General features: G+C 38.8%; 2 protein-coding genes and 2 pseudogenes across 5 annotated transcripts; 3 read left to right on the forward strand and 1 right to left on the reverse strand.

The window, feature by feature from the left end:
* Positions 1-26,035: 26,035 nt before the first annotated feature.
* Positions 26,036-27,314, forward strand: LOC132530441 (small ribosomal subunit protein uS5-like; annotated as a pseudogene).
* A 17,027-nt stretch (positions 27,315-44,341) lies between these two features.
* Positions 44,342-225,647, forward strand: CDK19 (cyclin dependent kinase 19). Of its 4 annotated transcripts, XR_009543835.1 has the most exons (15): positions 80,458-80,614; positions 80,964-81,025; positions 105,549-105,624; positions 175,297-175,407; positions 176,871-177,011; positions 201,494-201,551; positions 207,122-207,253; positions 211,217-211,360; positions 211,530-211,599; positions 215,787-215,859; positions 216,254-216,351; positions 217,136-217,214; positions 217,828-218,094; positions 221,325-221,876; positions 222,002-225,647. XR_009543835.1 is itself a non-coding variant. In XM_060167876.1 (14 exons), exons 3-14 carry the CDS (start codon positions 105,601-105,603, stop codon positions 221,454-221,456), a joined length of 1,329 nt encoding a protein of 442 aa, XP_060023859.1. In that variant the 5' UTR covers positions 44,378-44,506; positions 80,964-81,025; positions 105,549-105,600; the 3' UTR covers positions 221,457-225,647. The 4 variants fall into 4 exon arrangements, 3 of the variants coding, with proteins under 3 accessions (XP_060023858.1, XP_060023859.1, XP_060023857.1); XM_060167876.1 differs by lacking the exon at positions 80,458-80,614 and adding an exon at positions 44,378-44,506 and having other exon boundaries at positions 221,325-225,647; XM_060167874.1 differs by having other exon boundaries at positions 221,325-225,647.
* Positions 189,051-189,533, reverse strand: LOC132530625 (proteasome maturation protein-like). The gene has a single exon (XM_060167888.1). The coding sequence runs from the start codon at positions 189,531-189,533 to the stop codon at positions 189,084-189,086; it is 450 nt and encodes a 149-aa protein (XP_060023871.1). The 3' UTR covers positions 189,051-189,083.
* Positions 225,648-261,390: 35,743 nt separating the features above from the next.
* LOC132530809 (D-aminoacyl-tRNA deacylase 2-like) lies at positions 261,391-261,946 on the forward strand (annotated as a pseudogene).
* Positions 261,947-279,312: the final 17,366 nt, after the last annotated feature.

Below are 279,312 nucleotides of genomic sequence, written 5' to 3' on the forward strand. Positions count from 1 at the left end.
AGTGCCGAGAATCTTGGCAAGGTAAGTCCTTGTTAATTTTATATAGGATAATTTTTTTTTTTTTTTGGCCATGCCTTGCAGCATGTGGGATCTTAGTTCCACTGGACCACCAGGGAAGTTCCTAGGATAATTTAAATGGTGTCTGCCAACTGGACTGATCCTTTGTAAAATATATTGTTTTTCTTAAGGATTATTACTATCTTGAAGCTCAAAGTCTCTTGTACTAAGTTGGTCAGTTAATCTTATTTAAATATTTCACTGAACTTAATATGTCCAAAACATATCTGTCACTCCTTTATCATCTGCCCTATTTTTTTTTTTTTTTTTTTTTTTTTTTTTTTTTTGCGGTACGCGGGCCTCTCACTGGTGTGGCCTCTTCTGTTGGGGAGCACAGGTTCCGGATGCGCAGGCTCAGCGGCCATGGCTTACGGGCCCAGCCGCTCTGCGGCATGTGGGATCTTCCCGGACCGGGGCAGGAACCCGTGTCCCCTGCATCGGCAGGCGGACTCTCAACCACTGCGCCACCAGGGAAGCCCCATCTGCCCTATTTTTATCACTGATGATTTTTCCCACTTTACGAGTTTAAAAAAGAAATTCTTATTGAACATTTTTTGCTTTGCACATAAAGGATTGCCTAAAGGACTTAAAGGATTCCCATCCCCTAGACCTTCTTAAGACACCTCTAACTGTACCCCTCACCCCTCATTCTCTTTAGTAATCCTTCCTATTGAAATCTTACCCAAATTTAAAAAAATCCTTACTTGACCCCACTTCTGCCTTCAGCTAGCACCCAATTTTTCTGCTCTCCTTCAACAGCAAAACTCCCTAAGAGACATGTCTATACTTCTGGTCTTCACCTCCTCATCTCTTCTTCACCCTTGAAATGGATATTTCTCAAGGCCCACATCTTGTCAAAGCCAGTGGTTCAAAGAATGATGTCAGTCTTCATTTAACTGTCTTTCAATAACTGTTGACACAATTAACTACACCTTCCTTCTTGAAACAATTCTCCAGGCTTTTGTGACACCTCTCTTTTTTGGTTTTCCTTTGACATCTATACTATCCAACACTGCAGTGCCCTTGGCTTCTCCTCCGCCCTCTTCTCCGTGTGCACTTTCTCCCTGAGTGACCTACTTCATCCAGTCCATGGCTTTATAACACATCCATATACTAGTGACTTTCAAATCTATATCTCCAACCCAGACATCTCCTTTGAATTCCAGACCTTTGGGACACTTGCCTACCTGGCATTTCAGATTGAATGTCTAATAAGCATATTGAAGCTAAAGTGGCTAAGAGAGCTATTCCTTTTCACAGCAAAACTTGCCCCCTCCCCACAAAAACAAAAACAAAAAAATCCAGCTGTCCTCAATTCAAGCTCCCTGGCTGACCTTTCTGCTCTGCTCTTGCAGCCTTATGGTCCATCCTTCACGTAGCAGCTATCTCATTAAATAGCAGTTGCTTGGGCTTCCCTGGTGGCGCAGTGGTTGAGAGTCCGCCTGCCGATGCAGGGGACACGGGTTCGTGCCCCGGTCTGGGAAGATCCCACATGCCGCGGAGCGGCTGGGCCCGTGAGCCATGGCCGCTGAGCCTGCGCGTCCGGAGCCTGTGCTCTGCAACGGGAGAGGCCACAACAGTGAGAGACCCGCGTACCGAAAAAAAAAAAAATAATAATAGCAGTTGCTCAAGCCCAAAGTCATCCTTCATTCCACTCTTTCCTGCACTCCCCCTACCAATCCAATCTATCATTAGCTTTCTTGTTGATACTTCTAAAACATTTCAAGGATTTATCCTCTATCTTCATTGCTACCTTAGTTTAGAGCACTAAAATTTGTTCCCCTGGACTACTGCAGTAGCTTTCTAAACAATTTCTCTGGAGCTTCCCTGGCGGTCCGGTGGTTAAGAATCCGCCTTCTAATGCAGAGGACGAGGGTTCGATCCCTGGTTGGGGAACTAACATCCCTCCCACGTGCTGCGGGGCAACCGCACCTGTGCGCTCTGGAGCCCACGCGCTGCAACTAGAGAGAAGCCCGCGCAACGCAATGAAAGATCCCACGTGCCACAACTAAGACACAACACAGCCAAATAAATAAATAAAGATTTTTTTAAAAATCTCTGTGCCTTCACTTTGCCCCCTCAGATGACTTACCACTGAGCAGGCAGAGAGATTTTTTTAAAATCCATTTATGACACTTCTCTTATTTGAATATTTTAAAATTCTCGAATGGTTTTCCATAACATTTAAACTAAAAATTCCCTACCGTAGCCTTGAAACCCCTATGTGATCTGGTCCCAGGCTAATTCTCCAAGCTTATCTCTGCCATTCACTCCCTGTGCCCCAGCCATACCGACCTTTCTCCTTTTAGGTCCTTTACATTTGTCTGAAATGCTCTTTCTCCTCTTCTTTGTATGGTGTGTTCATTCTTGTCACTTAGGTCTTAGCTTAAATGTTGCCTCTTCTGAGAGGTCACCTGTAGTAGCAGGGCATAGGCTCAGTACTATAACAAAGAGGTCCTGAAATATAGTAACTCAAAAATATTAAAGTTTATTTCTCTGACATAACAGTCCAGAGGTAGGCAGTTGGTAAAGCGTGAGTGGGCGGCTCTGCTCCATGAAATCATTCAGGGACCCAGGTTCCTTCTAGCCTGTTCTAGATTGTTCAGAAGGTTCAATCTTTGTTCACATGATTGAAGCTGGTCCATACCTGTCTACATTTCAAGTTGCCTGGTGAAAACTTGGGGGATTCTGTTACTAGAAGGAAAGAGGGAGAAAATGGATGCAGGGGACAATTTACAGGCCTGCCACACCTTTTCTTACCACCTAATCTACAGTAGCCAGCTAGTCACTCCCTAACACGCCATTCTGCTTTAATTCTCTGCATAATCCTTATTGTTCTCTTGTATTTACTTGTTTGTTGATTGCCAGCTCCCTCTTACCTGCAATTAGATTTTAAGCTCCATAAATCTTGTTTGTCTTTTCTCAATACTGTATAGCATTGCCCTCCAAAAGTATTTGGCATAAGGTTGGTATTAAATCATTATTAGTTGAATAAATGAATTTTTATTTTATTTAAAAAAATTATTTATATTTTTGTTTTCAGCCATGCCGCACAGCTTGAGGGCTCTTAGTTCCATGACCAGGGATTGAACCCAGGCTCCAGCAGTGAAAGCGCTGAGTCCTAACCACTGGACTGCCAGGGAATTCCCATAAATGAATTTTTAAGTGCCTTCTTTTTTCTTTTTCTTTTTTTTTTTTTTGCGGTACGCGGGCCTCTCACTGTTGTGGCCTCTCCCGTTGCGGAGCACAGGCTCCGGATGCGCAGGCTCAGCGGCCATGGCTCACGGGCCCAGCCGCTCCGCGGCATGTGGGATCTTCCCGGACCAGGTCACGAACCCTTAAGTGCCTTCTTAATAGACCCTACTCTTTCAAACTAAGCTTATCTTCCAACGTTCCCTCAAAGCCCCCTCCAATCCCTGCACTATCAAAACTCATTAAATTTTAAATTTCTAATACTACAATCCCATATAACATTCTCTAGGACAATACTCCAGTACACACTGACTGTATTAGTTATCTATTGCTTCATAACAAATTACACAAACTTAGTGGCTTAAAACAACACACATTTATTATCTCGTTATTTGTGGGGTCAGGAGTTTGCACATGGCTTAGCTGGTCTTCTGCTTCATGGTATCTCACAAAGCTGCAAGCAAGGTATCCGTCCATGCTGCAGTCCCATCTCAAGTTCTAATAGGAAAGGATCTGCTTCCAAGCTCACACAGTTGTTGGCAGAATTCAGTTCCTTACAAGCTGTTGGACTGAGGACCTCAGTTCCTTGCCATGTGGACCTCTCCATAGATCAGCTCACAACATGACAGCTTGCTTCATCAAAGCCAGAAACAGTCTGCTAGTAAGACAAAAGTTACAGTCTAACATAACATAATCACACAAATGGCATCCCATCACCTTTGCCATATTCTGTTGGTTAAGGAGGTTAGAAGAAAGTAATAAGTTCTGCCCACACTGAAGGGAGTGGATTCCACAAGGGCATGAGTACCATGAGTTGGACGTCATTGAAGGCCAGTTTAGAAACTGTCCATCAACTCACTACCCTCTGAGAACTCCAAAAGCATTTGTAATTGAGACCACATATATTGATAATTTACCACTTAATAGCTTAATTGTTGGTTTAATCCACCAACTACATTGGCATATCCAATTTTTTTTTATTTTGATAATCCTAATCTCAAAACAAGGCACATATGCATGTATATGTTTCATATACTTTGGATTCAATTTAAAGTGACTGTTGGTGTGCTGGAGCTCACTTCCTCTTGTTTGCAAGAGCCCTTTGTTAACTTTTCAGAACTTTTAGGAGCCAGTTGACATCACATAGGTAGCTTGACATTGGCCATGCTGGGAGTAGTCACTTCAAGGAAATTGGTAAACTCTACAAGCAAGGCTCTCCATATCCTCCAAGAGACAGTTGTTAAACATTTACCAGTATACCACTGGTTGTCACAAATCTGTCACTTTGATGGTGTTAAAAACATGGTTTGCTCTGATGTAAATGTGAGTTCTACCACCCATGGCTGTTGTGGGGCTTCACTGGCATTACAAGTAATAAAAGTGATTTGGAAACTGTAGATAAGGTATGGTATTATTACTACAAAATACGGAAGCAAAAGTACCGAAGAAAGGAACACTATTGCAATGCCTGAGATGTTTTACATTAAATCGTGAAACAAAAATGCCCAGATATAATCTGTCCCAGAAGCTATTTGACTTCTTGGCTGTGACTAACATGGATAAGAGGAGATATGCCAAAAGTCGAAAAGCAGTTTTGTTTGGAATGACTCCCCTTCATCTTCTGTATTGTATTCAACTTATCAGACACAGGGGAAAGACAGGTAACAGAAGAAAGTGAAACTACTAAGCGAGAATAAGAAACTCAGAATATAACAAATTTAGTGATGATGGTGTTTCCTAAGCCGAATTAAATATTTAACAGTAGATGTAAAGTTGAAAATAAGAAAAGATATACAATGACCTTAATGTAAAAGGACAAAGTCATTTATAAACAGTGTAGTTGACCAGTGTCCTGGCAAAATATGTTAACATAAGTTTCTTAGTCTCTTTCATCAGTAATTAAATATTCAGTAAGCAAAGAATTTGTAATGTGCTGTTTGCAAATTTCATGTGGTTCATGAACACTTTCATTGTTTCAGTTTTTAAATATTCGAGCAGGTAGCCTCTTTGAAGGTTTTTAAATTTATTTTTCCTTTTGAGATTTATTTTTTTACTGTTTTTGAGCTCCACTCTTCTATCTTCTTTTTCTGTCATGATCTCAACTTGTACTCATTCTGTCATCCAAAGGATTAAAAAAGTGATTGTTTTGAATGTGTATAAAATATAAATTAAAGTAAATGTAAAAAAAAATCACAAATTAAAATTATTTTCAGATAACTTAAAAAGCTATTTTCCTACCAAATGTATAATTACCCATTAAAATTTAAAAAAAATAAATATATGAATTTTATTTAATATTAACAACTCAAAGTCACAATTATAAAGTTTTTAATTTTTGAAAATTTAATGAAACCTTATTACATATTTTTATGAAAATCAAACTATCTGCAATTCTAGTATAACACGTCCATTTTGCTAATGTAGAGTTTGTATCACACTTCATGTATGCTATGTCTACACCTACATACACACAATTTGAAAAATAATATAAAAGTGTTCAGTATTGTAAAATGTTCCTCAGCTACTATGTTCAACTGTTTGAAATTTTACTTTAATTTGTGAGTATCTCTGGTGTCCTGAGAGAAGCAAGAAAATGGATACTTGGCACTAGGGAAGATACGTCATTAGGCCAAAAGCTATTGCATTCACAATGAGAGGAAGAATTTGACAAGTTAATTATTTTGTCTTTTCTCTTATCTGTCTCTGCTACTCAAATCCTCCCCACATTCCAAAGCAAGTTCTTTCTCCCATGTCAACCGCACCATAAACTGTGTTCCATGGTATTTGTATTCAGTTGCCTTTTGTATTGTGGACGTAGGGCAAAAGATGTGGAGAATTATTTCCTTGGGGACTAAATGGTGTTATTTCCAGGAATGGATGTTTATGAGTCACAATTGTGCCAGCAATATGCACTGGATTCCAAGTATCAGAGGTGCCCGTGTGTTATTTAATAAGTTCATTTTAGGTATGTTTGTGACATGTGGGGTCCAGGGCAGGGCTCTTCCACCTGGGTCTCAGGTACTGGTTCCAGAAAGTTCACAGAATTGTTATTTCTAGATTGCTGCTTCTGAAAGCCTTTTATAACTGTGGCTTAAAGCCCCAAACCCCCAGTTCTCTTCTAGTCTTCCAATGCCGCTGGTAAACATAAAGTTTTCTTAGAGTAGAGATTTTTAATCTTTTGGGTCCCACTGTCCATTCCATCTTAAAAAACCTGTCAGATTGAAATTTAAAAGTCTGCATTTTCTAAGGACAAATATTTAGAGAAATTTAGTTATTGTGTCTATTGCTTATGGTAAATATTTAAGTTAAGTACTACAGGAAGTAAGTTCTTTTGAGTATTTATTTATAAGTCTTAGAGAAAATTAGCCCTATTCTCCCCCTACCCCCAGTGCTAATGTTTAATATCAGAAAGCAGAATCAAGTTTATATCCCAGAGTTTGGAGGCTTCTACTCAGTAGACACTGAGTAGCTCCAAATGAAAGAGCTCTATCTACATACTGACATTTGAGGCTCATTTCAATAAAAGAAAATGCAACCTGGTCTTCTTATGGTGAGGTCCAGAATCCAACAGCTTACAATCTGTTCTGTTGTGCTTCACGCTTAAATACTAATAGCCAAGTATCAGATTGAAGGAATCCTTCAGTGTTTGACGGGAGATCAAAGAAAATAGGAAAAAAAAGAAGCCAGAAAAAACAAATAATAATAGGAAGTAGAAGTAAACTTCTAAGAAAAAAAGACCATAATTATACTCCATAGGGATAAGAGAAGAGAATCTATCCATAAAAACTAAACAAAACAAACAAAAATAGAATACTACATAAAATATATAAACAAGAAACGTTCAAAGAACAAGAAAGAGTACTTGGAAATTAAAAATAGGATAGCTGAGAGTGATTAAAAAAAAAAAGGTGGGGGCCTCCCTGGTGGCGCAGTGGTTGGGGGGTCCGCCTGCCGATGCAGTGGATGCGGGTTTGTGTCCCGGTCCGGTAAGATCCCACATGCCACGGAGCGGATGGGCCCGTGAGCCATGGCCGCTGGACCTGTGTGTCCGGAGCCTGTGCTCCGCAACGGGAGAGGCCACAACAGTGAGAGGCCCGTGTATGGCAAAAAAAAAAAAAAAAAAAAAAGGTGGCAGATAAATTTAAAGAAATCTCTGAGAAAGCAGGGTAAGCCAGAGATGAAAGATAGAAAAGATTAGGAAAATTGATCAGTCCAAGAGTCCCCATACCCAAATAATAAGAGAAAGAAATAAGAGAGAGGAGGTGATTATCAAAAAAATAATATAATAAAAAATTTCAGAACAAAGGATATTGATTGAAAGGACTCACCCAGTACCCCACACAATGAAAGAAAGAAAGAAAAAAAAAAAAAAGACCCAAAGCAAGGCATATAACTGAAATTTCAGAACACATTGGGTAAAGATTTTGAAAGCTTCCAAGTGGGGGGAGAAAAAAAGGTCAAAGAATAAAGAATCAGAGAGCACTGGACTTTTCAGCAGCAACACTGGAAGCTTAAAGACAAGGGAGCAATATCTTCAAAATTTTGAGAAAGAAGTATTTTTACCTGAGAACTCTATACCTAGGCTTTCTTTCTTTCTTTCTTTGTCAATTATTTATTTTTTTGTTGAGGTATAATTGATGTATAACATTATATTAGTTTCAGGTGAACAGTATAATGATTCGATATTTGTATACATTGCAAAATGATCACCACAATAAGTCCAGTTACCATCTGCTACCATAAATACAAAAAATTTTTTTATTTTTCTTTTTCTTGTGATCAGGACTTTTAAGATCTACTCTCTTAGCAACTTTCAAATATGGAATACAGTGTTATTAACTACAGTCACCATGCTGTACATTAGTACCTTGGTTTCTGGATAGGCACTGTGCTAAACTGAATGTATCATGTTTTATGCAAAGCACTAGCAAAAGCAAATTGTCACTACAACTTATTATAACCTATTAACAATTAATTAATAAAAGGAAGTGATCCCTCAAACTATTAAAAATCAGAAGTAAAATGTGATTTTTCTGTTTTCATCACACATAGAATGGTATTACAATTAGGGCAATGGAATCAAAATATTAAAGAATTAAGTTCTGTTCGTGGCTTATTCTCTTGTAATCTTCCTGTTTGAGAAAGTTAATTAAAGGAATAATTGGATCAATAAACTATCAGTATCAATATGTTATCTCTCTTAGGATGTCTTTTTAAAAAAATAATTAATTAATTAATTTATTCTTGGCTGTGTCGGGTCTTAATTGCGGCACATGGATCTTTCCTTGCGGTGTGGGGGCTTCTCCCTAGTTGTGGCGCACAGGTTCCAGAGCGCATGGGCTCTGTAGTTTGTGGCATGTGGGCTCTCTAGTTGTGGTGTGTAGGCTCAGTAGTTGCGGCGCCAAGGCTTAGTTCCCTCTCAGTATGTGGGATCTTAGTTCCCCCACCAGGGATCAAACCGGCATCCTCTGCATTGCAAGACGGATTCTTAACCACTGGACCACGAGGGAGATGCCAGTCTCTTAGGATATCTTTATTTGGAGCTTTAGAACAAAAACTATTCTGGCAAATGGAAACAGGTTTTAGTTGGTTACTCAAAGCTTCCTCTCAACCTGGACACTAGAAAATTACTTGGGAAACCAGTAGCCTTAGTATACCCCTTTCCCTTTTTTTTTGGCTGCGTACCGCTGGCATGTGGGATCTTATTTCCCCAGCCAGGGGTCAAACCCGTGCCCCCTGAAGTGGAAGCGCAGAATCTTAACCACTGGACCGCCGGAGAAGTCCGTCCTCTCCCATTTTTAATAGAATAAGGTATACCTGCCACATACCAAAACCCTGCCTTTTTTTGAAATAAGGAGAATATGCTGATATTCTCTAAGGAGAATATGCTTCTGTCTTCCATAACCTGAACTTCCAACAAAAAAGAAAGCAAGAAAAGAAAGAAAAAGGAAGGAAGGAAGGAAGGAAGAGGGAGGGAAGGAGGGAGGAAGAGGGGGAAGAAGGGGGGAGGGAGGGAGAGAGGGAGAAACCAACTGAGAAAGTCCAACTTCAACATATCCTGTATCTGGGAACTTGAGAAAGTAATTGTTTCATTCCCACCCGCATGCCCTTCTCAGAGAATCTGCCCCACCCACAGTTCCTGGTAGCGGCAGCCCTACTGGCATTAGACTTTGTCTCCAGAGCCACAGCTGATGGGACCAGGGGAGAAACCTAGCCCAAACAGATTCTTCTGTTTGATTATTTAACCAGAGACCTAGATACTGAGTCAGTAACTCCATAGAGGCTGTAGAGCTGTAAGGTCAGGTAGACTCAGGACAGGCGCCATTTTTTGATGTGTGCGTACAAATAAACTGAGAAAACCGTTCTTCAGAAATAAGCCATAACCTAGATGTGCTAAAGGAAGCAGAAATCATACAGCCCTAGTGAAGGACTGAGAGAACAGTGGTCTGATAGCTTTGATGATTCCTATACTTGTATTTGGGATCCATGAGATTTCCCTATGGATTTCTAACCTCATGCTTTTTACTTGAGTTAATTTGGATAGCTTCATTTTTTTTTTTTTTTTTTTTGCGGTACGCGGGCCTCTCACTGTTGTGGCCTCTCCTGTTGCGGAGCACAGGCTCCGGACACCCAGGCTCAGCGGCCATGGCTCACGGGCCCAGCCGCTCCGCGGCATGTGGGATCTTCCCGGACCGGGGCACGAACCCGTGTCCCCTGCATCAAGCAGGCGGACTCTCAACCACTGCGCCACCAGGGAAGCCCTGGATAGCTTCATTTTGCTTATAACCAAAGAATCCTTGACCCAACAGTTTTTTAAAGTGCATTTTTGCGGGACTTCCCTTGTGGTGCAGTGGATAAGACTCTGCGCTCCCAAAGCAATGGGCCCGGGTTCGGTCCCTAGTCAGAGAACTAGATCCCACATGCATGCCGCAACTAAGAGTTCGAATGCCACAACTAAGGAGTCCTTGAGCCGCAACTAAGGAGTCCGCCTGCCACAACTAAGACCCTGTGCAACCAAATAAATAAATAAATGAAAAATAAAGTGCATGTTTGGAACCCCACACTTCTACGTTTTCATACCTCTCTTGTAATATATTTTATGTTGGATGGGGGCAGGGAAATATCGGAGAGGAGAAGACATTTCCTTTGCATTGTCCTACAGAAGAGATGCCTGGATCCTTCTAGTCACAGGGATTCATAGGTGCTTAAAGGATCACCTTCTTCAAGACTCAGCCTGCTCTTCAGTAGTTCTGGTAGATGCTAGAAGCAGCCAGATGATCAGCCACTGGATTAATAATCCATATAATTTGATGCCATTTATTAATTTATAATTATGTCAAACTGTAATTTATAAGTAAATGTTGTAATAAAGTTATTAAATTTATTATGGTTTGTAAAATAAAGCTATTAAATCTTAGTTGCAAGTTCCTTCCATCAGTTTTTCTATAGATTTAATACATATAGTTACAGTATTTTAAGTATACATGAACATTTTTAGAAATTTTTCATTTATTTCCTTGACCTCGGGATTCTTAAAAATCTGAAAAAAAAAAGGAATTTTGCAAAAACCAAAATGAATTTGATTAAACTATCATCCAAGATAGATTTTATCTGCTAGAGAGAGCAGATTCTAAAACAACAGAGAAAGTTATTATTTAAAATTATAACCTTAAGACACTCAGTAAATTAAAGTCTAAAAACTCTCCTTTATACACTGACATAATTAATGGAACTGACAATGCTTTGCTGGACAAAAATACTCTGAACTCCTCACCACCAGACGTTGAAAACACTGCTCCACATCAGGCAAGATAGTTACTTTTTAAAAAATATATTTATCTATTTATTTGGCTGTGCTGGGTCTTAGTTGTGGCATGTGGGATCTTTTAGTTGCAGCATGCCAACTCTTAGTTGCAGCATGTGGGATCTAGTTCCCTGACCAGGGATCAAACCTGGGCCCCCCGCAATGGGAGTGCAGAATTTTAGCCACTGGACCGCCAGGGAAGTCCCTTTTTTGTTGTTTAAAAAATGTAAAATTACATTTTGTGGAGGGGAATTCCCTGGCGGTCCAGTGGTTAGGACTCGGCTATTTCACTGCCAAGGGCATGGGTTTGACCCCTGGTCAGGGAACTAAGATCCTGCAAGCCACACGGTGTGGCCAAAAAATTAAAAAAATAACATCACATTTTTTTTCTGGGGGGGATGCAGTTTCCTTATTGGTTCCTTGTTGAAACTTTATTTTAACAAACTATGTGGTATTGATATCTCTATTTGAGAAAGCCTCTGCTGAGAAATTATCAATTTTCAGTCATGTATTCAGAGCATGTGGAGAGAACGTTCTCTGATATTCATGAACAAACCTAACCATAATTTTTACAGAACCAGTTTGGTATTACTCATTCAAAATCCACAACCGTAGTTCTCAACTTAGCAAAACTTTGTTTTGTCTCCTGTGTGCTTTGTACTATGTGAAAGCAAAGATCAGGACCCTTCAAAGGACTATACATGAAATGCATGAAACTAGGAATTTATACATTTCAGTATAAACTCAACTAATGAATTTTATTCCACAGAGTGTAAGAATTACAAAAATTTGAAGTAGGGGAGATGCCACTGTTATGAGTAGTAAAGTGTGTCAAGTATGTATGGGTAAACATCAGATAATTATGTAGACTTTTGTATGAGGTCATATCACAAAGTATGCACTTTTAAACTTCCTCTTTAAATGACTTTCAAATTCTGAGATAATAAAAACCATATGTTTATTTATAAGTTGGTCACACTATTTACACTCATTAAATTCTTATGACAGTAGGGAAGACCAAAAATGAAAATCATCATAATTTTGGATGAAAGGAAATAAGTTATTTTTATCCTTAGTTAATTAAAAAGTAGAATATTTTATATGTTTAACTATATATGACAATTCTTATCTACTCTGAATAGTGAAGTCACGATACTGTTTATTTAGTTTCATACCTAAAGGAAACGTGAAACTTTCCCATTCACCTTGATATTTCTACAACCTACTTTATATCTAGCATTATTTTCACTTAACCTTAAAAAGAGTATAAGTGGGACTTCCCTGGTGGTGCAGTGGTTAAGAATCCACCCGCCAATGCAGGGGACACGCGTTCGAGCCCTGGTCCGGGAAGATCCCACATGCCGTGGAGCAGCTAAACCCATGCGCCACAACTACTGAGCCTGCGCTCTTGAGCCCGTGAGCCACAACTACTGAAGCCCACGCACCTAGAGCCTGTGCTCCATGACGAGAGAAGCCACGACAATGAGAAGCCCGTGCACTGCAACAAAGAGTAGCCCCCACTCACCACAACTAGAGAAAGCCCACACACAGCAAAGAAGACCCAACGCAGCCAAAAATAAATAAATAAATAAAGGGTATAAGCTTTTCCTAAGAAAAACAATATTTAAGGAGGTAATCACTTCAATTCATCTAATTTTTTATTTTTATTTTATTTTTTAATTTTTTGTCCATGCCATGTGGCATGTGGGATCTTAGTTCCCCGAATGGGGATGGAACCCTCATCCCTTGCATTGGAAGGGCAGTCTTAACTACTGGACTGCCAGCAGAGTCCCAAATTTATCTAATTTTAAAAATTTAAGTATAGTTGATTCACAATATTATACTATTTTCAGGTGTACAACATAGTGATTCAGTATTCAATTTACCTAATTATTACTTTAATTTTCCATTAGATATTTTAAAGCTTAATTTTTTTTAAAGAACAATTATGTGAACAAAGTGTTGCAGTTATTCTATTCTTTCTATTCTATTCTATTCTATTCTAGGAGCTGAGGAAGTTTTATTGCAGGGCCAAGCAAGGAGAATGGGTGGTTCATGCTCAAAACCCCCAAACTCTCTTGCAGTAAATTTAGCCTAACTCTGTCCAAATAGGCGGGTGTTGATGTACGGTTGACCCTTGAGCAGTCGGCCCTCCATATCTGCAGTTCTGCATCCACAGATTCAGTCAACTGCAGATCACATAGTACTGAAGTGTGTACTTAGTGAAAAAAGTCTGTGTATAAGTGGACCCGTGCAGTTCAAACCTGTGTTGTTCAAGGGTCAACTGTATATAGTTTATCCACTCAGAATTCTAATTACACTCAAGGAATATTTACTTTATCCACTCAGATTTATACTTCTGTCTAAGGAGTTACATAAAAAGGAGTGATTCCTTTCTCCTTTGTACTCTTTTATTTTCCTACATAAAATTAGTTGTCACTCAGCTACATGTAAAAGGTTGAAATTAGAACACTCCCTAACACCATACACAAAAATAAACTCAAAATGGATTCGAGACCTAAATGTAAGACCAGACACTATAAAACTCTTAGAGGAAAACATAGGAAGAACACTCTTTGACATAAATCACAGCAAGATCTTTTTTGATCCACCTCCTAGAGTAATGGAAGTAAAAACAAAAATAAACAAATGGGACCTAATGAAACTTCAAAGCTTTTGCACAGCAAAGGAAACCATAAACAAGACGAAAAGACAACCCTCAGAATGGGAGAAAATATTTGCAAATGAATCAACAGACAAAGGATTAATCTCCAAAATATATAAACAGCTCATGAAGCTCAGTATTAAAGAAACAAACAACCCAATCCAAAAATGGGCAGAAGACCTAAATAGACATTTCTCCAAAGAAGACATACAGATGGCCAAGAAGCACATGAAAAGCTGCTCAACATCACTAATTATTAGAGAAATGCAAATCAAAACCACAATGAGGTATCATCTCACACCCGTTAGAATGGGCATCATCAGAAAATCTACCAACAACAAATGCTGGAGAGGGTGTGGAGAAAAGGGAACCCTCTTGCACTGTTGGTGGGAATGTAAATTGATACAGCCACTATGGAGAACAGTATGGAGGTTCCTTAAAAAACTAAAAATAGAATTACCATATGACCCAGCAATCCCACTACTGGGCATATACCCAGAGAAAACCATAATTCAAAAAGACACATGCACCCCAATGTTCATTGCAGCACTATTTACAATAGCCAGGTCACGGAAGCAACCTAAATGCCCATCAACAGATGAATGGATAAAGAAGTTGTGGTACATATATACAACGGAATATTACTCAGCCATAAAAAGGAACGAAATTGGGTTATTTGTTGAGACGTGGATGGATCTAGAGACTGTCATACAGAGTGAAGTAAGTCAGAAAGAGAAAAACAAATATCGTATATTAATGCATGTATGTGAAACCTAGAAAAATGGTACAGATGAACTGGTTTCCAGGGCAGAAGTTGAGACACAGATGTAGAGAACAAACGTATGGACACCAAGGGGGGAAAGCCGCAGGGGTGTGGGGATAGTGGTGTGATGAATTGGGCGATTGGGATTGACATGTATACACTGATGTGTATAATTGATGACTAATAAGAACCTGCTGTATAAAAAAATAAATAAAATAAAATTCAAAAATTAAGACAAACAACAAAAAAGTTAGTTGTCACTTATTTCAATTCAAGTCTCCAGTGTGAAGCAGGGTATTGCTTAACTCAACAGGGTTGTAACCTGAAGTGTGAGAAGGGAAGTGTCAGCATTTCCCAACAGCAACGTCTTTAGCAATTAAGGCTGGCACCACCGGTACCAAATAACCCAATTCCAGTCAAACATGTTCCTGCTCCTCATCTTCCACTGTGCAGTAAACTCTCTGATATATATGTTCTAATCCTTAAATAAAGGGAAAAAGCTAGAAAGAAAAAAGAAAAAACACCATCCCCAAACCAAAAGTCATCTATATCAGTCATTGGATTTTCCTTCATCCCTGCCAAGCTCCACAGCCTCCGAGCAGGTTTCCCAACAGGAGATGAGAGAGGAGGGACAGGGAAATGTTGCTAAGTAACACACGGGGTACAGTTCTGTAGTGGGCCTATCAGATGACACAACCTCGAGCCTTCTGCTGGTTCACAATCTTTCCACAATATAATAAAAGAGCTGCAATATTATATAGATACAGAGAGGTAAAACAGAGAATTCCTAACCTCAATTGTTAGTTCTAAAAGATCAGGTAGTTTAAGAATGATATGGTTACTTATACCTTTGAATTTTTCTTGTTAGTCTTGTTTTTCCCCGGACACTTTTAGGGTCAGGTATCATCTTTTTGTATTCATGAACTCATGAATTAGTTCAATCATTTATTCATTCAACAATTATCCATCGAGTACCTATTACGGCATTGTTACATCTTAAGTACTAAAACTGAGACTCATATATTGATATCATGAGGTTTCCATCAGAAGTTTGTTATCAAAATGAAAAAGCATAAAGATCAAAATCAGCAATTCCTTAAAATATTTATTATCGTTGCAATAACATTTATTATTTACTTTTAAGATAAGGCTAGAATATATGCTTTTATTTGATATGGCTATGGGTTACAGAACAGATATTTCCCAATTATTATGGAAGGTGGAGAGGAAATCCAAACATCAATAGCTACATAATACACATTAGAAAATATATTGTTACAGAAGAATTTACCAGAGTTCCCTTTTAAACAAGAAGCTCTTGGTTTGACTCTAATCCAGTTTACACACATTTTTATTTTTATTTTTTTAAAATTTTATTTATTTATTTATTTATTTGTGGCTGTGTTGGCTCTTCGTTTCCGTGCGAGGGCTTTATCTAGTTGCGGCAAGTGGGGGCCACTCTTCATCGCGGTGTGCGGGCCTCTCACCATCGCGGCCTCTCCTGTTGCGGAGCACAGGCTCCAGACGCGCAGGCTCAGCAATTGTGGCTCACGGGGCTAGTTGCTCCGCGGCATGTGGGATCTTTCCAGACCAGGGCTCGAACCCGTGTCCCCTGCATTGGCAGACAGACTCTCAACCACTGCGCCACCAGGGAAGCCCTACACACATTTTTAAATAAAAGCATATTATTGTCTAAAGTGACCTGTTCTTGTTATTTACTTTTGCATATTCATCCCCTATTCTATGTCTAGGATAACTTTCCTTTTTTTTTCTGGCAAACTTAATATGCCTAAAATATATAAACACTGCTAATATTGAGCACCTAATTTATACAAGTTGGAGAGATGTTAATTCTGCATGCTTCATCTCCTTTACATTCTAAGTAGATACTGTCATTATCGCCACTTTATAGATAGTAAAACTAAGGTTAAGTAAGCTGCCCAAAGTCATACAGCTTGAACTACAGAATCAAATCTGAGCAGTCTGTCTCCAGAACCCTCCCCATTAATCACTATGCTATACAACTCCCCATGAGCTTCATTGCATTTCCTGATCAAAATTTCATATGGTAGGGACTTCCCTGGTGGCGCAGTGGTTAAGAATCCACCTGCCAATGCAGGGGACATGGGTTTGATTCCTGGTCCGGGAAGTACCCACATGCCATGGAGCAACTAAGCCTGTGCTCCACAACTACTGAGCCTGCGCTCTAGAGCCTGCGAACCACAGCTACTGAAGCCCAAGTGCACCCTAGAGCCCATGCGCGGCAACTACTGAAGCCCGCACGCTCTAGGGCCCGTGCTCTACAATAAGAAAAGCCACCGCAGTGAGAAGCCCTGCACCGTAACAAAGAGGGGGCTCGCTGCAACTAGAGAAAGCCTGCGCGCAGCAACGAAGACCCAATGCAACTAAAAAAGAAAAAAAAAATTCATATGGTACATCAAGATGTTTCTAACACTTAAAAGTGTTGAACTAGGGGTCTTCCCTGGTGGCGCAGTGGCTGCGAGGCTGCTTGTCGATGCAGGGGACACGGGTTCGTGCCCTAGTCCGGGAGGATCCCACATGCCGCGGAGCGGCTGGGCCCGTGAGCCATGGCCGCTGAGCTTGCGTGTCTGGAGCCTGTGCTCCGCAGCGGGAAAGGCCACAACAGTGAGCGGCCCGTGTACAGCAATTAAAAAAAAATTTTTTTTTAAATTTATTTTATTTATTTTTGGCTGTGTTGGGTCTTTTTTGCTGCACGTGGGCTTTCTCTGGTTGCGGTGGGTGGGCGGGGGCTACTCTTCATTGCGGTGCGCGGGCTTCTCATTGTCATGGCTTCTCTTGTTGCGGAGCATGGGCTCTACGCACGCGGGCTTTAGTAGTTGCGGCATGCAGCCTCAGTAGTTGTGGCGCGTGGGCTTATTTGCTCCGCAGCATGTGGGATCTTCCCCCACCAGGGATCGAACCTGTGTCCCCTGTATTGGCAGGCAGATTCTTAATCACTGCACCACCGGGGAAAGCCCACGCATTTTGTCTTAAAAACAAGAACATGGGGCTTCTCCGGTGGCGCAGTGGTTGAGAGTCCGCCTGCCGATGCAGGGGACACGGGTTCGTGCCCTGGTCCGGGAAGATCCCACATGCTGTGGAGCGGCTGGGCCCATGAGCTGCGCGTCCATGGCCTGTGCTCCATGGCGGGAGGGGCCACAGCAGTGAGAGGCCCGCATACCGCAAAAAACAACAACAACAAAACCAAGAACATGCTAAAGATTTTTAAAAATCAACAAACTATGCTTTTTTTTTTTAACACGATGAATTTAAAGTAAATTAAACAGCATATTTCTCTTGTGAAATGGGAAATGTTTCCTTTTCTGTGAAGAGGGATTCACTAGCCTAACAATCCAAGCTACTTTCCCCTATGCCTCTTAGCTAAGGTAAGTAATTTGATTAATGAATTTTGGGGAAGAAACCAGGTATGTGTATCCCACTCAGTTCCATTCTCCTGATAGCTGGCAGCCTCTAGGTGTGTCCTGACTAATGTCATATGGGGAAAGGGGCTGGTCTCTTCAAGTGTATCCTGTGGTTTTTCAGCATTACCTGTGACAAGACAGGCAAATATGCCTGCATAGGAGTTCAGAGTTAGGAAGCCCTCATGCCCACAGATGTAAGCCATATTCTCTAATATCCGCTTTTAATATTAATAAAGAGGATAACTTGGTTCTTCACATACCTACCCTGTCTTATCTCTCAATTAGTTCAGATCGCAGGTGGGGAAGAGAGATAATGCTTACTGGGTTCCCTCAGACACAAACATGTGTGTGATCGATATTATTAAACAACATATTAAAATGAACTGACATTATTTTTAATAATAATTCTAAAGTATTTTATATTTAAAATCAGCTCTTCATCACAGACCATAATAAAATCGTGAAATAATTTTTTAAATTTCTAAGGAGTGATAAGATAACATATTTCTATGAAAGGGATGGTCAAAAAATCTTAAGCAAAGCTAAGGGCTATTAGGATTCAGGAGCCCATTTCCTCTATACTTTAGTTTCCCAAACATCCCTAGAATCTGGGCCACTTATCAAATTTGTAGATTATCAGGTCTCTACCCTGGACATCCTGATTCATTGAGTCTTGACTGGGGCCCAGGAATCTGTTGCTAACAATGTCTTTGATATGCCTCACCATTTGGGGAACTGGAAAAACATTGTCTTTCACCAGAAATGAAGAAAACATGTTTTATTATAGCTATGCATGAAAATTTAGGATGAAATTTAGCTTTGTATTATGACATCCAATAAATAAATTTGGGCTTGGGGAATTCCCTGGCTGTCCAGTGGTTAGGACTCTGCACTCTCATTACCAGGGCTTGGGTTTGATCCCTGGTCAGGGAACTAAAATCCCCGCATGGCATGGCCAAAAAAAGGAAAAGAAATTTGGGCTTGTTTTCCTAATACTTCCAAATAGATTACTTAAGAGAAATATTACAAAATTAAGCACAATATAAAATAAAGAAAAAAATTATCAAGATTTCTGGGTCACATAATTTGCACACAAAATGATAGGTACAGTAGCATTTGAATTCAAATCCCAGCACTGCCACTTTCCAGGTAAGTGACCTCATGCGAGTTACTTAAGCTCTGTATTCCTCAGCTTCCTCATCAGCAAAATGGAGATTGTGTTAGTAGTAACTTCCTACAGAGTCGTTTTGAAGATTAAATGAAATAATTAAAGTCTTCACAGTATATAAAATGAATAATTATTTGTTATGCATCTTATTAAACCTTGTTTTAATTAATTAAAATAGTTAATACACGTAAAGCCCTTAGGAGGGTGCCTGCACATAGTAAGTTATTATTACATAAAGTAATATTGAGATAATAATGACCTTTATTTCTATGATGATTTATGTTTTAAATCCATCTTCATATAAATATCCTTTCATTTGCTCCTTCCATTAATCCTGTGAGGTAGGTGTTATTAGCCCTTTTTTTTTTTTTTTTTTTTTTTTGCGGTACACGGGCCTCTCACTGGTGTGGCCTCTCCCGTTGCGGAGCACAGGCTCCGGACGCGCAGGCTCAGCGGCCATGGCTCACTGGCCCAGTCGCTCCGCGGCATGTGGGATCTTCCCAGACCGGGGCACGAACCTGTGTCCCCTGCATCGGCAGGCGGACTCTCAACCACTGCGCCACCAGGGAAGCCCCAGCCCTTTTTTATTAAGGAGGAAATTGAGGCTTAGAGAGGTGAAAAATTTACTCAAAACTTCACAGTGGGGAAGTTTTCCCTGGTGGTCCAGTGGTTAAGACTCTGCTCTCCCAATGCAGGGGGCATTGGTTTGATCCCTGGTCGGAGAAATAAAATCCCGTGGCCAAAAAAAAAAAAGACACTTCACAATGTATTAGTTGAGCCCTAATTAGAAGGCTGAATTTGCAGGATTTCATGAGGTGGATCTGTTTGTCATATGAGGGCCAGGACACAGGGAATATTTCATAACTGTTTGCAGGATACATCCTTTGTCAGATCTGTAACAGTTCCAAATCCAAATCAAAAATAAATCAAGTACAGGGCTTTTGTATCTAGTTTCTGAGGTATCTAGTTTTTGATTTGATTGATAGTCCAATAAGGGGGTAGAATATTGAAATCTGTTTCAGCTTAGAAAATTTAGGATGTAGAGTCCTTGTAGTGATGACACTGAAACAGGAGGGAAGGGGGCAGGGCACAACCTTTAAAAGAATGACATAGCCATAAGACATGACAAAAACTGGTTAGAACTAGGTCCAAGATGGCGGAATACTCGACTTCCAGTGCACCCTGAACCTCATCATATGCTCATTATAATACATTAGCATGCTCAATGACACACCCGCCAGCGCCATGACAGTTCCGAGGCTAACCATAAAAGGCCAAAAAGTGGGTGGTGGCCCAATTCCTGGAAATATCTGCCCCTTCCCACCAATAGTTGGAATAATCCTCCCACTCATTAGCCTATGAAATTACCCAGCCCTTAAAAACTAACCACGCCATATTTCGGGGCTTCGCTCCTTCTGAGATGGCCCAAACTCTGTGAAGTGTGTTTCTCTCTAAATAAATCCAACTTCTTACCTATCACTTTGTCTCTCACTGAATTCTCTCTGCGACAAGACATCAAGAACCTGAGCTTCATTAATTCCTGAGACCAGGTGTGTGATCTCAATTAAAAGACCAGGTTCAAGTCCCTATCTGAGTTGCAGGGTTTCAACACTCCTTGCATTCTTTCCTGCATTCCTGGTAGTAATGTGATTTATTCCTACTCTCAGTCCTTAAAAAGTATGTCTTTATATTCACATACAATATAAAAAAAGAATAAACATATTTACATACACATTAAAAGAAAAAGATTTGGAAGATGCACACCAAACAGTTAACAGTGGTTACTTCTGGGGAATGAAATCACCAGTCTGGGTACTAATTTTTTATATTATATACCTTTTTACTAGATAAATGGTTTTACAATGATCATATGTTTCTTCTGCATTTCAAAAACTACTTTGAATATTTGAAAAATCAATCACAAATAGAACTTAAACCAGGATGTCTTCTTTTCAAATAATCACTGCTCAGTCTAGGTTTCAGTCAACTAATCAAGCAAGCTGTTAGTTGCTCATCAAGCAAACTAATCTCAGCTGCTCCAGTTTGAATGTTGAATTCAGACTCACAAGTCAGAACCTTTAGATTGATAAATTTTGCCCAACTTGGTGTTATGTTCCATCTTCCTTGCTCTAATAAAACTCTTAGAATCCATTCTCACAAGTTTCCCAGTTTCCTATTAACACACATTTGCATATCTCTTAGGAACAATGCGCTTTCCCCCTTAGGGCATCCTGGGAGCTAACTGGCTTCTGGAGGCAGAAAGGAAGGTGGGGGTGGGTCTTCAGGAGATTAGGCATCCCCCTAGAGTGGGGGGGGGGCCCAACCCACGGGCCACAGACCCGTAGCAGTCCGTGGCCTGCTAGGAACTGGGCTGCACAGCAGGAGGTGAGTGGTGGGCAAGCTATCGAAGCTTCATCTGTATTTACAGCTGCTCCCCATCGCTCTCATTACCTTCTGAGCTCTGCCTCCTGTCAGCATTATGGTGAGTTGTATAATTATTTCATTATATATTACAATGTAATAATAATAGAAATAGAGTGCTCAATAAATGTAATGCACTTGAATCATCCTGAAACCACCCCCACCCCCACCCCGTCCATGGAAAAACTGTCTTCCATGAAACCAGTCCCTGGTGCCAAAAAGGTTGGGGACTGCTGCCCTAGAGCAAGATTACTGCCTTAAGGCAAGGTTTGATAGATCCTTAAACTCAGGCAGGGAAGGAGGTTCTATCTTCACCAGCAAGGCAGGTGCAGGGAAATTTGAAGGTACAAGATTCCCAGTTTTGTCTGAGTCCATCCAAATATCCCTAACTCAAGTCTCAAGAATTTCCCTCCTTCCCAACTAATATCCTAATCTTAACATAAAAGACTTGGTGAGGTTGTGTATTCTGTTGTAATTCTATCTGCAAAATTAAATTTGGGGCCTTGTCTGCCAGGCAGTTGCGAGATCAATTCTTTTAAGGTTATCATAGAATTTCTCTGGTTCTCTACCTATTCCTTCAGCTCAGAGCTCAACACCCAGACATTTTCATATTCTTACTGAATATTCTTTTTTATTTTTGGCTGCGTTGGGTCTTCGTTGCTGCACGTGGGCTTTCTTTAGTTGCAGTGAGCAGGGCCTACTCTTCATTGCAGTGCTCGGGCTTCTTATTGCGGTGGCTTCTCTGGTTGCAAAACACAGGCTCTAGGCACATCGGCTTCAGTGATTGCAGCACGAGGGCTCAGTAGTTGTGGCACAGGGCTTAGTTGCCCTGCGGCATGTGGGATCTTCCTGGACCAGGGATCGAACCCATGTCCCCTGCATTCTTAACCACTGCGCCACCAGGGAAGTCCTGAATATTCTTTTATTCTCCAGTACAACTAAAAGAAATCTCACCTTGTGGTCATCTTTATTACTATACTAGGCTAGCCCATACTTGAATTCTCAAAGCCTTGTTTTTTTTGGACACTTCCTCCCAAACAGATTACATTTTAAGGAATCATGTTGTTGTCCCATCCTGTAATGCTTAGTTTTATGTGTTAATTTGGCTAGGTTATAGCACCTAGTTATTCAATCAAACACTAACCCAGATGTTGCTATTAGGAATTTTGTAGGTGGGATGGGCTTAATTTCTGTTGTCTTTGACTTTAAGGAGATTATCCTCTATTATTGTTATTAATTAGATGATTATTCTCATCCAGTCAGTTCAATGGCCTTAAGAAAACACCCAAGGAAGACATTGCATCTAATGGGCAGTAGCTTCAGTTTCTGCCTGAGTTCCTAGCTTGAGGGCCTGCCCTCAAGGCTTCAGTCTTGCCTAGCCAGCCCCCAAGATTGCTTAAGGTAACAGTTCTTGCAATATACATATATATATATGTGTATGAGAGAAACAGTACATGTATGTATATGTTATATATATGATGGGTTCTGTTTGTATGGTAGAACCCTGACTGATACACATGTCATGGATTCAGGGCCAGCTACATAATTTGCTGGGCCCAGTACAAAATGAAAACATGAGAACCCTTGTTCAAAAAGCAGGAAACAAGTGCTATCAAAGGTACTAAAATATAAAACATTTTCCTTTAAAAATTTTTTATTATTTATAAAACATACAGAGGTGAGTCACAACATAAAATTACTAAAAACTGATTTTTGTGTCATAATGTTTAATAAATAATACTTTATTAATGTGATATCTTGATTGATCATAAGATTTTTCTGGCTTGCTTGTCTGCAAACTCATTATAGTAGGCCATCATGATACTTTTAGCAACTTCATTTTCAATCAGTGTAATTGAAAGCTACACCAGGTAGTCTTGGTAAATGCCAGATGGCAAATAATTTTTGATAATTTTAAAATTTGAAAAGGACTTTTCTGCTGATGCAACTGTTACTGGAGCTATTAAGAGTATTTTATAGAAAAAAAGGCATTATACAGACTATAATATTGGGCTAAGTTTCTGATAAATTATTTTGAAATATATCTTTTAATTTGTATAGATCTAATAATTCAGATGGAATAATTTTTTTAAAAAGACAACTCTGCATATACATCAGTTTCATTTAAGTCTGAATTTCATTGTAAATGAAAATTTAATGTTTCCTCTGACATTTCCTGTAATTGTAACAGTCATATAAGAAATTGAAAGTGGTTTTCTGATTTGTATAAATTCAAGATGGCTGTCTATGCATTCTTCAATTAAAAGGAAAAATTAATTTAAAATTGTCGTCATTCTTAATAATTTGTTCACCTGAAGCTTTGTGTGAAAACAGTATTCTTTTCTGTTAAATGTGACAATGTTTAAATTCAGTTTTTATTTGTAAACTCTTGGAATTGTTAAAAAAACAAAATTCAACTAAGTAAATTTAAAGGTCTAACTGACTTTATTCAATGATTCATGAATTGGACTGCATTCCATCTAGCAAATAGAAAGGAGCTCCCTCTGAAGAGCTGTACAAAATGAAAGGCTTTTATAGGAAGAAGGGGGTGCCACCTCTGTTTTCTGTGCTGCTGCTACCACCATCACCAATACCAGTCTGGACCCAGACCCTGGCCCAGCTATAGGCAAGTGTGCTGGGCTGTCAGACCAATTGCTGAACACCCAGGCTTGTCTGCTATGCCCACAGGTCTGAACCTGTGTCTGCATGTGCTGCCTCCTTTCTCCCCAAGTGTATCTCCCTTACCCAAAGGACTACTTTATTGTCCTGTTGAACTTCACTTACAAAACACAAGTTCAAAGATAAAATTAAGTATGAGGCCTTTCTGAGAGTGAGGCCCAGAGGCCCATGAAGCAGCCCTGCATGTTTTACTAGTGTTCCAATTTCACTTCATTTATGCTATGCTAGGTAAGCAATCCAATCCCCAAATTCTCTTCTTGAGAGTCTGTTTACTGAAAAATGAATATATGGTCAGTGTTTATGAAGACTGGGTCTTGTAGGAAATAGATGTCAAGAAGGAATTAGGAGCACAATAGATTTATTGAGGGTAATGTCTGTGAAAGATAAAAGGAGGGGGAACAGGAGTAGACAGGGAAAACCTTCAGACCCAGTGATTCCTTTAGAAATAAAGTAGCCTTAATCTAGATATTATAAAAATATTAAACTAAAAAATTTTAAAAAACCCTTAAAGAAAATTAAAATAAGGTTTTCTAATCTTTTAATTTCAAAAGAACTTTCAGGCATAAATAGTCATGTTTCAATGTAAATTTATAAAATTCATTTCAGAACTTCTTTTAAATTTTAAAAGTTTAAAAAACATTTTAAGTTCAAATATAAAAGCAGATAGATAACTTATGAATTAAAAAAATACCTCTGCAAGAATATACAATGGAGAAAAGACAGTCTCTTCAGCAAGTAGTATTGGGAAAGCTGGACAGCTGATGTAAATAAAGAAGTTAAAACACACCCTCACACCATACACAAAAATAAACTCAAAATGGCTTAAAGACTTAAGTATGAGACATGACACCATAAATCTCCTAGAAGAGAACATAGGCAAAACATTCTCTGACATGAATTGTACCAATGTTTTCTTAGGTTAGTCTGCCAAGGCAACAGAAATGAAAGCAAAAGTAAACAAAATGGGACCTAATCAAACTTATAGGCTTTTGCACAGCAAAGGAAACCACAAACAAAAATGAAAAGATAACCTTCAGACTGGGAGAAAATATTTGCAAATGATGCAACTGACAAGGGTTTAATTTCCAAAATATACAAACAGATCATACAACTCAATAACAACAACAAAAAAACCCAACCCAATCAAAAAATGGGCAGAAGAACTAAAAAGACATTTGTCCAAAGAAGACATACAGATGGCCACAAGGCACATGAAAAGATGCTCAATATCACTAACAGAGAAATGCAAATCAGAACTACAATGAGGTACCACCTCACACTGGTCAGAATGGCCATCATTAAAAAGTCTACAAATAGGGCTTACCTGGTGGCACAGTGGTTGAGAGTCTGCCTGCCGATGCAGGGGACACGGGTTCGTGCCCCGGTCTGGGAAGATCCCACCTGCCGTGGAGCGGCTGGGCCCGTGAGCCATGGCCGCTGAGCCTGCGCGTCCGGAGCCTGTTGCTCCGCAACGGGAGAGGCCACAACAGTGAAAGGCCCGCGTACCGCCAAAAAAATAAAAATAAAAAAGAAAAGTCTACAAGTAAAATATGCTGGACAGGGTGTGGAGAAAAGGGAACCCTCCTACACTGTTGGTGGGGATGTAAATTGGTGCAGCCACTATGGAAAATATTATGGAAGTTCCTTAAAAATCTAAAAACAGAGTTGCCATATGATCGTGCAATCCTACCCCTGGGCATGTATCTGGAGAAAACTCTAACTCGAAAAGATACATGCACCCCAATGTTCATAGTAGCCAAGACATGGAAGCAATCTAAATGTCCATCGACAGATGAATGGATAAAGAAGATGTGGTATAGCTTCTTCGCTGTAAAAACACCAAATGGTGGATGACGGCAGTGCTGCGGGAGGGCCCAGAGGCCCCGGGGCCCTGGAATGGGAGGCCCCAGTGTCTTCTGCAGAGGCTTTGGTAGCAGCGTCTGGGTCCGGGGTTTTGGCCCGGGTCTCGGTGGGGGCAGAGACGGCAGAGCTCACGGAGGCAAGGCTGAGGACAAGGAGCCACAAGGAGTGGCTCCCCAACACCAAGCTGGGCTGCCTGGTCAAGGACATGAAGATCAAGTCCCTGAAGATCTAGCTCTTCTCTCTGTCCATCAAGGAATCTGAGATCATTGATTTTTTCTTGGGGGCATCCCTCAAGGACGAGGTTTTGAAGATTATGCCTGTGTAAAATCACACCCGTGCTGGCTAGTGGACCAGGTTCAAGGCCTTTGTCGCCATTGGGAATTACAATGGACATGTTGGTTTGGGTATCGAACGCTGTAAGGAGGTAGCCACTGCCACCCATGAGGCCATCATTCTGGTCAAGCTCTCCATCGTCCATGTGTGGTGATGCTACTGAGGGAACAAGATCAGCCAAGCCCCATACCGTCCCTTGCAGGGTGACTGGCCACTGTGGCTCTGTGCTGCTGTGCCTCATCCCTGCTCCCAGGGGCACTGGCATCATCTCAGCCCCTGTGCCCAAGGAGCTACTGAAGATGGCCAGAATTAATGACTGCTACACCTCTCCCAGGAGCTGCACCACCACACTAGGTAACTTCACTAAGGCCACTTTTTTTTTTTAATTTTTAAAAAATTTATTTATTTAATTTATATATTTTTGGCTGCATTGGGTCTTTGCTGCTGCGTGCGGGCCTTCTCTAATTGCGGCGAGTGGGGGCCACCCTTCATTGTGGTGCACGGGCCTCTCATTGTGGTGGCTTCTCCTGCTGCGGAGCACAGGCCCCAGGTGCGAGGGCTCCAGCAGTTGTAGCATGTGGGCTCAGTAGTTGTGCCTCACGGGCTCTAGAGTGCAGGCTCAGTAGTTGTGGCGCATGGGCCTAGTTGCTCCACGGCATGTGGGATCTTCCCAGACCAGGGCTCAAACCCGTGTCCCCTGCATTGGCAGGCGGATTCCCAACCGCTGCACCACCAGGGAAGCCCCCAAGACCACTTTTGATGCCATTCCAAGACCTACAGTTATCTTACTCCTGATCTCTGGAAAGAGACGGTGTTCACCGAGTCTCCATATCAGCAATTCACTGACCACCTTGTAGAGACCCACACCAGAGCTTCCCTGCAGAGGACCCAGGCTCCAGCTGGAGCCTCCACATAGTTTTATATGAGAAAAATAAAGTGAATGAAGCTGGTTTAAAAAATAAATAAGATGTGAGATATATATATATATATATATATATATATATATATATACACACAATGGAATACTACTCAGCCATATAAAAGTATGAAATAATGCCACTTGCAGCAACATGAATGGACCTAGAGATTGTCATACTAAGTGAAGTAAATCAGAAAGATAAAGACAAATGCCATATGATATCACTTACATGTGGGATCTAAAATATTACACAAATGAACTTATTTACAAAACAGAAACAGGCTCAAAGATATAGAAAATAAACTTACGGTTACCAAAGGGGAAAGGGAATGGAAGAGGGATAAATTAGGAGTTTGGAATTAATAGACACAAACTGCTATATATAAAGCAGATACAGACCTACTGTATAGCACAGGGAACTATATTCAATATCCTGTAATAAGCCATAATGGAAAAGAATACGTATATATATGTATAACTGAATTACTTTGCTGTAATGCAGAAATTAACACAACATTGTAAATCAACTATACTTCAACATAAAAATTGTCTCTGTATTTTGGAGACCTATCTTCAAAAGGCCATGTTAACAATAGAAAATTATTTTGTTATCAACAGGCCAAGTGATTGAAAGGTTTAGTAGGTAAGCACAGGTCATTTTAGATACATTTACTTTAAAAATCTATCAAATTCTCTCCTTTCTTTTTTCCTCCTTTCTTCTCTCCCTCTCTCCTTCCTTTTTTTTTTTTTTTAAATACTTACTTATATGGCTGCGCTGGGTCTCAGTTGCAGCACACGGGATCTTTTTTGCTGCAGTGCTTGGGATGTAGTTCCCTGACTAGGGATCGAACCCAGGCCCCCTGCATTGGGAGCGCAGAGTCTTAGCCACTGAACACCTCTTTCCTTTAAAGTGCTGAAATATATTATTGGACATGTACTAAGTACTAACACTTGCTGGGCTCTTTGGCAATTATGAATGCAATCCATAACTGTAACATACTTACAATTCATAATGGCAATTATGGTTGATTTATGCATCTCTTTAGCAAAAACTTCTTGAATTCCCACTTGGTATTAGGCAAAGTACAAGCTACCAGGAATTCCATAGTGAATAAAGTATGCTCCTCGCCATTCCCCAAAGTACTTGCAATCTAGTGGGAGATGCACACACTGGTCAACAATAGTTACTTCCCCTTCAGCCCTTGCACCCAGAGTGAGACAAGAAGAGCAAGCCTGAGCCCAACCTGCAGCCTGAAGCTTGATGCAGAGCTGAGGCAACCTAGATCAGCTAAACCATAGTGGGCCTGCAGACCAGTAAGCATGAGAATAAATGCTTATTGTTGGTAAATTTATGGTGTGGTTTATTATGCAGCACATTGTAGTAAAAGTCTGGCTAATGCATATTCTGCAGTTTCTTTTTTCATCATTCTTTTTTGCATCTCAGATCCATGTGTGCTTAATTTCAGCCTAGTGTGCCCTTTAGAAGATCTTGAGTGTCTTTGAGTGGAAAATTCTCTGAGTTTACACTTGGTTAGAAAATTGTTAATCACGTGGTTTTTTTTTTTTAGATTTATTTAAGAGTTCCTTCTCTTTCCCCCATAAAACACACACAAAACTCTTCTGAAAATCAGCAAACAATCAAAGTCACCCAAAGCGTTGTTTTTTGAATTTTATTTATTTTTTATACAGCAGGTTCTTATTACTTTTCTATTTTATACATATTAGTGTATATATGTCAATCCCAATCTCCCAGTTTATCCCCTCCCCATCACTTGTTCTTAAAATATAATTTTTGGGTAAATAAGTGTAAGTTGACTATTATTTGTTCTTAAAAGAATAAAGATATTCTTTTGCCTTTGATTTGAGTTGTTGCGTTAGGTCAACTATTAGTATAATTATTGTCCACTTGTAGGAAATCTCTCTTCTCCCTGGCTGTTTTCATATATTCTCTTTGTCTTTGGCATTCTGAAGTTTCCTTATGACATGACTATGGATTTTGACTAGGCATAGGTTCTTTTTATTCTACTTAAAATTTATTGGGATTCTTGGACATGTAGATTAATGTCTATGGTAGGCAGATTAATAAACCCTCAAAGATGTCCATGTCCTAATCTTCAGAACCTATGAATATGTTAGGTTACCTGACAAAGATGGATTAAGGTTGCAGATGAAAATAAGATTGCTAATTAGATGACTTTAAAATAGAGAGATGATCTTGGATTATCCAGGTGAGCCTAATATAATCACAAAGGTCCTTCATTATGGAAAAGGGAGGCAGAAAAGGAAGGGTCAGAAATGATGTGATATGAGAAAAACTTGACCTGCTGTTGCTGGTTTTGAAGATGGAGGAAGAGGGCCAGGAACCAAGGAATATAGGCAGCTTCTAGAAACTGCAAAGGTCAAGCAAATAGATGTTCTACTAGAGACTCCAAAAAGGAACACAGACCTGCCAACATCTTGATTTTAGCCCAGTGAGACTTGAATTGGACTTTTCACCTACAGAATTGTAAGATAATAAATTTGTGTTGTCTTAAGCCATTAAATTATGGTAATTTGTTACATTGTGGTAGGAAACTAACAGTTTCTTTCACCAATTCTGGAAAAATTTCAGCCATTATCACTTTAATATTGCCTCTTCATTCTTTTCTTCTGGACTCTGATTCAACATATATCAACCTTTTTACTCTATCTTTCATGGCTTGTAATCTTGCTTTCATATTTGCTCTCTATTACATTCTGGGTAATTTCTTTAGATCTATTTTCCAGTGTACTAATTCTCTTTTCAGCTACATTTCTAATGATGTTTAACCTGTTCATTAAAATTTTCACTTCAACAATTATATATTTCATTTCTAGAGGTCTTATTTGGTTCCTTTGCAAATTGACTAGTCATTTTTTAACAACCTCTTGTTTCTTACTCAAATTTTCAACCTTATCTCTTATTTCTTTAAAGATGTTAAACACACTTATTTTATATTCTGTAGCAATTCTAATATCTGAAGCTTTTCTGAAATTGCTTCTAACTCATCATGCCTTTTTTTCTTGTGTGTTTTATAAATTGACTAAAAGCTCATGGCTCCTTTACATTATCTGTGGGAAATGTTTGAGGCCTGAGTTGAAGGGTGTTCTCTAGAGAGGATTTTCTTTTGCTTATACTAGCTGTCTATGGGTACTACCAATCTAGGACCAATTTAAAATAAAATTTCAGCATAAAGTGTTTGGGGCCACCTAGACATTAAGAACTGTGAAAGGTCTGAGATTTTACCTGCCACAGTTAGCCTGCCATAGTTGCATGGATTTTAGCAGAAGACATGCTACTCTTGTGACAGAGACTAAGGGCAGGTTATTACTCAAACCAATAACAGAGTGTCAGCATTTGTGTTGGCTCCCCAAGTCCCAATTCCCACAGGGCACACAAAGTGGGCTAGGTGACATCTATACATGCAGTAGGTCTCACTACCAGAAAGGAACACAGAACTTATAGAACATGGATATTTTATAATGGGCAGTAAGCATGACTGCCTTTTTTCCCAGAGGTAGACGTTATGGCTATTTTCCAAGGTTGTAAGCAAATCTGTCTCCAGAAGGAGGTGCCATCATTATCCTCCAAGACTGCTCGTTATATAAACTGTTGAAAAGACAGTACCTCTGCTCACAAGATGTGCAGAAACTTGACAGAGTCATGAAGAATTATCTCCTAACAAGAGGTAGTTTGATGGCTTCCCTGGTGGCGCAGTGGTTGAGAGTCCACCTGCCGATGCAGGGGACGTGGGTTCGTGCCCCAGTCCGGGAAGATCTCACATGCCGCGGAGCGGCTGGGCCCGTGAGCCATGGCCGCTGAGCCTGCGCATCCGGAGCCTGTGCTCCGCAACGGGAGAGGCCACAACAGCGAGAGGACAACGTACCGCAAAAAAAAAAAAAAGGTAGTTTGAATTGGGCCACGAATCTTTGCTTGTATTTGCAAATTATTTGGGTAGCTTTTCCTTCCCTTCTATCTAAAGCCAAGGTCAAGACAGGTAAGGTGTCCTAGTTTGTTTGTGAGGATCTCCTATTAGACTCGCTACCTTGGCTGGGGTCTTGGCCTTGTTTCCTGTTCCCATATCCTTCATGACCATTAGAACTCTAGTTCAAGGTCACCAGAATTTAGAAGATACCCTCCACCCCCTATAAAATCTTCCTTTTGTGCTTCTTTTCCTCTCCAAATTCCTGCTTTCACTTGGCTTTGGCCTCTGAGTGTTCCTTAACTTTTTGCTAGCTCAATAATGTATTTGAACAGATGTTTCTCATGTTCTATGAAGGTTTGTGTGTGTGTGTGTGTTTGTGTGTGTGTGTGTGTGTGTGTGAGAGAGAGAGAGAGAGAGGGTTATTCTGTGTCTCTAATCTCCCATACTGCTCGGGTGGCTGAAATGGAGGGAAGATAATAAAGATTGGAGCTTAGGGTATCATGAGTCATCTGTATGAATGCTGGATTCATCCAGAAATCTGGCAAGCTTGGAAAAGAATATACTTAACCAACATGATTAGGAAATGAGGTTTTTTCAGTTGACTAGATTTTTCCTCTAGTTATCTGAAGAATTGTCTGCTTTGGGAGTAATACCACCCCACATAAGGCTGTTATACACAGGAAGCAAAGCCTCAGGATTCTCTAAGTTGTATATAGTCACTGCACACAGTTGTGAAACAGGAAGGAAGGGGGCAGGGCACTACCTTTAAAAGAATGACACAGCCATTGAGGATAAGACATAAACTGGTTAGAACTGATTCGGCCCAAGATGGCAGAAGATTCGACTTTCAGTAGAACTTGAGCCTCATTATATGCTCATTGTAATACATTAGCATGCTACAGGTGCCATGACAGTTACAAGGCCGACCATAAAAGACCAAAAAGTGGGCGGTGGCCCAATACCTGGAAATCTCTGTGCCTTCTCCAAAATAGTTGGAATAATCCTCCCACTTATTAGCCTATGAAATTACCCAGGCCATAAAAATGGCCCACACTCTGTCTATGGAGTGTGTATCTCCCTGAATAAACCTGCTTTCCCATTTAGTTCTCAGGGCAGAGTCCCCTTGGCTGCCTGCTTGTATCCCTCACGAGAGTCCTATATTAATAAATCTACTTGCCTGTCACTTTGCCTCTCACTGAATTCCTTCTGTGCCGAGACATAAGGAACCTGAGCTTCAGGACTTCCATGGTGGTGCAGTGGTTAAGAATTCGCCTGCCAGTGCAGGGGACATGGGTTCGATCCCTGGTCTGGGAAGATCCCATGTGCTGCGGAGCAACTAAGCCCGTGCGCCCCAACTACTGAGCCTGTGCTCTAGAGCCCGTGAGCCACAACTACTGAGCCCATGTGCCACAACTACTGAAGCCCGCGTGCCTACAGCCCATGCTCCGCAACAAGAGAAGCCACCGCAAAGAGAACCACGTGCACCCCAAAAAAGAGTAGCCCCTGCTCGCCACAACTAGAGAAAGCCTGCACACAGCAAGGAAGACCCAATGCAGCCTATATATATATATATATATATATATATATATATATATATATATATATATATATATATATATATATAAAAGAATCTGAGCTTCAGTAGGTCCGGATACCACGTGAGTGATTTTAATTAAAAGTTGTGGGTTTCAGTCCCGGCCCGTGGGCTCAAGTCCCAATCTGACTTTCGGCTACATTCGAATCCCATGTGAGGTGTGATTGGGTTTGAGTCCCATTGTGAGACTAGGTGTGAGGTTTCAGCTGCATTCGTTGATTACTTTGTTGGCAATTTTATTTTATTTATTTATTTATTTATTTTGCAGTATGCGGGCCTCTCACTGTTGTGGCCTCTCCCGTTGCGGAGCACAGGCTCCGGACGCGCAGGCTCAGCGGCCATGGCTCACGGGCCCAGCCGCTTCGCGGCATGTGGGATCTTCCCGGACCGGGGCACGAATCCGTGTCCCCTGAATCGGCAGGCGGACTCTCAACCACTGCGCCACCAGGGAAGCCCTGTTGGCAATTTTAGAAATGCTGCATCTGTTCAATTTCATACCTTTGACATAGTAACTACTTAGATAACCGTGGTGTTAACACACTCTGAAAATTTGCTACTCAGTGTGGCCCAGGATCAACAGAATCAGCATCAGCACCAACTGCATGCAGTTAGAAGTGCAGACGCTCAGGCCCTTCCCCAGCCCTACTGAATCAGAATCTGCATTTTAACCAGATCTTCAGGTGGTTCATCTGTACATTAATGTTTGAGAGGTACTGCCCTAGAAAAATGCTTTAAAGGTGCAGTTGCTGATGACTCTAGCAGTAATAAAATTTGGAGGTGGTTATAATACAATGGAGAAAGCATGATTTAAAGAATCAGAGTTTGAGGTCCACTCCTAAATAACAGTGTGACAGCAAATCACTTAACATATCTAAATGTAGGATCTTATTTCACAAGATTGTTAAAGGGATAAAAAGATAATGTATGCTAAAAACTGCCTATGACAGTGCCTATCACATGGTAGGTATGCAGTAATGCTAGTTTATTTACTTTCCTTTTTCATGTCTTGCCTGGAGAGAATAAAATAACTTTTCCCTGTATCACTCAAGTGTGTAGAAGACACCATTTTTATAAATCCATAAGAAATGATATGTATTAAAATAATGACCAGTTGTTCATGAATAGGTAAGATATAAATTATAAAAGTTTCCATAAAGAATGAAATAGTTTATGAGACACATACAGAAAAGTTTAAATTAAAACAAATTAGAATCAGTGAAAGTAGAATAGGAAAACACCTACCACATAGCCTAACACAGTTACTATAGGCGAGTTTGAAATATTAACACTGAGCTTCCTAATCACCAAATCAAAAAGGAAAACTCAGTAAATTACATAAGGAAATTATTCCAGAGACAATTTCCTTGGTATTAAGGTCCAAAAGGACCTTAATAGGTCCTTTTGGACCTTAGGTCCTTTTCCAAGGAGCATCAAACATAGGTCCTTTTCCAAGGAGCATCAAACAATTTAATGGGATATATTTCAAGGGTGCAATTAGAAAGTAGTTGTTAAGAAAATGAAAATGTGACTTTTACGGGGTCTATGGTTCTTTATACTTGCAGACTAAATACAGATGGAATATAGACTGAATTTTTTCTTCTTCCTTAATTACTAAAACCCAGCAGAGGCTGAAAAAAATTCTTAATAAGCTTTTTAGAAATGGATTATCTCTAATTCTTGGAAGACTTAATTTACACAATCAGAGGAATATTTTATGTATCAGGTACAGATGGGGATGCTAAAACTTCAGGCAGAATTCTTCTAATCTCTATAGAAGGCATGTAGACAACTGGAAGAAAATATCCTTTTGTACCTACCAATAGGGACCAACCCTTCATCAGCTTATAAATATTATTAACTTGCTCTTCCCATGAGGTTCACTCGCAGTAAAATAAATGAAGGTGTATATAGATATTTAAAACCTCCCAACTTAAGCCATTTGATATCTTATGTTTTATTATGATTTAAATATGAAAATATTAGCATAGAATTCCTATGAATTTCCTAACAGTTTAAAACAAAAATGCATGATCAGAAATGTTTGGGAGATACCCTATATGAAAAATAGTATGGCAAATTATCCATAGTTTATAAACTATTGTGAGGTTTTTTGTTTGTTTGTTGTTTACTCCACACTATAAATGGATATTCCTTTTTATTAATACAAATTAGATCTATACCATTCTTTTGTTTTTTAATTTTATTAATTTATTTATTTTTGGCTGTGTTGGGTCTTCATTTCTGTGCGAGGGCTTTCTCTAGTTGCGGTGAGCGGGGGCCACTCTTCATCGCGGTGCGCAGGCCTCTCACTGTCGCGGCCTCTCGTTGCGGAGCACAGGCTCCAGACACGCAGGCTCAGTAGTTGTGGCTCACGGGCCCAGTTGCTCTGCGGCATGTGGTATACTTCCCAGACCAGGGCTCGAACCCGTGTCCCCTGCATTAGCAGGCAGATTCTCAACCACTGCACCACCAGGGAAGCCCTATACCATTCTTTTAAATGGCTGCAGTGTAATCCACTGAAGGGATATGCTATTATTTATTTAACCATTATTTAAACTGTTTCTAACTTTTATCATAAAAACCATAGTCACGTTCATCTTTGTACATATAACTGCACACTTGCCTGATTCTTTTCTTTTTTTTCCAGTTAAGTTAGTGCTTTATTTCTTCATTCTCTGTAGAATACTGATTCTGTAACACTGAATACCGTCTGATATGTATCATCACAACAAAACTTTCACTTTATGAAAGATTAGCAAAAATACATCAGCAAGGATATAACTAGTGCATTTACTAAAACATATCATAATCATAAAACCAAATGATCACACACAATAATCTTCATATAGGACATACCATTGATATTGTTCCTGTTCAACAAATTTTGGATTTCATCCTTATTATGTTTCAATACTCTTATTGATTTATTTTAGGTTCAGCTAATAAAGAATTAACATTTCAGAAGTGTTAAGACTGATTAGTATCATTGCTAACATATATTAATCACCTGCCAAAGACACTAGCTCGCCTGATTTTTTTTAAATTGAAGTATAGTTGATTTAAATATTGTCTTAGTTTCAGGTGTACAGCACAGTGATTCAGTTTACAGGAAAAGGGTGCAAAAAGGGGTAGTGACGTGACAGCATTGGAGAAGAGGAAGGAAAATACCAGAGGAAATGACAGAGCAAAATGAATGAAAAATACCCACAACCAGACACATCCCTGTGAAAGATTATATCTTCAAGATTACAGAACAGATGCTAAACATTTCTATGGAAAAAATAGGACACTTAAAAAGGGGTAAAACAGTCTTATAACACATCTGAACCACTGAATGTTAGAAAGTAGTGGGGGTAATGCCTTCATGGTTCTGAGAAAAATTCATTTTTAACTCGGAATTGTATACCCAGACAAAAAAAATAATCAAATATAAGAATGTGGAAAGCAACCAATCTAATCCTTGCTCATTGAGGAGGTCATAGACTATCTGGGAAGAAAGACAGATAAACATGGTATGTATAAGATAAGCAAAGTGCAGAGAGGTCTCACAGGCTGTTACCAGTACGGATGAGGGGCACCCAACCTAGTCTGGGGGAGGGAAGAGAAGACTTCCTGAAAGAGATGATCCCGAGTTGAGCCTTAAACCATGAGGAAACAACTTAGTAAATCACTTCAATAAATTTCCTTGACTTAGATACGACTGTTAAGAGAAGTTTTATCCATATTCAAATTTGACTTCCACATAGCTTATAAACTGGTCATGACTAAGGTCATAAGCATTAAAAAATTCATGACTTTGCTTACTAATTCCATCACATATGCAGTGAACCTGATATGCAAGATTTGCAGCTCAGTTCTTCTCACGACTAACCCATTGGAAGCTGGGCACACCGATCTTTCCTTTTTTAAAAAATAAATAAATTTATTTATTTATTTATGGCTGCATTGGGTCTTCGTTGTTGCGCGCGGGTTTTCTCTGGTTGCGTCGAGTGGGGGCTACTCTTTGTTGTGGTGCGGGGGCTTCTCATTGCAGTGGCTTCTCTTGTTGCGGAGCACAGGCTCTAGGTGCGAGGGCTTCAGTAGTTGCAGCACGTGGGCTCAGTAGTTGTGGCTCGTGGTCTCTAGAACACAGGCTCAGTCGTTGTGGTGCACGGGTTTAGTTGTTCCGCAGTATGTGGGCTCTTCCCAGACCAGAGCTTGAACCCGTGTCCCCTGCATTGGCAGGCAGATTCTTAACCACTGCACCACCAGGGAAATCCAACCTTTCCTTTTGACTTGAACAAACTGTTGAAACCATCACTTTATTCTTTCATTCTCTACCTATGTCAAATAAACTCATTTTTTAAATGTTTAGATCAAACTTTTCAAATTCCTTACTGGCATGTGATTAGGCCCTATTAATTTCTGGGTGGTTATCATTTATTTGTTTTTTTGTTTAACACCTAGGGCAGGCTGCATTCTGGTGTCAGGGAACAAGTCATGCTATAGTGGGGCTAAGAAATTTAAAGAATGAAAGGATAGGGACTTCCCTGGTGGCACAGTGGTTAAGAATCCGCCTGCTAGTGCAGGGGACACGGGTTCGAGCCCTGGTCCATGAAGATCCCACATGTTGCAGAGCAACTAAGCCCGTGTGCCACAAGTACTGAGCCTGAGCTCTAGAGCCTACGAGCCACAGCTACTGAAGCCTGCGCACCTAGAGCCCGTGCTCTGCAACGAGAAGCCACCGCAGTGAGAAGTCCGCGCACCGCAACAAAGAGTAGCCCACGTGCAGCAATGAAGACCCAACGCAGCCAAAATAAATAAATAAATAAATTTAAAAAATCAAATTCTTTAAAAGAAAATACATGTAGCATAAAATTTATTAAAAAACCACAAAATAAAGCCCAGTCTGCGGATCCCAAAGATCCCCTCTCACTCCCACTGAATGTGGTGTGAGTTAAGTCAAGGACCATTTTCTTCCCTTTTTCAGGATGGCCCCTCATTCAGAGACAGAGTCAAAGCTCAGGCACTATCCTGGGTTGAATAGCGTCCCCCCCAAATTCATGTCCACCTGGAATCTGAGTGTGATCTTATTTGGAAATAAGGTCTTTGTAGATGCATACAAGTTACAACAAGGACATACTGGATTAGGTTTGGGCCTAAATCCAATATGACTGATGTCCTTTTAGGAAGAGGGGGATTTGGACACAGACACAGATGAAAGAAGGCCATGTGAAGATAGAGCCAGATGTTGGAGTTATGCTGCCACAAGCCAAGGAATGTCGAGGCTTACCAGCAACCACCAGAATCTAATGGAGAGGCATGGAACACATTTTCCCTTTGGGCCCGTAGAAGGAACCAACCCTCTGTACATCTTGATTTCAGACTTCTGGCCTCCAGAACTGTGAGAGAATAAATTTCTTTTGTTTTAAGACACTCAGTTTATGGTAATTTGTTACAACAGTGCTAGGAAACTGACACAGGCATCAACCTCTTCCTACACCCTATCAGCAGCAGGTGGGTATCCCTCCCTTAGTCTGGCCTGCATCCTCATCCAGTAGGGAGAGAGATCTGATTCTTAATCCCATTGCCTCCCATTCCTCTTCTTCAGCTTCCCTGACATTGACTCTGTACTGAAGAGACCAGAATCTGTTTCTCCAACAGCCTTTAAGCTTAGACCATCCTTATTAAAAGGAGCTTTGTTCTCAGACTTTAAACCAATGTTTAAGTAAAATGAATATGCCTCCCAGAAGCATAACAGGTATTTACATGTAAAATCTGATTGGCCAGAGAACTGTTGCTGGTTGAGTGGAAAGAGCAAAGGCAAGGAAGCCCTCTTATACATACTGAGACAATGAACATCTCAGTGGCAGTGGCAACTATAAATTTTCTGTATTTCATAAGCTCTATGACTCTTCCATGCACTGAGAAAGGGGAACTAGTGACTGATATCAACCAAATATGAAGAAAAAAAGCAGAGGCGGTAATTTTAACATACAAAATAGAGTGCGACAAAAGGATAAATGTCTCATTGGGATACTTTGATCTTGATAAATGACACTGATACTTGGCAGTGCAGTCTTTGTTCTCTATTGTCTTAGAGACTGGGGATTAAATCCTATCATTGACTGACTACACAAACTATCCTCCTGGATCCTCAGTATTTTTATCTGTAAAATGGAGATAATGCATACCTTCCTCCCATGGTGGTTGTAAGGATTATATATTTAGCTAGCTTATATAAAATGCCTAGGATTCAGTAAATGTTAGCTCTCATTCTCACTCCACTTACTTGCCAAAATCATCATTCCTTCTTCAAGCCCCCTGCCCTTACTGCCACCGCTTTTTTTCTCTGCATTTGATCATGCTTCCCATGTCATATAGAAATGAAAAGTTATTACAGATCTTCCTTGATTTACGATGGAGTTATGTCCCGTTAAGCCCATCGTTAAATGGAAAATATTGTTAAGTTGAAAATGGGTTTAATACACCTATCCTACTGGACATCATAGCTTAGCTTGGCCTACCTTAAATATGCTCAGAACACTTACATTTGCCTAGAGTTGGGCAAAATCATCTAACGCAAAGCCTATTTTAATAAAGTGTTCAATATCTCATGTAATTTATTGAACACCGTACTGAAGAGTATTGGTTTCGCCTTTTCTTTTTCCACCAGCTCTTTTCCTTCAATATAGGAAAAGTTCCTATAATGAGTATCACCTCACACTGGTCAGAATGGCCATCATCAAAAAATCTACAAACAATAAATGCTGGAGGGGGTGTGGAGAAAAGGGAACCCTCTTGCACTGTTGGTGGGAATGTAAATTGATACAGCCACTATGGAGAACAGTATGGAGATTCCTTAAAAAACTAAAAAGAGAACTACCATATGATCCAGCAATCCCACTCCTGGGCATATACCTGGAGAAAACCATAATTCAAAAAGATACATGCACCACAATGTTCATTGCAGCTATTTACAATAGCCAGGACATGGAAGCAACCTTAATGTCCATCAACAGAGGAATGGATAAAGAAGATGTGGTAAATATATACAATGGAATATTATTCAGCCATAAAAAGGAATGAAATTGTGCCATTTGCAGAGATGTGGATGGACCTAGAGACTGTTACACAGAGTGAAGTAAGTCAGAAAGAGAAAAACAAATATCGTATATTAACGCTTATATGTGGAATCTAGAAAAATGGTATAGATGAACTTATTTGCAAAGTGGAAATAGAGACACAGATGTAGAGAACAAATGTATGGATACCAAGGGGGGAAGGGGGGTGGTATGGATTGGGAGATTGGGATTGATATATATACACTACTATGTATAAAATAGATAACTAATGAGAACTGACTGTATAGCACAGGGAACTCTCCTCAATGCTCTGTTGTGACCTATATGGGAAGGAAATCCATAAAAGAGGGGATATATGTATACATATAGCTGATTCACTTTGCTGTACAGCAGAAACTAACACAACACTGTAAAGCAAATATATTCCAATAAAAAAATATATATGAAAAGTTCCTTCCCCTTATTAAACACAAACTAATAACAAAACTCTGAACCTCCCTTGACCATGGTAGCTACAATCCTATCTATCTTTCTCCTTCCTTTTTAGCCAAGTTTCTACTTTTTTTCATTTAAATTTTATTTACTTACCTTTTGAAAAGGCAGTATTTCATGGATCAGAATTCAGAAAGGTATACAGTACAAATTCTCCCTCCTACCTCTGATTCTCAAGCACAGTTTTCCTTCCCTGAGCAGTTTCTTGTGGTCCTTTTACAGATAAGTCATGCATACACAAGAAAGTATGTATTTTTTCTTTTGTATAAAAATGTTAGCATATTATGGACACTCTCCTGATTCTTGCTTTTTTTTTCACTTAAAAATATATTGATATCTTGGAGGTCTTTCCATTTCAATACCCAAACAATTTCCTCATTGATCAGGTCTTCTGAAAAGTAGATGCCAAGATGGGATTAGACCTGTAAGACACTTATTGGAGGAAATGCCTGTGAGGAAGAGAACGGGGTGGGGGGGGACGGGGGGGGAGCTGAAGGAGCTGTCAGATCGTGAGGCTAATCTGCCCCTGTGAAGGAGAGAGGGGAGGAAGGAGGGTTGGATAGGCAGTGACTCAGACTGCAACAGAGTTCAAAGGAAGTGTCAGACAGGCTTATGCCTGGGGAGTCCTGGCTCAACTCACCTGTCAGAGGAACTCTGCATCTTGCAGGAATGGACCTGCCTATGCAGCACTCCCAGCATAGTATCCTGCTATGGTCAGTCATAGGCTAGGAGCAACCATTGGGGACTGTGGCCTCATTGCAAATGCAGTGGTAGATCCAGAGCTTAGCAACTGGGGCTTTCTTGCAAGGAGGAGATTTGAGGGGCATATTTCATAGCTTTTGAATTATTTTTAGGGCTGCATAATAATCCATTGGTGCATGTGCCATAATTTATTTATTCAGTCCTTTTCTAATGAACACTTTTGTTGTTTCCCAGTCCTTTCCTAGTAGAAACAATGCTCAATGAATAACCTTAAGTTGTATCATATTGCACACATGGGGAATTCCACAAACTGGGCTCCTGGGGAAGCAGACCTTGATATGGAGATTAACATGTAATCAGTTTATTACAGAATGTTGATGGGATCAATCTTGTGGAAGGAAAAGGAAGAAAGCAGGATGGGGGAGATTGAGAAGTTGGTCTGCAATGCATTCTCAGTGACGGTCTGAGTCAGCCCAACAGGGAGTTCTGAAGATAGGATCAGGGTTGTCCCGAAGCGGGGTGAGAGGTCTGGGCCTTTATATCCCTGCATTAATCAGTCATTGGATGTAGGGTGTTCCAGGAAAATGGTGAGGTGAGGTGAGAGGAGGTGGCTCTTTAGACAAGGCAATTCCTGAAGAGGGCTGAGAGCTGAAGGCTGCGGCAGCACTCCCAGCAGCTTGGGGGAATAGTACATCCTTTAGTCCTGAAGGGGTGTGTGTCTAGGAAGGCTTATCAGAGCATCTGCCACAAGGAGTATAATTGTAGGATACTGTTATGTAATTTTGATAGATATTGCCAAACCAAAATCTAATGTATGTATTGGTACATATTTTGTGAATATATACTTCCACTGGCAATGCAGGAGAATGTCTGTTTCCCCCATCCTTGGTAACAATGGTGTGGTCAAACTCTTTTTTTTTTTTTTTAAAGATTTAATGCTATTTATTTTTGGCTGCATCGCTCTTCGTTGGGGTGTGCGGGCTTTCTCTAGTTGCAGCGAGAGGGGACTACTCTTCCTTGCCGTGTGCAGGCTTCTCACTGTGGTGGCTTCTCTTGTTGCAGAGCACGGGCTCTAGGTGCGCAGGCTTCATAGTTGTGGCATGCATGCTCAGTAGTCGTGGCACACATGCTTAGTTGCTCCGCGGCATGTGGTATCTTCCTGGACCAGGGATTGAATCCGCGTCCCCTGCATTGACGGGCGGATTGTTAACCACTGTGCCACCAGGGAAGTCCAGAAGTATTTTTTTGAATACACAATATTGATTACTTCTTGGCTCAAAAGTCTTCAACGGCTTTTTATTGCCTATAGAATGAGGAAATCTAAAGCTTCTGCTTGACATATATAGGTCTTCATATTCTGACCTCTGCTTATCTCTCCAGTCTCTTCTTAGCCATCATCTTTTCCTGTCTTAATCTGTGATGTTCAAGCTATTTGCATTTGTCAGAATATATCAGGTTCTGTCAATGATATATACACATGCCATTCTGCCAGAAATAATTCTTTTCTACTTCCCCACTTGTCCTTCAAATAAGACTATTTAAATTTTGGCTGAAAACTACCCCCTTAATGATGCCTACCCTGACTCTTCTGGAAGTCCTCCTATTCTACTATTGCTCTTTGTACCCACATAGTTTTTAATTTGTTTGCATGTTTATTTTTTCAATACATTTTAGTCCCTGATGGAAAAGACCAATTTTCATCTGGTATCTCCAGCACTTATCATAGTGCTTGGAAATAACAGAAACTCAGATACTTCATGATTTACTTCAAGATCTGAGGAAGTTTCCCAGGAAACATTGTTGTAGTAAGTAAACAATTCCCCCCACCCCACCCCCACGCCTCTCTCTAGTTTTCCAGGTTTCTTCCAAAACCTAGCAGGCGGGTCACTACTATTAACTTTCCTTACCACTTCAGGTAGAATTGACTATTTCCTGCTCTATGCTCCCACTGAATGTGGTGTGTAAGTCCCATCCTAGCACCATGTTTAAGATTGCATCCCAAACATTTGCTACGTTTTATGCATGCAATAATGAATCAACGTTCACCTTGATAAAGGAGACTTTCTTAAACATTCTAGGACAACGACACCATTATGCATAAACCGTTAAAATCCCTTTACAATCCAACCCAAATGATTGTTTTCAAAACGCTGCGTTCCGCAGGCACCTTAATTGTCCTTAGACAGATGGCCAAAAGCTTGGCTGTGGGAATCACATATGGTAAGAGGAGGCCATGACTAGAGCGCCAAGAAAAGGATGATTGGCTGACTAAGGCGCAGAAGTTACATGTTCTCTGGCCGATGCTAGAAGTAGGAAACCGCTGAATGTTCAGCTTTTGAAATACGGTTTTTGCATCGTAAAGAAAAAAGATTATCCTATCAGGAAGAACCTAGCACATCCAATTACCAATCAAGAGTCGGAAAGAAGCCAAAGCCTGGGGATACCCACGCACCAACGAGGACGTCATTCTCTCTTCTCCGCCAATGAGCGGCTGGATGGGGGCGGGGTAAGAGGCGGGACAATTGCTACAAAAAAACAAACAACAATCTTCAGTACAACTGCCCTATCCACAGTCCTTCCCTCGTAAACCACTGGAGCAAGCTCCTGGGCAAGGCGCTTGTTAAACACTTTCCACTCTCCTTCTCGCACGGGGGCAATTATAATAGAGTATCTTCCTTGCACCAGAACAAGCGCCTTCTTTCCACCAGCTCCCACAAACTCGCAGAAAGCACACCACAACTTTGCGCTTTCTACCTTAACAAGAACTGGTGGTAGTCCAACGCTACCTGAGGGGGGGCGGTCTCAGTGCGCAGGCGTGCACGCCTTGTGAAGGTGGGGCTGTAGTGTCCCACGGCAGCCTGGGAGTTGTATTTCCTTCAGCCGCAAAACTCAAGCCATTCCTGAGGCCCGAGGAACTACGTTTCCCAGGAGTCTCCGCGATCTCGGGGCGGGCGGGCTGGTTCGTTAATGAGCTCGAGGAAGCCGCGGCGCGGCCCACCAGGTTCCAAAACAAGGAAATGAAGGGGGGAGGCGGGACTGGGGGTTCCTGCGGGAGCTGCCGCCGCCGCTGCCGCGGAGGAGGAGGAGGTGGAGGAGGTGGTTGCCGCGGCCGCCGAGGAGTCCCTTGCTGAAGGCGGATTGCAGGGCGGCGGGCGGCGCGCGCGCGCGCCCGAGAGGTGGCCCGAGAAGTGGAGCGGCGGTCGCGGGGGGAGGAGGAGGAGGGACTGAGCGGCGGCGGCCCCCGCGTTCCGGTGCCTCTATGGGGAAAGCAGACAATGGATTATGATTTCAAGGCGAAGCTGGCGGCGGAGCGGGAGCGGGTGGAGGATTTGTTTGAGTACGAAGGGTGCAAAGTGGGACGCGGCACCTACGGGCACGTCTACAAGGCGAGGCGAAAAGATGGGTAAGAGCAGGGGCGGGGGGGAGTAGGCTTGCTCGGGTCCTAGCTCTGCCCGCGACCGCGCGGGATGGGTGGGTCGGAGCCGGGTCGGGCCGTGCCCGGGGGGCGAGGCGGAGGTGGTCGCGGGGCCGCGTCCCGGGGCAGACTCTGAGGGACGTGGGTTCTGCTCGCCCCCCGCGCGGCCCCGTCGCACCCCTTGAACTCCCGCGGCGCAGCCCGGTCGGGGGGCGTAGGTCCGGTCCTGCGGGGCGCCCTCTGCGTGCATGGAGCTGGCGGCGGGACTCGAGTTGGGACCTCGGTGGGAGGTGGAGTTTGTGGGTGTCTGGTCTCCAGGGGAGACGCGGAGGGCTGGGAGAGCTCCGCCGAGGAGTTGCCGCTCCGGCCTTGGGCTGGTGACGGTCGTGGTGGAACTTCCAATCGGCTGAGCGCCTCCCGGGGGCGGCGGTTTGAAACCTAGCCGAGGAGTCCGTCGGCCGGCCGTGCGTCTGGGTCCTCGCCAGCCTCACGGATCTGAGCTGTTGGGCACCTTCGCCCTTGGGGCCAGCCAACCCGATGGCCCCTCCGCGCAGTCCCTCAGTCCCAGTCGTATACCCGGCCACTTCTCCACGCCGCTTCGCCTGCCTCCGATTTCGATTTCTCACGTTCTCAGTTCCGCACCTTCCCTCGAATGTAGGACCTTCTGAGAGGTTAACCGCGTTTTGCTCGCAGAACTTCAGAGTTTGCTCTGGTAGCTCCTTTCCCCGCACCTTGGGTATTCTTAGGTCCTCCCCTCCATCCTCTGCCAAATGACTGCGTGCTGAGGTTTATGGGGCACCTAGATTATCCAGAACGGAATTCGAGTAACACAGTGTGTCTGAACCTTTGTCTTCCTGGGAGTTGAGGGAGAATCGTAGGAATCCCTTAGGAAGCCCTTACTGATTGTTCTCATAGGAGAAGGAAAGCTGGACGTTGTATTGAGAATGCCTATCCTTCGTACTGGAGGGCACACGGCTCGTACTCCAGGAAAGGTGGAACCAGTTCTCTGCCTGCGAAGGGTGGGTTAAAACCATTTGTCACCTCAGGGCCCATCTTGGCAGGAGTTCCCCTTCCCCAGAGTTAGGGAGCCCGGGAACATCTGCGTATCCCGCTTAAACTTTAAAGACGATCAAACTATGTGGATGAGTTTTTAGGATCATAGCGAAACATTTCTGAATGAATTGAATATCAGCCACAGTGATATTAGTAAGACCTGAAGTGCTGCTTATCGTTCTGCACACTCTCTGGGTTGATTGATGAACTCTAGGACCAAAGTAGGTAGGGGGGTTTGTGTATGTGTGCGCGCGCGCGTGGGCGCGCATGGTGAAAACTACAAGGTACTTTACAAGTGTAAAGGATTATTATTATTGCAAATAATTTCTTCTCGTTGTAAGTGAACGGACACCATAGTACTCAGTTGTTTGTAAACTTTTCTCATAATTCCTTAGTTAATTGCCAGGTGTCCTTGGATGAGTGTCTTGGAATGTGAAGTACTGTAATTAACTTGTGTTTTGTCTTTGGAATATCCACTCTACTTGTTATATTGGTGTTCCTGTGGGAATCTTATCAGATATATTTGGAGAAAGCACATCTAGCTTTCCTATTTCGGCACTGGCATTACAAAACAAATCAGAGGCGGTGTTTTTCATACTCCTCATGCTAACTTTATAATATATTTGGACTGGAATTTTAAAAATGTATTTTAATTCTGTTTTTAAAAAAAGTTTTTTGTTTTTTAGCAAGCAGCTTTTAACAAAAGCTAAATTCTGCTTCTGAATTGTATTTGGATAGCACGGGCTACAACAAAGAACAGATAATTTAATTCCCGCTTATATTTGTTCTTTGAATATTTTCCCCTCTTATAAAATTCTTGATTTGAATACACTTCCTTCTTGAGTGAAATTTGTTTAATTAGAATTAATAAAGCTTCTTTAGTAGAGTAAGATCAGTTTGTATATCTTCAAAATATATGCTTTTAAAAAAAACTTTCAGGATCTGAAAGCATTACTTTAAATCACTAAATTACATGTAAGACAAATCAGTATAAAGTTTTTTTTCTTGGACCAAGAGTCTAGTTGAGATTTAAGGCTTTATAGTAAACACCCACGTCTCTTGTGGGTTGGTAGCAGGATTAGTTTTATGTTCATTGATACCGGTGATTTGAAAGAACAGAAAGTTTTTAGTGATGGTTCTAAACTGATACAGATTCGCATAGTAAAGGATTTTACACTCAGATCATAGTAAATTACAGTATAGCTCTTTCCAGAATTTATTTTGGTTAACTCAGATGTATAATGCTATTTTAGGGAGCAAGAGAGAAATCACGTGAGTACCTTAAAGAGGAACTATTCTGGTGTATGTAATGTAGCATATAATCCCAAAATTGTTCAGGTCTCTAGAAGAAACACTGGAAGAAGTAATGTAACATAAAACATCATTAGAAAAGCCTCTGCTTATAGTTTAATACTAGAGTTCACAGAACCTTAGAATATTGTTTCCCTTGAAATATGACTTTAACTTAGGCTGTATTAATTATGCTACATAAATTTATAATGGACTGGAAATGCAAGATTTACATCTGGGTTTTTCACCTTTAATAGCAATGTTATTTGTTCCATCTTTTTGTTTTGAAGGAAGGGGGTCTTTTGACCCAGCTATCCTTTTTTTTAAAATAAAAAATCAGGCTTAGAAGTTATTCTTGAAGAGAAACCAGTTTAGAATATTTCTAGACTTTTTATGAGCAAGAATTTGTAATACAGTTTTCAACATTAGGAAAAAGTCACATAACAGTGTGGTTACAAATCTCAAGGCCATATTTATCAAGTTTGAAACACTTCTTGTTTTGATTGATAAAGGAATATTGTTAAAAAGTTCTTTTGTGAATAAGAGATTAAAGCAAACATGATTCCATAGACTAGTGTTATGTCTGAAAACTGTTGTACCCAACAATACTACTATTCAACTTTGCAGACATTCATTTAGTCTTTTGAACCACTCCAATAAAAGAATGCTGCTTTTTGGAGTTATTTTGAAATATAGTAATTGAAAGTGAAATGGCTGACAGAGTTATCTTACTGAGTTTCAGTTTTGCCTTAGGGTTTCAGATGAGAAGTCGTTGGTAACTACATGTTTTAATGTCTGTCATGAATCCTTCACAATAAGTGTAGTATGATTTTAACAGGTTTTTCACATTTTGTTCGTAGTTAAAATAGATAATTGTATTTGCATTTTTTTGGAGACCTCCCAAAGATTAAAGATGTATCACTGTGATCATAGTATTTTAGAGCTTTCAAGAGTTTCAGATCATCTAGTCTAATTTCTTCTTTTTACAAATTAGAAAACCAGAGCTTTTAGAGGTTGTCATGCCCATAGTCTTGGCAAAGACAAGCCTGTAATCCAGATCTCTTGAGCTCTTGTACTTCCTAATGTGTTTTCCCTCCTAATACCTTGGGAGAAAAAACAAAAAAGACCACATTGCTTCCACTTTTGACAATCTTATTGTATAAACTTCTTCCATGCAAAGGGTACTACATCTGTACCGAAAAATATGGAAAAGGGAAAGTATCACATATCAGGGGCATTTTAAAAATGTAGGAGTTCAGGCCTGGAGATTCTACCACATGCAGTTGCTTCTCTTTATCTGGTTTCTCTTCATCTTCAGTCTCATTACTTTTGGCCATCATCTCTGATTTGCATAATAGCCGAATTGGTCTCTGCCATTAGTCTTCCCTCACTGAAGTCCAAGATCCAAGTTGCTGCCAGTGTTAACAAAATAAAATCAATCATGTCATATCTCTTCTTGTAAAGCTGTATATTCTCTGTGGCTCATACGGTTACATCAGATCTTAATTCCCTAGTTTGGCGTGTAAAGCCATTTGCATTTGGATCTTAAAGTCTTTAGTCTTTACAGCCTTTACGCCTGCCACCACCTCCCTCCTTTTTTCCCAGTGTGTTCAAGCCATATGCTTCTGTAGCATTCAACTGCTCATTTTTTTCCTAGGATTTGCTAAGTCCTTTTCATGTCTCATTTTCTTTTTCTGCACTCAAACCAGAATGGTGTTGCTCTGCCATTCCTTTCTTCCTTCCCCCTCCCACAAACCTGGGGAAGTCCTGCTCCCACTTCAATATCCAATTCAAATAGCTTTTCTTCTAGAAGTCTTCCCTTAGTTACCCAGTGTACTCATTATCTGTGCTTCTGCCCCTCTTGTTCTTATGTGTATAATATCACTGTGATACTAGTCTGCTCCATAAACTATTAACTACAAATGGATCATCATCATCCTGTTTCCAGCAACTTGTACAGGGTTGGGTATGTAAGCACACTCAAAAATTGTATTAAATTAAAAAAAAATGCTCTAAATTGGAAAACATATATATATTTGTTCTGGTAAACATACTTAACTGGTGTTTTCAGTAATTGTTTTGAAAGCCTGAAATATGGGGATGCTATATGAGATAAGCAGTTCAATGTAAATATTTATGTAACATTAACTAGGTCTAGTGTAATTTTTTCTGTAAGAAATAATGTGCTGCTTTTCAAGACAGTTGATACACTTCTGGTAATAGTTTGATAAGTAACATGGGTAATTTTTTGAATTATTAAGCACTTTTTTTTCTTCTTAGGCCAGTTCTTCTAAAATTGCTAGACTATAGTAATCTGTCTTCTGTGCTTTACTAGCGATGTTATAGAGATGCTTAGAAAACGTCAGCATTCAAACATATTTTAGGAAATTTTCTGGTATTATGGATTCATGTTAAAAAAACTAAATACTTTTATCACTTAGTAAATCAAGTGGACATCAGCTTGTTTAATTGGTTCTTTATGCACTGCAAGCCTTCAGAACTTTGTTTTTGGAGCCCAGGGGAATGTTCTTTTCAATGAAATCTGATTGTCTAGAGCACTGGCTGACAAACTTTTTCTGTAAAGAGGCAGAAACAAAATATTTCAGGTTTTGTGGGCCATACCTACCATCTATGTCACAATTACTTGAATCTGTCATAGTAGTGCCAAAGTATCCACAGACAATGTATAAATGAATACAAATTAGAATGTGTTCCAGGAGGAAAAAAAAAAAAAAAGGTGGTGGGCTGTACTTGGCTCACAGGCTTTAGTTTGCCAGCCCTTAGTCTAGTGCAGTGATGTCCAGTAGGACTTTCTGCAATGATGAAAATGTATCTGTGCTGTCCAGTATGGCAGCCACTAGCCACGTGTGGCTCAAGGAATGCAGTTAGTGTGACTGAGAAACTGGCTAGTAGCTGTGATATTGGACTTCTCAGGTTTAGAGTTTTTTGGAACAAGCGGCTTAGCAACACAATTCGTAAATCCATGAAGTGACCTTTTAATAAAAACGTATAACTGATGGTGTGGACAAATGAAATAGGAAAGTTTGTATTTTTTCTTTCAAGTAATAGAAAATTTGAGTATTAGTTTGCTAATACTTGAACTGAAAAGCTGTCAATTTGTGAATGGAATCTATCAAGGATATTTGATTACTATTCAAAAAAAAGTATTTCATTTTATAAAAAGAGCATATGTGTTTAGTAAGTAGTAAATGTGTGTGCATAAAAAAGCTTATATAATCTGGTTGCCACCCTCCATGTTTTGCCAAATCTGTAATTTGTGATACATTCAATGTGTTTGTTCTGAGTATTCTGATGCTTCAATAAATTCTTCAATGGCAAAAAAAAAAAAAAAAAGATTATACAACATACTGTAAGCCTTCCCTTTCCCAGTCACCCTTTTCCCTTTCTAGAGGCAACCATTCTTGGTTTTCCTTTTTAGAGAGATTTTCTCGGAGGTGTGTGTGTTTAATGATAAATGGTAGTGTGCTGTACTGTTCCTGCTGTATATTTTTTAACCTTGTATATAACCTTGAAGATCATTACATATGTTATGTACAGAGATGCCTAGTTCCTTATAATAGTTTCATTATATTACATTGTATTGACTTACATACATTTAACTATCCCTCTTGATGGACATTTAGGCTGTCTCCAGTCTTTTGCAAGTACACTGTGGTGAATATCCTTAGTAGGTACAGTATTTTGTGCATATTAGTATCCCTGTAAGTTAAGTTTCTAAAAGCTGCTTACTTTTGGAAGTAATGCCTTGAAATGATCTGTAAATATGATGATGTACCCGATATAAATCTCTAAAGACTGGAGACAGGAGGGCTGAGAATAAGGAAGAGAAATGTTAAGACTTTAAAAATAATAATTATTAATACATACAAAATAAGTTCTAAATTATTAGTTTGCATAGGAAATGCAAGTTACTGTTTTAGCAGCATGGGAAAGACATGTCAGTTTTAGATAGGAAAAAAGTAGATCAATGGAAAGGGTTTTTTTTTTTCAGTACAATGGATATCAATATTGATGAATTAAGAATTTTTACTTTTGTGTACTATATTTTTGAACTGGATATACTGGATAAAAAGTTAATATGTGGTGTTAAATTGTGTCTTTTGCAAAATTCTGAAGTAGTGTAGTGTGGGTTAGACATCAATATAGAAGGCTTGAAGGCAATATATTGCAATTTGGAATTTTCTTGGTGGTAAATGATTAGACTAAGAGTATTCGACTAATGTGTTTTTAAAGATCAGCTTGTTTGTTATCTTGTGATATTGTGACTATATAATTTAGTGCAGCTTTGGATTCCAAAATAAAAGGACACTTTGAACATTTTGAATTACCAGCATGACTATGTCTTTGAAAACAGGTAGTTTTTAAGGTCTAGAACCATAAAGAGGTAGCTAACAGAGCTATTTAAAGATTTTTGTCCATTTATAAATAGCTGATAGTCCAACACTTCCTGTAATAGCCATTTTGAGCATGCATTGTGCAGGATAAAAGAATCTCGAGAGAGAGGACAGGATGTAATTCAAGATACAAGTGTGCAGCAGTAGTTTTTTATTGAGGGTGTGAGTTCTTATACAGAAGTGGGTGATGGATCGAAGAGAAATAACCTGTAAAGTCCTCAAATAATTTATGTCCTTATAAAATACTTTTAATTTCTAATTGAGTCAGCCTTTCTAAAGGAAAAATATACCCTCCTTACAGAGGCTTTGAACTTGTATATTTTCTATTTAAAAATATTATTTCAGTGAGACTTTGTGGTTGATCTCAGTTACTAAGATGAACGTGATCAGCATATGGATTTAATTACCAGGTAGGCCAGCTAACTTTGTTTTGTTCTGTGATCACAGACCAAAGCCCTGTCATGGCAAACTTTTGCAGATATCTATAGATATTTACATTTGGACAGAAAGGTAAGTCTATGGCTGCTGGAAAAATAAGGTAAAACTTTCACCTCATGGGTGGGTTAGTTGCATCTTTCTGTAGAAAAGTTATTTTAGTTATGATTGTTAAATAAGCTCATTGGTGAGAGACCTAAGCAGTTTGAGGCACAAACTATTGTTGCTTTTTACAAAAGTTAGTTTCCTTTTCCCCTTTCCCTTTTACAATTATATTTGCATTAAAAAAATTAATTAAGTAACTTATTTTTGGCTGCATTGGGTCTTTGTTGCTGCGTGCAGGCTTTCTCTAGTTGCAGCGAGCGGGGGCTACTCTACCTTGTGATGTGTGGGCTTCACACTGCGGTGACTTCTCTTGTTGCAGAGCATGAGCTCTAGGCATGCAGGCTTCAGTTGTGACATGCTGGCTTAGCAGTTGTAGCTCGCGGGTTTTAGAGCACAGGCTCAGTAGTTGTGGCACATGGGCTTATTTGCTCCACGGCATGTGGGATCTTCCTGGACCAGGATCGAACCCGTGTCCCCTGTATTGGCAGGTGGATTCTTAACCACTGCGCCACCAGGGAAGTCCCTAATTATATTTGCATTTTAAGAGTGACTTAAACCTGAGTGAATCCTATTGTTTTGGATTTTGGTGCAAATTATAAAACTGTTTGTGACCTTCCTTTCTTCTGGAAATTTATATGTAATTTGAGCTTGTGTAATTTAGAAATCCAAAGTTCTATTAACTAAGTTCTCAGCAATCTTTTCATCTTTATAATTTGTATCAAAGTGGAAATATTTTTATTTTTATGCTATTAATATTTATCAAATTGGACTCCCTGGTGGTGCAGTGGTTAAGAATCCACCTGCCAAGGCAGGGGACATGGGTTTGATCCCTGGTCCGGGAAGAGCCCACATGCCGCAGAGCAACTAAGTCCGTGCGCTACAACTAATGAGCCTGTACTCTAGAACCCGCGAGCCACAACTACTGAGAAGTCTGTGCTCCCAGAGCCCGTGCTCCGCCACAAGAGAAGCCACTGCAATGAAGAGTAGCTCCTGCTCGCCATAACTAGAGAAAGCCTGCATGCAGCAATGAAGACCCAATGCAGCCAAAAATAAATAAATAAATAAAAATTTATCAAATAATAGTTGCACATGATTAAAAAACTCCAACAGTACTTCCTTCTCACTGCCCACTCCCAAGCCCCCTTCACTTCTCAGAGATAACCAGTGTTAACTGTTTCCGTTTTAAGTTTTGCTGCTGCTTACCATTATAACTTTAAGTAGCATACGTATACTTCTGTCTTATCAACTTTAGGCAGTTTCTGTTGACTTTCCATTAGAAGAGCTGAGCAATTTTGAGAGATTTCACTATCCCCTGTTTTCCGTTTTCCCATCTCAACCTTCAAATTTTTTATCTTTGTTATTTAAATTTTTTTGGTGGTGATTACTTTTATGACTTTAAGCTATAAACTTAAATTTCTTTTTCTTGGTTTGTCAATTCAGATATTATCTGTGGTCTTCCTCGTGTGAATGTTAAGGAAAGTAATAAAGTTTTTTCCTGTTCTTTTTCTCTGTCTCCTGATTTTTAAAGTATAATTTTTATAGCTTTCTAGTTTATCCATTGCTTTTTGTCTATGGGTTGATTTAAGAAAGTGAACACTGGAAGCCATTCAGCAGCTTTAAAATATTACGATTATGAAATTATTTATTGCTGAATGAATTAGTATATCGAGACCCATAGAGAAGGAAATGTAGGCTTGTGTACCAAATAAGTGCTGCTTGAAACAGTCCTCCACGTATTAATGCCCAATGGATTTTCTTTATTTTGCCCTTTTTTCAAGTCTTCTGGGTCATACTCAGCTAGCAGATTTCTTTATATCCCATGGTTGGTTTTACTTGGATTCTTTTTTATTCTCGTTGGTTAGTTGATATCTTTTTAAGTAGCTTTTTCATATAGGATGTGTAGATTTTCTGAGTTCTTGCATGTCTGATAGTGTTTTTTGTCCTCATACTTGATTGATAGTTGGGCTGAATATAGAATTCTATATTAAGAATATATTTTTTCTCAGAACCCAAAACTATTGCTTCATGGCTTCTGGCATTTCTTGTTGCTCATTGGAAGTTTCTTTCTGGAAACTTGTTTTTTTCCTCTGTGGAACTCCTAGGAGTTTTCACTTGATCCGTGCATTCTAAAGTTTCACCAAAGTCTGTCTTGAAAGTGTAAGTCTTTTTTTTTTTTTCCCCTTCATTTATCTAGCTTTGTTTCTTGTGTCTTTTATACATTATTTATTTTTTGAATAGATGATCTATGAACATAACTTCAACTTCAAAAGTTAAAAGGTGGTATTCAATAGCTTTAGTAGCATTCCTCCTACCTTCATGCCTTCACTTCCCATTTCCAATCCTGCCAGTTTCTTATGGATCTTTTAAGTGGGCCCTTTCTTTTGTCTTTGGTTTAGGGCGATTTTTATCTCCTGTTATTTAGTTCTTCTTCTGTTACCTCTTTTGTTCTCTTCTTCAGGTTGCTTATTAAGAAATGTTGACCTTTTTATGCACTATATTCCCTGTCTCAAATTCATTCTCAAAATTTTCAACTCCTTCCCATCTCCATTCTGGATGATTTCTTTTATTTAATTTTCTAGATTACCAATTTGGTCTTCAGTTGGGGTTGCTATTCTTTTATTCAGGAAGAACTGGATTCAGGAGTCTGCCTGAATTCAACAAGGCATTGTTTTAATAAAATAAATAAATTCCCTATTTATATTTAGGTTGTTTCTGATGTTTCACCATTATAAGCAGTTCTTTAGTGATTTTTTGGTTCTTTTTGCTATTTTTAGCTTTTCCTTCTTTTTCTTATAATCTGAGTGCTAGACCGAGACAATGGGAACATTTTCTGTTTTCACTCATAGAGAAATTATATTTTACTTATCAATGTGTAGGGAATTATAATCAATATAATAACTTACTGAATTCTACTTTGTGTCTGATGCTGTGCTAGCTGCAAATTTGAGGCCCCTGTGTTTATAATATAGTTGGAAGGATTGAAACAAAATCTCTGGTTTACACTTTCCTAAATTTGTAAAAGCTGGTTATAATTCTTTAAAAATGTTCTTACTCAAACAGCTATCAAGAAGGGCACAACAGAGGTCAGTCAGGATAGGCAGATGCACTAGTATAAGGGATTGCTGAAAGGGGAAAGGGACCATTAGAAATGTCAGTTAGCAAAGACTAACACTTTTCTTTTTCCATGGCCGTGCCTTGCGGCTTGTAGGATCTTAGTTCCCTCACCAGGGATTGAACCCAGGCCCTCAGCAGTGAAAGTGCGGAGTCCTAACCACTGGACCACCAGGGAATTCCCTCTTTGTTCCTTTTCTGACATTCTGGTCTTAGCTAAGGAGATCATTTACTTGCTGTAGTGGCTGCAAACATGTATTTAAAACTTTTGAGAGAATACAGTGTTCCAGGGAGACTACTATAGTTATTTATATAAGCAGGATAATTCCCAATGTCTGGAGTGTACTTCAGACCCATCGTCTCCAAGACCCAAACCAATCAGAATCAAATAAGTCAAAGAAAGACTCTGTTAAATAAGTAACTTTCTTAAGACAACTGGCTTGTTTAGTGATCTTATGTAGCTGGGTCTCAGTTTTCCCAGAAGTGTCAATCCAAGTCCAGTAAGTGGTGTTTGGCCATGTCATAGATACCTCCTTCCTCAGTTAAAAGATAATCAAGGGTTATCCTGTTATCAGGAACAACCTGGCCAGAGAGTCTAGAGATTTTTGTTGGGCCGCTGTTGCTTTAGCAGTAGTTTTTGCAGTATCTTTAACAGTTAAGGAGAGGTTCTTGATCATAGCCTCATTTGCACTTACTCCCTAGCCAAGGGAGGAGGGATCTGCCAAAGGAAGCGAATTTGAATCATGAATGCCTCCTGATAATTTAAAATTTAAGGTTTCTGTAGACCACACAGGCATTTTTATTCTGGTTACCTTCCCTTGTGTCCCTTTCTTTGTAAAGAGCCTAAATACAGGTTTCCCTGTATTTAGGCTCTTTACAAAGCGGGGGTTTAACCAGAGACAGGGAAATAAACCCCCAAATTTAGGGAGTATGACGTGATAGAGGGGGACTGAGTTTGTTCCAAGAAAGTGAGGCATTGGACATCAGGGAGAATTTTGTGACAGGCAGAACAATAGGATCACCAGAATCATGGCAAATTCAACAGTCATTTGGAGGTTGGATTGCAGTGGCCTGGGGTATGTAGACAATGGCATTTTATTTCCAGGCCAGAGCATGGTAAGAAGTGTACAAAAGAATCATAAATACCTTCATGGTGTAAGAATTAGGAAAAGTATGGTCAGAGAGGGAAGGAGGAATGGAAAGAAACTTTCCTGATCTGACATTTTAGGAGGAAGCAGTCTACGTAGATGTTGGCTACTTCGTTCCCTAGTCATTTTGATTTCGAAGCCTCCAGCATTTGCACAGGGCAAGGTGTCACGTGGAACCTTCTTCAGTTGTAAAATATGTACCCAAGGTTTTACACCTTATAATTTACAGTGGTGTCAGTGGTAAAGAGTTCTTGGTAGCGTCCTTTCCGTGAGTCTCACTTTTGCAAAAGCATCAGAGTAAAACAATAACTGTCTGTAAATGACAAAAGACTTAAAAATGTCCATTGCTAAAGATCTGATGAGAGTTCATTATTGACAAGGAAATTTGGTTATTTCTGTGACACAAAACATTTTAAGATTATAACTAGAATTATAATCTTACGACTAATAATATTCTACCAGGGCATATCAGGTTTCTAGGAATTTCATACAATTTCTAGAACATGTATCTTGATACAAAGTTTAGCATTACTTCTTACTTGACAATGCTTCCCATGTAATTTAACATATCAAATAAGCCTAACTAGTTTAATATCTCTCTTTTTATGAGGAGAGAGAACAAATTTCCAGGGTCCCTCTGGAAAATCCCAAAGTTAGTTGGAGGTCAAAAAGACTTCATTTAGAATTCAATATTGGGAAGTTTGTCAAAATATCAAAAGGTTTTGAACACTTGACTAAAAAAGATCACAGATCATTATGAAACAATAATTAATTATCCATTTAACCAAAGTGACAATTAAGGATTTCAAAGGCAAATACAGAAGACTACATAGTTCTGAGCAAAACTTTAATATTGAGAAAACTAGGTTTTTTCAAGTAATCAAAGACCTGGTGATAAAGATAACACGAAGCACAGGAAATTATTTTGATAAAACACAAAATTGTTACTTTCTAGGCAGATGAAAGCAAATTTTAGCAGATGAAAGAAAATTAAGTTTTCGTTTTATATAAGTACAGTATAGGTATTAAAGCTTATTTTAAAAACTGTTATAATAATAATTCAATTTTTAGCCAGTTTGACCACACAAGATTCCTGTTCTCTCTCTTTGTCTGTCTCCCTCTCTCCTCAACTTTTTGTGTCCATAATTTGTCCCTTTTTCTTTTCTTTCCCATTCTGAAATAACCATCTATACTTTAGGACAACATTACCTTCTTTTAACCAAAATACATCTCCTTTTCTCATACATTTTCTTTTTGAAAACACACATCCTACTTTCCTTGCATACAGAGATGTTTCCCTTATTATTTCTAGTCATTTTAATTACTTATATTAGAATTTTTAATCCTTAAAAACCTGATTTCCAGTGAAAATTAAGAAGTAAACAATTGTGAACTGTTACTGGCAAATTTATGAATACATTTCATAATTTCTTAAGCATATTCCTCCTCATATTAAATTTTACAATGTAACACAAAATATTTTTAATAAAAGACCCAAATATTTTTAGTTCCTCTATGAAAGGAAGCCCAAATTTGGTAAACCTATGTTCAATAACTAATGTTTTAGTATTTTATCTTATTTAGAAATGGTCTAGCTATTCAATGAATCTCCATCATTTAACTTATCTCAGTATATCTTTAAGGTTTCAAGTAACCAAAGAGATTTTTATTTATTTATTTATATTAATTTTTATTGAAGTATAGTTGCTTTACAATGTGTTAGTTACTGAAAAGATTTTGGAAACTATTTTTAAGTACATATACCATAAAGCACAATTATTTTTGAAGTTTATTTACAAACTTACATCTATTTATGTCACTTGTTCTTAACAATTAAGTTTAGATTACTCATGAGAATTTCATGAGACATTAACAGCTAACTATCATCTTAAGTTACCTTTCTTGCTGACAAATTCTGTAACAGATAACATGAGCTTGACTTTTGGTACACCTTTGTAGAGTAAGTTTTTTTTTTTTTTTTTTTGTAGAGTAAGTTTTATATTTAATGTTGATAACTCTAAGGACTTGCCTATTCTAATTAAACCAACAAACTTACACTGGCTTTTATTTACTAAAGATTTATTCTAGATCACATGAACTTGAAAAAAGTGGGTTTTTAAATTTCTGAACGCATACTTGATTTGCATAGCACTTGTTTGTTTTTAAGCCAATTAAATAGAGCTTTTTACAAATTAATTCTGGCAGTATCATCTGAAGGTAGGAAAATATCACCCATCTATAACATACATGCGTGGACATTCATAAACGTTCAGACTGCAAACAGATCTTGTAGCTTCCATTCCAACATTTTAGCTATGAGATAGGTATGATATGCAAAAATCAGTAGATTATAAAAGAACAGTTGGGTCCAAATTGTGTTTCTGGCAGATGGAATAAGTTAAGGTTACCTGCTCAGATGCTTGAACTTTTCACTAATATTTGTGGAGAAGACACTTATGATTTTTCATTCACCTAGTTTCCAGATAACATTTCACCCCCTTTTTTTCTTTCCTTCTGATAAGAACTGCCTCCCTGAAGTTCGCATTTCAAAGATAGGGCCTTCAGTTTCTAGGGAAGACCAGGCAGAACATTTATATCTTGAAGGCACAGAGAAAGAATGAAGGTTCCTCCTAGAAGGACTTTTGTTTCCTAAGGCCAGAATGTTAATAATACCTATAAACCTTTTGAGATGAATAGGGGAGGTTTTGGGATTGGTTAAAAAGGATAGGTAGGTTTTGAATTTCTTCTAGAGCTGCATTTATAAGACGAGGACAGTTATTTTTAATTCCTTGAAGAATTGAGTTGCAACCAAAATGACTTCAAAGGGCTGACCCTCCCATCTGACTGCATTATTTTCAGTTTGCTTCTTTATGTCAGGGAGAAGAGCTTCAACTAAGATAGAAATCAAAAGATTCCTGTGTTCTAGATCTAGACCTATTTGTCTTTGGAGTAGTTTTCCCCACTCTGGGGACATAGTTTCCTTTCATTTCAGCTTAGGAGAGAAGGCCTAAAAGAAAGTTCCTGTCAGGCTTTGAATATCGCTTACAATTTGGCCAACTTCTGACCCAGAGCTACTTTAAAAAAATCCTTTCAAATATCTTATCAGGTTTCAATTGGGACTAACAGTAAATATTCCTGGCAGTGTTGGACAACCCTTTGGACTCAAGAGGCATCTCCAAAGAGGTTGCAAAATATACTACCTTTTCAAGAGCCTGAGTCACTCTCAAAGATACCCGGAAGAAAGAAAGACTTAGACAATTCTCAGGACAAAAAAGAGACACACAAGAAGGCAATAGGTGTCTCTAGGAGAGAAAGGATTAATAACCAGCGGGTGTGGATTTGGAAAGGAAGGGACAACATGAAATTTTACCTCTCTCTTTGGCACTACAAGCATATATTTAGGAGAGCTGACTCTGGTAAGATTCTCATCCTTTGCCAGGTTCTGACGATTTTCCCAGGATCCCATCTGCAGACTTCAGAGTGGGGGTTAAAGTAGAGAGTGTACCTTTGGTATCTACCAGAATTTGGCAAGATTTTCCATTAATTTTAATTTTAGTTTCCCATTGGTGGTTTAAGGGAATAACCAGAAAATCCCCCAGAATCTTGTCAACCCTGAGAGAGGCCCACATGGGGGCCCACCTTTGAGGGTAAATATGGGGGTGTCTGTAAGGCCACTAATTGGGAGACTTTTGTTTATGGTCTTGTAGTCTCTTCAGAGTGGAAAGATGATTCAGACAGAGGATTAGTAGAATGAGTGCTCAAGTAAAGTAGGATAGAGGGGAGTAGTAGGACTCACGTAGGTCTTGTAGTCCTGTTTTAGGTACCTCTTGTGTCTTTAATTTTTCATTAGCATTTTACTATAAGTCTTTCAATGAAGCTATTTTACTTATTTATTTTAAAATATTTATTCATTTATGTATTTGTTTACTTGGCTGCATTGGGTCTTAGTTGTGGCCTGCAGGATCTTTAGTTGCAGCACACGGGATTTTTTAGTTGTGGCCTGCAAGCTCCTTAGTTGCAGCATGTGGGATCTAGTTCCCTGACCAGGGATTGAACCCAGTGCTTCCTGCATTGGGAGTGTGGAGTCTTAGCCACTGGACCATCAGGGAAGTCCCAAGCTATTTTAGAATCTTGAAGCCTTTTGGAAGCTTCTGCATGTTAATTAAAATAGGTATCCCATTCTGTTTGTTTGCTTTGGAGTCCTTGCTTTCAACTGCACTTTTTTTTTTTTTTTTTCTGTACGCGGGCCTCTCACTGTTGTGGCCTCTCCTGTTGCAGAGCACAGGCTCCAGATGCGCAGGCTTAGTGCGGCCATGGCTCACGGGCCCAGCCGCTCCGCGGCATGTGGGATCTTCCCGGACTGGGGCACGAACTCATGTCCCCTGCATCAGCAGGCGGACTCTCAACCACTGTGCCACCAGGGAAGCCCCTGCACTTTTTAAATGATTGATCTTGTTTAGTTGGAATGTTCCCCTTAATGACCATTATAATTCTAGGTTGTCTTAGTAAGATTTTGCCATTTTTATAGATATCAACAGCTTCCAGGACCATAGTTCTTAGAATTAAAATAAGCAGTTGTATCAGAAGGTGATGTGCTCAATCCTTTGAAACTTGAGGATCCTATTTCTTTACCTATACTTTGGGTCTCTCGGAGCAAATTAATACCTAATAGGGATGTGCTGCTTGGTTGGGGATTTTGTGATGTTTTACAGTGTATCTTGTTGCACAGAAATTTTCTTGAGGTTGGTGGGTGACCTAGTGTTAAATCTAACCTGTTCCATGACCAACTTATTCTAGCATGGGTGTCTTAGAGCAGTGAGTACTCTAACAACTTTTAGGTACCTGACCTGTACCCATCAGTGTTGTCACTTTGGCTTCTGAGATTCCCATTCACAGTAGATCTATTATTCCTTTACCTCATGTGCATAGTAACAGAACCCAACAGTAACCAAGGAAATGGAACTGTGGACACCAGCAGTAACCAAAGAGATGGTATTGTGGACTTGCCAAGAGAAGGCCTTAGATGTTTCTAAGTGCAACTGTCGGTAGTTTCTAAAGTAGAATTTTGGACTGAACCAGTAGATCCCAACAAATGGGCACTGTGGACTAACCAAGGGCTAGGGACTCGGGTTCCAGGTAGAACTGTCTGGCAGCTCGAGCTGACCCTCTAAGCCTTGGACTGGGAAGCCAGTTAGATTGGGAGCTCAACACATAAAAGAGCTCAGAACCAAGAGGAGCTTACCGATGGCTCTTGGAAAGACACGGAACTCAAAGGGTTCTCAGTACCAATGCCTGTGTTTCTCATCCACGAAGTCATCAGAAGTCTCCTTTGGATCCCATCACTGCCACCAAACTTGTTTAAAAGCAAAATTCAACTGAGTATATTTAAAAAATCTTATTGGATTTATTCAATGATTCATGAATTGGACAGCATTCAATCTTAACAGAAAGGAGCTCTAAGGAGCTGTACAAAACGAAAGACTTTTATAAGCAGAAGGCAGCAGGAACAAGGACGTTATACTAGGCACATAAGCAGATTGGTTATGGCAAGGTCGCTTTCCTTTAGGGATTGGCAGGGGTCTCTCAGGCAGATTACCTAACTAGTGCCGATCAGGTGATTCCTGATTGACTCATTTTAAGATTCCATTTCTGGGTAGGGGGGGCGCAAAATTGTAATTAAGTCAAGGTTTGTTAGTGTGGGGCTTAGCATAAGTGACTCTATTTTGGGCCTTATTACCAAAGTGCTTAATGATAAATACAGTTAATGAAGTATCACTGTCTCTCACACTATGTAAAGACTTTACATAATTAACCAATACAAATTTTGTAGACCTTTAAATCCATGTAAATATAAAGGTTTAAAATTTAGATGGGTAAAGATGGGCTTTTAAATAAAGCCATATTGCATTATGGGGCTCCTTATCTGTTTTGTACAAATGAAAGGAAAACACAACAGAGAAATCTGGTGCTTGTAAGAGAACAGGAGTTAGACATATTAAATTTTACATGTGACCCTTGCTCCACACCAACTGACTAAGCTTTTTGGTCCAGTTTATTGAGGTTGTAAATTCAGTGCCTTTATCAGAAAGACATTTTCCAGTCACAAAGGCCTTTAAATAAACAAAGTACTTTTGGGTTCAAATGATTTAAATAAAGTTTATTCCTTCTTAAAGAACCACTTGAATTTTCCTTTCTCAGAGAGGGATTTTTACTTCTGATTCTCAATTAAAGATAAAAATATAAAGATACACTTGTGGTATAAAGAAACCTTGGAACTGGAAACTTATTTCAAATCTGGGCTAATACTCTCTAGCTGTGGTATTTTGGTAAAATATATCTCAATCTCAGTTTCTCCACCTGTAAAATTTATATGATGATAAATTACCATCTCATGTGGTTGCTATGAGGAGTATAAAAGTCCCCACCAAAGTATTGGTTTATTTTTTCTCCAAAAATATAAGGGGGTTTCCTCAGTAAATTTCCCTGAGGCTTAAATTAGCAAATAAAAAGAAAGGGTAGATATTGAGTAAAAATTATAGTCACCTTGTAGTTTTGAAAATGAGGATTAACCTTATTAGGTTCAGTAGGAAGATAGAATTTTTTTTTCCCCATCTACAATTAATTGTTATAAGAAACTTTATTATATTAGGAAAGAAAAATGGATTCCATGATGGGCTATTTTACTTTAAGTCTATAAATGAAAGAGGAGAGTCTTACTTTTTTTAATTAAAATTTTCTTCTTATAAATAGAACATGTTTAAGAAAAATTAAACAAAAATAAGTACACACACAAATTGTTAACTGTGAGATGATGGATGTGTTAACTACCCTATTGTGATAATCAGCAGTATATACACATAAATCATCACATTGTACACCTTAAATTTATATAATTCTCAAAGCTGGAAAAAGATAAAGATAAGCAAAAGGATTCAAATAATTCATAGATGAACACTATGAATGGTGTAGTATATATTTTTATACATGTTTTTCTGAGCAAATATATGCTTTTATTTTCTCAAGAATGTGATCATATTCTACATGATTTTTGGTAACTTGTGTTTTCTGTTTAACAATATGTAATGGATATTGTCTCAATTCATGAAATGTTCTTTTTCAGCAGTGGTTTTCTTTTCAAGAAAATCTATACCATTCCCATATACAAACCTTCCATCAATAATAGCATCAATTATATGCAGTTACTCTTGAGGGTTTGGGTTAAAAGTCTGTTTTCTGACCTTCTTTCCTCAGAAAGTCACTGTTCTATGTTTTTAATGACTTTCTCCATATACATGTGCCATTATTTGTTTAACCAGTTTACTTTGTTGATTTATGCTTAGGTTGTAACTTTTTATTATTACATGTAGCACCGTGATCAACAGATATTTAGTTAAAACTTTGTTTTTCTGAGAGAGGGAATTTCTTTTTTAAAAATTAATTAATTAATTAATTAATTTTTGGCTGCATTGGGTCTTTTTTGCTATGCATGGACTTTCTCTAGTTGTGAGAGCAGGGGCTACTCTTCGTTGCAGTGTGCTGGCTTCTCATTGTGGTGGCTTCTATTTGTTGCGGAGCACAGGCTCTAGGCCTGCAGGCTTCGGTAGTTGTGGCTCGTAGGCTCAGTAGTTGTGGCACACGGGCTTAGTTGCTCTGTGGCATGTGGGATCTTCCCACACCAGGGCTTGAACCCGTGTTCCCTGCATTGGCAGGTGGATTCTTAACCACTGCGCCACCAGAGAAGTCCCTGAGAGAGGGAATTTCTAAAGTGAAAAATATAAAGTGAAAAGAGAGAGTACATAAATCAAACTATGCTCAACAATATTTGACTTTAAAGTGGAGATTATGATTAGGAGCTTCAAAGTGAACTGGTGTTTCCTAGTATTGCCTAGTATTACTATATTGATCTGCATAAAGTTGGTGTTTTAAGAACATAATTTAATTAAAAACTTAAAAATCTCTTTCCAGTTGTACTTAAAGGTAGTGATTGCAGTTAAGACTCTGTGCTTCCAGTGCAGGGGCACAGGTTCAAGCCCTGGTCGGGGAACTAAGATCCCACATGTTGCACGGTCAAAAAAAAAAAAAAAAATCATGGAATCTTATGTCTTGTTAAATCGCTTGCCTTAAAAGAAGTCCAGAAACACTAAATAACTCCCTTAAGATCACATAGTATATTTCAGTTTCTAATATATTGGTGTCCTTTTCTAATTCCCACCCCAACATTCTTATCTGTAACAAGATGTCTAATATAAATGTAATGAGAACTATTTGCCTATGGAGCATCCATGATGATTATTGAAGAGATTGATGAAGGCAAATTATTTATTGTCAGTTGTCAGGGTGCACTTTTCCATAAACTTTCTAAGATACTGATTGATTGATAAGTTACTGTATTTTTCGTCAGTAAAATATTTATTTAGGTCCATCATAGCAGAGGCTTTTAATTTATTTTTTGACAACCTAGTGGTTTTAGTATATTCACAGAGTTGTGTAATCATTATCAGTATCTAATTTTAGAACATTTCATCACTCCCAAAAGAAGCCCTTTACCCATTAGCAATATTCCCTATTTCCCCATTCTCCTAGCTCCTGGTAACCATTAATCTACTTCTCTCTCTATGGATTTGTCTAATGTGGACATTTCATATAATTGAAATCATACTGTATATGATTTATTTCTGACTTCTTTCACTTAGCATAATGTTTTCAGAGTTCATTCATGTTGTAGAATGTATGAGTACCTCAGTCTTGTAAGTGGCCGAAGATTATCCCATTGTGTGGATATACCATATTTTGTTTATGCATTCATCAGTTGATGGTTATTTGGGTTGCTTCCACTTTTTGGCTGTTGTAAATAATGCTGCTATGAACATTTATGTAGAATGTTTTTTTGACCATATGTTTTAAATTGTTGGGCCTATACCTAAGAGTGGAATTGCTAAGAGTGGAACCTAAGGTTGTATGTTAACTCTATATTTAACCTTTTGATGAACTACCAGACTGTTTTGCAAAGCCGCTGTACCATCTTACATTCCGAAATGCAATGTGTGAAGGTTCCAATTCCTTTGTTAGCATTTGGTATTGTCTGTCTTTTCTATTTTAGCCATCCTAGTGAGTATGAAATGGTATCTCATTGTGGTTTTGATTTGTATTTCCCTAATAACTAATGATACTGAGCATCTTTTCACGTGCTTTTTGGCGATTTGTGTATAGTCTTTGGAGAAATGTCTGTTCAAATCCCTTTCCCATTTTTTTAATTGGGCTGTCTTTTTATTCTTTGTTGTTGTTGAATTGTAAGAGTTCTTTATATATTCTGGATGCTAGGCCCTTATCTGATTTATGATTTGCAAATATTTTCTCTCATTTTGTGGATTGCCTTTTCACTTTCTTGGTGGTGTCCTTTGAAGCACAAAAGGTTTTAATTTTGATGATGTCCACTTTATGTCTTTTTTTCTTTTGTTGCTTGTACTAGGAAACTGCTGCTTGATCTAAGGTTGCAAAGATTTACTTTTTTGTTTTCTTCTAAGAGTTCTGTAGTTTTAGGTCTTACATTTAAGTCTGATAGTATTTTTTTTCCAATTAAAAAATTTTTTTAAAGCAAAGACACATGTGACAAAGTTCCATCCTTTAAGGATTTATAGTATATTGGGCTAAATTAAAAATATACAGTGAAAAAAGATAACAAGCAATATCATTCACTCATTTATTTGACTCTTACTGAATAAACCTATGCAGGAATTAGGAGTGTAAGGATAGAAGACAGTTCCTTTTCTTACAATCTAGTGAGAGAATGAAATAGATTACAATACAGGGCTATAAATTCTGTTTTACAGGTGTGCACATGATGCTGTGGGGGTAACCAGGAGGGACACTGAACTGACCCAGGACTGTGCGGGTGATTTGGAAAGCTTCCAAGAGCAGGGAAAGCCTATGAGAGCTGAGTTTTGAAGGATGAAGAGTGAGCCAGACAGAGAAGTGATTTTTAGTTTAGTAGGATGAGTGGTAAATACATAGTGTAGAGGTAAAAGAAATAATAAACTCAGAGATCTGGAGGTGTTTGGGCAAGATAAATTCTAAACGTGTATAAAAAGTGTTTTTAATACCTTGGGAAGAACTGGAAAGGATTAGGGTCTGAAAAGAGAAGTATGTAAAAATGGGGAATGAGTTGTGAGGAATAAAGGAGATGAAGCTTTTATACTATCAAAAATATATGAGGCTTCCCTGGTGGCGCAGTGGTTGAGAGTCCGCCTGCTGATGCAGGGGACATGGGTTCGTGCCCCGGTCCGGGACGATCCCACATGCCGTGGAGCGGCTGGGCCCGTGAGCCATGGCCGCTGAGCCTGCGCGTCCGGAGCCTGTGCTCCGCAACGGGAGAGGCCACACCAGTGAGAGGCCAAAAAAAAAAAAGTGTTAATCCTATTACCATTAATTTTTTAACATGAAATTTTGGTGATCATTGGCTATTTAGTATCTCTTTATTTCTAGAGTGTCATTAAGTCCTTAACAAATTGTTCTGAACTCCTTAATATATACTGCATGTTATAAATAAGGAAATAGTAATTATTGAGCTGTAAAAAGCAAATATTTAAAATTGGTTTTTAAAAATAATTATAAAAGTTATACAATGTGCAAAAGTAATTAGATAATAAGGAAAGAAATAAGGGAGGAAGTAAGAAACACTCAAAATCCCACCATCTAGAGATAATTACTTAATATTTTGGTGCATTTCCTTCCTGACATCTTTTTATTCATTTGTGGTCTGTATACAAACAAACATACTCACCTTTACTTGTTTTTTTTTTTTTTTTTTTTGCGGTACACGGGCCTCTCACTGCTGTGGCCTCTCCCGTTGCGGAGCACAGACTCCGGACGCGCAGGCTCAGAGGCCATGGCTCACGGGCCCAGCCGCTCCGCGGCACGCGGGATCCTCCCGGACCAGGGCACGAACCCGCGTCCCCTGCATCGGCAGGCGGACTCTCAACCACTGCGCCACCAGGGAAGCCCCATACTCACCTTTAAAAAAAAAAAAAAAAATTACAGAAGTAGGATCATCCTCCGTATGTGGTTTTAATCTGTTCTTTTTAAATATCTAAATGCTATATGTTGGTATCTTTCTGTTAGTAAGAGATTTATATAATCATTTTGAACTGCTTTATGGTATTCCATTGTCTATATTTTTCTATTATTAATAAACATTTATGTTGTTTCTGGGTTTTTATTTTTGTTTTACTGTAGCAAATAATGCTTATTATGTTTGCCCACTTGTCTGATTATCCCTTTAGAATAAATTCTTAGAAGCAGAATTGTTGGATCACAGGATATGCCCATTTAGAATTTAGGAACATATTGCCACACTTTTCTCCAAGCAGGTTAACTGTACTTACACGTCTATCAAAAGGGCACGGTGCTGCTTCTTTCTCCTTACTCTTGCCCACATTAGATTTTTTCTGCTTATCTAAGCTGACAGGCAGATGATATTTTGCTTTCATTTATATTATTATTATTTTATTACCAGGGAGGTTGAATGTCTGCATTGTGTATTGGCTCTATGTATTCATCTTTTGGTTATTTTGCATTTACTTCCTTTGTCCTTTTTTTCAACAGGCAGTGTTGTATGGTAATTACGATTGAGCTTTGAAGTTTTATCCGAATTCATAATCCCAGTGATACCATTAGCTGTGTGACTTGGGCAAATTAACTCTATGTCTTAGTTTCCTCATATGTAAAATGGGGAGAATAGTGGTCCTTACTTACCTCATAGGGTTGTTGTGAGGATTGCATGACATGTGAAGGGTCTGACAGATAACAAGCACTGCTACTAATCTTTTCACACTTGTGTATTTTTGTAGGATAGGTATAGGGTAGGAGTGTTTAAAATTAGATATCTCCAAATTGCTGTCCTAAAAAGTTGTTCCATTTGCACTAAAAACCGCATAACTCTTTTTAGTATCATACCAGTAATTATGATTGTGTCCAAGCTCTCTTTTTCAATGATCTGTTTCTGTATTTGTCTGTATTCTGAAGAAATCAAAAGATTTGTGTATAAAAGTGTATGTATTTCCAACTTTTTATTGTAAAAAAATTCAAACATACAGAAAAGCTTAAAGACTTGGTTCTATGATCACCCATATATCCACTGTCTACATAGGAGTTAGCAAAATTTCTTCCGTAAAGGGCCAGATATTTTCTGTACTTATGTAAAGGGCCAGTAAATATTTTAGGCTTTGGAGGCCATATGGTCTCTGTTACAACTATTACTTCTGGAGTTGTAGAGAGAAAGCAGCTGTAGACAACAGGTTAATGAAAGGGCATGGCAGTGTTCTAGTAAAAGTTTATTTACAAAAACAGGCTCAGCTGGATTTGGCTTGGGGTGTAGTTTGCCATCCTCAGGTCCAGATTAAATAGTTAACAGATTGCTATATTTGCTTTGTCTGTAAATATGTTTGTACATACGTATATATATTTTCTGAGCCACTTGAAACTAAGTTGCAATCATCATGGCACTATAGCCTTTAATATTTCAGCATGCCTCTCCTAAAAATAAACACATTCTCCTGCGTAACCATAATACCATTATTACAGGTAAGAACATGGTAATTTTGTTCTTTTAATAGAATGAAGATTATATAATGTAGCACAAAAAGTATGAAAATACTTAGATTTGCTTCTCAGCCATTGTAACCTATTGAACTGTCCTTGTCCCCATCCCTCTTTCCCTATCTTTTTTTTCTTTCTTTTAAAAAATAAATTTATTTATTTATTTATGTTTGGCTGCATTGGGTCTTCGTTGCTGCGCGCGGGCTTTTGCTAGTTGTGGCGAGCAGGGGCTACTCTTTGTTGTGGTGCGCGGGCTTCTCATTGCAGTGGCTTCTCGTTGCAGAGCACGGGCTATAGGTGCGTGGGCTTCAGTAGTTGTGGCACACGGGCTCAGTAGTTGTGGCTCGCGGGCTGTAGAGCGCAGGCTTAGTAGTTGTGGTGCACGGGCTTAGTTGCTCTGCGGCATGTGGGATCTTCCCAGACCAGGGCTTGAACCTGCCTGTGTCTCCTGCATTGGCAGGCGGATTGTTTTTCTTTTTTTTTTTTTTTTGCGGTACGCGGGCCTCTCACTGTTGTGGCCTCTCCCGTTGCGGAGCACAGGCTCTGGACGTGCAGGCTCAGCGGCCATGGCTCACGGGCCCAGCCGCTCCGCGGCATGTGGGATCCTCCGGGACCGGGGCACAAATCCGTGTCCCCTGCACTGGCAGGCGGACCCCCAACCACTGCGCCACCAGGGAAGCCCTATCTTTTTCTTGATTTATTTCTTTAGGTAGAAATCTGTATTGGGCAATGTAATTTGCTGGTTTTATTTTACCCAGTTACACAATCAAATGAAAGGAATGTTTTGACTTATTTTCATGTGTTTGGTTTGTAGTTGTAAAGATCTTGGTTTTGTTTCTGTATTTAACATGGTTTGAAAGAGAGAATTGTGTGTAATTTATAATCAGAAGAAGAGATTTCATTAAGTTACACATAGTCTCTGTAATTTCCATATGGTTGTTTGTACTTGTTTACGTAGTAGAAGAAACTGAAGGAAGGTGAAACCAATGATATGCTTTGAAAAAGTGGCCAACTTTTAAATTTTCATGCTAAAAGAAGGGAAAGTAATATAAATATTCGTACTATTTCCAATTTAACTTTATTATGCTTTTACTTGATGAAAGTTTATAACACTTCAGATAAAGCTGTTGCACTCAGTGAGAAGTTGTGCTGCAAATTTATCCAGGGTACTTGCCCTATTTTTCTCTACTCTTCAATCCCCTACCCAAATTGAGCACTCTGCATTGTGCCTCTTCCCATATCATCTCTTTGGCTATGGATGCAGAGTGCCTTCTTAATTTATCCTTTTAAAAACACCAGTTCCTCCCTGGTTAGAAGGAAAGAATTTAGTATGTTGGTACCACTGTGGTACTGTGGGCTACAATTAGACATAATGTGCTGCTAGGTGAGATAAGTCTATTTTTCTTAGATTAATGACATAGCTATTAGTGGGAGGTAGGTTGATTATTAGGAACAGACTCAAGATTATTGTTACATTTCTGTGTTCTACACAGGGGAAGCAAAATGTATAAAATTAGGATATCGATAGAAAGCCCAGAGATAAACCCACGCACATATGGTCACCTTATCTTTGATAAAGAAGGCAAGAATATACAATGGAGAAAGGACAGCCTCTTCAGTAAGTGGTGCTGGGAAAACTGGACAGCTACATGTAAAAAGAATGAAATTAGAACACTCCCTAACACCATGCACAAATATAAACTTAAAATGGATTAAAGACCTAAATGTAAGGCCAGACACTATCAAACTCTTTGAGGAAAACATGGGCAGAACACTCTATGACATAAATCACAGCAAGATCCTTTTTGACCCACCTCCTAGAGAAATGGAAATAAAACCAAAAATAAACAAATGGGACCTAATGAAACTTAAAAGCTTTTGCACAGCAAAGGAAACCATAAACAAGATGAAAGACAACCCTCAGAATGGGAGAAAATATTTGCAAACGAAGCAACTGACAAAGGATTAATCTGCAAAATTTACAAGCAGCTCAGTATTAAAGAAACAAACAATCCAATCCAAAAATGGGCAGAAGACCTAAATAAACATTTCTCCAAAGAAGATATACAGATTGCCAGCAAACACATGAAAGGATGCTCAAAATCACTAATCATTAGAGAAATGCAAATCAAAACTACAATGAGATATCATCTCACACCCATCAGGATGGCCATCATCAAAAAATCTAGAAACAATAAATGTTGGAGAGGGTGTGGAGAAAAGGGAACCCTCTTGCACTGCTGGTGGGAATGTAAATTGATACAGCCACTATGGAGAACAGTATGGAGGTTCCTTAAAAAAGTACAAATAGAACTACCATACGACCCAGCAATCCCACCACTGGACATATACCCAGACAATACCATGATTCAAAAAGAGTCATGTACCACAATGTTCATTGTAGCACTATTTACAATAGCCAGGACATGGAAGCAACCTAAGTGTCCATCGACAGATGAATGGATGAAGAAGATGTGGCACATATATACAATGGAATATTACTCAGCCATAAAAAGAAACAAAATTGAGTTATTTGCAGTGAGGCCGATGGACCTAGAGTCTGTTATACAGAGTGAAGTAAGTCAGAAAGAAAAACAAATACTGTATGCTAACATATATATAGAATCTAAAAAAAATAAATGGTTCTGAAGAACCTAGGGACAGGACAGGAATAAAGATGCAGATGTAGAGAATGGACTTGAGGACATGGGGAGGGGGAAGGGTAAGCTGGAACAAAGTGAGAGAATGGCATGGACATATATACACTACCAAAGGTAAAATAGCTAGCTAGTGGGAAGCAGCCGCATAGCACAGGGAGATCAGCTCGGTGCTTTGTGACCACCTAGAGGGGTGGGATAGGGAGGGAGACGCAAGAGGGAGGGGATATGGGGATATATGTATACATATAGCTGATTCACTTTGTTATACAGCAGAAACTGACACACCATTGTAAAGCAATTATATTCCAATAAAGGTGTTAAAAAAATAAAATTAGGATGTCAAGAAACACAATAGCAGGTAATTCAGTATGGCTAGGTTAAGTACTGGGGATGGAGATTAGAAATATGTCTGAGAAAGGCAGAGCATGATCATCGAGTGCCTGGATAAAGAATGTGACCTTTAAGCTGATGAAATGGGGTAATAGATTTCAAATGGAATAGATTCTAATAGTTCCCAAAATGGAAATAGTAAACATTCTTTTCTGATTGTAAAAGGGACACATGCTTGTTATAAAGTGTAAACAAGTAACACCAGAAATGTAGGCATTCACTAGAGATAACTACTGCTAACAGTTGGGTGTGTAACCTCACAGAGTGGAATTTCATGATCAGTTTTGCAGCAGTGTGGATGGTGGAGTGGACCAGAGAGGGAGGAGAGTGGAGCAGGAAGCTGTTAGAGAGGTCCAGGTGAGAAATGAGGAGGACCTGTTTCTTAGTGGCAGCTGTGGGGGTAGAAAAGGGGCAAAGCTACATTTGTAGCAACATGGATGGACCTGGAGATGATCATACTAAGTGAAGTGAGTCAGACAGAGAAAGACAAATACCATGTGATATCGCCTGTATGTGGAATCTAAAAAATGATACAAATGAACTTATTTGCAAAACAGAAACAGGCTCACAGACTTAGAAAACAAATATATGGTTACCAAAGGGGAAAGGTTGCGGGGGTGGGGGGGAGGGATAAATTGGGAGTTTGGGATTGACATATACACACTACTATATTTAAAATAGATAACCAACAAGGACCTCCTGTATAGCACAGGGAACTCGGCTCAATATTCTGTAATAACGTAAATGGGAAAAGAATTTGAAAAAGAATAGATGTATGTATATGTATAACTGAATTACTTTGCTGTATACCTGAAACTAACACAACATTGTAAATCGATTATAGTCCGATATAAATTGAAAATTTTTTAAAAAGAAAGAAAAGGGGCAAAGCTGGGAGGAAGGTCAAAAGATATTTAGGAGATAAGTAGGATTCAGTGACCAGTTGGATGAGTGGGGTGAAGAGCCCACTCCTGCAGCTCTGAAAAAGGCCAGGAAGGTAGCTGAGTGGGTTGCCCAGAACCTGGGTCCAAATTGTGGGGTCAGTGAGGTGGCATAAAAGGAAAAATAGCAGTTTTACCAACTGCATAATTACAGAGCGGAAAGTGTATCCTTTGTTCTTATTTTCTTCCTGTATTTCCAGGTTTATTTAGACAGGTAGTATAAAAGTAAGAATTCAGTTCTGTTTTGACAGGTAAGAACTGTTATATCATGTCCTTTCCTCTTACTAATTGTGTTTCTCCCTTGAATTAGTTGAGGATAGCAGGTTCCTTTGAGAAGTTGCTTCTGTTTTGGTGTGTAACTGTAGCATTAGTGGTTTTTAAAAAATAATTTATTTTTGGCTGCGTTGGGCCTTTGCTGCTGCATGCAGGCTTTCTCTCGTGGCAAGCAGGGGCTGCTCTTTGTTGTGGTGCACGGGCTTCTCATTGCGATGGCTTCTCTTGTTGCAGAGCACGGACTCTAGGCGTGCAGGCTTCAGTAGTTGTGGCATGCAGCCTCAGTAGTTGTGGCTCGTGGGCTCTCTAGAGCACAGGCTCAGTAATTGTGGCATGCGGGCTCAGTAGTTGTGGCTCGTGGGCTCTAGAGCGCAGGCTCAGTAGTTGTGGCATGCGGACTCACTAGTTGTGGCCTGTGGGCTCTAGAGCACGGGCTCAGTAGTTGTGGCACGTGGGCTCAGTAGTTGTGGCTCGTGGGCTCTAGAGCGCAGGCTCAGTAGTTGTGGCGCGCAGGCTTAGTTGCTCCATGGCATGTGGGATCTTCCTGGACCAGGGCTTGAACCCGTGTCCCCTGCGTTGGCAGACGGAATCTTAACCACTGCACCATCAGGGAAGTCCCAGCATTAGTTTTTATATTTCACAAATTTCCTGTTGGAATCTTTAAATTTTTATTCTGAGGAATTGGGATCAGAGTGCGGTGGGAGAGGCACCTGGGCAAGTTGTTGGCAGAGGTTCTTTGACTCTGAATTAAGGGTTATTTGGGTCTCTGAGTAGGATCTTACTTTCATCAGGTTCTGCTGTGTTTCTCACCATGGGGAACAGGGCTGTAAAATTCGCAGTGTGAAACCTCTATTCTATGCTGTGTAAAAATATGCATAACAAGGCATTATTGATGTGGACTCTGAGTTCTGGGACCCAGTGAAAGATCCTCAGTAACCAGGTGACTAAAATATGATTGGTTGGTTAATGGCTGGGGGTTACGGGGCTAAGGCATTTGTTCCTGGGTGAGAAAGACTTAGGTTGCTGATGCCAACCTCTTTTGTTTTCAGATAGGATTAAACATGAACTTTCATATAGATAAAATTTTCTGAATTTTAAAATATTCCCACAGGAGAAAATTTAAAGCTTTTTTGGTTATTCACCATTGCATTGAACCATCCTCACTGTTGGGACACTTTATTCTACCTACCTGAAATGTCTTGTGCCACCATTTCGGGGGACTTCTTATTTCGTTTTAGGTTATATCCTTTCCTGAACCTCTTGTAAAGAGTTGCCTGGATACATGCACTGTTGTAACAATACATCTCTTTTGAGGCTTGAGGAGATCTGGATAAGGATTGTTGAATCACAACAGTCATAGCATTAAATTAATTTTTTCCCTAGAGTTATTTTCTTGTTTGGACTCTATCATTATTAGTATTTTTACTAAACTTTTAATGGATGTAGTTACTTATCTGAGGTATTATTCTAAATATCAGTATTATGTGGTGAGAAATAGGCTTTCTCTCAGGGTCATTGATTGGGATTGTAAAACATACATAGAATTTAGGAGAGACGTTATCTCTTGCAATGTATTCTCCTACTTAATACTGGAGGGAATGAAAGACGATTGTAATGAGAAAGATTTATTCTGAAGTTTTGCTGTTGGTTTTTATTTATGCCTTAAAGCTTACTTCAGAAAGTTTGAATTTTGATTCTATCAGTTGTGCTCTTTAAAGTCAGTTTTTTCCTCGTCACTTAAAAAGTGGTTTCCTTATACCCAGCTAAACTGTTGTAGTTAGTGATGAAGCATATGGAAGCTAAGTTAATTGGTGAGTTATTTATTGATAACTTTCTCTTGGCCCCTATATTTTATGTTTATATCTAAAACTTTAAGAGCTAATGTGTAATGAGTATCAGTTGTTAGAGGCAGAGATTTCCGAGCTCAGATCCTAGCTGTTTAACAAATTATGTATTATATTTCTTAGCCTTTAAAATGAGGTTAAGAAGTATCTCACAGAAATTTTATGAGGCTTAATTGAGATAATTAAATATAAAGAACCTGTGTAAAGAACCTGGTACCGGGCTACATAGTGGGCACTAAAAAGACACTGGCTCCTCCTATTGTACCTAAAAACAAATGGAGCTCATAAAAAATGGAAAATTAAATCCCTCTTTTTCTTAAGTTTCATTTTCCCGTTAAAAAAATTTAAATGCCATCTCCTCTAAGCTTTCTCATCTCACGTAGATGAGGATAAATACGCTCTTAGTACCTTGGTGCTTTTTCAAAGAGCTCATTATTCTGTATTTAACTGCCTAGTACAATGCTTGGCACATAAATGATACTCAGTGAATATTTGTTGTAAGGATGTCTTGCAAGAGAGAAAATGTTCTCTGTTGCCTTTTTCTCCTCAAGACCGCAAAAGTTGTACTGAAAAAAAAAAAAAAGATTTATTTATCCACTCAGGATACTTGGTTTGTTTGGGAAGAGAAATGATATTTTATAGTTAACGAAATTAAGTATTATCAACTGGCTTAGAATCCTGATGTCTTCTAATATATTCCTTAATATCAGAATTTTTGTGATTTGAAATGAATCACATTTGAATTTCTTTTCTTATTTTTTCCAGAGTAAAAGTTTAAATATACGTTTCATAGTAAATGATACAACAGTACAGTTAGGAATCTTTAGGATTTTGACAATGTAGGTAACACAGTTAATAAAATTGACCTAATGGCATAGATTGTACACCATATCCTGGGTGCAGAATACATATTCTCTCCCTATTTCTTTTTAGTATGTCACCATACGTAGTTACAAAATTCTTTTTTCTTGTGATGAGAACTTTTAAGATCTATTATTCCCTTAGCAACTTTCAAACATGCAATACAGTATTGTTAACTGCGGTCACCATCCTACATGTGGTTCTTTATGGCTGGAGCTTAAGGTTAAGGTAAGGCTGCAGAAATAAGCAGAGGCCAAAGAAGTCATGGAAGGGCCTATGTGGCAAGATAAGGATTTTGATAATTATGATTTACATTTTAGAAAGATCACTAATAGCAGCATAAAAGTGAGTTATTTAATTAGATTCTGGTTTACCTAGATACAAAACAAGTGATCTCAACAAGATAGAGGTATATTTCTCACACTGAAGCTTTGTATGGTGACTCTAGGATCTGAGTTCATCAAGGACCTGAGTTCCTTCTGTCTGCCTCACTGTCCTTTGGCATAAATTCTGTTACCTCATGGTCCAAAATGACTGCTGGAGTGCCATTCATCGTGTTCAAGTTGCAGACAGACACACAGCCAAATCATCCCCTTTCAGTAGCTTTCCTGGAAGTCCCATCCAATGACTTCCACTTCTAGCTCATTCACCAGTCCTAGCAGCAAGGAAGGCTAGGAAGTGTACACTCTTATGTGGGTATGCTGCCCAGAGTAAAACTAGGGTCTGTTACTAAGCAAGAAAGGGAGAATGGGTATATGGTAGGCCGCCAGTATGTCTGCTGCAAAAGGGATTGTGAATGGAGGTAGGGAGACCAATATAGCCTAAGTAGTAATAATACATGTGTAATCTCTTACAAAAGAGAGTTGATTGAAAGTCTTAAAATACAAGAATGTAACTTTGGTAACTCTGAGTATAGAAGCTGGGAAACCTAGAAAATTTGAACTATTATTTTGATATTATACTCTTTAAGTTCTTGGAGCAAAATTAATGCTTTAATTATTTTAACTTTTGAGTTAAAAAATTTTTTTTCCAATTAAATGTTTAGTAAAATTAAATATTTCAGTACTAAGGAGGATTGACATTGGTAAGCATAGCATTGATAGTAATTACTTTTTTAAAAAAAAGTATATAGTATACTTGTTTCAACCATGTAACAATATACATTAAAAAGAGATTTATAGGGCTTCCCTGGTGGTGCAGTGGTTAAGAATCCGCCTGCCAATGCAGGGGACACAGGTTCGAGCCCTGGTCTGGGAAGATTCCACATGCCGCGGAGCAACTAAGCCCAAGCGCCACAACTACTGAGCCTGCGCTTTAGAGCCCGCGAGCCCAGAGCTCGTGCTCTGCAGCAAGAGAAGCCACTGCAATGAGAAGCCCGCGCACTGCAACAAAGAGTAGCCCCTACTCACCACAATTAAAGAAAGCCCGTGCACAGCAACGAAGACCCAATACAGCCAAAAATAAATAAATAAAAGAAATAAATTTTAAAAAAAGGATTTATAGTACTTTTTCTGGAAGATGAAATAACATAATTTTCTTTATCTTTTTTATACATACCTTTTTGTATGTTATACACTTAACACCTATTACTTTTTTAAAGAATTGTGACAACATATGTACACATAAAATAAAATTTACCATTTTAATCATTTTTAAGTGTACAGTTCAGTGACATCGAATACATTGTTTTTGTGCCACCATCACCACCATCTATTCACAAAATCCTTTTCATTTTGTAAAACAGATACCCTGTACCTATTAAAGAATAACTTCCCATTTTTCCCCTTCTCCCAGCCCCTGGCAACCACCATCCTACTTTTTATCTCTATGAATTTGATGACTCTGGTACCTCATATAAGAAGAATCATCAGTATTTGTCCTTTTGGGACTTATTTATTTTATCTAGCATAATGTCCTCAAGGTTAGGCCGTGTTGTAGTATGTGCAGGCATTTTCTTCTTTTTCAAGGCTGAATACTATTCCATTGTATGTATATAGCACATTTTGTTTATCCATTCATCTATTGATGGAGACTTGGGTGGCTTCCACCTTTTGGCTGTTATGAATAAGGCTGCTGTGAACATGGGTGTACAGATATTTCTTTGAGAATCCCTGCTTTGAACTCCTTTGGCTATATACCCAGAAGTGGAATTGCTAAATAATGTAGTAATTCTATTATTAATCTTTTGAAGAACTTTCATAGTATTTTCTATAGCAACTGCACCATTTTACATTCTTACCAACAGTATATAGGGGTCCCAACTTTTCCACAGCCTTGCCAATGCTTGTTGTTTTTTTCCTTAAAAAAAATTTTTTTTTATAGTAGCCATCCTAATTGGTATGTGGCAGTATCCATTGTGTTGAATTTTTTTGAAGGTTTAAAAATGTCTTAGTGAGTTGTGTAATCATATGACAACAAGTTTTAATAAATGGAAATGGAATCACTCAATTTTGCTACTCTAACACCAATATTATTTGAATGTTATTTGGATATATGTTCTTTAGTCTTTTTTAGGCCTTTTTTTGTTTTTAAATTTTTTCTTTTGGTTTTGTATTATAAGCATTTCTCATTTTTTAACATTTTGTACAACAATCATTTGAATTTTAATTTTCCAAGGAAATGTCGCAAATGCTGAAGAATATATATAACATGATTGAATACTTAAGAACAGTTTTTAATTGTTTAACTTTTTACCTATAGTTAAGTGCTTGGTTTGTGTGATTTTAATTCCATAGTCTGGATGATATAGTGACTAAGAGTGTGGTCTAGAAGTAGACAGTCTGGGTTTGAATCGCAGGTCTGCCATTTAAGGCTTTGTGCGTTTAGGCAAGTTTTTTTTTTTCCTTTTAAATTAATTAATTAATTATTTAGGCTGCACCGGGTCTTAGTTGCAGCATGTGGGATCTTTGTTGCAGCACGCGGGATCTTTTAGTTGTGGCATGCGAACTTAGTTGCAGCATGCAACTAGTTCTCTGACCACGGATCGAACCTGGGCCCCCTGCTTTGGCAACGTGGAGTCTCACCCACTGGACCACCAGGGGAGTCCCTAGGCAAGTTTCTTAAGCTCCCTGTGTCTCAGTTTTTCATCTGTAAAGTGAGGATAATAACAGAACTTATCTCAGAGTTGTAAAGACCAAGTGAGCTAGTACTTGTAGAGCTTTAGAACTGTGCCTGGTACATCATATATACTAGATAAGCTTTTGCTCCATTATTGTTTTATTAGGTGGGATCTTATCTCATGTTTTTAAAAATATATGCAATATGAAAGTAGTTACTGTGTATCAGGTCCTTAGCTTAAAATGTCACAAGCACTGTGTTAGAGGAGGGTGTAGTCTATAAGGTTGTTATGGGAATTAAGATACACCCAAGGCAGAGAGTACTGGGCAAACTGCTAAATTAGTAACATGATACAACCATCTCTTGGAGACTGTGACCTACTGGCTGCCATTTAGCCCTGTCTGTTACTCTAGGCTCTTTTGACCAGCTCAGCCTTTTGCTTTGCTTCTTTGGGTTTCCTCCCCAAATTTTTTGGCTTGGCACTCTATATTCCCTGTGTTTCTTAGTTAACAACTTTTATTAAATTGTTAATTTATGTCAAATGCACTGATTTAAATTTTTGCAAAATATAACATTCTGTGATTATTACTATTTTTAAAATAAGTTTATTTTTGGCTGTGTTGGACCCTCATAGCTGAGCGCAGGCTTTCTCTGGTTGTGGTGAGCGGGGGCTACTCTTCGTTGTGATGCGTGGGTTTCTCGTTGCGGTGGCTTCTCTTTGTTGCGGAGCACGGGCTCTAGGTGTGAGGGCTTCAGTAGTTGTGGTGCGTGGGCTCAGTAGTTGTGGCTTGCAGGCTCTAGAGTGCAGGCTCCGTAGTTGTGGCGCACGGGCATGTGGGATCTTCCCAGACCAGGGCTCGAACCCGAGTCCCCTGCATTGGCAGGCGGATTTTTTTTTTTTTTTTTTTTTTTGCGGTACGCGGGTCTCTCACTGTTGTGGCCTCTCCCGTTGCGGAGCACAGGCTCCGGACGCGCAGGCTCAGTGGCTATGGTTCACGGGCCCAGCCGCTCCGCGGCATGTGGGATCTTCCCCGACCGGGGCACGAACCCGTGTCGCCTGCATCGGCAGGCGGACTCTCAACCACTGCGCCACCAGGGAAGCCCGACATATCATCATGTTTTAAGACAATGCTTCGTTCTTTCTTTCCTAATTGTTTGATGGTATTTTTAAGGATTTCTCGATATTACATAAAGATAGCATGCCTCCCTCTTTTAAATTTAATAGCTAGTAAAATTTATCTGACTCCTTTTCTCATATACTAGCTGCATTTTGTAGTCTTTAAGCCCAACATCAGCAAAGAATGAAATGAAATCTGAGATCTAAATGTTTTACCTGATTAAATTCTTTTTTTTTGCTATATAGTGTAATTTATTTGTATCTCATTCTTTTTTTTTAACATCTTTATTGGAGTATAATTGCTTTACAATGGTGTGTTAGTTTCTGCTTTATAACAAAGTGAATCAGCTATACACCTGATTAAATTCTTAATTTTTTTTTTTTTTGCTGCACTGTGGGGCATGCGGGATCTTAGTTCCCTGACCAGGGATTGAACACTTGCCCCCCTGCACTGGAAGCGCAGAGTTTTAACCACTGGACTGCCAGGGAAGTCCCTAAATTCTTAATTTTTTTACATGAATGTTTTCTGAAAAGCATTTCATGTTTCATGCTTATATTTTATATGATTCGAACAAGGTAGATTTCCCCTATACTGCTTAGCATATGTAATATCTGACTCATTTCAACATTGCTGTCAGACTTAAATTAAATCTTGGCATTAGAATATCTTTACAGTTCTACTTTTCCCTTTCCCCTATGCATGTCTGTTTCTAATTGTTTTTCTCCTATATTCCCAGCAGTCTCCGGTCCTAAGAAAGAATGTACCTTGAGCTGTAGAGTCTATCACACTTCATTATGTGAAGTATATTTTTCACTTAATTTCTTATATATTCCTTATATATGTATTGGCTCTCTCACATGATTTTAAAAATTTGTTATTAGCATTTCTGATAGTGTAAATCACCTATATTGGTGAGAATATATATTAGTTAAGGCTCAACTTTTGTTTTTTTCAGGTAATTAGCTGCATAATGTATAATGAACTCTGAATGATATCAGTATAGTGTTGATTTACTCATTGTCAAATCCAGAATCTGATATCCTTGGCAGATATGTAGACTTGTGATAGGCGTTTGGCATTTTATGTTCTGGGCAGTGTAACTTTAAATCTACATAAACTTCTCTGCCTTTTGCCTCTGCTGTGTTCATAGATTCCAGGAGGGCTTCGTGTATGGACCTCAAGCGTTGGAGGTAGCAGACTTTTCAGCAGAAGGTAAAGCAGAGTGTTGCCTTCTGGTGTCATTGTGTGTGTGTGCTGGGGTGGGTATGTGACAGGTGAGAGGTTTTCACAAATGTTATCACAAAATAATTTATAATGGTGCATTTCACAAAACGTAAAGCCAAGCTAATACTTGAATAATTTTATTCAGTATTACTAAAATCCATAAAAAATGGAAAACGTTAAATAGAACTAAGGACTAAATTTCCGTTTCTCTGCTGTTAACTAAACAGTAAGAGTAAAAGGAAAAGAGCATTAGCATAATGTATAGTATATGCTATCTAACTTTCTCAGACCTAATTTCACTATGATTTCTTCCTCAGAAGTTATCCAAGTCATTATTCATGTTGTATTCTTCCTTGCTGCCCCTTTTACTGAAAGATTGCTTCATAATAAATAGGCAGCCTAGTCCATGACTCATGACTGGAGGACAGACCCATGTGCCAAAAATCTGAGTTTCCAATATGCTAATTACCTCTCTCTTCAGAACTTGTTAATATGCTCTTCTCTCAAGTTAGTTCTTGTTTCAGTAGAGAAACAGACAGATCCCACACATTTGTAAAATATGTTTTTATAGAGACTTTCTTAATGAGTTATTTTTCAGAATATAATATGACATAACTTTCCTGGGTAATACTTCTTTGATTTTTAAAAAAAATACAAATATGTTGCCATTTAGGTGTCAGATATCACAGATATTACTTTCTTTGAATTTATGAAACCATTTATGAACTTTCTTCAGATGATACTTGAGTAGGGTTTTTTTTTTTAAGACCTATAGCAGCTAACAGTGTTGTATTCTTAAAGTTAATAACATGGCTAGTTTTCAGATAGATTCTGAATGGGAAGTAGAGGAATGGTTTTCTTATGTCTTCTGGAAATTATATTTGTATTGATATCAAGTGGCTGCATATTATACTGTATATTAAGGATATACACCTATGTGAAGTTAGGGGAGTATATATTTATTAAGTTTCTACTCTGTGCCCTGCACAGGATCACTCCATTTTACAATCAACCCAATTTCACTATTTCTTTCACTTTCCTTCTATTCAGAGGAGCTGCTCTTCTTAACTAGAGGAGTTTCAGGCTTTTTATTGAGTTAGCTGCAATTTTACCTCCTACGCCCTTTCTCCTTTCTCTCTTTTTTTCTTTTTTTAAAAATTTTTTGGCCACGCTACGCGGCCTGTGGGATCTTAATTCCCCAAGCAGGGATCGAACCTGCACCCCCCTGCATTGGAAGCACGGAGTCTTAACCACTGGACCGCTAGGGAAGTCCCTCTTTTGGTTTTTTCACTGGCCAGTTGGAGGATATTTTCTATTTACCAACAATAGATTGGAAGTAATTTCTTTCTTTCTTTCTTTAATTAATTAATTAATTTTGGCTGCTCTGGGTCTTTGTTGCTGCGCGTGGGCTTTCTCTAGTTCTGGCGAGCGGGGCCTGCTCTTCGTTGAGGTGTGCAGGCTTTTCATTGTGGTGGCTTCTCTTGTCGCAGAGCACAGGCTCTAGGCGCGCGGGCTTCAGTAGCTGTGGCCCGTGGGCTCAGTAGTTGTAGCTCGCAGGCTCTAGAGTGCAGGCTCAGTAGTTGGGGTGCACGGGCTTAGTTGCTCCGCGGCATGTGGGATCTTCCCGGACGAGGGCTTGAACCCATGTCCCCTGCATTGGCAGGCGGATTCTTAACCACTGCGCCACCAGGGAAGTCCCTAGAGCAGCCTTAAGTTTTACAGAAAAATTGAGTGGAAAGTACAGAGAGTTCCTATATACCCTTTTACTGCCTCAACCCTATCCTCCCCACCCCCATCTCCCTATGATTAACATCTTGCTTTAGTGGTATGTTTGCTACAATTGATGAGCCATTATTATTCATTGTTATTAACTAAATCCGTAGTTTACCTTAAGGGTCACTCTTTGTGTTGTATATTCTGTGGGTTTGACAAAATGCATAATCACATGTATCCACCATTACAGTATCATACAGAATAATTTTACTGCTCTAAACATATCCCCTGTTGCAGGAGAATGGGGCACAAGAGGTTGGTCATGTCACAGGTCTTGGGCGAGTTCCTGGGACGGGCAGCCAAGTGAGGGTTCTTGGCTTCGTGCAGGGCAAAATTCAAGAGCAAGCCATAGTAAAGTGAAAGCAAGTTTATTTAGAGAGATACACATTCCATAGGCACAATGCAGATGTCTCCAAAGGCAAGAGTGGCCCCGTGCTGTGGGGTGGTTAGTTTTTATGGGCTGGGTAATTTCATAGGCTAACAAGTGGGAAGAATATTCTAACTATCTTGGAGAAGGGGTGGGGATTTCTAGGAATTGGGCCACTGCCCACTTTTTGGCCTTTTAGGGTCAGCCTTGGAACTGTCATGGCACCTGTGGGTGTATTACAATGAGCGTATATTGAGGCTCAGGATCTACTGGAAGTAGATTCTTCCTCCATCTTGGGCCTAGTTTGTTCTAACCAGTATTTGCCATATCCTCAACAGTTGTGTCATTCTTTTAATGGTTCTGCCCTGCTCCCTTCCCTCCTGTCTCTCACCCGTGCTCCATCCATTTATCCCTGCCTCCCTTCCTTTGAGCCCCTGGCAAGCACAGATCTTTTTTTGTCTATATAGTTTTCCCTTTCCAGAATGTCATAATTGTAATCATACAGTACGTAACCTTTTCAGTTTAGCTTTTTTTTTTTTTTTTTTCCTGTACGCGGGCCTCTCACTCTTGTGGCCTCTCCTGTTGCTGAGCACAGGCTCTGGATGTACAGGCTCAGTGGCCATGGCTCCCAGGCCCAGCCGCTCCACGGCATGTGGGATCTTCCCGGACCGGGGCACGAACCCGTGTCCCCTGCATCGGCAGGCGGACTCTCAACCACTGCGCCACTAGGGAAGCCCCAGTTTAGCTTTTTTCACTTAGTAATAAGCATTAAGCTTCCTCCATGCCTTTTCATGGCTTGATAGCTCATTTCTTTTTAGTGTTGAATTATATCGCACCATCTGGATATACCACAGTTAATCTATTCATTCACCTACTGAAAGATATCTTGGCTGCTTCTAAGTTTTGGCAGTTATGAATAAAGTTGCTATAAACATTTGTGTGCAGATTTTTGTGGGGACTGAAGTTTTCAGTTCATTTTGGTAAATATCAAGGAGTGCAGCTGCTGGATTGTATGATAAGAGTATGTTTAGTTTTGTAAGAAGCTGCCAAACTGTCCTCCAATGTGATTATACCATATCAACTTGAGTGTCAGTTTGTCAGTGTCCACAAAATAACTGGCTGGGATTTTGATTGGGATTATGTTGAATCATAGATCAAATTGAGAAGAATTTACATCTTGACAATATTAGGTTTTCTTAGTCATGTACATGGAATATCTCTCCCTTTATTTAGATATTTTTTGATTCTTCAGTTCTGTAGTTTTCCTTGTATAGATCTTATACATGTTTTGTTAGGTTTATACCTAAGTAATTCATTTTTTTGGGGTGCTATTGGAAATATTATTGTGTATTTAATTTTCAATTCCAACTTTTCATTGCTGGTATATAAGAAAGCAATTGCTTTTGTATATTAACCTTGTATCCTGCAACCTTGCTATCATTGTTTATTTGTTCCAGGAGTTCTCTTGTTCTTTGGATTTTCTCCAGACAGTTATACAAATACAATTTTATTTCTTCCTTAATCTGTGTACTTTTTATTTCCTTTCCACATTTTATTGTATTGGCTAGGACTTCCAGTATGATTTTGAACAGGAGTAGAGAGAGCAGATATTCTTGCCTTGTTCCTGATCTTACCGGGGAAACCATCTAGTTTCTTTTCATGACCTATGATAATCTCAATAGATTATCTTAATTAGTGATATAAAAGATGTGAAGTATTGCTCATATCAGGTCGTAAGAGGACTCTTCTCCCACCCTGCAGTCCCTTTCCCTCACCTAAACTTCTTTGAGAAAGATAGGATTAAATTGATGGTTATAAAAATATTTTAAATGATGGGATTCAGGCACTTTTTCACATAATACCTTATATTTAGTAACTGTGCACATTACTTACTTCCTCTACTCTCTGGTGAACTTCTGTAGGGCAAAGACTATATATCTCAGCTATAACACTGTGCTAGGTATTTTACACATGTGATCTCATTTATCTTGAAAATTGTGCAATGTTAGTATTATTCTTAATTAACAGGTGCAAAAACTGGTACTCTGAGGGTATAAGTAATTTCTTAGCTGTGTGACTTAGCATCAATATAATAGGTGTATAATTCCATCATCTAAGCTCTTTAAATCACATACTATGGAAAAGTTACCTTACGAAGTGGTATATGATGCATGTCATGTGTATAGTACAGAAATGTGCTTGGTGAATGCAGAGCAGAGAGCTTTGACCTCAGGCTAGAGTAGAGTGTTCACAAAATTTCTGGAAAGGTCAACCTTGTCTGATGTAGAGAAGAATAAAGGAAAGAGAGATCAGGAAGATCAATCAGTGTGGAAAAGACCAAGGGCCAAACACAACAAGTATTTTGTGATTTGACAGTATAATATAAAAATATAAACATTTCTACTGTTGTAGTAAAATGCAATAGAACAAACTGTGTCTATTATCTTAAATAAGAACGCCTCCATTTTTCTCTTAATTTCAACTGGATTTGCTTATAGGTGTTGAGAACGAGAGAGTCTACCACAGAACCATTGTGTAAGTCCCACATCATCAATTACCAACAACTTCTTTGCTGAGTTAGAGCAATCAGTGCAGCAAGTGTGGAGGGGAGCAAAAGCCTGGGGCAAATTGAAAGATCAGAGGAACCCTAAAAAAAGGAGCTTCCTAAAGTCAATTATATTTTATGTATCCCTTTCGCATATCTCAGTTGGTTAAGTACCCCACAACTAGCCATTGATATGTTAAAAGCTGGGGAGTTGCAAAGCCCTAATAGAACGAGTCCTTGCTTTCAGTGACGTTTGTGTTAGTTGGGAAGACCAGAGTAAAGTAACATAATTAGAAACCACTGAGCAGTGTTAAGCATCATGTAGTGTAGTATACACTGTTAATACTGTGGAGGTTCTTCTCCTTAAATGATGTTCTTCAGGGTTCTGTCCTCTCTGCTATTGTCATGAGTTTCATTTCTAAATTTTTTCACTCTCTGTCTCTAGCCCACATCTTCCTTCTAAGCTCTAGGTTTATCCAAATGCCTTTTCGACATCTCCATTTAAACAAGTTCTCTCAACTTCAATTTACAAAAACTTCCCCAGTCTGTTCTTTTTAGCTCAGTGAATGGCACCACTGTCACCCAGTTGTCCAAGTCAAAAAGTGAGAATCATTTTTGCTTTACTTTCTCTTGTTTCTTAACCGCATGTTCTGTTGATACTGTTTCCTAATTATCTTTCAGTTCCATCTACTTTTTATTTCTTCTGCCACCATTCTAATTTAGACTGTAGTCATCTCTTAAATTACTGCAAAGGCCTTTTAATGTTAGTCTCCTTGTTCCCTCTTCACCTCCAAACTATTCACAAAAACACAGATTGATTAAAATCCTTTTCTGCTTGGGATGAAGTCCAGTTTCCTTAATGTGGCTTACCTGTTCCTGTTTGAACTGGCCCTGCCTTCTTTTCATTCAGCTTTAACTTGCTTTCCCCTATTCTAAACCAGCTTTACCAGACTTCAAATTCATCGTTCTTTTTTGCCTCTGAGCCTTGACACGTGCTATTCCCTTTTGCAGAAGGGGGATAAGAAGAAGTGAAGCTGTAGTGACCAAAAGCACAGACTCTGGAGCCAGGCTTCCTAGATCCTGGTGAATCTTGGATCTGCCCCTTAACTAGCTGTGTGACCTAGAGTGATCTAACCTCTCTGCTTTTAGTGTCCTCATCTGTACAATGGAGAGAGTATAGTACTTGCTTCCTAGCACGTTGTGAGGATTAAAAGAGTTAATGTGGTTGAGGCTTAAAGAACGATACCTACCTTATACTAAGTACTATATAAATGTAGCTATTTTTATAACTCTTATTATAAATGTGTTGTGGTACTGGATATCGTAAATTTTTATGTTTTAAAGGTGATTTAATGATAAAAGAAAAATGCTTTTTTTCTCATAAATTATGACTTGATTCATTATTATTGTTTTTTAATAAATTTATTTTATTTATTTTTGGCTTCATTGGGTCTTCATCGCTGCATGCAGGCTTTCTCTAGTTGCGGCGAGCAGGGGCTACTCTTTGTTGCGGTGTGCGAGCTTCTCATTGCAGTGGCTTCTCTTGTTGCGGAGCACGGGCTGTAGGCACACGGGCTTCAGTAGTTGTGGCATACAGGCTCTAGAGTGCAGGCTCAGTAGTTGTACCGCGGGCTCTAGAGCGCAGGCTCAGTAGTTGTGGTGCACGGGCTTAGTTGCTCGGCAGCATGTGGGATCTTCCCGGACCAGGGCTCCAACCTGTGTCCCCTGCATTGGCAGGCGGATTCTTAACCACTGTGCCACCAGGGAAGTCCCTATTATTGGTATTCATCTTTGTTCTTGTCTGGGCAACAGCTTTATTTTCCTAACTTCTTGTTTTGTTTTTTAGCTTTTTAGTGACTAGAATTTGATCTTAGGTTGATATTCCTATGAAATGGATCATCTGACAACATTAGGTTTACCTGAATTTTTATACAGACTAATCCAGGTTAACCTATATGGAAACTTCTAAAAAAAATTCTTTATAGCTAATAGCTGACTTTTTACTTTATGATATATGTCATGTTGATTAAAGTTTCAAGTAAAGTCATTTAAAGGAATTTGCTTTTTCAAGTGTATTTCAGTGATTGTGGATTATAATGGTTCAAATGGTTCGGATTCTAGCACGGATACTTACTGTATTAGGAAATAGACTATCTGAAAGGAAAAACTCTGTTTATCTCTCTATTCACAACTCCCCTTACACCCAACACTTCCCAAATTACTTCTGACACCAGAGATGTGCAGGTTTTTTCCCCATACTGGCCAATTCTCCGACACCAGCTGGGTATCCTACAATTTAACTCAGTTTCGACCCCACAGGTTAAAGGCTCAGTCCCACAAGACTGCCCCTCACTTCAGATGCCAGTGGCAAGTGTTGGGTCCCCCAGGTTGCCCACAACCTCTGACTCAGCTACAAATTGAAGGTCCCCACGACCCCTTCCTCAGGTTCAGTCATTTACTAGAATGGCTCATAGAACTCAGGAAAACAGTTTACTTACTAGATTACTGGTTTATTACAAAGGATATATTAAAGGATACAAATGAACAGTCAGATGAAGAATATATAGGGCTAGGTCTATGTCCAGAAGGGTCCCAAGCACAAGAGCTTCTGTCCCTGTGGAGTTTTGGGGTGTACCACCATCCCAGCAAGTGGATGTGTTCTTGTTCACCAGCCCAGAAGCTCTCTGAATTCTGTACTTTAGGGATTTTTATGGAGGCTTCATTATGTAGGGGTGATTGATTAAATCCTTAACCATTGGTGAATAATTAAATCCCCAGGGCCCCATTTGGGGTTGGGGTGGCGGTGGGCATGCTCAAAGTTCTGATTACTTGGTTTGTTCCCCAGGCAACCAGTCCCCATCAAGTGGTTCTCTAAGGACTTTCCAAAAGTCACTTCATTAACATAAACTCAGGTGTGGTTGAAAGGGGCTTGTTATGAATAACAAAAGAGCTTCTTTTATTTTTATCCTTCTGAAGCTATTCCAGGAATAAAAACCAAATATTATAAGAAAAGATGCTCATATGCTCTAATCACTTAAGAAATTACAAGGATTTTAGGAGTTGTGAGTGAGGAACCCCTGAGGAAGACCCCACGATATGTTTTCTTATTATATCACAGTATCACATTCTCTGTTATCATAGTACTTAAGATCAGCCAAGAAAAACATGTAATAGCTTAAACGTTATCGAAAGAAGATTCCTGGGCTTCCCTGGTGGCGCAGTGGTTGAGAGTCCGCCTGCCGATGCAGGGGGATGCAGGGGACGCGGGTTCATGCCCCAGTCCGGGAGGATCCCACATGCTGGGGAGCGGCTGCGCCCGTGAGCCATGGCCGCTGAGCCTGTGCGTCTGGAGCCTGTGCTCCTCAACGGGAGAGGCCACAGCAGTTTGGCTGAACTTTCAGGAGTATGGTGAAAAACTAGTATATATTTAAATTTTAAGTGTTGATTTTGATATCTTGACTTGTGGATTTCTTTTTTGAGTGTTTGTTTTCTCATTGATACTTGTGATTTGAGATGATTTCATGAAGACTGAAATCTGAAAGTGTACCTAAAGGAGCAGGCTGATGATCTAGTTCTATCTGATTTGATAGTGCTAGACTAGAGAATGACAAAATATTTATATTTTTCTCCTTCCCTCCTAGAAGGAGATCGTTGCTTTCTGGTGAACTTTTTTTTTTTTTTTGCGGTATGCGGGCCTCTCACTGTTGTGGCCTTTCCCGTTGTGGAGCACAGGCTCTGGACGCGCAGGCTCAGCGGCCATGGGTCACGGGCCCAGCCGCTCCGTGGCATGTGGGATCTTCCGGGACCGGGGCATGAACCCGTGTCCCCTGCATCGGCAGGCGGACTCTCAACCACCGCGCCACCAGGGAAGCCCTGTAGCTGTTTTTTTATAAACTACAATCTATAAGGTTTTTGTGCATAATATTTAGTTGTTACATGTCTTGAGTAGACTCTCCCCCAACCCTACCTTTTTTATGAGTCTTTTCTTCTTTTTTGTTTTTAGAAGTCAGACCAATTTTCTTGTAGTGTCTCACATCTAGATTTACCTATTATCAAGGACCTTTAAATGTTTCTCCTGCAGCCTGTTGAAGGTAGTGGCATTCAGCAGAGAAGGGCTTCCCAATCCCTGTGGCATGGCTACTGTGAATAGGTTATGGGTCCTATTATTAACCCTCTAAGCTCTTTAGCCACTGGTGGAGTTTGGGGCAGTGGCAGCCCATGAGCACTGTCAGTTGACTCTGGTAAGCAATATAAATGTTAACATTAGGTAGGTGCCATGATGTGAAAGAGCCTAGGCTACCATCTTCAGCTCTTCTCTTCTGTGCTCTCTTTGTGATCACGTTTACTTCTGTGACTTTAACAGTTGCCTGTGTAGTGATGTTTTCTTTTCTAAATTGCACTTTATTTCCTTTTGTTCATCTTCTCCTGGCTCTCCAGTAGTCACTTCAAAATCTACACATCCAAAATGAATTTATTCTTTACTTGCTAGCTGGCTCATTGTCAGTATTATTCTTTTCTTGGGCAGGGGTAGTAGAAGGTGTGGTGTAAATAGCCTTGCTTTCACTCACTGGAAACCTCAGTCACCTTCAGCTGTTTCTCTGGCTGTCTGCTTAGCACTCTCTTATTTACATGTACACATATGTGCATACACATTTATTCATCAAATACATCTTTAATGCCTACAGTGTTTCTATATATATATTTGACCACCGTAGATAAGTCTATATCTGGATGGCCTCTTGAATGCATTCCCTCCATTCTTACCTTATTTACTCTAATTTTGGCCTTCAGCAGTCCTTCCCAGAACTTTTACAATGGTCTGCCTACCTCTGGCTTTAAACCTTCTGATTCATCCTGCATACTATATGCTAATTGAGAATACTTGTTTGATCATGTATTTCTCTTGCTTGAAAACCTCTGATGGCTTCCCATTATACAGGAAAAATGCCAGCTTTTTTAGCGTACCATACAAGACTATGGTAATTCCATCTTCTTTACTCTTTTTATGTATTACTTCATCTCTGTGTTCTAGCTATACTTGTCTTCTGCTAATTTCTTGAATGTAGCATGGATTTTTTTTTTTTTTTTTTTGCGGTACGCGGGCCTCTCACTGCTGTGGCCTCTCCCGCTGCGGAGCAACAGGCTCCGGACGCGCAGGCTCAGCGGCCATGGCTCAGGGGCGCAGCCGCTCCGCGGCATGTGGGATCTTCCCGGACCGGGGCACGAACCCATGTCCCCTGCATCGGCAGGCGGACTCTCAACCACTGCGCCACCAGGGAAGCCCTAAACTTAACACGTTTGATACCTGAATTCTTAAAGCATTACTGCAGATATGTTTGTTTTAATTAAAATCACTTCTGAGCAATAAGAATTGGCCATAATAGGAGTTTCTGGAATATTATTATTTTAGAGCTTTTAAAACAGTAAATGTTTATCTGAATTAGAATTCTGAATAAAAGAAATATTATAAAATGAAGATTGTTTTTTAGAGAAAGAGAGATATATTAATTAATAAATTAGTTTTTAAGAAAAGAGACTAAATAAAAAGCAGTCTTTCTAAAGAATGAAGGCAAAAAGATAAACTGTCAGATTTCCATGTTGCAGGGAAATACTGAACTTGAATAAGAGACTATTACTGTACTTTGGTGATACTTAGAGAACGAGTAGATGAAATATATGGTACATGAAAGCATAAAGAAGGTGCTAGTGTTATTTGACATTATTCGTTAATAAGGGGAATACAAAATAATAACAGTATCCTCTGGTACAAGATTTTCAATATTTCAGAATTATTTTTAAAGGATTATTGTCATTTAAATGAAAAAATCCTGCTAATTAAAAATGCTATGGTATTGAATTGTTATGGCAAATGATAGGATGTCTGGGTTTTGTTTCAAAATAATCAAGAAAAGTGGAGGCAGTAGAAATAAGGTTGGCCACGTATTGATAATTGTTGAAGCTGTGTGAGAGTTACATAGAGTATCACTGTAATTTATTTTGATTTTTTGTTTGTTCATTTTTGGAAAATTTCATGATAAATTAAAAAACATTATGGTATTGTATAATAAAGGAAAGAGTCCCCAAATAAGGAATCATTGCTGCTAGGCTGAGTGAATATAGAGTGCATGATATTGAATAATTCAGAATTACCAATGTAAAACTAAATGATATTTTTGGTTTTTGTTTTTCAAAATTTTTATTCCATTTTTATTCTTTTTTTTCCTTTTTTAAGAAATTTGAATTTTTGAATTTATTTTTTTATACAGCAGGTTCTTATTATCCATTTTATACATATTAGTGTATATATGTCAATCCCAATCTCCCGATTCATCACACCCCCCGCCACTTTCCCCCGTTGGTGTCCTTGCGTTTGTTCTTTACATCTATGTCTCAATTTCTGCCCTGCAATCTGGTTCATCTGTACCATTTTTCTAGGTTCCACATATATGCGTTAATATACAATATTTGTTTTTCTCTTTCTGACTTACTTCACTCTGTATTACAGTCTCTAGATTCATCCATGTCTCTACAAATGACCCAATTTCATTCCTTTTTATGGCTGAGTAATATTCCATTGTATATATGTACCACAACTTCTTTATCCATTCGTCTATCGATGGGCATTTAGGTTGCTTCCATGACCTGGCTATTGTAAACAGTGCAGCAATGAACATTGGGGTGCATGTGTCTTTTTGAATTATGGTTTTCTCTGGGTATATGCCCAGTAGTGGGATTGCTGGGTCATATGGTAATTCTATTTTCAGTTTTTTAAGGAACCTCCATACTGCTCTTCATAGTGGCTGTATCAATTTACATTCCCACCAACAGTGCAAGAGGGTTCCCTTTTCTCCACACCCTCTCCAGCATTTGTTGTTGGTAGATTTTCTGGTGATGCACATTGTAACTGGTGTGAGATGATACCTCATTGTAGTTTTAATTTGCATTTCTCTAATAATTAATGATGTTGAGCAGCCTTTCATGTGCTTCTTGGCCATCTGTATGTCTTCTTTGGAGAAATGTCTATTTAGGTCTTCTGCCCATTTTTGGATTGGGTTGTTTGTTTTTCTAATATTGAGCTTCATGAGCTGTTTATATATTTTGGAGATTAATCCTTTGTCTGTTGATTCGTTTGCAAATATTTTCTCCCACCTGAGTGTTGTCTTTTCATCTTGTTTATGATTTCCTTTGCTGTGCAAAAGCTTTTAAGTTTCATTAGGTCCCATTTGTTTATTTTTGTTTTAATTTCCATTACTGTAGGAGGTGGATCAAAAAAGATCTTGCTGTGATTTCTGTCAAAGAGTGTTCTTCCTGTGGTTTCCTCTAAGAGCTTTATCGTGTCCGGTCTTACATTTAGGTCTTGAATCCATTTTGAGTTTATTTTTGTGTATAGTGTTAGGGAGTGTTCTAATTTCATTCTTTTACATGTAGCTGTCCAGTTTTCCCAGCACCACTTATTGTAGAGGCTGTCTTTTCTCCATTGTATATCCTTGCCTCCTTTGTCATAGATTAGTTGACCATAGGTGTGTGGGTTTATCTCTGGGCTTTCTATCCTGTTCCATTGATCTATGTTTCTGATTTTGTGCCAGTGCCATACTGTCTTGATTACTGTAGCTTTGTAGTATAGTCTGAACTCAGCGAGTCTGATTCCTCCAGCTCCGTTTTTTTCCCTCAAGACAGCTTTGGCTATTTGGGGGCTTTTGTGTCTCCATACAAAGTTTAAGATTTTTGTTCTAGTTCTGTAAGAAATGCCATTGGTAGTTTGATAGGGATTGCATTGAATCTGTAGATTGCTTTGGGTAGTATAGTCATTTTCACAATGTTGATTCTTCCAATCCAAGAACATTGTATATCTCTCCATCTGTTGGTATCATCTTTAATTTCTTTCATCAGTGTCTTATAATAAGTTTTCTGCATACAGGTCTTTTGTCTCCCTAGGTAGGTTTATTCCTAGGTATTTTATTCTTTTTGTTGCAGTGGTAAATGGGAGTGTTTCCTTAAGTTCTCTTTCAGATTTTTCATCACTAGTGTTTAGGAATGCAAGAGATTTCTGTGCATTAATTTTGTATCCTGCAACTTTACCAAATTCATTGATTAGCTGTAGTAGTTTTCTGGTGGCATCTTTAGGATTCTCTATGTATAGTATCATGTCATCTGCAAACAGTGACAGTGTTACATCTTCTTTTCCAAATTATATTCCTTTTATTTCTTTTTCTTCTCTGATTGCCGTGGCTAGGCCTTCCAAAACTATGTTGAACAGTAGTGGTGAGAGTGGACATCCTTGTCTTGTTCTTGATCTTAGAGGAAATGCTTTCAGTTTCACCACTGAGAATGATGTTTACTGTGGGTTTGTCGTATATGGCCTTTATTATGTTGGGGTAGGTTCCCTCTACGCCCACTTTCTGGAGTTCTTTTGTCATAAATGGGTGTCGAATTTTGTCAGAAGCTTTTTCTGCATCTATTGAGATTATCATATGGTTTTTATTCTTCAGTTTGTTAATATGGTGTCTCACGTTGATTGATTTGCGTATATTGAAGAATCCTTGCATCCCTGGGATAAATCCCACTTGATCATGGTGTATGATCCTTTTAATGTGTTGTTGGACTCTGTTTCTTAGCATTTTGTTGAGGATTTTTGCATCTATGTTCATCAGTGATATTGGTCTGTAATTTTCTTTTTTTGTAGTATCTTTGTCTTTTGGTATCAGGGTGATGGTGGCCTCATAGAACGTGTTTGGGAATATTCCTTTCTCTGCAATTCTTTGGAAGAGTTTGAGGAGGATGGGTGTTAGCTCTTCTCTAAATGTTTGATAGAATTCACCTGTGAAGCCATCTGGTCCTGGACTTTTGTTTGTTGGAAGATTTTTAATCACAGTTTCAATTTCATTACTTGTGATTGGTCTGTTCATATTTTCTATTTCTTCCTGGTTCAGTCTTGGAAAGTTATACCTTTCTAAGAATTTGTCCATTTCTTCCAGGTTGTCCATTTTATTGGCACAAAGTTGCTTATAGTAGTCTCTTAGGATGCTTTGTAATTCTGGGGTGTCTGTTGTAACTTCTTTTTCATTTCTAATTATATTGATTTGAGTTCTCTCCCTCTTTTTCTTGATGAGTCTGGCTATTGGTTTATCAATTTTGTTTATCTTCCCAAAGAACCAGGTTTTAGTTTTATTGATCTTTGTTATTGTTTTCTTTGTTTCTATTTCATTTATTTTTGCTGTGATATTTATGATATCTTTCCTTCTGCTAACTTTGGGTTTTGTTTGTTCTGCTTTCTGTAGTTCCTTTAGGTGTAAGATTAGTTTGTTTATTTGAGATGTTTCTTGTTTCTTGAGGTAGGCTTGTGTTGCTATAAACTTCCCTCTTAGAACTGCTTTTGCTGCATCCCATAGGTTTTGGATCGTTGTGTTTTCACTGTCATTTGTCTCTAGGTATTTTTTGATTTCCTCTTTGATTTCTTCAGTGATCCCTTGGTTATTTAGTAACATTGTTTAGCCGCCATGTGTTTTTGTTTTTTATGTTTTTTCCCCGTAATTCATTTCTAATCTCATAGTGTTGTGGTCAGAAAAGATGCTTGATATGATTTCAGTTTTCTTAAATTTACTGAGGTTTGATTTGTGACCCAAGATGTGATCTATCCTGGAGAATGTTCTATGTGCACTTGAGAAGAAAGTGTAATCTGCTGTTTTTGGATAGTATGTGCTGTAAAGATGAATTAAATCTATCTGGTCTATTGTGTCATTTAAAGCTTCTCTTTCCTTATTTATTTTCATTTTGGATGATCTGTTTATTGGTGTAAGTGAGGTGTTAAAGTCCCCCACTATTATTGTGTTGCTATCGATTTCCTCTTTTATAGCTGTTAGCATTTGCCTTATGTATTGAGGTGGTCCTATGTTGGGTGCATATATATTTAAAATTGTTATATCTTCTTCTTGGATTGATCCCTTGATCATTATGTAGTGTCCTTCCTTGTCTCTTGTAACATTCTTTATTTTAAAGTCATTTTATCTGATTTGAGTATTGCTACTCCAGCTTTCTTTTGATTTCCATTTGCATGGAATATCTTTTTCCACCCTCTCACTTTCAGTCTGTATGTGTCCCTAGGTCTGAAGTGAGTCTCTTGTAGACAGCATGTATATGGGTCTTGTTTTTGTATCCATTCAGCAAGCCTGTGTCTTTTGGTTGGAGCATTTAATCCATTCACGTTTAAGGTAATTATCGATATGTATGTTCCTATGACCATTTTCTTAATTGTTTTGGGTTTGTTTTTGTAGGTTCTTTTCTTCTCTTGTGTTTCCCAGTTAGAGAAGTTCCTTTAGCATTTGTTGTAGAGCTGATTCGGTGGTGCTCAATTCCCTTACCTTGTGCTTGTCTGTGAAGCTTTTGATTTCTCCATCGAATCTGAATGAGATCCTTGCTGGGTAGAGTAATCTTGGTTTTAGGTTCTTACCTTTCATCACTTTAAATATGTCATGCCACTCCATTCTGGCTTGTAGAGTTTCTCCTGAGAAATCAGCTGTTAACCTTATGGGAGTTCCCTTGTATGTTATTTTTTGTTTTGCCTTGCTGCTTTCAATAATTTTTCTTTGTCTTTAATTTTTGCCAATTTGATTACTATGTGTCTTGATATGTTTCTCTTTGGGTTTATCCTGTATGGGACTCTCTGCGCTTCCTGGACTTGGGTGGCTATTTCCTTTCCCATGTTAGGGAAGTTTTCGACTATAATCTCTTCAGGTATTTTCTCTGGTCTTTTCTCTCTCTCTTCTCCTTCTGGGACCCCTATAATGCGAATGTTGTTGTGTTTAATGTTGTCCCAGAGGTCTCTTAGACTGTCTTCATTTCTTTTCATTCATTTTTCTTTATTCTGTTCCACAGCAGTGAATTCCACCATTCTGTCTTCCAGGTCACTTATCCGTTCTTCTGCCTCAGTTATTTTGCTATTGATTCTTTCTTGTGTAGTTTTCATTTCAGTTATTGTATTCTTCCTCTTTGTTTGTTCTTTAATTCTTCTAGGTCTTTGTTAAACATTTCTTGCATCTTCTTGATCTTTGCCTCCATTCTTTTTCTGAGGTCCTGGATCATCTTCACTATCATTATTCTGAATTCTTTTTCTGGAAGGTTGCCTATCTCCATTTAGTTGTTTCTCTGGGGTTCTATCTTGTTCTTTCATCTGGTACATAGCCCTCTGCATTTTCATCTTGTCTCTCTTCCTGTGAATGTGGTTTTTGTTCCACAGGCTGCAGGATTGTAGTTCTTCTTGCTTCTGCTGTCTGTTATCTGGTTGGAAAATTTCTTTTCTTTTGGTATGAAGAACATTTGTGGAAGAATTGTTTAAATTTTACAAAGATCTTCTGACCCAGGCTATTTTTATCTTTTTACCTCTATCAGAATACCTGTTATGATTTTAAGAGTACTCTTATTAGAATATCTGATTTCAGTTGCTCTGTTCACTGGAGAAGCTGAAGATATCTGTGCTTCATTTTCAAATATGAGCTTTTTCTCCCCTGAAAAACTGCTAGTATTGGAGGGTCTCCTGCAGAGGCTGGGGGGGGGGGGTTGGCTGTGGCTTACTGTGAGGACAAGAACACTGGCAGCAGAAGCTCCTGGAAGTACTCCTTGGGGTGAGCCTTCCCAGAGTCTGCCATTAGCCCCACCCCCCAAGAATGTTTTATTCTTATTTTCTATGTGATATGGAAGCCTCTTAATCTGCTAAGGGAAATCATCATATATTAAGCAAAAGTGATATAACATTGATTTATGGCAGCATTCTTCTTGAAGAAAACAATTATTGACAAACCCACAGCTAACATCATACTCAGTGGTGAAAAGCTGAAAGCATTCCCTCTAAGATCAGGAATAAGACAAGGATGCCCGCTGTCCCCATGTTTACTCAACATGGTTTTGGAAGTCCTAAGCACAGCAATCTGAAAAGAAAAAGAAATAAAAGAAATCCAAGTTGGAAAGGAAGAAGTAAAACTGTCACTGTTTGCAGATGACATGATACTAGACATAGAAAATCCTAAAGATGCCACCAGAAAACTACTTGAGCTCATCAATGAATTCAGTCACGTTGCTGGATACAAAATTAATACACAAAAATCTGTTGCATTTCTATACACTAACAACAACATATCAGAAAGAGAAATTAAGGAAACAATCCCATTTACTATCACATCAAAAAGAATAAAATACCTAGGAGTAAACCTACCTAAGGAGGCAAAAGACCTGTACTCTGAAAACTGTAAGACACTGATGAAAGAAATTGAAGATGACACAAACAGATGGAGAGATATACCATGTTCTTAGATTAGAAGAATCAATATTGTGAAAATGACTATACTACCCAAAGCAATCTACAGATTCAGTGCAGTCCCTTTCAAATTACCAGTGACATTTTTCACAGAACTGGAACAAAAGTTTTTTAAATTTGTGTGGAAACACAAAAGACCCCGAATAGCAAAAACAATCTTTAGAAGAAAGAACAGAGCTGGAGGAATCACGTTCCCTGACTTCGGACTGTACTACAAAGCTGCAGTAATCAAATCAGGATGGTACTGGCACAAAAGCAGACACATAGCTCAATGGAACGGGATAGAAAGAACAGAAATAAACCCACGCACTTGTGGTCAATTAATCTATGACAAAGGAGGCAAGAACATAGAATGGAGAAAAGACAGTCTCTTCAGTAAGTGGTGCTGGGAAAACTGGACAGCTAGATGTAAAAGAATAAAATTAAAACATTCTCTAATACCATATACCAAAATAAACTCAAAATGGATTATAGACTTAAATGTAAGACTGGACACTATAAAACTCCTAGAGGAAAACAAAGGCAGAACACTCTTTGATGTAAATCACAGCAATATTTTTTTAGATCCATCTCTGAGAGTAATGGAAAACAAACCCAAAAAATAAACAAATGGGACCTAGTTAAACTTAAAAGCATTTGCAAAGCAAAAGAAACCATAAACAAAATGAAAAGACAGCCTTCAGACTGAGAGAAAATATTTGCAAACAGTGATACTGACAAGGGATTAATTTCCGAAATATACAAATAGCTCATGCAACTTAATATAAAAAAAATAGAAGCAACTCTATAAAAAAATGGGCAGAAGACCTAAATAGACATTTCTGCAAAGAAGACATACAGATGGCTAACAGGCACATGAAAAGATGCTCAGTATCACTAATTATTAGAGAAATGCAAGTTGAAACTATAATGAGGTATCATCTCACACTGGGTAGAATGGCTGTCATTAAAAAGTCTACAGGAGTTCCCTGGCAGTCCAGTGGTTAGGACTCCATGCTTCCACTCACTGCAGGGCCGTGGGTTCGATCCCTGATTGGGGAGCTAAGATCTTACATGCTGTGCAGCATAGCCAAAAAAAATAAAATGTCTATAAATAACAAATGCTGGAGAGGGTGTGGAGAAATAGGAAACCTCGTACACTGTTGGTGTGGGAATGTAAATTGGTGCAGCTACTATGGAGAACAGTATGGAGGTTCCTTGAAAAAGTAAAAATAGAGTTGGCACATGATCCTGCAGTCCCTCTCTTGGGCATATATCTGGAGAAAACTCTAATTTGAAAAGATATATGTACCCCAATATTCATAGCACTATTTACAGTAGCCAAGACATGGAAGCAACCTAAATGTCCATCAACAGGTGAATGGATAAAGAAGATGTGGTATATATACACAGTGGAATATTACTCAGCCATAAAAAAGAATGAAATAATGCCATTTGCAACAAAATGAATGTACCTAGAGATTATCATACTAAGTGAAGTATGTCAGAGAAAGACAAATACCATACGATTACAAAACAGAGATAGACTCACAGACATAAAGGGGGGACGGATAAGTTAGGGATTTGGGAGTAACAGATACACACTACTATATATAAAATTGATAAAGAACAAGGACCTACTGTTATAGCACAGGGAACTATATTCAGTATCTTGTAATAACCTATAAGGGAAAGGAATCTGAAAAAGATTATATATGTGCATAACTGTATCTCTTTGCTGTACACCTGACACATTGTAAATCAGCTGTACTTCAATTTTAAAAAACTGCAAAAAAAAAAGTTGGCAAGACTCAGGTGTCATATTGTTTGAATAAAGTCTTATTGGCAACACCTGGTTATAAAATCTGTAGATGGTCATACTGTGCCATCTTGAGTACTATATTTCTGATGATTCCATTAATTTGAATTCTAGTCTTAAGGTTTGGAAAAGAAAACTTAAAGGACGAATTCATAGAATTGTTTGTCTTCCTAAGGGATGTGAGAGAGAAGTGTTCAGAAACTGTTCTGTCTTTCTTTTCTTCCCTCTCTCTTGTTCTCCTTTCCTCCTTCCCATGTTGCCTCAGCTTCTTTCCTGGGCACCAAAAAAGTTATTTATCTACGTGCTACTTCCTCCAATCCAATATCATGTTTGTAAGCTCAAGTCCTTTAAATCTGAAACTCCTATGGCAGGCCCTCAGTAAACATCTTTTTTTTTTTTTAAATCAAGGTGTAATTGACATATAACATTATATTAGTTTCAGGTGTAAAAAATTGTAATGATTCAATATTTTATGTATTGTGAAATGATCACCACAATAAGCCTGGTAACATCTTCAGGGCATCTTCTTTTTGAACTTCTCAGATATTTTTGGTTAGAGTTTCTTTCTATCTGAAGGAATCATTTACAAGCTGAAGAACCTTCTGAGATGTGACCTGAGTTTTGTTCTGAATAGTATCATCCTCCCCATCAACCAAGCCAGAACCCCAGACTTATCTTTGATTCAGCCTTCTTGATTTTCATTATTTGTTCATTTGGTCCTGCCAATTCCTCTTTAAAAATGACTGTCACAAGTATTTCTTCTTTTCTCCAGTCTTATTGTTAGTTACCATTCTGTTATGGAGAATGTTGCATTTGGAAGATTTCATCTGAGCTCTGCTTCTGGCTGATGGCCTAACTTCTTCATCTTCATGAGGAGGTTGTAACAGGATTGTCGCGAGCCCCTTTTGGAAGCTAACATTCTGTTATACTAATCCAGGGTCTTTCCTTCTCACCCTTTCATTGCAGTGACTCCTAATTGTTTTTCACACCTCTAATCTCAGTCCTTCCTAATAAGATTAGTCTTCATATGTAACTTTCATTGCCTTTAGGATAAAATCTTATATTTCCTGGTCTCCATTTATTCATGTCATCATTTCTCTGCTTAATCGTTATCATTGGCACGATTAGGCAAAGTGGAAGCTTCACCCATCTTCACAGCCTTCCTTTCCTTCACCTACAGAATCAAATTGGTTACTAAATTATATCACTTCTGACACAGGAATGTCTTTTTTTTTTTTTTTTTTTAGGAATGTCTTTTGAGTCCATATTTGTTCTCCTCTGCCTATTCTAATCTAGTCCTCATCTTCTCTTTGGACGTTTGAGCAACCTCCCAGATGTTTGCTCTGCCACCAGTTTGTAGTTACCAGATTTATCTCTTTGAGCAAAGATCTGTTATGTATCTTCTCTGTTCTCAAAACCTTTTGCTCCACACTGTTTATATATGAAGTACAAGTTTCTTTGCAGAACTCATTTGGTCCCTTCCCTTTACTTTTCTAACCTAACCTTATCTCTTGCACCTTGTCATCATGCCCCCAGCTTCCAGCCATACTGAATACCAGCGGTTTCCTGTTTATTTCTTTCATGCTCTACTTCTACCTGGAGTTCTCTGACCCTCTCATCCTTTTCTGCCTGGGAAACTCCTCCCTCAAAGGCATCACTATGTAGTTATCTTCCTTAAAGCTCTGAGAAGAAATACTAATCTCATTCTCTCTGTGCCTGTTATGCATACGTCTTGGATGCAGAGGGGGTCATATCAGAGTTATCTGTTTATATTTCCCACTCAGAACCTCTTTCCAGGTGGATTGTGAACTCTGATATCTAGGGTAGCTAGTCTTTAATTTTGTTCATCCTCAGAATTTGGCACAGTATTGGAACACAAAATATTGACTCTGTGTTTGTTTGTTGCTTGATGTAAAATAAAACAGTAAGGAGCCTCTGTTTTCCTTAGAAACAAAAAAGGATTTTAACCCTGTTAGTTTGAAGACTAAACTTTTTCCCTTGATTTTGCTTGAGTTTGAATTCCTTCATCTTTTCTTAAAAGATTCTTCTAAATTTTTTGTCTGTCATAGGTCCTTGGGACCAAAGATGGCCCAGGGCTGATCTGGACACCTGGTAGTATTATTAATAGGAGCCAAAAAGCCTTGGACCTGTCTAATTATGATTGTAACGAGTGGGGTTTGACCATACCTTAACTACACTTGTGCATATGAGCTGCTGAATGGTGCTTCACCTTGCTAAACGTGACTGGAGGCTGGTCATCAAACTTGGACATTTTTGAAAAGTATAAGACTTTTTTTCATCAGACCAGTTCCTAATAGTTCATTCAAAAGTTGTTCCTACTGAAACTGCATCTTTAGGCTTGAGAAATTCTTCCCTGAATTACATTTAAATTCTACCAGTGAGCCTAGTTTTCTGCCTGAGATAATGCTTTCATTTTAAGGCAGTGGTTTCTACAATTTGCACAAATATGTGCTTCTTATTTTTTGTACTATCTATAGAATTGCTTGCATCAAGAGTTTTCCAGAACATAGTGTCTCAGATGGAAAATGTAATAGAATCCCAGTCTCTGCCAAATTAATTTTTCTATTTTGTAGTTATATAATGTTCCCATTGAACACTTGTTTTTCTTTGTGATGAATGCTGAGAGGGAAGCTGGCATGGTTTTGATACATATTACAGATGTATAGGAGAAATGTCTTTAAATTCAAAACATTCTATATTAAATAAATCCATGTTTATACTATAAATTTATTTTTAATTCACCTGGATTTATTTAGTAAACTCCTTTAATTATTTTCAATGTGCAGTTGCTCTAACGGTAGTATCTAATATGCACTAAAATTTAGAAAGCAGTTTCCCTGAAGGCTTTGGAATTGCTCTGTCTTTATTACAGTAAATAATAAACTTCTTTTATTTAGATAAAAGTAATTTAGAAATAAAATAGTTTTAGAGAAGAACTGGGCTGCCTCTAAAAGCCAGGTTATCACAGCCATGGAGGCCAGGTTCACCTCCTTTTCAGCCTTGTCAGGTAAAAGAACAAATTATACCTTTATGATACTTAATATTATGTGTGCCTGAAACATATAAGCCATGGGGTATGAATTTTCACACGAGCTCCCAGAGAAGGGCTCTTACATGGGATGAGAGCAATAAGGCTTCTCTGCCCCATGTGCCAGTCACTGAAATATTTGTGGGCATTGTGGGAAAGGACAAATCTTTAGTTTTCATAACTAAGGTATTGGCATCTGACCACAGATTAGCATTGAAATAGCACAGTGATGAAAGTGAGTCCATATGCCCGCTGGGATTCTGCCACTTCTTCATATGGTGAACCTCAGAGGTGCTACATCATTGCTTATCATCCAACAGTTAATATACAAGAGAACTGGTAATGATATATGCACTTTATTTCATTCTCAATGCAAAAGCTGCAGATACATCTTAAGTTTGCAGATTTTTGAGTATTTTATTAGTTTAGCAGGTGGAAGTTATATTTAAACTTATTAAGTGAAATAATTACTGGGTTTGTTCCTAGATCCTATCCATATAATTCAGAGTAAGAGGCCTATGCTTCAGTCTATTCTGCTCAGGCTTTCAAATTCTTTTGACAGCCTGGATGTGAAATTCAAAAGTCATTAATGTGATGTGTTAATTTTGCACTTTTTGACTTACTGCAAAAATCTTATAGTTTCCATAGCAACAATAACCTATCCAGATTGTGTAATATTCTTTACAGTATTAAAAATAAAACTATGCAATTACATGAGCTTTTGGAGCACTTCATTTAGGGGAACTGGGGATTGAAATATTTCTGTTTAAAAGAAAATTATAATTCCATATGAAAGTTTTGTCAGAAAGCATGTATAACTTTAAGAATTTATTCAATTAAATATTTAGTAGTAGATACCTGGTAGTTAATTTAATTATTAATTGTATGAAATTTACATCATAAGCATTGTGTTAAGCATCTCAGGCACAAATGCTTTCACACGCATACCCATACATACTTTCAAGGTAGGGGGGATATTTGGCTTTAATTACATTCAGTCACCTTCACCTGCTGCTTGTACTTCTTAGTGGCCTCTGGGTGGTGTGAAAAACGTGTAGTTTTATGTTTGGAGGAAACAGGATGGAGAAAAAGGAACACTTTGCTCTTTAAAACATGCCTAAGATATCACTTTGAAAATACTAAAGATTGTTTTAATAGGTGACTGTTTTCAGAGTATCAAATTATTTTGTATTTTTTCTTTTTCCCTCTAATTCTAATTTAAAAGACAATATAATACTGGCATTAAGGTAGTTAACCTAACTTTCTACATCTTAACACAACTTTTTCTTTTTTTATATCACCTTCAACATATGTCTAAATGTACATATTTTTATACAGTATGATTTATGTATTTTCTCAGCAACATATGGTAAACATTTTCTATGTTTCCAATGATCTCCATGATTATCATTTTAATAATTGCGTAACAGTCTATCCTGTTGACATATGTGGTACAATTTCTGTTTATCAAAATGCTGCTTAATTGTTTCCTGAATGTCATATATTGGAAGAAAAATGGATATAATTTTCAGACTGTGGGAAAAAGTAACCATAACTCAATTATTTGCTCAAAACAGATGATTGTGAAAATCTTCAAAATGCACGTAAAATGATGTTTTAAAATGCATATTATGAGTAACCTCTTTAACTGCTTTATCTGCTAGTAAACACAGAATGGGGAAAATGAGGAATAGGTAAGTAGGACAGATGCAGCACTACTTAGGTACTATCATTTGACAAAACCTTCATGACATGGTGATACCCTGTTGAGGCTCTAATATAATCAAAAGGCAAAACTCAGAGGGCATGGATTATACTCCTCTTGTCAGAATAACCAGTGGTAGGAATCACATTTGTGACATTCAGCTGGGGCCTTGCTGTGGCTGGTTCTGGTGTCAGTACCCTGAGGATACAGTGTTGCACTAGACACTCATCTGATACTATTACTGTTTTTATGGACCTATCACCATTATTGATCTGTTGTCTTCCCTTGGTTAAGCACCCTGGTAACTAGCGGGGTTTCCCAGAATTCCTAATTCTACCTCCATTAATTGGAAAATTCACTGTAACTACTGAGTTTTTCCTAGATATCTTGAGAATGAGGTGTTGGTGGCCAATTTTGAAGTGTTTCCAAGGCTTTTGGTTGAGGTCTTAGGGATTTTGAATGTCCCCTGTCCTAGGTGAAAACTAGCATGTCTTAGTGGGTAAACATTCTTCTATAACTCCCCCATTTATTAAGTGGGTCTTATACTGTGAAATTACTTTAAACAAATGTAGAAGTTTACATCTGTCATTTATTTTTGTAATTAATGTTTATAACAGAATGCTTTCATGGACTCCAGATAATTAAGACAGTAGAATTATCTTACAATATGCTTGAGTTTATATTTATGCTTGTTTACTTTTTGAAACTAGTGCTGTGTTTAGTATCCTGTTCTGTTTCAATTTTGTACTTCGTGTTTTGGCTCTGTCTAGTGTTTTCATTGTGACATGAATTTGTTTGGTATTTCACATTATTGTAATGGAAATATTATCAGAAATAATAAGCAATGCATGCATAGTGAGGGTGTTTACATATTACTGAGAGTTGTGCATTTCATTGTTTTTGTAGTTACAGTTTTGAATTTGAAAATAACTTGTAGAAAAAAATAATTTTTTTTGTTCATATGCAGAAAAGATGAAAAGGAATATGCATTGAAGCAAATTGAAGGCACAGGAATATCCATGTCGGCTTGTAGAGAGATTGCAGTAAGTGGACATAAATACGTTATTTATTTTGTTATGATATTGGATGGTGATTGATATTAATATAAAAGCTTCACTAATATATAGAATGCATGTTATTTCAAAGGTGTTAATTAGTTTAAGGATATTTTATATAAGATGAGAAAAGTTGCATAAACTTTTTGATTACTTGAAAGTCATCGTTGAACATTGTCTTAATGATATTTAGGATTTATAATCTTAGGAATACTGAGCTAAATGATTATTTAATTAATTTGAATTATGATTGAGTATAATTATTAATTTAAATTAGTAATTTAATTAATATCTGTCTTTTCTGTAGTTTTAGGAGTGATACATGTCTTTATAGAGAAGAGGGTGATACAGTTAGATACTATGCATAGAAAATATTCTTTCTGAAATAAGTGTTTTGGTGTTACATTTTACTAGTTGCTAGAAAAATAAGAGTATCATAATAATAGGAGAATTCCTTAAAGAAAGATCATTTTTTTTTTGTCTTTATATGGCATACTTGTACATTTAAGAAATGATTGTCCATAAGAATACCTAACATTTCCTGAGTATTTACCAGGTACCAGGCTTACTAAGTGCTTTTAAGTATTAATTAATTTAATTTTCACAATCATGAAATAAGTACTTTTAATATCCCCATTTTACAGATCAGTAAACAGAGGCAAAATCATAATTATGACTTAGAAGTCTTAATATTATGTTCCCTTATTATAGTTCTTCAGTTTCTTATTTTAGTGTTTTAGTTTCTTATTGGGGCTTTATCATGATATCACATCTATAAGGGATTTCTGTCTCTAAATTATTAAATATATTGTCCATATCCATTAGATATTTCTGTCTCTTATTTAGTAATTATTACATATATTGCCCACGGTTCCATATTTCTACTTCACTCACATGGAAGCACTACATCATCACTCTTAATCATAAGAAAAAGAATGATGCAAAGAACACATGAGGCAGGATTTATTTACAACTGAGTGTCTGCCTTAGTGGCTAAGCTAGCTGTGAGTCTCAGTTTCCTTATTTGTGAAATAAGGGAATTATAAGGTCCCTTCTAGTCATAAATTCTTTGATTTCAGAATGGGAGCTTCTCACTAGACTGTGCACAGTTTGAAGGGCAGGGACCTTGTCTTTTTATCCCTAGTTCCTAGCATAACTACCTGGCACATAGCAGGTGCCCCATAAATGTTTTTTGAATAAATCAATAAATAAACAGAACAAAAAAGTTCTATATGATCCTAAGTTTGCTTTAGAATATAAATTTATTATTTAAAATTTTCATTTTGGCAGTTTTCCATTAACTGTAAATTGGTGTTTATAATGCCCTACCAGAATAAGCATTTGATATATGATTTTTAACTCCCTGAAAGTCATAAACATTATTATTTCAATCAATATGAATATTACTGGTGTGCAATTTTGCTATTTTAGAGTACCATAATTTAGTATAGCATTAATTCAACTTCCGTGAGTTAATTGGGTTAATAGCTGCAATTTAAGGTATTGATTATTAGGAAATGAAAACCCAATTCTAGATGTTCTTTTTGAAACAGAGACATATCTTCTGAGGAATACATGGGTTCCATTTTCTCAGCATCCTCACTAGCATTTGTTATGTCTTGTTTTATGATAGTAGCCATTTTAACAGGTGTGAGGTGATATCTTACTGTGGTTTTGATTTGCATTTCCTTGATGATTAGTCATGTTGAGCACCTTTTCATGGACCTGCTGGCCATCTGTATATTTTATTCTTTGGAAAAATATCTGTTCAGTCCCTCTGCCCATTTTTTAATTGGATGATGATGTTGATGATGATTTTTGCAATTGAGTTGTATGCTTTCCTGATATATTTTAGATATTAACCACTTATCAGATAAATAGTTTGCAAATATCTTCTACTCTGTAGGTTGCCTTTTCATTTTGTTGATTGCTTCTTTTGTTGTGCGGAAGCTGGAAAAACTTAACTCTTAAACTCATTCACAGTCTCTATATTTTTATTGAGGGTTTGCCTAATAGAACTTTAGGAAGTATGCAGAGTTTCTGGATTGAGTAATTTTTTTTATCATTTCCTGAATGACTTAACTGCAACATGATAGGGATTTTGACAGAAAGTTAGCATGTATGTTATTGCATAGTGGCTAAGTGCATACTTTGTAAATTATAAGCTCACGGACACAGTTTTATAATTATTGCTTTATGCAGTTGTCTTTTTTTTTTTTACATCTTTATGGAGTATAATTGCTTTACAATGGTTAGTTAGTTTCTGCTTTATAACAAAGTGAATCAGTTATACATATACATATGTTCCCATATCTCTTCCCTCTTGCATCTCCCTCCCTCCCACCCTCCCTATCCCACCCCTGTAGGTGGTCACAAACCACCAAGCTGATCTCCCTGTGCTATGCGGCTGCTTCCCACTAGCTATCTACCTTACGTTTGGTAGTGTATATATGTCTATGCCACTCTCTCGCTTTGTCACAGCTTACCCTTCCCCCTCCCCATATCATTAAGTACATTCTCTAGTAGGTCTGTGTCTTTATTCCTGTCTTACCCCTAGGTTCTTCATGTCATTTTTTTTTCTTAAATTCCATATATATGTGTTAGCATACAGTGTTTGTCTTTCTCTTTCTGACTTACTTCACTCTGTATGACAGACTCTAGGTCCATCCACCTCATTACAAATAGCTCAATTTCCTTTCTTTTTATGGCCAAGTAATATTCCATTGTATATATGTGCTATGCAGTTGTCTTTTAAATCACATAGAAGAAAAAAGAGTTAAGAACAAAAATACATTTATGCTGTCTTTTCTATTTACCCATGTTGTTACCTTTACCAGTGCTCTTTATTTTTTGTGTAGATATGGGTTACTGTCATATATATAGTTCTTTGATTTTAACTGAAGGTCTCCCTTTAGTATTTTTTTGTAGAGCAGATCTTCTAGGAATGAATTTTCTCAGTTTTTGTATTTGGAACTATCTTAATTTCTTCTGTTTTTCCTTTATCACCTATTTCTCCTTTGTTTTTTTGCAGCATAGTTTTGACGGATATAGAATTCTTGAATGACAGTCTTTTTCTTTCTTCACCTTGACTATGTTATCTCACTGCCTTTTGGCCTCCATGGTTTCTGATGAGAAGTCAGCTGTTAATCCATGAAAATCTCTTGAACATTAGGAGTTATTTTCTTGCTACTTTCAAGATTCTCTCTTTGTCTTTTGAAAGTTTGATTATATGTGTAGGTGTGGAACCTACTTTGAATTTGTTGAGTTTCTTGGATGTAGAGATTAATTTTTTTTTTTTAATCAGAGTTGGGAAGTTTTCAGCCATCATTTATTTAGATATTCTTTCTGCCCTTTTCTTTCTCTCCTCTCCTCCTGAGACTGCCATTATGAGTATATTTATAGGCTTGATGGTCTCCCAAAGGTCACTGAGGCTCTGTTGATTTTTTTCTAATTCTCTTTTTCTATTTATTGCTCAGACAGGATGTTTTCAATTGCCTATCTTCAAGTTTAATGATTCTTTCTTCTGCCAGCTTGAATTTGCTGCTAAGCCCCCCTCTAGTGAAATTTTCATTGTAGTTATTTTACTTTTTGATTCCAAAATTGCTGTATGGTTCTTCTTTTTTTAAATAGACTTTACTTTTTAGAGCAGTATTAAGTTTACAGCAAAATTGAATGAAAGTTCTAGAGATTTCCCATATACTCCCTACCCCCACACATGCATAGCCTAACCTATTATCAACATCCTCCACCAGAGTAGTACATTTGTTACAACTGATGAACCTATGTTGATACTCAAAGACCATAGTTTACATTAGGGTTCACTCTTGGTGTTGTATATTTTATGGGTTTGGACAGATGTCTAATGACATGTATCCACCATTATGGTATCATACAGAGTAGTTCCACTGCCCTAAAAATCTTGTGTGCCCCACCTGTTCATCCTAAACCCATTCCCCACCCCGCTTCCCCATAATCACAGATCTTTTTACTGTTTACATAATTTTGCCTTTTCCAGAATGTCATATAGATGGAATCATACAGTATGTAGCCTTTTGAGATTGGCTTCTTTCACTTAATAATATGCATTTAAAATTCCTCCATATCTGTCATGGCTTGATAGCTCATTTCTTTTTAGTGCTGAATAATATTCCATCGTCTGGATGTATTACAGTTTGTTTACACATTCATCTACTAAAGTACATCTTGGTTGCTTCCAAGTTTTGGTACTTATGAGTAAAGCTGCTGTAAACATTGTGTGTAGGGTTTTTTGTGGACATAACTTTTCAATTCCTTTGGGCAAATATCAGCACAGTTGCTGGACTGCATGGTAAGAGTATGTTTAGTTTAGTAAGAAACCACCAAACTGTCTTACAAAGTGGCTGTGCCATTTTGCATTCTCACTACCAGTGGATGAGAGTTCCTGTTGCTCCACATCCTCACCAATATTTGTTGTTGTCAGTGTTCTGGATTTAGCCATTCTAATAGGTGTGTAGTGGTATCTTGTTGTTTAATGAAACTCTGCTTTAGCCTTTAAGTCCTGCTTGTATGGCATTAAGAGATGTGAGATGAGAGTCTTTTCAGATATTTCCTGGACATACCCACAGCTTTGCATATTGGCATGGTTACAGTCTTTATTACCTAGTTTCAATTATAGAAAATTCTAGAAAATGAAAACTAATCTGTAGTGGTGGATAGTAGATCATTGACTGTGTGGGGATAGGAATGGAAACAGGGACGTATTACAAAGGAGCATGAGGAGTCTCTTGGGGATGATGTAAGTCTTCATCATTGTGATTGTCATGATGGTTTCATGGGTTTGTATCAACAGTAAAACTCGAAAATGGTATGCACTTATAGCTCAGTAAATTCAGGGGGAAATCAGTAAAGGCATATGGGATTATTAGTGGATCAAGGGTCTGTGAAAGAGGAATTTGTAAGAATCAATGGATCACAAGCAAAACTGGAGGGATTGGCCTTGAATAGGAAATGGAACAGATAGTTCATCCTGTGAACCTACAGTGACAGAAGAAAGGATGGTGTCAACATATGTCAGTTTGCTAGGGAGATGATGAGGTAGTTACATTCTTGTGTGCCTCTTTTTTTGTGTGTGTGAATGTTAATGTGGTGAATGTTTTAAGTTATTGAAGGCTATGTGAAAATGTGCTGATCAAAAATAAGGTTATAGAAGTGTTATAGTCCACCTAAAGTAGGAGACCAGTCATGGCACCAGCCTGCATGACTGTACTGTTTTCTTCATTATAAGCCCAGTGTAAGAAGGGAGAATTCGAATTTTTTTTGACTGATGCAGTAGGACAGAAAATGTAAGGTGGTAGAGAGTCAGAGAGGTTAGGAGGGACTGATAGGTTGGGGAGAATGTAGACAACATCATAAATGAAAAAGCAGATAGAACTTGTTCTTTGCCTTTTTCCTTCTGTATCCCATAATATTATCTACCTCCTGGCATTTTCTCGTTCATATATAGACACATAGGTAGGAGGCTTTTGATTTGGAGAAAATTAGGAACAATTTCACTCATTACTCTGAAAGGATGGGACTGTGACTGCAGGACACCTTCTGAGAGCAGGGTTGAATGATGAGAAAAGAAGTCAAATAACTTGTAGCCATGGAGTGAACTTGGAAGAATGTGTGCAGGATGGGAAGAAGTTTAAGAACTAAGATGCATCACTACGTCAAGTGTCACCAATAAAGAAAATTGTATCACATTTTAATTTCATTTGAACCTTATTGATCACAGGTGAATTATAACCCCATATCTTTGTACAGTGCTTTACAGTTTACAATATGCCGTAACAGGGAATAATTCTGGGTGATGAACATACTAGGAACATGTGAACATGAGCCCTTTTAGCTTGAGGTTACAGGGGAGTTCTAATGTAAAGTTTTTTTTTACCTTTGTGGCCTGTGTAATCACAAGATTGCTAGGTTGAAAAAGTGATAAACACCATTAATTCAGATCCTATTAATTTGTTTCCTGGTTATGAAATTCAAAAATGTTTATTATAAAATTCTCAGAGGGCTTCCCTGGTGGCGCAGTGGTTGAGAGTCCGCCTGCCGATGCAGGAGACGCGGGTTGCCCCGGTCCGGGAAGATCCCACATGCCGCGGAGCGGCTGGGCCCGTGAGCCATGGCCGCTGAGCCTGCGCGTCCGGAGCCTGTGCTCTGCAATGGGAGAGGCCACAACACTGAGAGGCCCGCGTACCGCAAAAAAAAAAAAAAAAAAAAAAAAAAAATTCTCAGAGAGTGTGGAAAAATCATGTTAAGAGCATCTGTTAACACTAACACTTAGAAATAATCAGTATTAATATTTTGTGTATAGTCTTCTAGACTTTTTTCTTTGCAAAAATACAGAGGATTTTTTTCCCATAAGAGTGAGGAGTCCATCAATTTTTTATAAAATGTAATTTCATCTGGGGTAATACAAAGGTAAAATTTTAACTATCAAAATAATAATTGTGGGCTTCCCTGATGGCGCAGTGGTTGAGAGTCCGCCTGCCGATGCAGGGGACGCGGGTTCGTGCCCCGGTCCGGGAGAGGCCACAACAGTGAGGGGCCCGCATACCGCAAAAAAAAAAAAAAAAATTATGCTAATTCTGTGGGATATAAGAAAAATTATAACTCTGGAGTACTCTTCAAAAAATTGAGATGGTCCCAAAGAAAGTGAAGACAGACTGGAAGGAAAATTAGTCAAGGGAAGAAGGATGGAGGGCATAGGTTGAGGAGGGAAGAGGAATAGAGAAAACCTGACTTCATGTCAGATTGCGTCTTCCTCAGTTTTGCCTTGTGTTGCTGAGAAGCCACTTCCTCAGTCACCTCTGCTCAGTTTTGCCCAGTGTATGTATCTGCCAGCATCCCAGAATCGATGCTCCCATGGTGACAGGTGGGATCAGTTGTAATGGATTGTTGCTTGCCGTTTTTCTGCATAGCACAAAGCAGGCAGGGTGGAGTGGCAGTTAAAACATTATTTGCTACTATTTTTTTTCCCTGTCTTGCCACCTTGGTGGCGTAGGAGGCCGCTATGTAAACTTAAGTGGAATGCTTGGAACTTTCCCTTGTCTTCAAGGAATTAGCCCTTGTTTTTTTTTTTTTTTTTTTTTTTATGAAATGGAAATGGTAAAATGTGTTTGCTGTGGATTCCTTGAGAACTTTAATTCTTTTTTTATTTTTATTTATTTTATTTTTGGCTCCGTTGGGTCTTTGTTGCTGCACGTGGGCTTTCTCTAATTGTGGCAAGCGGGGCCTTCTCTTTGCTGCGGTGCACGAGCTTCTCATTGTTGTGGGGCATGGGCTCTAGGCACGTGGGCTTCAGTAGTTGTGGCATGCGGGCTCAGTAGTTGTGGCTTGCGGGCTGTAGAGTGCAAGCTCAGTAGTTGTGGTACATGGGCTTAGTTGCTCCACAGGATGTGGGATCTTCCCGGACCAGGGCTCGAACCCGTGTCCCCTGCATTGACAGGTGGATTCTTAACCACTGTGCCACCAGGGAAGTCTCAAAGCTCTAATTCTTACTAATACATTTATTTTTATCAATCTTAAAACTGTTTTGTTAAATTTCATGAATTGAAAGTTGAGAAATGTCTGTTTATTTTCATTAAGATTATTTAATTGTATCTCAATTGCTTTTATGTTGCACTGAGTGCAGATTTTTTCTTAAATATGTGTCCAACTTTCTAAGAGTATAGATTTGTGGAAATAAATCTGTGATTCAGGTACTTTACCCTTTCTATGCAAGGGACAAAATCAAAATATAGTATTAAGATTTTTGTGAAAAATACTAAAGGTATAAAAAGTTTTCTTTTTTCAGTAGACTTTTAACATGGTCTTCTGTAATAATTATTTTCATAAAAAGTTTGGCATGATTTGGGAGACTAGAACTAAATTAATCATGTATGAAATCATCTTGGAGCAAAATCTGTTCTTTGGTATGATCTTTGTGTTCTCCTTAGAGACAAACAGAAGTTTACTTTTGGGATTGAAGACTCAGCATAGATTTTTTCTTCTTTAAAATGTGGGGTTTTTTTTTTTTCCCCTTGCATTGGATAGTGATAGTTACTACTTTTCTCATGAAGATAATATATTTAGTTTGTTTGGCATTTAAATAAATATATTCTTGCTGACTCTTGTAATGAAAAATGAAGCCTTGTATGAGTTGGGGAGTAGGGTTTGGGATTATTTTAGGATGAGTCTGGGAGATGGATAGAGGGTCAGCACAAAGGGAGGAACCATCATAGGATAGAAAATAAATCCTTTCAAAAGCTGAAAAAGTGCAAGGGGGCGGGTAGAAGGAGTCAGCAAGCAAGATAGATTCTCCAGTCCTTTCGTGTATCTGTCTACCTTATTGTAGATATTAGGTCATGAGTCTCTTCAAAGTTATTATTATTTGTGTGTGTGTGTGTGTGTGTGTATGTGTGTGTGTGTGCATGCATGTACCTTTTGGAGTATGTTTCAAGCTGCTTTATGTTTCCTCTGAGAAGACTAAGTGACCAATCTTTGTATTCTCAGCAGCAGATTTAAATACCTATTGTGGCCAGTGGTAGAAAAGAGGTGGGCCATATAAGTTTCTGGGGTTTTGTATAAAGGTGACAAATGTGAGAAGGAACAGTTTGAGAAGAGATAATACTGGTCTTGCTCACCAGTTTCTCGTGTGTGTGTGTCATTGGTTGTTTTATTATTATTATTTATTATTATTTTTTTTTTGCGGTACGCGGGCCTCTCTCTGTTGTGGCCTCTCCCGTTGCGGAGCACAGGCTCCGGACGCGCAGGCTCAGCGGCCATGGCTCACGGGCCCAGCCGCTCCGCGGCATGTGGGATCTTCCCGGACCGGGGCACGAACCCGCGTCCCCTGCATCGGCAGGCGGACTCCCAACCACTGCGCCACCAGGGAAGCCCTATTATTATTATTGATAGTAACTTTTTCCTATTTAAACTCTAACTAAAAAACATAACTTTTAGTTAAAATTGTTTTCTGTGGTCAAAGTAAATTATTTTTAAGGAACTACACATTTAATTTTTAAAGTTTATTATTATAGAAGATACTGAATTATAAAATTTAACAAACTTGGTAATTCTACATTCAAAATAAGAGACTGAAGTGGGAAAACAAAGTATTTATTTGAAAAAAAAATATGCCTTAGGTTTCAGATTGTAAAGTGGGAGAGAATATGTACTTTGGTATCAGATAGACTTGAGGTTGTATCTGGACTTCACCATTACTTCTCTATATCTTGAGCAAGGACCCATTTTCTAGGTGGCTATAGAAATGAAGGTGTTTTCAGGGGGAATCAGGTTGTACCTGATTTGCTTTGAGGGCTGGCAGTGCCAAGGAAGCAGGCATGCAGCAGTCCACAGGTTGCTCGGATTCTCAGAATCCCTGAGCCTCTTAACTTGCTGATGTTCCAGATCATCCTCAGCTTCACCTTATAACCGGACTATCAACTAAATCTCATAAATATTTTGACAAAACACTTCTTTTCAACTATGTTCAAGAATCATATAAGTTCTTAGGGAGGAGTTGCATGTGAGAGGAGAGAGTCTGAGCCTTGCATATATGTTAGTGGTACATACTGCATCTAAGTTCTTGGGTTAAAATATGGCTAATTTCCACTCTTATTTCTAGTTCATCTTTCAGACTACTTTGATTTATCTGGATTTGGAATTAAACATCTTTCTCAGTCTGTGCAGTCTCTTTTTTTCTTTTTTTGGCCTAATAAAAATTATTAATCCTATAAACCAACTATCAACATATCTGATTTCTGTTAACCTTAGTTTCTTCATGTCTAAAATTAGATTAATAGTACCTAATCTCACAGAATTGTACTAAGGATAAATTAAAGTATGTAAGCCTTTTGGCTCATAACCTTCAGTTCCCAGTGAAGGTTAGCTTTCCCATTTTCTTTTAAGTTGAATTTGTTAGTGTGATGGAAAAGTAAATTGTGGGTGGCCTTAGCTTAGATCAGTAATAATAAATAGGGGGCCGGTAAACGTCTTTTAAAAATTCAGTCACTTTGTTGTGGTCTCTGAATGCTAAGTTATATTTAAAATGTACTTTAGCGGCAGATACAGTTGTGCCCCTTCCTCAAATATATCAGTCAGTTAACAGATATTGATCACTACTCTTTGGAACACATAGTGTTTCTTGCTGAGAGAATACAGAGCAGTATTTTCAGGAAGGTGGCAGTCTTTTTAAATCAGTTTTTGGGAATGTGAAATGTCTTTTCCCTCAGGAAACATTGACATAAATGATGCCCAGGTTACTGGTCTCTGCCACCAGAACCTATTTGGCCTATGGGTAGCTGAATTATGGTACTCTAGTACTGTAGTACTTGAGGACTACTTATAACGTTGTTTCTATGGAGAACACATTCAGAATTAAAATCTTACATGCCAGGATACATCTTGCCTTGTCATAGTTTTTTAAATGGGAACAGGTTCTTCAGGTTCAGGTCACTGGCCAAGAATTCAAGGCATTAGAAATTAGAGTAGGGATTGGGGGAGATAAGCCATAGTGTCAGAGGATAGGTGGTTTTATGGCACCCAGAAGTATGGAATGGAAATTGTATTATCCAAGCAGCGGGTTTGGGGGATAGTTCTTCATCTGGGAGAAAAAGAGTAGGGAGTAGATAATGAGGGAGTTAAGGCAGGCTGGGGGACCTGTTAGGCAGCTGGTAGGGTTTCAGGTAGTAACCAGGAGAACGAGGAATGGAGGCACTTGGCCAATCAGTAGCCATCTTGAGTCAGTGGAGAGAGCTAGTGGACAGGGAAGTCTAAAGTGATAGGGATCACAAATAGGGAAAGGCCGTAATTAGGATTTTGGTACAATAACACATTATAACAAAAAATTTAGATTATTTGGGAAAAGGAGTTTAGTTACTTCAGGTACCAGTAGATTATCATAATGACATAGTCTCACATATTATTCTTCTCTTACTTTGGCCTTATATGACTTCTGGTGATATAAGCTGTTCACATTTTTAATATAGATCTTTGACTTAAATAATGAACGAACGGGTGGTACAGTGGTTAAGAATCCGCCTGCCAGTGCAGGGGACATGGGTTCGATCCCTGGTCCGGGAAGATCCCACATGCCATGGAGCAACTAAGCCTGTGTGCCACAACATCTGAGCCTGCGCTCTAGAGCCTGCAAGCCACAACTACTGAGCCTGCGTGCCACAACTACTGAAGCCCACGCACCTAGAGCCCATGTTGCGAAACAAGAGAATCCACTGCTATGAGAAGCCCATGCACCACAACGAAGAGTAGCCCCTGCTCGCCGTAACTAGAGAAAGCCCGCATGCAGCAACGAAGACCCAACACAGCCAAACATAAATAATAAATAAATAAATAAATAAATAAAATAATGAACAAACAAACAATAACCAATCAGAACAGTGCAAAGTCAAGATGAAGTAGAACTTTAACAGATACAAACTAGAGTTAATAGACTGCATTTGGAAAGGATGAAGATTATAGTTCAAAACCAGATAATTGTATTGTATTATAATGGACAGTTATATATTATTATAATGGGAATGAGATAAACTGATAAAACATAGATACAGTAAGTCCCCTACATATGAACCTTCAAGTTGCAGACTTTCAAAGATGTGAACCTGTGTTCGCGTGTCCAATCACGTTAAGTTAGTTCACGGGTCTGACATGCATGCATCCTCTACAAGTGTTGTGCTTTTTGTTTGTTTGTTTGTTTTTGCGGTACGCGGGCCTCTCACTGTTGCAGCCTCTCCTGCTGCAGAGCACAGGCTCCAGACGTGCAGGCTCAGCGGCCATGGCTCACAGGCCCAGCCGGTTTGCGGCATGTGGGATCTTCCCGGACTGGGGCATGAACCCGCGTGCCCTGCATCGGCAGGCAGACTCTCAACCACTGCGCCACCAGGGAAGCCCAAGTGTTGTGCTTTTGTGTACTTTACTGTACAGTACTGTATAGAGTACAGTAGTACAGTATCTTTATTTCAAGCCCAGGATGTCCGGAACCAAGTGTAAAAGCAGCGGTGATGTAGCTGGTACTGCTGTACTTTTCAAGGTACTGTACTGTAAGATTAAAAATGTTTTCTTTATTTTTTATGTTCGTTTGTTTTTTATGTATTATTTGTGTGAAAAATATTATAAACCTATTACAGTTCAGTACCACATAGCCGATTGTATTTGTTGGGTACCTGGGCTAACTTTGTTGAACTTACTAACAAATTGGACTTACAAATGCGCTCTCAGAATGTAACTTGTTTGTATGTAGAAGGACTTACTGTATTGGTTTACAAGCTTCTTAGGTATACTCAGCAGCTCAGTAATTTCAAAGCTTGAATGGGCTATTTTTCTTAGAAGATTGTTCTAATTAATTGGAAATTTTACAGTTTTTAGATTGTAGTGATGTTATTAGATAATATAGCATTCAAATAGTTGAAGAAAATCAGTATTTAAAACAAAATGACTGCCAGCAGATTACAGTTTGCTTAAGATAATGTTAGGTATTCTTTTTTTTTAATTAATTAATTTTATTTATTTATTTTTGACTGCGCTGGGTCTTTCTCGCTGTGTGCGTGCCTTCTCCAGCTGTGGCAAGTGGGGGCTACTCTTCGCTGCGGTGCACGGGCCTCCCACTGCGGTGGCTTCTCCTGTTGTGGAGCATGGGCTCTAGGCACGCGGGCGTCCGTAGTTGTGGCTCGCGGGCTCTGGAGCGCAGGTCAGCAGTTGTGGTGCACGGGCTTCATTGCTCCTTGGAACCTCTTGGACCACGGCTTGAACCCCTGTCCCCTGTCCCCTGCATTGGCAGGCAGATTCCCAACCACTCTGCCACCAGGGAAGCCCGCCTGGTATTTATATAGTAAAATAATATTAGAAAAGAAAAAGATATTTGAAAATCTTATTTGCAGAGTAGTAAGTAACTAAGGTTTAGGTACAAGCTGTTTTTTAAAAATTTTATTTTATTGAAGTATAGTTGATTTATGGGTACAAGCTGTTTTGTCACCTTTTTTCTCTGTAAGTAAATTCTAATTTTAAAAAGAAGCTTTTTTTTTTCTTCTGGATTGCCAGCCTTTCTGAATTTTGCCACCTTATGTTAAATTAATCTGATTAATAAGCTTAACTTTATTTGTGGTTTTGGTCTTTGGATGTTGCTGGCATGGTATTTATACTTTATTTCTCCTCAGAAAGAATTCTTAAAGTTAGCTTGTTTTAATGCAGTAGAAAAACAGGCTAAAGAGTTAAACAGGAACTTTTAAAAAATTGAAACATTAATAGCCAATAAATAAAAAAGATGCTCAATTATATTAATGATCAGAGAAATATAAAACCATAGTAAGATATACTTTTTTGCCCTCCAGATTGGTAAACAGTATTAAGTATTTGCAATGATGTAGAATACTGGAACTGGCATGTAGTATTAGTGGAATTGTAAATTATTATATTACAACACTGAGGAAAACAGTTTGTTTGTCTAGCAAAGTTAAGATACACATACCTTTTTACCAAACAACTTCAATCCTAGATATCTATGCTGTAGCAGTGCTTCTCAGCCCCAATGGACCCAATCTCCCATTTTATAATAATTAATCCCTAGTCCCCTTTATTATCCTGAACTGAAATTCATAGATGATATGCATAATTTAAAAAACCACCATAATCCCTTAATATATTATAAAAAATAAAAAGGTAATAATTTATAATGAAATAACATGTTTAAATATGTAAGAATCAGACATTTTAATTATATCTAAATGCTAATCAGGTCATAGATGCATACCTAATTGTGGAACATGTAATCGAGTTGACACTCAGTGTGTGGTTTGGGTAGTGTTGCATTATCATTTTTTTGTGTGTGTTGTGCTAAATCTGTACTGTGGTATAGGTGAATTGATGAGCTTGTGGGCTTCACAAGTCAGTAGGAGATTTGGAACAGAAATTCTAATTATTCCCCAAATTCTTACCTTGAATTCAAAACAGTGTGAAGCTTATTAGTATGCTAAGTAATATCTTTATCTCGTCATTTGATTTTTCATTTCACTTCTTTTTCTCTAATTGCTTATCCTGTTTGTTGTTTCTCTTCTTGTTTCTTATGTCTTATGTATTTTCTGTCTTTTTTTTCTACCATTTGCCAAAAGTAGGTCTGTTCCATCACTGTAGCTGTTTGTAATTCCACAAAGAATGTCTGTACTTGTGTTATCTGTTTTTCTTCTTATCTGGGACTGTCTTCCTATCTATTCAGTTATGCATGGTATGTAGGTTCATACTCAGATGGTAGGTAGCTTTATAGCAGAATTTCCCCAGAAGCATAAGGAAATTTTTTATTACATAAAAAATTGCTCAACTAAGTTATTAATTCACAATTTGAAATGCTTTCATTTTTCTCTAAAACAAAAGTTAACAGTCCAGTGGGCTTTATGGAATTGAGATTTCCATTGTTGTAGGTTTTTTGTTTTTGTTCATACATTAGCATTTAAAAAATATTTTTAGTGTGGATTCACTCTGCCTTCATAAAATTTAGGTCAGGGATTGTGTCTGATATATTCACTCTTGAATCCTTGGAATCTGTCTAATACTGTGATTGGAACAAAGTGGGCTCTTAATTAATTATTGAATAAATGCAACAGTTTATTTGAATTTGTTATTTTAACAATATTAACAATTAAAGGCTGAAGTTTTTTCAATACTAGATTTTAAACTTTCTGTTTGGGCAAATTATTATTTGAAATCTAATATTAAACTTGGTGAACTGTTTTCATTATCTAAAATTTTGGATCTGTTCTGATTCCCATAACCATGTATGATTTAATGAATAACTGGTGGAAATAATATTTATATGAATAATTATTCAAAGAAGTTGATTTTTTCATGAAATATTTGAGTATCTGTTATAATCCAGGCATTGTGTTAAATGCTAAGGATACAGTAGTGAACAAAATTTTTCCCTGAAGAAGTTTATAGTTTTGGAGGAGATATACAAGAAAACACCAATTTCAATACTATAATCAAGGCCAAGACAAGAGATAAGCACAGAGTGCTAGAGGAGCAGCTAGCCCATTCCTGGGAGTCTGGGAGGACTCCTTGGGCGTTTTGAGGTACTACAAGTCTGAAAGACAAATAGGAGTTGGCTGGGTGAAGGAGAAGGAAGGAAGTGGGGGAGAGCGTGTGGCCCGAGGAAACACATGTAGGAAGGCCCAGAAGTGAGAGAGAGCATGGGTACTCTTAGTTTTATGAACAACTATGGAGGAGTGTGCTGGTTTAAGTCCTTTCAAGCTTACCAAATTATTTAGTTATTACAGCAACAATATGTAAATTTCTGTTGTGTTAAGCAACTGAAATTGGGTATTTATTTACTGCAGCAGCTAGGATTACCTTCACTAATGTGTGAATAATAGAGGCATTGTCCAAAGTTGAAACAAAAAATTGGTGTTAAGAATAATTTTTAAAGTAAACAGTAGATAAACTGAAAATGATCATATGAATATAAGAAGATGGAGATGGGGGTTGGTGAATGAGCTATAGTTTCATCTATTATATCAGAAAATCAATAATGTTTAAAGTTGGTGAGTCAAGAATAGTGATATAAGTATTTACTTAGAGATACAAAATAATCAGAGGAACCAAAAACAGTAAAGTTTAAAGTAGTTGTATATAGGGAAGGGGAGGGATGGACCAGAGGATTATTTAATTATAGTAAGTCCTCTACACACGAACCTTCAAATTGTGAACTTTCAAAGATGCGAACATGCATCTGGTTCCAGCAAGTAACCAAAACCTGTGCCATCAGTGTCAGGTGTGAGTGAAATTGCAGCTTGCCTTCTGTCTCCTATTGCTGACGATCCTTCATTTCTACTATATCCAACCTCCTTTCCCTCCTCCAGTCAGTAACTCTTCTTGCCTGTTCACTCAGTGCCAGCCCCTCTACGCCAGCTGTTGCGTGGTACTACTGTACTTTTCAAGGTACTGTACTGTAGGATTAAAAATGTTTTCTTTAGTTTGTGTTTGTTTTTTTATGTATTATTTGTGTGAAAAGTATTATAAACCTATTACAATACAGTACATATTGTGTTAGTTGGGTACCTAGGGTAACTTTGTTGGACTTACGACCAAATTGGACTTACGAATGCTCTCTCCAAATGGAACTCGTTCGTATGTAGGGGACTTACTGTATAATCTCTGCTATGTTATTTTTTAACAGTATAAATATATTATTTTAATAAAAATTAAACTAAATTTAAAAATACTGTACATCCACTAGAATGGCTAAAACTAAGAAGATTGATTACACCATTGTTGGTAAGGGTATGGAGTAACGTGCTGGTGGAAGCATAAAAATGTACAGCTACTTTTTCAAAAAGTTTGGCAGTTTCTGATGAATTTATACACATATCTGTTGTATGATCCAGCAATTCAATTTCTATGTACATTTATCCAAGAAAAATTAACACATATGCCCATAGAAAACTTGTAAAGAATGTTCATAGCAGCTTTATTCATAACCCCAAACAGGAAGCAATCCAAATGTCCATCAATAGAATGGATAAACAATTCATGGTATACCTATAAGAAAAATTACTACTCAACTCTAAAAAAGAAAACTGATACATACGCTAACATGGATGCATCTCAGAAACATTAAGTTGAGCAAAAGAAGCTGGACTCAAAAGAATACATATGGGCATGATCTCACTTATATGAAATTCAAGAACAACAGAATCTCTACTATGATAGAAATCAGAATAGTTCCCTGGAGTGGGGGGAAGGGTTGAGTGGAAAGGGGCACATAGGAACTTAAAGGGATGATGGAAATGTTAAGCCTTCATCTGGTTGGTGGTTACATAGGTGTATAAGTTTGTCGAAATCCAAGCTAATCACTTAAGATTTATGCATTTTACTGTATATAAATTGTAACTTAATAAAGTACTAGTGGTATAAAAAATATAAAGTAAAAACTAGAGAGCTTGGTGCATCAAAGGAACGAAAGAACTCTAATATGGTTGGCTTGAGAAGAAGAGTTGGGAGTAGAAATGTGAAGTGATAGGCTGGAGCCATCTTGAATGACTTCGTAAATTACCAAGGGTTATCCTAAGAACATCAGGAAGCCATTGCAGATTTTTAAGAGGGATAATATTAAGTTTGAATTTTAAAACCATCTTTGCCTTCTGAGTGGATTGGAGAGGGGCAAGAATGGATGTAGGAAGACCTGTTAAAAAGTTTTTGCTGAAGCCAAAATGAAAGATGATAGTGGTTTGTATTAGATCGTAGCAGAGAGGTTGGAGGAAGGAGACATTTAGTGATGGTGAATGAGAGAGAAGATAAGGTTGAACACAATGTTTCTCTCTTGATCAGCTAGGTAGATGATGGTCCAGTTTACTGAGCAAAAGAGGAGAGTTGGGCACGAGGGGGTAGTTAGGTGAGGATGGTGAACTGAATTTCAGACTTGATTGCTTAATTGTTTGGGGAAATATATAGAATATCGTATAAGAGTAATATTATAATAAGAAATATAATACTGTAAAATTTCGAGGATTTTTTACAATATAATCATTATATATTTATTTCTGTTCAAGCTATTCATTACCCCTTCTTCTGTCTTTATGAAGAGCTAGATGATTTGCCATTCATAGGCTATGCATAGTACAGCTACTGAACATTGGATAGTTTACACAGTAGGAAAGAGGAAGTTGGGTGATTTTATTTGAGAGTGGTTTACATTGTAACTGTCCATATTTAATTTTTTTAAACATCTTTATTGGAGTATAATTGCTTTACAATGTTATGTCAGTTTCTTCTGTATAACAAAGTAAATCAGCTATATGTATACATATATCCCCATATCCCCTCCCTCTTGCATCTCCCTCCCACCCTCCTTGTCCCACCCCTCTAGGTGGTTGCAAAGCACCAAGCTGATCTCCCTGTGCTATGCAGCTGCTTCCCACTAGCTATCTATTTTACATTTGGTAGTGTATATATGTCCATGCTACTCTCTCACTTCGTCCCAGCTTACCCTTTCCCCTCCCTGTGTCCTCAAGTCCATTCTCTACGTTTGAATCTTTATTCCTGTCCTGCCCCTAGGTTCGTCAGAACCTTTTTTTTTTTTTAGATTCCATATATATGTGTTAGCATACGGTATTTGTTTTTCTCTTTCTGACTTACTTCACTCTCTATGACAGACTCTAGGTCCATCCACCTCACTACAAATAACTATTTCATTTCTTTTTATGGCTGAGTAATATTCCATTGTATATGTGTGCCACATCTTTATCCGTTCATCTGTCGATGGACACTTAGGTTGCTCCCATGTTCTGCCTATTGTAAGTAGTGATGCAATGAACACTGTGGTACATGACTCTTTTGAATTATGGTTTTCTCAGGGTATATGCCCAGGAGTGGGATTGCTGGGTCGTATGGTAGTTCTATTTTCAGTTTTTTAAGGAAACTCCATATTGTTCTCCATAGTGGCTATATAAATTTACATTCCCACCAACAGTGCAAGAGGGTTCCCTTTTCTCCACACCCTCTCCAGCATTTATTGTTTGTGGACTTTTTTTTTTTTTTTTTTTGCGGTACGCGGGCCTCTCACTGTTGTGGCCTCTCCTGTTGTGGAGCACAGGCTCCAGACGTGCAGGCTCAGCAGCCATGGCTCACGGGCCCAGCCGCTCCGTGGCATGTGGGATCCTCCCAGACCGGGGCACGAACCTGTGTCCCCTGCATCGGCAGGCGGACTCTCAACCACTGCGCCACCAGGGAAGCCCTGTTAGTGGATGTTTTGATGATGGCCTTTCCGACTGCTGTGAGGTGATACCTCATTGTAGTTTTGATTTGCATTTCTCTAATGATTAGTGATGTTGAGCTTCCTTTCATGTGTTTGTTGGCAATCTGTATCTTCTTTGGAGAAATGTCTATTTAGGTCTTCTGCCCATTTTTGGATTGGGTTGTTTGTTATTTTGATATTGAGCTGCATGAGCTTCTTGTATATTTTAGAGATTAATCCTATGTCAGTTGCTTCGTTTGCAAATATTTTCTCCCATTCTGAGGGTTGTGTTTTGGTCTTGTTTGTGGTTTCCTTTGCTGTGCAAAAGCTTTGAAGTTTCATTAGGTCCCATTTGTTTATTTTTGTTTTTATTTCCATTTCTCTAGGAGGTGGGTCAAAAAGGATCTTGCTGTGATTTATGTCATAGAGTGTTCTGCCTATGTTTTCCTCTAAGAGTTTTATAGTGTCTGGCCTTACATTTAGGTCTTTAATCCATTTTGAGTTTATTTTTGTATACGGTGTTAGGGAGTGTTCTAATTTCATTCTTTTACATGTAGCTGTCCAGTGTTCCCAGCACCACTTATTGAAGAGACTGTCTTTTGTCCATTTTATATTCTTGCCTCCTTTATCAAAGTTAAGGTGACCATATGTGCATGGGTTTATCTCTGGGCTTTTTAATCTGTTCCATTGATCTATATTTCTGTTTTTGTGCCAGTACCATACTGTCTTGATTACTGTAGCTTTGTAGTATAGTCTGAAGTCAGGGAACCTGATTCCTCCAGCTCCGTTTTTCATTCTCAAATTGCTTTGGCTGTTCAGGGTCTTTTGTGTTTCCATACAAATTGTGAAATTATTTGTTCTAGTTCAATGAAAAATGCCATTGGTAGTTTGATAGGGATTGCATTGACTCGTTAAATTGCTTTGGATAGTATAGTCATTTTCACAATATTGATTCTTCCAATCCAAGAACATGGTATAACTCTCCATCTTTTTGTATCATCTTTAATTTCTTTCATCAGTGTCTTATAGTTTTCTGCATGCAGGTCTTTTGTCTCCTTAGGTAGGTTTATTCCTAGGTATTTTATTCTTTTTGTTGTAGTGGTAAATGGGAGTGTTTCCTTAATTTCTCTTTCAGATTTTTAATCATTAGTGTTTAGGAATGCAAGAGATTTCTGTGTATTAATTTTGTATCCTGCTACTTTACCAAATTCATTGATTAGCTTTAGTAGTTTTCTGGTAGCATCTTTAGGATTCTCTATGTATAGTATCATGTCATCTTTAAATAGTGACAGTTTTACTTCTTCTTTTCCTATTTGGATTCCTTTTATTTCTTTTTCTTCTCTTATTGCCGTGGCTAAAAGTTCCAAAACTGTGTTGAATAATAGTGTTGAGAGTGTACATCCTTGTCTTGTTCCTGATCTTAGAGGAAATGGTTTCAGTTTTTCACTATTGAGAATGATGTTGGCTGTGAGTTTATCATATATCGCCTTTATTATGTTGAGGTAAGTTCCCTCTCTGCCTACTTTCTGGAGAGTTTTTATCATAAATGGGTGCTGAACTTTGTCAAAAGCTTTTTCTGCATCTATTGAGATTATCATATGGTTTTTATCCTTCAGTTTTTTAATATGGTGTATGACATTGATTGATTTGCATATATTGAAGAATTGTTGCATTCCTGGGGTGAACCCCACTTTTTTTTTTTTTTTTTTTTTTTAGAACAAGTCTTCTTTTATTTATTTTCAGTACGCGGGCCTCTCCCGTTGCGGAGCACAGGCTCCGGACGCGCAGGCTCAGCAGCCATGGCTCACGGGCCCAGCTGCTCCGCGGCATGTGGGATCTTCCCGGACTGGGGCATGAACCCGTGTCCCCTGAGTCGGCAGGTGGACTCTCAACCACTGCGCCACCAGGGAAGCCCTAGAACAAGTCCTCTTTTTTTTTTTTAACATCTTTATTGGGGTATAATTGCTTTACAATGGTGTGTTAGTTTCTGCTTTATAACAAAGTGAATCAGTTATACATATACATATGTTCCCATATGTCTTCCCTCTTGCGTCTCCCTCCCTCTCACCCTCCCTATCCCACCCCTCCAGGGGGTCACAAAGCACCGAGCCAATATCCCTGTGCCATGTGGCTGCTTCCCACTAGCTATCTACCTTACTACGATAAACCCCACTTGATCATGGTGTATGATCCTTTGAATGTGTTATTGGATTCTGTTTGCTACTATTCTGTTGAGGATTTTTGCATCTATTGGCCTGTAGTTTTCTTTTTTTGTGACATCTTTGTCTGGTTTTGGTATAAGGGTGATTGTGGACTCATAGAATGAGTTTGGGAGAGTTCCTCCTTCTGCTATATTTTGGAAGAATTTGAGAAGGTTAGGCCTTAGCTCTTCTCTAAATGTTTGATAGAATTCGCCTGTGAAGCCATCTGGTCCTGGGCTTTTATTTGTTGGAAGATTTTTAATCACAGTTTCAATTTCATTACTTGTGATTGGTCTGTTTATATTTTCTATTTCTTCCTGGTTCAGTCTTGGAAAGTTATACCTTTCTAAGAATTTGTCCATTTCTTCCAGGTTGTCTATTTTATAGCTGCTTGTAGTAATCTCTCATGATCCTTTGTATTTCTGCAGTGTCAGTTGTTACTTCTCCTTTTTCATTTCTAATTCTGTTGATTTGCGTCTTCTCCGTTTTTTTCTTGATGAGTCTCGCTAATGGTTTATCAATTTTGTTTATCTTCTCAAAGGACCAGCTTTTAGTTTTATTGATCTTTGCTATCATTTCCTTCATTTCTTTTTCATTTATTTCTGATCTGACCTTTATGATTTCTTTCCTTCTGCTAATCTTGGGGTTTTTTTGTTCTTCTTTCTCTAATTGCTTTACATGTAAGGTTAGGTTGTTTATTTGAGATTTTTCTTGTTTCTTGACGTAGGGTTGTATTGGTATAAAGTTCCCTCTTAGAACTGCTTTTGCTGCATCCCATAGGTTTTGGATCGTCGTGTTTTCATTGTCATTTGTCTCTAGGTATTTTTTGATTTGCTCTTTGATTTCTTCAATGCTCTCTTCATTTTTTAGTAGCATATTGTTAGCCTCCATGTGTTTGTATTTTTTACAGATTTTTTCTTGTAATTGATATCTAGTCTCATAGCGTTGTGGTCGGAAAAGATACTTGATAACGATTTCAATTTTCTTAAATTTACCAAGGCTTGATTTGTGACCCAAGATATGGTCTATCTCATATCTTCTTGGATTGACCTCTTGATCATTATGTAGCATTCTTCTTTGTCTCTCCTAATAGTCTTTTATCTTAAAGTCTATTTTGTCTGATATGAGAATTGCTACTCCAGCTTTCTTTTGATTTCCATTTGCATGGAGTATCTTTGTCCATCCCTACACTTTCAGTCTGTATGTGTCCCTAGGTCTGGAGTGGGTCTGTTGTAGATGGCAAATATAAGGGTCTTGATTTTGTAACCATTCAGCCAGTCTGTGTCTTTTGGTTGGAGCATTTAATCCATTTACATTTAAGGTAATTATTGATATGTATGTTGCTATTACCATTTTCTTAATTGTTTTGGGTTTGTTATTGTAGGTCTTTTCCTTCTCTAGTGTTTCCTGCCTAGAGAAGTTCTTTTAGCATTTGTTGTAAAACTGGTTTGGTGGTGCTGAATTCTCCTAACTTCTGCTTGTCTGTAAAGTTTTTAATTTCTCCGTCGAATCTGACTGAGATCCTTGCTGGGTAGAGTAGTCTTGGTTGTAGGTTTTTCCCTTTCATCTTTAAAGCAGGACTTTAAATATGTCCTGCCACTCCCTTCTGGCTTGTAGAGTTTCTGCTGAAAGATCAGCTGTTAACCTTATGGGGATTCCCTTGTATGTTATTTGTTGCTTTTCACTTGCTGCTTTTAGTATTTTTTTTCTTTGTATTTTATTTTTGATAGTTTGATTAATATGTGTCTTGGCATATTTCTCCCTGGATTTATTTTGTATGGGTCTCTCCGTGCTTCTTGGACTTGATTGACTATTTTCCTTCCCATGTTAGGGAAGTTTGCAATATAATGTCTTCAAATATTTTCTCAGACCCTTTCTTTTTCTCTTTTTCTTCTGGGACCCCTATAATTCGAATGTTGGTGCGTTTAATGTTGTCCCAGAGGTCTCTGAGACTGTGCTCAATTCTTTTCATTCTTTTTTCTTTATTCTGTTCTGCGATAGTTATTTCCACTATTTTATTTTCCAGGTCACTTATCTGTTCTTCTGCCTCAGTTATTCTGCTATTGATTCCTTCTAGAGAGTTTTTAATTACATTTATTGTGTTGTTCATCATTGTTTGTTTGCTCTTTAGTTTTTCTAGATCCTTGTTAAATGTTTCTTATGTTTTCTCCATTCTGTTTCCAAGATTTTGGTTCATCTTTACTATCATGACTCTGAATTCTTTTTCAGGTAGATGCCTCCTTCCTCTTCATATGTTTCATTTGGTGGGTTTTTACCTTGCTCCTTCATCTGCTGCATATTTCTCTGTCTTCTCATTTTGTTAAACTTACTGTGTTTGGGGACCCCCTTTCGCAGGCTGCTGGTTCGTAGTTCCCATTGTTTTTGGTGTCTGCCCCCAGTGGGTGAGGTTGGTTCAGTGGCTTATGTAGGCTTCCTGGTGGAGGGGACTGGTGCCTGTGTTCTGGTGGGTGGGGCTGTATCTTGTCATTTTGCTGGGCGGGCTGGGTCTGGTGGTGTGTTTTGGGCTGTCTGTGAACTTAGTATGATTTTAGGCAGCCTCTCTGCTAATGGGTGGGGTTGTGTTCCTGTGTTGCTAGTTGTTTGGCATGGGACCTGCAGCACTGGAGCTTGCTGGCTGTAGGGTGGAGCTGGGTCTTAGCGTTCAGAAGGAGATCTCTGGGAGAGCTCTCGCCGATGGATATTATGTGGGGCCAGGAGGTCTCTTGGGCACCGATGTCCTGAACTGAGCTCTCCCTCCTCAGAGGCTCAGGCCTGACAGCAGGCCGGAGCACGAAGACCCTGTCAGCCACACGGCTCAGAAGAAAAGGCAGAAAAAAAAGAAAGAAAAAAAATTATTAAATAAAATAAAAAAGTAAGAGCACAACCAAACCAATAAACAAATCCACCAATAACAAGTGCTGAGAACTATACTAAGATAAACATAAAAATCGGAAACAAATCAGTCGCAGACAGCAAACCCCAAGTCTACAGTTGCTCCCAAAGTCCACTGCCTCAATTTTGGGATGATTCATTATCTATTCAGGTATTCCACAGATGCAGGGTACATCAAGTTGATTGTGGAGATTTAATCCACTGCTCCTGAGACTGCTGGGAGAGATTTCCCTTTCTCTTCTTTGTTTGTACAGCTGCTGGGGTTCAGCTTTGGATTTGGCCCCGCCTCTGCATGTAGGTTGCCTGAGGGCGTCTGTTCCACGCCCAGACTGGATGGGGTTAAAGCAGCAACTGATTAGGGGACTCTTGCTCATTCAGGCCGGGGGCAGGGAGGGGTACGGTAGTTATAATTGGAATGCGGGGCGAGCCTGCGGTGGCAGAGGCTGGCGTGATGCTGCAGAAGCCTGAGGCGCGCCGTGTGTTCTCCCGGGGAAGTTGTCCCTGGATCTTGGGACCCTGACAGTGGCGGGCTGCACAGGCTCCCGGGAGGGGAGGTGTGGACAGTGACCTGTGCTTGCACACAGGCTTCTTGGTGGCTGTAGCAGCAGCCTTAGCGTTTCATGCCCGTCTCTGGGGTCCGCGCTGATAGCCGCCGCTCGCGCCCGTCTCTGGAGCTCATTTAGGCGGTGCTCTGAATCCCCTCTCCTCGCGCACCCTGAAACAATGGTCTCTTGCCTCTTAGGCAGGTCCAGAATTTTTCTTGTACTCCCTCCCGGCTAGCTGTGGCGCACTAGCCCCTTTCAGGCTGTGTTCACGCAGCCAACCCCAGTCCTCTCCCTGGGATCCGACCGAAGCCCAAGCCTCAGCTCCCAGCCCCCGCCCACTCCGGCGGGTGAGCAGACAAGCCTCGTGGGCTGGTGAGTCCTGATCGGCTCCGATCCTCTGCGCGGGAATCTCTCCGCTTTGCCTTCCGCACCCCTGTTGCTGCGCTCTGCTCCGTGGCTCCGAAGCTTCCCCCCACCCACCCCCCGCCTCTGCCAGTGAAGGGTCTTCCTAGTGTGTGGAAACGTTTCCTCCTTCACAGCTCCCTCCCAGAGGTGCAGGTCCACCGTGTTCTTTTGTCTCTGTTATTTCTTTCTTCTTTTGCCCCACCCAGGTACGTGGGGATTTTCTAGCCTTTTGGGAAGTCTGAGGTCTTCTGCCAGCATTCAGTAGGTGTTCTGTAGGAGTTGTTACACATGTAGATGTATTTTTGATGTATTTGTGGGGAGGAAGGTGATCTCCACGTCTTACTCCTCTGCCATCTTGAAGGTCCCCCCTCCATATTTAATTTTAATAGCCAACAGCTAGTATTGAAACCAGCCAACCATAAAGTATTGAAATAACCAGTTAGACTCCTTCATGGGGGGAGACTGCAAAGGGCCCAGTGCTATTATATTCTTCTTTTCTAAAAATTGAGATATAATTCATATACCATAAAATTCATCCTTTTATAGTATACAGTTCATTGGTTCTCACAGTTGTGCAATGGTCACTACTGTCTAATTCTAGAACATTTTCATCACCCCAGAAAGAAACTTTGTACCGAGTAGTGACACACTTCCCTTTCCCCCTTCCCCTCAGCCCCTGGCTGCCAGTAATCTGCCTTCTGTCTTTATGGATTTTCCTATATTCTTTTTTTTTTAAATTTTTATTGGGATTTAGTTGATTTACAATGTTGTGTTAGTTTCAGATGTACAGCAAAGTGAATCGATTATCCTATATTCTTTTTTTTAAAATTTTTATTGGCATTTAGTTGATTTACGATGTGTTAGTTTCAGATGTACAGCAAATGAATCGGTTATCCTATATTCTTTTTTTTTTCCTATATTCTTTTTATATTAGCTGTCTACAGCATTATCACAGCTGGTCATTCTGTAATGCAGAGATTCTCAAACTTCATGAGCCTACATATCACCTGGGGATCTTGTTAAAATGCAGATTCTCATTCAGTAAGTCTAGGGTGGAACCGGATGTTCTGAATTTCTAACAAGCTCTCAAAGAATGCTTATATTGCTGGTCCAAAGATGTCACTTTGAGTAGTAAGGCTCAAAGATGTCTCAATCAGAAGAAATTGAACTCTAAATGTAAGTGAATTAGTAAATAGCAGCTGGCTCGAATCTAGGGGAAATATTCTAATATACTGAGTTTACTTAGTAGTGTTTCTTTGTCAGTTATCTTTGAAAGTGATTTCTCTGTACATCCTGACTGTTTGCATGTATGAGGCCGCTTAATTATGGCCCTATTTGTACCCGTAATTAGGTTAATGAAATCAAAGTTAAGAAAGCTGAATTATAGCTTGTTCTGTAAGTATGACTCTGTTCTTGTTTAAACATTTTCCAATACTCAGCTCTGACTTCTTCCTGAAAGAAGCTTTCTTACAAATTTCATATTAGTAGATTATTGACAAACTCAAATCAAGTTCTCTGTCCATCCAGTTCTGGGTAGACCTGGGTTTCCTTGTACTGTCTTTGGGTTGACTAGGTTTGCCAGGAAGTAAAACAACCATGATTGCTACCTCCTTTGGTAAGTTAGCCCAGTTAAGCTGAACACAGAAAAATATTTTGAGAATTCATTAAGATTCTTCCCTAATCTCCAGTTAATTGGGGTATAATAAATCCCATGAAGGGTCCTTGGATTTGGTTGTTGACTCCTAGTGAAGTCAGAAGTAGGGGCTGAGTTGCCCATAGCAAGGCTCATGTTACACTAGCACAGAGCCTTGCTCCACATCAGCAGAGGCCTGTCTCCCCAGCTATTTAGTTCCAGGACAACTACCTCTTTATTTCTGGGACCCAGCTAGTAACCCTGCTATGTTGGTTAACTCAGTGGATTAATATCTCCAAATTAAAAGAAATTCTGGTTAAATATTTTTTGCCATTACTTTTTATCTTAGTGTGAAAGTATCTTAATATCTATCTGTTTAGTTTGAGTAGACATTTAAAATCAACAAGTATTTATTTAGTCCTATAGGCAGTGGTTTGAGGGAGGCAAATTCAATTAATGGTAAAAAGGATGAGTTTTTGTATTTGAGAGATTGAGGTTCCCGTCTTAGCTTTTAATACTTAATGGCCCTGTGATCTTGGATAAATTACTAATCTCTCTTTGTCTGTAAAAAATAGGGATAATAATATTATTTATCTAATAAGGATTTGGAAGATGAAATGAGCTAATTTATGGAAGATTTAGCATAGTGTCTGGTATATAGGGTTCATTAAATATTTGATTGTATTATTATTATTCGTTTAGTAACTATATTTTGGCTATTCTATGTGCTAGGCCCTGTAAGCCTGTTGGGGAACATAGTTAATAAGCAAATGTTTACATAAACAAGTATTTGTACAGTTTGACAAGAGCTAAGGAAAAGTACATGGCAGAATAACAAGAGAATATCAGCTGAAGTTAGGGCATCAAGGAGGATTTCCCCAAGGAAGTAGTGCTTGTGCAGGGATTTGAAGGATGAATAAGCACTGACTAGGCAGAGTAGAGGGAACATTGTGTAGAAGTATGAGGTAGCATGGCACATTTGAAGGTACAGAGGATGCCAGTGTGTCTGGAATGACAAGTGAGGATGAAAATGACCTAAGAGAAAAAAACAGGGCCAGCACTTGGACCTGTGTAGGCTGTAGGAAAGATCTGGGGCATGATCAGATTTTTTTAAAAAAATATTTATTTATTTATTTGGCTGTGCCGGGTCTTAGTTACAGCATGCAGGATCTAGTTCCCTGACTAGGGATTGAACCCAGGTCCCGTGCAGTGGGAGCATGGAATCTTACCCACTGGACCACCAGGGATTCCCAGATTGTTTTTTTAAATTACTACTCTCATCTAGTGTCAATAGATGAGAGTGGAGATGAGGAAGAAGATATAGGGAGGGTAGTTAGAAAATTATTGCAGAAATTCAGCCTAGGAGAGATAGAAGTGGAAAAAATTGAGAGATATTTCTATCAGGTCAAACTGATAGAAATTGTTGAATTGCCTACAGGTAGTGAGGAAGAGGTAGGTGGCAAGAATTTCTAGATTTCTCTGGCTCTGGCAGCTAGTTTAGTAGATGGTGATGGCTCTTTTTGAGAGGGGAATTCTAGCAGAGAGCTAGGTTGGAGAGCAGAGGGATGGATTTTTCTTTTTCAACATGTTGAATTTGAGATGCCTAGAGACATCTAAGAGGAGGAGGAGGGAGAGGAGACAATGATGATCTGGATGGTGAAAATGATGTACAACAGATTGTGCAAATAATATAGTTCTTTCCCTCACAGAGCTTTTTTAAAAAAATTTATTTATTTTATTTTTGGCTGCGTTGGGTCTTTGTTTCTGCGCGCGCGGGCTTTCTCTAGTTGTGGCGAGCAGGGGCCACCCCTCGTTGCAGTGCACGGGCCTCTCATCGCAGTGGCTTCTCTTGTTGCGGAGCATGGGCTCTAGGTGCACAGGCTTCAGTAGTTGTGGTGCATGGGCTCTAGAGCGCAGCCTCAGTAGTTGTGGTGCATGGGCTTAGTTGCTCTGTGGCATGTGGGATCTTCCCGGACCAGGGCTCGAACCCATGTTCCCTGCATTGGCAGGTGGATTCTTAACCACTGCACCACCAGGGAAGCGCCATCACAGAGCTTATATGTTGGTCAGAGAGCTAAGACACATTTTCAAGTGTGATTAGTACTATGGTGATGTGATTGAATACATTCTGAAAGAGTAGTACAGTAAGTGGAGTGAGGCCACTTTGGACAGGTGTTCTCAAAGTTTCATAGGTAAGAAAATAGTTAAGGTGGGCTTTAAAGGATAAGTAAGTGAGGAGGGGAGAGGAAACCATTATAACAATAAGTGGGAAACATTTTCGGGCCTTACCTCCTTTAGTCAATTCCCCCTTCCCCATTTTCTCCAGGCTTGAGTTGAAAGAACACATTTTTTGATTCTGAGGGCTTTCCAGGATTATCAGTGGGGATAGTCCTTCAGTAGTTCTACCTCACATCAGAATCCTTTCCTTTCTTTAACTTTTGAGAGAAGGACCTCATTACATCTGTTTATTCTTTATTCTGTCTCAAAACAGCTGGTGTTAATTTGCCTTTGCTAATACTCTCCTGTTAGCTCCTAAAGTATCTCCTAATACTTTCTCTCTAAAGTACAGAATGAAAAAAGTATGTGAAGCTCTGTTGCAGCATGATTATAATGGTTGTATTGTGAAATACTAGGAATACAATAGTATTGTGAAATACTTCTCCCCCTCTCTTTTCTTTACCTCATTGTTCTTTGAAGCTACTGGTGTTTTAAAATGATATTAAAATATTGTTCCCATAGCAACACCCTACCGATTTCTTATGGCAAAAACTACATCTTTTACAAGTTGGGTTGAAAAAGAGAAATGCTTCCTGAAAGAGTTTATTTATAAAATCAAGCCAATGGAACTTAACAGTTTATTTTTAACTTTTTTTGCGGTACGCGGGCCTCTCACTGTTGTGGCCTCTCCCGTTGCAGAGCACAGGCTCCGGACGCGCAGGCTTAGCGGCGATGGCTCATGGGCCTAGCCGCTCCACGGCATGTGGGATCTTCCCGGACTGGGGCACGAACCCATGTCCCCTGCATCGGCAGGCGGACTCTCAACCACTGCGCCACCAGGGAAGCCCAACAGTTTATCTTTTAAAAAGCATTTTTAAGCAGACTGTAACCAAGGATTTTACACGTTGATGTAAAGTGAGCTTCCCAGTGAGTTTCTTGCTTATGTAGAAGTTCATTTTTGAATTTGTATTAAATCAATATTTTTCCCCTTTTAATTAGACTTGAACAGTTTAAATAGAAAATTTAAATCCTGCCAGATTTCAGTTAAATAATTCTTAAGTTCTATTTAAATATAATACCTGAATCCCGAAGTTTATAGGCTGCTTATGAGACTGTTAGAGCAAGCCCATAATACTCTTATAATGATGTTCGAACCTCTTAGGCTGCGTGATGGATTTTGTTCAGGATCTGTTCCTCTGATTTATTTATTTATTTGGTCTACCAATTTTGTAAAATCAATGTCAAGATATTTTAAATCTTTTTACATTTAAATTGTATAAATTATATTATCCATTTTAAGCTCTTCTTACTATCACTATTACAATACTATTGATCTTTAGTAATATTACGTTTCATCTCAGCATTTAATTCATTATTTTTTCAAGAGGGTTTGGGAAAGACATTATGTTTATAAGTAAGCTTATTAATCCTATGTTTCTCTCTTCTGTTTACTTTAGTTTTCTCCCTCTAAATTTGGTTTAATTTCTGTTAACTCAAACTTGTTGGCTTTTTCAAGGTTCTAAAAGCATGAACTAATTCCATATGTTCTAGTTTGGCCACCATTCTCTTTCGTTTCCATTCTCTTGCTGGAATTTTTGAAAGCTACGGATCCATAAGAAATCCTTTGAAGCTATCATAGATTATATTTTATGGAGGTTGTATTTAATGTACTTTAATTACTGGCTCATTCAATAAATTCCAGATGCTGGAGATACAGTAGTGAAAAAAACACAGACAATAATAATTCTGTCCTAACGTAGCTTACTTAGTGGATGGATATCAGCTGGAGATTTAACTGTTTTGGATGCTTTTGTCAAGGCCCTTTGCATTTGCTTACTTGGCTCTATTCATCTCTATATTCACAGTGCCATTTTCAAAGACTCCGCTGGCTGATACCATCCTCATTCTGTATAATTTAGAAGTCTAGGTGATTGTGTATATTTTATTTTCCAGCTAGGAAAGGGCCTGTATATTAATATTTCCTGATGTTGCACTATAGTTTCATATTTAATTCAGGCACAGAAACTAAAAATTAATCTTATCTACCTATATATCTTCTCTCATCTATTGAAAGGAGTCTTTTATGTAATAGTTCCAGATTTACCCAACTTGATTTCCAAATCTTGTTAATTTTTTGTTCAAGAAGTATTTCATCCTTAGTTTTTCCAATTTTACTTTTACTGCCTTTATCTAAGCCCTTATTTCTCTGTGCCTAAACTTTAGCAGTAGTAGTCTGTTCTTGCCTTTCTACCACCCTATCCTAAATATAGCCACTGAATTAATCTTCTTAAACTATAAATATGATTGTATCACTCCTCTGCTCCAGAATGTTTCCAGCTAGAATGAGAACCATTACACTAAGATTTGGTAAGGAAGTGGTGCTAGGCTACCCAACCTTGTTGTTCCTTGGAGGATGGATCAGTGGGCAGTGGTCAGTCATACATTTTCACCTCTCACAAGGTTATGTACTTGTTTTGTTGATATGTGTTTTTTCTTCTCTTTTTCCAGATACTGGAATAGACAAAAGGGATCTTCTGAATAATAGTGCTAGAGAGGGTATTTCAGAACCAGTTTCTATTGCCTTGAGTCAATGATTGCACTTTAGTAAGATTTCATGTACTTTGTTGCATTTATAATGGCTAGTTTTTTATTATTTCCTTTTAAAATTGGTTTGTTCAGAATGTTTGTATATTTTCTAGTCTCTTAGCTTTTGCAAGAAATGATTACCATCAACTGTTGACTATGTAAAAAAGACATATTAGGAGTTATTGGACTTTGTTAATCATTTCTAAATAATGGGGAGATAATATTTCTCTAATACTCAGCAGGGGGAAGTATCACAATTTATATGAGCAATTTAGCTAGCATGAGCCAGTGGCCATGACTTTGTTCATATAATTTCTGTGGGACTTATTTAAGAGTTGAAGTATAGGAATTCCCTGGCAGTCCAGTGGTTAGGACTCGGTGCTTTCCCTGCCGAGGGCCTGGGTTCAATCCCTGGTCGGGGAACTAAGATCCCACAAGCCGTGCAGCACAGCCAAAAAAAAAAAAGTATAAAAAAAGAGTATAAAAGGCCTTTAATGTCAGTTGTGAAAATCAGGAGTTGCTAGTATAAGTTTGATTTAGTTATTTAAAAATTTTGGGTGGTAGACCCAAGAGAAAGCCCATATATAATTTTATCAATCTTTTGTTGGAAGACAGGGAGACTAACTTTGTTTAGGCTAAAAAAACATGCAATTTTAGAGATTGGATTAACTTTTCCCCCCTGAGATAGCTATTCCAGTTAGTATTGCTACTTAACACCCATTCCAAAACTTAGTGGCATAAAAACCGTTTTTATTATGTACATGGATTCTGTGAGCTGGGGACTCCAAAAGGGCGCAGTAGGGATGGTTTTCTCAGTTGTATGATGGCTGGGGTTTCAGTTGGGAAGACTTGAAGGTTGGCATCAACTGCTGGGGCTGGAATAATTTGTTTTTTGTTTTTTTTGTCTGCGAGGCATGGAGGCTCTTAGTTCCCTGACCAGGGATCAAACCCGAGCCCCCTGCAGTGGAAGCACAGAGTCTTAACCATTGGACCACCAGGGAAGTCCTGGGCTGGAATAATTTGAAAAATTATTTGATAATTTGAAGGTTTGTTCACCACCATGTCTGGCACTTGGTCTGGGAGCACTTGAAGAGGCTAGGACTGTTGACCACAGTGCCTACATGTGGCCTTGCTTCTGAACAACATGGTAACCTCAAAAGCTATGCATTGTCACTTTCACTCACTGCATTGGTGGTTACAAGTGATCATATGCATACTCAGATAGATGTCATCTCTTGCTGGGAGAGTGGCAAGTTCTAGAAAAGCAGGTGGTACCAGAATTACTGTTGTGGCCGTCTTTGGAAAATACATTCTGCCTATTGTAGTCAAGTCCAATATTTGCCAGTATTTTTTTTGGTTGCAAATCCATATTTTATGACTTTAAAGGTAAGAGATCAGGAATTCTTTATCCATGAATGGATTTTAGGACTTTAGGAGTTTGTGAACTGAAGGTTGAAAACAAACAAAAAAAGGGTTATAAAAATACATTTTTCTGTTACTTTGAAAATTGCCTTTTTAAAGCTTTTTTTCTTCTTAAGTCAAAACTGTATAGGTATTTTTTTTCCCTTCCCTTACTTTACACAAGTACAGGGTTCATGGATCATTAGTGTTTCCATTTAGATTATGTGTAGTTTTCATTGTTGCTTCATGTATAGGCGACTATATTGAACAGTTTCCCATTGATAAGAATCAATGGAACTTTACTATGTCATCTGTATTTATGCAGAGTCTAGTTTAAATGGAAAAAAAATACAGTAAAAAAAGGGAAAAAGTAGAGAAAAGAAAAAGAAAGTAGGGCAAAACTTGCGTGTCTTTTGGTCTTACTCTAAAAGATTGAGGGTGCAGGGATACAGAGCTGAGCTTTCTCTCATCTGGCAAGGTTCTTGCTAATGGAAGCCGGAAGCCTGCAAAGCTGAAGAGGCCCCTATGTCTGCCCGGATAGAAAGCTTACTGGACAGTGTGAAATTGTTTTGACAAGAAGGTGGCTTAATTTGAAAAGGTTGGAACCTTACCTAAATTTGGATTTGCCCCAACACAAAAGCCTTATCTTAAAAATCTTGTAAGCTAAAGTAGCAGTAAGATTGGGGAGGCCTGGGTGAAGCCCTCTGAACTCTGGATGGTTTGTGGGCAAGAGCAGAACAACGAGGGCCTCTTCTAGAATCATGGACATTTTTTTCCTGGTAGTCCCTCAAACAAGCTTTTAAAAGAGTCAGCACTTATGCTATTTTCTTCCAGCATGTAACCGAATGAGTTCTGATGATACTTAGTGAAGCTAGTTTCTCTTTTTTGTCCTTTAAGAGCATGCTGATGCCATCAAGAATTCTTGTTTTGTGAACTCATTTTGGGAACTGGAAAGACCATTGAGAGATAAAACAGTGAAAAGTGGCTTGCCATCAAAGCTGATGGGGTACCTGGTAACACATCTGGTTTTGCTGTTTTGGTGAAGGAAGACGCTCCATAGGTCTCTATGAATCATTGCTTTTACATTAGCATCAGAGACTCTGCCAAAGATCCTGAAAGAAGTCTTGTCCAGTGTCTTGAAAGTCACACTTTATCCCAGTCAGGGCCCTGAATCACTGCCTTGTCAAAAGCTTCTTTTGAAATGGCAGTGCAATGTAAGGTTGTTTTCTATTGCAGAGAAGTTCATTGATTCTCCAAAGTACAAGTCTCAAAGCACTGGGGAATGCTGATTCCATTTGCTGCTACATAGCTTCATGAATCAGGATTTTCAGAACACTTATAATCTATCAGATTGTTAAACCACTGGCATGTTAAAAAACCATTCTGCTTACTATTCTAGCTCTTTATTCCCGAGAAACAGTAACACCCTTCTAATTGAAATTGATTTTTGTGGAACTATAATTTTAAAAAATTGTTTATTTTTTTATTGAGGTAGAGTTGATGTACAATATTATATAAATTTCAGGTGTATAATATAGTGAATCACGAATTTTAAAGTGGAATTATTTTTAATTCTCTTTTAAATTTAATATCCTTTCTAATCTAGGCATCCTTTTTGAGTTGGGAGAATTTAATCTGTTTACATTAATGTGCTTATTTGTATATTTAGATTTATTTCTGTCTTATTCTCATGTTTTCTATGTCCCATGCTTTGATTTTTTCCCCCTTCTTTTCTGACTTCTGAAGTATGGATCGAGTTTTCCTTGTTTCCTTTTTTTCTAGACTTCTGATTTGGAAATAACATATTCTTTCTGATTTAGTAATTATAATTACTCTTGCATTTTTACATACATATTTGACTTAAATTCTCAAGTTTTTCTAGCTTCCTCCAAGTAGTACAAGAACTTTAGAACTCTTTAACTTAGCTCTCTCCCTCCTGTTATTTCTCTCTATTATTTTAGTTCTACCGTTTTTTAATTTAACTACCGCCCCCCCCCCAACTTTGTATATTTTTAGTTTCTTTACAGTCAGGGCTTATTTAGATTTACTTACATAATTCTTTTTTGTGCACACTCCTTATTGAGGTATATTTTTAGTGTTTTTTTCATCAAGGCCTTGTTTAACGACAATTTTTTGGGGGGACTTTGACCAAAAATGTCTATTTTGCCCTCATTTTTGAAATAGAATTTAGCTGGATATAGAATTAGAAGTTAGTTTTTTCAGCACTTTGAAGATTCATGGTCCTCTGGCCTTGTTTACTGCTGATGTGATGTCTGCTGTCAGTGTAATAGCCTTGCCTTTCTAGGAAATCTGTTTTCTCTCTGATTTTAAGGTTTCTCTTTGCCTTGCATGTGTTCTACATACTGCAAAACACAAGGCCCAGGACATGCAGCACACTTCTTACTGCTTCACTAGGCCATTGGATAGAGTTTTTCTAGTCCTCTTTTCACCAACTTCTCACTGTTGTTCTTCATAGGCTCTGGGCTCTGTGGAGGAGGCTCGTTCCAGTGCCTCAAACATACACAACTAAGACATCATCTTCTGAGTACGAATTTAGAACCCCAGCTTCTAGGACCTGTTTCCAGGTCTCAAATCCCCATGGGCTTTTCATATCAGCTCCTTCTTTTGGCTCTGATTCAGTTTCTCTCTTTGTTCCTGGCACCTGGGAATCTTCCTTTTTTGTCTCTTCATATTCAATGTTTAAAATGTGTTCAACAGGAAGAATCAAAAAATGAGAGTCTTGAAAACAAGAGTTATTTTCTAATGGAATCAAAGACTTGAAACAAGATTTATTTCTCCATCTCAGATTTCCAGAGTGCTGTTGTAAATGTTAGTTGAAGTGTATAATATGTACAGAGCTCTAAGTTCTCATTGATTGATGGTCTGCTTTATTCCACCAGAGGATTTAAAGTGTTGTTTTGAGAAATATGTAGACTTTGTGGAGTGATACACTTGAGCCCCTGTTTCCTGTTTTATCTTGAGGAGTCTGTCAAAGCCTGCGACTATCCTAGGCATGTCTGACTAAATATCCTAGAAAGATTATTTTATACTTCTCTAAATGGATCTTTCTGTAGGAAGACTCTTTGCAGTGATCTAAGGTAGTGGTTCTCACAGTGTGTTTACTGAATCCTCAGCACCAGCATTACCTGGGATTACACAGTGCACACTGTTCCCATGTCATTCATTAGATATTCTTCTTTGTCATGATTTTCAAATTAAAGTTTAACAAAATGCTTGAACTCGCAGATGGTCCAGTGATGGATACTTTTTATAAATAGATGAAGTATGAGTTTTATGGCTTGGCTTATTTTTTTATACAGAGAGAGTGCTTATTAATTCTGTGGTGTAATATGTTAAATACTCTGATAAAAATGATAAATATGTTGGTAAATTTGTAATCACAAATTTACTTTAGTATTATTTAAATTTTTAAAAAATTCTTAAAAGTTAAGTGTTAGATGTGGAATTAAGGAAACATTTTACATCCGTAAATTAATTACCTTATATATATTTTTCATTATCTGCCTATCCCAAGCTCAGAAGAGAAGTTACAATATTATTTATGTAACTCAACTTAATGGTCCCCATGGATTAAAAACACAATTAGTATTGTTACACTTCCTTCCATAGAGAAAATGTATGCTTTCTTAATAAATGTAATATGCTTTTGTTCATGAAGAATGTCACTGAGTAGTGCCAACTATTTTAGGATGCTAATATAAAAATATTTACAATCCAAAAATACTTTAAAATTATTCTTATGAAAGAAAGATGTTCCATTGTTTTTGGTTTATTACTTAATCATATAAAAATGCTATGAAAAGCAAATTGCATGACATTTCAAGGTTCAGAGATTTGATGATCATTTAAATAAAGTTTTTGCCAAGGAGCTGAACACACAAAATGAATGATAGCACCATTGTAAAGACATTAAAGATTCGTTAGACTTTTAATTAATTAAGTACTTAAAGCTTACACTGTGTCTTGTATATAAGAATGTTCAAAAAATATTGGCTGAGTTTAAATGACCAAGTTAATTTTGACCCCGTTAACCTACTAACATAATGTTGAGTCTCACTTAGTAAGCTACTATTTGATAAGTTAGATATTATGAAATCAAAGCCGCAGTGAGATACCATTTCATATCCACTAGAATGATAACAACAACAACAACAATAATAATAAAAGGAAAATAATAACTGTTGGTGAAGATGTGGAGGTTGGAACCCTCATACACTGCTGGTGGGAATGTAAAATAGTGTAGATGCTGTGGAAAATATTTTGGTGGTTCTTCAAAAAGTTAAACATAGAATTACCGTACAACCCAGCAATTCCACTCCTATGTATATACCCAAGAGGACTGAAAACAGGTGTTCAAACAAAAACTTGTACACAAATGTTTATAGTAGCATTATTCATAATAGCCAAAATGTGGAAACAACTCACATGTCTACCAGCTGATTAATGGATAAACAAAAGGTGGTGTATCTATATATTGAATATTATTCACCTATGAGAATGAGTAAAGTACTGATACTTGCTGCAGTATGGATGAACCTTAATAACATTAAGTGAAAGAAGCTAGACACAAAAAGCCACATATTAGATGATTCCATTTTATGAAAAGTCCAGAGTAGGCAAATCCATAGAGACAGAAAGCAGGTTAATGGTTGCCAGGGGCTGGGATGAGGGAGGAGTGGGGAGTAACTGCTTAATGGGTATGGGATTTCCTTTGGGATGATGAAAATATTCTGGAATTAGATAGTGGTGATGGTTGCACAACATTATGAATGAATGTACTTGAAGTCACCGAATTATATTCTTTAAAATGGTAAAGTTTGTGTTATATAAATTTTATCCCAGAAAAAAAAAGAATATGCAGTATGATTATAATCCTTTTCTTAGTAAAATATTACCAAAGTAAAAATTTTAAAATCAAAGGAAACTTTATTTCAACATTGTTATTTTGTACTTATAAAAATTATAAAACATTGGTGAAAATGTATATGAAGTCAAATTAACATTCTTTAGAGGTTTTGATTAAAGATATGTCTGTTTTAGGCCTCATTCAAAGGAATTTTGTTAGGTACAAAGAACCTTAGAATAAAGCACTACAAGGCAGTCTCATGCAGCGTATTGTGGCTAGTACGTTGCTTTTTAACTAGCCGGCTCTCTTTTCAGTCATGAACAGTGTCTCGCGACCTTTTACACTTTCCCTTGCTATCTTACTCTAGATCTGCTTGACTTCCTGCTGTTGTGAGCTTCATGCATGCCTTTCTGAGGTGAAACTATGTTCTCCTTGATTAGCACTAATCTAGCTCCCCTTTTTTTTTTTTTTTTTTTTTTTTTTTTGCGGTACGCGGGCCTCTCACTGTTGTGGCCTCTCCTGTTTCGGAGCACAGGCTCCGGACGCGCAGGCTCAGCGGCCATGGCTCACGGGCCCAGCCGCTCCGCGGCATGTGGGATCTTCCCGGACCGGGGTACGAACCCGTGTCCCCTGCATCAGCAGGCAGACTCTCAACCACTGTGCCACCAGGGAAGCCCTAGCTCCCTTTCTTTAACTAACCTACTCCTCTAGTGACAGTTTCCAGCCACTGTGGATAAACATCTTGTTTATCCTGCTTCCCCATGGTCCTGTTCACTTACATAGATCCTTTTATGTTTCATCATCCTTGCTTCCTCTGCCTTACCAAGGAAACCTGGATAGCAAGAACCCTAAAGACAGGGATAAGGAGGAGGGGAGAATGAGAGCTAATAAAGCAAAGGCCCTGTCTTCTTTGTGAAATCTGTTAGAAGAGAAATTGTCTGTAGACGTTAGCACTGTGGTTCCATATAAGCCTGCTATTTCAAAAGATCCAATGTTGTTTAATGTTTATTGTACAGCTTATCTAGTAAATGTATGTGTCTGTTCTACATAGAACATGTAGGCTGTCTTGAGAGTAGTATTTCTTTCCCAAATCATGTTGCACAGAATACTTGTACCTGCAAATATTGCTGGAAGCTCTGCTTTGGAAGGGGTAGGATTCCATGGTCAAATATATTTAGGAAAGGTTGCTGGAGGGCCATAGCATACCTTAGCATGCTAAGGGCTCTGAGATGTAATCAAGAAACCTGTTCAACTCAGGATTTCCAAACTTACTTGAGCCCAGAACTTTTTTGGCAGGGGAGAGAGGGGAGAGCACAGCTATTGAAGTCTTACATAACATCAGTCGAGGAGACACTATCTCAGAGCATGGCGAATTTGTACAACTGCAGTAAAAAAGAAAAAAAAAAGAAAAGAAAAAGGTAGCTACTCTTACCAGCTAGTACCAAAAAATACCTGCGGTTCATATGATCTATTTAATAAACTTATTGTCTTGTATTGGCCAAAAAGTTCATTCGGGTTTTCCTGTTAAGATGTTACAGAAAAACACGAGCAAACCATTTGGGTAATCCAATATATGTATTTAGTTAGCCTATAAATTCTCCATTAAGATAAATCTCACTTTCTTTTACTTACAAGTGTCAGATTGTTGTCTTTCAGTGATTTTCTTGCTCCTTCTTACTTAATCATACCAAAATCTTTTTTTGAGGGATGGATAAAGCACTAGGACTTTCCCAGTTTTAATTGATGATGAAATTTGCTTACCTCTGTTAAAGCTGTAGTACATAAAAAATCTGTTGAGCCCGATATAAAATGTAAGACTTGTATAATTCAAACACCCTTTTGAAATCCAAATCATGTTTTCATTTACTAAGCACTTTTGTCAAGACAAGCCCTTCCTTGGGCTTCCCTGGTGGCGCAGTGGTTGGGAGTCCGCCTGCCGATGCAGGGGACACGGGTTCGTGCCCCGGTCCGGGAAGATCCCATATGCCGCGGAGCGGCTAGGCCCGTGAGCCATGGCCGCTGGGCCTGCGCGTCCGGAGCCTATGCTCCGCAACGGGAGAGGCCACGGCGGTGAGAGGCCGGCGTACCAAAAAAAAAAAAAAAAGACAAGCGCTTCCTTAAAAAAGTAATTAGCCTTGGATGTAGAAGGTATAATTAATAAATAGGCACAATTCATTACTTTGTTAATACTTCCCTACAGCAAATAGCTGGCATTCAGTGTTTATCTATTATTAACATATAAATATGTAGACACTAATATTATGTATCACAGTATATCCCTAAGAAACCTATAGTAGGTGTCATTTTTTCTCTTTTCATCAGGTTTAATTGGTGTCGGATTTTAGGTTGAAAAAGCATTAGCTTTTTCATGTACTTGAATTTCTTTTCTGTATAAAATGGCTCTCATTTCTTACATTGCCTTTCTTGCTTTTGAGAACTTTATAAGGGACACCCCTAATAGCTGTAAATTATTTTGAAGCTCTTATTATATAGACAGGATAAGATTAGATCAGTTGTGGCTTGCCTCTTTTTTGTTTTTTGGATGTAGTACTTGAATCTAATGGGAAGTGAAGTCTGTAGCACTGTGGATTAGATTCTTCTTGTGTGTTTTAGGGGTGTGTTATATTTCTATTCAGACCTGCTCTATCTTTTGACTGTTGCCCCAGGGTACTGTTCAGAGTTGTTTCTATGTGGTTGGCTCCTGATCCTATGTACAAGTCAGCCTGATCCTATGTACAAGTCAGCCAGTCATAGAACATGGTGGTTTCAGAGCTTCTCCCAGATGAGATAAAATGACTCCCAGGTGAGTTGCTAAGACAGAACAGATCTTCCCTCACAAGACAGTCTTGGCACTTAGACAAAGCATGAAGTGAAAGCTTATATAACAAAACAGTTTTTGTTTGAGTTGGCTTGAAGACTAGTTTTGTTTTTTTGTTTAGAAATTAATTTCTTTCTATTGTTTTTTGCTTTTTCTGGTCACAAGCATCCTTTCTTCTTAAATGGTGTCTAGTATGTACTTTGCATTGTTATATGTGATCTACTTTGTATGTCATAATATTTTCAACTCTGTACGTATTTTGTTGACTGAATTAGAGTGAGTTTGAGCATGAAGTAAGAATTGATACTGTAATCTTTTTTGTGATGATGAATTCCTTAAGTCAAAATCCTATTTGTCTGCTTCACAAAACAGTAATGTCATGCAGTACAGTTGTATATCGCTAACAAATAACGTGATAGCACATAAGAGGTTTTATCTTTAATATTAATTTTGGTCAGATTGTACTCATATATATTTTTGATGGTGTATAAAATTTTCAAGAATAATACAGCTTCTTAAAATGGGCTTCCTGGTATGATTGTGAATTAGAATTTGAATTTCTGTTTTTTAAAAAAATTTTATTGGAGTATGGTTGCTTTACAATGTTGTGTTAGCCCCCATTGCACAACAAAATGAATCAGCCACACGTATACAGATATCCCCTCCCTCCTAGGTTACCACAGTGCATTAGGTAGAGTTCCCTGTGCTATACAATATGGTCCCATCAGTTGTCTATTTTATACATAGTATCAATAATGTATATGTGTCAATACCAGCCTCCCAATTCCTCCCACCCCACCCCTTTCCCCCTTGGTATCCATACATTTGTTCTCTGTGTCTCTATTTCTGCTTTGCAAATAAGATCATCTACACCATTTTCCTAGATTCCACATATATGTGTTATTATACGATATTTGCTTTTGTCTTTCTGACTTACTGCACTCTGTATGACGTGCTCTAGGTCCATCCACGTCTCTACAAATGACCCAATTTCATTCCTTTTTATGGCTGAGTAATATTCCACTGTATATATGTACCACATCTTCTTTATCTATTCCTCTGTTGATGGACATTTAGGTTGCTTCCATGTCCTGGGTACTGTGAATAGTGCTGCTGTGAACATTGGGGTTCATGTGTTTTTTTGAATTATGGTCTCCTCTGGGTATATGCCCAGTAGTGGTATTGCTGGGTCATATGGTAGTTCTATTTTTAGTTTTTTAAGGAACCTCCATACTCTTTTCCATAGTGGCTGTATCAATTTACATTCCCAGAATTTCTATTTTTTTTGTCTTTGCTCTTTCATTCTGTAATTACGTGGGAGCTGATATTTATTTTCTTATGTAGAAAATTGGACAATACCTCTTTCCTTTCTACCTCAAGGAAATTGCATTTCCATGAGTAATGATACTATGTAGAGTCCAGTTGCTGTTTACAAAATAAATTTGTGACAATTTGCTGTTTCTTGCTTGTTATATTCTGACACTTTACTAAGGGAAACCTTTTCCAGGTACTGATTTCTTAAGTAGATTTTAAATGGAAGAGTAAAGAGAGCCAGTTTAGATATCAAGTTGTTATTGAAAACTGTTTTAATATCTATGTATTTTAAAAGATTTAATTTCTGAGTTCAAGGTAGTGATTCACCTTTCACCCTCTTACCAGTTTTCTGTTGAAAGAACCTAAATGGTAGAATTCAGAAGAATTTATTTCACTCTTGGAAAATTAAAAAAGTGTCTCATTCCCAGTGTCATCATATTGAAGAGCTTTGGTAGGAAACAGTAAAGGTAAGAGTAGAGTGAGGGCACACTTGCCAGTTGCCAGCCAGCACGTTCAAGGGAAACTTACTAAGGTTGGTCAGAAAGCCTGCTCCTCCGTGTAAATCTAGTAACATGTTCAGGCTGGGAGCCAGGGCTGGAGACAAGAATAGGAACAGTAATATCAGTAGGTAAAATCTCGATCTCCTAGCCTCGGTGGAGCTGCAGGAGGAGGGAGCTGACACTCTAGAGCAGGGGGCCCCAGCCCCTGGGCCACGGACTGGTACCAGTCTGTGACCAGTTAGGAACCAGGCTGCACAGCAGGAGGTGCGCAGCAGTCAAGGGAGCAAAGCTTCATCTGTATTTACAGCTGCTCCCTGTTGCTCGCATTACCGCCTGAGCTCCGCCTCCTGTCAGATCAGCGGTGGCATTAGAGTCTCATAGGAGCATGAACCCTACTGTGAACTATGCATGCGAGGGATCTAGGTTGCGCGCTCCTTATGAGACTCTAAAGCCTGATGATCTGAGGTGGAGCTGAGTCAGTGATGCTAGCGCTGGGGAGTGGCTGCAAATACAGACTATCATTAGCAGAGAGGTTTGACTTCACAGAGACCATAATAAGTCAATTGCTTGCAGACTCATATCAAAACCCTATCAGTGAGTGGCAAGTGAAAACAAGCTCAGGGCTCCCACTGATTCTGCAGTGTGGTGAGTTGTATAATTATTTCATTATATATTGCAATGTAATAATAATAGAAACAAAGTGCACAATAAATGTAATGCACTTGAATCATCCCTGACCCCCCCACCCCCCCACCCCTAGTCCATGGAAAAATTGTCTTCCATGAAACCGGTCCTTTGTGCCAAAAAGGTTGGGGACCGCTGCTCTAGAGCACATCCTATGTGATGCAGCTGTAGGGTCAGAGCAGAGGGTGGTCTCCAGGTGTATGTGTATATAGAGGGACTTCCTACCCTAACCAGCTTCACGTCGAGAGGGGAAGCTGTGCACTATTTAAAAATTGAACAATGATCTGCATGATCTAGAACAATCTAGACCAGCGCTGTCAAGTGGAACTCTGCAATGAGGGAAGTAGCTGTGCTGTTCAATACTGTAGCCACTAGTTGTAGGACTTCTGAGCACTTGAAATGTAGCTAGGAACTGAATAAGTACCAAAAGCCTTAAAAAAGAGCTTTTCTCTTTTGGTTATTTTTATCTTAAGGAGTTAATTAGACAAATATACAAAGCTATTTATCACAGCATTGATAAATGCTTATTTATATTTATAATTTTTATAAATTATAGTTTTAATAATTATAATCATAATTTTTATAATATTATTATTTATACTATTAAAAGCATATATAATATTGGAATAACACAAATGTACTATTTAAAGCAGTCTATTTCGTAACCAGACAGTGGAATGCTATGCAGCCATCAAAACTGCTGATACAGACATTTATTGACAGAAAAGTTGTTTCCAATATGTTAAGTGAAAAAAGGCTGGTTACAGAACTGTGGTTAGTGTGTTCCTATATTTTGGTGTACATATTTGAAAATATTATGTGTGTGTATGTGAGTGTACATACACATGTACATAGATAGACAGATAGGATCTGGAACCTAGGCATCAAAAGATTTATCTTAATTCTTATTCTGCCATTTATTAGCTTTGTGACTTTGTGCAAGTTGTTCAGCCTCTAAGCCTCCTTAGTTTTTCTGCTCTGAAAGAGAGCTAGAAACAGTACCTATCTCATTGGGTTTTTTTGAAGATTAAATGAAATAATGTGGCTAAATTGCTTAGTATGGTTCCTGTATTATTCTGTGATCATAAAAAATGGCAGCCTTTTCATGGTCATGGTGATTGTTATTATTATCATATGTATATGTGCATAGGAGAAAGTTTAGGAGATACATATCAAAATATTAACAAGTTGTCTTTGGTTGGTAGGATTACCAATGATGTACATTTTCTTCTTTGTGCTTTTCTGTGTCTTCTGATTCAGATTTTGCAATTGAGCATGTATTACTTTTACAACGTAAAAATGTTTAAAACTCTCTATGTCCCTACCCTAAGTCATTAACATAAGATATACCAATTAAGCAAAAATGACTCATGGTAGACGAATGAAAGATTTATGACTTCTAATATAGATTTCATCACTCTTTTCAGAACTGCAACAGCCATTTTTGTGGCTATAGAAAATCTGTAAAATTAAGGCCGATGGAAACATAGCAATATAATTGAAACACATTTCTGCATGTAGAATTATAGTTTTAATCCCATTTACATCTGGGAAGAAATATAGTATACACTGAGTTATGTTTTAACTTACATCCTTCATAATCAGGGCAAAAATAGTACATTTATTTCTATTTGGAAATGGTTCTGTTTTGTTATTGCTTATTTCTAGGGCTCAAATTCAGTAGGTCTAATGGTGATGTGGATTGTTGGCAAAGCTATAGATATCTAGTTAGGGTGTTGCTTTGGTGGATAGTCTTGAATTTTGTATTTCCAAAGCTTTGGGCAGTAATCTTTTGTATTTCACTTTGCCTAGCCATGTTATATGTCAAGTTCTGTCATAGGCTTTGGGGAATAAGATGAATGAAAATGGATTGTTCCAGCCTGGAAAAGTGGCAGGTGACTGTCTGGTCAGGTGCTATAAAACAATCAGATGTTATAAGTGGTATGATAGAGGTAAGTGAGAATAATGGGGTATGTCAAAAGACAAACTCTGCATACTCAATAAAACAAAGCAGAAAGATGAGTTTATTGGGAGGCTTCAACTTGTAAGCTGGGAAACTCAAGGCTACAGGAGCAATGAGTTCTGAGTCGCTCACAGACTAAGGAAATTTTATGGGATAGATATGGCAGTTATTTGGCTTTTTCAGCTGATTGATTGCCTAGTGGTCTTCTTTCTTGACTTTGGATGGTTGCCTGAGTCATGTGAACAAGTAAGTCCAGAGGTGACATGAAAGACTTGGCATTTGGGGATTGGCTGGTGTCCTCTGTTGATTTCTGATAGGAGCTCTAAATTCCTGTAAGATTAGGTTAGTTTCCTTTATGCACCTGGGTTGACCATCTCCAGTTTATCCCTGACATAAGTGACTCTGTTTCAGTTTGGTACCAGTGAAGCGTGTCCAGTTGTATTTTGAGAGAGGGTGGGTGGTGGGCAGAGAAAGATAAAAAGGGGCCATCAGGAAAAGGCTTCAAAAAGGACAGGATGAGATAGCCTCATCCACCAGAGGGCAGACAGCAGAAGCAAGAAGAACTACAATCCTGCAGCCTGTGGAACAAAAACCTCATTCACAGAAAGATAGACAAGATGAAAAGGCAGAGGGCTATGTACCAGATGAAAGAACAAGATAGCACCCCAGAGAAACAACTAAATGAAGTGGAGATAGGCAGCCTTCCAGAGAAAGAATTCAGAATAATGATAGTGAAGATGATCCAGGACCTCGGAAAAACAGTGGAGGCAAAGATCGAGAAGATGCAAAACATGTTTAACAAAGACCTAGGAGAATTAAAAAACAAACAAACAGAGATGAACAATGCAATAACTGAAATGAAAACTACACTAGAAGGAATCAATAGCAGAATAACTGAGGCAGAAGAACAGATAAGTGACCTGGAAGACAGAATGGTGGAATTCACTGCTGTGGAACAGAATAAAGAAAAGAGAATGAAAAGAAATGAAGACAGCCTAAGAGACCTCTGGGACAACATTAAACGCAACAACATTCGCATTATAGGGGTCCCAGAAGGAGAAGAGAGAGCGGAAGGACCCAAGAAAATATTTGAAGAAATATAGTCGAAAACTTCCCTAACATGGGAAAGGAAATAGCCACCCAAGTCCAGAAAGCACAGCAAGTCCCATACAGGATAAACCCAAGGAGAAACACGCCGAGACACATAGTAATCAAACTGGCAAAAATTAAAGACAAAGAAAAATTATTGAAATCAGCAAGGAGAAAACGACAAATAACATACAAGGGAACTCCCATAAGGTTAACAGCTGATTTCTCAGCAGAAACTCTACAAGCCAGAATGGAGTGGCATGACATATTTAAAGTGATGAAAGGGAAGAACCTAGAGCCAAGATTACTCTACCCGGCAAGGATCTCATTCAGATTTGATGGAGAAATCAGAAGCTTTACAGACAAGCACAAACTAAGAGAATTCAGCACCACGAAACCAGCTCTACAACAAATGCTAAAGGAACTTCTCTAAGTGGGAAACACAAGAGAAAAAAAGGACCTACAAAAACAAACTCAAAACAATTAAGAAAATGGTCATAGGAACATACATATCGATAATTACCTTAAACGTGAATGGATTAAATGTTCCAACCAAAAGACACAGGCTTGCTGAATGGATACAAAAACAAGACCCATATATATGCTGTCTACAAGAGACCCACTTCAGACCTAGGGACACATACAGACTGAAAGTGAGGGGACGGAAAAAGATATTCCATGCAAATGGAAATCAAAAGAAAGCTGGAGTAGCAATACTCATATCAGATAAAATAGACTTTAAAATAAAGAATGTTACAAGAGACAAGGAAGGACACTACATAATGATCAAGGGATCAATCCAAGAAGAAGATATAACAATTTTAAATATATATGCGCCCAGCATAGGAGCACCTCAATACATAAGGCAACTGCTAACAGCTGTAAAAGAGGAAATCGACAGTAACACAATAATAGTGAGGGACTTTAACACCTCACTTACACCAATGGACAGATCATCCAAAATGAAAATAAATAAGGAAAGAGAAGCTTTAAATGACAGAATAGACCAGATAGATTTAATTGATCTTTATAGGACATTCCATCCAAAAACAGCAGATTACACTTTATTCTCAAGTGCACACAGAACATTCTCCAGGATAGATCACATCTTGGGTCACAAATCAAGCCTCAGTAAATTTAAGAAAACTGAAATCATATCATGCATCTTTTCTGACCACAGTGCTGTGAGATTAGAAATGAATTACAGGGGAAAAAAGGTAAAAAACACATACACATGGAGGCTAAACACTACGTTACTAAATAACCAAGGGATCACTGAAGAAATCAAAGAGGAAATCAAAAAATACCTAGAGACAAATGACAATGAAAACACGACGATCCAAAACCTATGGGATGCAGCAAAAGCAGTTCTAAGAGATAAGTTTATAGCAATAAAAGCCTACCTCAAGAAACAAGAAACATCTCAAATAAACAATCTAACCTTACACCTAAAGGAACTAGAAAAAGAAGAACAAACAAAACCCAAAGTTAGCAGAAGGAAAGAAATCATAAAGATCAGAGCAGAAATAAATAGAAACAAAGAAAACAGTAGCAAAGATCAATAAAACTAAAAGCTGGTTCTTTGAGCAGATAAACAAAATTGATAAACCATTAGCCAGACTCATCAAGAAAATGAGGGAGAGAACTCAAATCAATAAAATTAGAAATGAAAAAGCAGAAGTTACAACAGACACCCCAGAATTACAAAGCATCCTAAGAGACTACTACAAGCAACTCTGTGCCAATAAAATGGACAACCTGGAAGAAATGGACAAATTCTTAGAAAGGTATAACCTTCTAAGACTGAACCAGGAAGAAATAGAAAATATGAACAGACCAATCACAAGTGATGAAATTGAAACTGTGATTAAAAATCTTCCAGCGAACAAAAGTCAAGGACCAGACGGCTTCACAGGTGAATTCTATCAAACATTTAGAGAAGAGCTAACACCCATCCTTCTCAAACTCTTCCAAAAAATTGCAGAGGAAGGAACACTCCCAAACTCATTCTATGAGGCCATCATCACCCTGATACCGAAATCAAACAAAGGTACTACAAAAAAAGGAAATTACAGACCAGTATCACTGATGAATATAGATGCAAAACTCCTCAACAAAATACTAGGAAACAGAATCCAACAACACATTAAAAGGATCATACACCATGGTCAAGTGGGATTTATCCCAGGGATGCAAGGATTCTTCATTATATGCAAATTAATCAGTGTGATACACCATATTAATAAATTGAAGAATAAAAACCATATGATCATCTCAATAGATGCAGAAAAAGCTTTTGACAAAATTCAACACCCATTTATGATAAAAACTCTCCAGAAAGTCAGCGTAGAGGGAACCTACCTCAACATAATAAAGGCCATATATATGACAAACCCACAGCAAACATCATTCTCAATGGTGAAAAACTGAAAGCATTTCCTCTCAGATCAGGAACAAGACAAGGATGTCCACTCTCACCACTATTATTCAACATAGTTTTGGAAGGCCTAGCCACGGCAATCAGAGAAGAAAAAGAAATAAAAGGAATACAATTTGGAAAAGAAGACGTAACACTGTCACTGTTTGCAGATGACATGATACTATACATAGAGAATCCTAAAGATGCCACCAGAAAACTACTAGAGCTAATTAATGAATTTGGTAAAGTTGCAGGATACACAATTAATGCACAGAAATCTCTTGCATTCCTATACACTAATGATGAAAAATCTGAAAGAGAAATTAAGGAAAAACTTCCATTTACCATTGCAGCAAAAAGAATAAAGTACCTAGGAAGTAACCTACCTAGGGAGACAAAAGACCTGTATGCAGAAAACTATAAGACACTGATGAAAGAACTTAAAGATGACACAAACAGATGGAGAGATATACCATGTTCTTGGATTGGAAGAATCAATATTGTGAAAATGACTATACTACCCAAAGCAATCTACAGATTCAATTCAATCCCTATCAAATTACCAGTGGCATTTTTTACAGAACTAGAACAAAAAATCTTAAAATTTGTATGGAGACACAAAAGACCCCAAATAGCCAAAGCAGTCTTAAGGGGAAAAAATGGAGCTGGAGGAATCAGACTTGCTGAGTTCAGACTATATTACAAAGCTACAGTAATCAAGACAATATGGTACTGGCACAAAAACAGAAACATAGATCATGGGAACAAGATAGAAAGCCCAGAGATAAACCCACACACCTATGGTCAATTAATCTATGACAAAGGAGGCAAGGATATACAATGGAGAAAAGATAGTCTCTTCGATAAGTCGTGCTGGGGAAACTGGACAGCTACATGTAAAAGAATGAAATTAGAACACTCCCTAACACCGTACACAAAAATAAACTCAAAATGGATTCGAGACCTAAATGTAAGACCGGACACTATAAAACTGTTACAAGAAAACATAGGAAGAACACTCTTTGACTTAAATTACAGCAAGATCTTTTTTGATCCACCTCCTAGAGTAATGGAAATAAAAACAAACAAATGGGACCTAATGAAACTTCGGAGTTTTTGCACAGCAAAGGAAACCATAAACAAGAAGAAAAGACAACACTCAGAATGGGAGAAAATATTTACAAACGAATCAACCGACAAAGGATCAATCTCCAAAATATATAAACAGCTCAATATTAAAAAAACAAACAACCCAATCCAAAAATGCGCAGAAGACTTAAATAGACATTTCTCCAGAGAAGACATACAGATGGCCAAGAAGCACATGAAAGGCTGCTCAACATCACTAATTATTAGAGAAATGCAAATGAAAACTACAATGAGGTATCACCTCACATCAATTAGAATGTGCATCATCAGAAAATCTACAAACAACAAATGCTGGAGAGGGTGTGGAGAAAAGGGAACCCTCTTGCACCGTTGGTGGGAATGTAAATTGATACAGCCACTATGGAGAACAGTATGGAGGTTCCTTAAAAAACTAAAAATAGAATTACCATATGACCCAGCAATCCTACTACTGGGCATATACCCGAGAAAGCCATAATTCAAAAAGACGCATGCACCCCACTGTTTACTGCAGCACTATTTACAATAGCCAGGTCATGGAAGCAACCTAAATGCCCATCAACAGATGAATGGATAAAGAAGTTGTGGTACATATATACAATGGAATATTACTCAGCCATATAAAGGAATGGAATTGGGTCATTTGTTGAGACATGGATGGATCTAGAGAGTGTCATACAGAGTGAAGTAAGTCAGAAAGAGAAAAAGAAATATTGTATATTAACACATATATGTGGAACCTAGAAAAATGGTACAGACGAACCAGTTTTCAGGGCAGAAATTGAGACACAGATGTAGAGAACAAGCGTATGGACACCAAGCGGGGAAAGCCGCGGGGGGGTGGAGGTGGCGGTGTGATGGATTGGGAGATTGGGATTGACATGTATACACTGATGTGTATAAAATTGATGACTAATAAGAACATGCTGTGTAAATAAATAAATAAAAATTAAAAAAAAGACAGGATGCTTGAGTTGACTCTTGAAAGTGAGTGTCTGAGTGTTTGCAGGTTGGGGTAAATTACTTTCTGGCAAGGAAGGAGCTGTGGTATGAGGCAGCATGGTGCATCAGTTAGCCTAGAGACGGTGTGGTGTGGCCGAGGTAGGATGCAAGCAAGAGGCCAGTCAGTGAGAAAGCGGGCGAATCAGGATTGTCAAGGAGCTTCAGTGTTGATATTTTCAGGAATATTTTTAGGATAAGAGCAACTGCTGACAAAGTAGCATTATTTTGTTTGATCAGATTTTTCAAGAAAGTGCTCACATTTAATAGATTGCATAGATTTAAAATTGAGGTGTTCTGAACCATGGGAGTTTATGTGAGATCATGTTTTTTGTTTTTTATATGGTGTGGATCTTACCATATCACTATATTGACAACTGAGACTATGTTAGTAGTAGTTCCTGACTTAAGAATATCCTTCCCGAAGGATTTTTCAGCTCCTTCTTCTTCCTTCCCTTTTCCCTTAGTTTTGCCCCCTCCTCACCACCTCAGCCTTACCAACCAATGACTTTTACAAGGTCTTGTTGCCACTGTTATAGGGACATCTTTAAAGAATTTGTGAGTTTACAAGTAAAGGAAGGGAGGAAGCTGGGAAAAGATATAGTGGTTTAATAGTTGATTTCACCATACTCACTCGCTCATAAGGAGGCTGTTCTGTATCATAATCCTATGTTGCTTGATTTTTTAAAAAATTTTATTTTATTTATTTATTTTTGGCTGCGTTGGGTCTTCGTTGCTGTGCGCGGGCTTTCTCTAGTTGCAGTGAGCGGGCGCTACTCTTTGTTGCAGTGCGCAGGCTTCTCGTTGCAGTGGCTTCTCTTGTTGCGGAACACGGGCTCTAGGCGTGCGGGCTTCAGTAGTTGCAGCATGTGGGCTCAGTAGTTGTGGCTCACAGGCTCTAGAGCATAAGCTCAGTGGCTGTGGTGCACGGGCTTAGTTGCTCTGCGTCATGTGGGATCTTCCCGGACCAGGGTTCGAACCTGTGTCCCCTACATTGGCAGGCGGATTCTTAACCACTGTGCCACCAGGGGAGCCCTTGATTTGTTTTTCTTCTACTCTTTTTTTTTTTTTTTAAATCCAAATATTCAACCAGTTAGATATTCATTTAGGCTAACATTAGCAAATAATTCTGGAAATGGTCATGTGCAAACATCTGAGCAGATGTTTACTTTTTCTTCTCTATGGATTTTTCTCTATATATATTTAAAAAATGTTGAAGTCTCTCCTATAGTAACAGAGCAAAACAGTATAAAACCACCTCTCTGAGCCCTTAGTGCCCCTCCATTCATAACCAAGTGGTTTCTCCTCACCATTAACTATCAAGGGCAGCCTAGCTTTTGTTGTAATCTGGATTTGTTTCCACCTTCCACCTTGGTTCAAAAAGTATTGAGGGCCTTCCCTGGTGGCGCAGTGGTTGAGAGTCCGCCTGCCGATGCAGGGGACACGGGTTCGTGCCCTGGTCCGGGAAGATCCCACATGCCGTGGAGCGGCTGGACCCGGGAGCCATGGCCACTGAGCCTGTGCATCCGGAGCCTGTGCTCCGCAATGGGAGAGGCCACAACAGTGAGAGGCCCACGTACCGGGAAAAAAAAAAAAAAAAGTATTTATTGAGTGCCCACCACATGACTTGCCTTGTTCTCCTTGAAATAAATAACGATGAGTAAGACAAGCATGGTATCTATCCTCATGGAATTTATAGTTTCAGTGGAGAAAACTATTCTTTTTAAGCTTCCTCCATGCCTCCGACACAGGTTGACAAATCCAATAGACACTTCTCTCAACATTTGAAATCATTATCTGTTCTCCCTTCTGAGAGGAAGGAAATTCTTCATGGATTTTATAACAGTACATTTTTCTCTCCTCAGAGAAGGAGACTTCTACTTCTTGAGCACATATTCTGAGTCTTTGTGTGATCCTCTTTCTCTTAAATGCCTCTTTTTCAGTCCCTTAAATGTGTGTGTGTGTGTTTGCCTCAAAAGAGCTCTCTGCTAGTTGACCTTCTCATGAAAACACTTCCTGGGCGACTTCATCTCTGTGCTAATGACTCCCGTTTTTTTGCCTCCAGTTGAGTGCTGTCTGCTGAGTTCCAGATCCATATCCAAGACCAACATCCTTATGCCCCATGGACATCTCAAACTCATTAGGTCTGGTTCTAAAGTCAACATTTCTCTCCACCTCAAAGCTGTAATGCTTTTACTGAAATTTGTAACATTATCTATTCACTTGCTTATAGCATCCTAGATCATTTGCCATCAGCCTATCAGTTACTAAATCCTACTGATTCTGTCCTGCCCTCTTTTTATCCATCTTTCTATCCTTATTGCTGTTACCCATGTCAGGTGCTATCCTCCCTCCCTCTCTCGTTTAGACCTATTGGCCTCATCACTTCCAGCATTAGCCTTGGCCTATGCTCCCACACTCCTGGGGCATATATAAATTATCTAAATTTATTTAGTCATGGAACCTATGCCTTGAACAACTTTTGACTTCTAGGTTATATGAGAACTTAAAAATATAACTAAAAGGATTTACTGATACTGACTATACTCATATATGGAATGACCATAGAGTTTACCAAGTAGTTTATATAGGTATATATCTATATATAAAAACATTAGGATATGTATAAAAATATAAATAATTCAAGAGGCCATTTGTTAAATTCCAAATGAGTGGTACATATAATTGCCATAGGGGTTTTGAAGGGCATGAGATTGTTAATAGTAAAGTCCTTAATGAATGGAAAGGAACAAAGGAAGTAGACAGCTGGCAAGGCTAGTGAAGGATCGGGAGTGGATAAAAGGGAGCAAAAGACAACGTAAGGTAAGTCATAAAGATACATGAAACGGAAGTTAGTAAAATTAAAAAACAAGCTTTCTGTGGATGCTCTGGCTGCCTAAAATACATGGTGTGGTTGCCATGTTAGTGAAAACAAAATCTTTTTTTTTAATTTAATTTTTATTTTATATTGGAGTATACTTGATTTCCAATGTTGTGTTAGTTTCAGGTGTACAGCAGAGTGATTCAGTTACACATATACATTATATCCATTCTTTTTCAGATTCTTTTCCCATATAGGTTATTACAGAGTATTGAATAGAGTTCCCCATGCTATACAGTAGGTCCTTATTGATCATCTATTTTATAAATAATAGTGTTTATATGTTAATCCCAAACTCCTAATTTATCCTCCCCCCCACCTTTCCCCTTTGGTAACCAAAGTCTTTTGATTTCATTGCCCTGTAGTCCTTTAATTTAGGGACTGGACTATGTTCCTAATCCTGGCTAGTCATTTTGTAGTTATCTGCTCTTATCACACAGGGAATTAGGCAATAGATTGTGTTTGTAACCAGAACAAACACATCCTTTGACACCAAAAAAACAACTTAAAATACATGCCCTCATGATCTGTTGTACGTGTATCTGAGCTATGTGGTCTTTTGTCAATATTCTAAAATTCTGAGATAGCCTAGCATTTTCAAAAATCTGTTATTTTGGTTATCTCTTCATAAACAATCTTAACTAAACTTTTAATTTCAATCTTGTCAATTCCAGAGATTATTAATATGTATAAGTTACAATGGGGGGGCATTCCAAATATATGTATATAGGTTCATTTTCTTAGAAATCATTCAAGTCTTAGCGTATGTCATCTGTCTTATTAATACATCTTTTTCCTCTTTTTAGAGTTTTCTCTGTGACTTTTGAAAATTATATTTTTTCTTCATTACCATTTCAACTAGTACTGTTTTTCAAGTTGGTCATACTAAAAGTAAGAATTGACACATAAAAACTCAGTTTAATATAAAACAATTCTTGGTTTTGAAATGGAAATTATAAGGTTGTTAAGATTTTTCCTGAATGCTCTATTCAAAATACTTTTTAACATAATATCCTGGAGCAGTGGTTTTCAAACTTTTTGACTGTGATCCACTCTTGCTCTGGCGCTCTCTCTTGCTCATAACCTATGATGTGCACTGGTGTTTTCAATTATTTTCTACTCCAGTCCAGTTCAATGATTTCACTTGGGGAGTCGGGGTGGGGAATGCTGTTTGCAACTCACTAAACTGATTTCATAATCCACTAATGGGTTATAAGTTGCAGTTTGACAATATCTTAGAGTAGATTTTTCTAAAAATTAATTTTAAAAAATTGTAGAACATTATAGGGTAGCAAATCAAAATTATTCATAATTTGTTCCTCTAGGTAACTCCTGTTGACATTTCAGAAATATTAAAGAAAAATATGAGTGATAAGAATATATAAACATAATAAGAATTCAAAAGATATAGAAAGACTTAAAATGAAAAATTTTACACTTCTACTTTCCTCAACCTAGTCCCCCTGCACAAAAGTAACTACTATAGATGACTTCTTCTGGCCTTACCAATGCTTTTTATGCATATGCTAGCACATGTATATCTTTTAAAAACAGCAAGGGATGCTATACATTCTGTTCCATCTTTATCACTTAATATCACCAAAAATACAGATCTATTTTATTCTTACTTCATTCTTTTTAATGGCTATTTAATATTTTACTGTAGGGATAGACCTTAATTTATTCAATCAGTTTCCTGTTGATACCACTTAGATATTATAAAGCTTTTAAAAAATTCCCCAGTCTGATAGATGAAAAATATGTCTCCATTGCTTCAATTTGTATTCTTAAATTAAGTGAGATAGCCATATTTTCATATAATTTTTGACTATTTACATTTGTATCTATTTTTTGAAATGTCTATTCGTATTCCCTACCCACTGTTGAAGTGTTTTTCTTTTTTTTAATGAATTTTTATAAGCTCTATAAATCAAGCAAATTCCCTCTAATGTCTTACAATTTGGTGATGTTCTCCAAGTTTGTTGTTAGCCTTTGTTTAGAATATATTTTCTGTGAAAGATAGTTTTGTAGTCAAATTAATCCACCTTTTCCCTGTGGATTTTATTTAAAAGGAGCTTTCCCCAGAGTGGATGTTTGTTTCTTTTAAGTTTAAAGAGTGTGATCAGAACTTATGTTGGAGAAGAACATTTCAAAGAGGACAGTCTAGTGAGATTTGACATTTTATATGTACATTGCAAGCAGCCTTGAGTAGATATTAAATTTCAAAGCTCCAAAATCATTCACAGAAAGCTTACTTTAATGTTGTCCTTTTTGCATATGTGCTCTGATAAACACAAAATTATGGAAAGTTATAGTATTGTGAACTATTTTTTTTGTTTTTGTTTTTGGCTGCGTTGGGTCTTCGTTGCAGTGCGTGGGCTTCTCGTGGTGGTGGCTTCTCTTGTTGCGGAGCACGGGCTCCAGGCACGTGGGCTTCAGTAGTTCTGGCACACAGGCTTAGCTGCTCCGCGGCATGTGGGATCTTCCCGGACCAGTGTCCCCTGCACTGGCAGGCGGATTCCTAACCACTGAGCCACCAGGGAAGCCCTGAACTATTTTAATTATTATGGTGATTTCTAGTTTTTTCCTAAACAGTGTTTAACATATTTTCATAAAAACCACATATGTCACATTGTAGTTATTTAAAAAAAATTAAAGTTAACACTCAGTAGAAATAGAATTTATGGATTAAATCTAATAGATGTTTAAAAGAAAATAATAAAAGAAATAATTTTAAAAGAAGGAAGTAATTTATTTCATTGTGGAAACTCATCCCCCTCTGTGTTTTCTCATAATACGTATAAAGATTTCTTAGCAGAGTAGGAAGGAAGTAGATTTTCTATTTAATGGAAACAATACAGTAGACATTTCCTGGATTATATTTTGGTTAGATCATTTAGTAGCTTTCCTTATTACTACTGTTAAAATTCCTGTGAGGTCTTCAGGAACTACAAATGATTAATTTATTTGAGCCTTGACTTCACTGCATTTATCTTCTCTAGAAGCACAGTGATATGAAATACATTGGATTATTGGTACTGATAATTTAGCCATTAATACTTAATTAAAACCCTTAGCTATAAATTGTAAATGTTAGTACATTTCGTTGTAGCATCTGGGGTGGGTTGTCAGACCAGTCATTCTGAAAAGTGGAACATCTAACACACATTAGACAAGTTCCTTCAGAAAGCAAAAGCCTTACCCTCTCCCTATACATCCTCAGCCAGTACTGTCTAGGAACTGGGGGGCGGTGGGGGGGAAGAGATGAATTCCAGGGCTACTTGGCTGCCTGTTTTTACTAAAGAAAATGTAAACTGTGCATTTTAGAAATGTATTGGGTTGGCCAAAAAGTCCATTCAGGTTTTTCTATAACATCTTAATGGAAAACCCGAACGAACTTCTTGGCCAACCAAGTTATAAAGATATGGGTTAGATATAAAACCAGATAGCTTGAGAGTGCACTGAGATAAAAATAAGGTTTATTATGGGCATCTAAGATAAAACTACTACTACATGATTTTGCTGAATTAATTAATTACCAATTTCAAGTTATTTTTCAGACATTAACTTTTTTGAACATTCTTAATTCTGTTTGTCAGTTTCTTATTGATAATGGCAGTTTTGAAAACAATATTCTCGCAATGTGGGATAAATTTCATCTAACCAACGTGTTCAAAAACCAATTCATGTACCATTGCTTTCATTCTCTTATTCAAGAAAACTTGTTGAGTGCCTACTTTGTGCCAGGTCCTGTGCTATAAGTGGTTTTATAAATATTCATCTGGAAAGAAGAGAGCTATGCTCTATTACATATGATAGAAGTCTACCATAGCAAATTTAGAATAAAGTAGGGATTTCATTTAATATTTACTCCTAGAAGATGAGTAATGAAGGAGTTCTTAGATTCAGTATATTCATGACATGATGAGAATATCTGCTAGTACACTTTTCTTGCTGGTTGAGTCTCTGTAATTCTCAGTTCCCTCTTTCCAACAAGCATACTTCATTAGCAGTACCTTCTCTGACTTTCCAGACTAGGTTATGTTTGCTGTATATGCATATTCTGTATTTTTCTTAATAGCCTCATCATAATTATAGTTTTAAAATTATTTGCTTTATCTGCCTTCTCTTTGGTCACTATTAGGCCATAAACTCCCTGAGGCTCCCTGTGCCTGAAATTTGCTGGGCACTTAAATATTTATTAATGAATTTTGACTTTTTTAAGTCATTGCTACCTGATGGGTACTTTCCATCATGTTTCTGCCTCATCCCCATGTCCCAGGGCAAGGCTTTACAAGAGACAATAGGTAATGGGTAGAATTCTGTGCAGTGGAGACCTTGGGAGCCCATTCATGATGATTGTAAAGGGAGTATCCCAAAGGTGAAGGCCACAACTTATGCCAGTTATGACATTCCCTTTGTCAGGGCAAAGCTCACTGGTCCTTAAGTTGGATCTTATCTACCTGCCTCACTTCTGGTTAAATTTTTTTTTTTTTTTTTGCGGTACGTGGGCCTCTCACTGTTGTGGCCTCTCCCATTGCGGAGCACAGGCTCCGGATGCGCAGGCTCAGGGGCCATGGCTCACGGGCCCAGCCGCTCCGCGGTATGTGGGATCTTCCCGGACCAGAGCACGAACCCGTATCCCCTGCATCGGCAGGCAGACTCTCAACCACTGTGCCACCAGGGAAGCCCTGGCTAAAATCTTTACGGTGCAGTTTTTATCTTGAATCTCAGTCTCCCCCCGCCAATAAATTATTTGTAGGAAAAATAGATTTAGCCTTTGGAGTGGATGGTTTTGAATGTTTTATTTGGGAGTTTTACCTTTGAAGCCATTTAAGATTTTAGGATGGGAGAATTAACATTATTAGACTCTTCATTTTAGGAAGATATCTTGATGTCAGTGCATGAGATGTAGGCGATATGCATGTCAATGCGTGAAAAGATAGGCGATAGATCATCACTCATTAATTCAGCCACCATTTGTTAAATACCAACCCTGTGTCAGGCTTGTAGACAATGGAAATGTAGAGATGGAAGACATAGTTCCTGCATTCTAGAACCTTACAATCTATTAGGGGAGATAGATAATTAAACTACATTATAATTTTATTTAATTAGTGGCATGTTAAGAGAAATACAGGATGGAAGGAAACACAGGAGAGAGGCACCCACTTGGACTAGGAGTTTCAAGGAAGTCTTTTTAGAGGCAGTGATAAATTAGTCCTTTCTAAAAAGCAAGTAGGCGTTAATCAGGTGAAGAGGGTAGGGAAGATGTTTCCAGGCAGAGACAAGAGCACATGTATAAATACCAGTTAAAGGTTTATTTTAATTGTCAAGGTGAGAATTCATGAGTGATATTTAAAAGGTGGAGTATATAGCACTTCTTCAGTAACTGAACACTGATTGGTTTTAAGGTTTTGAATTTGCCTTGGTGATTGGGACATACTGGTGTGATTGCAAGAATAGTGGACCCACTATTCTTGGGTGGAGGTGGGCAAGTTCAGTTTTGGATCTGTGGGTTTTGAGGTACAGTGGGATTTCCATATGGATGTATAGAATGCACAGTTGGAAACTGATGTCAGAGTTTAGGGGTGAGATTAGGGGTAAAGATTGAGGTTTGAGATTCTCAATAGAAGTAGTAGCTAAACCTCGGACACATGGGTAAGGTATCAAAAGAGACTGCAGAATAGAGGAGAAGGAAAAGAGGACTAGAGACAGAGAGGAATAAGAAATACTTTTTTTCTTTTGAAGGCAGGATCTAAATGAGTTTTAAGTTAGTTTTTTTTTTCTCCTCATTTTACTTCAAGGAGAAAAAAGGATAAATGAGGAGGAAATAAACATTTGTTAGGAGTTCATATTTACTGAAACCCCAAAACACTAAAAATATGCCTAAAGTCAAAGATAAATTTAGTTTTGATAATTGTGAAGGTAGGGAAGGTTTACAGCAAGGATCACTGAAGCAAGGAAAGATTTTCTTATTACCCCTCAATGAATCAAAATGCCCCTGAGAATTCCAGGTAATTTAGGTTTTACTTTGTAAACTCTTTATTTTGATATGTATCTGTTCTATTTTTTGTATTTAAAGTTTATATACTCAGGGTGCCATTGAAAAGTAACTACTGTAGCTGACCTCTGGCCTTACCAGTGCTTTTTAAGCATATACCAGCATGTATGTATATCTTTTAAAAATACCAAGGGATGCTATATATTCTGTTCCATCTTTATCACTTAGTACTATATCTTACTAATCATTCCAAACCAAAAATACAGGTCTATCTTATTCTTACTGCATTCTTTTTAATGGCTATATAATATTCTACTGTAGGGATGGACCTTAATTTATTCAACCAGTTTCCTGTATCCAAGAAGTGTATCCAATTTTCTCATATGGAATATGTTACATAAAAGATTAAATACTCATATCTTAAAAGAACATATATGCTCTTGTAGTCAAGGGGATGTAAACTTATTTCTTACAGACTGCACTTGGTTTCAAATAGCTTTCTCAGACCAAGTACATGTAGTACTTGAAGTCAGAGAAGAGGAAACTAGATTGTTTGTTGCAAATGGAAAGTGAAATAACTTTCCTATAGCTATACTATTATTATAGAATCTACTAGAGGAGTGTTTTAGGCACTTTGGGAAGGAGATGAGATGGCATTTCCCATTGCAGCATCTCTCAAACAAGTATCTCTGACTGCCTGGAGTGCTTAACCTTTCTCACTTATGTACAGCATAAGTAACAGCTATTGTTTGTCAAGAACTTGTAGCATGCCAGGCATTCTACATCTGTTATCTCATTTAGTCCTCATAACGTTCTTGCCAATAGTGGTAGGTATAAGAGTAATAACTATAATTTGTCAAGTATTTAATATTTTCTAAGCATTGTGTTATGTAGTTAATGTACATTTTTTAAAATCCTTACAGAAACTGTATGTTTGTCAGTAAATATTTTTATTCCTCCATAACGCTTAGAGGGGTTAAGCAGCTTGCTTTATGTCATAGAGCTGGGTCAGGGCTTAAACTCAGGTCTCTGAATTCTAAAATCTGTACTTTTTGCATTATACCTGCTACCTCACTATTACTTCTGTCGGGTGACGATGGGGAACATTGACCTCCTTGAAGCTTCTGACTGGTACCTAAGCAGTGTCACTAGAGTAAAATAAAGCAGAAAATTTAGGGCCGCCTTGAACCGGGGCTGGTTAACTGTTTTATAGACCCCTCTTCAGCATATGAGTGCCACCTGCTGGAAGGTTATAATGTATCTACGTGCTTGTAAAGTCCTTCCAAAAAGGTTGTCACAGGTGTGAAAGTGTCAGGTTTCAAAATGTAAGTTTTTAAATTTCAGTTTAGGAATGCTGGGGCATTTTGAAGTTAGGTGAATCTCCTATTTGCCATAAAGTACGTTGCCTCATTTATCGTCATTTTTTTTTTTTTGCAGAGAGGGGAGGGTTACACATTAAAAAAAAAAAAAAGATACACTCCGTGAGTGCTTTCTAAAATAAAGTTTTCTTTTAAAAAAATTATTTATTTATTTATGGCTGTGTTGGGTCTTCGTTGCTGCGCGCGGGCTTTTCTCTAGTTGCGGCGAGCAGGGGCCACTCTTTGTTACGGTGCGCGGGCTTCTCATTGCGGTGGCTTCTCTTGTTAAGGAGCACGGGCTCTAGGCGCACGGGCTTCAGTAGTTGTGGCACATGGGCTCTAGAACGCAGGCTCAGTCATTGTGGCACATGGGCTTAGTTGCTCCGCGGCATGTGAGATCTTCCTGGACGAGGGATCCAACCTGTGTCGCCTGCATTGGCAGGCGGATTCTTAACCACTGTGCCCCCAGGGAAGTCTCTAAAATAAAGTTTTCTAAAAATAAAGATCAATGGTCAAATGAATCATACCATTACTTAGATCAAATAAGAATAAAAAATTGGATTTACTTTGAGATAAGTGCGTTATTGAAGTATAAGAGGACCCTTTCCAATGAGATACCCTGAAAAAGAAAAATCTAGAAGCCCTGGGGGCATCAGAGACTTGGAGAACAGAAAGTACGGATGAAAGAGGAAGAAAGATGTGTGGATAAAAATACAAATGGATTCTGTAAATGTTAATTTAGCACAAGGCTCAATGGAGTCAGGAGCCTAAATAGTGCTTTAGAGAAAAAAGTTTAGGATTATAGCTTTAGATTGTTTTATGTTTAGGATAGTGAAGAGTAGACACTTTAAATAGTCACTTAGATGCCCTGGAAGGGGGATCAGATAAAAGTCTTGGCATGCCCACTGCACATTCTTCATTAGGCTCCTTTTGGATCACGTTAGTACTCTGTAAGTGTCTGGCACAGGGGATGTTATCACTTAGTGTGGGATTTTCACAGGAAAATCATGCTATACTTAACTGCTCTTTATGTGATTAAAGCATATTTGTAGTTGCATGATGTCATGTTGAACAAGTATTTGTGTGACAAGAGATTAAACTCCGTTGGTAAAATCTGATTTTGCCAAGAATTCAGGAAAGTACAAGCATGATCATCTCCTTTCTTTTATCCCTTCTCAGATCAACTGTGTAAGAAGCTTAGCTAGCATGATAGTATTGATATCTTAGCAGGTAGATTTCTGGAGAGAAAGAGCTATCTTTTCTCTGTGTGTGTGTGTGTGTGCGCGCGCGTGCACGCGCACGCGCTCACATGTATGTGTACATTATAAGAGTAACGCTCATTTAGAAAACTTGTAAAGTAGAAAAATAGGAAGAAAGAAAAATCACACATAATCCCACTACCCAGAGATAACTATGTTGATGTTTTGATATATTTCCTGGTTTATAAACATATTTTATATTTTGCAGCCTTTATTTATTTTAATTTATTTTTTAACAAGAGAAAAGCATACAAATTTTATTTGATGTTAAGTTTTGTGTGACACAGGGCCTTTCCTAGAAAAGAAATGAAGATGCCAAGAAATGGGTAGGCCTGAGGCCTGATGTCATTTTTAACAAAGAGCAATAAATTTCAGAGACATTACAAGACAAAGGAAAGGGTTTTTAGACTTCTAGGGGCTGCAAACTGTGGGAAGGTAAATGTATAGGGGAAACCAATGGAAGATAAGGGCTGTCTTAGCATGGCTTGTTTGTGCTGGTCCAAGGCAATGCTGACTTTATGTCTTCTTCATGGTCATAAAACTTCCCTGGGAGAGGGGATTTATGGCAGTCCTCAATTCTTAGAGTTTCTACTTTTAGTCAGATAAGGGAAGCTGCAGGAAGGCTCCTTTCTGCATCTGTTGAATGTCAAATGCCTTCAGCTCAAAATCATTCTTATGCCAAAGTGTCATATTTTGGAGTGGCATATTCTGATCCCCTTCACCCTCCTGCAAAATAAAAGATGAAATTTAAATCTGATGAAGGCAAATAAATGGGAAATTCTGTACCAGTGTGCCTGGCTAGGGAAAAAAACACATTTTTTCCCTTTCTCTGATTTTTAAAAATTGAAGTATAATTGACTTACAATACTATCTTTGTTCCAGATGCACAACATAGTAATTCGATACTTCTGTACATTACAAAACGATCACCACACAGCCTTTTATTGTAACATTAGAGCAGAAGTCTTTTCTCATGTATTTAAAAACTTTTGGCATATATATTTGAGACAGTGATACGTGGATATACCATAATTATCAGTTTTCTGACTATTGGCTGGCCATTTGTGTTGTTTACTGTTTTTGCTCATTTGTTTCTTCAGTAAATAGCAGTAGAGAAATTTACTTTTTTGTTTGTTTCAGTAAATAGAGACAGAATACACTTTCATGTGGCGTTTGTCTAGGACCTAGCATATTTATTTTTGCTAGCGTTGAAAGTAAACAGTGATTTGATTAATCTGTGCTTTATTAGTTCCTCAGTGTGTCTCCCTTTGTTCTCTGTTCCTATGTATCTTTTTTTTTTTTGCGGTACGCGGGCCCCTCAGTGTTGTGGCCTCTCCCATTGCGGAACACAGGCTCCAGATGCGCAGGCTTAGCGGTCATGGCTCACGGGCCCAGCCGCTCCGCGGCATGTGGGATCTTCCTGGACTGGGGCACGAACCCGTGTCCCCTGCATCGGCAGGTGGACTCTCAACCACTGCGCCACCAGGGAAGCCCCCTATGTATCATTTTCTTCAGGATTTTGTAGCATTTATTGCATTCACAGTGCTTTCAAGGAACACCCTCATAGTACCCCTTAGGGGCTCTTTCGGTTCTGTACCAGGTTAAATATCTCACCCTGAGCTATTAAGAGCTATGTTTCTGCTCTTTACATCAAGCCAGCACTCATACTTTTGCTAGAGTGGGTGCTAGTTGAGAGAAAAATGCCTTTTTAAGCCTAAAGTAAATGGAGCTTGTGGAAAGTTAGAGTCCCTAGAAGAACTATTTTAGACACAGTCTATTCAATTTATTAAAAACAAAATCTCTCAAAACGCCTTTTGAAAGGATAGCAACGTTTTATAATATTCCAAGCTATTTACTGGTTGATTTTTTAAGAACCATGTAAGTTCAGTATATTTAATTCTTTTGACAAATATTTATTGAGTACTTACTGTGTGCTAGGTACCATTTTAAGCACTGGGGTTATAAAACCAGTGGAAACTTTGCCTTCATGGAGTTTATATGTTAATGGAGAGAAACAGACAATAAACAACATAAAGTAAATTATTGTTAGGAAGATAATGTGGTATATATATTATGTATTACCTAACACCCAGGGGGAATTCTGATGCAGTAACCAAACCTATTATTATTTCTTTTATAATAAAAGTATGAGCATTCACACTCAATGGACTAAATAAAGACTATAGCCACTTCATGTTAGTGCAAATGAGATACTTCTATAAAATGAGTATTAAAGGGGAGTTTTCAAAATAGGTAAAATTATGACTGTGATCCAGATGTAAAATGAACACATTTTAAAGATTTTATTTAACTTATTAAATGAAGGAACCAAGTAGATGTTATAACCCATTCAAAGAAGAATTCATAGGACAGACACATTTATAGATCAGGAATATTGAAATGATGTGCAAATTAAGGCAAAACTAGCATCTCCCACAATGGGAGAGGGAAGTCAACGAACATCTACTGGACAGGACAGAATTTGTGTGTAGATAGACATGACTTATTCTGCATCATTGTCAGTTATCTATAATGTACAGAGTTGTAAGATAGCTTCCATAGAATCAGAATCAGATAACCTGAAATGATGTGCCTTTGACAATGCATTTTTCCACTTAAGTGTAAATTTTTTCTCTTACCTGAGTTACTAGAAAGCTTTTGGTTTTCTGAGCTCTCTAGAATTATAGATAAGGGATATAGAACTATAGTATATTTGATAGTGATAGTACTTTGCAGACAAATAAAGATGCAGAGGGGTGGCTATCATTTTAAATAGAAGGACTGTAGAAGACTTGAGGAGGTGATATTGAGGATTGAGCTAAAGTAGATGAGATTTTTTTTGCCTGAGTAACTGGAATGATGGAGTTGCTTCTAACTGAGATTGGGGAAGAGCAGTTGGAGAAGAGGGCAGGGGAGGTGGAGATCACAACCTCAGTATCGGCTTTTAGCCATTCAAGTAGAGATGTTGAGGCAGTTGTATATACATGCGTAGCTGCACTTCAGGGAATCTGTGTGGGCTGGAAATAAACATTTGGGAGTTAATATGTACAGGTGACATTTAAAGCCTCCAAACTGGATGAGATCACTTCTACATGCCACACATTGTACTGGTCCCTGTAGAGATATATTTAAAATTGTGTTTGTCCCCAAAAAGCCTATGGTCTGCTAGAGGAGGTGGATGTAAACAGTTAATACTGTATAAAAGTATACTAATACAAATATATATCAAGTATACTAACATAAATACATATCAAGTCTACTAAGATAAATACATATCAAGTACAGATGATTCAGGGAAGTCAAATCTGAGTCATCCTAAACTCCATCACCCCCAAAGTCACTCATTCAGTGGCCCGACCATGAGACATGCACGGAAGAAAGTCACAGCGTGGTACCTTGTATATCAGCTGACTTCTCCACTAACCCACCGTACCCAGCATGTTTCTAGTGATATTGGAGAACCTCGCTGGTGACACTTCTGCATGGCTTACAAGCCTCCTTATTATTTGCCCTTTGCCTTATCTCTTGCTTTACTTCCTCAGTTCTGTCCCTAGTGACAGAGATGATCGATTTCTTTTTGTTTAATTGAAGTATAGCTGATGTACAATATTATATGTTACAGGCATATAATATTAGTCTTTCACAGTTTTAAAGGTTATTCTCTATTTATAGTTATTATAAAATATTGGCTATATTCCCTGTGTTGTACAATATGTCTTTGTAGCTTATGTTATGCATAATAGTTTGTACCTCTTAATCCCCTATCCCTATATTGCCCCTTCCCACTTCTCTGCACTGGTGACCATTAGTTTGTTCTCTATATCTGTGAGTCTGCTTCTTTTTTGTTGTGGTCACTAGTTTGTTGTATTTTTTAGATTCCACGTGTAAGTGTATTCCACATGTAAGACAGTATTTGTCTTTCTCTGTCTGACCTATTTCACTTAGCATAATACCCTCCAGGTCCATCCATGTTGCTGCAGGCAAAATTTCCTTCTTTTTTTATGACTGCAACTCTGTATTTTTTAAACACCACTCTGGCTATAGAGTGAAAAATGAATTAGGAGAGGGAATGAAACAGACATGGTTTGCTGTTTATTAGCCTCAGCCTGCCTTCACATTGATATTTAGTGACTTATAAAGACTTGAAGGGTTGGAATTCCCTGGTGGTCCAGTGGTCAGTACTCTGCATTTCCACTGCAGGGGGCACGGGTTTGATTCCTGGTTGGGGAACTAAGATCCCACATGCCGTGTGGTGTGGCCGAAAAGCAAAAAGACCTGTAGGGTAGAAAAGGCATAGTAGGTATGCAGAAATGGAAAGTGTATGTTTCTATATAATGCAGTTTTGGAGATAAGGGGAAATTTTCTAGTAAATGCATGCAGTTGCAAACTTTACCCTCTTCCCTCCTGTATGTCATATTAAAAGGTAACCTGAATGAATGGCAATTCCTCAAAAAAATCAAACATAGAATTACTATAGGGTCCAGCAATTCTACTTCTGAGTATATAAAAGAATTGAAAGCAAGGACTCAAACAGATGTTTGTACATCAGTCTTCAAGGCAGCATTATTCATGATAGCCAAAAGGTAGAATCAACCCAGATGTCCATGGGATGATGGGAGGGATGAATGAATAAGCAAATGTGGTGTGTACATACGATGAAATACTACTTAGCCTTAAAAAGGAAGGAAATCCTGATACATGCTACAACATGGATGAATCTTGAAGACATGTTAAGTGAAAAAAGCCAGACACAAAAGAACAAATATTGCACAGATCCATTTATATGAGGTACCTGGAATAGTTAAATTCATAGAGACAGAAAATAGAATAGCAGATACCAGGGGCTGGGAATGGGAGATGCATACTGGCACAGAGTTTCAGTTTGTGAAAACATTCTGAAGAAAGGATACAGTGGTGGTTCTTACACAACAATATGAATGTACTTAATGCCACTGAACTGCATACTTAAAAATAGTTAAAATGGTAAATTTTATGTTATATATATTTTACCACAAAAAAAGTGACCTGGAAATACCATGGAGCTGTAAGAAAGAACAGAAGGATTTCTGTAAACTAATATTGTACTGGTAATGTGAGATTTACAGGATAAAGTTAAAAATAAATAGGTGCTATCTTTTGTGTAAATATGCATATTTGCTTTTATTTGCGTAAACAAACACTGGAAAGATTAACAAGTAACTAATAAAAGTTGTTACTTCTAGGAGGCAAGAGGGCCTGTGGTCACTGGAAGCAGGAGTGATAATGAGACATCTCAATGTATCTCCTTTTATGTACTTCTGATTTTTGAACTATATAGATGTATAACCTATTCAAAATAATGTTCAAACATAGGACTTAAGGGCTTCCCTGGTGGTGCAGTGGTTGAGAGTCCGCCTGCCGATGCAGGGGACACGGGTTTGTGCCTCGGTCCGGGAAGATCCCACATGCCGCGGAGCGGCTGGGCCCGTGAGCCATGGCCGCTGAGCCTGCGCGCCCGGAGCCTGTGCTCCGCAACGGGAGAGGCCACAGTAGTGAGAGGCCCGCGTACTGCAAAAAACAAACAAACAAATAAAACCAAAACAAAATAACATAGGACTTAAGGTAGATTCATTGTAGAGTGATCAGTAATTTGTAGTCACAAAAAACATAATTTTTTTAGAGGTATTGATTAAATATTGCTACATGTGACGTGCCCTCTCCCAGACAAGTGGGGTCCAGGGTTCAGGAGTCTGTGCCAGTGTTTGGTGTTTCAAGAGCCTGGTTTAGATGCAGAAGTGAGTTTCACCTTTCCTTCCCCTGCAAGCAGGAAAGAGAACATATATTCTGGGTAGACACTTAATAAAATCAAATTCTCTAAGTTCATCAATAGCAAGGTTGACCATGGCAAGTGAGGTCATCATTAAACACATCATTTGACTGAGTCTAGGAGCCTAAAGCATTCAAAAAGCAGGAAACTGTCTGAATATAGCTCTGCATTAATCTAAAATGCCGCTTTCTCTGATTCCATCATTAATTAGGAACATATGATGTGTAACATTTGCATCTGAAGCCAGAAGCAGGACTGCTTAAGATTTCTTAGGCCATGGGAGCAGAGACAGTAGCTGATAGCTGAGCACCCACCTAATTCTGCACCCCCAACCCTACCCCTCAGCAAGGGAGTAGGACTGTTGTATCTTCTCTGGTCATTTTTCTTCCAGCTCCTTCTTTCCCACCTACATCCAACAGGAAATACAGGTAGAATCCTGAGGCAGGCTGTGAGAAGTAAAGACCTGCTAGGGGCAGCTCAGCCCATCCTACTTTTATTTCTTAGCTGTGTTCCAGGGCATATGGTTTGGAGGGAGAACCCAGGGAGTCACATCTGGGAATCATGCCCAAGTTATAGCTGGTAGAGCACTTTCCAGCAAGGTTGTCAAGGTGTAGGTGAAGAGAAAGAGCTGAGTGACAGAGGCAAAATGAGAGAATTGAGAAATCTGTCATTGAAAGTAGTGAAGAAATACACAACTGGGAAGTGGCCTATAAAAGTTGCAGAGGTGGAGTTCAGATGACTTTGACATGATTCCAGCACAAGCATTCAAGGTATGCGCTACTCATTTAAAGTTATTAAGATGACTAAGTGATTTATTTCTCTCTGCCTCATTGATCTATTTGTATGTCTGTCTTCCCTACCACATTGTAGGAATTGAAGACAAGGACTTTAGCTGAACTGGAAAAAGCATGGACTTTGGAATCAGGCAGATCTATTTAAATCCAAACCTCTTCTCTTTCTAATGTTGAACTTTGCTCAAGTTATTTTTATTACACTGAACCTCAGCTTCTGTGTGCATCATAGTGTTGTTAGGAGGATTAAGTGTGAGAAAGACAATTTATAAACTCTGCCTTTTTGTATCTTCCACAGAGCTTTACATTTAAAAGGCATTTGAAATATTTATCAAACTGAGTATGTTTCTACCTATTAAGTCTGAACCCTGGTTAAGGACAGCATGAGGCAGGCATATTTATAAGGCTTTCACCTTGAGCAGCTAACGTTATTGTTGCTAAATATTTTATCAAGCAACTGCCTGTTATGTGCCAAGTACTAAGTTTTCACTTGCTGATCTGGTCTATCTTTCCTTCTTATTATCAGAGTCCAGCTTGAAGCTTTCTGCTTTGTGTAGGCCTATTCTTTTCCCTATTTACAGGACCTCTTCTCCACACCAATTTTTATCAGTGGGTTTGAGAATCATTGCCTTATGCTCATTACTCTTCTAAAAAACCTCAGTCTCATGCTCTAGGCATGGATAAGTTAGGGATTGTTAAATATCTTTCCTTCTTTTGTCTAATATTTATTGAGCACATACTGTGCTGGAGTGGATACAAACAGTATTTCTGCTTCCCAAGTTTTTCCTCTAGTTAAAAAAAAAAATACGCACATGTAAAATATATTTATTTAGCAATATGATATTACTTTTGCTTTTACTATTTTACATTTTACCATGTAAAAGGATCCCATTTTAAAAACACACACATACACATAGAAAAAGGATTGGAAAGAAATGCACCAAGATGTTAACAAAGCTTATCTCTGAGTAGCGGTATTTGGGTGTGCGTGTGTGTGTGTGTGTGTGTGTGTTTAATGTTGCTTATCTGGATTGTCTAAATTTTCAAAAATTTCATTTTGAAGTTATGGGAGTTAAGGCAAAACTAGCATGCCAGTATGCATCATCCCCCCTCCCCTTGCTAACAGGATAGTGACCCCTCTCTTCCTCTTGCATTCAGCTTTTGCGAGAATTGAAGCACCCTAATGTGATCGCCCTGCAGAAGGTGTTCCTTTCTCACAGTGACAGGAAGGTGTGGCTGCTGTTTGATTATGCCGAGCATGATTTATGGGTAAGTCTAAACTCACTTTGTTTTTAGGGTAATTTTATATAGGTATGAAGAAATAAATGTATGTGTTCCATACTGCTATTGCACAGAAAGGAAAACTTTCTCTGTTGACCATAGTTCAAAATAAATATACTAAATGTAAATTTTGATTTAAAAGAATTAGAGCAATAAACATTAGCATCCTGTTTTACTGAGAAGATAGTATTTGTAACATTCAGAAATTTCACTTCAAAAAATCTTACTGAGTGGGAAATTGTAATTTTAGCCAGGTAATTAATGGCAGTTTACTAATATGTGTAGTGAAAATTGCTTTCTTTTGTGGTCCACACAGTAGTTCAAATTTAACCAGTTATGTACCTGTGAATAGTTTCTCTCTCTGAATTAAGGTCAATCTTGCAGCATTTTGCCATTTAAAATGGACTCCACCAAATGGAAGAGTACCTACGGTTTTGCAAATATTAGGGTTGTTTTTATCAATATATAAAAGAAGCCAAAATTTTTAATTCCAAATGTTTAAAGTTAGGAATCAGGGCATTTAAACATTTTATCCCAGGAGTTGCCAAAAGTAAAAAAATTCCAATTTGGCAGTAAGTTCAAATTTTGGATAATTAAATTTTGATTCAATATAGTGTGGTTTGTCATCTATAAAAATTATAAATCTTTTTAGGAATAACTTTAGCAAACTCATAGGTCTTGAAGGAGATTTCAGTTTATGCTTTTATAGCAGATATTGACAACAGTCTCCTCTGCCATGGATATTTAGTACCCATTTTGGCATGTTTTGGACAAGGGTGGAGTGGAGATAGAGGTGGATGTGAGGGGTGGGCGCAGGTAGAATTTCTTCCCCTTCATTACAAAGTTTTATAACCCACAGTGTAACATGTGTACATAAAAATTTAAATATGATGATCTGGTTGTATTTATTTCAATGGGACTGAATTCTTCTTTTTTCTCTCCCTGCTTCTTTCTAGTAGTGATTTGCTATTTAATATTGACTACTAAGAATATATCCTAATTTCATTATGTGCCAAAGAAGGTGAACTTTCCAATAATTCTAATAATACATATAGCCAGTGATGTTACCCAAATGCATTAACTTTTTATAGAATAAGAAAGATTTACAGGGTTTTTTTCCTTTTGTTTACTTTCTGTCAGTAGGGAATACAACTAATACAATTTTTTAGGCAGGTTTTTAAATACCAACCCTTTTTACTTCTTGGTTTTATTTAATGAAAATCTTAATGGTTTCAGTAAATCTAGTCATTATAACCACATTAATACTGTCATATTTACCCTCAATATAGATTGTTTTGGTTTGTTCTTATTATTCAAATTATTTTTCTTTGTGTCATTATTGGCCTTTAATAAGTAATCTTAAAATGTAGAGAATTTATTGCAGCCTTGATTATGTTTTATTGACACAGGCAAAGACTATGTTATTATAATATATATATTTTAATTTTTAGCATATTATTAAGTTTCATCGTGCATCAAAAGCAAATAAAAAGCCCATGCAGTTGCCAAGATCTATGGTTAAATCATTACTTTACCAGATTCTTGATGGTATCCATTACCTCCATGCAAATTGGGTGCTTCACAGAGATCTGGTAAGTATGTTTCTTTTAAATCGCTCAATATGTGTCTTTCTCTTTTCAGAAATATCTTTTCTTCTTGGTACAGTTATGATGAACATGAATTATAGAAAAATTTGAAAATACACATAAGCAAAAAAGAAGGAAATAAAAATCGCCATAAGCCTATGATCAAAAGATTACCATTATTAACTTTTGGTGTATATTCTTCCCTTACATTTATGCACAGCTATAAAATGTCATTGTGATTTTCAACAAATGATTGGCATAATCTTTTTTTTTTTTAAATTTTTACTGGAATATAGTTGATTTACGATGAGCGTAATCTTAATGGGATGGCCATATGCGAAACAAGTACCTTTTGATTCATTTTGTTTTTCGTAATTTTGCTCACCATTAGTAAACAGTTAAATAATTAAAGACTGAGTTCACATTGTTTTCAAAGCTAAACTGAAATAATGACACTGCCTCCAGTAAATAGAATGTTATTAGTATTAACAATAAGTAAATAACTAACAGGGGAAATATATCAATACTTATTAGGCATATTATCCATAATTCAAATGTTTGATGTTTGGTTTTACTTTTTTACTCAGTACACATATAACAAACATTTATTAATGTCAAGTTATTTTATTCATCTTTTCATTGTTATCATTTTAGTTTATGTTGATGAGATTTTTTGTTCTTAAGAAATATGGGTACTTAATAGCTGTAATACCACTGAGTTTATAGTTGCAAGTTTTATTTTGCTTAGGCTTTTGCAGATTCTAGGGATATAGTAGGGATAGATCTAGGTCGACTCAATTTTTTTAATTGAGGAGAAGTATTTATTATAGAAAGGAATGAATACATAAGGGGATCTAGATAGTACCCCTTGCTACCTTGTCAGTCAGGCCTAGTCTTCTGGCTTGAGCATCTCTTGATGTGGCATTGAAGTTACATTGGGGCCAAATGACAGGGACCACAAAAATGCATTTACCATTTCAATAGAAGCATTTCACCTCATAATTTTAAACTAAGGTTCTCAAAGCCTTCCACTAATCCACGTTACTATTAACCGTGAATCAGCATGTTTTAAAATGATCCTTGGGTACCTGAAGTTGTTCTAGGTCAAACCTTCCTTCATAAATGGTTTTAGATTTTAATTTGCTGTATATAACATAGCCTATGTGAGTTATATTTTTGAGGTCATATTCATGTTTGAATCATTGATCAGAATCCTTTACTGAAGATTAACTGATCTCAACTCTTCTCTTTTTGTCACAAAATTGTATATTTTGTTCTACATAGCATAGATTAGCACATTTTATTTGTGATGTCACTGCCTGAATATCCAGTGGTACTAAAACCTGATATAACCAGGATTCAGTTTTCTCCCATCCAGACTTGCTGCTGCTTTAGTGTCCTCTATTTTGGTTATGGCAGCACCCGCCTCCTAGCCTAGAAACTTCTTTTACCACTTGCAGACCCTTGTACTCCACATCCAGAACTTGCCTAATCCTGTCAGTTTCACCTCTAAAATATCTCTTCCATTCATCTGTTTCCATTCCTAGTGCCTCATTCCTAGTTCAGGCCTTTATTATCTTTTTCTTGTAGTATGGTGCTAGCCTCTTAAATTGTCTCCTTATCAACAATCTCTTTCCCTTCCAGTCCACTTTAGATCTTCTGAATAATTACTCAGCCCCTGCTTAAGAACTTTGAAACAGTTCCTCATCGCTTACAGACTAAAGCTATAGTTTCTTTTTTGGCTTTTGAGGTCTTCTCAGGTATAGCTCCAACTGCCTTTAAAAATTTTCTTCTGTATCCCTGTAATCTTTTACTTACAGTACTGTTTAACTATTGATTGTTCCCTGGATCCTCCTGAGAGTTCCTGCCTCAGTGGCCTTTATTTCTCCTGCTAAAACTCCTTACCCCGTCTCTACATATTCAAATATTACCTGTCTTTCAGGACCTGCACAAATGTTAAAACTTATCCTCATATCCTCATTACTTAGAAATAATCTCTCCTCCTTGTTGGTTGCTGTTGTACTTCATCTTTACTTCTCTTCTGGCATTTGCCTATTAGTACTATAGTAATTTATATAGATGCCTAGAAGATGTTCTAGACCATAAACTTATTGAGAGAGTGGGGTCTATGACTCATTTTGGTACACTACTGCTCCAGTACACAATAGGTACTGAGTAAATATTTCCTTAGTGAATGAATATCAGTAAGAATGTTAATTACTACGGAATGTTTTTGGATCAGGTAACATGTATTCAGCACACTTCTCAAATAAATTTTTATTATTTCCTTGTATGTGCAAAGCATGAAAGGGTGAGGACAGTACAAACATGACTGTATCAAGACCTTCTCAGGAGTTTAGTCTGAGAGAAGAAATAATGACATGTACACAAACAATTTTACTATCCGATAGACGAGAGAGAATGTGAACATGGCAATGTGAGAAGTACAGACTAAATGCTATTCAGGGTTAGAAGAGGTTCTGAGTGGGGGAATAAGGACAAGCTTCAGAGAGGTGCCATTTGAGCTGGACTTTGAAGGATGAGTAGAATTTAAATAGAGATTTGAGAGATGAGGGTAACCTAATGAAGTGTTGGATATAACATTTCTGAGGTGAGAAAGCACTTGAATTATCCCAGAAAGAGTGTGTAGTTCTGTCTGGCTCAAAAATAGATAAGCTGAATTAGGGTAGTATGAAGTAAGACTAGGAAGATATGGGTTGGAGCCTGATCGAGGAAGGCCCTAATATCAGGCTAGGGAGTTTGTTTGTTTTTAAGTGCTAAAAGTTTGTGAGCAATAGAATGAAGTTTTTTTTTTCCCAAATGAAATTATTTTTCTCCATTAAAGAAGCCACCATTGATTATTATTACTTCATCCATAGCATGGACACATATGTATGTTTTTAATTGAAGTATAGTTGATTTACAACGTTGTGTTAATTTCTGCTGTACAGCAAAGTGATTCAGTTATATTTATTTATACACACACACACACACACACACACACACATTCTTTTTAAAAATATTCTTTTCCGTTATGGTTTCTCATAGGATATTGAATATAGTTCCCTGTGTTATATAGTAGGACCTTGTTGTTTATCCATTCTATATATAATAGCTTACATCTGCTAACCTCAACCTCCCACTCCATCCCTCCGCCAACCCCCTCCCCCTTGGCAACCACCAGTCTGTCCCCTATGTCTGTGATTCTGTTTTTGTTTCATAGATAGGTTCATTTGCGTCATACTTTAGATTCTACATATAAGTGATATCATATGGTATTTGTCTTTCTCTTTCTGACTTGCTTCACTTGGTATGATAATCTCTAGTTGCATCTATGTTGCTGCAAATGGCATTATTTCATTCTTTTTTATGGCTGAGTAGTATTCTATTTTATATACGTACCACATCTTTATCCATTCATCTGTTGATGGACATTTAGGTTGTTTCCACGTTTTGGCTGTTGTGAATAGTGTTGCTATGAATGTAAGGGTGAACGTATCTTTGTGAATTATGGTTTTGTCTGGATATGTTCCCAGGAGTGGGATTGCTGGATCATATGGTAACTCTATTATTAATTTTTTAAGGAAACTCCATACTGTTTTCCATAGTAGCTGCACCAACTTACATTCCCACCAACAGTATAAGAGTGTTCCCTTTCCTCCACACCCTCTCCAGCATTTGTTAGTTGTAGACTTTTTAATGATGGCCATTCTGACTGGTGGCACCTCATTGTAGTTTTGATTTGCATTTCTCTAATAATTAGTGATGTGGAGCCTCTTTTTTAAAAAAATTAATTAATTTTTGGCTGTGTTGGGTCTTCGTTGATGCGTTTGGGCTTTCTCTAGTTGTGGCAAGCGGGGGCTACTTTTCATTGTGGTATGTGGGCTTCTCATTGTGGTGGCTTCTCTTGTTGCAGAGCATGAGCTCTAGGCATGTGGGCTTCAGTAGTTGTGGCATGTGGGCTTCAGTAGTTGTGGCATGCAGGCTCAGTAGTTGTGGCTCACGGGCTCTAGAATGCAGGCTCAGTAGTTGTGGCGCACAGGTTTAGTTGCTCCGCAGCACGTGGGATCTTCCCGGACCAGGGCTTGAACCCGTGTCCCCTGCATTGGAGGATTCTTAACCACTGTGCCAACAGGGAAGGTGGAGCCTCTTTTCATGTGCCTATTGGCCATCTGTATTAGCATGGACACAATATTGAAGATGTGTTCTGAAGGTGGTTCTGACCTAGTATAACACTTGTTTGTATTTTACCTATACATTCCCCTAGTGCCTCTACTGCTTCAGTAACTCTAATAAGATTTGAAACTTTAAGCCAGTAGGAATATAGTCTGTGATAGCCTACTCAATTCTTTCTCTGATCATGAGGCCTGCTATCTGGACCATATTGTCATGGTTTTGCCAAAGTATTTTCAGGAGTAGAAGATTTAAACTGTATGTTTACTTTATAGATATATTCAGTGGTAGATACAGAAAGATAGAGTATATCAAATATGAATATGGTTAAAAGGGATATGTTGGAGACATTTGAAAAATTATTATTTTGTATGTGAGCTGAAGAGTAGAGTTGCATTTTTAGTCAATGAGTTAGGGTTTTTAAATGCTTCATTTCTTATTATGGTCGGGAATCTGGCTTTACACTATTTGTTAGTCACAACTGTTTCAGAGTGCATACCGTCTCTAAATTTTAATTTGGTGTGAGAAACCTAGAAAATCCATACAATTAAAGGTGTTAGAGTAAATATAAATTTGCAGTAATAGTATAACCTAACATTTAAAAAGTAAATAAAAACCAGTGTTTTGGACTTCACACAAAGAAGCATTACATCATCAGTGAGGTTGGTGTTTTTCATTGTGATTGATTTCATATCTAGAACAGTATTTTAATTATGTCATTTGAATACTAGAATTTAATACAGAAATAGAGAATTTAAATAAAGTCACCAAAAAGATGACTTATATTGAGGAATTGCTTTAAAAGGAAAGGAGAAAAGGAGCTAAATATATTCATCTTAGCAGAGAGACAGTTGAGACATAAGTTTATAAATATTTGGAACTTGTAAACACCAAGGGAGGAAAGATGTATTTTAATTTTACAGCAGGATATAGCTAAGAGTAAGAAGATGAAATACAGGATGACTTATTTTTATGGGATTACTATTCTGGTAGGTTGGAAGAATGCCAAGATATAGTTTATCTCTTTTTCAAAATTATGAGCTTCTTGGGCTTCTCTGGTGGTGCAGTGGTTAAGAATCCGCCTGCCAATGCTGGGGACACGGGTTAGAGCCCTGGTCCGGGAAGAGCCCACATGCCTCGGAGCAACTAAGCCAGTGCGCCACAACTACTGAGCCTGAACTCTAGAGCCCGTGAGCCACAACTACTGAGCCCGCGTTCCACGACTACTGAAGCCCGCATGCCTAGAGCCCGTGCTCTGCAACAAGAGAAGCCACCACAATGAGAAGCCCACCCACTGTAACAAAGAGTAGCCCCCGCTCGCCTCAACTAGAGAAAACCCGTGCACAGCAACAAAGACCCAACACAGCCAAAAATAAACAATTAATTAATTAATTAATTTAAAAATAAAGATACTACATGTGGGGGCAATTTGTTATTAATAGACACGTAAAATATACATAGCCAACATGTCATAAACAGCCTACAGCGCTGTTGAAAATCCAGTAAAAATTCTGCCTGAACCAACGGTGTGTCATAAGGAAGAAAAAAAAAATCGCCAAACCAAAACTATGTAGTTTTGCCAGTTAATATGCCAAAATCACCCAGAGTCATTTATTACACATTTCTCTGGAGCTAGAATGTCTGTTGCTTCATTTTATTTAATCAGCAAGTCCCAAGTCTAAACAACATTTATCATCTCACAGATTCTATGGGTCAGGAATCCAGGTGTGGCTTACTTGGATTCTCTGTTTCAGAGTCTCTTTGAAAGGTTGCAGTCAACTCAAGTCTTGATTGGGAAGAGTCCACTTCTAGTTCACTCACGTGGTTATTTGCAGGATTCATTTCCTCACAGGCTGATGGGTGGAGGCCTCCTTGTTTCCTTGTTACGTTGGCCTCTCCATAGAGCGTCTCAAAACATGGCAGTTTTCTTTACCAGAGTGGCAAACTTGAGGGCGAGAGAGAGAGAATGTGTGTTAGCAAGATGGAAGTCACAGTCTTCTGTAAGTTAATCATGGAAGTGACGCCTCATTACTTTTGCCGTATTCTGTTCATTAGAAGTCACTAGGTATAGCCTACACTCAAGAGGAGTAGTTACGTAAGAGTGTGTATACTGGGGATGGGCATGATTGGAAACCGTGTCTGAAGCTGCGTACCATAGAGTCTGAGAGGCTTTTAAATGAGGTTTGGATCCTGTTATTGTCCTTTTAATTTAGTTATAATATAGTATAGAAAATGCAGGAAGCTCCCTCCTTTCATATATAATTTTTTCCATGTATAAAAATTGCTTGTGTAGTAAGAGTTTCGGAATAGTTCTAGAGAGTGAAAAAACATTATAATGTACCAATTATTCCTTCCCTTTTACGTTCTTCAGTGATTTATTCCCAGAATTTGGTATATGTTCCTTACTTTTCCCCTCCTCTTCTCTTCCCTCCCTCCTTTCCCACCCTGCATTGAACCACAAGTTTAATCCACTTAAATCTGGAGGGTGTGTTCAATTGAGATCCAGGATTTTTCACTTTGAACATACCTAGAGGTTCTTTCTTTGTTATGCAGTCTGAGGCATATGCTTATCACTAATATTAGTACTTTTTTATTTCTATTTTTCTTTTCACACATTTGTGTAAAGCAAAAGTAAAAATGCAAAGGAAACTTTAAATGATAGCAAAACCTTTGTTTTCCAAGTTTGGTAATGCTGCTGAGTTGTAACAGCTAGCTGACAAGCAGTGAAAGGACAGCATGAAATATAGTCCTTTAGCCAAAAAGAGCATTTGAAGACTTTTTAGGAACAGCACAGTATGAAAATCCAATATATGAAGTCAAAGATGGCCCTCTGTTTTCTACTCAGCTGGAAAAAAAGTGCTGTGCTGTTCTTCTTTGTGAAAGTTTGATTAAAATAAATGCTTGGTTGTTGGAGAATTGTCTAGAAATCTCTCTTTGCCTCACAGCTTCTCTTCATAACTTGTATGATAAGGAGATGCATCAAGTCTTTAATTTTGTCTATGCTAAACAGGGCCTGATAAGGCAAATGTTTATAATTCAAAGAAACCCTTAAAATCTTACTGTAGCCATCATGGCAGCATTTTGCAAGCATTTTCATAATGTTTTAGAGTTTTAGCTTTGCTTAGTTCTTATGATATGGGAGCTTTGAGATCCTAGATTTTTAAAAAAATTATTTCTGGACTTCTCTGGTGGTGCAGTGGTTAAGAATCCGCCTGCCAATGCAGGGGACACGGGTTCGAGCCCTGGTCCGGGAAGATCCCACATGCCACGGAGCAACTAAGCCCGTGCGCCACAACTACTGAGCCTGCACTCTAGAGCCTGCGAGCTACAACTACTGAGCCCACGGGCCACAGCTACTGAAGCCCACGCACCTAGAGCCTGTGCTCCACAACAAGAGAAGCCACTGCAATGAGAAGCCCGCGCACCGCAACGAAGAGTAGCCCCTGCGCGCCACAACTAGAGAAAGCCCACGTGCAGCAACAAAAACCCAACACAGCCAAAAACAAATAAAAAAAAAAATTTCCAAGATAGTTAATCTTGCTACTTAAGCCTCAGTTTACTCATTTGTAAAATGGCAATAATGATAGGTGCTTTATATTGTTGTTGATTCCATTGTCTTAGCTCCAGAGTTCCTGAATTCCTCCTGATTTCCTTTCTGTAGAAGCTTCTGTCCATTCTTCTGAATATCATCAGCAGTGCAGCGATGCCCTTTCTTTTAACCACTTGCTTCCCCAGAATTCCTGTAGCCTGATAGTCCTCCTAGCCACTTATGCTTTACAGAGTAGAGCCCTACTGTAAATATGTGAAACATGCTTCTTGGTGTTTAAAAAAAAAAAAGTAGGCCATGTTTCATCTAGTTTATATTTAAATATTGCTAAATATTTTATATTTTAAAAAGTTTAAAAAACTGGCTTAAATAGATCAAAGTTAGTGTTTCACTTAACTTTTCATTCTAACAATTCCATGCTAATCAAATGACTATTATTTTTCATTTGATTTATTGACGTTTCACTTGACAAATTGTGACAGAAAGCAGCATTTATTTTAATATGATTTAGTCACCCTAATTTCTTTCAGAATGCAGAGCTAACAATGAAAATGTTAAGTATGGCCTGGTTATCTTCTAACCTTCAATTTTAGGTGATTTTGGACAATTACAGGTCTTGTCATGCTGAAGAATCACACTAGGGCTTTTGCTGGTGACCTTTGGTTCCTAACTAGTTCCTTAGAGCTGGTCCTCCACAGTCTGTGGCTCAGCTGCTTGTGATGGCAGCCTGAAGGCCTTTGATGGTAGTCATGTCATCTGTGTACAGATGCTTCTACTGCTTCTATACAAGGCCTTGTAAAGATAGGTATGGTAACGTTTCTTACAATGCTCTGGATACTGTGACACACATCTTACAAATGTAAGAAGGTATTATTGAGGTGTTTTCTAGATACGGGGCTGTGATTCTTTCTGGCATGTCAGCTTTTCCATCATCCATACCATAGCCCAGTAACTGGAGCTTGCAGCAGAGTCCTGCACATCTGCTGGTTTGAGTTAGAGCATAGTGCTCTACCATCTGTTTGACAGGCAGGTGATACACACTAAGAATCACACTTCTAAGAGGGCCAGCTTCAAAGGGGACGTGGTTTGACTCACAGTGGCTTATGAGGCCTCTGAAGGTTCAGCTCGGCGACAGGGCTCTTTTGATGATCCTGACTTTAGTATAGTTCTGTTAGCCTGTACTGACAAACACATTTCTTGAAGGCTATTTGCCAAGTTAACTTCATAGTCCCTAAAAGGGTATATAGTCAAGAAATACTCCACAGTGACAGCAATGGCAGAAACTGGTTAGGAGTGAAGGCTTACAGAAGGAGCCCCAGTACTTTGAGGCCTATGTTTAGAACTGAAGAATCAATTCAGACATACTATTTTATTAAATTAATTTTATTGAAGTAGAATTTATGTACAATAAAATATACCCATTTTAATTACAAATTGATGAATTAGGACAAATGTGTATGCTACCACAGGCATTCTATTTGACCAACACCGTAGGATGATTCAAGATCCCTTACTGAGAATGATGGTGTCTTCGTCAAGAGGGGACCTTGCATTTAAGGACTGATGATTCATTTCACTGGGAGATTATTTATGATGGTTATTTTGTGTGATCATATTTTCAACTAAGCACACATCTGGGTAGAAGTCTTCTGTTGGTGAGGACTATAAGTCAATTAAGTATTGTTTATTTGCCAAGTGTGCTTTTGTTCTCATAACCCTGGCCTGGGGTGCATCTCTGAGAGACTTAGGTTCTAAGCCTGGGTCTGCCACTGTGAACAGTGGACTTAGTTGAGGTTATAGGTTTTTTGTGTTTCTTCATGAGTAAAATGAGAGGGCTGTTTGATAACTTCTACCTCTGGCATTCTTAATTTCTCATGATAATAAGAATGAATTATTTGATTTGAATGTGACTGTCACAAATGTAAATGGAAAACTACTTTCTACCAGTGTTGCTTCTCTGCAGATGGATTGTACTAGTTAATGAACAGGATAGCATCTGTGAATACCTTTGTAGCCTTGTTTCCTGGCCTTGCTGTCAGTGTGGAATATATCTTGATTATACTGTTGGTGACCTTGAAGTTTGTTAGGTAAATTGCCTTCTAGATACATGTGTTTGTCTTGCATAAAGCTTTTTATAAAGGCTGCTTTTTATTGGTTCTTGTTAGAGAAAAGAAAACCTTATCTCTGCTGTTCAGGCCTGTAACCACTCCTAAAAGGCAAAGACAAAGAAGTGCATTGTTAACTGTTGTGCAGAGCTGGGCTGGCAGCTGTTTACCATGAATACCGAGGTTTAATTAACATAAGTACCCGTTACAGATACTTCTAGACCATTTTAAGGTAAAATGAAATTAATCACAGCCTTTAGTATTATAGACTGCTCATTTTAAGACAGCCTACATCTAGTTATTGATACATAATTTCTAACTGGAAAGGAATTTTCGCTGCGAAAGAGCACTTTAAATAGTGGTTAGGTTCTCTGAATACAAAGGCCTATTTAACCCACAGTACACCTAAAGTATGACACTAATAGAACTATGGAACCTAATGTCCATTTTTCTGGATTTCTGTGGGGGAAGTACTGGTTTTTAGACCTAGAATGTTTGCTTTATAAACATATTTCGTCCTTCTAAGGTGTTCCAGACAGTATGCTGGGCACTGGAAATACAGGGATAGGTAAAATACAGTCCCTTTCCTAATGAATGCGTGGTGGGGAAGAGCCACATAAATTGATAATCAAAATAGTAAGGTTCAAAAGAGAAACTGTAAAGTATGTTCAGGGATTAGCTATGCATAAGGTACTGAGAGTACAGAAGCATACCTAACCAGTTGGGATGGGGCTCTCTTGGAGGACTGAGCTGAATCTGAAAGGATGAGTAGAAATTTATAAGAATGACTTGGGGGACGTGGGTGGGGAGAACATTCCAGGCAGAGGGGACAGCATGAATAAGGGAATGGGGTAAGAAACTGTGAGCGCTTTGATATTACTGGGGCAAAGCAAAAAGGTAGTGAAAGAAGAGGAAGAAGAAAGAAGTAGGGACCAGATTACAGTGGATCTTAATTGTCACGTTTAGAAGCGTGGGTTTTTCCTGTGGTCAGTCAGAGCTGAGCTGGTCAGGTTTTTGCTTGAGAAACACTACTGAGACAGGGATGTGGAGAATTGGTTTGAGGATGCAGGGATAGCAGCTTTCTCAGGCTGTTGTAATGAGCTGGTTGAGAAATGATGAAGGCCTGAATCAGGTCAGAGGTAATCAAGATGGGGGGGGAGATAGCAGATAAATCTTTAGGAGGTAAGATAATCAGGCCTGAGGATTGGTTAGATTTTAGGAATAAAGGACAGGTGTTCAGACTTCTGCTTTTGTTGATTGAGTGACTGAGAAGGGAATACTATCAGAAAGAGAGACAGTGAAGATTCAGTTTGAACAAGTTGAATTTGAGATGATTGTGGAGATAGCCAGCATACAGTTGACATATCTCTAGATATATAGAAGCTTAGAGACCTAGAGGTATAGATTTTGGAGTCATTGGCATATGAGTGATTGTTGAAACCCTGGACTGAATTAAAATTAGGTCTTTAAAAAATCTATATTCAGAAGTGAGCTTGGCATATTTCATGGTAAGTGCTCACTCTGGTTTCTTAACAATTTCTTTCAAAATTGAGAACTTGCCTACCAAATGACGATGAATACTGAGCATTGGCAATTTTCATTCATTCATTTAATTGTTCATTCATTCAACAAATCTGTTTTTTTAATTGACATCTGCTGATTGTTTTATTTAATTTTTCACTTTAAAAACAAGACCAGAATCAAAACCTCTGAACTTATACTTTTCAACCTGAAAGAATCAAAGAATATAGTTATAATTCTAAAGTAGCATCAATAAAGCAAGTGTTATTCTTATGAGTATTAATGGACTATACTGAAAGAAGGTAAAATATAATACTCTTATTTTGTACTTACTTTGAAATGCTGCCACTGAACAGATGTTTATTCTGAAAGATGCTACTATGAAGTTTGCAGACTCAAATACTGATAATCGTTATGTAAAAGTAAATTTATGGAATAACTAGAAAACAGGCTGAATTGGAACCTGTGGATGGTTTTATGATATTAATTAGCAACATTTTTAAAGATATAGAAAGCTATTGTTTTAATATAAATTAGAAGTTTTAAAACCATCTCCCTTTAGTGCTTTCAATTATCACATAAACCAAAGACCCAAATAATTTCAAATGATCACATATACTATTTAGGCAAAAATTCTCATGTGTCAGTACTTTTAATGTTGTGCACATCAAATTATAGTAAAAAATGACTATAAAGATGCAGCCCCTCTATTTCCATGAACAGCACACTGCATTACAGTAAACCGAGCTTATATTCAACCATCAAATGTGGTTCTCCCATTATTTCATTTTGTGACGGGTCATTAAGAATATCTTCAAGTCCAATAGTCTCATCATTACCCCTCAAGATATCCAATGAAAGGTTTGAGCTGCGAAGAAATGGAAGACACTGAACCTGCTGCACTGCCTTGAATTCCATTTGTAGTTTTAGTGGAGCAAATAGACCCTGGATGTTTCTCAGTGTGGAAAAGTTCATTTTATCTTGGTTGAGCTGGAAATTTTTTTCTGTTAATTCAACAGGATGACTGGGCAAAAGTTCATTTTTCACACAAGAAAAATCTTTTCGAAGAAGATCATGACTTTCAAAAGGTCCACTTGCTGAAAGTTCAGTAACTGGAATACTGTCCTTTAGCTGAGATCCAAGTCCTCTGGCATTCACCTTCAACTCGCTCTGTGAACCCATTCAACAAATATTTATTAAACGCTGTATGCCTGGATTTCAGCAGATACATAAAGTGGTGATAGAAATATCTTCCCTGCCCTTTAGGAGGTTGCAGTCACAATAATCAGATTCTCTATATTTTTAAATCCTTTACTGTCAATGAAATTATTTTAAGAGGTAAAATTATGATAGACTGATGCTACTAGCAAATGACTATTGTGCTTAAGAAAAAAAGCATGTCTCTCACTCTTAGTTCTTTGTCCTGTTTGTTACAATACAGAATCTTATTTGTTCAAGGTGAACAATGGAGAACAGTGTAAAGAAAGGAACATAAACTGAAAATTTTCTCCTGGGAATGTACTTCTGTATGAAATGTGACGAGAGTCATGCCACTTCTGTATTTAAAGAAAAGAATAGTTGTAGCCATTAATATTAGGCTAGCACTGTTCATTGTTCAGAAACTAGTCCAGTTGATGTCTGATTGGTTTTTTCCTATTATTCAGGATTGTAGACAGTTGTGTTTGTTTTTCTGTCTTCTTTACTGGTGCTGATGAGAGTCATCTTGTGGGTTTCATATTTTTGTTCCAAATGTCCTGGTGTAGGAAGTGTAAAGCAAATGTAGTAGGATAATTGTATATCTTTAGGCTGTTCTATTTATGATGTGCCAATTAACTGAAATAAATTTAACCCTGTAGAAAAAATTGATTCTATAAAAGGAAAAAGCAAATCTAGAATACATGCAAAACATCATGAATGTACATTCAAGAATTAACTAAATTCTGCTAAAATATAGATATTTCAAGAATAATTTCTGAGTAACCATACTGTTTATCACATTAATTCCCTAACTTTTGCCTTTAAAATACAATTTAACTAAAACGAACCCTGCAGCCTTGATTGTTCTGTCCAATTTTATTGCTGATAACTTGAATATGAGACATCCAACTCCTGCCATTTCTACTGTTTCTATGGTAACTAAAGTGTGCAAACCCAGCAGTATCACTTTCTTTCACAGCTGGCATTTTGTGTTCACAGTAAGAAGAGGGGTTTTAGTAAAGCATAGTCTGTGTTAACTGGGATGTAACTAGGTCAGAACAATTTTGGTATCCTTTTTTCATTCTTTTAGGTTTGTACGTGTGTGTGTGGGTGTGTGTGCATGAGCTGCAGTTTCCTTTGTTTTTTAATAGCATATACCTTCACTTAATTAATCACTGTCAAAGTTAGTCTTTTGAAAATTCAGCATAATATCTGTAAACACAACTCAGTGTGGAATCTTGAGGGTTATATGGAGTTGTTCAGAGACTTGCCCCTAGCCCTGTAGGTCCTTGAGTATTTCCCTTAAGAAGAAGAAAATCGATGTGAAAATGCTTTGAAAAGTTAAATGCATTTTATTTTATTTTCCATTATGATTTATTACAGGATATTGAATATAGTTCCCTAAGTTAAATGCATTTTCATGGTGATCATGTTATTTATTTTGCTGTTATTGTTGTTATTTTGAAACATCAAGTATCTTATGACCATAACATATTCACTCGTCCTGAAGGGGACAGATAAATCCCAGTTAAGAGGTGTGCATTAAAAAATGATTCCCGGGCTTCCCTGGTGGCGCAGTGGTTGAGAGTCCGCCTGCCGATGCAGGGGACACGGGTTCATGCCCTGGTCAGGGAAGATCCCACGTGCCGCGGAGCGGCTCGGCCCGTGAGCCATGGCCGCTGAGCCTGCGTGTCCGGAGCCTGTGCTCCGCAACGGGAGAGGCCACAACAGTGAGAGGCCCGCGTACCGCAAAAAAAAAAAAAAAAAAAGATTCCCTCTGTGATTCAAGATTTTTACTTGACTACAGGAACCCTTCTCTATGGATACTGCCCAAGCTCTAGGTTCCTTTCTCAGACTGTACAAAAGAGCTCACAGTCGCTGCTCCCCTAAACCATGTCACCACTTCTGGCCTCATCTTAGGCCTCACTCTTAGAGCTTCCATGGGCTTCAAGTAGATCACGTCAAAGGTATTCTCTACTGTTTTCAGAACTAGCTAGATCCTCTTTTCTCTCTCTCTCTCTCTCTCCTCATTCCATTGTGGTTGTGCTCATATTCATATTCTCTGTTTCCATATGGTGTGACTGCAGGAACTTCTAATAAGAGCTAACAGTGATCCAAGATGAACTTCCTGCTTTTCTCCCATTCAGCAGCTCATAATCTATTTTCATTTCTTATACGAAGCAATTTTTGTTCCCTTATATCATGCTTTGTGTTTTTATCTTATATATTTATTTTAAAAGGATTTAATTCCTAAATCCAAAATTTAGGAATTGCGAACAGTGTAACAAATGGTACATAAAATGGTTTATTTGATGATTTTACAATTTAAAAAATTGTTATATCCCAGAGATTCCCATTCTCACTAAGGCCTTGAAAAATGTACTCTAAATCTGCCTTTACCTTTTTTCCACTTATTTGGGTCTCATTTATTGTGTCTAGCTTCTGTAAATGCACAGAAATTATTTTTTCTGTGTCACCAGTGACCTTCTAATTGTCCCAAAGTTGCCTCTTCTCAGCTTTCATTCTGTTGCACCTGAAGGCTACCTCTTCCTTTTTAAACTCTTAGCTTCTAGAACCCTATGCTGACCGTTTTCTTACCTTGGATGCTCTTTCACTAGTTCTTTCACTGGCTCTTGTTCTTCTACCCTTTATTCCTCTCAGCATTATTTTTTTCTTATATTTTAAAAATACCATTTATCTACTTGTAAACAATACCAAAATATACAAAATCAAACATTATGGAAATATATAATGTAGTAGAAAATGGTAATCTCTCCAAACCCTGCTATCAGAGATTGGGCAGGATATATATAAAATAAATTATGCAATTTGTAAAAATTATGGGTAAGATGGATAATATAACAAAACGATGCTAATTCTAGTCATGAAAAACCTAGTCTTTCCGAGCCCCCACGTCATTCTCTCTGACCGGCACCCCTCCCTAACCTTTGCCCCACCCCTCCTCTGCTGCCCCTGGGCAAACTCCCCTCCTCTCACGTTGACTGCAACCGCACTGACCTCCTTGCTCTTCCTCCAGTGAGTCACCCTGCCAGCTCACCAAGGTTTTTCCTCACTGCTCCGAACACCATGATCTTGTTCTGCTGCAGATCTCGTGGCAGCCCTCATCAACTCTCAGAGCACAGGCTAGACAGTGCTCAAGAACCCATCCAGGGGCTTCCCTGGTAGCGCAGTGGTTGAGAGTCTGCCTGCCCATGCAGGGGACACGGGTTCGTGCCCCGGTCCGGGAATATCCCACATGCCGCGGAGCGGCTGGGACCGTGAGCCATGGCCGCTGAGCCTGCGCGTCCAGAGCCTGTGCTCCGCAGCGGAAGACACTACAATAGTGAGAGGCCCGCGTACCACACACACACACAAAAACAAAAACCCATCCAGTTCTGCTACCCAAATGACTTGTGCCAAAAGCAGAACCACTGAAAACAGCAAGCAAGCACTACCTAGGGTTTCCTTCTCTTTAGAATCATCAGTGCTTTACCACTCTGTTCTCCCCGATGCCCACTGTTCTCCGTAGCGTGTCTCTGCTTTACCTGTGCCTCAAGCCTTTCAAGTTGCTCTTCCCTTATTACTGCACTTTCTTCACGTCTTATCCCAGACGTTACCTTCTCAGAGAGGCATTATGTAAGTAATTTAAAATTATGCTTAAATGATGTTGGAAATAACACCCTGTCATCCCACTCCCAACAGTACCTATCCCCATTCCTTGCTTTATATATTATCTTACAAAGCATAACAGTCAAGAGCCTATCCCTTAACTCAATAACTGGAATATTACCAATAGCTTGCTTCTATTTATGTTTTTTCCCTCATCCTGTCCTCTTGTCTCCTCCCAAGAGGTAACAAATATCCTGAATTTTGAACCTATTATTCACTCCTTTTAAAAAATAGGTTTATCACGTTTGTATATATGCCTGAACAGAACATTTTTTAGCTTTGCTCGGTTTTAAGTTTTATGAAAATGGCATCCTGTGTATATAGTCTTCTAAAACTTGCTTTTTTTTCTCTCAACATAATGCTTCCAAGATCTGAACATTTTTTACTTTTGTCTGTAATTCAGTGATTTTCACTGCTGTTTTAAAATTCATTGTGTGACTCTACCACGATTAATTTCTCCATTTTCCTATTGGCTAGAAATTTGGGTTGCGTCCAGATTTTTTTTTTTTTATTACAAACTGTGCTGCTATGAACATTCTTTGGTGTTTCTAAAAATGGAATTACTGAGTCAAAGGGTATGCAATTGTTCAGTTTTGCAAGATGATGCCAAATTGTTTTCCAAAAAAGTTGTACCAATTTATTCTCCCACCAGCAATGTATTGGAGCTCCCCTGAGCTACTTCCTACTCAACTGTTCTTAATTTTTAACCAATTTACTAGGTGTAAAATGGTATCTCACTGTGATTTTAATTTGCATTTTCCCCATTATTGATGAGGTATAGCATCATCTTTTCATATGCTTAGTGGTTAAACATTTTCTTCTTTTTGTTAAATCCCTGTTTGGACGTTTTGTCCATTTTTCTGTTAGCTTGTTTTTCATATTGATTTGTAGGAGTTCTTTATTCTGGACGCTAAACCTTTGTTACTGATAAGTGTTGCAAATACTTCTGCCTGTCTGTGCTTTGTCTTTTTATTTTCCTTATCTTTGATGATTGGAAGTTATTTTAATAGACAAATTTATGTCTTTTCTCTTATGGTTATTCTTTGTATCTTGTTTAAGAAATTCTTCCTCACCTCAGAAAGATATTCTCCAGTTTTTTTTTCCTCCAAAGTTTTAAAGTTTTGCTTTTCACATTTAATTCCTTAATCCTCCTGAAATTGTTGTTTATATGATATGAGGTGAGGATTCATTTTACTTATTTTTTTCCCACTTAGATAACCTGTTGTGCCAGCACCACTTATTGATTAGTTCTTCCTTTCTCCACGGATCTGAAGTTCTCTCTCAGTATTTTGGTTCCATCTGGGTTCTCCATTCTCTCCCATTGATCAGTTTGTCTATCCCTGTACTAGAACCACACTGTTTAATCACTATAGCTTTAAAATAAATCTTGATATAATGTTTTGAGCCAGATTCCTCTCCTCATCCCCTACCCCTAACACTTTGTGAATATCTTGGCTATTCTTAGCTCTTTGCTCTTTCACATACATTTTAAAATCAGCTTTTCAAGTTCCACAAGGAAACTCTGATGGAATTTTGATTGAAATTGCATTGAATATACAGAGAAGTATTGGGAGAATTGATGTCTTTACTATATTGAGTCTTCTTATCTATTAACATGAGCTCTTAATTTATTTAGAACTTCTTAATATCATTTAAAACAAGGTTTCAAGGTGTTCTGTATAAAAATCTTGTAAATCTTTTGATATATTTATTCCTAGGCACCTTATACTTTTTTGTTGTTGTTGCTATAGAAATGCTGCCTTTGAAAAATTATATTTCCTAGCTTTTTTTTTTCTGATATACAGAAATACAGTTGACTTGTTCATATTGTTCAAGTAGCCAGACGTTCTAAACTCTCTTACTTTTGCTAATAATTTGCCTGTAAATACTTTGGGCTTTCTATGTAGATAATTATATTATCTGAAAATAACAATAGTTTTATTTTTGCCTTTCTAATATATATGTCTTTAATTATTGTTTTATAGTAATAGACTTATAGTACAGTGTTGATTTTAGAAGTGTTAATAGTGGGTATTCTTACATTATTCCTGATTTTAAAGGAAATGATTTCAATGTTTCTGTCTTAGTTTTTGATATATACCCATTATCAGGTTAAGGAAGTTTTTTCTAGTCTAACTTGCTGAGAGTTTTTATCATGACTGGGTGTTAAATTTTATGAGCCGCTTTTTCAGCCTCTATCAAGATAATTAAATCATCTTTCTTCTTTAATCTGTCACTGTGGTGATGGACTTATATAGATTTTCTTATATTAAGCCATCCTGGCATTCCTTTTTCTGGATTTGGCTTATTACTATTTTGTTTAATATTTTTGAGTGGAGTTGGCCTGAAGTTTTTCTTTCTTATCCTTTTTTGGTTTTTCTGTCAAGGTTATACTGCCTTTCTAGAATGTGTTGGGAGTATTCCCTCTTCTTCTATTCTCTGAAAATGTTTGAATAAAATTGAAACAATCTGTTCATTGAAAATTTGGAGAACTTGCCTCTGTGATCATCTGTTTTCTTGGTAGCAAGATTTTTCTTTTTAACATCTTTATTGGAGTATAATTGCTTTACAATGGTGTGTTAGTTTTTGCTTTAAACAAAGTGAATCAGCTATACATATACATACATCCCCATATCTCCTCCCTCTTGCATCTCCCTCCCATCCTCCCTATCCCACCTCTCTAGGTGGTCACAGAGCACCGAGCTGATCTCCCTGTGCTATGCGGCTGCTTCCCACTAGCTATCTGTTTTACATTTGGTAGTGTACATAAGTCCATACCACTCTCTCACTTCGTCCCAGCTTACCCTTTGGTAGCAAGATTTTTAAGTCCAGTTTTACTTTATTTACTACTTCTTGGTTTCTTCAGGTTTTCTAATTCATTTTGAGTCAATTTGTAGGTTACAAATTCCAGTTTCTTGAATTTGCCTATTTTGTATATATTTTTAAATTAATAGATACAGTTTTTTAATAGGGTTCTTTTATCTTTCTAACCTCCACTGAATCTATAGTTATGTTCCTTTTTTAAATTTGTAATATCATCTATTTGCACTTTCTCTCCTTTTGATGTAGTTGTCCTAAAGGCTTCATAAATCCTCTCTTGTTGATAAATTCCTGTCCTTTATACTTCTACTTTCTTTTGTTTTAGTCTGTTGAATTTTGTTTTGTTTTAACTTCTTAACTTAGGCACATAATTATTTTCAGCCTTTCTTCCTAACGTAAATATTTAAGGCTATACATTTCCCTTGTAAGTTCCACAGGTTTTGATAGGTCGTACTATCATTATTCCATTTCTGAGTATTTAAAATTTCTTCATACTTTCTCCTTTTACCTTTGAATAATTTAGAGGTATTTTTACATTTCCAAATATATGGAGTTTTAGATTTATACTTTTGTAATTGACTTTTTTGGGGGGGGGCTGCATTGGGTCTTCATTGCTGTGCGTGGGCTTTCTCTAGTTGCGACGAGTGTGGGCTTTTCATTGCGGTGGCTTCTCTTGTTGCGGAGCATGGGCTCTAGGCGTGTGAGCTTCAGTAGTTGCAACACGTGGGCTCAGTAGTTGGCGGCACATGGCTTCAGTAGTTGTAGAGTGCAGGCTCAGCAGTTGTGGCGCACAGACTTCGTTGCTCCACGGCAAGTGGGATCTTCTTAGGACCAGGGATCGAACCTGTGTCCCCTGCATTGGCAGGCTGATTCTTAACCACTGCACCACCAGGGAAGTCCCTGTAATTGACTTTTAACTTAATTTCATTGTGGTCAGAGAACATAGTCTGTTTGATAACAATTCCTTGAAATTTCTTGAGACCTGCTAGTACACTAACAACATTTGTAAATGTTCCATGTATGATTGAAAAAAAAAATGTGTACTCTCTAATTATTGGGTAAAAAGTTGTGTATATGCCTGTTAGATCAACTTTGTTAATTGTGTCCTTTGGATGGTCTATATCTTACTAATCTTTTGTCTGCTTGACATATCAATTATTGAGAAACGTTTGTTATCCTTGGTCTTTTCCCTCCCTGAAATTATATCAAATACATATATATTTCAAGTACATAATGAGTTTTAGGAGTGTTCTCTCTTCCTGGTGAATTGAATCTTGTATCATTACATGGTGACCATCTCTACTCCTAATAATGCTTTTGTCTTAAAAGCTATTTTGTCTGACATTACTATAGTTGATTCTTTTAGCAGTTTGCCTGCTCTTTTAATAGCCTTTTACTTTCAGCTTTTATGGTCCTTCCACTCAGCTGGATCTCTTGTAAATAGTATGTGAATGGATTAAAGTATGTTTTTAGCAGGAAAATGTATTGTTTTAGTCCTTAGGCCTAAGTTAGGAAGTTTTTCCTACAGAGAGGGTTTCCTTTTGCTTCTTCTGGTTTACTTTAGTCCCCATGGGAGTCTTGACTGATTGTCAGGGAACAGGCTCAGTTTCTTCACCTTGCTGGTGGTCCAGGGTTCAGTGTCCCCAGTGAAGTGTGTTACTGGCATCTGCTCCCAGGTCCATCCTGCCTTTCCTTCCTTCTCCAGCCCTTATTTGGGGGTGGGGCTGGGGTTGTTGTAGATATCCCTTATCTCAGTGGTCCCCCAGATGTTTTGGCACCAGGGACCAGTTTCATGGAAGACAGTTTTTCCATGAATTGGAGTGGGGAGGATGGTGCAGGCGGTAATGCGAGCGATGGGGATCGATGGGGAGCGGCAGATGAAGCTTCGCTCACTTGCCTGCCGCTCACCTCCTGCTGTGCGGCCGGACTGGTACTGGTTTGTGGCCCGGGGGTTGGGGACCCCTGCCTTATCTCTTGTGAGATCAAGGATCCTTCAAGGAATGTTTCTTAGGCAGCATATATATTGTTGTTCTGTAATGGCAGGGTCTGCTAGAGCACCTACTCAGCCATAATACCAGATGCGGAAATCTCTTTGTGTTCTCCTTATTTAATTTTTATCCACAGTACTTATCAATACTGATGTACTGTACATTTGTTATTTATTGCCCTTCTCTTCCCACTAGAATGTAAGCTCCATGAGGTCAAGGATCTTGCCTGGTTTTGTTTACTAGTGTATCTCTAGCATCTAAATCACTGCTAGATACTCAATCAGTATTTGTTGAATGAGTGACTATGGAGGGAAGTGAAGGTGGTGCAAAAAAGCAATGCTAAATCTTGAACTTTTCCCTTGAAATGCTCTTATGTGTTGCTCCATGACCATTGTCACAAGTTAGGGACCCCTTACTTTTCCCTTGACTATTGTAACCACTTCCAGCTGGTCTCTGTCTCTACTTTGTGGTCCACCTTTCCTTCTCAGTTCATCCTTCACAGTGCTACCAGAGTTTTTTCCTAATATAGATCTGATTATCTCACTGTCTTGTCTCGGCTTAGCCTATAGCATAAATTGTAGTTTCTTTAATGTGACGTTTAATTTCCAACATAGTTCCTAGCCTTAGGAATGCTCTACACTGAGCATTCTATGCTCTAGTCAAAATCAAAATACTTGTAGGCTCTCCCAGTATGTCATGTCCCTGGGTTTTCTTTGTGACCAGGCTCTTACTTTTAGGGTTCTCTAAACCTGAAAAGTCATTCTTCTGTTTATGCTTATCAAAATCTTAGGCACTCTTAAATTCATCTAAAGTCATCTCCTTCCTAAAGACTATCCTGATATTCACTGAGAAGAATCATCTGTTCCTGGCAATTTATTTTTCTGTTTTGGTACTTTCTGTAATCTGCCTTGTACTCTAAAAAGTAATCTGTCTGTCTTTCCCTACTAGATATTAAACTCCTTGAAGTCAAGGGCTTCATGTTTTATTTCTCTTTGTTTCCGGAAAGTCTGCAGGACAGTGTTTTATACATAATGGATCTTTGATAAATAGTTGTTAAACTTGAATTTTGAAGGTTTGGTTTTTTGTCTGATACATTTTTCTCTTTCTGCTACAGTAAACTAATCTTGTCTCATGTCTTCAATTATCACACTCCAGTGACAATAACTTTCAAATCTAAATATTTGGGTTTCCCTGGTGGCACAGTGGTTAAGAATCTGCCTGCCAATGCAGGAGACACAGGTTTGAGCCCTGGTCCAGGAAGATCCCACATGCTATGGAGCAACTAAGCCCATGCGCCACAACTACTGATCCTGCGCTCTGGAGCCCACGAGCCACAACTACTGGGCCTGTGTGCTGCAACTACTGAAGCCCATGCACCTAGAGCCCGTGCTGTGCAATAAGAGAAGCCACCACAATGAGAAGGCCGCGCACTGCAATGAAGAGTAGCCCCCGCACTGCAACTAGAGAATGCCCGCATGCAGCAGTAAAGACCCAGCGCAGCCAAAAATAAATAAATAAAATATAAATTTATTTTTTAAAAAAATCTAAATCTTCCTATTTCCACTCCCCTGGCTAGTACAACTAGGCCTCTCATATCACTCAAACTCAATGTGCCATCTCCTTCTCTTTGTTGTTCCCCCTCCCAAATCAGTACCTCTCATAAATTTTCTATCACAAGGGCACCATTCTTCCAGTCACATAAACTCAAAACCTTAATGAAATCTTTATCACCCTTTGTCTTAATCTTCTGCCTTCAACTAGTCACAAAGTCCTGTTAATTTCTCCTTTAAAATGTTCCTCAGCTCCATAACTCCCTCGTCATTTCAGCTGAGAAGTCCTTGGATGAAGCGCTTATCACCTTACACCCAGTTCTGATACCTCCCTCTTTCCTGTAATCTCACTGCCTGTAATGTGTACAAAGGTCCGATTACTTCACCTGGCAATTAAGACTCTGCAGGGTCTAGGTTCATTTTACCACCTCCAACATGAGTCCTCTGCCTTCTGTCAAGTCAGACTTATTACCCTCTCCTAAGCTTGCTTCGTGCATAGCCCTTACCTTTCTTTCTTTTTTTTTTTTTTTTGGTACGCGTGCCTCTCAGTGTTGCAGCCTCTCCCGTTGCGGAGCACAGGCTCTGGACGCGCAGGCCCAGCGGCCATGGCTCACGGGCCCAGCCACTCCGCGGCATGTGGGATCTTCCTGGACCGGACACGAACCCGTGTCCCCTGCATCGGCAGGCGGACTCTCAACCACTGTGCCACCAGGGAAGCCCAGCCCTTACCTTTCTTCTGCTCTTCCATTCTAGCTTCTGTTCATTTTTCAGGATCTGGATAATGGACATAGCCGCTGCCCCACCTCCAGTGAACATTTCCCTTAACAATGGAAGCTCTTGTTAATCAGTTCCTTCTTTGAACTTTTTTTTTCTTTAATGCTTATTGTTTTCATTGAAACTTTAAAAAGAGCTGGAAAATTGGAAGAGATCTTAAAAGTAATCTAGTTTAGCCTCTAACCCAAGATCTCAGTCCTCTCCATAACTCATAATTAGCATTACCTTCTAGAATTATACAAAACTTCTGATATTTCTTTCTACTTATGTAGTGAGCATCTGGAGGTTAGGAACTTGGTTTACTGTGCCTTTATTTTTCCTCTTAATTCTTTGTATGGTTAGTATGGTTCTTTCTCCCTAGAAGACACTAAAAATATATTCATTGATTAAATAAATGAATCATAAATTTTTCTCTCCAAAGAGTTTACAGAGGAGACTTACTTGCCCAAAAGTGTGTATCTTCACAGTTTCTCTGTTTCCAAATGTCTACAAAAAAGGATGACTTAAAAGACGCTGGATACATTTGCAGCCTACTCTTTTCTTTATATAGCTCTGTATTAGCCTTGGCTTTTATTTTCCTACATCTTGAGATTATATTTGGAATTTCTCACTTTTATATGAACTATGGCTGAAAATGTGTATGAATTTTAATGGAGTCTGCTGAATGTTGACCATGTTTTCCTATAGTAGTAGCTTAGAAATATTTAGCAAGGAATATTCCACTTGATTCATTTAAATGAAGGTAGTTATATTGTGGCTGGAAATTTTATGTAAAAATTTTCAACCACAAAAGCCCTTTATTGTGGGCAGCAATAGGACAGCTTATAATTTGTGCAGGTTTAAGAATTATTCTTACTCATTACTTTTGTGGGGTAAATAGAAATGACAGCTTTAATTCCTTTGTGATTTTTTGTATGATATGATTTTGAAAATAAGATGTTTCTATAGCAAGGATGTTTTTGGAAAGTTAGTGCTAACTTCAAGTATGTCAAATGCTTTAACTATATAGAGGGTACTTGATATTCAATTATAGTTTTGATGAAAATCCAAAAGTGATATTTTCATATTATAAGAACTTTTTTCCATTTTAGAGCATGTCAAAAGAATAAATATAGTAATTTGAATGCTCTATTTTTATTTCTAGAAACCAGCAAATATCCTAGTAATGGGAGAAGGTCCTGAGAGGGGGAGAGTCAAAATAGGTAGGTAATTACTTCTAAAATAATTTACTAAGAAACTGAAGTGACTGCAAAGATGGTTTCCCTTTTTAATACTCTTATTTAAGTAGTTAATTTAAAAATTAATTCCTCATAATATTTGTAGAAAAGATGTTGGGAAATGTAGATAGATAGTTTGTAAAATCCCTCAGATTTATTCCCAAAATAAGGTTCTATAATTCTAAGCTGAAGCAAGCAAAAAATTCATTCCCATACAATACCCCAAGTGTGTGTTTATGCTACTATTACTGTCCTGCACAGTCACCCTAAACATAATCTCTGAATCTTACTTTTGTCTCAGCTTTACCAAATGTTTCCCGGAATACATCCCTCTCACCCTGACCTAGTACATACAGATCTTCACAGATACCTCCCCCCGCCCTCCCCTCCCTCCACCACATGTCCTGTGCCAGGTACCAACATATCTTTTCCAAATGAATGTATATATTTATAGACTCTCTTGCTTGCCAGTCTTAGATTAAGGCACTGGCAGAAGTCTTGTCTCTGTATTAAAAATTTCTTTGCAACTTGAAAGTTCTGAAAGAAATTGCCATCATTTATACCTATGACATATTTGGGGAGAAAATGAGCTAAGAAATGCTTTGTTCTAATTTCTTATAATAGAACTTAACATTTATTGAATGTCCAATGCTTTTTAGAAAGATCTTAAAGTAAATTTTGTTTCAGCAACCTGCTTTCTTTGCTGTTAGAATATATCATGGTCGAAGTGGTGCGGAATTGTGCTAACTTGACATACTACAAATTCATTCTGTCCTGCTTCAACCAAGCATGCCCTGCTGCTTGGTTTTCTACTTCTTCAATTAATTCACTAGCCCAGTTCCTGAAGAAGCTGTTCTAAACCAACTTTTCTTTCGTTAAACCTCTACTCTGACTTTACTGAGATTGAGTCATAAAAAAATTCTGTTGTTGTTAGTTAAGAACCAGGTGGCTGCTTTCCTTCCCTTTCCACTTTCCTTCCTCCTCCCTCCCATCCCCTTTCTACCGCTCCTCACTTTTCTGTTTCACTCTCACACTTTTACTTGGAGGCATTTATTGAGTACCTAGTTTTTCTAGACCCTCGTGAAAGGGAAATAAAGGATGGTTCTTCTATGGGGGACACTAAGATAGATACTTTCAAACGTTATCTCATTTGCTTTACACAACCACCCTCTATGGTAGATACTGCAGATAAGGAAAGCTGGATTTAGAGAGACTGTAACTTACTCAGCCTTTCAAAGGAAGGACTTGAATTCCAAGTCTGGGGTCTCTTTCCTTCCAAACACTGCTGCCTAGTGATATCGGAGTTATCTGGTATGACCTCACTGACCACTTTTTGTCAGCACAGCTCTGCCTTTGAAACAGTCTCAGAGAAAGAGTGTCTCTTTCTCCTAAGTCCTATCTGATGTCCTTCCTAGCTTCTAAATATCTTCCTGCTGTACTTGAGCCCTTCTTATTACAGTATCTCCATTCTCTCCTTCTCAAGTTTCTCCTCTTCACCTTTAAACATTCATAATCCTCACCCCAATTTTTTTTAACATCTTTATTGGAGTATAATTGCTTCACATTGTTGTGTTAGTTTCTGCTGTATAACAAAGTGAATCAGCTATACGTGTACATATATCCCCATATCCCCTCCCTCTTGCATCCCCTCCTACCCTCCCTATCCCACCCCTCTAGGTGGTCACAAAGCACCGAGCTGATCTCCCTGTGCTATGCAGCTGCTTCCCACTAGCTATCTATTTTACATTTGGTAGTGTGTGTGTGTCAGTGCTACTCTCTCACTTCGTCCCAGCTTACCCTTCCGCCTCCCCGTCCTCAAGTCCATTCCCTATGTCTGCGTCTTTATTCCTGTCCTGCCCCTAGGTTCTTCAGAACCTTTTTTTTTTTAGATTCTCTGTATATATATATATATATATATATATATATATATATATATATGTTAGCATACAGTATTTGTTTTTCTGACTTACATCCCTCTATATGACAGTCTCTAGGTCCATCCACCTCACTACAAATAACTCAATTTCGTTTCTTTTTATGGCTGAGTAATATTCCATTGTATATATGTGCCACATCTTCTTTATCCATTCATCTGTCGATGGACACTTAGGTTGCTTCCATGTCCTGGCTATTGTAAATAGTGCTGCAGTGAACACTGGGGTTTATGTATCTTTTCGAATTATGGTTTTCTCCCGATATATGCCCAGGAGTGAGATTGCTGGGTCATACGGTAGTTGTATTTTTAGTTTTTTAAGGAACCTCCATACTGTTCTCCATAGTCCTCACCCCAGTTTAACATAAATTTTCTCATATCCATTTTGTTTTCTTTACAATTTGTTCAATTTTTCCCCTTGTTCCTCTACTTCTAAAATACATGATGTTTACGCATTGTTTTCACTTACCCTAATTTGTTATTATCTGATGTCTTAATTCTGCCCCTCTATTGAAACTGCTCTCTAAAAGGCCATCTATGATCTCTGTCTTACCAAATCTAATGGCCTGTGTTTAGTTGTTGTTTTCCTTTACTGTCTTGTTATTTGTTCTTCTGGCTAGTCTGGCCTTGTGACCGTCTTTTCCTTTGGTCTATATGACATCATGTAATTCTATTTTTCTATCTACTACTTTTGCTGTTACTTCTGTATTTTATTCATTTTTGCCTCTTTATTCCTATTACCTTTTTGTTTCAAGACAGCCTAGGTACTGGCTTGGGACATGGCCTCCCTCCACAATGACTTCTTTAGGGAATTGATACGTTGTGGCCTCAGAAGCTTGGGTTCTATGAAAATGATTCTAAGATCTGCATCTCAGATTCTGTTCTCTCACCCTAGATGAAATGTTTATCTCTATTTGGGTGTTCTGCTGGCAGCCTGTATTGCATTAATTCCAAACCAAATTCATCATCATCATCTTATACTTTCCCATGCTGTACCAGTCATCACATTTATGCCAGTCACCAAACTTAATGTCTTCTCCTTATTCTCCCAAATAGCCCTACTACTCCTCAACATAAATTCTGTATTCTAGCCAGGCCAGTTAATTGCCTTATTGTTAAGAGTTTTAGGATTATAATTCTATCCAAGATTAAAGATAAAATCAGGGTTAAAAGTAAGCAATAATTGGTATTAAAGGTCTAGTGAACGATTAATCTAGTTGATTAAATTGTTTTTAAATTTTGTTTTAATAGCACATTATTTTTTAAAAAAATCAGTAATGCTCTGATGTCTATGCTTCACACTTTATAACAGTTCTTTTTTGACTGAAAGGGAAAGAAAGCATAGTCAAATGGAAAACATGCTGTGCCCTTCCCTGTATCTGAGGCTTCCCCTCCCCAGCAACCTGAAGACTTCCAGGTCTTACCTAAAATGCTCATCGCCGCCTTTACTGTTCACAATGATCCATCCTTCAGAATCCAGCTCAAGTTCCACTTTCGATTTAGTCCACTCCTACAAATGTTTATCAGACATTGTTCCAGATAAAACTGTGAAGGAGACATAACCCCTTCCCTCAAGGGACTTCAAGTCTAGTAGAAACCAGCAGCAACTCTCCTTTAGTCTTACAGTACTTATCCTTTTTATTTTTATCTACTCCATGTATTTTGTCATCTCACCTTCATGTAAGCTCCTTGGCAGTAGACACTGCCTTCTGCTGCTTTTCTATCATTTGATACTGTCTAATTAGCACCCACACCAGAATTTTACTACCCCTGTCTGTTGAATTGAACAATTTCACTCATATCTATTAGGAAACACCTATTAGGTGTTTATATCATAAACTCACTCATCTATTAGGAAACACCTATTAGGAAAATAGGTGTTAGGAATGTTTAGGCTAATTACCTTTTGTCTAAATTAGTAATTATTTGAAAAATGGTTTGAAACTCCTTTAAAGTTCATACAATAGATGGGAATTGTTTTTAAGAATATTTATTGTTTCGTCTGGCCTTGATTTCATTTTTCAGTGAATAGATGTGGCTTATATAAAACTTAGAAGGTGGAGAATAAGGGGAGAAATACTGGCTTTAGCCTTCACTTAAAAATAGCATGATTTTCTATGTATGAAAGAGTATTCCATCATATTACTTTGCCATCAACAACAATCAGCATCTACTAAATATATAGAGCAGTGCTTTGAGGTAGGTGTAATATTGGTAGAATGGTTTTGAATATTTGCGTTTGCTATAGGGAAATTTGCTTAAGAAAGTGTAGGCATCAGCATAGGCATCCTTGGGTAGCTTTATTTTTTAAGACCTGGGTCCTCCAAAGCATTCTCAGAAAGTCTTGTAAATTATTCAAACTCTAAAGAAACAAAGTCACTGTAAATTAAAAATTTAATGTAAATCATAGTATATTGGTTTTCGATTAAATGATACTCTGTAGCTGAAACTTTACTATTTGTGCATTGTATAGTACACTAGGGACCCTTATACAGTCAAAATATACTGTGTATATATTTCATATTATAGAGGTTTATCATTTTTGTGATTTTTGCCTTTGTGACATGCAGTTATCATATGTGTAATCTATTGGATATCAGTTCCATGGTTAAGAATGTAGCTGCTAAATTATAACATGCTTTTTGTTTGTAAACTGGCATTTTCACTTCCTATCCCTGTGACTTTGGGCAAGTCATTGAACTGCTTTGGGCCTTAGATTCTTCATCACAGAAGTGTGGCAAGGGCAGTACTTATTAAACCAGCATTCTTATGAGGATTAGACGAAGTGATGTATGATGTATGTGAAAACCATTTGTAAACTCTGAAGTGCTTTATAGGTATAAGGTATTTATTCTTTAGGAAATCTTAAGAAAATTAGTCACCAACACCTTATTATAGTAATAGTCTTTTTACTACTTTTGTGCACCTCTAATATTTTAGTTATCTTTGGTATAGACCTTTGTTAAATGCTGAATTATAACATTCTCTCTTATGTGTTGTGTTCTTGGAACCATGTATGTGATGTGCTGATAACTATACAACAACTGGCTCTCTGGGGGGAAAAACCCCAATTTGTAGCATTTGCTGTTTTCCATGATGTAAATACTCCCACCATAGCCAATTTCAAGCCACAAACATGACGTTACTGAACAGAGTTCAAACGATGTGTATGAATTGGCTCTGCTGGGTCCATGAGAGCCAACCAACTCTAGCACACACTGAACTAAGATATAGTCAGGTTTTTTCGATATATAGGCATACAGAAGTCATAATCAATCATGGAAACTTTTAGACTATTTTCTATTTTTAAAATATTTAAGAATATTATTCTGTCTCTGAAAGCCAGGAATCTGAAGTCAGACCTGGATTCTAATTCTGACTCTGTAGTTACTAGTTCTATGACCTTGGACAAGTCAGAATATCTCTAAGCCTCAGTTTCTTCATCAGTAAAATAGGCACAACAGTAGTATCTACCTCAGAAGGGGAGATTTGGTGCCTGGTACAGACCACTGGTTGAAAAGAGAGGAAAAAGGATTGCTTTATAAGGTTAGTGGCTATTGTCATCAACCTTGCATGGTTATAAGAGCATGCCAACCTGATTTCTTACTATTTTATTTTTTAGCTGACATGGGTTTTGCCAGATTATTCAATTCTCCTCTAAAGCCACTAGCAGATTTGGATCCAGTAGTTGTGACTTTTTGGTATCGGGCTCCAGAACTTTTGCTTGGTGCAAGGCATTATACAAAGGCCATTGGTAAGTTAGTCTAAAATGATTTACTTATAGTTGGTAAGTATTACATTATCATATCATTATCATATGATATTGCATTATCATAAGTACTAAATGGTATAATAATAAAGCTGCTTTGTAAAAACCACTTTAAATTTCTTTGTAAAAGTCCTGTTGTTTATATTCCCAGATTTTGTAATCTGGTAGATTTGGATTTTTAACTGTATAGGAGAATATGATTCCTTTAAAAAAAGAAATTTTCTTTCAGAGGATAGAAGTATCTGATCTTGTTGAGTTGCTATAGAAACAATAACATGCAAATGTTATTTTTTACTTACTATCAATCAGAAGAACTGGAGAGAGGTTTAGACTTGTTTTCTTCACAAAAAGAAAAAAACAGAAAAACGGGAGTAGTGTAGTTATTGGAGAGAGCCCCTTCTATTTGGGGAAAAGTTAGTCAGTCAGTCCTTTCCTAAGCAAGAAACAATATGACTAATCTTTCTCTCTTGCCATTACAGTTTTCAGAATGGCAGTTTCTCCATTAAGGTAGGAAATAGAGCCTGGGTAGATTAGCTGTGCTCAGCATCTTGCCATCTCACCAAGTGAAAAAACTGAGTAAGAAAACCTGTTATAAACATACTCTGTAAAATTTTAAGTCTCCTTCAGAACAGAGGCATCAGAGATTTTGCTACCTGTCATTACAGTGTCCTCAGAGGTCCCAGCTGCTAATTGAGGGAGTCAGGAAGAGAGAGCTGTCCTCAGACCTAGATATTGCTTTAAAGGAGGTAAAAAGAGAGGGGAGGGAGGGAGTAAATAGTACTGTTAATGTGAAGGGCTAGTTCTGTAAGGTACTTAAATTTGCTCTAAGTGTGTTTCTTTAAATTTTCCTTTTCTTGAATTTTCTGTTTACTTGTATTAGACTAATATCTGTTTTGACTACATTTAGCCGCTTTTGTTGAGTTCTATTTGATAAAGGCACTTAAGCTGTAAAATTATTAAAAATAGACAAGTCAGCTCAATCCTTTTTCTGTTAAGCTTATGAAAAACCTGCTGGCAGCCAAAGAACTATAAATGAAGTTCTCACGTTTGAAAAGATTAGACTCATAATTAACCTATTCATGGGTAAAAAGGGAAACAAAAATATAGTAATGTCCTCATTCGTCAGGAGGTCTGATTTCTGCAAAACTCAGATACCCAGAACACATTTATACTTTCTTTGTCTAGGGATTGAGACACTAGCACAGTGCGGAATATTATAATTCTTCGTAAATACTGCTAAAGGATTTTGTTAAATTAGTGAAAAAGGCTATGAGTAGCCACAGCACTGTGAGGAAAACCAGTTTGTGTTTGATAGTAGAGGAGTGTGAGGCTGACCTTAGACCTGTCCCCTGGCAGTTGAGCTTATAGTAATAAGGCCCCTTACCAGAGGCTGCCACTCTGTCTGCCAAGGACAGTGGCAGCTGTCTTTGAATAAAGGAGAACTACAAAAAGCAAATGGAAGGGATGGAGCGGTCCTTAGAATGAGGAGTGAAAATCAGACCCTGACTTTATTTACATTCCAATGAATGACTTTTACTGAGGGGCTATATTTTTGAGACATTTAGAATTATGTTTGCTTTTTCTGTTATTAGGTCTCTCTATTGAGAACAGTAAAATCTAGACAATCTCAGAAGGTACCAGAGGATAGGAAGAAACCAAATGTAAGCCAGAGAGAAGGGGAGTGTCAGTTGGAAGCAACAGGGGGTGCCTTAGAACAGGACTGATGATGAGATAACCCAGGGCATAGGGTGGGAGTACAGGATGTGACAACAGCAGACACCCATGTGCACTGGGCTCTTACCAAGCACTGTGCAGTCTATGTCTAGAAGGGAGATTTCCAGGAAGAAAAGGCAGGTTCAGCCAAAAACCAACTAAATGATGCCCCACCAAAATCTGTCTCACTCTGAGATTCTTAGCAAACCCATGGTAGTGAGGCCTCTGTTTAACAGGTACCACTGGTGATTCTGTTGTATGTGGTCCCCACACTTTCAGAAGCATAGTTTTATGAATATTTTCTGATTAACTGCTCTACTGTTGGAATAAAAAATAGATGTGTTTTTTTGGAAATAAAGGTAATTGGGTATGAATTGGAAACCAACTATATTTCTTATTTCCTCAGGGTAAAGAGAACTGAAATTGAATTTTAACCAGCTTGCGACTTACTTGCTCAGTAAAAATAAGATTTACGAATTAAAGATAAAAACATAATTGCTAATTTCTAATTTTAGTCAAGTCCCAATTACTTATTCTGGATAGCAGTTAAGAAAAAAGCTAAGACATAGAAAAAGAGTAATCCCCACATTAGTTATCTTTAGGCTTGAAGTGTATTCATAGCAGATGTAATAAATACACACACATTCACTCATTCTTTTTTTTTAATTAATTAATTAATTTATTTATTTATGGCTGCATTGGGTCTTTATTGCTGCTCGTGGGCTTTCTCTAGTTGTGGCGAGCAGGGGCTACTCTTCGTTGTGGTGCGAGGACTTCTCATTGTGGCGGATTGTCTTGTTGCGGAGCACGGGCTCTAGGCGCACGAGTGTCAGTAGTTATGGCACGTGGGCTCCGTAGTTGTGGCTCACGGGCTCCAGAGCGCAAGCTCAGTAGTTGTGGTGCATGGGCTTAGTTGCTTCGCGGCATGTGGGATCTTCCCGGACCAGGGATCGAACCCGTGTCCCCTGCAGTGGCAAGTGGATTCTTAACCACCGTGCCACCAGGGAAGTCCTGTGTGTTGTTTTTTAAAAAAAATACTTATTAAACAGCATTTATTTAAAAAAATAAATAAAATACTTAAAATACTTACTAAACAGCATTTATTTAAGTGGGTGAGTATGAACATACATCTTACAAAAATTCACATGTACATTTGGCAAAACATTGTGAATATAACATTATACTCTTAGAATCTAAATTACAACTATTATAGTCTTTCAATGTCTAAAATCCAAATAGAATAATCCATAACTGGTTATTTGAAATAGTTAATAAAACTTTGAAAGATGCCTAATTTTATCTTGGCACATTGGAGAGTTGGGGCACCATCTAAGTGAATATGTTCGGATCACATCTACCTCTACTGGTGTCGTACAGTGTCTATATATACTTGTATTTATCAGCTTCTAGAGCTCACTGTTTGTTGAAAAAACTGAAGCTGGTGTCTTTCAGACAAAAGTTGAGTTTTTCCAAATCATCTTGTGCGATCTGTACTGTCTGTCTAGACTGACAGCTCAGAAATTCTGCTCTGTCATTATGCATTTGATTGCTTTAAAGAAATGTATCACCGCACCTGATGATGATATTATTTCAGTCTGTCAGATCTTGAGTATTATGCCTTGTAGTAGGTTATCAGTTGACTCCTTTGGCGATTAAATTATTAATAGTGGTTTGAAAGGCTTTTGCCTAAATGTAAATGCATTGCTTGCTAAATTGAGTTTCCCAAGCTTATCTTGATCAGGAAATTTACAAGAAAATGTATTTTATTTGGCTTTCAGTATGTTATGTGATGATACAGCTATTTCATGTGATATATATGTTTTCTTAATATACTTATTGTATTTTGTGTATTGCTTCACTGAAAAGTTTAAAAAATTTTTTTTTATTTTGGGGATACTTTATAAAAGTTATACTTGATATACAATGTTATATTAGTTTAACATGTACAACATAGTGATTTGATATTTTTATACATTATAAAATAATCACAATAAGTCCAGTTACCATCTGTCACCAAAGTTGTTACAGTATCATCGACTGTATTCCCTATGTGTACATTACATCCCTCTGACTTTTTTATAGCTGGAAGTTTGTACCTCTTAATCCCTTTTACCTATTTCGTCCATCCCCCTACCCCCAAAAGTATTTTTATATGTAGGTTGTGATTATACCCAGAAATTATAACCAAAGAAATATAATAAATGTGTGCAAAAACTTGTTTCTCTTCCTTTATAGACATATGGGCAATAGGTTGCATATTTGCTGAATTGTTGACTTCAGAACCTATTTTTCACTGTCGTCAGGAAGATATAAAAACAAGCAATCCCTTTCATCATGATCAACTAGATCGGATATTTAGTGTCATGGGGTTTCCTGCAGGTAATTTATTTATTTATTTCAAAATAATGAGTCATATTTCAAAAACATTCTTTTTGAAAAGCATATTTTAATGTATATTTAGTTTTAATATATATTTTTAAGCTAAAATAACTAGATTTTTGATAAGTAACACTATTTCCTATAACAATATTCAATATTTTTTTGTAAGATAAAGACTGGGAAGATATTAGAAAGATGCCAGAATACCCCACACTTCAAAAAGACTTTAGAAGAACAACGTAAGTAATTCCATATTACATATAAGTAATATTCAATGGGAATATTTAAATTAATCCTTTTTTAAAAAGATATTATTTCAACCAGAAACTTAGATTTTAGTGTATTAATTATGTTTATGATTTAAAGAAGATATTCCAGATGTTGTTAACATATATGCCAGGCTTAGGCTGTAGTATTTAAAAACTTTTAAGAATTTAAGGGTCAGTGGATAGTTTAAATGTCTCTTCTGTTTTAGCTTGATAAAGGCTCAGTTCAAGGCCACAACTATGATTTTGTCTTTATCTAACTAATGACTGGTGACTGAAATGCTGGGCTAGGCAACCAGGAAGGGTGGCAGGAGGAAGAACACATGGCCTGGGATTTGAGTAAAACAAACTAGTGGGGACATGTATGCTGAGTAGAAGTGAGAGAAGTTTGTTATAAATGTGCACACCTAGAGGAAAAGATGGAAGAGGTTCTCTCTTGGGCATCTTAACAGAAAAATTTCAGGACTGGATGGCTTGTAGGAACAAAAGCAGACATCATAAAGAGAAGCAGGGAGTGGCACTAATCATTTTGGGCCTCTCTTTTACACAGTCCTTGGTAGGGTCCTTGCCTCTTTTCATCCCTTAAAGAGAGCACTGACATTGCTCAAGGGTCTGAATTGGGCTCTCTTCTCACTCTAGACATTTCCCCAGGCAGTCTCCGTGATTTTGATGGCCACAATGTACCATCAGTTATGCTGATAGCTCCCAGTTTATACATCCTACTCAGATCTCTTTCCCAAGTTTCAGACCCATTTATCTAATTGCCTTATGGAATCCCAACTTGAATGTCCCATAAACACTTCAAAATACATGTCCAAAACTGAACTCATCATCTGTCCTCCTAAACCTCTCCTCCCACTATATTTCTTATCTTAGGAAATAGCTCCATGATGCATCTGATTGTTCAAGCCAAATCCCTGATCCTTCTTCTATCTCACTGTCTTCCATTTTACCCCCCAGTGTCTAAACAATTAGCAAATCCAGTAAATTCTTTGTTCTAAATATCCTTTGGATCTTTGTATTTCTCTCCATCTACCGTTCCACTGTTGTAGGCCAGACCACCACTGTCTCTCGCCTGGAATCCTGCAGCGGCCTCCTAAGTGATTTCTACCTTCAGTCTTCACTCCACCTCACTGTCTGTACTGCAGTCATTGCCAGAAGCACATTTGATCACGTCAGTCCTCAAGTTGCTCTTAATTCACCATTGCTCTCAATTTCTTAATATAGCTTACAGAGCCTTGGCTTCTACATCACCAAGTTCATCTCCTAAACCTCTGTCCACTTTGTACTCTATAGCCTAGACATCATGAATTTCTTTAAGAGCCTCAAAACCCCTAAGTTTCCTTTGACCTCTGGATTTTTACACATGCTGTTCCTTCAGTCTGGGATATACTTTCCTCCCACCTATTTCAGCCGATTAACTCCTTTATTTATCCTTTCTATCCTGACGAGATTTCCCCTTGACCTGCTAGTCTGAGTTAGGTGCTTCCCCTCTGTACTCCCATAGCATATCCTGTGCTGCTTCTCTTGGCACTGATCACTTTGCTCTGCAGTTGGCTTTTGAACAGTTACCATCTTTCCCTCTAGAATATGGATGGTGCCTATTTTATACACCATTATAGGTATCCCCAGGGCCTGGTACATAGTGCAGTCTCATTAGTTACTTGTCAAATGGGTATTAAATGAAAGTGGTTCGGGCTTCCCTGGTGGCACAGTGGTTGAGAGTCCGCCTGCCGATGCAAGGGACACGGGTTCCTGCCCTGGTCCGGGAAGATCCCACATGCCACGGAGCGGCTGGGCCTGGGCGTCCGGAGCCTGTGCTCCGCAACGGGAGAGGCCACAACAGTGAGAGGCCCGCGTACCTCAAAAAAAAAAAAAAGAAGAGAAAGTGGCTCAAGTAATTGAAGATACACTAGTAATATAAAAGATAGAGAAAATTAATGAAGGCACTTAACATTTTATCTTAGTATTTAAAGGCCAGAGGAAGAATTTTACATAAAATGATAGTATTTACAATAACCAGAGATAAAAGGAGAGAAATTTTAAAAGATAACTGAAATTCAGTTAGAAAGGTAATAGGAAAAGTTCAGAGATAAGAGCCATACTTCCTAAGCAGACAATTTTATCCACATAAAATCAGGCTACTGATGCATAAGACAAGAAGGAATTTATTAAAAATTAGCTAAATCTAATACAATACATACATGTCAAAGTATAATAAAGAAAAAAATTCCAGAAAATGTTATATCAGATGACATAAAAAGTAAACGAATAATAACTTGTTTATATTAGATAAAAAGAACCAAAAAAATTACCCTTAAAGTGAATTGTGAAGGATAATAACAGAAGTTGCTGTAATCTTTCCAATGTCAGCTGTCAGCTCTCATTAGCTCATTAGAAGGCAAGGTGAAAATAGAATTAAAAGGAAATAAGTAAGTTGACTTTAAAAATTGAATGTTTGAATAAACATGGTCTGATAAAATGCTTTATAATGTGTATAAAAAGTTTGAGTCACTTTGAAAACTGTTCAGCTCTTAAACTGTAGCAAATCTGGAAGAGGATAATTCAGAAAATGACAAAGAATTTATCTTAGCTTTAATACTAGGAAAAATAAGAAACCACAATGGGAATTGAGCAATAGGATTTCTCAACTTCAAGACTTTTTATATTATGATAGAAACAAATAACCTAGAATCTGGAGTTAACCCAAGAAATCAGTTGATTCAACATAAAGACTAAAGCCATGTTGACAGACTCCATTTCTACATAAACTTTAAAGTTTCTTTCCATTACCAAACTTAATGGCTACCTTGCCAATAAAAATGTTCCTGGTATTGGAGGAAAATAATTGTTAAATTAATATACATGGCAAAGATTTTTTTAAATAAAAATACCTAAAAAAAAAAAATACCTAGTGTTGGCAAGGGTAATATAATAAATGGGCACGATTACTTATATGCTACTGGTGAGAGAATGAATGCTTCTCAAACTTTAATGTACCTACAAATCACATGGAGACCTTGTTAAAAATGCGGATTGTGATTCAGAATCTGGGATAGGGCCTGAGTACATGCATTCCTACTGCAGGCTCTCTGGTGCCCATGCTTCTGGTCTGAGGGCCAGGTTTGTGTAGCAAGAAGGCTTTGAAATGTACATACCCTTTGACCTAATAATTCTAAGAATTTATCCTGAGAAGGCAGTCAAAGCAGCCACACATAGCTAAGATGAGGCACCTAAGGCTTTCCTAGAGGTTAACTAACTGCCCAAGATCACACAATTGGTAAATGATTGTGTCAGGGTCTGGTAGGGGTCTCTGATTCTCACCTGCCATGCAGTATTGTCTCCCTACATGTGTACTAGATTGACCTTCAAGAACCTGCGTTTTACAACTGTTGTGAAACAAACATCGTTAGTAACAGTAGAAAATATACATTCAGTACAAATAATAAGTTTAAAGAGCATTTGGCAAGGAAAAATGTTTATGAAACAATATTAAGTGAAAAAAGTTAGCACAATTTATATAGTATGATTCTAATTTTATAAAGACAAAAATGCCTGTGTTTGTATCATATATATGCATGAAAAAGGACAAAAGAAAATTATCAAAATCTTGATGACAGTGTTTTTTTATTGCTGCTAGGTTGATTATGAGTGATTTCAATTTTTTTCTTTATGCTTTTCTATATTCTCTAAATTTTCTACCATGAACATAGATCACCTATTTTTTGACCTTTTTAATTTGAAGTATTTCATATATAGGAAACAATATATATGATGAAAATATGTAGTCTATTTAGGATAATAAAATGAATAATACCCATTTACTCACCCTTCAGCCTGAGGGGTTGATATCCTGATATAGAGTATGTACCTAGGAAAGGAATTGCTGGGTCACAGGATACTCACATTTTCAACTCTTATAGTTCATGAGTCATTATCTTACAAAGTAATTGTAACAATATAAACTCCTACATGCTGTGTGTAACAATTCTTATTTCTTCACACATTTACCAACATTTGGTTATGTGTTCCTTTTTAATTAGAAAAAACAATGGCTTAACTTAACACATACCATATAGGAAAACCAATCTTGGAACTTTCCATTAAAAATTGTAAATTGTGTGAGTGTTCTTAATAGTGTGTGATTCTCATGTCTACAGGTACGCCAACAGTAGCCTCATAAAGTACATGGAGAAACACAAGGTCAAGCCTGACAGCAAAGTGTTCCTCTTGGTAGGTGCATCTCTCCCAGACTGGGAACTTGGATCCTTTAGCACAGCCCTCACCCCACCCTGCTTACCACGGAATTGTCCCAGCTCTTCCTCCTCTTTAGAAAGAAAGGAAATTGGTGGATGCTGGGGCAAAATTAAATCTTTCTCTTTTGAGATGTCACCCTTGACTTTTAGCCTTGTCCAGTGGTTTATCAGCAGAAAAAAATTTAAATTCTAAAAGGGCTCTAATGCTAATGATTTCTGCTAGTCTCACATAAATGTGTCTAGTGTATTAATATTGTGGTGAGCTATACAAAATGGCATTTGATATTCTATTAGACATTAACACAAAAGTCAAAACATTGACTTGGAAACAAACTTTTCATGTGCTGTCAATTTCTTATGTGTTATTCAAGCTTCAGAAACTCCTTACTATGGATCCAACCAAGAGAATTACCTCAGAGCAGGCTCTGCAGGATCCCTATTTTCAGGAGGACCCCTTGCCGACATTAGAGTATGTATCCTTCCTTTTCTGTGTGCTTTGCTCCACGCTGAGGATGTTGGATGGTGGCTGAAAGCAAGAGAAGCACTTGTTACTGAAGTATTTTACTTTCTTTGTTAATACTGCTGCAGAGAAAAACTAGTCAAGAGGGAGGTCCTGTATTTTGAAACAGGCAAAGCTGTAGAGAGGTGTGAATGAAAACAAGTATTTTAGGAATGACCATTAATCCGTTTTACAGATGAAAACTAAAGCTGAGAACAGAGGAGACTTTTATAGATCGGTCAGCCAGAACAGTTCACACCAAATCAGTAGGGAACTGAGATTTTAAAATTCTGTGTGTCTACTGTACAACCAGACTCCTCCACTTCCCCATCCTTGTTACACCCACATATATAAATTGTGCTTGGATTTATTAGAGGTGCAGCTTTTCTTGAGAAAATTATTTTCACTGTTGAAGCAAACACACATTCAGTTGTTCTTAGTGCTGATGAAGTTTGTGTGGAGAAATTTCTATGTCATATATGTCAACTAGCTATAACCACAGTTAAGATTTGTTATTGAAAGTGGCAATTCGTGTAAAACTTAGATGACAAATTGTTCTTTTCTTATTGCTTAAATTGTGTTGAGAGGCATAACCAGCCACAGATGAAGAGTAGGGAAAAAAAGGGGAATTTTTTTTAAGAAAAAAAATTTTTTTTAAGAAAAAATAGTGGAATTTTAAATGAACAAGGTCAGTGACATTGTAGATTTTACGTCATGACATGAATTCTTTTTTTTTCCTTTTCATGGTTTTTAGTGTGTTTGCTGGCTGCCAGATTCCATACCCCAAACGAGAATTCCTTAATGAAGATGAACCTGAAGAGAAAGGTGACAAGGTATATACTGCACTTAGGAATGGATAATTTAATAATTCCCATATATTTAACTGCCTTTTATTTAATTATGTACTTACTTTATTGTAGATGTACTTTGCGATTTGAAATATGCGTTCACAGATAAATGAACTTCCTGATTCGTCTTATTGCCTGTTTTATTCCCTGATCCTTAATTCTTGCTGTTTGTTTGTTCATGTCATTGCCGTCACTTTATGCAGGCTGCTTTTAAAGCATCGCTCTATTCTTTGATTGCAGTTGACTCCTCCCCACACAGCCGTACTTTTCCAAATTGATTGAAAAGACTATTATAGCTGTTTTAATGAGTTGCTATTTCCTGTGTGCCGGTGCTCTTCAGTGGGATGTCTGTGACTGACTTGGAGGGTTACTGTGCAAATCTAAATGAACTTCAGAGAACGGGTCCTGTTCGGGGCTCAGTACTTTGACTTCTGGAGCTGCTGTATTCCCTGGCTGCTCCATTCTCTGGTCATTCCAGTCACTTTGGTGTCCCACAGAGGTCCCTCCCCAGGTTGGTCAGCAGTCTCATGTGCATATCGTGTCATGGAAGATGTAATTTAGTTCCACAGCAAGCTTGCTTTTTTTCCCTCTCTACAAGAATCAGCAACAGCAGCAGAACCAACATCCGCAGCCCGCAGCCCCGCCGCAGCAGGCAGCAGCCCCTCCACAGGCAGCCCCGCAGCAGCAGAACAGCACCCAGGCCAACGGGACTGCAGGAGGGGCCGGGGCGGGGCCCGGGGCCGCCGGAGCAGGGCTGCAGCACAGTCAGGACTCCGGCCTTAATCAGGTGCCTCCAAACAAGAAACCGCGGCTAGGGCCTTCAGGCACAAACTCAGGCGGGCCTGTAATGCCGTCAGATTATCAGGTACTCCCCTGAATTTTGTACTTTTTAATTTTCATATACTGTTAAAAAACTAAATGCAACTGAGTAAATTTTAAAGGTCTTATTGGCTATATTCAGTGATTCATGTGTCAGGTAGCATCTCCCCTAGCAAATACAGAGAAGCTCTGAAGAGCTGTACAAAATGGAAGACGTTTATCGGCAGAAGGAGGTGGGACAAGGACACTAACAGAGAGATGATTGTTTCAGGCCCGGGGAACCTTCCTTTGGGGACTACAGGAGTCTACCAAGTAGATTACTTCTCTAATGCTGACTAGGAGATTCCAGACTGACTGGGGAGGAGTACATTCCTGGGAGGGGCTGAAACTGCAGTTAGGTTAGGCACTGTCTCAGTTTGGTGATGTGGGCTTAGCACAAGTGACTCCATTTTGAGCCTGTCGTCTCTTTTTTAACAATACATTTTATAAAATGGGAAGTAGACTTATAGTAGATCCTTTTAGAATTAAGTGGTACTTAACTCTAAAGCTTGACTATACAAACTGTACAATCCTGTTTCTAGGGCGTTATATGAAAATGAAGACTTTTGTCATTTCATGTAATTGCAAGATATTTTGTTTCTTGATTTGATTATCCTAAAACCCTGAGGAGGGAAGGTGAGGCAGGCAGCTCCTCCTCAAAGAAAATGTCTCATCTTACCCTTACAGCTGCCTATCAGGTTTGAGTCAGAAAAAGATACCTAGATAGATAAGCAATTGAAAAGGGAGAGGAATGGCGGCTTATTTTGAAAAAAGTAAGCAGCATACTTCAGAAGGATCTGCCATCACTGGGAGGAAATAATCAGTAAGTAGCCACATAAACATAGAAGAGAAAGGGACTAAGATTGAGACTTCTCAGGAATAACTGTTAAATCTCACTAGAAATAATTTTGAGGCTAGAAAATACATTTTGTTATTAAGATTTAAAAGAAAACTACAATTGTATTACCAACTCAGGAAATTAAAGGTATTACCAATTCAGGAAATTAAAGGAAAAAAGTCTAAGGATTGGTATTTGGAGAGAGAGGTAAAAATACTGGTGAAAACTGTAGGGATTCTTGGGAGAAAAAAAAGTTTTCAAGGTAGTAAACAAGGTAAGAAAAGATCTAAGAAGGGAAAGGAATTTAAAGGTTAAAAAAAAGGTTTAGAACCACAGTCCCTCAGGGAACTGGTGGAGAAGCAGCACACAGGAGATAAATAACAGAAAACAAAACCATGGGCAAGGAAGACATAAACTCACTGATTAGGAACTGGAAACAAGAGAAACATTAACAAGAAAGACATAATAAATAGCTGTCTAACTGGCTTTACATTCTGAATATCTCAGCACAACTACTTTGAGAACTTATCTTGGAAGATTCCCTGCAAGCAGAGGAGTATATAATAGCACTTCCATTGGTTCCAATTAAAGTAATCAAGGCATCAGTTCGATCTGCTAAAAACAGCTTGCTATTTGGGTAGTAGTCATGAACATATTTGAATTTTACTATAAAGTCAGTTTTCCCTCTAACATTAGTTTATTCTTACTATATGAGCAACAAACCTTTACTATATACTGGCTCATCTTTGTGTCTCTGATTGTGTTATATTAACCTGATTATAGTCGATCATGGACAGATTACTTAGCTATTGTATTTATTCCTTTCAAATCCAGGAGTTCTTCAAATGCTTTTCTTTGTCCATACTGAGCTGTCTACTTAAAAATAAAATAGCATATCTGTGAAATGGGTAGCTTTCTCAGCTAGTTAGTTGGAAAGACTAGCATGAGGGGTGAGGGAGTCCCATTGCACCTGTCTGCAACTCTCATATTATTGACACATTTGTTCTTTATCCAGTACGGAGGTGCTATTATGCTGAGTCTAATCAGCTAAAGTGAAAGCAGTCGTAGCCAGCTCAGCAACTGTAGGCCTTGTGAATGGAAAGGACATTTTTTTTTCCATAATAAACTGACAATAAAACATAGTTAGAATCTGGAAAGGCTTCTTACAACAACACAACTCGTCAGAGTTGTGTAACACAGGAAGGAGTTAAGCGAGATTATTTTTAACCAAGACTATCTTATTGCTCTGTTGTCTTGGACCCGATGTTGCAAGTCCAGCTTGGCTGCCTCTTGTGCGCTGAGTGGGGCACGCTTGCTTATTTGTCCTTCCGCAAACCGCCAGTGCCACCTCAAGGTCATTTACATTTTTAACTCCAAGTAATAGCTTTATTACATATGATCTTTCCCACTTCGCTCACAGGAAGAACCAGCCTTCTGGGCATAGCCAAAGACACTGGTTCCAGCTATGCTTATATTTAACCAGGCACCCTGTTCTTATTCTATAGGTGAATTTTTCTTTTACATATTTTTTTCATATTTGCCCTTGGTACTATGAAGATGAATGTTTCACTTAAGGTAATAAAAATACATTGAACTGAAATACATTTGTCTCAGCCTTCTCTTGAGAGAATTTTCACGTAGAAATTTTTAAAAATTCTAAATGTTACCTGAAGGACTTCTCTGGTGGTCCAGTGGCTAAGACTCTGCGCTCCCAATGCAGGGGGCCTGGGTTCGATCCCTGGTCAGGGAACTAGATCCCTCATGCCACAACTAAAGATCCCGGGTGCCGCAACTAAGACCCTGTGCAGCCAAATAAATAAATAATGAATTAAAAAAAATAAATGTCACCTGAAGTTTATAAAAAGCACTTATTGCTGCCACCCCTACCCAGCCTTGCCTGGCTCTGTCATGTAGGTGATGCTGCTGAAGGCACTCTAGCCTCTCCCGCTGAAAACTCTTTTCTCTAAAAGACGATTTCTTAATCACAACAACTTGAGAAATTGTTGAGAAATAATAATGAGAAAACTAACAGCACATCAGTATACATTATGAACACCACCGATTCAACATGCCAAACTGATTATTCCTGTTTGCACATCTCAGTTATGCAAAGAGAAACTAACCAGAATTAGCCTAAGTTTCCCCTCTACCTTTTGTTGCCAGTGTAGCTTATCTCCCAAAGAAATCCAGCCAACTTTCGTGCATGCCAGAACTGCGGTGGCAGGCTGTGATGTCAAGTCAGCAAAATGTATTAACAAACTAAATTAACTGTCGCTACGATGGGTCAGAACCCGGAGCCTCTGATGAGAATGGCTCATCTCTCCGTCCTGTTGTGATTAGCATCTTGAGCTGTGCCCTTCCTCCATCAGTCACTCCCTTTTCCTGTTTCCTTCTTCTAGCACTCCAGTTCGCGCCTGAATTACCAAAGCAGTGTTCAGGGATCCTCTCAGTCCCAGAGCTCACTAGGCTATTCCTCCTCATCTCAGCAGAGCGCACAGTACCACCCATCTCACCAGGCCCACCGCTACTGACCCGCTACAGCCAGAGCACAGACTCCAGCAATATGATGTCTGCATTGAAGAGAACCAAAAATGCAAACTCTGATGCTGTTTAAAACTCATCCACTTAGGAGGAAAACTATTTACTGAGCATTTTGCAGGACTGACTGATGTCTTTATTGACTTAAAGAAGATTTTTGTGGTTTCCCCAGCACCCTTTCCCTGCATGTGTTCCATTGTGACTTCTCTGATAAAGCGTCTGATCTAATCCCAGCACTTAACTTCTGTAACCTTCAGCATTTTGGGGGAGGATTTCCTGGTGCACCTTTCTCATGCTGTAGCAATCTCTATGATTTATCTTTTCAAAGCTCTTTTACTAGGATTTTAATGTTTTAGAAACAGGATTCCAGTGGTGTATAGTTTTGTACTTCATGAACTGATCTAGCAACACAGGTAAATATGCACCTTTTAAAGCACTATGTTGTTTTCCCAGAATATAACTCTTTTGCTCATGGAAGTCTTAAATGGGAACTGTTACTGTCCCACAGTACTTTACTATTACGTTTTTATTTCTCTAGTTTCAGGGAAGGTCTAATAAAAAGACAAATGGTGGTACAGAGGGAACCTGCAACCAAAAACAGCCTAGATCTTTGCAGTTACTATGCTTTATGCTATGAAGAACTAAAGTACGTGGTAATTTTTATATAACCATTTATATGGAACTTAGTTCCCAGAATCATCTTATTCTGAATAGTATCCAGTAATTAAGAATTATAATTTTAACCTTCATGTAGCTTACGTCTACTTTAAAAAGGGTTTCAAGAGCTTTGATGAAATACAGTCCTCTGGTGACCCACACCAGAAAACTGAAGAGAATATTAACTGCACTAGGATTTCTTTAAGGAGTAATGTTGATCAAAGGGAAGGAAAAGCTTTTAGTGTGTATTGTACATAAAGTTGGCTTCTCTAAAGAACTGTTGGTTTCTTCACATCTGGGTCAGTTTGAGTAACTTTCTTAAATAAACAAGGGTACTCAAATAGAAGCCTGCAAATTAATCTGCTTTTAAAATAAAGAGCAGTGTTCTCCATTCGTATTTGCATTAGACATAGAGTGACTATTTTTAAAGCATGTTAAAAATTTAGGTTTTGTTCATGTTTAAAGTATGTATTATGTATGCATAATTTTGCTGTTATTACTGAAACTTAATTCTATCAAGAATCTTTTCATTGCACTGAATGCTTTCTTTTGCCCCTAGGAGAAAACTTAATAATTGTGCCTAAACTATGGGCAGATAGTATACGACCTATTAGATAAGTGCTATTTGCATTTCTATGATCTATGACTTAGAGACTGAGCTCTTTCTTAGCCAGCGTAAGGACGCTCAGCAGAGTCACAAGGAAATGTAAAGACTTAGAGCTCCCATTGTAATGTAAGGGGCAAGAAACTTGTGTTCTTCTAAATGCTACTAGCAGCACCAGCCTCGTTTTAATGTTTTCTTGAGCTAGAAGAAATAGCTGATTATTGTATATGCAAGTTATATGCATTTTTTAACTCTTCTTTGTGAACTTATCTACCTGGTTATGATACTCTGGGTCCATATACAAGTAAAATAAGTTTTAGACAGAAGCCAGTATACATTTTGCACTATTGATGTGATCCTCTAGCCAGCAAGGACCTTACTGATCTCAGCATAATAATGCTTATTAATAACAAAGACTATACAGTGACACTCATCAACACTGAAGATGAAACTGTTGACATGCTCCACTGGAAGGAATTTCTGATTGTCTCCACAGTAATTTACCCCTTCCATTTTTGCAAATGAGAAATTAGTAGCCCTCTGCATAACGTAGCTACCCAAGTAAAGTTCTGTCCTGTGACCTGAAGCCTCACTGTCATCAGATGCTCACTGCACCCTTACCTCGTGCCCAGCATTATGCTGGGAGGTGAGACACAAAGGGCAAGACCTACTTCCTGTCCTTGAAGAGCTTATGATTGATTCCATGACAGGACGCTTTCCTGGGATGACAGGCTCATAAATGAAACCATCTTAGAACATGAAGGTCTATTCGTTTACTTCTAAACCCACTTGGAGAGAGTTATTATTCCAAATTTTGCTCTGTAATAAACAAGTGTCATGGAGAGGTTTCTATGTTTGTCTACCTTCAAGAAAGCCAGCAATTAATATCACCACAGGCATTAATATATATTTGAAATGTTCACAGCAGCCTTTCAACAATAGTTGGGTGGCCCTTGTAGGCAGAACACGACTAAGTGTTTGTAGGAAATTACAGTGAAAATAGAAGCTCTGTTCCTGCCCTCAAGGAGAGCTTACATTTAGTAAAAGACGAACCCAAATATGTGCATGAACCAAAATATCATGCCCCTTAATACTTTATAAGCAACTTTGATATAAATCCTTGTGATATGCGCTTGTATGATCATGGGACTACCCTGCTTTCCTTGTATGTAGTGAATTTTAGTGGCAGAACTGATACAGAAACCGTGAGGGGATGTTTTCAGTTGCTCCCAGTGTTCTCCACACAGGATCTAGCCAGATACGCCAATTACACGTGTGACTGGGTTTCTGGTCACTGCACTGGTACTGGCCCTTTCCTCCTGTGCTCTTGCCTGAGAGTTGGTGATGCCCACTGGTGCTCATTACCCTTTGAAATAATTTTGGTTCATAATTTCCTTTTCCTTGTAAAGGGGAACAAAGCCTTTAACATACTTATGGGCCCTAAAACTGGGGGACCTCGAAGGAGACCTGTGAGGCTTTTTGAGGTTAAAATTTACCTTTTTGGTCCCCAAATGACCCCATTCCTCTTTAAAAATTTATTACCATCAATGTCCCCTGAGAATGCAGGGTGGACTTCCAAACCAGGGGAGGTTATGGGAAGGAAGGAAGGAAGCAAAGTGAGGGTCTTCTGCGCTCCACAGTACAAGTCAGTTTCCGAGTTAGCTTTCTGGTAAGTTGTGTGTTTGGGAAAAGGGATTCTAGGGTTTCAGGACAGCTGAGTCAAGGGTAAGGTAGCCTGGTGGCAGGACTGATACTATGAGGCTGAAACAATCCTTATGATGAAGTAGATCATGCAGTAACATACAAAAACCAAGGACATGTATATTTTTATATCTGTGTGGTTTTAAAACTTTAGTACTTAGAACTTTGAACTTCTGCACTACTCTTTGCTCTTGTAAACGCAATTTACATTTAAGAATGGAAAGGGATGGCATTTGCTTACGTGTTCACTGCCTCATTCCTGGTGAAGCAACTGCTAGTTGTATGCCTCTAAAAGGATGCTGTTTTCTCTGCTAAAGATAAAAGAAAAAATAGTTGGACAATAAGACTTGCAGCTTAATCTGCTTTGAATAATTGTATGTAACAGAAACTATACAATGAAGGAATATTCTATGAAAATTATGAATCCTAACCTCTATGGTGTTATCTTTCTGGGGAATGGAGAAAGGCAGTGAAATGGCAGTTAGACTAAAGGAGGCTTGAAGGATTCAAGTATAAATAATATTTTATATAAAACATAGCTGTTTAGGTTTCCTTAATCTTCAAGAATAGTCACAAATATCATAAAGCAAAGTTCATTGTTTTAGGATTTTTTTAAAATGTGTTGTACCTAAGGCCATACTTACTCTTCTGTGCTATCACTGCAAAGGAGTGATATGTATGTATTATATGAAAAAAAAATCCTTAATGCACTGTTATCTCTTAAATATTTAGTAAATTAATACTATTTAATTTTTTTAAAGATTTGTCTGTGTAGACACTAAAAGTATTACACAAAATCTGGACTGAAGATGTCCTTTTTAACAATTTAAAGTACTTTTTATATATGTTATGTAGTATATCCTCTCTAAACTGCCTAGTTTGTATTTCCCATAATTCCTATTTGTGAAGTGTACCTGTTGTCGTCTCTTTTTTCAGTCATTTTCTGCACGCGTCCCTCTTTATACGATTATAGACATGACTGTGTGTGCTTTCCACACACTGCTGCGAGGTGTGCACTCAGAGCCAGCTGCCCCCCGCCCCTGCACCCTGCCTTCCAGCAAGGCTTGCTCCGCGGGGTGCAGGATGAGCTGCTGCTTTGGAGCCGAGTGTTTCCCGCTTTTGAGTTGTCCTGACATCCTTCCTGAAATGACTGTTAAGACAAAAATAAATTACATTGCATTTATTTTATATTCTTGGTTGTAATAAAATTTAATTGACTTGTTTCAGTGTGAATTTTTTAAATATAGGAAAAACTCTTGCTACAACAACTTTTAATGTTAAATTTTTATGTGTGTGCCTCGAAGCTTTTCAGATTACACTTATCCTGCAGAGATGCAAAGTCTCCCTGTGAGCTGCAGTATGTTATTTTATTCAGGATGCTTATGACATCAAAAAACCAAAGAGGCAAGGCTTGCAAATACCTCAGAAGCAAAATGACAGTTTTTTAAAACATCTCTAGGGGAAATATCCTTTAAAAAAAAAAAAAATGGGGCTTCCCTGGTGGCGCAGTGGTTAAGAATCCGCCTGCCAATGCAGGGGACAGGGGTTCGAGCCCTGGTCCGGGAAGATCCCACATGCCACGGAGTAACTAAGCCCGTGTGCCACAACTACTGAAGCCCGTGCGCCTAGAGCCCATGCTCCACAACAAGAGAAGCCACAGCAATGAGAAGCCCACACACCGCAATGAAGAGTAGCCCCTGCTCGCCACAACTAGAGAAAGCCCACGTGCAGCAATGAAGACCCAACACAGCCAAAAATTAATTAATTTTAAAAAAAGAAAATTAGAATGTTTTAGAAAAAACAAATAGGCAGCATTTTGTGGGTAGAATGGCAATGGGAGTTTCTCCTTTTATAAGGACATGCTGTTGTACCTGGCTGCCTCTTCTTACAACTTACTTGATGAATCTTCTATGGTTATTCCAATGGTTAAAGGCATCATGGAGTGAACTGAAGAATGTTTAAGTGACATAAACACAAAACTTCATTTCTGTTTAAAATAGATATTGCACATGTCCAAATGCTTCACTGCTTGACACAGATTGTATATTTAATACTGTGATACTTATAGGGTAGAGCTTCTCTTGGAAAACCTCTTTGACCACAGCTGCCTTTCTAAGCAGCCACCTGGGTAAGAGAAAGCAGACGACTGCACAAACCCCTTACCACTCCTGGGAAAATAGCTTGAAAGTATGGGTCTGTCTCCCTAGCCAACTGTAAATTCTTTGTAAAGGGTCTGGATTTTATTCCTCCTGCACTCCTAGCACCTGGCATGATGCCCAGCACAGAGCAGACAATTAACATGGCGAGTCATTAGCATCTGTTTTGTACATTGGCACAGAATTCCTTGATATGCTGTATTTGTATATGGACAGGGATGAACCAATATATTTTTGTTCCATGAATAATGAAAATGCTAGAAATAGGCATTACTTTATTTTTTTTCTTTTTAAAAATTTATTTATTTATTGTTGAGGTATAGTTGATGTATAATATTATATGTTTCAGATGTACCACATAGTGATTCATAATTTTTAAAGGTTATACTCTATTTATATAGTTATTATAAAATATTGGCTATATTCCCTGTGTTGTACAATATATCCTTGTAGCTTATTTATTTTATACAGAGTAGTTTGTACCTCTTAATCTCCTACCTCTGTCTTGCCCCTCGCCACTTCCCTGTCCTCTCCCCTTCCCTGTCCTCTCCCCATTAGTAACCACTAGTTCTCTATATCTGTGAGTCAGTTTCTTCCTTTTTTGTTATATTCACTAGTTTGTTGTATTTTTTTAGAGTCCACATATAAGTGATAACATAATTTGTCTTTCTCTGTCTGACTTGTCTCACTAAGCATAATACCCTCCAAGCCTATCCATTTTGCTGCAAATGGCAAAATTTCATTTTTTTCTATGGCTGAGCAGTATCCCATTATTTATATATATTTATATATATATATATATATAAAATGGGATATATATGTGTGTGTATATATATCACATCTTCTTTATCCATTCATCTGTTGATGGACACTTAGGTTGCTTCCATATCTTGACTATTGTAAATAATGCTGCTATGAACATTGGGGTGCATGTATCTTTTTGAATTAGCATTTTTATTTTCTTTGGATATATACACAGGAGTGGGATTGCTGGATCATAAGGTAGTTCTATTTTTTAGCTTTTTGAGGGACCTCCATACGGTTTTCCACAGTGGCTGCACCAATTTACAGTGTACAGGGTTCCCTTGGGGCATTACTTTCTTAAAATAGGTTCATTTCTTATATTTTTTGGCTGCAAAGTCATAATAAAATATCACCCCAGAGGAACAAACAATTCAAACTGCATTTGAATAAAAGATTAGGCCAAGTTAGTCATACTTGCCATCTTCTTTAGATGCCATCTTTCCTTTGGTCCTCCTAGAGGAGGGCATCTTAAAGCCTCGCATAGCATTTATCTAGCAGGCAGCAGAAAGCCAGCTTGGACAAGCAACACACAAACATAACAGGAAAATTTGTTCATTTGATCTAAATGAGAGAATATAGGGGAAAGAAATGAAAATACTGACTTAAAACATTAATGTATATTTACCACATTCCTCCTCATTTTTCACACTTTCTGCTCTTCAGACTTGTGCAAAGTACTGCTGAATTTTTGTCACACAAAGATGCTATTAAGGACTAGATGTTTGTGTCCTCCCCCCAATTCTTATGTTGAAGGCCTTATCCCCAGTGTGGCTGTTTTGGAGATGGGATGTTTATGGACATAAACATGAGGTCCATGTTTGAGGTCACAAGGGTAGGGCCCTGATCCAATAACATTAGTGTCCCAGTAAGAGGAAACACAAGAGAATGCGCTCATGCTCTCCCTTCGTTCTCCCCACTCCCTTCTCCCTACTCTTTCTCCCCTTCTTTTTCTTCCCTCCTCTCTCTCCCTCTCTCTCCCCCCAACCCCACCCCTCCCCACCATGTGAGGACACAGCAAGAAGGTGGCATCTGCAAGCCAGGAAGACAGTCTTCACCAGAAACTGAACCCTGCCAGACTGATCTTGGACTTCACAGCCTCCAGAACTGTGAGAAAATTTCTGTTATTTAAGCCATCTAGTCTATGGTATTTTGTTATAGGAACCTAAGCAGACTAATACATATTTTGGACTAAGAAGTAGGGTGCTGCAGTAACAAACACCTAAAAATGTAGAAGGGGCCTGGGAACTGGGTAGTGGGTAGAAGCTGAAAGATGTGCATGCTAGAAATATAAAGTGTTAAAGGCAATTCAGGGGGCTTCCCTGGTGGTGCAGTGGTTGGGAGTCCGCCATCCAATGGAGGGGACGTGGATTCGTGCCCCGGTCCGGGAGGATTCCACGTGCCGCGGAGCGGGTGGGCCCATGAGCCATGGCCGCTGGGCCTGCGCGTCCGGAGCCTGTGCTCCGCAACGGGAGAGGGGCCACAGCAGTGAGAGGCCCGCGTACCACAAAAAAAACAAACAAAAAAGGCAATTCAGAAAGAAAAGACAGCTGGAGAGAAAACTTCCATCTTCTTAGGATAAAGAACATAAATAATCATGAACAGAATGTTGGTAGAAACATGGACATTAAATGACATTCTGCTGAGCTCTCAGATGAAAATGAGAAACAGGTCATTGGAAACTGGAGAAAAGGCAATCCTTGTTACAAAGTGGCAAAGAACTTAGCTGAACTGTGCTCTAGTGTTTTGTAGGAGGTAGAAATTTTGAGCAACGAAATTGCTCTTAAAAGATCTCTCTTTGGGCGGAGGGGAAGTTAGCGGAAGAGTACGACGCGGCGATCACCTTCCTCCCCACAGATACACCAGAAATACATCTACATGTGGAACAACTCCTACAGAACACCTACTGAATGCTGGCAGAAGACCTCAGACCTCCCAAAAGGCAAGAAACTCCCCAGGTACCTGGGTAGGGCAAAAGAAAAAAAAAGAAAAAACAGAGACAAAAGAATAGGGACGGGACCTGCACCAGTGGGAGGGAGCTGTGAAGGAGAAAAGGTTTCCGCACACTAGGAAGCCCCTTCGCGGGCGGAGACCACGGGTGGCGGAGGGGGGAGCTTCGGGCTGCGGAGGAGAGCACAGCAACGGGTGTGGGGGGCAAAGCAGAGAGATTCCTGCACGGAGGATCGGTGCCGACCGGCACTCTGACAGGCTTGTCTGCTCGCCCGCCAGGGCAGGCGGGGCTGCGAGCTGAGGCTCGGGCTTTGGTCGGAGCGCAGGGAGAGGACTGGGTTTGGCTGTGAGAACACAGCCTGAAGGGGTTAGTGCACCACGGCTAGCCGGGAGGGAGTCCGGGAAAAGGTCTGGAGCTGTCGAAGAGGCAAGAGACTTATTCTTCCCTCTTTGTTTCCTGGTGCGCGAGGAGAGGGGATTAAGAGCGCTGCTTAAAGGAGCTCCAGAGACGGGCGTGAGCCGTGGCTAAAAGTGCGGACCCCAGAGACGGGCTTGAGTCGCGGCTAAAACCGCAGACCCAAGAGACGGGTGGGAGACACTAAGGCTGCTGCTGCCGCCACCAAGGGGCCTGTATGCGAGCACAGGTCACTATCCACACCCCTCTTGCGGGGAGCCTGTGCAGCCCGCCACTGCCAGGTTCCCGGGATCCAGGGACAACTTACCCGGGAGAATGCACGGCGGGCCTCAGGCTGGTGCAACGTCACACCGGCCTCTGCCACCACAGGCTCGCCCCGTACTCTGCGCCCCTCCCTCCCCCTGGCCTGAGTGAACCAGAGCCCCCGCATCAGCGGCTCCTTTAACCCCGTCCTGCTTGAGTGAAGAACAGATGCCCTCCAGTGACCTACATGCAGAGGCGGGGCCAAATCCAAAGCTGAGCCCCTGGGAGCTGTGAGAACAAAGAAGAGAAAGGGAAATCTCTCCCAGCAGCCTCAGAAGCAGCGGATTAAAGCTCCACAATCAACTTGATGTACCCTGCATCTGTGGAATACATGAATAGACAACTAATCATCCCAAATTAAGGAGGTGGACTTTGAGAGCAAGATTTATGATTTTTTCCTCTTTTTGTGAGTGTGTATGTGTATGCTTCTGTGTGAGATTTTGTCTGTATAGCTTAGCTTCCACCATTTGTCCTAGGATTCTATCCGTCCTTTTTTAAAAAATTTTTTTTCTTAATAATTTTAATAACTTTATTTTATTTTACTTTATCTTATTTTCCTTCTTTCTTTCTTTCCTTCCTTCCCTCCTTTAGACAATGAATAATCCCAAAATGAGGAGGTGGACTTTGAGAGCAAGATTTATGAGTTTTTCCCCTTTTCCTCTTTTTGTGAGTGTGTATGTGTATGCTTCTGTGTGAGATTTTGTCTGTATAGCATTGCTTCCACCATTTGTCCTAAGGTTCTATCTGTCCGGTTTTTTTTGTTTTGTTTTTTTTAAAAATTTTTTTCTTAATAACTACTTTTTAATTTAATAACTTTATTATATTTTATTTTATTTTACTTTATCTTCCTCCTTTCTTTTTTCCTTCCTTCCCTCCTTTCTTCCTTCCTCCCACCATCCCTCCGTCCCTCCCTCCCTCCCTCCTTTCTTTCTTTCCTTCTTTTCTTCTTTCTTTCTTCCTTCCTTCCTTCCTTCCTTACCTTTCTTTCTTTCTTTCTTTATTCCTACTTCTACTAATTCTTTCTCTCTACTTTTTCTCCCATTTATTCTGAGCCGTGTGGATGAAAGGCTCTTGGTGCTACAGCCAGGAGTCAGTGCTGTGCCTCTGAGGTGGGAGAGCCAACTTCAGGACACTGGTCCACAAGAGACCTCCCAGCTCCACATAATATCAAATGGCGAAAATCTCCCAGCGATCTCCATCTCAACACCAGCACCCAGCTTCACTCAACGACCAGCAAGCTACAGTGCTGGACAACCTATGCCAAACAACTAGCAAGACAGGAACACAACCCCACCCATTAGCAGAGAGGCTGCCTAAAATCATAATAGTCCACAGACACCCCAAAACACACCACCAGACGTGGACCTGCCCACCAGAAAGACAAGATCCAGCCTCATCGACCAGAACACAGGCACTAGTCCCCTCCACCAGAAAGCCTACACAACCCACTGAACCAACCTTAGCCACTGGGGACAGACATGAAAAACAACAGGAACTACAAACCTGCAGCCTGCAAAAAGGAGACCCCAAACACAGTAAGATTAGCAAAATGAGAACACAGAAAAACACACAGCAGATGAAGGAGCAAGATAAAAACGCACCAGACATAACAAATGAAGAGGAGATAGGCAGTCTAACTGAAAAACAATTCAGAATAATGATAGTAAATCTTTAGATGATCCAAAATCTTGGAAACAGAATAGACAAAATGCAAGAAACATTTAACAAGGACCTAGAAGAACTAAAGATGAAACAAACAATGATGAACAACACAATAAATGAAAAATAATCTAGATGGGATCAATAGCAGAATAACTGAGGCAGAAGAACGGATAAGTGACCTGGAAGATAAAATAGTGGAAATAACTACTGCAGAGCAGAATAAAGAAAAAAGAATGAAAAGAACTGAGGACAGTCTCAGAGACCTCTGGAACAACATTAAACACACCAACATTCGAATCATAGAGGTTCCAGAAGAAGAAAAGAAAAAGAAAGGGACTGAGAAAATATTTGAAGAGATTATAGTTGAAAACTTCCCTAATATGGGAAAGGAAATAGTTAATCAAGTCCAGGAAGCACAGAGAGTCCCATACAGGATAAATCCAAGGAGAAATACACCAAGACACATATTAATCAAACTGTCAAAAATTAAATACAAAGAAAGCATATTAAAAGCAGCAAGGGAAAAACAACCAATAACACACAAGGGAATCCCCATAAGGTTAACAGCTGATCTCTCAGCAGAAACTCTGCAAGCCAGAAGGGAGTGGCAGGACATACTGAAAGTGATGAAGGAAAAAAACCTGCAAAACCAAGATTATTCTACCCAGTAAGGATCTCATTCAGATTTGATGGAGAAATTAAAACCTTTACAGACAAGCAAAAGCTGAGAGAGTTCAGCACTACCAAACCAGCTTTACAACAAATGCTAAAGGAACTTCTCTAGGCAAGAAACACAAGAGAAGGAAAAGACCTACAATAACGAACCCAAAACAATTTAGAAAATGGGAATAGGAACATGCATATCGATAATTACCTTAAATGTAAATGGACTAAATCCTTCCACCAAAAGACACAGATTGGCTGAATGGATACAAAAACAAGACCCATATATATGCTGTCTACAAGAGACCCACTTCAGACCGAGAGACACATACAGACTGAAAGTAAGGGGATGGAAAAAGATATTCCATGCAAATGGAAACCAAAAGAAAGCTGGAGTAGCAATTCTCATATCAGACAAAATAGACTTTAAAATAAAGACTATTAGAAGAGACAGAAAAGGACACTACATAATGATCAAGGGATCGATTCAAGAAGAAGATATAACAATTGTAAATATTTATGCACCCAACATAGGAGCACCTCAATACATAAGGCAAATACTAACAGCCATAAAAGGGGAAATCGACAGTAACACATTCATAGTAGGGGACTTTAACACCCCACTGTCACAAATGGACAGATCATCCAAAATGAAAATAAATAAGGAAACACAAGCTTTAAATGATACATTAAACAAGATGGACTTCCTTGACATTTATAGGACACTCCATCCAAAAACAACAGAATACACATTTTTCTCAAGTGCTCATGGAACATTCTCCAGGATAGATCATATCTTGGGTCACAAACCAAGCCTTGGTAAATTTAAGAAAATTGAAATTGTATCAAGTGTCTTTTCCGACCACAACGCCATAAGACTAGATATCAGTTACATGAAAAGATCTGTAAAAAATACAAACACATGGAGGCTAAACAATACACTACTTAATAACAAAGTCATCACTGAAGAAATCAAAGAGGAAATAAAAAAATACCTAGAAACAAATGACAATGGAGACACAACGACCCAATACCTATGGGATGCAGCAAAAGCAGTTCTAAGAGGGAAGTTTATAGCAATACAAGCCTACCTTAAGAAACAGGAAACATCTCAAATAAACAACCTAACCTTGCACCTAAAGCAATTAGAGAAAGAAGAACAAAAAAACCCCAAAGTTAGCAGAAGGAAAGAGATCATAAAAATCAGATCAGAAATAAATGAAAAAGAAATGAAGGAAACAATAGCAAAGATCAATAAAACTAAAAGCTGGTTCTTTGAGAAGATAAACAAAATTGATAAACCATTAGCCAGACTCATCAAGAAAAAAAGGGAGAAGACTCAAATCAATAGAATTAGAAATGAAAAAGAAGAAGTAACAACTGACACTGCAGAAATACAAAAGATCATGAGAGATTACTACAAGCAACTCTATGCCAATAAAATGAACAACCTGGAAGAAATGGACAAATTCTTAGAAATGCACAACGTGTCAAGACTGAAAAAGGAAGAAATAGAAAATATGAACAGACCAATCACAAGCACTGAAATTGAAACTGTGATTAAAAATCTTCCAACAAACAAAAGCCCAGGACCAGATGGCTTCACAGGCAAATTCTATCAAACATTTAGAGAAGAGCTAACACCTATCCTTCTCAAACTCTTCCAAAATATAGCAGAGGGAGGAACACTCCCAAATTCATTCTATGAGGCCACCATCACCTTGATACCAAAACCAGACAAGGATGTCACAAAGATAGAAAACTACAGGCCAATATCACTGATGAACATAGATGCAAAAATCCTCAACAAAATACTAGCAACAGAATCCAACAACACATTAAAAGGATCATACAGCGTGATCAAGTGGGGTTTATTCCAGGAATGCAAGGATTCTTCAATATACGCAAATCAATCAATGTGATACACCATATTAACAAATTGAAGGAGAAAAACCATATGATCATCTCAATAGATGCAGAGAAAGCTTTTGACAAAATTCAACACCCATTTATGATAAAAACCCTGCAGAAAGTAGGTATAGAGGGAACTTCCCTCAACATAATAAAGGCCATATATGACAAACCCACAGCCAACATCATCCTCAATGGTGAAAAACTGAAAGCATTCCCACTAAGATCAGGAACAAGACAAGGTTGCCCACTCTCACCACTCTTATTCAATATAGTTTTGGAAGTTTTAGCCACAGCATTCAGAGAAGACAAGGAAATAAAAGGAATCCAAATCGGAAAAGAAGAAGTAAAGCTGTCACTGTTTGCAGATGACATGATACTATACATAGAGAATCCTAAAGATGCTACCAGAAAACTACTAGAGCTAATCAATGAATTTGGTAAAGTGGCAGGATACAAAATTAATGCACAGAAATCTCTTGCATTCCTATACACTAATGATGAAATATCTGAAAGTGAAATCAAGAAAACACTCCCATTTACCATTGCAACAAAAAGAATAAAATATCTAGGAATAAACCTACCTAAGGAGACAAAAGGCCTGTATGCAGAAAATTATAAGACACTGATGAAAGAAATTAAAGATGATACAAATAGATGGAGAGATATACCATGTTCTTGGATTGGAAGAATCAACATGGTGAAAATGACTCTACTACCCAAAGCAATCTACAGATTCAATGCAATCCCTATCAAACTACCACTGGCATTTTTCACAGAACTAGAACAAAAAATTTCACAATTTGTATGGAAACACAAAAGACCCCAAATAGCCAAATCAATCTTGAGAATGAAAAACGGAGCTGGAGGAATCAGGCTCCCTGACTTCAGACTATACTACAAAGCTACAGTAATCAAGACAGTATGGTACTGGCACAAAAACAGAAATATAGATCAATGGAACAGGATAGAAAGCCCAGAGATAAACCCATGCACATATGGTCACCTTATCTTTGATAAAGGAGGCAGGAATGTACAGTGGAGAAATGACAGCCTCTTCAATAAGTGGTGCTGGAAAACTGGACAGGTACATGTAAAAGTATGAGATTAGATCACTCCCTAAACCATATACAAAAATAAGCTCAAAATGGATTAAAGACCTAAATGTCAGGCCAGAAACTATCAAATCTTAGAAGAAAACATAGGCTGAACACTCTATGACATAAATCACAGCAAGATCCTTTTTGACCCACCTCCTAGAGAAATGGAAATAAAAACAAAAATAAGCAAATGGGACCTAATGAAACTTCAAAGCTTTTGCACAGCAGAGGAAACCATAAACAAGACCAAAAGACAACCCTCAGAATGGGAGAAAATATTTGCAAATGAATCAACTGACAAAGGATTAATTTCCAAAATTTACAAGCAGCTCATGCAGCTTAATAACAAAAAACCAACAACCCAATCCAAAAATGGGCAGAAGACCTAAATAGACATTTCTCCAAAGAAGATATACAGACTGCCAACAAACACATGAAAGAATGCTCAACATCATTAATCATTAGGGAAATGCAAATCAAAACTACAATGAGATATCATCTCACACCGGTCAGAATGGCCATCATCAAAAAATCTAGAAACAATAAATGCTGGAGAGGGTGTGGAGAAAAGGGAACACTCCTTCACTGCTGGTGGGAATGTGAATTGGTACAGCCACGATGGAGAACAGTATGGTGGTTCCTTAAAAAACTACAACTAGAACCACCATATGACCCAGCAATCCCACTACTGGGCATATACCCTGAGAAAACCATAATTCAAAAAGAGTCATGTACCAAAATGTTCATTGCAGCTCTATCTACAATAGCCCAGAGATGGGCACAACCTAAGTGCCCATCATCGGATGAATGGATAAAGAAGATGTGGCACATATATACAATGGAATATTACTCAGCCATAAAAAGAAACGAAATTGAGCTATTTGTAATGAGGTGGATAGACCTAGAGTCTGTCATACAGAGTGAAGTAAGTCAGAAAGAGAAAGACAAATACCGTATGCTAACAAATATATATGGAATTTAAGAAAAAAAATGTCATGAAGAACCTAGGGGTAAGACAGGAATAAAGACACAGACCTACTGGAGAACGGACTTGAGGATAAGGGGGGGAAGGGCGAGCTATGACAAAGCGAGAGAGAGGCATGGACATATATACACTACCAAACGTAATGTAGATAGCTAGTGGGAAGCAGCCACATAGCACAAGGATATCAGCTCGGTGCTTTGTGACCACCTGGAGGGGTGGGATAGGGAGGGTGGGAGGGAGGGAGACACAAGAGGGACGAGATATGGGAACGTATGTATATGTATAACTGATTCACTTTGTTATAAAGCAGAAACTAACACACCACTGTAAAGCAATTATAGTCCAATAAAGATGTTAAAAAAAAGATCTCTCTTGCGGTGGTGAGGAAGATGGACTGGGTAGGTCCAACACACAGAAAGCATGTTGGAAGGCATACTGAGGAGGAAGAAGACGCACCTTAAACACTTCGGGGACTTCCCCAGTGGTTAAGAATCCACCTTCCAAGGCAGGGGACGCAGATTCAATCCCTGGTTGGGGAGCTAAGATCCCACATGCTGCAGGGCAACTGAGCCCATGTGCCGCAACTACACAGCCCATGCGCTCTGGAGCCCACACGCCACCACAAAAGATCCCGTGTGCCACAAGACCCAACGCAACCAACAATAATAAATAAATATAGAGAAGGGCATGTAACTCAGACCAAGGAAGTAGAGAATACTCTCTGAAAGCCATGCTTGTTTCAGAACCAATTTATGCCTGTGTACTTGTTACTGTATTTCTATAACTTAATTACATATTATAAATTAAAATCTGTGTAAGATAAATAAATTTAAAAAAAAATTTCAGACTTTTGTCTTCCTCTGGTCTTGTCCTCTGCATTCATTTTCTAACATGCATTGGTTGGTCCTGGTCACCCACCTTTGAAAGATCTGGTCCTCCAAGAAAATGCTGTCATGTACCAAGCTTTTTTTTTTGGTTGCAAGATCAACCTAAATTAATTGAAACCTATAGATCTTAAATTATAAACAAGATGTTCAAGATTTGACTGAATTCAGCTGCAGGTGCCATATCTGAGTTGAAAATGCATGATTAAATCTCTACTGGCATAATTTGTAAGCAGTAAAATGCAGAGATCTTAAGTGTATAGTTCAGTGAACTTTGAGAACTGTATGTATCTATGTAACAAAACCCAAATCAAGAAACAGAACATTTCCATCACTACAGAAAATTCCCTCATTCTCCTTTCCAGTCAATACCCCACACTCACAGAGGCAACCACTGTTCTATCAACAAGTATTAGTTTTGTCTTTTTAGAATTTCATTTAAATGGAATCATACAGTTTGTACTCTTTTGTGTCTGGATTCTTTCACACTACATAATGTTTTTAAGAATCACCCATATTTGATATATCACTAATTTGTTTCTTTTTATTGCTGAATAATATTCCACTGTATAAATATACCATAATTTATTTAGTAATTTGTCTGTTGATGGACATTTGGGTGGTTTTCTCTTTGTGGTTATTATGAGTAAAGCTACTCATATTTTTGTAGAAGTTTTGTTGTGGACATACATTTTCATTTCTCATGGGTATACTTAGAAATGGAATTGTTAGGTCATAGGATAGGTTTTCTTTTTAAAAGAAACTGCCAAAGAGTCTTCTAATTTTGTATCATTTTCTACTCTGTGAGTAGTGCATGAGAATTCCAGTTGCTTTACATTTTCAGTAACATTTAATATTGTCAATCTTTTCATAAATCGTACCAATGTTCTCTTAGGTCAGCCTCCCAAGTCAATAAAATTAGAATAAAAATAAACAAATGGGACCTAATCAAACTTACAAGCTTTTACACAGCAAAGGAAACCATAAACAAAATGAAAAGACAACCTATACAGAATGGGAGAAAATATTTGCAAATGATGAGACCAACAGGGATTAATTTCCAAAATATACAAACAGTTCATACAACTCAACAACAAAAAGACAAACAACCCTATCAAAAAATGGACAGAAGTCCTAAATAGACATTTCTCTAAAGAAGACTTACAGATGTCCAATAGGCATGTGAAAAGATGCTCAACAGCGCTAATTATCAGAGAAATGCAAATTAAAACTACAATGAGATATGATATCACACTGGTCAAAATGGCCATCAACAAAAAATCTACAACAGTAAATGCTGGAGAGGCTACACTGTTGGGGGGAATGTAAATCGGTATAGCCACTATGGAGAACAGTATGGAGGTTCCTTAAAAAACTACAAATAGAGCTACCATATGATCCAGCAATCCCACTCCTGGACATACATCTGGAGAAAACCATAATTCGAAAAGATACATGCACCCCAATGATCATTGCAGCACTATTTACCATAGCCAGGACATGGAAGCAACCTAAATGTCCATCAACAGAAGAAGGATAAAGAAGATGTGGTATATATATACAATGGAATATTACTCAGCCATAAAAAAGAACGAAATAATGCCATTTGCAGCAACATGGATGGACCTAGAGAGTGTCATACTGAGTGAATAAGTCAGACAGAGAAAGACAAATATATGATACCACTTATATGTGGAATCTAAAAAAAGTGTACAAACGAACTCATCTACAAAACAGAAATAGAGTTACAGATGTAGAAAACAAACTTATGGTTACCAGGGGGTAAGGGGAGGAGGGATAAATTGGGAGATTGGGATTCACATATACACACTACTATAAATAAAACAAATAACTAATAAGGACCTACTGTATAGCACAGGGAAGTCTACTCAATATTCTGTAATGGCCTATATGGGAAAAAAATCTTAAAAAGTGGATATATGTATAACTGATTCACTTTGCTGTGCACCTGAAACTAACACAACATTATAAATAAACTATACTCCAATAAAAATTTTAAAAAACAAAAACAAATACCATGCCCTCTTCTCAAGGTATGACTAAACTTGATTTGTTTTACTCATGAAATGCTTAAATAAATCTTAACTAGCTTAAAAAAAATGGGCAGGGCTTCCCTGGTGGCACAGTGGTTGAGAGTCTGCCTGCCGATGCAGGGGACATGGGTTCGTGCCCCGGTCCGGGAGGATCCCACATGCCGTGGAGCGGCTGGGCCCGTGAGCCATGGCCGCTGAGCCTGCGCGTCTGGAGGCTGTGCTCCGCAACGGGAGAGACCACAACAGTGAGAGGCCTGCATACCGCAAAAAAAAAAAAAAAAAAAAAAAAGGCAGAAGACCTAAATAGACATTTCTCCAAAGAAGATATACAGATGGCCGATATGCACATGAAAAGATGCTCAATATCACAAATTATTAGAGAAATGCAAATCAGAACTACAATGAGGTACCACCTCACACCAGTCAGAATGGCCATCATTAAAAAGTCTACAACTAACAAATGCTGGAGAGGGTGTGGAGGAAAGGGAACCCTCTTATACTGTTGGTGGGAATGTAAGTTGGCGCAGCTACTATGGAGAACAGTATGGAGGTTTCTCAGAAAACTAAAAATAGAATTACCATAAAACTAAATTACAAAAAAATTACCAAAATTACCAAAGAATTACCAAAAAACTAAAAATAGAGCTACCATATGATCCAGCAATCCCACTCCTGGGAATATATCCAGACAAAACTATAATTCAAAAAGATACACGCACTCCTATGTTCATAACAGTACTATTCACAATAGCCAAGACATGGAAACAACATAAAAATGTCCATTGACAGATGAATGGATAGAGAAGATGTGGTACATATATGCAATGGACTACTACTACTCAGTCATTAAAAAAAAGAAATGATGCCATTTGCAGCAACATGGATGGACCTAGAGATTATCATACTAAGTGAAGTAAGTCAGAAAGAGAAAGACAAATACTATGTGATATCACTTATATGTGGAATCTAAAATATGACACAAATGAACCTATCTATGAAACAGAAACAGGGACATAGAGAATAGACTGGTGGTTGCCAAGGGGGATGGGGGTTGGGAGAGGAGTGGAGTGGGATGTTGGTGTTAGCAGATATAAGCTTTTATATACAGAATGGATAAACAAGGTCCTACTCTATAGAACGAGAACTATATTCAATATCCTATAATAAACCATAACGGAAAAGAATATAGAAAAAAGAATGCATATATATTATATATGTATAACTGAATCACTTTGCTGTACAGCAATAATTAATACAACATTGTAAATAAACTATACTTCAATTAACATATATTTAAAATATTGTCAATCTTTTAAAAAATTTGAGCAATTCTAATATATATGCAATGGTATCTCACTATGGCTTTCATTTGCATTTCCAAGCTGACCAATGATGTTGAACATTTTTTCATGTGCTTATTAATACATGAAAGATCATTAGTATCATCTTCTTTTTGTGTAGTGTCTAAGACTTCTTTCCACTTTTAAGTTGTTTTATGCCTTCTTTATATAGTCTGAATATAAATCCATTGTCAGATATATGCATCACAAATACTTTTTGTTTTAATTTTTAATTTTGATGAGCTCCAATTCTTCCATTTTTAGTGTGTGTATATATACATATCCTAAGAAACCCTTGATTACCCCAAGGTGTGAAGATAGTCACCTTTATTTTCTTCTAATAGATTTTAGTTTTAGCTTTTATTTTTAGGTCTGTGATCCATCTCAAAATAATTTTTGTGTAAGATGTGAGGTAGAGGTCAAGGATCTTTATTTTTTTTAATAAAATATCTGGTTATTCAGGTACCATCTGATAAAAAGAAATTTCTTGCCCTCACTGAACTGCATTTGTGTCTTAGTCAAAAAATCAATCGACTGTGCATATATGGATCTATTTCTGGACTCCTCATTCTGTTCCATTTAACTATTGTCTGTCCTAGCCAATACCACACTATCTTAATTCCTAGAGTTTTATAATAAATCTTGAAATGAGGTAGCAGAAACCTTATAACTTTGTTCTTATTTGCAAGATTGTTTTGGCTACTCTAGATTCTATACATTTCCATATACATTTTAGAATTAGCTTGTCAATTTCTACAAAACCTGCTGGGTTTAATTGTAATTGCACTGAATCTATAAATCAATTTGGGATGAGTCAGTATCTTGAGTCTTCTGGCCCATGAACATGATATACCTTTACACTTATTTAGGTCTTTTTTTCTTGTTAACATTTCTTAGCAATGTTTTGCAAATTTCAGTGTAGAATCTGAACATCTCTGTTAAATTTTTTTTTGCTAGTATAGATAGCACCTTAAATTTTTCATTTTCTAATTATTCATTGTCAGTATATAGAAATACAGTTGGTTTTTGCATATTGCCTTTATATTTTGCAACCTTGCCAAATTCACTGTTCTAGTAGTTTTTGTTTGGGGCAGGGGGTGGGGAGGATTCCTTTAGATTTTCTACATATACAATCATGTCATCTGTGAATAAGAGAGTTGAACATCTTCCTTTCTAATCTGATTAACTCTCATTTCTTTTTCTTGCCTAAATGCATGGATTAGCACTTCCAATACAATGTTGAATAAAACTGGTGTGAGTGAATACCTCACAACGTTCTCAATCTTGGAGAGAAAGTATTAGATAAAGGTGTTAGATACAATTTTTCATAGTTGCCCTTTATCAAATAGAGGAAGGTTCCTTCTGTTCCTATTTTGACAAGTTTAATCATGAACAGGTGCTGAATTTTGTTAAATGACTTTTCTGTATACGAGATGATTATATGATTTATTCCCTTTGTGTTGTTAATGTAATGAGTAACATTGTTTTTTGTTATTGTTGTTGTTGTTTTTTTGGCTTTAAGCAACACAAATTCATTATCTCACAGTTTCTGTGGGTCAAGAGTGTGGTCATGTGGGTTGACTGGATCCTCTGTTCAGGGTCTCACCAGATCTCAACGCAGTAATTGGAACTTCAGTCTTGTCTAAGGCTTGGGGTCCTCTTCCAAGATCATTAATTGTTGGTATAATTCAGTTCCTGTTGTTGTAGAATTGCTTGCAGTAAGTGGAGGGCTGTTAGAAGCTGCCCACTGTACCTTGCCATCTTGCCCTCTCAACAACATGGTAGTTGGCTTATTCAAGGCTATCAGGAATGGAGTTTTATATAATGTAATCACAGATGTGATTATTCCATCATATTCACAAGTCCTGCTCAAGTGAGGGAATTATACAAGGTGTGTACATTGGGGCCTACATTGATTGATTTTTGATGTTAAAACCACCTTGCACTTCTGGGATACACACAGAAGAGAAGGCAATGTGAAGATGAGGGCAGAGATTGGAGTGATGCAGCCACAAGCTAAGGAATGCTGTCAGCCACCAGAAACTAGAAGAAGAAAGGAATAAAATTTCCTCTAGAGCATCTGGAGGGGATGTGACCTTGCTGACATCTTAATTCAGACTTCTGGCCTCCAGAACTGAGAGAGAATAAATTCTTGTTGTTTTAAGCCACTGAGTTTGTGATAATTTGTTATAGCAATCATAGGAAACTATTATAGATTTTGTTCATGATGTATTATCATTTTTATAATTTGCTGGGTTTTATTTGCTAATATTTTGTTAAGAATTTTGGTATCTATATTTATGAAAGATAGTGGTCTATCATTTTCTTGTGATGTCTTTGTCAGGTTTGGTATCAGGGTTATGCAGGACTCATAAAATTATTTAGGAAATGTTCTCTCTTCCTCTGTTATCTGAAAGACTTTGTACAATATTTGTATTATTTCTTCCTTAAATATTTGGTAGAAGAAATCAGTGAGGCCTGAGGCCTGGAATTTTCTTTATGAGAAGAATTTTAAGTATAAATTTGATTACTTTTTTTTTTTAAGATTTTTTTTATGTGGATCATTTTTTGAAAGTCTTTATTGAATTTGTTACAATATTGCTTCTGTTTTATGTTTTGGTTTTTTGGCCGTGAGGCATGTGGGATCTTTACCTCCCTGACCAGAGATCAAACAACGCACCCCCTGCATTGGAAGGCAAAGTCTTAACCATTGGACCACCAGCTAAATCCCAAGTTTGATTACTTTAAAGGATATAGAGCTGTGCAGATTTTCTATTTCTTCTTGAGTCAGTTTTAAGTTGTATTTTTCAATGAATTTATTTCATCTAAGTTGTAACTATTTCTCTTAAGATGTATACTTACACATGGAACTGTCAAGTCAAAAGGAATGAGTATTTTAAATTATGACAACATTTATTGAGCTAACATGTAGTGAGCATTGCTATATACACTTTGCATATATTAACTCATTTAATTCTCACAACAACTGTATGAGGTGGGTATTATTATTGTCCCCATTTCTAATTAATGAAAAACAGGTGAGACAGAGAGGTTAAGTAACTTGTATGAGTCACACAGCTGATAAACATCAGAGCTAAGCTCCTAACCACTTACACCAGTGCTTCTCAAAATGTACTCCCTGGACCAGCATCATCAGCATCTTCTGGGAACTTGTTAGAAATGCAAATTCCCAGACTCCACCCCATATCACAATATCAGAAACTCTGGGGGTGGTGCTCAGCAATTTGTGTTTTAATGAGCCTCCATGTGATTCTGATGCATGCAAAAGTTTGAGAACCACTGACTTATACCATACTCTTCTCACACATATTCCCAAATTACCTTCCGAAAAGGCTATTAATTTATTTCTACCAGTAGTGAATGAGAGTGTCCATATCCCTCGGCCTTACCAACCTCACTGTGAGCAATCTTTATACACCAGTCTGATAGACAAAGAGTAGTATCTTGTCTCTTTAAGAAAGTATTTCAATCCTCCTTCCAATGAGAGAGACAGGTTCTGCCCCTTCTCCTGTTCTGCTTGAGCTTCCTTTCTTCTGCATGGCTTCTGGCTCTACTGACCTTCCATTTTGGGGGGTTATCAATCCTAACAGTTCTGACCTTGCCAGGCAACCATGTGGTGCTTAGCTTGAGTCCTAAGTCAATCTCATTCTTTGGGAGTAGGGAGAAGCAAATAGGAAGTAAATTAATACTTTGCATCATGGTGCCAGTGTGCTGAGCAGCAGTGGGGATGATACAGGAGCAGCAAAGATCTGTAGTCACCCCAAGTGATAGCTTCAAAAGTGTTTGGGGGACCTAATCCCGAATCTCAAGATTTTTTTGAGAGAGGATACCTTTCTAATGTCCAAGAGCAGAAAACCCTTGGTTAACAAGGGTTCCCATGAATTGATTTCATGGTGTTTCCCATTATATTTTCACCACATTGCAGAAAAGCACATAGACGTTGAGCTGGTTAAATCTCACAGGGCTAATCCCACTATGGTCCCTAATAATTATTGAGTTGTCATATTCACCTCCACATCAGCCATATCAACACAGCATAGCAGAAAAAACATGGATTTTGGAGACAGACTTAGGCTTGAAACCCAGCCCTTCTGCCTCTGAGATGTGTGGCCTTGGATAAGTTACTGAACCTCTTTGATCCTGTTTTATTATCTATAAAGTGCCAAAAATAGCACCTATCTCACAGTTTAAGGATTAAATAAGATAATATGTGTTGTGCCCAGCAGAGTGCCTTGCCCATAGGAGACACTCAATAAATGGATGCCATTGGTTTTCTCTTTCCTCTGCAATTTCTCTGTGCTTGAATGTGTGTTTCTAGTGTAAATGATATGTTTAATACCCTTTGACGATCTCTTTTTTGACAGATGACATCTACATCTGTGCAGACTACTAGGTCGGCCACTTGCAGGTCAAGAAGGACACCACCCTTCATGCCAAGGAGCGCTCTTACAAGCAGAGGGTTATGTAACGGGCACCAGGGTTTAGCTTCTTTAATGAAACTCTATCAAAAAATGAGGGACTCCTTCCTTGTGTTTTGGTAGCTTCACCCATCACCTCTTTTTTTTTTTTTTCTACCTCAACAAGAAGTTCATTAAATTGTGTTTCCATACCATTTATAGCTGTAGTTATACCAATGAGAGCAACTCTCATTTCTGGACAAGCAATTGCAACATGAAGCAGAAGCCACCCACCCAGTCTGGATCCAAAGAGTACATAATTCCTCCGTTTCTCCACTGCGGTTCTCATAAATTACCACCTGTACTTCCAACTCCCGAGTGATCAAATCTCATAAAGACATGGTCCAGAAATGGGCAAAACTCAACTACCAATACTTTCGTACCATTCACATGTGAAACATCTCCAGGAACAAAAATAACTCCTAAGTTTTGCCTTTTAGCCCCTATAGGCTAGGTTTGGAAGGTCCGGCCCACTAAGGGGAGAGGAGGGGAGCAATAAAGAGAAAGAGATCCTCTCTTTGTGACCACACAAGGAGTCCCTCTGAGAAGAGCAGCCCGTAGTGGGTGAGTCTGGCCATTCCAGAACTCCAGCCTGCTGGTGAGTGCCATTGCGAAAAGGGCTGATGGAGTTGGAGCAGTCTGGGCCCAAGCTCCAAACCAATAAAACAAAGTTCCCTTCCAAAAACTCCTGCACTTAGGAGGAACTGCTGGAAGCATCATCCAAACTGAACAAGGCAGGGGCAGCAAGGCCAAAGGAAAGAGCAGGTCCAAATGAAAACGGGAGGGAGCAGGAGAGGTGGGTCCAGAAAATCCAAAGTAATTTTTTCTCCCTAACCTATTTGTAGAAACTTAAGTTTTGTTTTGTTTTGTTTTGCGGTACGCGGGCCTCTCACTATTGTGGCCTCTCCCATTGCGGAGCACAGGCTCCGGACGCGCAGGCTCAGCGGCCATGGCTCACGGGTCCAGCCGCTCCGCGGCATGTGGGATCTTCCCGGACCAGGGCACGAACCCGTGTCCCCTGCACCGGCAGGCGGACTCTCAACCATTGCGCCACCAGGGAAGCCCAAAACTTAAGCTTTTTAAACGACGAGCATTTCAATTCCACTCACGTATCTAAAAATCTTTTTAAAATACCCACCTTCTTGATGTACCATTGGTTTTAAAAGTTCCATACATTTTTCTGTATAAGGAATAGATTTATATTTGCTTCTCCACGCACACTATGTATATAAAAGCTCTTTTGTCATGAACAAGGAGCTTAGCTTTGATTGTAATATATGTGTGTGTATAATTACTTATTTGCAATTCATAGGAACTTTCATTGAAGAAGATAATCCAAAAGAGAACCACCAGTTAAGTACAGGCTCCTGCCAACTAAATTATGTGAACGGTTCTTGTATGATTGTTTGTAACATGTTCTTTTTTTCTAGTGAGGGTTGGACAAAGGAAAATCAGTTTTTAAAAGCAGAAATTCAGGGTGTGTCTGTCTCATGCAGCCTTAATACTATCTGGTGACTTTCTTCTAAAATTTCCCTACGTCATTCTGCTATCCTATTATCATTTTAACATTTGGACTTGTATCTTGACACCAGCTAAATAGCACTTGTTAAAGCAAGGACCACATTTCTGATTTTGTTCATCTTTGAATCTCCCAGGGCCTTGTCAATATAAGGAATGTCCAATTTCACTGTTAGTGAGCTATGGAAGATTCAGGTTGGGCACATGGAATAACTTCCTAAGTGGAAACGTTTAAAATTGGTTAGTGACCTAAGTGAGGCCATATACCCTTATTGTTGGACATTATTAACCATTACATTTCCCTTAGGGCGGTTTAATCCGTATGACTTGGATAGTCTCTTTGGATTGTTCCTGTCCCTGTGTCCTGTGGGAAAACAAAATAATAGAAAGGCTGGACATCTTATCTGGAACTCACCCTGGCCAACAGAATTAACTTTTGTTTGCTCCAAAGGCTAAGGAATGAAAACAACGGACCTAGAATCTAGATCTTTTCACCAGATCTAGTTTCAGCAAACAAGTCAGTCTCCAGCCTGCCCCGGTCGCCATACCCTTTCTAATTCAGAGAAGGGAACAAATGAATTCTGCAACGTTTTTATGCTCTTAAAAAAAGTAGCAAAACGCTCCAAATTAAAACTGTCTAAAATTCTTCTTCTAAATGTACCTGCACATAAAACTTACTAACACCTAACTTAAAGTATGCGCGAAAGCCAAATGAACGTCCAGTATTCAACTCAGTGTCTCACAAACAGTGTTTCATGGAACACTACTTCGTAGATTTTCACAAACAAAATATGTCCGTACGTGGTCAAATACACCTGAAAAATTCTAGGTTAAACACGAAGTACAGCTGGCGCTGCCCTCTGCAAGCAGCTTCTGCGCTAGGCCAGCCGGGCCGAGGCTGGGATACCGGCACTGGGCCTCCGGGCGGGAGGAGTGGCCTGCATTGAACAACAGCGCCTAGACAGCCGCCACATCCTCAGCCAAGACGCGGATACAAGCGCCGCCCCACGTTACGATTTTATACACTGGCTGAGTGCACGATCTGATGGCCAAATGCTTGGAAAACACTCGGGTGCTTCTCCCTGAACACCAGCACCCTTCCCTGTCTCCCCTAAGTACCTGGTTCTCCGCCTGGCGCTGCGCGGGAGCCCCTAACCCCATCCTCCCCAGCTGAGGCTGCACTTGGGGGGGGGGGTCTACATAACCCCCAGGGGCAGGCACGGCCGCTCGGAGCTACCCGGGGGCGCGTCTCCGTGCTGCACCAGCGGGAGGAGGGGAGGAACCCCCGGCGCAGAGCGCTAGAGGGCCATGGAACGGGTTACCTAGATGCTGCCGAGGCTTTGCTCCGCGCCCACCCCAGCCCGCTAGCCTTTCATCTGGCAGATGCATTCTTAGGAGTGATTGCAAACGCGATTCTAGAAAATTCGCTTGCTGATGTGATTCTTTCATAAACTGGATTGTTATCCTTATTTTCTACCGTTCTCCCATCATAAAGGGAAACAATCACTGGAAAAACCCAAAGTAAAGACTTAAAAAAAGCAGCAGACCTGGTTAAATCCTGGGTTAACGAAGCCATTAAAAGCCAATGCAAAGTTAAATTTTTACCTCCTAGATTTGCTGAACGTGGGTGCACGCCTGGAGTTCAATTTCAGGGCTTTAGTCACTGGTGCCCCACCTTTAGTCACCAAAGGAAAGGCTCTCAGCCATCCTGCAGCCTCCTGATTCTAGGTATACAGGGAAAACGTTGGGTAAGTGGGGAAAGGAAGGAGAATGGTGGAGTGATGGGTGGTACACCGTGGCTCCTCCCATCACCAGCTGAGGTCAAGGCCCTTTACCCACCTGAGGCCAGGTGTTTCTTCTTTGTGAAAGGGGCTCTGGACGCCTACTCACGTTGTTGGGCTGCACGCCACAGGCCTGCAAGGCCTGCACTTGTCCAGCTTTAAGACTGAAGAAAGAGCCAGAGTCAGAAGCAGAGACATCAGTGGTTTGACGGATAGAGGAATCTTACATGTCTGAAGCAAAGTCCTGGAGTGACACCCCACTGTGTGCAGCTGACGGTGGGCAGGACATGGTGGCAGGCTTGCTTGGTGAGCGGGGGAGGGAAGATTACCAGTTATAGGGGAATTGACGTCAGGTGGGCTCATTAGTTACGAGGGAAACCAGTGGAATGGCACGCCCCTCACCGCCCCTTTGATAAGAACAGTCACCAGCTGGGGCCTGGGACAAGAACAAAGGAAGATCAGTTGTGTATAAGGTTTAGGTGAAACAGGCACTGGTCAGGCAGGGGATGTACAGAGAGCAAGAGAACAGCCATCTTGAGAAGCCTGACCATACACACAAGTTACTTAATTCGTTGCCCAAATATTGGGAAAACAGCAGAAAAGAAAAAAAAAAAAACACAAAGTACAGGCTTTCTCAGAGGCTTTCATATGCTGAAGACGTTGTGAATTTTCAGGAACTGATATAGTGCACCCTTTTCCATGCTGATTTGACCAGAGAACTCCTTTTTCCTGCACCTCCAAAGAATGCTCTATAGAAAACAATTTGGAAATCCCTAGTAGTGACATACTACGGGCCTCCTCCACAACCTTCCCCTGCTTTCTCCATACTGTCAGAAGCCTGTTTGGTTCATTCTAGCCTTCCATAGAGGCTGGGTCCCTCCTCAGCTCCAGAGGATGGACAGTGACGAGACCAAAACCAACACATTTGATCTCATTCCCTTTGGTTCAAGCATGAGCATGTCATGCAATTCCGGCTGATAAAATTTGAGAGAAAACCTTTTGGGGAGTTTTCTAGGAGGATTTGTTTCAAACTAAAAAAAAAACAAAAACTAAGACACTAACATTCCATTTTCTCTGTCTGGACTTCTGTATATGAGTTGGCAACTGTGACCACCAATGGGACCATGGAGAGAGCCAGCTTCAGAGGCACGCTGAAACACCCAAGATCACTGAGAAGATGGAAAGAGCCAGAATCCTCGAGTGGATCGAATCACTGATTTTACCGGCTCTGCAACTGTCCTATCTTCGGAATTCTCTTCTGGGACATTATAAATGTCCTTATTTTAAAAGTCACTTTGTTTGTTTGTTTTAAATACTTGCAGTTAAAATCATCCAGGTATGGGGGTCTAAACCTAAGTCAGAACCTTAATACCACTGGCACAAGTACAGAACATTCAAAATATGTGTTTGGAAATGTTAATTGTTGAAAAGCAGTAGCTTATTTCAAATTAAGTATCTCCTACCATTATTACTGGGATTTGAAATCTTTATATTTAAATGAATGACTCTAATATCAACATTTTTAGTGTCACTAAATTAGAAAATTAAACATTTATTCCTTAGCAACCGCAATGGGCTATGATGATAATTAATCATGGAAGTGCTGCAACAACGAAATCCATAACCAACCGATGAAATCCCTCAGAGCCTCTTAGGGAGCAGAACGTGCACAACAGCCCCGTGTCTCTCTGTGGTGGCCTGGTGTGTGCTGCACCACGTGAGGGCTAAGACTGTTCTCCCCTTTGTGTTCAACACATTTGCGTAGAGTCCTCCCTGTGTGCAAAGCTCTGGGTGAGGTTCCCCTCCCCTGTCCTCCAAGCCTTACTCCCCCATGAAAGTCCTATTTGAGTCTCATTTCTGTGAAACCTCCCTAATTCCTGCAGCCTCCACTAAGCAACCTTCTCAAAGAATTATTCCTAGATGCCCAGTCTGAACCATTTACTTTGGCATTTAATTGTACTCACCCCATAGTTTCTCTTATTAGTTAATATTTTATCTGGGCCCCTCTGTTGAATGAAAAGTAATAGAGAGAAGGTGGAAGTGATAAGAATATTGTCTAAGTTGATGGTTCTCAACTGTCAGACCCAACACCCCCTTTTTATATGAAATACTTTTGTAATGCCATTTATCTATGAAATTCATAGATAAGGTAACTGACCTACACATATAATTTCAAAATATATCAATACAATGCCCTAGCTGTAGTTTAAAAGAGAATAGGAAAGTAACTTATGATAAAGTAATATCTATTTCAATATGTAAATGACTGACATGATTGCATTGCATTAGAAGCCACAATGAATTATGGAGAAAATGCAGACTGATACAAGATGTCTTACAACTCAAATACCACACATCATGGTGCTATTAGTGATGTGACTTTCTGAAAGGATGAACAAAATTTGCTGAAGTTAAAAAACAAAAAGCCAAAACACAACCTACCTTGATGTATGTGGTAGGCTCAATCCTAGCAATTCAGCATGTATTAAAACTATGCAAAAATACTTTCTGTTTATATGTAAAGTAAGTTTAGTTCTAAGTTCAAATAATTATAAACAGGTTTTTCACCTTATGAATGACTGAAAGGATATTCAAAAGTTGCAAGGGATGCAGGACAATTCTTCATTGTGGGACACAGTCCTGCACATTTTAGCAGGACAACAACTCTGGCTCTTATCCACTGCAGACCAGCAATAAGCCCCAATCATTAGATAACCCCTAAAATCCCCACAAATTTCTCAAAAGCCCTCTGGGAGGTATTGGTTCTAGTGAGATCTGCTGAGCTAAACCAAGGCCAGCTGAAGATGGGATTATTATGGATAATCCAGAATCTTACCCTCAGCTTTAAAGGCCCTGAGAGCCTGAGTTAACCCCATGATGCCAGTTTACTGGTTCACCCCATGGTTCTCAAGGGGGGGAGCTGCAGACCAATCAAAGGCGGCAGCAAGTCGGGGCCTGGGGCACAGTCGAGGGTGGTCCGTCTGCTTCTTTCTCAGGTGTTTTCCATTTGTTCCATTTACCAGGTGAGTTCCATGTATTCTTCTGTTTGAACAAAGGGTTCCTTAGTTTTAGGAAGTTAATGTTATATATGTTTTGACAGGTTTTTTTCCAGATTTATAATTTCTGAGAGAAGATGCGTTGACCTCCTCACTCCATGCCATAAGTGAATGTCCCATTTGGTTCTTGTTTATGATTTCTACTGCTTTATTGAGACTCACTATGTACTGAATCGCTATCATCATAGTTTCCTTTAATTCTTTGAACATATTCGTAATAGGTGCTTTGAAGTCTTTGCTAACTTCTGGGCCCACTCAGAGTCAATGAGCTCTGGCAACTACCCAAACCTGAATCTCACATCTCAATGTTCAATCAGGATATTTGCTCCCTGTGGTCAAAACTTCAAGGGAAACCATGTCATTGTAAGTAGCTACCTTTAAAATTCACCATGAGAACTCCCTCTCCAAGGATAGAAACCTCTCAGGCTAAGGCCTTACTTATCAATTCCCATTCTCCTCTGGGGTTGGAACGGCCAAGGAGAGAGGGCTCTAGAGGGAGAAGGACGTGTGAACCACGGCTGAGTAGCCTGAGTCAGCGGTCAGGGTCTTCCGGAAGAACTGCAATGACAGCATCCCCAAGGAGGAAAGAAAGTGTCCCCTCTCTGGCACTTCCTCCTCTCGCAGGTGGCCCATGAGAGAGGGTACAGTGAGCCTGGACACAGAGGATTCCCTGACTTCAAGCTCAAGAGGCTGGAAACTATGATCCATTTCTACTCAAAACACTTCTGACACCAAATGGGAGGTTTTTGACACCAAGCCATTCTTCAATTTTCTGCAGACACAAACTGGGTGTTCTACAATTTAGTTCAATTCTGACAGTGACTACCTAGAGTTAGTGAGGTCCCCACAGTTTGAGGGCTCAGTCCCACAAGACTGTCCCCACTTCAGAGCCGGTTGAATGTCTGGGCTCAGGTTTGATAATATGATAGAACAGCTCACAGAACTGTTATTTACTACTACCAGTTTATTATAAAGGATACAACACAGGAAAGAAGCACTGAGCAAGGTATGTTGGCGCAGGAGCAGTGGTGGCTGTGCAGCTTCTATGCCCTCTCTGAGCACCTCATCTTCCCAACACCTTGGTGTGTTCCCCAACCCAGAAGCTCTCCAAACCCTGCTCAGTTTCTTTTTTTTTTTTTGCGGTACGCGGGCCTCTCACTGTTGTGGCCTCTCCCGTTGTGGAGCATAGGCTCCGGACGCGCAGGCTCAGCGACCATGGCTCACGGGCCCAGCCGCTCCGCGGCATGTGGGATCTTCCCAGACTGGGGCACGAACCTGTGTCCCCTGCATCGGCAGGCGGACTCTCAACCACTGCACCACCAGGGAAGCCCCTCCTGCTCAGTTTTTATGAAGGTTCCATTATGTTGGCACGATTGATTAAATCATTGACATTTGGTGATTAACTCAATTTCCAGGCTCTTTCCCCTCTCCAGAAGTTGGAGAGTGGGGCAGAAATCATGCCTCGGTCTTTCTGGTGACCAGCCCCTAACCTGAAACTATCTAAGGGCCCCCAGCCATCTGTCACCTCATACCATACGAAAAGATACTCATCACTCTTGAGATTCCAAGGTTCTTAGAAGCTCTTGTTTCAGGAACCAGGGACTAAGACCAAGTATGATAACAAAAGATGTTACTATTGCCCCTATCACTCAGAAAACTACAAGGGTTTTAGGAGCTCTGTGCCAGGAACTGAGAATGAAGACCAAATATATATTTATTACATCACAATATCACACTGATGTATTCATCTCACAGTTGGATGCTCTGGGAGCCTGTGTCTGGGTTAGAAATACTCAACTCCTCAGCCAAGTTCTGGTCCCTGACTATGCCTGTGTCTGTCTTGTTTTTTAATCTATCTTGGCCTCTCCTTTTCTGTTCTTTCATGGCTGACCCACCCCTAGCCCCACCTGACTTTATTTATTGGACATTGAATATATTCCACAGAAGCTTCTGGGCCTGGGACCTATTTTGTAAATATCTCCTCTTTGATCCATTGACAGTTTAACCCCCATAGAGTAATATTATTTCTCACATTTCCAGTTCCCAAGAGAGCTCACTTGAGCCTCCAGGCACAGACAACCTCCCCACCTGGATGATGAGCTCTGGAGGGGCATAACGCAGGTTTGGGTCAGGCCGACGTGGGTCCCAACTCCTCCTGACCAGTTGTGTGTGTGCCCTCGGGTGAATAATTTCTCTCTCAGAGCCTTGTGTACTAAGCTGTGAAATGAGGATCATAACACTTACTTCATAGGACTGATACGATGACCAAATGAGATAAGGTGTGGTCAGCACCTGGCTGAGATGTTATTGATAAACACTGTTGTCTCTTTGGTTTCTTCATGGCAGGGGTCATATTTCCTGTGTAGGTTCCTCCTACAACCTCTAGACCAGTGTCTGGTGCCAGCTGCTGCTCAGTAAATATTTGTTAGGGAAATACCTGCTGCTGCTCTATTCTCCTGCATTTTTTGTTGATTTTCACACTGTGCTCAGTGCAGTCTTGGGGGTTCTGAGGAGGTGCCCAAGGTGCCCACCCCCATGTTAGCCCTGTTACTTTACATTCTGAATTGGTTTGGGAAATATATATATATATATATATATATATATATATACACTTTTTTTTTTAAGAAGGGATTCTGTGATTTAAAGTTTGAAAATAACTGCTTTATACTTGGAATAGCTTAGAGGAGGAATTTAGTTTTACGAATGACACATATGTCTATATCTTTATTCTCCAAAACATTAGCCACTGTAATTAAATTAAGTTTAGAAATTCAATTCTGTTCCTCAATTTCACTAGCCATATTTCAAGCACTCAATAGCCACGTGTGACTAGTGGCTACTATTTTGGATAGTACAATATGAACATTTCCATGATTGCAGAAAGTTCTGTTAGACAGCACTGGTCTATGGTTTATATTATTTAAATCATAGGACTTAATTGACAGTGGTCGGGTACTGTGTGCCGTAATATGTTTGCAGGCTTAAAGGGTAAGTTGAGTTGCCCATAGATGTAGGTTTGGGTCCTGCCATCAACTTGCCTACTGGACTGGCTTCAGGTTCCCTCATCTGTACCAGGGCGGGTCTGGGCCACATCATAGGTTTCCACCTATTTTATCTCCAAGGATCCCTTTGATTGTTACTTTGTTCCCTTGGACCCACACCCAAGTTTAAAATAAACTGCTTTATTAGGTAATAATTGGCTTACCATCCCACTTTTGTTAACCGGTGCAACGGGTGCTATTTATAACTACCAACAAAAACCTCTGATCAGCATAAGATTACCGGAATTCTTATTTTGAGTTGAAGTAATTTCAGCCCAAAACTTAGAAATGGGACATTGTGGTTAGCTTAGCCTTATCTCTGGTAATTGTATAATTTCCCTGGGGAGTTTTTCAAACATTGAAAATAATGTATTGATTGCTCCTCCCTGTCTCTGTTACTACTTTCTCCCACCCTTAGGGTTTAAGGTGCCCAAGTTAGGAATCTCCTGACTACATGATCATTTAAGATTTCTTTGAATTTTTAAAGGGATTCTGGGTCAAAGGAGGGAATGATCCCAAAAGTCCAATTTGGGAATTTAGAAAATCAATAAAAAGAAGCCAAATTATCAAATGCACAAATCAAACTAAAAATCTAGAATAGTTAGACTTTTCAGTGTAGAAAACAGGATGTGCAGTGTGATTGCATTTTAAAACTATATATTGGGTAAGACTTCTGGCTGTGGGAGAATGAAGAGGTTGGCAAATTCTCACCCCCAAAAATAAAATATAAAACTGGGCAAAATTATAAGAAAAATTTCAAGGCTTTGGAAATCAACCAAAGGGAAATAACAAATTGAGAAACATTTTGTCATGAAAAGCTGCATAAAATTTTATGAAAGAATGATGAGTCTGTGGCTTTCCTGCCTGGAGCTGCTCTCTCCCCTGTGCCCCTAGCACATTTAGCCTGATGATTTTACCAGGGCAATACTGGCTGTGAAAACCAGCAGCCTCACTATCAGAGGTGGGGTGGATTTGATTTGGAATGGAAGGTGAAAACCCACAACCAGCAGTGTTGTCAGTAAAAGTAGCAAACTCAGTAGGAATTGAAAAGGAAAACTCACAGCTCTCCTAGCCTGAAATTGCAGTCCTGGTTGAAGTGAGCCTCTGACGAGCCAGAAATGTAAAGGGGAAATCCTAGAAATGAGAGAGCCATAGAAAAGCTATATAATCTCTCCATGAATCCCTGGCTGACCAGGAAACTATGCATATGTCTATGCAAGGGAGAGTCAAGAGAGCCTGGAAGAAAGTACATGTCAGGCAGCCTTGAAAACTGACTGAACTCTGAATGAATTCCTTAACCCACACACACGTCCATCAGCAGAGGATGGATCTTATAAACTTATGGTGTTTGAGCACAATCTCTGCCTAATCATTGGCTGACCACTAAACTATGCAGACACAGGGGACAACCCCCAGGCAGCCAGGCTAAAAATTAAATATAAGAACTTAAAACAAACAAACAAAACAACTGAGCAGAGACATTAGTGGCCATACACTTGAAACCGAGCAGGACCCTGTGGGGCTCCTGGGCATGAAAGCCTTTCTGGGTCCCCCTTTCTAGACCTTCCCTGAGTTCCAAAGGGCAGGTTCAAATGGTTGTTAATCAGGGAAGGGAGGGGATGCAGAGACAAGGGAGGAGCAGTCAAGAAACAACAGTGCAGCCTTGGGACAGGATCCCGGTTCCCCTTCAAGGGATACACGTAACAATATCTTTGAGCTCTTCTGCAGAACTAAAACCCCCAAGAAATTGAAGATGTTAACTACTTGATGAAGCATTCTTCATTCCAGAGAGAAGGTCACAGTTTGATAATCTTGAGAACCACAGCTCATCAGGAGACCACCTGAGGCCTGATTAAAGGAATGCAGGCCCTGCACAAACCCTGATCCTTATCAACAACCCCACCCTTGAACCATTGCTATAAAACTCCTCACCCAATCCCCCTAAGTTAGGACGCACAGTTTTTAAGGGCACGAGCCTGCTGTGTCCCCATTCGCCTGTCAAAGCAATAAAGCTGTTCTTTTCTACTTCACCCAAAACTCTGTCTCCAAGATTCAATTTGGCACCAGTTCACAGAGGCCAAGTTTTCAGCATCACACTGCAGAGACACAGATTCTGCTGATTAAGTACAAGCAAGTTAATAAAAACAATAATAACCACCTCAGGAAAATAAATCAGAGTCCAGAGTTGCTACAGTATATTATCTAAAATATCAAGATTTCAACAAAAATTATGAGATGTGAAGAAACAGAAAATCTGATTCATACTCCAAAATAAATATGGCCCATGCTCAGGGAAAAAAGCAAACAACAGAAACTAACTCTGAGAGGGCCCAGGACTTAGATTTAGCAAGCAAAGGTTTTAAAGCAGCTATTATAAATAGGTTCAAAGAACTAAAGGAAACCATGCTTAAGAATTAAAGCACTGGGTAATGGCAATGACTCAACAAACAGAATCTCAACAAAGGAACAGACATTATAAAGGAAGAACCTAACGGAAACTGAGTTGAAATATATATAGCCGAAATTTAATAATCTATGAGAGGAGGTCATAGAAGAGTCAGTGAACTTGAACATATTGGGTTGGCCAAAAAGTTCGTTCGGGCTTTTACCGTAACATTTGACAGACCAAACCCGAACGAACTCTTTGGCCAGCCCAGTAGCTCATTAGAAATCATTCAATCTGAAGAACAGAAAGGAAAAAGATTAAGGAAAAATAAACTGAGCCTCAGAGACTGGTGGGACAACAATGAGCATGTCAACATACATGTCATTGGAGTCCCTGAAGGCTAAAAGAGAAAGTGGCAGAAAAATATTTAATGACATATGGCTGAAAATTTCTCAGATTTGATGAAAACAACAATCTACAGACCACAGAAACTCAACAAACCCCAAGGAGAATAAATAAAAAGAGATCCACATCTAGACACATCATAGTCAAATTACTGGAAGGCAAAGACAAGAGAAAATCTTGAAACCACTTAGAGAAGATGATTCATCATGTACAAGAGAACAATATGATTAATGATCAACTTCTTGTCGGAAACCACAAAGGCCAAAAGAGAGTAGAATCACATATTCAAATTGCTGAAAGAAAAACACCTGTCAACCAAGAGTTCTATATTTAGTAAAACTATTCTTTAATAATTAAAATGAAATAAAGATATTTCCAGATAGACTGAGAGAATTTGTTGCTAGCTGACCAGCTTTACAAGAAATACTAAAGGAAGTTCTTCAGGCTGAAAGGAACTGACACCAGATCGTAACTTGAATCCAAAGAAGGAATGAAGAACACAGGAAATGGTAAATACGTCAGTAAATATTAAGTTCTTATAAATATATTTATTTTCTTCTCTTAATTTCTTTAAAAATCATAATGGTTTGTAAAGCTGTAATTATAACACTATATTTAAGCTTATTATACATATATATAAACAATAGTAGCATAAAGGAAGGGTTGAAATGGAGTTATATTGGAGCAAAGTTGCTATATTTTACTGGAATTAAGATTGAACTAGATTGTGACAAGGTAAGAGGTATATTTTAATCCCTAGAGCAATCATTAATAAAATACATTTTAAAAATAGTTTAAAAATCAGCAATAAAGATGTTACACTTAAAATATTTAACACAAAAGAAGAGAGTAAAAGGGCAACAGAAGAACAAAACAAATCTGCAATATATAGGAATTAAAGAGCAAAATGATAGACGTAATCCAATCCTATCAATAATTTCATTAAATTACATTATTAATCATTCAATGAAAAGGCAGAAATTCTCACACTGGCTATAAAACACAACTCAAAGATAAAAATAGACGGACAGTAAAAGAATGGAAAAATATTTGCTATGTAAGCAATAACCGTAAGAGAGCTGAAATGTCTATATTAATATCAGGATATATAGACTTTAAAACAAGAAATACACTGGAGACAAAGGGGTATTTCATAATGATGAAAATGTCAATACATCCAAAAGATATAATAATTATAAGTGTATACCCATCTAACAACAGAGGCCCCAAATACATGAAGCAAAAGTTGACAGAATTGAAAAAAAATTGACAATTCTGTAACTATAGAGATTCCAATACCCAACGTTTGATAATTGACGGAATAACTGGACAGAAAATGAATAATGGTAGAGAAGACTTAAATTGAGGAGAATACACATTCTTTTAAAGTGCATATGAAACATTCTCCAGGATTGATCATACGCTAGGCCAAAAGCCAAATCTAAATAAATTTTAAATGATTGAAATTATTTAAAAGATGTTCTTTAACCACAATGGAGTTAAACTAGAGATCATCAACATAAAGAAACTTGGGAAATCTCCAAATATTTGGAAGTTAAACAATGCACTTCTAAATAACTCATGGACAAAAAAAGAAATCAAAAAGGAAATTTAAAAACATGAATTTAAAATCAACAGAACAAAATATATCAAAATTTATGAGACGCAGCTAAAGCAGTGGTTGGGGGTAATTCATAACACTGAATAGCTATATTAAAAAAGAAATATTACAAGTCAATTACATATGTTCACATTAAGAGTTAGAAAAAGCAGAATAAATTAAACCTTAATTAAGCAGAAGAAAGGAAACAACAAAGATCAGTGTAGAAATCAATAAAACAAAAAAACAAAACTAAAACAAAATCAATTCTATGAAACCAAAAGTATGTATTTTGAAAAGATTAAAAAAAAAGAAAAACCTTTAGCTAGACTGAATAAGAGAGAAGACACAAATTATCAAAATCAACAATGAAAAGAGGGGACATCACTACCAATCTGATAAAAATTAAAAGAATTTTATGGCAATAACATAAAAGACACAAATTACCAAAACTTACTCAAGAAGAAATAGAAATTCTGTATAAATCTATAACAAGTAAAGTAACTATTGATGTTTAAACCTTTCAGTAAACTCTAGTAAATTATTTCACTGGTATAACTATAAATGGATTATAACCTTTAAAAACTGTGAATCACTGTATTGTATACCTGTAACTTATATAATATTGTAGATCAACTATACTTCAACTAAAAAACAAATCCAAAACAACCTAGTCTAGGTACTGCTGTGAGGGGGCTTTCCAGATGTAATTAAGATCCCAAATCAGTTGACTTTAAGATAGGGATATCCTCAGTGGGTCTGATCTAATCATATGGGCCCTTAAACGATGATAGACTTTCCCTGGTGAGAGAGTTTTGAAGCATGAGAGGAATTTGACATAAGGAAGTATTACAGACTGAACTGTGTCTCCCCAAAACGCCTTTGTTGAAACACTAACCTCGATGTGACTGTATTTGGAGACAGGGCCCATAAGAAAGTAATAAAGGTTAAGTGAGATCATAAGTCTGGGGCCTTAATGTGCTATAACTAGTGTCTTTATAAGAAGAAGAGACACCAGAGACCACCCCCTCTCTGCACACTCAAGAGAAAAGGCCATGTGAGGCCACAGCAAGAAAGCAGACATCTACAATCCACGAAGAGAGGCTCTCACCAGAAACCAATTCAGAAAGCACCTTGATCTTGGACTTGTGGACTTCAGACCTGTGAGAAAATAAACTTCCTCTGTTTCGGCAACCCAGTTTGTGGTGTTTTGTAGTGGCAGCCCTAGCAGACTACTACAGAAATATTCTCCACTTCATGTTTTGAAGACTGTGAGGGTCATGTGATGAGTATGGAAAGTGGCCTCCAGCTGACAGCCATCAAGTAAACGGAGCTCCATCCTATAGCTGCAAGGAACTGAATTCTGACTCAGTCAACTGAGCTCAGAAGAGAAGCTCAGGATCCAGATGAGGACACCTAGACTTCAGCCTTATAAGAACCTGAGCAGGGAACCCCGCCATGCCATGCCCAGATGTTTGCCCTACAGAACTGGGAGTTAGCAAAGGAGTTTTGTTTTAAGTTGCATAAACAAACAAACAAATAATTTCACTGGTGAATTCTACTAACATTTAAGGAAGAAATAATACCAATTCTACACAATCTTTTCCAGAATAAAGAAGAGGAGGAAACACATCCCAACTCAATTTATTAGGGCAGCATTACCCTGATACCAAAACTCTCACCAGCAAAGCCAATTAACAATTCCTGGGAAATAAAAATAGAAGCTGGGCAATAAAATAAAGTCTAACCTGTCTCTTTCTTTTCCTTGGGCTTCTCTAGTTTCACTCGCTCACAGGGTGCCGCATGCAGAGGCGTTGCACCCAGCACATCAGACCAGGGTTCCTGCAAAATGCCTGCAGCCAACACCTCAGCTCCACGGGCCGTGTGCAGAGACGCTGCTCCAGCCCGGCACTGCGATCTAGAACGTGAGCAGCTGCGCAAGCTCCGTGAGAATTCTGCCCCCTCCCCAATTAAGGAGAACCCTATTAAGGAACCCCCACCCACAGCCTGTGAGGAGCGCGCGTGCTCTAGAGCGCAAGCTTGCGCCTCTCCTGTCTTTGACCAAAGAGTAAAGCTTTCCTTTGCTTCTGAACCAAACTCATTCTCGTTCTATTGGCACAAAGGACACCGGGCAGAAGGACCCTTGTTGGAGACCAACTTAAGAGGGTTGGTAACAAAACTAGAAAAAGATATTACAAAAAATAAAACTACAGACTCAAATTCCTCATGAATATATGTGCAAAAATCCTTAACAAAACATTAGCAAATCAAATCCAACAGGATATATAAAAGGATAATACATCACAACCTAGTGGGTTTTATGCTGGTAATCAAAATTATAAATAATAATTGTCTCTGGATCCTGGGATTATGGGTAGTTTGTTTTCCTCTAAATTTTCAGTAATGAACATGGCTTAGTTCTTCAACAAGAATTTAAGGCGTCGCGCCCCGCCCAATGCTCCCTGAGCGCCGGGGGCGGGCCTGTGCGGCGCGTGGCTGGAACCTGGGGGATATCCGCGCGGGCTTGAGCCATGGCTGAAAGTGGCCGGGCACCTCAGGCGCGGGCCCTCCTGCAGCAGTGCCTGCACGCCCGGCTGCAAGTACGCCCCGCCGAAGGGGACGCCGCGGCCCAGTGGGTGGAGGTCCAGAGAGGATTAGTGATCCACCTGTGCTTTTTCAAGGGAGCTGATAAAGAGCTTCTTCCCAAAATGGTTAATACACTGTTAAATGTGAAATTAAGTGAAACAGAAAATGGCAAGCATGTCTCTGTATTGGATCTACCTGGCAACATTCTTATCATCCCTCAAGCCACCCTTGGGGTGAGAGTAAAAGGAAGAAGCGTGCAGTATCACTCTAACTCTGGAAAAGAAGAGGGGTTAGAACTTTATTCCCAATTTGTGACTGTCTGAAAAAGAATTAGCTGCTAACAGCAAGTGTGCCGAAGCTGGGGTTGTGGTGGAACATGGTACTTACGGCAACAGGTGTTAAAGCTCGACACCAATGGACCATACACACACCTAATCGAGTTTTGAAAAATTAAAAGTTTCTACAGTTGTAATTAGATTCTCTTCCCCTTCTGCTTGAGTACACTCATCTGCAGCATTTTTAGACAAGAAAATCCTGGGTCCCATCCATACCTCTGCAGCCTCGCCACGTCACCTAAACACTGGATTTCCTCGGACGACCTCGCCACGTCACCTAAACACTGGATCTCAGTCACCTTCCATCCTGCTTTCCCCTAAACTCACACTCAAAATTTTGAAAAATGTCTTGTATTCGCTTTATGGTCATTGATAAGAACATGGAAATGTTCTTAGAGAGCTGTATTTAAGCATTTTGCAAAATCAAGAAAAATATGTTTCTTATACCCTCAAATGTATGTAATATGTAGTAAAAATCACTATTTGTGTTACGGTTACAATTATAATTTTGTCAATTTTGTTTTAGTATTTCAGATTTCCATATTTTGAATGAAATATGCAATTTACTATTCCTTCTAATAATATCTATGAAAATGTAATACAAAAATGTTATTGTACATTTTAATATTATTTTCCAAGGACATCCAAGTGCTTTAAATTATTTTAAGAATCTTTAGTTGATATAGCAATAAGGTATGGGGGACTAAAAGTTGTTTTTATTTAATATACTAATGGCTTAATACTAATGGCTTAATATTCTGTTTCTCAGTTTTTTACCAAAGCAATGTGTGTTGCATTTTGTCTTTGGTTTTTAAAAGTTACTGTTTCATTAAATTAATGTTCATAAATTTTTTTAGGAAGTTCCTTTCTTGTTGGTTTAGATTGCTATAAAAGGAACAAAAAGGGGAAAAAAAGAATTTAAATATTATTATTTTAAAGAAATACAAAGAATTTTCCTCCAGTATTTCCTGGAGTATATAGGAAGTGGAAGAAACACTGATTTGGGTGAAAGAGTCACAAAGTAAAAACATTTCTCACTTTCTACAAAGTAAAAGATGAAATGAAAGCATGAAACAAAAAAATAGTAAATGTTTACATATGTGATGCCCTCTCCCCTTTCCTACAAACAAGCAGGAGTCAAGCAGAGTTCTTAGTGAAAACCAGGGGCCTCAGCCCCCAAGCCCTTCCCTGCACGATGGGGGCTTTTGCATGTGAACATGAATCAGGCTTTGTAATTTGCATGGCACTTAGCTCCTCTTTGAAGGAAATGTGATGACAAAGTCATCAAAGTGGCAGTTTTTTAAAATGGCATGTCATGTGCAGAAAAGAGAAATTCCTAAGTATTAATTCATTCCCTGTTCTTAGCTGGGAACTTGAACATTATTATAAGTAAACAGTTGCTCTAGCACCAGGTACTGAATGAGGTTATTGTGCGTTTGGTCTCTGCTGATGGGAGACCAGAACTGGCCTACCTCTGAAAGCACCGGCAGAGATTTAAAATGTAATTTTATTTCATTTTATATTTCGTTTTGCAGTTTGCAGAAGGAAACAGTGGTTGATAAACAGAGCAATTTCTCTCCGTATCAATCTCCCACTTTCCCCAAAGCTCTGGTTCACAGCTCTGGTGACACAACTTCTTCTCCCTCAGTTTGGACCAGAGTGGCACATTTGGAGACTAAATCTTGAGACAGTTGAGGCAGACCCACTGAGCTGGTACCAGTGCTGCGACGGAGCAGGGTTCCACCCTTGGGCCTGCCTGGGCCTGAGATGCGTGGGATCCCTCTCTACTTGGGCCCCAAAAACCTCCCCACGTATTTGACAATGCCCCAAATTCCTTTAAAAAGAGCATTTACACTAGAGACAGAAGGTCCAAAATGCTAATAACTGTAGGAAAGGACAACCATGGGCTGATATTCAAACTAAAATGCAAATGACTGATAGAGAGCTGTGTCAGAGAGCTGACTGCTGAGAGTTCAAGGTCCCTGAAAGGAGGAATGGAGGATTCTTCCCACAGGATTTTGCCCATGTTTGGAAGCCATCTCTCCACCAGACCTGAAAACTGCCTCTATATTCTTGTCAAAGCACAGCTTTGGATCCTTGGGGTCTCTGAGCTAAATAACATAACCAAGAATTCTATGATGCAACATGGCTGACTTCATACAAATAATTACCAAATTGCAGCTCTCATTCAGGGCACACAACAAAGTGCCAGAAGCACCACACACACAGTGTATTTCGAATCAAAAGGAGAAGGTGCCAGGCCTGATTTATCAGGAGGAATAATTCTATGAAGGATGCCGCTACTGGGCTGCGAGCTTCCGACAAGTACAGCAGGAGGCTGGAGGTTGGCTGACTGGGAAGAGGACATGAGACAGAAATTGAGGGTGAGAGCAGTCCATTTACAGGACAAGAATCAGAGGTGTGAGAGGCCCTGGGCTAGGGGAGAGTGTGCGGGGTGGCTGAGGGCAGCCTGGGACAGGTAGATGAGGATTGGCCTTAGAGGAGGCTGCAGAAGCCCACTGAGGGCAGGGCCTGGGGTCACCTGTGTGCCTGAGTGTCAGCAGTTTCCCCTGAGGCTGATTGTGTCAGTGACTGACTCCCTGGAGGCTGGTGCCTGAGGAGACCTTGACCTCTGCAGCAGGTGGGGTGAGCCTTGTTGGATGGGTCCTGAGCATTTATGTGGAATATTTCAGACTCTTACAGTGCCTTGAAGCCCAGAGTGATGAATCATGACAGAGGTGCTGAGGGGAGTGTAAAAATCCAATGACTACATTAGACATATTTAAAACTGTTCACACTCTCAACTCTCAAAGAAATGCTCTATATCTTTGGGAGTATGCACAAGAAAGCGGTAACTGTGGTTACCTCTGGGTGGCTGGGATGAAAATAGAAGTTATTTTTCATTGTCTTCTTTCATACTTTTTGAACTTGTTTCTGTATCATTGAATCTATACCATGTATCTGTATACAAATATAATAATTTATAATTAAAATAAAACAAATGGTGAGATTTTAAAACACAACATTGTTAGGGCTTCCCTGGTGGCGCAGTGGTTGAGAGTCCGCCTGCCGATGCAGGGGACACGGGTTCGTGCCCTGGTCCGGGAGGATCCCATGTGCCACGGAGCGGCTGGGCCCGTGAGCCATGGCCGCTGAGCCTGCGCGTCCGGAGCCTGTGCTCAGCAACGGGAGAGGCCACAACAGTGAGAGGCCCGCGTACCGCAAAAAAAAAAAAGAACATTGTTAAAAGCCAAATAATCGGATGTAAATTGTAAGATACAATGGTAATTTTTTCTGGCCTTTAAAAAAGCTGTAGTTTTTGTCCTTCGGTAACCTTACTAGAGCAAGTGATTAAACCAGAAGTTAGGAATTAGTTTTCATTTTTTTCATTCAACAAATACCTACCATGTGCCAGGCACTGTTCTAGATATTGGGGATACAATGGTGAACAAAACAGATGCTGCCTCAAATTTCCTTTCCTCATGGAGTTTAAATTTTAGAAGACCTAAGTTTTACTCCTGTATATATTACAAATTAGCTGTTTGACCTTGGAATCTATGGACTTACATGTTCCCATCTTTAAAATTCACACCATACAAGCTCTTAGACAGCTTTAACCATCAATTCTGACTCTAAAAGTCAATAGTATATAGCAGAGTAGGCTAGGTGCTGTACTGGTTTTCTATGCCTGTCAACAAATGACTACAAATTTAGTGGCTTAAAACAATACAAATTTATTTTCTTACAGTCTGGAGGTCAGAAGTCTGGCACAGGTCTCACTGGGCTACAATCAATGTGTTGGCAGGGCTATGTTCCTTTCTAGATGTTTTACGGGAGAATCTGTTTTCTTGCCTCTTCCAGCTTCTAGGGGCCATCCGCATTCCTTGGCTGGTGGCCCCCTTCCTCTGCCTTCAAAGCCAGCAAGAGCAGGTCAAGTTCTTCTCACATTGCATCGTTCTGTCCTCTTTTTCTGCCTCCCTCTTCCGCATTTATGGACTCTTGTGATTACACTGGCTCCACCCAGAGAATCCAAGAAAATCTTCCTATTTCAAGGTCATCTGATTGGCAATTCTATCTGTAATTGTATCTGTAATCGTAATTCCCTTTTGCCATGTAACATAACATATTCACAGATTCTGGAGATCAGGACTTGGATATCTTTGGAGGGGGTGCATTATTTTGCCTAATACAGATGTTAAATAAACAATGCGAGTCAGTATTTCTCTGACTTTTGAATTTCACAAACCACTTAAACAAACAAGCTGTCTGGTTATCTATTTCTGTGTAACAAAATCATCCTCAAATTTAGTGGCTTAAAACAACAGAAATAAAAAAAAAAACAGAAATCATTTATTTCCCTCACAAACCTGTAATTTGGGCAAGGCTTAGTGGGGAGTCATCTTTGCTCCATGTCGTATCAGCTGTGGCAGTTCAACTGGGGCTGTAGGATCCACTTCCAGAAGGGTTCACTCAGTGACTGGCAAGTTGGTGCTGGCTATCAGCTACGAGCTCATCCAGTGCTATTGGCCTGGGCCTTGCTTCGTCTCTCTATGGGCTTCTTCTCGTGGCTGCTTGGGCTTCCTAACAGCATGTCAGTTGGGTTCCAAGAGGCCCGGGAGGAAGCTGCAAAGCTTCCTATGACCTCGTTTCAGAAGTTCTAGAATGTCACACTGATCACATTTTTAATAAAGTAAGTTTATTACTTTATATATATTTTTAGCCAAGTAAGTCTCTAAGATCCTCCCAGATTCAAGGGGAAGAAAATTAGATGCACCTCTCAGGGGGAGAAGCACCAAAGAATTTGTGACCATCATTAATCTATTACACACACACACACAAACAAACACACAAACAAAATGGAGGAATAACATAGTACTGTCATATTTTATTTTGATAAACAGGAATATGAAAAAGCAAAACCAAAAATGTTATCATGTAGTATATTATCCAATCTGTTTCTTTTTTTTTTTTTAACATCTTCAATCTGTTTCTTAAAAATACTTTTCTTCTACCAAAAAAGTAGAAAGGACACAGTACCAGAGCAAATGGCAGTTCTTTAAAATTCAGCAAATTTGCTTAGTGAAAAACTTACTATGCTATGCTTGTTTTTCTCATTTCAGCTTAGGTTAGAAAACTAGGTCATGGATAGGGCATCCAGATGGGTCTTGGGAAACCACCAGGCATAAGGCACGAGTGCTTCTGTAGTTCAGAGCAACAGTCCACTGCCACCCCCTTGTCTGGTGTGCAGCCAGACATCCACGACCCTGTGTCCTGCTGGCTCTGGAGCCTTACCGCCCTAGTCCATTTCCAGTCCCCCGGGAGCTGCCAACGGGCAAGCGGGCAGAAGGCTCTGCCTATTGTCTGAGGTTTGCCTTGGGGCCTCCATGACAGGGCTTTTTTCTGGCAGTGTCAGGCTCTCAGGCCCCATCTTGGGCTTCTTCCAATGTGGCTTTCGCTCTGTGAGCTGGGCTCTTCTGACGCCGCAGGCCTGGACAAGGCAGTGATACAAGCAGCCTGAGATGTGGGAAGCCTGCCTGAGGCCTCTGCCATCACCCCGTCTGAGCTTAGCAGAATCCCCGGGGGAGACTTTCAGCACCGGCCCCCACCCTCCATGAAATCCCGACACCCCCTGGGTACTATGGTGTCTCCAGGTTCCACAGTGGAAATGTGTTTTTAGATCAACAAGGGACCTTTACTTGATCTTCTGAGACCCAGGATGTGGAAACCTCTGAGCCAAGTCAATGCTGTTTTTCTGCCTCTCCCACCACAGCCAGACCCAGGAAGGGCAGAGGGCCTGGCATCAATGAGGCTGTTCTTAAAAGGATGACTGAGGCTGACCTGTGGAAGGAAGTCACCTGCTCACAACCAGCTCCTCAGGTGGTTGAGGACTGATTTCCCTAGTGTCTCTGACCTGCACAGACAAGCATGTCACAAGTGGGGAGTAGGAGAGTACCAGCCAGGGAGGCCCATACCCTCTGGGTCACCCCCTGCTCCAAGGCCTTAGCATTTCGGAGAGCGGAGGCCTAGCCCACTTTCACGCCACAAACGGTGAAGCGGGACATTTCCCAAGTACTCAATGCAGAGGGAGGAGCCAGGGTTTATTGTTGACCTTATTCCTTTTAGGTAAGTCGTTCCCTCTTACAGAAATGATCTCAAATTGGACTTTTGTTAATTAAAGTGTTTGTCATAGGGCCCAGCAGTGAGGCCAGGTGAGAATCCCAGAACCGGAGATGCCAAGAAATGTAGCCAACATTCAATTCACAAGTCACTCAGTTTCTTGTACACAATTAGCACACAACACAGGATTGTCAAAGTAGGGGAAACAGAAAAGAGGAAAATGACCACTCCAAGGAGAAGTCCGGGAAGGAGGCGTCTCAGCAGCCCCAGCCTGGCAGCGGGTCCGTGATAAGTGTGAGTGGGAAGAAGTCGCCCTCGGCTCCAGCAGAGCCTCGCTAGTGTCCCCTCCAATGGCTCTCAGCATCATGGAGTTGGGTCCTCCAGCGAAGAGGCTTCCAATCTCTAGGCTCAGTGGTCTCTCGCTTTTTATTTTTTGGCCGGGCCATGCGGCATGTGGGATCTTAATCCCCAGACCAGGGATCGAACCTGCACCCCCTGCATTGGAAGTGCGGAGTCTTAACCACTGGACCGCCAGGGAAGTCCTCAGTGGTCTCTTTTTAAGGAGTCTGCCAGTAGGGTGTAATGGATACACCCCAGGGTCTTATCTCTATCAGTTGCTCCTTCTGTTCCAGTGAAATCTTTCTGAAAATGTTACCAAATAAATTCCTTACCTAAAGTAACACTCTTAGCTTATCAAAGATGCTAGCAGTCCCACAGCAGACGTTTCAAAACAACTAACATGCAAGTTCACGCTGGCCACTGTGACTCCATTTTGAACTACTTAATGTAGCTTAAATCCTATGTTTTGCACGAGATGAGTAGGAATCACAATGCAAAAGAAATCACATCATAACATAAAGGTCTTATAGGAGTAAAAGGGCAAACTAGATACCAGTCATTGTCTATTCATGTATCTTGGAAAGATGTCTTGTTTTAATGACAGGTGTGGTGAGGGGATGAGACAACACCCCCTCGGGTGTTTCTCAATATGGGACATCAGAGAGCGGGATCGGAGGTCACCCTCCCCATCTAGTGATGCCTCTGAGAAGCAGGTCAGTTGAGCACAGGCCGGTACAGAGCCCTCCGCAATTAGCACAAAGAGCCAATTCAACAGCACACAAAGCTCATCCTCCGTAATTGTCCTAATTAGAAACATTATACATAAGGAGGCGAAACAATTTACACCAACTCCAGCCTGAGCTCAGGGCAATAGAGTTGTTTGTTTTTCAACCCTGAGGCTATAGTCACACACGTCTCAAAAACTAATGCATGTGTATTTTAAAGCCTGATATTTTCAGACACTCGAGAAAAATGTGGCAGCAGCAATATGCCGTGGCAAAACAGCCTCAGTCACGACTCTCCTCCGCCTTAACTTCCTCTGCTCTCTGTATTGGGGTTAGGATTTTGTTAGTAGCTTAATATTTCAAAAACTAATTTACAATCTGTTCTTTCTCCTCTGTTCTTGCATAACCTTGAAATTTAAACATCTTTCTGTCTGCTTTTTGTCTTTTTCCACTGGGCGGACTCTGATGATGTTTCCCTTACTTAACAGAGCGGAAATCAGCATGCGTTTCTGTTTAGCAGCGATGCTGCCTGGAGGAACAAAGTCAGCACGTTACTTGCGTTAACACTGATGCTACTTCACTGTTGCTAGGGGAGCCAGAGAGAAAAGACAAAGAGCATAAACCACAGCATCTCATTGATATTTTACATCCGTACTCTTCTCTCCCCTCCTTTGGAGCAGGTTTTTGGTTTTGTTTTTTTTAATTTTCTCTGCATTTTCTCAGTCTGTAGAAGTGGACTGGAATTCTCCACCCCGGCTTCGGGAGATTCACGGGGCATGTTATCCAACCCTACCTGCTATGCCTCTCCTTTTTCTGCCTCCTGTTCTGTTCCCTGACTATACCCACAACAGCTGGTGGATAAGTGCATGGTCTCTGGGTCCACATCGCCTGGCTTTGAATCCTGGGTCTTCATCCTGCGATCTTGGGCCACTTCATTAACATCGCTGAGCCTGTTTCCTCCTCTGTAAGGTAGGGGATGTGCTTGGTCCCCTCCTCAGGGTATTGTTTTCAGCATTAAATGAGACACTGTATGTGTGAAGAGCCGAGAACAGAATAAGAATTTGACAAACATGGTTTATCTTATCATTAATATTCTCATGGCTTTCTAGATTTTTTTGGTGACTGGTCCTCAGTGAAACTGTGATAATGGAGGATAGCAGTGTGTCCGGAGTACACATAGTTCAATAGACTCCATACGATGAGTACCATTTTCACTTAGCCCCCAAAAGTGTGTTGAACATAAGGAATTGTTCGTGGTTTGGAAAGCACATCACGACCTTCCCATACTCTGGGGTTGCTGTTTTAAAACGTCTGGGTAGCATTCTACTGCCCTCATGAAGAGGCGAAGACTAATCAATGGACAGAATGCCACGCCAGCCCAGCTGTACCCTGCTCCCTCTTTCCTGCCAAAATTGAAGGCTTTTCCTATGGACTGAGACAGGGGTCCGGTCCCACAGCCTGTTAGGAACCAGGCCGCACGGCAGGAGGCGAGCAGCGGACAAGGGAGCAAAGCTTCATCTGCCGCTCCCCATCGCTCTCCGTCGCTCACATTACCTCCTGAGCTATCCCCCCACCCCCGAGTCCATGGATAACTTGTCTTCTGCGAAACCGGTCCCTGGTGCCAAAAAGATTGGGGACCGCTGGATTGAGATAAAAATTCTCTGGAGGCATCACCTCAGGTTGCACGGGCAGTGTGGGGAGTATTAAGTAACACAGTGAATCTGCCTTAAAGACAATGGTTGAAATCGTTCTTCCTTTAGGTGGATGCAAGGTGTATTTTGCCATGAGGTTCTTCCTGAGTAAACGATTTCATTTTCCCACGGTTTTATCTATGTGAAAATGCTCTACTTTCAGACTGTGTTTAATTCAACAATCTCGAAAAATTTACAAGTTCACAAAAGAAGTTAAAACAATTACCAAGGTATGTACAGAGGGGTGTTTTTGGACTGCTATCAAATATCTTTATATGCACATATTGTGTGTTTCCCCAGGTGGGCCTCGTCCTGGCCCCGCCTCCTCCTCTGCCCTGGGAGCCGGGCTTAGCTCTGGCCACTGAGGAACTGCAGGTGTAGGAGAGAGGTAAAAAAGTGCAACTGAGCTCTGAACCCAGGAGCAATCGCAAATAACTCCAAACACCAACACTGAACTCACAGCACAAAGACAAGTTCCGTTCCTTTGTGCTGCCTGGAGCCTTTGCCAGACCTTGGGTCACGTTGCCCGGAACCATGTGGTCCTGCAGTGAAAGGCCCCCATTGTAATGACTAATCAACAAGGCAAAGCCAAGGTTGCCTTGTGCATCAAAACCTGGAACGTCCTGCCTTTTTACGTGCTGAGAAGTGTGTGCTTAGTATTGTGTTCAAGTAAATGGGGAGGGGGCATTTCCTTTAAAAGTACTTAAAGCAAAGAAAAATAGCTACTTATCTGCTGTGTCCAAGTTGGAGGCTTTTTAAATGACCTGAAAAATGGGCTATTGCTTTCATTGTTTCCTTCCTTCTTCCTCCTCCTTCTCTGGGACACTTGTCTGCCTTTCCAAAAACTTCCTCTCATAGTGACCCCAGGTTCCTGTTGGGAATTCTCACCCTGCTGCGTGGATGAACAAGCAAAACAAACTATCATATGTCCTCTGAAAACATGAACAAAAAGACTTGGAAAAGTTTCTGATACAAAATTCCAGCTGGGTTTGGAGTAGTTCTTGTGGGTAAATGATGTAGTGAGCTGAATGTATATTATAAATTCAACACCATTAAGAGCTGACTGTTTAACACTTAAGCACATCATCTTTCAGAGGTGGGCATCTGAGTGCAAAACCAAGACCTTAGCCCTGTCTGGGTGCACCAGTGAACCTATCTTATCCCAGTTTCCTTGTTTATAAGATGATATGTTGGCCCAGATGCTCTTCAGGCTCCCCTGGGAAGTCTTTGGGATATGAGCTTAAATTCCAGTTCTGCTACCTGCCTCCTTCCTGGTTCTGAGATTCCATAATATCTTGCAATTTTTCTAGGAGATTGACTTGATAGAGAACATCTGGAGGGAATGGAAGCCTCTACATTATCAATGCAGAAATTGAGGTAAGGGGCCAACACTGAAGGCACAAAAAATGGCAAATGTTGAAATGAGGAAGACAGTGAGACACTGAGAGCAACTAACTCTACTTTCTCTTTGACACAAAGGAGTCTTTATTTGAAGTTCCCCTTTTCTCCCACGAGCTTACTTCTTTGAAAACAACTTCCATCAGAAGTCAGGAGACCTGGCCCAGTTCAGAGTCTGCCACAAACTCAGCCTGCTCCCTTCTCCCATTCAGTTTCTTCCCTGACAAATGGGAGGTATGGACTTAGATGATTTCTAAAAAGCTCACCTAAGAGCTAACATCCATGATTCCAGGAATTCCAGGAAATGCACACTAAAACCAGGATTCTGAATCAAGTGAAAAACCAGACCAAGTACTTGAACCAACGATTTTCAGACATTGGACCACAGTAGTGCATGACAGTGATTCCTGAGAGTGGGGGAAAAAAATGAGGTGAGTCTTATGATTGCCCCCAGCTTACTGCCTGGAGAGAACTTACAGGCCATAGCATTGGGAAAGGGAATATGGGTGGACCCCAGCAGTATTCCTTCATAGAGAAGATGGTGCTGGGATCCCAGAGAGACCAATGAAGCTAGAATTAACAGAAGAGAATACTGGAGAAGAGAGAGCTACACAGAGAGAGAACTCTGGAGTTCTACAGAACGCCTTTGAGTTTTCAGATGAATACTGATCAGTGCATGCAAATGAGGGAACTGCATGAGGTCAGGGAAAGAGTCACCCAAAAGGATTAGAGAAAACAATCCCTGGAGATCACACAGGACAGGGAATAGACCCCATTCCCACCAAACCAGAGTTGAAGATCTTATAATTCATGGGGCATTGAGTAGAGTACTCACAAGGGCATTGTTTCAGTTGTGGGGCCTTAGACTAAAAGCTGTTCTGGTCCTTCCTAACAAAGCTTAAAAGCAAGTCTTGAAGGGATCAAACTATTTCCAAGTAACTTATGATGCCCAGAACAACACACAAGAATATTTTAAAAATATTGAACAAGGTAAAATTCAAACTAGAGAAATATGAAAAAAATACTAAGGCACATCATAATCATATTTCTCAAAACCAGTGATAAAGAATCTAAAAGTAGAGAAAAAAGTTATGACATGAAAAGAGGAACAAAGATAAGGATTATATCAGAGTTCTTGTCAGAAACAAAGCAAGTGACAAGACAGAGGAACAATAATCTTTGAAGTACGTAAAGAAAAATATTGTCAATCTAGAATTCTATACCCAGCAAAATATCTTTCAAAAATGAATGCAAAAGAAAGACTTTTGCAGACATACAAAAACTGAAATAACTGATCCCTGGTAGACCTGTACTATAAGAAATGTTAAAGAAAGTCCTTCAGTTTGACATAAATCATAGCAATATTTTCTTGGATCAGTCTCCTAAGGCAAAAGAGATAAAAGCAAAAATAAACAAATGGGACCTAATCAGACTTAAAAGCTTTTGCACAGCAAAGGAAACCATCAACAAAACAAAAAGACAATCTACAGAATGGAAGGAAATATTTGCAAATGATGTGACTGACAAGGGGTTAATATCCAAAATACACAAACAGCTCACACAACTCAATATCAAAAAAAAAAACAGACCAAACAACCCAATCAAAAAATGAGCAGAAGACCTAAATAGACATTTTCCCAAAGACATACAGATGGCTAACAGGCACATGAAAAGATGTTCAACATCAACATCACTAATTATTAGAGAAATGTAAATCAAAACCACAATGAGGTATCACCTCACACCTGTCAGAATGGCTATCATCAAAAAATCTACAAATAACAAATGTTGAAGAGAATGTGGAGAAAAGGGAACCCTCATACACTATTGGTGGGAATGTAAATTGGTGTAGCCACTATGGAAAACAGTATGGAAGTTCCTTAAAAAACTAAACACAGAACTACCATATGATCCACCAATTCCACTCCTGAGATATACCCGGAAAAAACAAAAACACTAATTTGAAAAGATATGTGCATCCCAGTGTTCACAGCAGCACTATTTACAACAGCCAGGACATGGAAGCAACCCAAGTGCCCATCAACAGACTACTGGGTTAAGAAGATGTGGTACATGTGTATGTATATGTGTGGAATATCACTCAGCCATTAAAAAGAATGAAATACTGCCATTTGCAGCAATGTGGATGGACCTAGAGAATATTATGCTTAGAGAAATAAGTCAGACAGAGAAAGACAAATGCTGTATGATATCACTTATATGTGGAATCTAAAAAAAAATACAGATGAATGTATATGTAAAACAGAAACAGGCTCACAGATACAGAAAACAAACTTATGTTTGCCAAAGGGGAGAAGGAAGTGGGGAGGGACAAATTAGGGGTATAGGATTAACAGATACAAACCACCATGTATAAAATAGATAAGCAACAAGGATATAGCACAGGGAATTATATCCATTATTTCGTGATAACCTGTAATGGAGTATAATCTGCAAAAATACTAAATCACTATGCTGTGTACCTGAAACACACACAATATTGTAGATCGACTATATTTCAATTTTAAAAAAATGAAAGAAGGGAAGTCCTTCAGGCAGAAGAAAAATGATACCAAATAAAATTCTGGATTGACACAAAGGAATGAAGAGCTCCGGAAATGGAATTTTATTTACTTTAAACACATTACAAGCTATTGAGTGGGACTCTTTTTGTTGTGTTGTGTTTGACTACTAGGACTCAAGAGTAAAGACAGAGGGGAATTCCCTGGCGGTCCAGTGGTTAGGACTCGTTGCTTTCTCTGCCTGGGGCCAGGTTCAATCCCTGGTTGGAGAACTATGATTCCACAAGCCATGCGGCACGGCCACACACACACACACAAAGAGTAAAGACAGAGAAGTTCTCTATCCCTGAGCTGACATCCATAGGAACCAGAGAACCAAGCATTCACACAAGGAGATCGATGTTCCACCAACCACCATCTTCTACCTAACAAGACTAGGAAGGAGAGAAGGAGAGAGAGAAATCAGTCTAAAAGTCTGGAGTGTAATGATTATGAGGAGATGCTATTCCTCCCCTTCCTGTGGGGATGGGAAATGGAAGTAGCCATACTTGGTCTCTGGTGAGGGGGTTCTAAGAAAATCATTCATAAAGATAGGGTGTAAATTAGTTCCCCATTTGGACATTTAATTAGGAAAAGGGTTTTCTGATTTACCAGTACATCATTAGGAGCAGAGAAGAATCTTGAAGAAAGAAAAGAAGGGAGAAAGAAGGGTTGCAGGAGGTAGTCTGAACGCACCCAGTTTGTCAAGGCTGGAGAAGGAGTTCCCTGTGGTTCAAATGCGTGCTGCTTAGAAAGTAGTTGGATTTGTGCCATCCCCATCCTAAGACAGTTCTCCCCTCCTCCCCAGGAAGCTTAAGCAGAAAGAATTTGTAGAGTATACATCCACAGGTGACAGGAGCTAAGGGGGCATGGATGGGCTGAACCTGGAGTTGCCATATCTCTGCTCTGTAAGTCCTTCTAAAGAACCTACATGTATCACCCAGAGGAAGCCAGCATTCGGGTGCTTGCCTTCCAGAGAGCATCTGCAGTCAGTCCAGGCTGGCCAGAGAAGCAGCAGCTACTACCAGGCATAGCAATTATATGGCCCACTGCCCCTTCCCTGTCCTACCTCGTAGCCCAACTAGAGGAACCAGCACTGGAAGGGTAAAGTAGCAACAGGGGCTCCTGGAAATACACCTCCAATCACTCAGGGTCTAGGTTCAAGCTTACATTGCTTAGGGCGGGAGAGGGAAGGAAGTGAGAATAGAATCAAGTTTGGAATTGATGTTTTCAACTGCACTGAGACTTAGTATCTGAAAACAACTGGAAAGTTATGGATCTGCCTAAGATGCCATTAAGAGAGCTACTAACCATTGGGGAAGGTAGACTTGGTATAGTACATTTGGGAAGAGTGTTTAAGAAAAATAAAAAGCTTTTATGTCTTAAAAAACAAAAAAAACCTGTCTTTCCCCCACAGGTACAATTACTTCTGTGAAGATGCTTTTCATCTTAGTGCTCTGATCCCCAGAAGTGAGTGAGGTGCTAATGAGGCCAGGGAGGCACTCAGGAGAGCCCCCCACTGTCACCACCCTGTTCCTGGTAGGCTCACTCCCAGCACATCTGGTCCTTGGGCCGTGGTCTATTTGACTGGAAGGAAAACAGGAGAGAGTGATGACCTGGCCCAGTGAGTAAAAGCCTCAGGAGCTATGTGTCCCTTTTCAGCAGAGGGATGATTTCTGGGGCCAAGCTCAGCTCTGCAGTTGCAGTCCAGGTTGGTCCCATAGGAAGGCCACAGGTGTTGTCTCTGCCTGAGGATGGGATGGGCACATCCTACCTGGCTCTCCTGGGAAGAGCTCTTGGCAACAAGTCAGCAGAAGCTGAGCTCTACCCTGGTTGAAACCTTGACACTTGGTTATTTTCTTTCTTTTTCACTCCACAAGTAATACATGTTCTTAATAGAATAAATTAGAACATACAGGTAAGTGAATGAACAACCTCCCATAATCTCATCACCAAATAGTTACTAACATTTTTGAGTATCTCCTCTCAGATTGGGTGAGTGTATGAAATATATATATATATATAATATATAGTATATATGTATATATAATATATATATACAGGCACACAAACACAAAATGGATAAATATTATGCACATATATTGTGGGGCATTTATATTCTTCACAACTTTCTGTTCGCTTAAATAATGTCCAATGAACACCCTTGCACACAAATCTTTGCACATATTCTTTATAATTTCCTTTGAATAAATTCCAAGAAGAAAGCTGTACCAAGGAAGTAGTATTTTAATAGGTAGTGTTTTAACAGGTAGTGTAGTGGTAGCTCAGAATACGTCACCCCAAAATATACCACTTCGGCATATTGATTATTGTGAATTAAAGGAACTTGAGAAACATCCAGGACAAGAAGGACACTCTGAACCTCCTTTGTCCTCCTGAAAGCAGGAGATAAATCTCCCATGTGAAAGGTACCTCCCCTGACCAGGAAGGTAGAAAACATTCTTGTCAACTGAGATGGGGAATTTAGGACTGAGAAGGCTATATAAACAAACCTCGTTACTTCATCACCAACTTACTATCCCAAGCTCAAATCCCTTTGTCTTGTTAATTGGTCACAAATTTATTGTTCCTTTGTCTAAAAGGTATAAAAGCTTCCTGCTTTGGTCAAGTCTTTGAGTCTCATATCTTTGCCGGGCTCACGTTAGTATATATGTACATGATTAAATTAGTTTTTCTCGTTAATCTCTCCTTTATTACAGGGGGTCTCGGCCAAGAACCTAGAAGGGTAGAGGGAAAATGATTTTTCCTCCTCTACACAAGTAACTGGATTTCTGTGATAGAGGAGGACCTTGAGAAGAAGGTAGAGGAACAGGAGAAGCTGGACCCCATAGGTTAGAGAAGCTGCCCTGTCCTTTCCTCCTGTTTACCTATTGTATCCACCCTTCCCCTCTCCAGGCTCCCCTCTTCTCTCTCTCCTCTTTCACCCTTTAATTCCTTCATCCTTTGCCCCTTTTGCCATTTCAGCTCTGGACTTTTTCCTCTCTGTGCTCAAATCCCATTCTGTTTTTGGGCTTTGAGCTCTCTCCATTGCTCAGCCTGCCTGCCTTTGTGCTGGCTTCCTGGCCAAGTGCCATGTGGTGACAACATGGCCGCAGCAACCTCAGCTTTACATCCTTTTGGGTCTAGATAGACCTGCAGGGAAGAGTGAGTGTCTTTTCCAGTGGCTCCCTTAATTCCTCTGTGAACCTCTCATTGGATTGACATAGGTCACATGCTCACCTCTGAACCAGTGACTGTGGCTGAAGAATATGATGTTTTTATTGGTTATATCTGGGCCACTTGCTGCAGCCCTGGAGTTGGGGTGAAGCCTCACCCAGCCCACAGGAACTAAAAGTGGGGGAGGGAGACCCTTAGATGAAAATCAAGCTCTGTTCTGGGAATCTAGCTCTATGCTGGGAACATCTATCTTAGGAAATAGTGAAATGCTCCTTGCATTTTATTTTGCTTTTAAATGAAATAAGTGCTAGAGTCATGTCTAAAGAGTGACTGAAAAGAATACTAAATAAATAAGAATATTAAACGGACACAAGTCTGAAGGGTACACGGTAGCTTATCTAATACTACAGGGTTCTTTTTGTTTCTTAAAAAAAAAAATCTCTCCTGTCTCTTGTAAACACAAAAAGGATTCTACTTGAAGAACAACCTAGTCTTCCTTTTCACCCAAATTTACAGCATTAAAAATAATTTTACTATTAATGAGAACTTTTTCATTCCAGGTCTTGAGCTTTTTATTTTTTTAAATTTTTTTAAGAATATCTTTTTATTTATTTATTTTAAACATAGGGGCAAATCTTCTTTTTTTCTTATAAATTTGTTTATTTATTTTTGGTTGCATTGCTGCACGCGGGCTTTCTCTAGCTGTGGCGAGCGGGGGCTACTCTTCGTTGTGGTGCATGTGCTTCTCATTGTGGTGGCCTCTCTTGTTGTGGAGCACAGGCCCTAAAGTGTGTGTGCTTTTATTATTATAATAATAAAAATATTATTTTTTTTAATCCTTACAACAACTCTGCAAGGTAATCTTACTAATCCCATTTTATAGATGAGGAAACTGAGGCTGAGGGAGGTTAAATAACTTTCCCAGGTGATACAACTAGTAGCTCCCACCAATTGATTCAAACCCAAGTTGTATATACCAGCACCTCTTTCTCTGATAAGAAAACATAAAGTTCCCTAAACTTGTGTTCAGTTGAATTTCTGAGGGCTTTTAGAGCCCAGAGTGCTTTTGTGCCTTCAGAAGCTGCAGCTTCAGTTTGCTTTTGAACATCTCAATGGCCACAGGGGCAGAGTAGCACTAAATGGCAGAAGAAATCCAAAAGAAGAGACTAAAGTTTCAGATATTGCATAGATAGAAAGATATACTACTTGGGTCTTTTCAAATGGGTTAAAGGATGCCACACTTAGGTTTTCCAAAAGAGCTATTTCCTTTTGGCATGCTGGGACTGGTGAGGTGCATGTGTGGGCTACTCAGAAGCATTCTGATGCCATCTCCTGGTATGGCCAAGGGCTTGGGAACTGAAATACATGAGAAACAAGTACCTTACAGTGTATCCTCTCTGTGCCTCCAATGATTTCTACAGGCTGAAGTTTCCTTTTAATTTTTGCATCACATCTTTAGCACAGTTTGA

The sequence above is a fragment of the Lagenorhynchus albirostris genome, chromosome 12 (genome assembly GCF_949774975.1).
Source record: "Lagenorhynchus albirostris chromosome 12, mLagAlb1.1, whole genome shotgun sequence".
NCBI lineage: Eukaryota > Metazoa > Chordata > Mammalia > Artiodactyla > Delphinidae > Lagenorhynchus > Lagenorhynchus albirostris.

Coding starts and splice junctions, on each gene's coding strand:
- CDK19 (XM_060167874.1), top strand. CDS start 80,513: ATGTCTGTTTCTAATTGTTTTTCTCCTATATTCCCAGCAGTCTCCGGT. Junction 81,026..105,548: donor AGCAGACTTTTCAGCAGAAG/GTAAAGCAGAGT, acceptor GTTCATATGCAG/AAAAGATGAAAAGGAATATG. Junction 215,860..216,253: donor ACAGCAAAGTGTTCCTCTTG/GTAGGTGCATCT, acceptor GTGTTATTCAAG/CTTCAGAAACTCCTTACTAT.
- LOC132530625 (XM_060167888.1), bottom strand. CDS start 189,533: ATGGGTTCACAGAGCGAGTTGAAGGTGAATGCCAGAGGACTTGGATCT.